General features: G+C 41.2%; 2 protein-coding genes and 1 pseudogene across 11 annotated transcripts; 2 read left to right on the top strand and 1 right to left on the bottom strand.

Annotated features, from left to right (window-relative positions):
- Positions 1-25,137: 25,137 nt before the first annotated feature.
- On the top strand, positions 25,138-111,081 carry MTMR1 (myotubularin related protein 1). 9 transcript variants are annotated; one of them, XM_037059747.1, is made up of 18 exons: positions 25,138-25,493; positions 38,636-38,741; positions 49,267-49,290; positions 49,874-49,900; positions 51,360-51,410; positions 55,141-55,216; positions 57,484-57,578; positions 57,940-58,047; positions 64,433-64,534; positions 65,168-65,251; positions 66,085-66,234; positions 67,268-67,456; positions 80,520-80,705; positions 81,123-81,329; positions 85,902-85,994; positions 96,519-96,632; positions 101,230-101,406; positions 108,638-111,081. In XM_037059747.1, the coding sequence occupies exons 1-18, from the start codon at positions 25,336-25,338 to the stop codon at positions 108,797-108,799; spliced, it is 2,109 nt and encodes a 702-aa protein (XP_036915642.1). In that variant the 5' UTR covers positions 25,138-25,335; the 3' UTR covers positions 108,800-111,081. The 9 variants fall into 9 exon arrangements, with proteins under 9 accessions (XP_036915642.1, XP_036915650.1, XP_036915648.1 ...); XM_037059755.1 differs by lacking the exon at positions 96,519-96,632; XM_037059753.1 differs by lacking the exon at positions 65,168-65,251.
- Positions 111,082-112,186: 1,105 nt separating this feature from the next.
- CD99L2 (CD99 molecule like 2) lies at positions 112,187-232,060 on the bottom strand. 2 transcript variants are annotated; one of them, XM_037059756.1, is made up of 10 exons: positions 231,878-232,060; positions 155,072-155,119; positions 138,530-138,598; positions 138,333-138,416; positions 136,673-136,738; positions 122,129-122,167; positions 121,519-121,638; positions 117,836-117,853; positions 116,273-116,338; positions 112,187-115,092 (listed from the first exon to the last, which is right to left on the bottom strand). In XM_037059756.1, exons 1-10 carry the CDS (start codon positions 231,942-231,944, stop codon positions 115,028-115,030), a joined length of 642 nt encoding a protein of 213 aa, XP_036915651.1. In that variant the 5' UTR covers positions 231,945-232,060; the 3' UTR covers positions 112,187-115,027. The 2 variants fall into 2 exon arrangements, with proteins under 2 accessions (XP_036915651.1, XP_036915652.1); XM_037059757.1 differs by lacking the exon at positions 117,836-117,853 and having other exon boundaries at positions 231,878-232,056.
- Positions 155,223-161,611, top strand: LOC118996349 (thymosin beta-10-like; annotated as a pseudogene).
- Positions 232,061-281,375: the final 49,315 nt, after the last annotated feature.

Consider the following 281,375-nt stretch of genomic DNA (forward strand, 5'->3'; position numbering starts at 1 on the left):
CTTTAACATTTAATGTAATAATGATTTTGTGATGATGAGTTCCTTTAGCTTTACCTTGTCTGGGAAGGACTTTATCTGCCCTTCCATTCTAAACGATAGCTATGCTGAATAGAGTAATCTAGGTGGTAGGTCCTCGCTTTTCATTACTTTGTATACTTCTTGCCAGTCCCTTCTAGCCTGTAGTTTATTTTGAAACATCAGCAGACAGTCTTATGGGAAATCCTTTATAGTGAATTCTGTTCCTCTATTGTTGCTTTTAAGATTCTCTTTTTCTCTTTACACTTCAGCATTTTAATTATGATGTGTCTTGGTGTGTTTCTCCTTGGGTCCAATTTCGTTGGGACTCTGGACTTCCTGGGAGTCTAATTACTTATCTGGATTGGTGAAGTTTCCCTTCATTATTTGTTCAAATAAGTTTTCTGCTCTTCCTCTTCTTTTCCTGGCACCCTTATAATTTAGATGTTGGAGCATTTGAAGTTGTCCCAGAGGTTCCTAAGCCTCTCATCATTTTGAATTCTTGTTTCTTTGTTCTGTTCTGGTTGAATGTTTATTTCTTCCTTTTGTTCCAAATCATTGATTTGAATCCCAGCTTCATTCCCTTCACTGTTGGTTCCCTGTAGATTTTTCTTTATTTCACTTAGTATATTCTTCATGTCTTCCTTTGTTTTGTGGCCATACTCAATGAGTTCTGTGAGGATCCCTATCACCAGTATTTTGAGCTCTGCATCTGATGGGTTGGCTATCTCTATTTCATTTAGTTCTCTTTCTGGGGTTTGGTTCTGTTCTTTCATTTGGGCCATATTTCTTTGCCACCTTAATTTGGTGTCCTCCCTGTGTTTCCCTTCCTGTAGAGCTGCTTTCACTTCTTGTCTTTCTTGTCTTAGTAGCATGGCCTATGTAGAAAAGGCGCCTGTAAATTGTGTGGAGCAGACCTTAGGTAATTGTCAGGGTGGGACAACCTGCTTCACTGCTTTTTTGCTCTGGGGGTGGGGCTAAGAGAGGGGTCAATGATGCTCCCTCGCTTCTGGAGGCCTGCCAGTCACTCTCTCCACTTTCAGTCACACCACACACCTTCTGTATGTGATTGGCACACTTCCAGCTGCTGTCATGTAGTTTGTGTATGTTCTAAGCCCATGTGAGACCTTTACGAGGTGAAAATCCAGCAGTTTCTTCCACTGTTTCAACCATCCACTGGTTTTAACAGCCAGAGGTAACAGGGATTTATCTTCTTGGTGCTATCACCTGGGCTGTGCATTCTGCCCTGAGTCTGGGATCATTCACTCCCAAGGTATCCCTCCCCATTTTTATCCACCACACATGAATGTGGGACTATCCATTCTTCCACCACCACCATCACCTCTCCAAACCACACCTCGTCCTCCCTGCCCCAGATCCATGACTCTGCTTCTCCTACCCATCTGGATGAATGTGGCTTCTTTAAATACTTGGTTATTAGACTTCCATAGCTCAATTTTCCAATGGTTCTGGGTGTTATTTCCTTATGAAATCTGGTGTGATTCTACTGTTGTGTGAGGAGGCAAAGCATGTCAACCCACACCTCCATCTAGACCAGAAGTCTCAGTTGCATTTTTATATACCAATAGCAAATTGACAGAAAGAGGAATTAAGAAAATCCCAATTGCTAGTGGTAGAGGAGTATAAGGGGACTAAGTTATAATGAAAAAATATAATAAAGATTAAATTTATAAAATGCAAGAGGAGGAGGAGGAGGAAGAGGAAGAAGGAGGAGGAGGAGGAGGAAGATGGAGGAGGAGGAGGAGGAAAAATAGTCAAAATTTACATATATTCTCGCTCTTACCACATTCTGAGGTTAAAAATGTCCTGTTTTTTAAATTACTCATAGCTTAACAGGGGAGACAATAAAAATTGGAACGTTTTTCCTGATTAAAGGAAAAGTGTCATTTCCAATTTAATGGAAAGTGTCAGAAGTATATGTCATTTCCAACTTACTAATAACTAGGCTGTGCAGCAAGAGCATATTTGTAAAGCTTGTGTTTGGAACTCTGAAGACTTTTGTCCATGGGAACACTATACCAAGTCATCACTGGATGAGTCCATCAAAAGCTATAGAAATGTCCAGGCCTAAGGGTACCAATGGGAGTTCTATAAGGAAAGCAGGGAATTCCTCTTATGTAGTGGAAGGAAAATGAGAGCCCTACCGAAAGATGATACTCAAACAAGACACTTTAATTCAACTACCATTTTCTTTTTAAATTTTTATTTATTTATCTTTAGAGGGGAAGGGAAGGAGAGAAGGAGAGAAATATCAATGTATGGTTGCCTCTCGTGAGTCCCCTGCTGGGAACTGGCCTGCAACCCAGTCATGTGCCCTGACTGGGAATCGAACCACAATAGTGTGGTTCACAGGCCCGTGCTCAATCCACTGAGCTACACCAGCCAGGGCTGAAACAAATATTTTTAAAATGTATATGGAACCACAAAAGGCCCTGCATAGCAACAATGATCCTGAGAAAGAAGAACAAAGTTGGAAGAATCACACTACCTAATATGAAGCTATACTATAAGGCCATAGTAATCAAAACAGCATGGTACTGGCATAAAAACAGACACATAGATCAATGGAACAGTACACAGAGACCAGAAATAAGTGCACACCTTTATAGTCAATTAATATTCAACAAAGGAAGTAACCACATGCAATGGGCTGAAGATAGTATGTTCAATAAATGGTGTTGTCAATGGAATTCTATGCAGCAGAAAGAAAGAAGGAGCACCTACCCTTTGCAACAGCATGGATGGAATTGGAAAGCATTTCACTAAGCAAAATAAGACAGGCAGTGAGGGACAAATACCATATGATCTCCCCTATGAGTGGAACCTAATCAACAAAACAAACAAGCAAGGAAAATATGACCAAAGACATTGAAATTGAGAACAGGTTGACAGGGACCAGAGGGGAGAGGGGAGGGAATTTCAGGGGGAAAGGGTGAAAGATTTACAGAAACAATTACAAAGGACACATAATGGACAATAATGGGGGTGGTGGAAGTGGAAGGGAGGTGGTGGGGAGGGCTGTGGTGTTGGGATAGGGTGGGGGGAAAAGGCAGATAACTGTACTTGAACAACAATAAAAAAAGATTCACAGAGGAAAATACCAAAAAAAATAAAAACAAATGGTGTTGTGAAAACTGGACAAATACATGCAGAATAATTAAACTAGACCACCTTCTTATACCACAAACAAAAATAAGTTAAAAATGAATGTTAGACCTGAAACCAAAGAAGTCCTAGAAGTAAACATAGGCAACAAAATCTCAGACATTGCTCATAGCAATATTTTTTTCTGATGTATCTCCCTAGGCAAAGGAAACAAAAGAAAAATAAACAAATGGGACTATATCAAACTAAAAATTTTGCACAGCAAAGGAATTTATCAACAAAATAAAAACACAAGCCACAGAATAGGAGAACACATTCCACAATACATCTGGTAAGAGGTTTATATCCAAAATTTATAAAGAACTTATAAAACTCAACACTAAAAAAACAAACAACCCCATAAAAATGGACAAGGGACCTGAATAGACACTTCTCCAAGGAGGACATACAGATGGCCAATAGACATATGAAAAGATGCTCAACGTCACTAATCATCAGAGGAATATAAATTAAAACCACAGTGAGATACAATCTCACATCTGTCAGAATGGCTATCATCAATAAATCAACAAACAAGTGCTGGTAAGGATGTGGAGAAAGGGGCACCCTTTTGCATTGTTGATGGGAATGCAAATTGGTGCAGCCACTGTGGAAAGCAGGATGGAAATTCCTCAAAAAATGAAAAATGGATATATCTTTTTACCCAGCAATCTCACTTCTGAGAATATATCTGAAGGAACTCAAAACACTAATTCAAAAGAACGTAATCACCCCTATGTTCATTAAAGTGTTATTTATGATCACTAAGATATGGAAGCAGCCCAAGTATCCATCAATAGAAGAGTGGATAAAACAACTACGGGGCATTTACACAATGAAATACTTGGCCATAAAAAAGAAGAAATTTCACCTTTTGCAGCACTATGGATGGACTTGGAGAGCATTATGCTAAGTGAAATAAGCCAGACAGAGAAAGACAAATACCACGTGATTTCACTCATATGGAATATAATGAACAAACTGAACTAATAAGGAAAATTGGACAGACTCTGATGGAGAGCAGATGATAGCTATCAGGGATGTTATAGGGTGGAGGGATCAAGCAAAAAGGCAAAAGGACTCATGGATATGGGCAACAGTGTGGTGATTGCTGGAAGCTGATTGCTGGGGGTTATAAGTGGACTAAATGGTAATGGAAAAATGAAAATTAAATTAAATTAAAAGAATGTATACAAGGATTAAACTAAATTCAGTGTTTTTTGAGTTCGCACTGAATACCTTAGCTCTGCCTTCTGGAATAAAATACAATATCTTCCTGGTACAGCCTTCCATATAATTTGGAATCATACTTACTTTTGACAATAGAACTGTTTTTTTCCTAAATATAGTCAAAGCAATTTTTTATCTATTTTTGGTAATGCAACAAAGCTTATTTTTATGTATTTTTGGAAGGAATAATTTTCATAAGTTTTACACTAAGCTGACTAGTATCTCATCAATGCAGCTCTCTTTTACAGAGTGCAAATTTGTGGTGTCAGTCATTTGGACAGCTCTTGTGGCATTTGGGTGCATTAGGCAAAAATAGGGCTATTCAAAGGGAACATTCTTAAAGTACAGGAATTTTATTAGGGTCTGTACACTTACGACTGTAAAATTTCATTATGCTTTTTTCATGAATATACCTATTGGTTATGATAAAGCAAAAGTAGGGTATACCCAAAGGAAATAAGAAATATATATAGCATGCAGCCACATTCATAGAAAAATCTAACAGGGTTGTAGGTTGCAACTATTTTTTCTAGGTTCACAGAATCACTTAATGCATGATGCTGAAATAACAGTATTTGAAATTAGAGTTTTATATTCCAACATCTATTGGTAGATTTATAACTTAGTTAAAGAATCACTAGCAAAATATTATGTATTAAACATATTTGATAGAGGAAAGATCAGCAAAACAGTATTCTCAGTGAGGCTTAGATTTAGATTTAATTTCCTTATGAGGCTTACATTTAGATATGGCTTATTCTTTATTTGCAATAATTTCTCCTTTGAAAGCAAAGACAATAATGTATTTAAGCCATGTGGGAATGTTTATACATAATTGTTAAGGCCTAACAGTTCTTTTTTCTAGTGGCTTTGTAGAACATGATACTCATTTACAGTGGTTAATACTTATTAAATGCTTCTGAAATTGACTTTGTTTCACAGAGCATTCTATGTAAACTATAAGAGAAAGTTGTTTGACTCATTTCAAGAGCTTTAAATAACAAACCTGTGTTAGAACCCTGGTTAAAATGTGTGGAGACCTGGATACTTGCCTGGGCCCTGAACTACTACTACTTCTTTTTCTTTTTCTAAAGTACTTGGATGGATAGTGTGAGGTCTGGGAATAGGCCTTAGTGTCCATCTGCTCAGCAAAGATATGAACTGCATGTTCTTTAAGGTTCATTACACCCCTATAACAACGCTTCTCAGAAGATGCTCTTTAATCACTGTGCATATAACAGTATTTATGGCACAAGATGGCATTTGCTTTGTGTATTAGTTTTCTCTTCCTTCTGTAAGAAATCACCACAAGCTTAATGATAATTTATTCTTTTCGTTTTGTTCTGTTTTTAGTATATTTTATTGATTATGCTATTATAGTTGTCCAATTTTTTTCTCCTCTTTATCCCCCTCTGTCCTGCACTCACCTCAGTCCAGTTTCTCCCCAACCTTAGTTCATATCCATGGGTCATACATATAGGTTCTTTGGCTTCTGCATTCCCCATAACATTCTTAACCTCCCCCTGTATATTTTGTTCCTACCATTTATGCTTCTTATTCTCTCTACCTTTACCCCTCAATCTGCCCCACTCCCCCTCCCTGCTGATAACCCTCCAAGTGATCGCCGTATCTATATTTCTGTTCATTCTCTGCTTATTTGCTTAGTTCGTTTTTGTTTTTGTTTTTAGGTTCAGTCGTTGACAGTCGTGAGTTTGTTTTCATTCTACTGTTCATAGTTTTGATCTTCTTTTTCTTAGATAAGTCCCTTTAACATTTCATATAAAAAGGGCTTGGTGATGATGAACTCCTTTAAATTGTACTGATCTGAGAAGCACTTTATCTGTCCTTCCATTTAAATGACAGCTTTGCTGGGTAGAGTAATGTAGGTTGCAGGTTCTTGCTTTTTATAGCTTTGAATAATTCTTTCCAGCCCCTTCTTGACTGCAAGGTTTCTTTTGAAAAATCAAATGGTAGTCTTCTGAGAACTCTTTTGTAGGTAACTGCCTCCTTTATCTCTTGCTGGTTTTAAGATTCTCTCCTCGTCTTTAATTATGAGTAATTTAATTAAGATATATTTTGGACTTCCAGCCAAGATGGAGGCATAGGTAGACACACTGTACCCCCGTTCACAACCAAAATAAGGATAACAACAATTTTGAAACAAAATAACAACCAGAACTGAGAGAAAGTTGAACTGTATGGAAGTCCGACAACCAAGGAGTTAGAATAGACAAATTCATCCAGACCAGTAGGAGGGGCGGAGTCAGGTAGCCGGGCAGAGAGGGGTTGCAGCAAAAAAAAGTGGTGGCACCAGATGTGCAAGGCAGCAGCTGACAAACACCAGGCATACAAGATGGCAGCGGGTGGACCCAGCAAGGCAATGATTGTGAAGTGGGGCATGGCGCAGAAGCCGACTGGCTGACGAGGTGGTCCCACATTTGTGCACAGATAAGCCAGGTGAAACTGGGGAGCAAGACAAACCACACAACCCAGAGTCCCAGCTCTGTGAAATAAAGCCTGTGATAAAAACACCAATTAAAAACACCTGTGGGGAAGGTATTCTACCACAGAAGTTCACACCATAAACTGAGGAAGTCAGAAAAGATCAATTTAAAAAGCTGAGGCTAACAAGAAGAGTCTCACAAACAATGGGAAGACAAAGAAACAATCCCCAAATGAAAGAAAAGGAGGAAGCCTCGGAAATAATGTTAGATGAAATAGAGGCAAGTCAACTATCAGATATTGAATTCAAAGCACTGGTGATCAGGAAATTCAAAAGGCTCACAATGAGCTACCAGAAACTACAGGGGAGCTGCAATGACCTCACTGCAAACTATATCAACATGAAAAAGGAAATAGAAACTATCAGCAAAGGCCAAGAGGAAATAAAGAATACAATTTCTGAACTAAACAACACAGTAGAAGGTATGAAAACTAGGATCAATGAGGCAGAAGACCGCATAAGTGAGCTAGAGTACAAATTAGGGAAGAACTCCCAGAAAGAGCAAGAAAAGGAAAAGGAGCTCAGAAAGAATGAAGAGGGATTAAGAGAAATGTAAGACAATAAGAAACATAATAATACCCGAATAATAGGGATACCAGAAGGAGAAGAAGGAGATAAAGGGATAGAAAACTTATTTGAAAAAGTAATGATGGAAAACTTCCCTAATTTGATGAGAGAAAAAAATAACAAAAATCCAGGAAACACAAAGAGTTTCAATAAAGAGGACGCCAAAGAGGCCCACTTCAAGACACATCAACATTAAAATGGCAAAATTCCAAGATAAAGAGAGAATCTTAAAGGCAGCAAGGGAGAAACAGAAAGTAACATACAAGGAAGCCCCAATAAGGTTAGCTACCGACTTCATAATGGAAACACTCCAAGCAAGAACAGAAGGGCAAGAAATATTCCAAGTAATGAGAACCAGAGGCCTATAACCAAGGCTACTTTACCCAGCAAGGCTCTCAATCAAGATAGAAGGCCAAATAAAAAGCTTCCAAGACAAAAGAACTCTAAAAGAATATGCCTCCACCAAACCAGCTCTACAAGAAATACTAAGAGGACTGTTTTAAGGAAAGGAAGGAAAAGAGACAGACAGAGAGGAACACAGCTACAAAAATGGCAATGAATAAGTACCTATAATAATAACATTAAATGTAAATGGATTAAAGGCTCCAATCAAAAGACATAGAATAGCTGATTGGATAAGAAAGCAAGACCCACACATATGCTGCCTACAAGAGACCCACCTCAGGACAGAAGACCTACACAAACTAAAAGTGAAGGGCTGGAAACAAATTTTCCAAGCAAATGGACAAGAAAAAGCCGGGGTAGCAATTCTCATATCACACAAAACAGACGTCAAAAAAGGGGACATAAAGAGAGACCCAGAACATCACTTCATAATACTGAAGGGAAGAATCCACCAAGAAGACACAAACATTGTAAATATATATGCACCCAACATAACAGCATCCAAATATATAAAGAAAATTATTGAGGACTTCAAGAAAGATATTGACAGCAACACAATTATACTAGGGGATTTTAACACCCCACTGTGAAAAATGGACAAATCTTACAAACAAAATATCAACAGATATTGTGGCATTGAAAACGCCCGAGATGAAATTGACTTAACTGATACATATAGAGCCCTTCATCACAAAGAAGGTAAATACACATTCTTTTGAAATGCACATGGAACATTTTCAATGATAGACTACATGATAGGACACAAAACGAGCCTCAACAAATTCAAAAAAATTGAAATCATACCAAGTATTTTCTCCGAACACAAGGGACTGAAAATGGAAACCAACCCCAAAGGAAAAAAACTAAAACACCCAAAATCATGCAGACTGAATGGCATGCTAGTAAACAATGAATGGGTCAAGAATGAAATTAGGGAAGAAATCCAAAAGTTTCTGGAAACAAATAAAAATGAACTCACAACAACCCAAAACTTATGTGACACAACGAAGGCAGTCCTAAGAGGGAAGTTCATAGCAATATAGGCCTATCTAAAAAGGATAGAAACATTTCAAACAAACAACCTAACCCTACACCCACAAGAACTTGAGGAACAACAACAAAGACAGCCCAGAGCAAGTAGAAGGAAGGAAATAACCAAGATCAGAGCACAATTAAATGACATAGAGACTAAAAGCACAATTCTAAGGATCAATGAATCCAGGAGCTGGTTTTTTGAAAAGATAAACAAAAACGACAAGCCATTAAGTAAGCTCATTAAGAAAAGAAGAGAGAGGACCCAAATAAACACAATCAGAAATGAAAGAGGAGAAATTACAACTGACACCACAAAAATAGAAGGGACTGCAAGAAATTACTATGAAGAACTGTATGCCAAGATATTTGAAAACGTAGGTGAAATGGACAAATTTCTAGAAAAATATAATCTTCAAAAACTCAATGAAGAAGAAGCAGAAAGCCTGAACAGACCATGAACAGCAGATGAAATTGAAGCAGTAATCAAAAAACTCCTAACACAGAATAGCCCTGGACCAGATTGTTTCACAGGGGAATTCTACAAAGCATTTAAGGAAGAGCTAACTCCTATTCTTCACAGACTATTCCAAAAAATCCAAAATGATGGAAGACTCCCAAACTCTTTTTATGAAGCCAGCATCATCCTAATCCCAAAACCAGATAGAGACACAACAAAGAAAGAAAACTTCAGGCCAATATTGCTAATGAACATAGACACTAAAATCCTCAAAAAAAATATTGGTGAATCACATCCAACAACACATTAAAAAGATCATACACTGTGACCAAATGGGATTCATCCCAGGGATGCAAGGATGGTTCAATATTCGCAAATCAGTAAATGTAATAGATCACATAAACCAAAGCAAAGACAAAAATCACATGATCATATCAATAGATGCGGAAAAAGCTTTTGATAAGGTACAACACCCATTCATGATAAAAAAGACTCAGCAAAGTGGGAATAGAAGGAGCATTCCTCAATAAAATAAAGGCCATATATGAGAGACCTACAGCCAACATCATACTCAATGGGCAAAAACTAAAAGCTTTTCCACTAAGATCAGGAACAAGACAAGGTTATCCACTTTTACCACTATCTATTCAATATAGTATAGGAAGTTTTACCCACATTGATCAGACAAGAAAAGGAAATAAAAGGCATCCAAATCGGAAAGGAAGAAACAAAACTGTCATTGTTTACAGATGACATGATAGTATACATGGATAATCCTATAGACTCTACCAAAAAACTGCTCGAACTAATAAATGAATTTGGTAAAAACAGTGGGATACAAAGTCAATATCCAGAAATCAAAGGCATTTTTGTATACCAACAATGAAACAGTAGAAGCAGAAATCAAGAAAAAATCCCATTCAATATAGCAAAAATAAAATATCTGGGAATAAACATAATCAAGGAGGTTAAAGACCTGTATGCAGAAAACTACACAACACTGAAGAAAGAAATCAAGGAAGACACAAACAAATGGAAACATATACCGTGTTCATGGATTGGAAGAATTAACATCATCAAAATATCCATACTACCCAAAGCAATATACAGATTCAATGCAATACCTATTAAAGTACCAATGGCATATTTCACAGATATAGAACAAACACTTTAAAAATTTATATGGAACCATAAAAGACCCTGAATAGCAGCTGCAATGTTGAGAAAGAAGAACAAAGTAGGAGGGATCACAATACCTGATATCAAACTGTATTAGAAGGCCACTGTAATCAAAACAGCCTGGTACTGGTGTAAAAACAGGCACATAGACCAATGGAATAGAACAGAGAGCCCAGAAATAAACCCAACTCTCTACAGTCAATTAATATATGATAAAGGGGGCAATAACATAAAATGGAGTAAAGATATCCTTTTTAACAAATGGTGTTGGGAGAACTGGACAGCTACATGCAAAAACATGAAACTCGAGCACCAACTTACACCATACACCAAAATAAATTCAAGGTGGATAAAAGACTTAAATATAAGCTGTGACACAATTAAAGTCCTAGAGGAGAACATTGGCAGGAAAATCTCAGATATTTCACACAGCAACGTTTTTACTGATATGTCCCCTAGAGCAAGGGACATAAAGGAAAGAATAAACAAGTGGGATCTCATCAAAATAAAAAGCTTCTGCACGGCTAAAGAAAACATGAAAAAGTCATGAAAGACAAGGAACTACATCCAAGATGACTCTATCCAGCAAAGCTTTCATTTAGAATGGAAGGGCAGATAAAGCTCTTCTCAGATAAGGTCAAGTTGAATGAGTTCATCATCACTAAGCACTTATTATATGAAATGTTAAAGGGACTTATCTAAGAAAAAGAAGATAAAAAATATGAACAGTGAAAGGACAGCAAACTCACAGTTATTAACAACCACACCTAAAACAAAAGTAATCTAACTAAGCAGACAGCTAAAACAGGAACAGAACCATAGAAATGGCGATCCAATGGAGGGTTAGCAACAGGGGATTGGGAGGAGAAGAGAGGAGGAGCAGGTACAGAGAATAAGTAGCATAGATAGTAGGTAGAAAATAAGCAGGGGGAAGGCAAGAATAGTATGGGAAAGGTAGAAGCTAAAGAACTTATGACACGTGGACATGGACTAAAGTGGGGGAAGGTGAGTGGAAGGGGGTGTGCAGGGTGGAGGGGAATGAAGGGGAGAAAATGGGACAATTGTAATGGCATAATCAATAAAAAATATTTTTTTAAAAGTTATGTTTTCATGTGTTCCTCCATGGGTCCAATTTCTTTGGGACTCCCTGAGCTTCCTACATTTGCATGTCTGTTTCCTTCTCCAGATTGTGGGAGTTTTTCTTCATTATTTTCTCAAAGAAGTTTTCAATTTCTTGCATTTCCTCTTCTCCTTCTGGCACCCCTATGATTTAGATAATGGAATGTTTAAAGTTGTTCCAGAGGTTCCTAGGCCTCTCCTCATTTTTTTGAATTCTTGTTTCTTCATTCTCTTCTGGTTTGATTTTTATTTCCTCCTTCTGTTCCAAATCATTGATTTGAGTCTCAGTTTTTTCCCCTTCACTTTTGGTTTCCTGCATGTTTTTCTTTATTTCAGTTTGCATAGCCTGCACTTCTTCATTTATTTTGTAACCATACTCAGACATTTCTGTGAGCATCCTGATTACGAGTATTTAGAATTCTACATCTGATAGGTTGTCTATCTCCTTATTGCTTAGTTCTTTTTCTGGAGTTTTGATCAGTTCTTTCATCTGGGCCATATTCCTCTATCTCATCACACCTGTTACATCATAAGGGGTGGAGCCTTAGTTATTTGCTAGAGTGAGGCAACCGGCTTTGCTTTTTTGTGGTGATGCGTATACTGGCCTGCAGTGTTCACGTCATTATTGATGAAATGAGACATTCACACAGACTACCGAGTCTGGTGGAAGAAAAGGGACAGCATGGTTTTTCTCTCAAGGGGTGAAAAAGCCTTGGCCTCCATCATGACAGGCCTTTATTTCTATCTCTTAGCACATTACATGATGGTCCTCATTTACTATACACAGGTTGCTTTAGGTGGTTACCTTTTACATAAAACAAAGGAGCCAATTCCACTAATCACATCACAGAAGAGGGATATCAGCAAATGAAAAGGCAAAAGTGGTTGAACTAGTTACACTCTTCCTTGGAAAGTTTAGCATGGATTTTAGGAAGTTCTTTTGCAGTAAATATTTGCCACAAATCTGGGTGAGGGAATTTTTAGCAAAAATCAAGACTCAAAGTGGCCTAGGCACATTGCAGTCCTGATTACCCATGGGAGAACCTATCTGTGGGCATGGGTCCTGTGAATCTCCGAGTGGGAGCTGGGCCCACACCACACATTGTGGTCTCCTACATTGTGGCAGTGTATGAAGGGAGGGGTCAGGGAGTAAACAATACCGCTTGCTTGGCTTTTGCCTCACCTTCAGTCACTTTCCTGGCTTTCCCACAAGTGGATGATGCCTTTTCAGGTGCTGATTCCCAGGTGGGTGGGCTTGTTCTAGGATCCTGTGGGCCCCTCTAATCAACTCTTCTGTGAGACTGGGAGTTTCTAGATCCTGTGGGCCCCTCCAATCAACTCTTCTGTGAGACTGAGAGTTTCTCCTGCCAGTGCAACCCTCACAGATTTTTACAGTCAGAGGTTTTGAGGCTTAGTTTCTAGCACTGGAACCCTGGGTTCCACAGTCTGTCTTACTCCCCAGTTGTTCCTCCTGGTATATCCTCATGCAGATGGGGAATATCCCAGTCCAACAGCTGCTGTCTTGTAGCTCATCCTTGCTGCTCTGGCATCCCATCTCTGCCTTTCTTATCAGTCTGGATGAATGTTTAACTCCTTGGTTGTCAGACTCCCACACAGTTTGATTTTCTGGCACTTCTGTTTTTTTTTTTAATTGGTTGTTGTCCTCCTTTTAGTTGTGCAAGGAAGCAAAGCATATCTACCTATGCCTCCAACTTGGCCAGAAGTCTAATCATCTTTTCTTCATGGATGTTTGAGAGGGGGGGAAGTTGTGGTTTTTACTCATGCTTTGCAATAGAGACTGAATGTCTATTTCCAGAATGTCACACAAAGAAAAAGGAAGCTGAACAAAAGTATGGATCTTAGATTAGAAACATTTCCAAACTGATTATAGGTTCTTTTTTTTCTGAAGATTTAATTTATACATTTTTAGAGAGAGGGAAAGGGAAGGAAAAAGAGAGGGAGAAAAACATCAATGTGTGGTTGCCTCTCACATACCCCCAACACAAGCATGTGCCCTGACTGGGAATCGAACTCCCAACCCTTTGGTTTGCAGTCTGGTGCTCAATCCATTAAGCCACACCAGCCAAGGCTGAATACAGCTTATTGTAAGATGATTTGTATCTCTGCCACACCTGATTCACTGAAGGTTGAATAATGGAATGCTATAATACAGCCTATCTTTGTAAGGTCCTGTGTCCTAGAAGTGAGTTTGAGCAGTTTAGAGAATTATTACTGCCACGAGAAAAACAACTTAGTCTGTAGCTTTAAGTTTTACTTCTCTTATCCAATATCCAAAATCATTTTTAAGAAAAGAATTTCAAGAGAGTTACAAAAATTCAAACAAGATAAAAATAAACTAGTTAGTCAGGGAACCGGAATACAAAAGTAGGAACAATAGATAAGGTAGTTAGAATTCATGCTTCAAGATTCTATACAGTCACCAGAAGCCTGCCACATATTTCTTTCTGAAGTTTTCAGCAAAGCATAGATGACATGATTGTTTCATAATTTACAGTGTCCCTAAGATAAAAATTAAATAAAATGTTCCAAGAACAACTATTCCTGGTACTCAGTCTAGCATGGCTTTCTATCATTGTTCAGGAAATTGTGAAGCTTGAACCTAATCAAGGATATGATGTTCCATTTGTACCAGTTGAAAAAATATCATCTATGTGTGGCCACCAAGCCTAGTACAATATTTGGCACATATTAGGCATTCGAAATGTTTAAGCAAATGAATGAATCAATTTGTACCTATTGCGATTAGAAATAATGCCAGAGTGATAAGGTTCTTATAGAATAATAATATAATGGCATTGGCAAGAAATTCAGAGATCTTGGCAATTTTTATTATTTAAATTTTTTTTCAATTACAGCTGACATTTGATATCATATTAGTTTCAAGTGCATGACATAGTGGTTAGACATTTATATAATTTATTAAGTAATCAAAGAGATCTTGGAATTTGAATTTATTTTTTCAGTTTTACCCCCAAGATCATTCCAGCTCTAAAATGCAGTGTTCATCCCACTAACACATTAACATCTGTCTTACTTAGGTTAGGATTTTCAGAAGTAAACACAGGGAAGTGTGGGCACCTGGTGTACAATGTATAAGCTTTCAGGAGAAGGAGGCAGAAAGCTGGAGACAGCAGAAGAAGAGGCTGACCAAGGAATGGTGGCAGCTGGACTCACGCTTTAGCCTAATCCTATGAGGAGCTCTGGAGTGAAAATTGTGCCTCATCAATTGTTTCATTTTGAGACAAGGGGAAAGACTTCTGTCCCCCTGTGCTAGTCATCAGCTGTGAGCTGCCCCAGGGTAAGGGTGGGAGGCAATGTGAGTAGGCATCTAGGAAAGATGGCTCCCATACCTGAGGGCAATCCTCCACAGAAGGGGTTGGCTGGGAGTCCTTAGCATCCAACACTCCCAGCAGCTGGCAGATGGGAACAAAGCTGCCATAGTGGATCCATTCAGAGCCCCAACATCATCAACATCAACATTACAACTACTTCATCTATGCAGGCAAGAGAGAGACAGGTTTTTATAGTTGCCATTACATAATAGCCTATATATGCATAATGCTTACACATACTAGGCACTGTTCCAAGTTTATATATATAATGATTGCCCAACAAGCCTATGATTAGCTTTATCATCATCATTCCCTTTTGCAGAGGAGGAAAATGAGCACAGAAAATTCACCTCTGACAGTTACCCAGGTGCTGGGTAATGGAGCCAGTTTCAACTCAAACCACAGTGGCTGGAAGTCTGTGTTCTGGTGTGCACTGCTTTGCTGCCTTGTCAAAGAACCCAGAATCCTGTCAAAGCAAAGCATTTTAGAATATTTTTCTTATATCTAGATAAACCACATCTCGGCTCCTCACTGTTTACTCTCTATAAATTTCAGCCCCTAATTACAAGTCAATTATTAATGCTATTTCAGACACGGAAAGAGTAATGGATAATCCCTATAAAATACCTGATATTTTAACTTATATTTGAACAAGGACACCTTTAGCATTCAAAAATCCGTAACACTGAAAGCAGATTGTGAAAACTCTCCACTGAAGGCCTTGCTAAAGCAGTCAATCTTTGCCCCTCAGCTTTGCTGCTTCCCAGCTCAGCTTGGGGCTAGAAAGCATCTCTGCCTGAGGCCTAACTGCACTGGCACCTGGCTGCCATAAGTGGTCAATAAACTGGATGTGTTTTTCTCCCACTTGGTTGAGCCACATGGGATAATGTTCAGAATGAAAAGAATTCCCCCAGAGTCTGCAAAGTGAACAGGTCAGTGGAACACTTAAACATTTGCACTGAAAGCTGGAAGCTGATATATACAAAGTTCTTGCTTGGCAACCATGTTACTCTCCAGGTGGAACCGTTTGAAGGTGGAGGAATCCGGTGGGCTTTGTTTTTGTTTTCATTTTATTGGTCCATGCAATTTAAAACTCTGGAAATAACTGGTTTGAACTCACTGTCTCTCTTTTTTCTACTTTGTGATGGTTAATTACATGTATCAACTTGACTGAGCCACAAGATGTCTAGATATCTTATTAACATTATTTCTGGATGTGTCTGTGTGAGTATTTGGAAGAAATTAGCATTTGAATCAAGGGATCAGTATACTGAGTAAAGCAGATGGCCCTCCCCAATGTGGTGCCTTATCCAATTCATTGAGGACCTGAATAGAACAAAAAGGTGGAGGAAGGTGGAGTTCTCTTTCTGGCTGACTGTAGAGCAGATATACCAATCTTTTGCCCCTGGTGCTCGGCATTCTCAGGCCTTTAGGCACAGACTAGGATCTACCTTCAAAATACAGCAATGAACACTTCCGGCCAAGATAGAGGCATAGGTAGACACACTGTGCCTCCTTGAACAACCAAAATAAGGACAACAACAATTCAGAAACAAAGTAACAACGAAAACTGAAAGAAAATTGAACTGTATGGAAGTCCGACAACCAAGGAGTTAAAAGAGACACATTCATCCGGACCGGTAGGTGGGGCGGAGTCAGGCAGCTGAGCAGAGAGGGGTCACAACAAAGGAAGGGGTGACACCGGGTGCACTAGGCAACCCGGGCGCACAAGCTGGTACTGGGCAGACCCTGGGCACTCAGGCGGTGGCTGGCAGACCCCAGGAGTGGGGTGGCAATGGGCAGACCCAGCGAGGTGGCGATTGAGAAGCGGGGCACTGTGTGCAAGGTGGCTGGCTGACTGGGCAGCTGTCCCACATTTGCGTGCAGATAACTGGGGAGTGAGACAGATCACACAACCCAGGGTCCTAGCACTGGGAAATAAAGCCTCAAAACACCAATTGAAAACACTTGTGGGGGTTGAGGCGCAGGGAGAGACTCCCACCCTCACAGGAAAATCTGTTGGAGAAACCCACAGGGTCCTAGAATGCTCACAAGCCCACCCACATGGGAATCAGGACCAGAAAGGCCCAGTTTGCTTGGCGGAAGTGGCGGAAGGGACTAAGGTGCAACAGAGAGCAGAGCAGAGCGCCATTTTTTTCCCTCTCGGACCCCCACCCCCATATACAGGGTCACTACCCAACAACTTGTGTTGCCCCACCCTGGTGAACACCTAAGGCTCCACCCCTCATACGTAATAGGTGCGAACAGACCAAAACATTTTGGCTCAAGCAGAAAAACAGCTCAAAGTCCCAGAGCCAATACTTCTAAGTGACAAAGAGATAGCCAACCTATCAGATGCACAGTTCAAAACACTGGTGATCAGGATGATCACAGAACTGGTTGATTTTACTCACAAATTAGATGAACAAATGAAAGCTAAACTAAGTGAAATGAGGCAAAATTCACGGGAACCAGTAGTGATGGGAAGGAAACTGGGACTCAAATCAAGGGAGTGGACCAGAAGGAAGGAAGAAACATCCAATTAGAAAAGAATGAAGAAACAAGAATGCAAAAGAAATGAGGAGAGGCTTAGGAACCTCCAGGACATCTTTAAACATTCCAACATCCGAATTATACGGGTACCAGAAGGGGAAGAGGAAGAGCAACAAGTGGAAAACTTACTTGAACAAATAATAAAGAACTTCCCCAATCTGGCAAAGGAAATAGACTTCCAGGAAGACCAGGAAGCTCAGAGAGTCCCAAAGAAGTTGGGCCCAAAGAGGAACACACCAAGGCACATCATCATTACATTAGCCAAGATTAAAATGAAGGAGAGAATCCTAGAAGCAGCAAGAGATAAGGGGATAGTCACCTACAAAGGAGTACCGTACCCATTAGACTGTCAGCTGATTTCTCAAAAGAGACCTTACAGGCAAGAAGGGGCTGGAGGAAGTATTCCAAGTCATGAAAGGGAAGGACCTACATCCAAGATTGCTCTATCCAACAAAGCTTTCATTTAGAATGGAAAGATAGATAAAGTGCTTCTCAAATCAGGTCAAGTTGAAAGAGTTCATCATCACCAAGCCCTTATTATATGAAATGTTAAAGGGACTTATCTATGAAAAAGAAGATAAAAAACATGTATACTAAAATGACAGCAAACTCATAATTACTAACAACCATACCTAAAATAAAAACAAACTAAGGAAACAACTAGAACAGGAACAGAAGCACAGAAATGGAGATCACATGAAGGGTTAGCAACAGGGGAGTGGGAGGAGGAGAGGGGGTAAAGGTACAGAGAATAAGTAGCATAGATGGCAGGCAGAAAAGAGACAGGGGGAGGGCAAAAATAGTATGGGAAATGTAAAAGCTAAATAACTTAAGACACATGGACATGAACTAAAGAGGGGGAATGTGGGAGGGAGAGGGTGTGCAGGGTGGAGGGGAATAAAGGGGGGAAATGGGATGACTATAATAACATAATCAATAAAATATATTAAAAAATAAAGCACTAAGTAAAAAAAATACAGCAATGGCTTTTTTGAGTCTCCAGTTTGCAGACAGTATATCACAGAACTGCTTGCCCTCCATAATCAAGTGATCCAATTTCCTATAACAATCTTATAACAGTCATGCTCTACATAATGACATTTCACTTTATGATGTACTGCATATATGGAGGTGGCCTCATATAATAAAGCTGAAAAATTTCTATCATTTAGTGACATTGTAGCCATTTTAACACCACAGTACAACACATTCCTCACGTGTCTGTGGTGATGCTGGTGTAAACAAACCTACTGTGCTGCCACTGATGTAAAAGTATAGCAGATACAATTATGTACAATACGTAATGCTTCACAACGATAACAAATGAGTGTTACTGGTTTATGCATATACCGTGCTATACTTTTTATTGTCATTTTATAGTGTGTTCTTTCTAGTTATAAGAAAAAGTTTGATGTGAAACTGTACACCATGTTATGCCAGCAGCAGCCTAATACATCTTGTTTATTGCCTCTCTTGATTACATAATTTTCTCTTGTGCTTGACTCAATCTCATGCTGTTATATACAGTAACATGCTGTACAGATCTGTACCTAGGAGCAGTATGCTAGACAATAAAGCCTAGATGATTATTAGTAGGTTATATCATCTAGGTTTGTGTAAGTGCACTCTATGATGTTTGTACAACAAAATCACCTAGCTATGCACATCTCAGAACATATACCCATCACTGAGTGACCCACGACTATATATAAATAGAGAGATAGATAAAGAGATAGAAATAGAGAAAGAGATAAATATAGAGTGATAGATTCTGTTTCTCTGGAGAAGCCTTACTAATAGACCCCCCTAGTCATTTCATAACTATCACCTCCAGCTCTAATTGTCCCCTGAAAATGTTCTTATCAAAGTCCATACAACCTCCACATTGCTGATTCCAAGGACCACTTCCTTGCTCCTACCTACCACATGTCTCAGCACCACTTGTCACTGAACTGTTCCTTCCTTTTTAAAAATACATTTTATTGATTATGCTATTACAATTGTCCCAATATTCCCCCCCTTTGCCCCCACACCCAGTACCTCCATCCCCTCCAGCAATCCTCCCCCTTAGTTCACGTCCATGGGTCATGCATATAAGGTGTTTGGCTACTCCATTTCCTATATTATTCTTAGCATACCCCTGTCTGTTTTGTACCTACCAATTTGTACTTCTTAATCCCTACACCTTTCCCCCCATTCTCCTCTTCCCCTTCTCAGCTGATAACCCTCCAAATGATCTCCATATCTATGATTCTGTTCTTGTTCTGCTTGTTTGTGTAGTTTGTTCTTTAGATTCAGTTGTTGATAGTTACGCATTTGTTGCCATTTTAATGTTCATGGTTTTGATCTTCTTTTTCTTAAATAAGTCCCTTTAACATCTTGTGTGATAATGGCTTGGTGATGATGAATTCCTTTAGTTTTACCTTGTCTCGGAAGCACTTTATCTGCTTTCAATTCTAAATTGGAGCTTTGCTGGATAGTGTAATCTAGGCTATAGGTCCTTGGTTTTCATCACTTTGAATACTTTCACCAGTCCTTTCTAGCCTACAAAGTTTCTTTTGAGAAATCAGCTGAGAGTCTTATAGGAACTCCTTTGTAGGTAACTCTCTGCTTTTAAGATTCTCTCTTTATCTTTAAGTTTTGACATTTTAACTATGTGTCTTGGTGTGGTCCTCTTCAGATCCATCTTTTTTGAGACTGTGATTTCTGGACTGGTATGTCTATTTCCTTCATCAAATTAGAAAAGCTTTCTTTCATTATTTTTTCAAGCAAGTTTTCAATTTCTTGCTCTTCATGTTCTTCTGGCACCCCTATGATTCAGATATTTGTACATTTGGTGATATCCCAGAAGGGTCCTTATTCTATTCTTATTTTTTGAATTCTTTTTTCCTCTAGCTGTTCTGCTTCCATGTTTTTTCTTCCTTATGCTCCAAATCATTGATTTGAATCTCAGCTTCATACCCTCCATTGTTGGTTTCCTGTAGATTTTTCTTTATTTCACTTAATGCAAGCCTCATTTATTCCTGGGTCTATTTTATACTGTTGTAGTACCCAGTGATTTCTTTGAGCATCCTGGTAAATAGCATTTGGAATAGTGCATCTGATGGGTTGCTTATTTCCATTTCATTTAGTTTTTTTTCTGGAGTTTTGTTCCGTTCTTTCATTTGGACCATATTTGTTTGTTTGCTCAATTTGCCAACCTTTCTGTGTTTGTTTCTGTGTATTTGGTAGACCTGCTTTGAATCCCTGTTTTAATAGTGTGGCCTATTATAGAAAAGGCACCTGTAAATTGTACAGGGCCTTAGGTTGTTGCAAGAGTGGGGCAACCCATTTCACTGATTTGTGTCTCTGTGTGAAGGAGGGCTCAGAACGGGGACAATGACACTGCTTCTGGAGATTTCCCGGGAGGAAGCTGTTTTGTGGCACGTGCTTGCTTGCCAGTAACTTCTTTTTCTGTCTTTCTCCCCATATGCCCCTTGTGCCCTTACAGCTGTTACCCTGGTGCTGAATCCCAGAGGGAGTATGTCTGTGTAAGTCCTAAGTCTGTTTTGGGCCCTTTAATAGAAGTCTCTTGAGAATCCCACAGTTTCTTCTGCCACCCGAACCCCCACTGGTTTTTTCAGCCAGAAGTTATGGGGACTTACCTTCCTGGTGTTGGAATCCTGGGCTGTGTGGTCTGGTGTGGGGCTGGGATCCCTGGCTCCTAAGGTAGCCCTCCCAATTTTTATCCACCACACATGAATGTGAGACCCATTCTGCCACCTCTCCATACCTCTATAAGCCTCTCCGACCCTCTCCACACCTCCACATCTATGTCCCTCCTACCTCTATGGAATAATGTGTGTTCTTTATGCCCTTGGTTGTTGGACTTCCATACAGCTCAATTTTATGATGAATCTGAGTGTTATTTGTTTTTGTAGGGTAGATGTAATTTTTGCTGTAGTTGTGGGCATAGGCAAAACCTGTTCACTTATGCCTCCATCTTGGCCAGAAGTCTGTTCCTTCCCTTTTAAAACTCTCTACTCTGTTGGCCCTCAGGTCCCCTCTACCCTGACTCTTTTTCTTGTCTCTGGCAATGCCTCAGGCTCCTCCAAGCCTTTTCTCTTTTCACCTGCCTCTTAAGTATTGGTGTCACCAGTATGGGCCTGACTACTTACTCCTCACCTTGCCTCCTACCACACAGGTAAACATGTCTACTTAAGTGATACCTGGGAAGGCAGGGATGGTCAACCCAACAACTCTGAATAGGCCCTGATGTGGGTCTCGCAGGGAAGAGTGGGTTGGGTCACTTGTGTTGAGAGTCAATTCTCCATGTCTATCTCAGGTTTCTGCATGTTCCAGGATCTCTGAGTGAATGAATGTATGACCAAGTTAAGAACACTGGTATAAGGAGACATTCCCAGCTGGTCGAGATTATAGAAGTCTCTCTCCCAGGAGCTAATTTAAAGTAATAAAAGGGACGAGATTTACTTGCATTCCAAGGAAATTGCTCTCTTTGGAAGGGAGAATGGGCAGCTCATTAGCAGTACTATAGAAGATCAAAGTTCCCAAGTTTGGAAATCCTCTCTTGTGATGTACCCCACTGCATGTGCAAATATCATCTAGCTCCCTACTAGTCAAACGAGAGTTCACAGGGCCAGATCGCATTCAAGAAGCAGAACAGACACCACCTCTTGATGTAGGTATGCAAGGCCACATTGTGAAAGAGTATGTCATACTGTGGAGATTGGTTGAAGTAATAGATCCAAGATATTGCACTGGCTGCTTGCTTTTGCTGTGAATAATTAACTGCCTTTGTTTCTGACCCAGAGAAACTCTGTCAGTGTCAGAGTATAGTGGCAGGTTAGGTTTTTAAGTTTGTTAGTATGGGAAAATCTTAGACCCTCCAGAGTTACAGACCAAATAAGAGGGAACACCTGCCTTAAAGGGTGGGATGGTTTGAGCACGGATTCCCAGCTGAGTGGGGGGGGGGGCAAAAAGGAGGAGGTTACTTTTCTGTGTTAGATACCAAGAGCAGTCTGTGGGTGCTCTGTTGCTGAACCCAAACAAACAAAAAACAAAAAAACACCCTAAAACCTAGTAGCTCAATACAATAATGTATTACTTCCCAAAAATCTGGAATAAGTTTCCAACTTCACATAGTGTTTGCTAGGCCTCTGGAATGGCTGAAAGGCCTGAAATGGCTTGACTTACATGGCTGGTTGTTAGTCCTAGCTGCTAGTTGAGAAACTCAGCTGGGATGGTGGCCAGGAGCCTTGGTTCTCATCCACATGGGCCTCTCCATGTGACTTGTTTATCCTCCTCACAGTGTTGCAAGAAATATTGTATTCCTAGAAGCCAAGGTGGAAGTTGCAGATACATTAAGGCCTAGCCTAGGAAGTTACCTAGCATCCCTTCTGCCACATTCAAAAGAGGTTATAGGGCCAGTACACATTTAGAGGAAGGGACATAGACTGTGACTTTTTATGTGGGAGTTCAAGATCACATTACAAAAGAGTATGTGGGATGAGGGTATTACTGAAATTGTCTTTGGAGGTACCGTATATCACAGAAGGAACATATAGTTGTATATCTCCAAATGAAGTAAGCCCTGCCAACATCATAATCCGGAACAAAGTTCAAACTTCTTAGTCTGGCATTCTTGGCCAAGCTAGCCTTTAGTTGACCTTCTCATTTGTCTTGTCTGACTCCATACTCCAGCAACAATATGTTTCTTGGAGTTTTCTTACACATTATAAGCTGTTTAACTGACTCCACACTATAGTCCATAACTGTTTTTTCTGCCTGAAACAATTTGACTTTTTCATCTGATCAAAGACTTACTCATCCTTTAAGAGTTGGTTTTGTGTTACCTTTTCTAAGAAGTCTTCTTAACCCCCTTTCTCTCAATGATTGGGCTGGGTGTTTTCACAGCCTGTGTGCTCGACTCCATCACAGCACTACCAACCTGTATTGTTATTGTTAATTTGTCTGTCTCCTTCACTTGACTGTGAACTTCTTAGACAGGGATACGTCAGATTGTCTTTGTTTAAGTCCTAAATTTGCTTAACTGAATTGAAAGTATTATATTGTCATAGTGAATTCCTCTTTGGCCTAATCCTCCTTAAATAATAGGGTGCTTCAAATATGCTTAAAATTTACCACTTTCTTTCTGACAAATTTCAAGGCAGCTAGGATGCTTATAGCTCCTTGTAACTAAGTACTTGACTAAAAATGGGTGTCTTGGTATACTCAAGCTGCCATAATAAAATACAACAGACTGGGTGGAAGTCCAATATCAAGGTTCTGGGCAGGTTTGGTTCCTGGTAAGAGCCCTCTTCCTGGCTTGCAAACAGCTGCCTTCTCACTGTGTCCTTACAGAGAAGTCTTTCCTCCATGCCTGCTCATGGACAGAAATGAAACCAATCTCTCTGGTGTCTCTTCTCAATAAGACACTAATCCCATCAGACCAAGGGCCCATCCCAATGATCTAAACACCACCCAAAGTCCTTATATCCAAATATCATCAATTGAGGGTTATAGCTTCAACATATGAATTTAAGGAGGGGAGACACAAACATTCAGTCTATAATAGTGAGTTAAATATTTGACTTAATAATTTTAGAAAACCAGACCCTGCAGAAGGTAGGTTTCCAGTGTGTCTAGGGATCTTCTTCCCCTCCTTTCCCTCAGTGCTCCTTATCCTGTTGCCTTTTCACTCCAGGCTCACCTCCTCTTGTGTGTAAGATGGCTGCTGGGATTCCAGGCATCACATCCTCAAGGTTCAGTATGAAGTTTTTAAGCTGGTAGGGCAGCATGGGTCTGGGATAGGAAATGGGAATTTTATGTCTCCAGGTCTGCCTTTTATAAGGGTCATAAGTCTGCTGTTTACACCCAGGGCAATCATAGGAGAAGGGGCATAGTCACGGTTTCTAAGAAAATCAGGGGTGAGGAGGCAGGGAATGAACTCTAGAAGTGAGCAGGGAAATTAAGTCTAGTCCAGCATTAGATATTGGCTTGATTTTCATAGCATTGATTTAACGAACAGAAGTTAAGTGTTAGTCTTAATATAAACCAAGGGTGGAAGTTCCTGGGGCGGCATCAGAACACTTGGTTGCTCCACAGATGGCAGGAGGTGGGTTTTATGGGAGAGGAGTAACGGGTGGGGAAGAATTGCTAAAATGTATGGCATTTCTACTGCCTGGACATGTCAAGACCAGGACCGCCCATGGGCCTGGGCTTTCCCACTCCAAAACTATTCTGTTAAAATCGAGGGAAAACAAATCATTTTTAATTCTTGAAATTCCCTGAACTTTTTAAAAAACCTATATCTCCATAGTCAATCCGTTAGTTTCCTAAGTAAAGCACGTCTGCATCATCCATTTGTAGATTTCGACTCCAAATGGCTCTGGCGTTGTCCAAGTTTCTGAAGCTAGAGGGCCTCTGCACCCACTTCTGGTTTTGGGGACGGGCCCAGGTGGGCTTGGGCAGGTTGGCAGGGCTGGCGCAGGGCCCAGGAGCAACTATACACCGAGCCCTAGACGCCGGTGCAAGCACCTCGCTTCGAAACCCGTCACTCCCACCTCCCCCAACCCGTGCGCGCGCACGCGCGCGGCCTTGTGGGTAAGCGGTGCTGCCAGGTGACAGCTAATGGCGGCGACCGCCTAAGCCGGTTGGCGGTAGATCGGGCCGCAGGAGGTACGCGGCGGGACCTTCCGGGCGCCAATCTGTTCCCTACTGCGGCTTCCTCGCGGTGGCACTGGTCTCGCCACACCATGGACCGCCCGGCGGCAACGGCGGCAGCGGGCAGCGAGGGAGCTGGGGGACCCGGCCCAGGCCCGGGCCCGGGGCCGGCGGGGGCCTGGAGGCCTCCTCGGGTCCCGGGGGTCCCGGCCGCTGGCTCCCGGCAGCCCAGCGTGGAGACTCTGGACAGGTAAGCGGAGCTCGGCCCGCCGAGGCTTCCCGCGACCTGACTCCCGAGGGCCCTTCGCGAGCTTCAGCCGCTCCCTCTCCGCGCGCCAGTCAGAGACCCGTGTATGTCGACCCCTTCCTTGGCCCCCTACTGGGTCCCCCACATCTCGAGGGCCCGAACCCCCTCCCCAACGTCCTGGGCCCCTCACCTGGCTCATTTCCGCCTTTCGCTCTGAAGCTCCCCACACCCCTGAGCGGCTTTGCAGATGTCAAACCATTTCCAGTTCCATCTCCTGCTGCGTTTGGGCTGACATTGCTCTAGCCACAAATCACTGGGGAAGACATTTCACCCCGGCTCTCTTCCTGTAGCGTGACCTTGCCCCCAGCGGTTTAAAGACCAACATATCTCAACAGCGCTATGCTTGGGGTCTCAACAGCGATGTTGGGGTTGGAAGTGGGGACTGGGGGCGGAACCTGGCAGGTGTCGAGGCTGGTTCATATAAAGGAAAAGATACTCTGATTTGAAAAACTGGGATGAAAAAATGGCCATAGTGCTCCTGATACAGAACACAATCGTTTACTTTCAGTTCTCCACGCATGAAAGGTACGGGTTTGTTGTTTTCATGAACACATGAGCCTCCTGCTTCTTACACAGTTTCAGAACAAAGATCCATCCCTTAGAAGCATAAACTGACCTTGTCCAGATGGGAGGGCCGCCCTAGTGCCCCCAGTACAAGGAAAGGGTTATTCCACTTCCAGAATATCCAGTATTACCACCTCTTGGCCATTTCACTGACAAGAGAGTGCAGTTAGGCAAGAGAGACAACTCCATCAGGTTCAGACGTTCATTCTTGCCTGGCTTAGTCACACTACCAAACAGAACTTTTGGGACCTTCCAAAGGCATTGGAACAACAAGAAACACTTCTTTTGTTTCTACCCCAGTGTAGTTACCATGCATTTTAATACATTCATCACCCAAGTTATCAGCTTCATTGATTTTTAATCACAGCTAAGACAGAACTTTAGAATGGCCAGAATTGCACTCATGGATACTCTGTAATGTCTGAGGGCTTGGAGAGTCAGAGAATATTTGCTCTCTTACAGTCGAGTGGAGAAGACAAACCAGCAGTTTAAACTGAATGTGATAAATGTTAGAGTAGGGTGAACATGGAAGCACTCTGGATGGGTTATGTGTGGGAATCATTGAGAAGCTTTTTAAAAAGAACTGTGCATGGCCAGATGCCACTTCTGAGGCTTCTGATTCAGGAATTTGGTGAGAGGCCCAGGAATTAGTAGTTTGGAAAAAGCTTGCGGCCTCAGTTGTGATCCACTACATTGTGGGTATATGGAGGTGGGATACTTGATTTATTTGTTAGTGGTCAGGGAATTGATGAGTATGGGCAGTGAGAGCCTTCTGAGGAAGCTGACATTTGAACTGAATGGTGAATAATGAGAAATTAGTCAGAGGACAGGGTGGGGGAGGGTTTGGGGGTCATTGGAGTGGAATGTGCAGTCACACAGGTGGTGCTGGATGTGGGGAACTGGTAAAGGAAAAGACTTGAGGAATGGCAGGGGTCAGATCTTAAAGGGGCATGTGTGCTTTCCTAAGGAATTATGACTTTATCCTGTGGCACAATGCTTCTGGGGGCATAGTTCTGTATAACCTGCCACAGAATCACCTCCAGTACTGGAATCAAATTTAGCTTCTTAGGTCCCCCATAAATCTAGTCCATCTGCTTCTAAGGTGGAGCCTGGAATTTTGCATTTTAAACAACCATCTGTGCTACATGAGGTGGACTGTGTGACCTCATTTGCCTAAAATGATACTGGTTTTCCAGTTCGGCCAGTGTAATTATTTTTTAAAAGATTTTATCTACTTTTAGAGAGAGGGCAAGGGAAGGAGAGAAAGAGAGGGAGAGAAACATCAGTGTGTGGTTGCCTCTTGCACAACTACTACTGGGGACCTGTTCCATAACCCAATCATGTGCCCTGACTGGGAATTGAACCTTTGGTTTGCAGGCCATGCTCAGTCCATTAAGCTCCATCACCCAGGGCTGGGATAATTATTGATAGTGTTCTCCTTCAACTAACTCACAATAATGCCTTGGTTTGGATGAGAAATTATATGATCACCCTAGTTGTAGGGACCACAGAAGGATTTGCATCAGGTGAGCTACATTTGAGAACTGACATTTGAGAACGATTGCTCCATAATAATGTGTTGAATGGACTAGAATTGGAAAATCTTATGTAGCAGATTATGGAAATGCTAATCACTCACTGTCAGGCTCTGTGTGGCACTGAAGGTATAGCAGGAAATGGCCACAAAGCCTTGCCCTCGAGGGGCATATGTTCGGTGGGAGAAAGACAAAAAAAAACCCCCTCAAAACAAATGAAATGTGTTTTCTATCAGTTGGTGATAAGTGCTAGAGGGGAAAAGTAAGTCGGGAAAGGTATGGGAAGTGTTGGGATATGAGCTTGGAGAGTGGTTGGAATTTTATGTAGGGCGGTTGCAGAAAGCCTAGCTGTAAAAGTGACATTTGAGTAATGTCCCTAAAGAAGTGAGGAATTCAGTCCTACAGGTGTCTGGAATGATTGCATTATAGGCAAAACCCTGTGCACCCTGGGGTGGGAGTTTGAGTGAAGTGTTCAAGGGTCAGCAAGGAGACCAGTGTCACTAGTGGGCAGGGGGGTAGGGAGAGAGCAATAGGGGACGAGGGTCAGGAGGGTCACAGGGGCAGATGGTGAAGAGTCATGGGGAGCCTTTGGAGGTCTTGGAGCAGAGGAATGACGTAACCTGATGTACATTTCAGTAAGATCTCCATGGCCATTCTGTGGACAAACAGTCTGAAAGGGGAAGGGGTTGAAGCAGAGAGACTAGCAGGCAGGAGGCTAATGCAGTCTTGCAAGTGAGAGGATAATGGTTTAACGCGTAGCTGTGGGGTGGAGGAAGGAGAAGTGGTCAGATTTGGGATATAGTTTGAAGAAAACATTTAGGGTAGAGCCAATAGGGTTTGCTGAAGACTGGTTGTTGGGTAAGATAGAAGAATCCAAGACAATCCCAAGATTTCTGGCTTGTAGGAAGTAGTATTGTTGAGATGGAGAAGGCTCTAAGTGAAGCAGTTTTAGGAGACTGGCAGCCTCTCAGCTGTGGATATATCAGTTGTGAGACACCAGTTGTATGTTCTAGAGGCAGTTGGTGTATATGAACCTGGAGTTCAGAGGTGGTATCTGGGCTGCAAACCTCAATTTAAGAATTATCCATGTAGAGATGAGGCTTAAATTCATGAGGCAGGAGAACACAGATGAATGATGGGTGTCCAAAAAGGAAACTGCAATAGGAATTGAGCAATGTGAATTCTCATGATATCAGATGTGAGAGTGAAATGTGGGGTGGGCTCCAGTGTAAATCTCAGTTTTCAGGCCCGGGAGAGGGTGCTGGGTAACTAGTTGTGCTTTTCCCTGATTTAGAAAATGTGGGGCAGATGCTGGTTCTGAATTGGTCGAGTTGGCAGGGTCTCTGGGACCAACCAGTGGAGGTGTCTCCTAGGATTATGGGAATCCTAATCTAGAGGGAGAGTCCAGATTGGAGAAACAAAGCTGGGAGGCCCCCAAGTGGTTGTTGATACCTGGCATGTGGAGGGAAATTTTACAGACTACAGAGAAGACACGGGGGACAGGAGACATGGCTTCCCTTCTCCGATCTATCATTCACAGTTCTGATGCATACTCTTAAGAGTGACTGTGAGAGGGGAACCTGGCTATCCAACTGGGATTCGGTCCCACCCTGTGGACTGTGGGGCCCTCCCCTCTCTTCTGAATACTGTATTTCTCTTAATGATGTCAAAGCTGTGGTCCTGCAAGAGGATGTGGCTTGCTCAAGATCACAGAAACTAACGGGTGTCAGAAACAGGACTCGATCCAGACCTCCTGACTACCTGCCTACTAAACCATGCTGTGCATAACTTTGTTGGCTAAGACACTTTTGGTTGCAGGTAATAAAACACAAAGCATTCTAGCTTAAGCCAAAAAGGAACAGTCTTGGTGCACATGGCCATCACAACATTTGGAGCCAGAATTGCAAACAGTGTTGTCAGGGAACACCCCATCTTTTTTTTGTCTTACTCTTTATCTTTGTGGGTTTCTCAAGGTGGATGTGGTGAGGAGTGGCCTTAAAGGGGCTAGGGTGGATCCACACTACCAAGGGTCTAAAAGAAAAGCTTTTGATTGGCCCAGCCTGGGTCACTTCCCTACAAGTGGGGTCAGGAGGAGCAAGGGGTCAGGTAATCCCCTTCCCCCTCTCCCACAGAGATTTATGAAGTGGGGGGGGGGGGGGGTTGTTCCCAATAGTAAAGAGAGTTGTCCTTATCAGATGAATGGGGAAAATATGCTGAGAAAATAGTAAAAATGGGTCATCCATGGTGGGTAAGGGGGCAGTTTCCTATTGTTAGATTTGCAATCAGGGGTTGAGGCTGGCAGAGAAAAAGGGTACCCAATGACAAAAGTATGTTATAACTGAGCAATAAAGATGACTTAGCCTTTGAAAAAGGGGACAAATCCTTCCCTTTTCCCTCCTTCTTCCTCTTAGAAATTGTGGCAGCCCTGGCTGGTGTGCCTCAGTGGAAAACCAAAGGGCCGCTGGTTTGATTCCCAGTCAGGGCATATGCCTGGATTGCGGGCCAGGTCCCTGGTAGGGGGTTCAGGAGAGGCAACCACAAATTGATGTTTCTCTCCCTCTCTTTCTCCTTTCCCCTCTCTCTAATAATAAATAAATAAAATCTTTAAAAACCATACTTATATCTTAAAAAAAGAAATTGTGGCAAATGAGTTTTTTAAATATATTTTATTGATTATGCCATTACAGTTGTCCCATTTTCCCCTCTTTATTTCCCTCTGCCCTGCACACCCCCTCCCACCTGCATTCCCCCCCTTTAGTTCATGTCCATGGGTTGTACATAAAAGTTCTTGGGCTTCTACATTTTTATACTATCCTTAATCTTTCCCTGTCTATTTTCTGCCTACCCTTTATGCTACTTATTCCCTGTATCTTTTCCCCCATTCTTTCCCTACCTCCTCCCTGCTCATAACCCTCCATGTGATGTCTATTTCTGTGATTCTGTTCCTGTTCTGGTTGTTTGCTTAGTTTGTTTTTGCTTTTTTTAGGTTCATTTGTTAATAAGTGTGAGTTTGTTGTCATTTTACTGCTCATATTTTTATCTTTTTCTTAGATAAGTCCTTTTAAAATTTCATATACTAAGGGCTGGGCGATGATGAACTCCTTTAACTTGACCTTATCTGGGAAGCACTTTATCTGCTCTTCTTTCCAAATGAGAGCTTTGCTGGATAGAGTACTCTTGGATGTTGGTCCTCACCTTTCATGACTTCAAAATACTTCTCTCCAGCCCCTTCTTGCCTGCAAGGGTTTTGTTTTTTGTTTTTTGTTTTTTTGAGAAATGAGCTAAGAGTCTAATGGGAACTCCTTTGTAGGTAACTGTCTTCTTTTCTCTTGCTGCTTTTAAAATTCTCTCCTCATCTCTGATCTTATGTAATGTAATTATGGTGTGCCTCAGTGTGTTCCTCCTTGAGTCCAACTTCTTTGGGACCCTCTGAGCTTCCTGGACTTCCCGAAAGTTTAGTTTCTTTGCCAAATTGGGGAAGTTCTCCTTCAGTATTTTTTCAAATAAGTTTTCAATTTCTTGAACTTCCTCTTCTTCTTCTGGCACCCTTATGATTTGGATGTTGGAACGTTTAAAGTTGTCCCAGAGGTTCCTAAGCCTCTCCTCATTTTAAAAAAAATTCTTGTTTCTTCATTCTGTTCTGGATGTTCTTTCTCCGTTCTGCTCCAAACTGTTGATTGAGTCCTGGTTTCCTTCCTGTCACTGTTGGTTCCCTGTACATTTTGCTTTATTTCACTTTTATAGCCTTCATTTTTTTCCTGTAATTTGCAACCATATTCAAGCAATTCTGTGAGCATCTTGATTACCGTGTTTTGAACTCTGCATCTGATAGGTTGGCTATCTCTTCATTGCTTAGTTGTATTTTTTCTGGAGCTTTGATCTGTTCTTTCATTTGGGCTATTTTTTGTCTCCTGTGCCTGTTACATAGTAGGGGGAGGAGCCTTTACTATGTAAAGAGAACACACCCTAGGTGTTCACCAGGGCAGGGCAACCCAAGTAGCTGCATTGTGATGCTATATGTGGGGTAGGTGTCCAAGAGGGAATAATGCAGCTTGCCCCACTGTGCCTGTTTTCAGTCACTTCCTCTGCAGCCCCAAATCAAATTAGGCCCTTCTGGTGCTGATTCCTGAGTGGGTGGGTTTGTGTACATTCTAAGACCGGGTGGGTCTCTCCAACAAGCTCTCCTGTGAGGCTGGGAGTTTCTCCCACTGCCGCCTCAACCCCCCACAGCTGTTTTCAGTCAGAGGTTTTGAGGCTTTATTTTCTCATGCTGGAACCCTGGGTTGCACGGTCTGTCTCGCTCCCCAGTAGTTCCTCCCATTTTAGCCGCACGCAACTGTGGAACTGCCTACTCAGCCAGCTGCAGCCCCGCCCACCCACTTCTCCAGCTGTCGCCACCTTGCGGGGAATTCTTTCCTTTCCACCCGGCTGCCCATTTCTGCCTCTCCTTCTGGTCTGGATGAATGTTTGTTCTTTAACGCCTTGGTTGTCAGACTTCCATACAATTCAATTTTCTGTCAGTTCTAGTTGTTTTTTGTTTTTAAATTTGTTCTTGTCCTTTTGGTTGTGTGAGGAGGAGGCATGATGTGTCTCCCTATGCTTCCATCTTGATGGGAAGTCTGGAATTCTTAAAGTATCATAGGAATGCCCATTCAGCAAATGCTTTTACTTATATTTTTTAGTCCCATAGATAACCACTGAGCTATCTTGGTAAGAGACTGCAATTTAGATCACTACTAGAGAACATGAAATAGCTTTATTTTACTATTTCGCCTATTTTACATACTGCCTGGGAATCCAAGTTTTTCTAACTTTCTAATATATGAATGTTGATTTAATTAGTGATGAGATTTTTCAAAGCCTGGAACATTCTTTACACTGAAAGCTACCCTCAACACAAACTTTCATAAGCATCTTTATCCTTTTGCTTGATTTCTTCAGTGCTTTGGTCATATGAGAGAGAAATCTGGCCCCTATGAGCCAGTTTTTAATCCCCTCTTTGCCTAGTGTGTTTATGTGGACTTTAAAGTCAGAAGAGCACAGCCTGACCACTTACCAGTCATGTGACTTTCATCAAACACTGGAATCTCAGTTTTCTCATCTATAAGATGGATCACTATGAGGTTGGGGTGAGGCTGAGTTTGGAAATGTGTTGAGTACTTTGGAGCACCATACAAGGGGAAGATGCCATTTTCATTGCATTGCACTGTTCTCATATAAGGCAGTGCCTAGTATCTGTGGTCCTGGCCTGTTTTGCTCTCTAGCTCAGTTAGTTGGCTGCAACTGATTGTGCCATGTGTGGCAGGATAGCCCTAACAGACTTGTAGGCAGTCTTGCCACTTTCTGATTGGGCATGTCCCCTCTGTGCCTCAGTTTTATTATCTCAGATACAAGTTGGCTATTCCCTGTTCTGTTTTCTTTTTTTTAATTTAATTTTTTAAATTCAATTATTGTTCATGTAAAGTTTTCTGTCTTTTGCTCCCATCCCAGCCCACCCCTGCAGTGCTCTCCACCTACCTCCCATTTCTACCCCCCTTAGGTGTTGTCCATGTGTCCTTTATACTTGTTCCTGTGAATCCTCCCCATTTCCCCTCCTGTCTCCCCTCTGGTCCCTGTTTGCCTGCTCTGTATTTCAGTGTCTTTGGTCATATTTTGCTTGCTTGTTTGTTTTGTTGTTTAGGTTCCTGTTAAAGGTGAGATCATATGGTATTTGTCTTTCAACGACTGGCTTATTTCACTCAGCATAATGCTTTCCAGTTCCATCCATGCTGTTGCAAAGGGTAGTGGCTCCTTCTTTCTTTCTGCTGCATAGAATTCCATTGTGTAAATGTACCATAATTTTTGATGGGCACCTAGGTTGGTTCCAGCTCTTGGCTATTGTAAATTATGGTGCTATGGACATTGGGGTGCATAGGTTATTTTGGATTGGTGTTTCAGGGTTCTTAGGATATACTCCTAATGGTGGAATTGCTGGGTCAAAAGGCATATCCATTTTTAGTTTTCTTAGAGAATTCCATACTGTTTCCCATAATGGTTATACCAGTCTGCAATCCCACCAAGGGTGAACTAGGGTCCCCTTTTCCCCACAACCTCTCCGACATTTGCTGTTTGTTGCTTTGTTGATGATGGCCATTCTGACTGGTATGAAGTGGTATCTCATTGTGGTTTTAATTTGCATCTCTCTGATAGCTAGCAATATTGAGCATCTTTTCATGTGTCTCTGGATCCTCTGTATGTCCTCCTTGGAGAAGTGTCTGTTCAAGTCCTTTGCCCACTTTTTAATTGGGTTGCTTCTCTTAGAGTGAAGTCATGTAAGTCCTTTGTATTGGAGATTAAACCTTTGTCTGAGGTATCATTGGCAAATATGTTTTCCCATACTATTGGTTCTCTTTTTATTTTAATGCTGTTTTCTTTAGCCATGCAAAAGCTTTTCCTTTTGATGAGATCCCATTTGTTTATTCTTTCCTTTATATTCCTTGCTCTAGGCGACATATCAGTAAAAATTTTGCTGTGTGAAATATCTGAGATTTTCCTGCCAATGTTCTCCTCTAGGATTTTAATAGTGTCACGGCTTATATTTAAGTATTTTATCCACCTTGAATTTATTTTGGTGTATGGTGTAAGTTTGTGCTCAAGTTTCTTTCTTTTTTTTTTTTTTTTGCACGCAGCTGTTCAGTTCTCCCAACACCATTTGTTGAAAAGCCTATTTTTACTCCATTTTATGTTACTGCCCCCGTTTGTCGAATATTAATTGCACATACAGACTTGGGTTTATTTCTGGGCTCTCTGTTCTGTTCCATTGGACTATTTGCCTGTTTTTATGTCAGTACCAGGCTGTTTCGATGACAGTGGCCTTGTAATACAGTTTGGTATCAAGTATTGTGATCCTTCCTACTTCTTCTTTCTCAAAATTGCAGCTGCTATTCAGGGTCATTTATGGTTCCATATACATTTTTTAAATGTTTGTTCTATGTCTGTGAAATATGCCATTGGTACTTTTTTTTTAATTTTAAAAGATTTTATTTATTTATTTATCTTTAGAGGGGAAGGAGAGAGGGAGAGAAACATCAATGTATGGTTGCCTTTCGTGCGTCCCCTGCTGGGAGTTGGCCTGCAGGGAACCAGCCTGCAACCCAGGCATGTACCCTGACTGGGAGTTGAACCGCGATCCTCTGGTTCACAGGCCTGTGCTCAATCCACTGAGCTACACCAGCCAGGGCCGCCATTGGTACTTTAATAGGTATTGCATTGAATCTGTAAATTCCTTTGGCTAGTATGGACATTCTGATGATGTTAATTCTTCCAATCAATGAACACAGTGTATGTTTCCATTGGTTTGTGTCTTCCTTGACTTTCTTTATTCAGTGCTGTGTAGTTTCCTGCATATAGATCTTTTACTCCTTGGTTAGGTTTATTCCCAGATATTTTATTTTTGTTTTTGCTATATCAAATGGGACTTTTCTCTTGATTTCTTCTTCTGATGATTCATTGTTAGTATACAAAAATGCCTATGATTTCTGGATATTGACTTTGTATCCTGCTGTTTTGCCAAATTCATGTATTAGGTCGAGCAGTTTTCTGGTAGAGTCTATAGGATTTTCCATGTACACTATCATGTCATCTGCAAACAATGACAGTTTTGTTTTTTCCTTTCTGATTTGGATGCCTTTTATTTCCTTTTTTTGTCTGATCAGTGTGGCTAAAACTTCCTATACTATATTGAATTGACGTGGTGTAAGTGGACAACCTTGTCTTGTTCCTGATCTTAGTGGAAAAGATTTTAGTTTTTGCCCATTGAGTATGACGTTGGCTGTAGGTCTCTCACATATGGCCTTTATTATATTGAGGAATGCTCCTTCTATTCCCACTTTGCTGAGTGTTTTTATCATAAATGTGTCGTACCTTATCAAAAGCTTTTTCCACATCTGTTGATATGGTCATGTGATTTTTGTCTTTGCTTTGGTTTATGTGATGTATTACATTTACTGATATGTGAATAATGAAGCATCCTTGCATCCCTGGGATGGACCCCACTTGGTCATGGTTTATGATCTTTTTAATGTGTTGTTGGATGCAATTCACCAATATTTTTTTGAGGATTTTAGTGTCTATGTTCATTAGCAATATTGGCCTGAAGTTTTCTTTCTTTGTTGTGTCTCTATCTGGTTTTGGGATTAGGATGATGCTGGCTTCATAAAAAGAGTTTGGGAGTCTTCCATCATTTTGGATTTTTTGGAATATCCTGTGAAGAAAAGGAGTTAGTTCTTCCTTAAATGCTTTGTAGAATTCCCCTGTGAAACCATCTGATCCAGGGCTTTTGTGTGTCAGGAGTTTTTTTTTTTTTAAAGATTTTATTTATTTATCTTAGAGGGGAAGGGAAGAAGAGAGAGAGCGAGAGAAATATCAATGTACGGCCCCCTCTTGTGCATCTCCTGCCAGGAACCAGGAACTGGCCTGCAACCCAGGCATGTGCCCTGACTGGGAATCGAACTGCAATCTTGTGGTTCGCAGGCCCATGCTCAATCCACTGAGCTACACCAGCCAGGGCGGGAGTTTTTTGATTACTGTGTCCCATAAGTTTTGGGTTGTTGTGAGTTCATATTTATTTGTTTCCGGAAACTTTTGGATTTCTTCCCTAATTTCATTCTTGACTCATTCGTTGTTTAATAGCATGCCTTTCAATCTCCATGATTTTGAGTGTTTTGGGTTTTTTCCTTTGCGGTTGGTTTCCAGATTCAGTCCCTTGTGGTTGGAGAAAATGCTTGGTATGATTTCAATTTTCTTGAATTTGTTAAGGCTCGTTTTGTGTCCTATCATGTGGTCTATCTTTGAAAATGTTCCATGTGCATTTGAAAAGAATGTGTATTTAGCTTCTTTGGGATGAAGGGCTCTATATATATCAGTCAAGTCCATTTCATCTAGGGTGTTGTTTAGTGCAGCTATATCTTTGTTGATATTTTGTTTGGAAGATCTGTCCATTTTTGACAGTGGGGTTTTAAAATCCCTTGCTGTAATTGTGCTGCTGTCAATATCTTTCTTGAGGTCCTCTAGAATTTTCTTTATATATTTGGGTGCTCCTGTTGTCCTGAGGTGGGTTTCTTGTAGGCAGCATATGTGTGGGTCTTGCTTTCTTATCCATTCATCTATTCTATGTCTTTTGATTGGAGCCTTTAATCCATTTACATTTAATGTTATTATTGATAAGTACTTATTCACTGCCATTTTTGTAGCTGGTTTCCTCTCTGTCTCTCTGTTTTCCTTTTCTTAAAGCAGTCCTTTTAGTATCTCTTGCAGAGGTGGTTTGGTGGAGGCGTAGTCTTTTAGACTTTTGTTTTGGAAGCTCTTTATTTGGCCTTCTATCTTGATTGAGATCCTTGCTGGGTAAAGTAGCCTTGGTTGTAGGCCTCTGTTTCTCATTCCTTGGAATATTTCTTGCCATTCTATTCTTGCTTGGAGTGTTTCCATTATGAAGTCGGTAGCTAACCTTATTGGGGCTTCCTGGTATGTTACTTTCTGTTTCTCCCTTGCTGCCTTTAAGATTCTCTCTTTATATCTTGGATTTTTGCCATTTTAATAATGATGTGTCTTGAAGTGTGTTTCTTTGAAGAGGACCACAGAGTCCAAGATTGATCTGGGCCCTTTGTCCTTAGTACCCTCTCTGCAAACTTAAGCAAACAGGTCTCTCCTGGCGCCCGACCTTGCTTGGCTGGGGAGGGAGGGAGCTGATAACCCAGCTCTCTCCCAAGGACCCTTCGGCAGGCCCAGGGCTCCCAAAGAGTCCATGGTAGATTCCAGGGAGCCGGGCGCTGTGTGCCAGCTGCGGCCGCTGCTGCTCCTGTCTTTGCTCTGGTCCCTGAGACTCTACTGTGCTGCAGCCATCTCCTTACCCTCTGGTTTTTCAGTGTCCCTCATGATTTCTGGTCTCTTATTTTCATATATGCCGGGGAACTGTTGGCTGTTTGTGCTGTTCCTCAGTAGATCAGCCAGGATTTTCTTCCACATGTACAGGGAAATGGAATCTACTCCATAGCCATCTTTGAACTCCCTGTTCTGTCTTCTTATCATACTGTGATTGTGAGGCTCTGATACAATAACAGACTGGAAGAGCTTTTTCTAAGCTATCAAAGCCCTTATAGAAATGTGGGATAACATCATTACTATATACAGGATGCCATTTTTCTATTCTGTTCTTATAAAAAAAATTATGTAGTCAACTTTGCTCTGTTAAGAGTCACTTTGATTTACTCAAAATTATATTATATCCTAGATTGAAAACTACCAACATGAAACTGATTGAATGTTTGAAAAGCATATGATGTAAGATAAATATTTCACTTTAGAATTAATGTTCTGTATAAATCACATTAAGAATATTCACTCAATATACATGGGTTGGCAAAAGTAGGCTTGCAGTTTTCATATGGAAAATAATACAATAATATATAACACAAAAATGAACTGCTTTGGGTACTTACATTTATAAACCTCCTTTTGCCCTGTAATTCTAAGGATAAAATTCCATCAAATAATAGGGAATAACTTGCTTAGAATCTTAAACTTAAAAATAAATTATTGATTTACTTAAAGTCAACCTAGAAGCTAATCTTACTTCCTAGTTGTTAGTCAGTATTTCAGTTATTTTTATATATGTATTTTAAAAGATTTCATTTATTTTTAGAGAGTGGAAGGAAGGGAGAAAGGGAGAGAAACATCGTTGTGTGGTTGCCTCTTGTGCACCCCCTACTGGGGACGTGGCCTGCAACCCATGTATGTGCCCTGACAGGGAATTGAACCCTTGACACTTTGGTTTGCAGGCCGTTGCTTAATGGGCCAGTATTTCAGTTCTTATAGTAAATGTAAAGGCAACTAAATAGTGTAATAAATGTTTGTCTGAAAACAGAAATGCACTTATATCCCCAGTCAGTGCTCATTTTTCTCACCAAGAGCCTATGTCTTAAAATATTTTAATCACACTATTTCTTTTAGTCCCACAGGATCGCATGTTGAATGGTGTAAACAACTTATAGCTGCTACAATTTCTAGCCAGATATCAGGTTCAGTGACATCAGAAAATGTATCCAGAGATTACAAGGTAAGTGACATTGAGTCCTTAATTCATTTTCAATATGCTAAGTAGCCAAGAAGCTTTGCAATTTTAATTGGAGTGAGACTTTGGCCCCTTGTTGCTGAACAACCATTTGGTTGGGAACAGGACTGAAAAGTTCTCAGGAACTTTAGAAGAGAAATTTTACCAGGATGTAGTACATGTGGTCATAATTTTGTAATTAAGTGGAAAAGCTGTCTTTAGATTATAATCATTTTATAAAAAATTCAGTTTCATTTTTTGATTTATTTATTTTATATTTTATTATAATATCTATGTCTTTTTGTTAATATTCTGAATTTCAGAAAATGTCTGATGTGCAGTGTTTCCCTAATGTCATAATTTGTTACTGTATTTAGGTGCTACCTGTGAGTATTCAGCATTAACATATGATAACAGAATGTAAAAATTTTTCAAAATCTCAAGAATATTTTATGGGCCACCTGATTTTTGTAGTCCTTATTGAGTTGACAGATATCTTTTTGCTTATTTTAAAAGTTGGATTACCTGTTTATTCTAAAGTTAAAGAGTGGAAAGCTCCTAGTCAACAGAGAGGGGCTGCAGTTTCCTAGCATGATCATGGAACTTAGCAGGTGCTCAATAAATATTTGTTGAATCAATTAACAAATAAAAAACTTGGGTGCTCCATCTTTTAGGCTGAACATTAACTTTGTTTTAATGTCAATAAACTATTAACAGGTAAATTAGATGAAACCATGTTTACATTTTAATCATAATGTTTGCGTGAAATGAGTTTTCTATGTATTATAGTCATTTTTGCCTGCTAGTAAGAGAGAATTGATTTTCACACATGTGTGATAATTGCATTTAGTATTTCAGACTACTCTCAGTCAATAGTCTCTCAAAATCATGGTCCTTGCCAGGCATCAAGTCTTACAAACAAAGAACTACAATAAAGATCCTAATTCATTCCTAATAGCTGCTCCTTGTTTAAGTGCACTGGTGTAAGTTCTTCTTTAGCTCATAATGTAACAAGTGCAGAGACTGACTGGAGAAGCTATGTAATTGAGATTTGGCTTTCATGTTGTACTTGCTTCATCCAAGCTGTTGGATGCTTTTGATTACACCTACTGAAGAAAAGCATGGCCGTGCATTAGTAGAAATTGGATGATCTGCCCAGCCAGAGGAGTGACAGTATATTCCTTAATAGGTTTCCCTGCTATTTGGTTTTCATGTTTGCACACATAGGAGCAGCTGGGGCTCCCGGTCCTCAAAACCCTGCTGGGCAAATATGCCACCTCCAGGTAGGAGAAACATCTGCTGCATCATCAATGCCTGAATAGCTGGTCACTGAGCAGCTACTGACCCCATTGATCCCAGTTGCCCTATTGCCCCCATTTTAGTTGAAAAACTACCCCACTGAGTGGAGAGGCTCAAGGACCCATATTAGTAGAGAATAGTTGTCAGTCCTTGGAGTGATTTTCTATATGGACGATTATGAGTTAACTGTAATGTTCTCATTTGGTTGAATTTTTGTTAGTGCTGTGTGGATTCTATAAAAGATTGAATATTGATCATGTGCATACCTTTGTTAAGAGCTACATTAAGAGATCAGTTTGAGTCTGTACTTAAACATGAAGTAACTATTTTTCAATTTTAGTCTGTTTACAAATTTTGCACAATTGGCTTAAATAGCACAATTGGCTCCTATTGGAATGGTTTAACAGATGGTATTCATAAAAAATAAGGTTTTTCTATATTTTGTAAATTGAATTTTAAGTATCTACATTAGATCATAGCTAAAGCCTTTAATGAATTATTGTAAAATACTATGTCTTATAATTGTCTTTGTTATATTTTCCCTGCAGCCAAGTCTGCAAAGTTGGCATTACATTTATTATTTAGGAGTTATGTGTTTTCCAAGGAGAGAGTTTTTTTAAAATAATAAATATTTTTATTCTGAACCACAAGAATAGTTTTATATGCTACTTATAAACTAGTTCTTAAAATCAGCATAACCAAGATGGGCCTTTGTGACACCTTGGAGGCATTGCATGGGGTTTTCCCTAAAGGTCCAGATACAATTTCTTAAGGATTTACTTTGTCGTCATCAGTCACTACTATTTGAAATTATCTATTGTGCAAATATCTTATCTGAAATACATGTTCAATTTGGGGGTTAATTTTATAGCTTAAACTCAAAGTCTGTAATTAAATGGGAACAGATGTTTCTATGGAAGAGTACTTGTATCTTCATTTGTAATGCTGATTGTCTTCTGAGTTATAGGCTGCTGAGAGTGGTTCCACATCATCATCCTCAGTAACCCAGTAGCACATATTGGGCTCTATGGTTTTGTAATACTTTTTCACATATCATCCATTTAAGCCTTAAAACAACTCTGTGAGGTACCTTTTATTATAATCATCATTGAACACGTGAGGAAATCAAGCTTCAGAGAGGTTACTTGACTTGCTTAATACCACATAGTCAGAACTGGAATTTGAACCCAAGTCATCCTACTGAAAAACTAGAGTGAATTTTAAAATTTGCACCCTGCCCTACCCACCATCTTTAAAGATGTGGCCCTTGGGTCTTCTTACATCAGTATTCACTGCAGTACCTGCAAAAATGCAGTTTCCTTGGACTCCATCCTACTTCAGAATCTCTGAAGGCAGTGAACTCAGTCCTTCATATCTTTCTTACATATACTAAAATTGTAAAAGATAGGTCTCTGAGGTTTAGATCTGTTGAAATTGGTGATGAGACCATTCATTTCTGCTACATTCCCATAAATCTGAATAATTACCAACTTATGTTAGATTTGGGGGAACATTTGTTTTATCATTTTTTCTTATCATAAATTGACAGCTCAGGACCAGATCACCTAGAGTGTGCTGAGAATATCACTGATATCACATGAGATGAGTTTAGATAGTATGTCCATGGACATGTTTTAAGTTATATAATTATTTTAATGAATCTTAGAAAAACTAGCACATCAAAATTTCCTCCCCAGTTAAAAAGTTTGTCCTAGAGGGCTGGAACTTTATAGTCTGTTTTGTTCACCACTGTGCCTCCAGCATCTATAACAGTGCCTGGTATCAGCAGATGCTCAATAAATGTTTACTGGGTATATGAGTGTTTGGTGTGTATACAGCAGGTATTTGATAAATGTTTGTTAGACAGATGGCAGTGAACAGAAATGAGTTTCTGGGAATGGTTCAAGTACCAGAAGAAGAAGCTGGGCACCCTGAGACACTTATAAGATGGAGACAAAAGTGACATTTTTGAGGGGGAATGTTGGGCTGGAGGTTGCCCAGGCTGACCCCTCGCCAAGTGAGGACTGGGCTAGATCAGATGAAATAATACAGTTAAGGATCGTACTGAAATGTTCTTAGGAAACATTAGAAGTGACAGTTGATTGGTTTCCATTGCTGGGAAAATAGAACTAGGGCAGGAAGAGGCAACATGATGGAATAGTACAAACAGTTCTGGTTAGCTTTGTGACCTTGTATGACCTCTGACTGTCAGTTTCCTTGTCTGTAAGGATAAGAGAGTTTGGATTAGATTGTAAGTCTCTAAATTCCTTTATTTCTAGAATACTCTTCAACTCTGTTTTGTCCAAAAAGATTTGATTCTGGCTAGCTTTCAGGAAATTAGGGCATTGGAATTTTAATATAATCATCCTGCCTCTGGTTGCATCATCATTATCATCGTCAGCTCTCTGTACTTCCCCTTTCTACATCCATGCACACTTAGTAGCTAGATCTCTTCTTTAAATATTCTGAAGAAACAGGAAAAATGAAGGGGGTCCTGTACTAAGTTTAACCATTTAACAGATTATTACAGTGATTAAATTTTGGTTTAAGTGATTAAACATTTCCTGAAGGGCTTTGGAGGGAAGTGGAATGAAGTGTATGGAGAACACTTCATTATGCTTGAACTATACATGTGTTTATGTGTGTGTATTCAGTCCTCACATATGATATGTTTTATTGATTTAAGACAGAGAGAGACAGATAGACAGATAGATATAAATAGGCAGACAGACAGACATCAGTGGGAGAGAAACATTGATCTGTTGCCTCCCATGTGCACCCTGACTGGGAACTGAACCCTAAACCTTTTGGTGCTTGGGATGATCCTACAAATACCTGAGCCACCTGCCCAGGGCTAATATTTCTTTTTTTAAAATTTATTTTATTCATTATGCTGTTACAGTTGTCCCATTTTTTCCTCCCCTTTATTCTCCTCCACCCTACACCACCCCTCACCATCCTCTGCCTCCTTAGGTCATGTCCATGGGTCATACATATAAGTTCTTTTGCTTCTCCACTTTTTATACTATTCTTAACTTCCCACTATCTATTTTGTATCTACCACTTACAATTCTATTTTTTAAAGATTGTTTATTTCTTTATTTTTAGAGAAAGGAGAAGGGAAGGAGAAACAGGGGGAGAGGCCTGCAAAACAGGCATGTGCCTTGAATGGAAATCGAACTGGCGACCCTTTGGTTTGCAGACCTGCACTCAGTTTACTGAGCTACACCAGCCAGGACCCATTTATGATTCTTATTCCCTGTAATTTTCCCCCATTCTCCCCCAGCACCCACCCTGCTGAAAACTCTCCATGTGATCTCCATTTCTGGTCTGTTCCTGTTCTAGTTGTTTGCTTAGTTTGTTTCTGTGTTTGCTTTTTTTTTCTAGGTTCAGTTGTTGATAGTTGTGAGTTTGTTGTTATTTTACTCTTCATAGTTTTTATCTTCTTTTTTTATATAAGTCCCTTTAACATTTCACATACTAAGGGCTTGGTGATGATGAACTCCTTCAACTTGACCTTACCTGGGAAGCACTTTATCTGCCCTTTCATTCTAAATGATAGCCTTGCTGGAGAGAGTCATCTTGGATGTAGGTCCTTGCCTTTTAGGACTTCAAATACTTCTTTCCAGCCCCTTCTTGCCTGTAGGGTTTCTTTTGAGAAATAAGCTGATAGTCTTAGGGGAACTCCTTAGTAGGTAACTCTCTTCTTGTCTCTTGTTACTTTTAAGATTTGCTCTTTATCTTTAGTCTTGGGTAACTTAATGATGATGTGCCTTGGTGTGTTCCTCTTTGGGCCAACTTCTTTGGGACTTTCTGAACTTCCTGGAGTTTTTGGAAGTCCATTTCCTTCACCAGATTGAGGAAGTTTTCCTTCAGTATTTGTTCAAGTAAGTTTTCAATGTCTTGCTCTTGTTCTTCTGGCACCCCTATGATTCTGATGTCGGAATGTTTCAAGTTATCCCAAAGGTTCCTCAGCCTCTCTTCTTTTTTTTTGAATTCTTGTTGCTTCATTTTATTCTGGTTGGATGTTTATCTTTTCCTTTTGTTCCAAATGGTTGATTTGAGTCCTGGTTGCCTTCCTGTCACTGTTGGTTCCCTGAATATTTAGCTTCATTTCACTTTCGGGATCTTTCATTTGTTCTTTCATTTTGCGACCAGGCTCTATCAGCCAGGGTTTTGAACTCTGCATCAGATAGGTTGGCTCTCTCCTCATCAACTAGCTCTCTTTCTGGAGTTTTGCTCTGTTCTTTCATTTGGGCCCCATTTCTTTGTCTCAGTGCACCTGATAAGTTGTAAGGGGGTGGGGCCTCAGGTATTCACCAGGGCAGGGCAACCCTCCTTAATGAGCTGTGGCGCTGCCTGTTGGGGGGGGGCCAGCGGGGGAACAATGCAGCTTGCCTGCTTGGCTCTAGCCCCACTTTCCAAAGAACCCTCTTGTAAGACTGGGAGTTTCTCCCACCGTGGCAACCCCTGCCATAGTCCACAGTCAGCTCAGCATCTCAGTTTCCCATTCAGTCAGCCCCTCCCTTGCGGTCCGCTGCCTTGCTGGGGGTTCTTTTTGTTAGTCCATCTTACCAGTCTGGTTAGTTTGGTTAGTTTGGTTAACTGTATCTTCAATTCTTTGGTTGTCAGAGTTCCATGCAGTTTAATTTTCTGACACTTCTGGTTGTTTATTAATTTTAGATTGGTTGTTATTCTCCTTTTGGTTGTGTGAGGAAGCAAATGGTTTCTCCCTATGCCTGCATCTTGGCTAGAACTTGGGGAAAGCCATTTAGAGGTAGGTAAATTTTTAGTTAACTTTCCGGTGGTCTTCTTGCTTTGTTACATAGAGTAAGATCATTATTAACTTTTTGCACCTTCTTGGAGGTTCTTGGCATGTGTAGGAGTTGAGAGAGGGGATATGAGGCAGGTCAGGACAGTTGTGGTACATATTGGGTAGGCTGAGACCCGTCAACTTTAAAAGGTTACCTAAATAGTACTGATGCTAACAACTGTTTCATGAGTATGAATCCACTCAGGTACAGTTGTATTATCCAATTTAACCTTCCCAACACTTTGCAGGAGAGTGGTGTCCAGCATCACTGATTTAGAGAAGAGTAGACTAAGAATCTGGGGGCTTGTGTGGTTTTGTCAGGGGTCTGGTGGGCAGTAAAGCAGGATTTGACACCAGAACTCACTCCTACAACCACTATGCCAATTTGCCTCCAGAAGCTTTGGTTGGGAAGGCATGTTGTTTCATCTTCCCATGAGGCTTAGATAAATAACTCCTGTGTTTTAGAGCTGGTCAGGACCTTGCAGCCATTCTGGAAACTCCTATCCTTTTGTATGTATAGAGACTGAGACCAAGTGCAGACAGCAGGAGGCCCTGAATAGGCCAAGGAGAGCTGGCCCCAGGCCTCCTAACTTAAAACCACTGCTTTCTTCTCCAGCTTTAATCAGCATTCAATTTAAGAAAAGAAAGAAAGAAAGAGAGAGAGAGAAAGAAAGAAAGAAAGAAAGAGAGAAAGAGAGAGAGAGAGAAAGAAAGAGAGAAAGAAAGAAAGAAAGAAAGAAAGAAAGAAAGAAAGAAAGAAAGAAAGAAAGAAAGAAAGAGGAAGAAAGAAAGAGAGAGAGAAAGAAAGAAAGAAAGAGAGAAAGAAAGAAAGAAAGAGAGAGAGAGAGAAAGAAAGAAAGAAAGAGAGAGAGAGAGAAAGAGAGGAAGAAAGAAAGAAAGAAAGAAAGAAAGACAGACAAAAAATAACCTCTTTGTGTACCTGAAGTGGCTTATTTCAGGAGAGATGTAAACTAAGCCAGAGAGATACACTTGGATATCAACTTAGAGACTTTCAGGAGAACCTCCATTGACCTTCTTGGTCTCCTACCAAGAATACCCAGGATTTCATTACAGTAGGTAAAGAATTATGTGAATGTAAAAGCACGTATCACCCTACCTGTTTTCAGGCTTTTGAGTTAGTTTATCCTTCTAATAAGAAAGGCCTATTGACAATGATATATGTCCTACATATAAAGAAGGCCCATTTAAACTACTTGTGAATGCTACTTTGTTGTTTCAATTGTTAGTATCTCTTTATACAGAGAGAGTAAAAATAATTACAGTTACAGAACAAATATGAAAATAATGGCCTGCTAGAGCAGAGGTTTGGAGGTAGAGAAGGGAAACAAAGGAAGGAGTAGTGGTGGTATATTCTTCATCAACCCTCCAAGAGATTGTAAGCATGAAGACTCTAGTTTAAATCTGTTGATTGTAGTGGCACCATGCTGAGGTAGTGTAGCAGACCAAGAGGGTTTAAATACTTGCTCTGCCACCTTGAACTTGGCCAGATTATTTGACTGTACCTTGATTTTCTCAACCCTGGAGCCAATAATAGTTTTTATCTCACAAGGTCGTTCTGAGAATAAAATGTGTTAATACAGACAAAGTGCTTGGAAGAGTGGCACCTAAAATCATATCATGAATATTTTTTTTAAATTTTATTGAATTTATTAGGGTGACATTGGTTAATAAAACTTTATAGGTTTAAAATGTACAATTACATAATATATAATCTGTATATCATATCATGTTTTCACCACCCAAAGTCAAGTCTCCTTCTGTCATCATTTATCTCCCCATTACCCTCATCTAATTATCCCCACTCCCATGAGTATTTTTTATGATGCAGATGCTGCTTAAGGAAGACAATAAAAGAACTAAAAATCAAAATTTCAATCATTAGATAGTAGGAAGAGGGAGTTTGATAAAGCTTATTTTCTCATCTTTTAAAATGAGAAGTAACTAGCTATTGTTTAAAATGGGAGTTAACTAGCTACAGGGGAGTCCCCATTAGACTGTTAGCTGATTTCTTAAAAGAAACTTTGCGAGCTAGAAGGGATTAGCAAGACAGGTTCAAAGTCATGAAAGCAGAAACCTACAGCCAAGATTGCTCTACCCAGCAAAGATATTTAGAACTGAAAGGCAAATAAAGAGCTTCCCAGAAAAGAAAAGAACTAAAGGAGTTCATAATTACTAAATCATTGTTATATGAAATGTGAAATGGACTTATTTAAGAAAAGAAGATCAAAACTATGAACAATAAAATGGCAATAAATACATACCTGTCAACAACTGAATCTAAAAAATCAAACAAGAACAGAGACAGAATCAAGGGTAAAGAGAGCGTTTTGATGGCTGCCAGATGGGCGGGGGCTGTGGAGGAATGGGTGAAGAGGTGAGCAGACTAAGAAGTACAAATAGGTACTTACAGAATAGTCATGGGGATGTAAAGGATAGTATAGGACATGGGGTAGCCAAAGAATTATATGCATGACCCATTGACATGAACATGGTTAAGGGTTGCTGGAGGGAGTGGGGGTGCTGGATGGAGGGGCGGAAGGGTGAAAAATTGGGACAACTGTAATGGCATAATCAATATAATTAAAAAAATAAAGTTGACAAATCAAGGAGTTGAGGTGTAACTATATTTATGGTTACGGAGGCAATTCTCAGAATTGAAAATAGGTACAGTTAAGCATGGTTATCACTGAGGAATGAAGTTCAGGGAGTGGAGGGTTTTTTAAAAAAGATTTGATTTATATATTTTTAGAGAAAAGGGAAGGGAAGGAGAAAAGGGGGGAGACAAATATCAGTGTGTAAGAGAAACATCGACCAGTTGCCTCTCACACACCTTCAACTGGAGATCTTGCTCAAAACCCAGGCATGTGTCCTGACTAGTAGTAGAACTGGTAGACAGAAAAGTAGACTTTTCTGTTTGCAGAACAACGCCCAACCTACTGAGCCACACCAGTCAGGATGGGAGTGGAGACTCTATTTTGAGTTTTTATTGCCACATATGGCCCATTTTGAGTTTTTATTAACATAAGCATGCATTTATACTAACTTTTATTGATGTGTCATTAATGAATGATAAACCTCATCCATTTAAAGCATATAATTTAATAAGTTTTGATAGGTGTACACTTGCAAAACTGTTATGACAATTAAGGTGATAAAATATCCATCACCACAACTCTCCAAAAAAACCGGGTTTACGCTTCTTAATCTAAATAGTCTGTGTTTAGGAATTTATGGGCTTAAATCTCTTTGTGCTACAGCATCATGTAATTCAGAAAGCCTTTTTTTTACTCAGAGTATTTACATTTAATGATGATACCATGATGAAGTCTTCATGTGGTGTTCTTTATCTATCCTGAAAAAAATCTATACAGCTAATAAGAACCTCTGGTGATTTTTTTTAATGATCTGTTTTTTATAGAACATCCAGTGGTTAGATGATCAGATTTCAGACTTTGGAATGGGGAACGGACGATTCAGGTCTTTCTCAGACCATTACCACTACACGCTTTTAAAAAGTCCCTTTCATTCTCTGCAATGTTTCTCGTGTCCTGGGCTTCCCCAATGCACATGCTGCATGTTCAAGTAGCATTCATAGGCTACTGGTGCAGGAAGAACTTTGCTGAAATCAGTGTTCACATTCAAGAAAACTTGGCTTCTCCTTGTGGGGGGCAGCAACCCAGCCTCCCCTGCTCTCCTCTGCCTTCTCAGACCGGGCAGCTACCTCTTCCCACCTAGAGCTGCCTCTCCCCAGGCAGCAGGGGTTAGGGATAGGTAAGACAGCCATCCTTCTCTTGTTGGAGCGGCCATATCTGGGAATCTAATCCTGGAGTCCCCAAGTGCAAGTTGGAAATATAATTTCTGCAGAAACCAGGTAATATTTGTGGTTATCTAGGTTTTGTGGTACCATTAAAGCTGTAGCTGAGCTATGCTCTGGGTGAAATGCGGTAAGTTTTATGAGTTTTTTGTTTTGTTTTGTTTTATTTCTGTGGGCTGGTTGGGGAGCAGAACCACCTTTTTATATCATTGTTTCTATAGGGAAAATGCATTCAGTATTCCGAACAGATACACAAATGAACTTTTCACACACTGCCTGTTCACAATGGCTTGCCATAGTACTTGACACAGGAGTTTGTGTTTAAAATAATGTTGTTTGTCTTAGCCTAAGGGCAGTTAGTTTCTTCAAACCATAGACTTACCTAAAAATTATGGGACAAATGTGTTAAGATTGATTTGATATTGAATGAAACTTAAAGGGCAAATGTGTTAGGATTGGTCTTGTTGGTTTTATGTAAAGGGGTATGATGTTTCTTGTGGAATGGGCTGGTGAACTTAATGACATTTTGCAAAGGTCAAGAGTAACATGTTTATGATGATGATGTTCTGTATTTTAACTAACAGGTTTTCAGGAGGCCTGATATAAGGGTAAGGATGTTTGGCAGATGGGCCTCCTACTTGTGTGTCTCTGTGCTTTACTGAACATTGAGTCTATTTAGTGTTCCTTACCTTCTCACTGGTTTTTATGAGTCACTCGGATCAGTTTGCTTTGCTGTGTCATAGCTTTAAGTGTTCACTAGAAATGCTTTATTTGTTACAATATTTTTATGTACAGTAAAAGCCAATGTGTGCGAGTACAGGATGCTGAAATTGTTACCAGTACGTAATACTGACTTTTGTTGTGTTACATGAATTCTGACCAAATGAATCTTTGTGGCAGGGTTTTATAAGGCTAGGCCTATAGAGTCCTCTTTTAACCTTGTTTATTATGTAATTCATGCTAAACAATTTAGCAGTGGCAAAACAAGAAAGTGGTCAGCTGTTGTCTATCCTAAGTAAGGGTTTGTCACTTTCATGTCTGCATGCTGAATCCAAAAAACAGAAATGCTAATCCTAAAGATAAGTTAGCAAAATCAGTCCCATTTAGTATTTCTTAAAACACAGATGTAACTGTTACATCTAGTGGGTTATTGCTTGTATTTCTTCATGATTTTCCTTCCCTTTATTTCAGAATATTCATAAAGCAAGACAAAGATTGGTAATGTGCATGCATTTAAGCCTGAGTATCAGATGTTGAAAATTAACCTATTCCCATTAAATGAAAACAATGTGGATTATGGTAGAATAATTTAGTGACTTCAGTTTTTAATTTTTAACCTTATTGAAGCCAGTAAATTAGTAAAAAACGGGCAGGTTAAGTCAAATTCTTATGATTCTAATTGGTTTATCTTTATTTAATCTTGTTTTCACCATGTTTTCTTTCACTCATAAGAATCATTGTGTTTTACTGATTCACATTGTTAAATATTAGTGTTTGGCTTTACACTTGCATGGACTGTGAAATGCTATACGTTTTTTGTTGTTTAGTTATTCATTTTTCTGTTTTTAAAATTTTGTCAATGAATGACTCCATTTTCTTTGTATTTAAAAATGAAAATTTCAAAAACTGGCTGCATTTAAAAAGATTACCCTTCTTTGAATGGTAGCAGTACCAATGTGTACTAAACTCAACTTGATATAAAGCATAAAAACATATTAAGTAGCAATTTCACTTTATTGACCAAAATGAAAGGTGGGAAATAGTAAATTCTTTTAAATCTTTGTTTCTTTTTCACTAATTACCCTTCAAAGAAATGTAGTCATTGAAACCAAAGTTTCATGAAGGAAAAAGATATATATCTATGCTAAATTTTAATATTTTCAGCCTAGAGACTTGATACAACTTTCAAAAGGGGTTAAAAGACTTGTCATCTTAAGTATTCATATTCTTTATACCATGTGCCGTACTAAATGTCCAATTTTGAAAGTTTTAAAAACTTTTAAAAAGTTTAAAGATGCATGACCTCTGAGTTGCTTCTTTGAAGCATATTGCTACTGTAATTAGAAGTATTTTTAATATGTTCATTCATAATTCATAATATTTAATTAGTAATAAGCAATAAGTAGCAGATTATATGAATACTTATATGCATATGTGTATTTTCAGCATGTGATATGTGCATGTGCATGTTTGTGGAAATTTTGGTAATACCAGCGGAGTTGATCCCTGGACAATATAATAATTCTTGATAGTATATGAGTACTGCTTGATTTTGCTCTTTACCTCATTTCTGTGGTGTGCTTTATTTTCTATGAGCATATTGTGTATCTGTTGTTTTGTTCCTTTACTATATGCTATAGTATGTATTGCTTGATTTTAAAAAGACAGTACATTTTTTGAAATCCATGATACTTGTTTGCTTCTCATTTTTCTACCCCAACACAAATATAGAATAGATATTTGATTTTAGCCTGAGGATGCTATAGATGGCCTACATGTTGTTTCCTTACCTCCAAAGGGTGAAATGTTATGATTTGCAAAGTCATGAAAGGTGTGTCGACTTTTACATGCTTACTGTCTCTTTAAAAAAGAAGTTCTGTCCTTTCACCTGTCTGTTTGCACATGTTTCTCTTTCTCCTCTTTGTCTTTTCTTGTCCATGCACCTGATGCTGTGCAGGAGATTCAGGAAGAACACAATGGCTACCCTTCTGAAGCTGAAGCTGATCAGGTGGCAAGTGCTACATGCTCATCTGTTTGTAGCTACAGATTGTGTATTTAGAAGCCATTTCATACTAGATTTCTAGATGGTAAACAAATGCTTTTACCAGTACAGTAGGTCCCTCCTGTCCACGTTTGATAGATTCCATTATGACATTATTTGCAAGAATTGGTTTATCCAACATTTTGTCAACCAGAAATTTGTTGATTCTCAGTTTTCCCAGTAATTCTCAGTTTTCCCACATAGGTTTATTGATGAGCTAATGAGCCTCAGTCATGACAGGATTCTGAAATGCCTTTACAAAGACTTAAACGGGACAGCTGCATATGCTAAGAGTGCTCCTTGAGGGTATAGACTTCGATTTCTTCAAATGTGTGTGGTCTGTGCCCAGCGTGGTACGTGGTACCTTGTATTTGTGGGATGAGTCCATATAGTTTGTATTTATTAATCAGAAAAAAGTCATTCAAGTATTCTTGAGTGCTTACTCTGCTCAGTACTTCTAGACCTTCTGGAGTCTTTTGAAGCAACAACTTTACACAAAGTTTATGAAGTAACTCGATATGTGAAAGTGGTAGAAGTGCAGCTCCAGCAGAACGTGGCAAGTTCCCATGCTCATCTGCGCCTCTTTGCCCAGCCCACCCTCCTTTGGTAACTCTGGAAGCAACTTGAAGAGCCCGATTTGAAAACCACTGCTTTTGGCATGCAGTGGTTATACAAACTTCCCACCCAGCACCTTAGATTCAGATGAGGAGAAAAATAGTGGAGAAGCCAGGGACATCCACAGGTTCAAGCCCTTGGGGACAAATTCAGGGAGCTGGTTGGGCTTCAGCTGGTCCTCTAGGGTCACCAGAACAGGATTTGGATGGGATCACCAGAGGAAATTTCTCAACTGGGCAAAAGTTGGCTCAAAGGCAACAAGAGGAACAAGTGTGTTCGTGAGATCAAGTTTTATCACAAGAATCCATTCTTTGATTGTGCTGTACATGGGTTGGATAAATCAAGGGTCAAATCATGTCCTGTGCAACTTGGTAGTTGCAATCAAACCTTAATGTAGCACAAGTGTGAGTCCCATTTCCTAACACCAACTTTATAAAGGGAATCTACTGTATTCACCAATGAGCCTTTTAAAATTGCTCTCATCTTGAATTCCTATGCTAAAGCTAAATGTGTTTCCTGTACAAAAGAAACCTTTTGTGGGGAAATCTGAAGCAGTGAGCTCATTTATTTATTTGTTTGCTTTCTCATCATTTAAAAAGCATGTTCCAGATTTAATTATTAGTCAGAGGTTTGTCTCACTGTCTCACCAACAGTCATGCTTCATATAAAGGCATAGGTATTTCACACCAAATTCAGCGTGGCTTTCAGAAGAGAAGAAAAGAGAAATGTTTGATCTCCAACCTCTATCTTGAGAGCTTTGTACATTCTCAGAATGTTCCCAATCACCACTTTCTCACATCTGCAACATTTTGCAAGCGAGTCCTGGGGTTGAGGACTTTACAGGGTTTTATGTGGCTCAATATAAGGCTTAACGTGAGCCACATTTTCCCTCAGCCCTTCCAGATAGAGTTGATTAGAACAGTTTGCTTTCGTAAATACATTTCAAAATAACGTATCCTCATTTATTTCAAAGTGTGAGTTAAGGAATTGAAGTCTATATAATATAATATTTAGCCATTAAAATAAGCTTTAACAATGTTATATTTGAAGTAATACAAAACTTGGATATTGATTAAAGTGGCTTTTATACATTGTAACTATATTATAAAATTAGTTTCTAGTTCAAGTAATAAAGAAGGTGACTTTCAAATTAAGGCTTCTATTAAGGATTAATGATTTTTTTAGTGTTTCTAAAACTAGACATTTGAATATATAAATATTGGTTTATACTTCCATGTGGAAAAGATATATTTCCAAATCAGGTGTGAATATAAAAATCCACAAACACTTCCCCATGTCCCCTTTAACAGTACTCTACCTCCGTAAAATTTTTGGATGAAGAGTGTCTTAAAAACTAATCTGGACTAAAAATTCAAATGAAATAAAATTGGAGGTAACCTATATTATTTTAACTGTGTTCTTGGTAAGGAGGAGGACTGACTATGTCATTGTGTGCCCTCCCCAAAGAACAAATCTATCCTGACCAACATTTAGCATTGAATGTGCTCTTTATATTTTTACCTTTTCCCTTTCTTTATTTTAAAAAAATTGATGAAACTGCTGCATATAGTGTTTTCAATTGACTCCCTTTAGCAAATCATATTAGAATATTCTTTTAACCATGAAAACCAGTATTTTGAATTTTCAATAATTAGAATGAAAAGTTATCAGGTTTTAATGTTTTGCTTCACAAAATTATGCTGAAAATTTAGTATTGTCCAATCTGTTTTCCTCTGAACACTAGTGTTAACATGGTAATTTCGATGTTAACAGGTAATTTTTTTTTTTTTTTAAGAAAGCAGCCCCAGATCAAATAGGTATGGGAAATGCAGCATGCATGCTCTAGCGCCCTCTGCTGACATGGCGTACATTAACACGCTAAAGACATCTCACTTAAAAAAATGTAACTTGTTTTCTTTAATTCTGCATTTCCCAAACTTTTCACACAAAAAAGACCTATTCACAGCTCTTGTAAATTTAATGCTCTATGACACACAGCTTGGGGATTTCTGAGGTTTTGAACACCTTATTCTTATTCATGATACATTGTGTCAGAGATGCCAAGGAGAAAGTAACCAGTTTCCTTGGCAACATCGCAAGGGGTGGTAGTACCTTGGAATAGGCCCTGAGTTCAGGCTCTGGTCCATAGCTTTGTAGTTTGGGGGCAACATTTTTTCAGCTCCCCTGAGTTCTCTGGCACTATCCAACCAAACTCATAAGAAACTGGCTACTGGCCTGTGGTGTCAATCTGGACATTTAGAATTGTGGGCATTTACCCACATTTATACCCAAGCACCTTATAATAGCCATCCATCCAAGACATCCTTTTCCTAGTATCAGTGTGGGAAAACTAATACCTAATTATCAATTTGTGGAATCGACACAAAGTGAATTGGCTTCAGAGAAGCCTAATGAACACACATTGCTCCAGTGTCCTGATTGAAATACTCTAGTTTTGACAGGTGAGGGCACATTTTCTCTTGGCATGGATGGGGCACACACTGACAAGCTCCAGTGTTTTGTGTGTACGTTTTGTGTGTACGTACACACACACACACACACACACACACGATAGCTGGGGTGTAATACAAAAGCCTAGGGCTTTCCTTGGTAATATCACTGCTCTGAGACCCCTCCCTGACTACTTTAATTAGACTTCAGGGTTTCTCATACTGTCTCATAGGCTGGGTCATTGCTATAGCTAGCTAAACACCTACATCTAATGTTGAATTTATTTGCATTAGTTTCATTCTCAAAAGGTAACTTTTTTTTTTTACTTTATTTCCAAATTCTGGAGGCACCTTATAATAGCTGTCTGTGTAGTGATTAGAGTATGTATCTGTTATGGTCAAGCCGTATATGTATTAATGCTTTCTAACTGTGAACTTTAAATATGTGTAATAATTTGCTAGAATATGCAGCATGATGTCCTGTGATGCTGAGCTTTGAAATTGTCTTGTAAGGGGAGGGGGAATATATTTTGCATGCTTCTGTGGCTTTGTAGTGAGAGCATAGAACACCACAATTATTCCCACACATGTAGATGGAAAGTGGGATTTACTCCTGTTTGTTTTATTGCCAGGCTCTAAGGGATGGAAATAAGCTGGTACAGATAGAAGAAGCACCTCTTTTTCCAGGAGAATCAATCAAAGCTACTGGTAAGTTTAATGTGTATGCTTTGCTTATATGGATCCATAAAACAATACAGTACTTTCCTTGTGAGCACAGGTGATGTAAGTACTAAAGATCAGCCAGACCAGTTTCATTAGGGGACAAATGGACTAGGCCTATTCATTCTTATTGATATCCTTATGACCTTAAGAGATAGAAGACTATAGAGAATCACTTTAAACTCTGAGCATTAGTTGGCATTACCAACAGAAGAAAGGCCCAACTTTTCCTAACGAAACGAAGGCTGATCAGACCTTTGCTGTATATCAATTCATTGCTTTGTTGGAATCCTTCACTATTAGGAAAATATATCAAGAAAGTACAATTTTAGTGCAAGAAAAGGGTGTATGTTGCCACCCTAGATTTTAAGGGCAATGGCCTAGGGGGCTACCATATTCCCCTCACTGTGGACTAGCAGGCATTTTGGCAGGTAGTACACTGTGCCATGGGTAGATGGTAGAACATCTGGGTGCAACCTTTTCACCTCACAATTGCTGGGGTTCAATAGGACAGTCTGCCTTTCTAGGCTGAGTATTACTTTTTTCCCTCAGAGCTTCCTTCCAAAGATGTGTGCTCAGTCTCAGAGTATAGTCACCTTGTGACTATAGAACTTTTGAGTAGCTGGACTCTCCTACCAGGGTGTACAAATAGCTGCCCACACTGAATATCCTCTTCTGTGGCTCTGGACCCTGCTTATTCATCCTTGCTTTGGGCACTTTTTTTTCTTTGGCTTTTGGAATTTTATTCAGTCCTGGTGGTCTTCTGGCCTCTCTGGCTGTTCTTTCCTTAGGAGTTCTTCTAGCCCTGCCTGCATGCTGCTTTTGGAATGATCTGTTTAAAATGCAGAGCTAATTACATCATGCCTCTGCTTCTCCTGACAGCAAACTACACAGATTTAAAGTAAACATGAAGACCTTTGACACATTATTCACCTGGGAAACCATCATCACAGTCAAGATAATGAACATATTCTTTCTAGAGTTTTCTAGAAATGTAATAATTGAGTATGTTCTCTTTGTTGTTTAGCCTCTTCCACTCAGCATCATTATATTGATGCTCATTCACGTGGTGGCATGGGTCAACAGTCATTTCTTTTTATTGCTGAATTGTGCTCCACTGTATGGATGCACCACAGTTTGGTTATCCCTTCATTTATTGAGGGGCATTTGGGTTGCCTCTACTGTTTGACTATCACCAATAAAGCTGCTATGAGCATTCACAAACAAGTCTTCTCTGGCCTCACATCCTATCATCTTCATGCACTCTTTGTTCCAGCCATGCTAACCTCCGAAAACTGGCTGCTCTCTTTCCTTTCCCCCAACCCACCTCCCTCCTGTTTCCCTGCTGGGTTAAGCTGACCCTTTTCTGAGCTCTTATCACATCATGGCCATATGGTTATCATAGCAGTTATCAGACTATAGTATAATTGTCATTTTCTGTATAGTGCAATCATAGGTCATGGGCTGCTTGTGGGCAGGGACTGTCTCTAGTTATTACTAGAATCCCAACAACAGAAGCCACATGGTACATAATGAGTTATAGAAAACTTTAATGGAAGTGTTTGGCTGGATGACAACTTTAGTACCTTTCATTGATCCACTTGGACTAGTCTTTAGCTATGTACTTTCCTGTCACGCCAATGGAATGGTGCTTTGGGGAGATCATGAAGGTGTGGTGGGCTTGAGGTTCTTAGCACTCATAGAAATCAAATATGCTGATATTGATATTCACAGGCAAAAAATGAAGATCAATATGGAAGCTGATAAGGAATTTGAAGGAAAGAAGTCTTTTTCTACTCCATTGATGTGGTTCTAGTTTTTGTCATCTGTAAAGAAGTTGCTTTTTGGAGATGTACTAGGGGACAGTTTTTAGCTTTACTTAGTTTCCATTAGCAGTAATTTATTAAATGGTAGCCCAGGGTCTTGAGTTTAATTAATATATTTTTTATGTGATTAATTTATTGGGGGAAAAATTAACCACCTGGAAAAAAATGACAAAATGTACCTTTATTATGAAGCCCCTTATTTAAAATCTCATTAAATGCCAAAACATGATTTTATTTGAAAAAAAAAAGGAATTTTATTAGAAGACTATCTATATATGTCTTTATTTAAAATAGTAAATTTAAAATTTCTAGAAAACTGGAAGTTTTATATATATACATATATATATATATATATATATGCACTCATATTAAGATTTATCGAAGCACATGTCTATGGCAGTAGTTGGTACTTTGAATTTTCTCTTTCAGTGAAAGATGTCATGTATATCTGCCCATTTATGGGAGCTGTGAGTGGAACGCTGACAGTGACAGACTTTAAGATGTACTTCAAAAATGTGGAGAGGGTGAGTTTTTAAAAGTATATTTTAGTTTTTAAAAACATTTCAGAAGCAAGTAAACAAAAAGAAAAAAGTAAGAAGTACCCTGAAAGCCCCCTACCCTGAGAAAACCAGAAGGTGGCTTTTTAGATGTGTAAAAACAGATTTTGTTTTCTTTAAAAAATAAAGCTGTTAAAGTAGCACTTATACTCACAAGGGAAGTTTAATTGTAGTCTCAACATGTACTTTAGAAAGCATGTTATAAATCAGACTTCAGTTTCTTAGCTGGGACAAAGTAAACAAATGTGTTTTAAGCCAGCAAAGACTTAAAATATGAAAACTCTATTGACTGACACTAACAGGCATTCATCTTAATTTGTAAACTCAGGACCCTCATTTCATCCTTGATGTTCCCCTGGGAGTGATCAGCAGAGTTGAGAAGATTGGAGCACAGAGCCATGGGGACAATTCTTGTGGTATAGAAATAGTGTGCAAGGTATGGTACCAACACTCGTGAAACTACAAGGGGCAGTCAGCTGGGAACTTTTTCTGACACATTTTTCCTGGTTTTTGGACAGTCAGGGTTATTTGTACTGTTAGTAACTCAAATGTTTTAGGACAGAGACCTCTTCAAATCTTGTATCAACCAATTCATATCATTATACAAACTATTGAAGTAAATCTCTTTTTCTGTTGAAGTATTCTAATTATAATGGACCTATAACCTACATGCTGATATTATTTGTTGCATTTCAGAGAAATCAGGTGGAAAATAGAGATTCATATTTTTCTCCAGTTTGTTGTTTTAAGACTAATCTTGAGAACAACAGAGGGTCAAAGACTTCCTAAATGGACAACAATAATATGACCTTTGAACACTGTGGGGCTTACGGGCACTGATTGCCTACACAGTTGAAAATCCATGTGTAACTTTTGACTCTCCAAACCTTTATTACTAATAGTCTGCTGTTGACCAGAAGCCTTACCCGTAACAGTTGATTAACATGCATTTTTTGTGTTGTATATATTATATGGGGGGGGACCCCCCAAAAAACCCCTGAAATTTATTTATGAAAATTGTGTATTTATTCTTCCATGTTTAAACTTCAGTCACCTTCAAAGTACCCTCCATTTGATGCAATACACCTATTGAGATGTTTTTTCCATTACTCAAAAGTTTCTGACCTTGTTGATTTTTTAAAATACATTTTATTGATTATGCTACTATAGTTTTCCGATTTTTCTCCCTTTTATTCCCCTCTGCCCTGTACCCCCTTTGATGCCTTCTAGTGCTTCTGCCAATTTTTGCTTCACTTCTTCAACATTGACAAGATATGTCCATTTGGAAACTTTTTTTATCCATGGAAAACAAAAAAGTCGCTCGGGGTGAGATCAGATGAATAGGGAGGGTTGGGCATGGGGGTGTTTAACACTCAGTGTGATGTGGGCAGGTGTGTTCATAAATCACCCATCATGAAATGGGCAAATGTGTTGAAAGAGTCTTCAAAAAATTCACTGAACTCAATTGCAGCCTCTCACAACAATGCCAGCTGGTACACTGATACAGGTGGGTTCCTTGAACACTCACCTAGCTGGGGGAGCCTTTACAACAAGGGGCAACTTTCCAGCAGATAATTTCATTTTTTAGGGGGTCAGCCCTCATATACTGTATTCTTACAGTAAGGTAAGCTTAGATTAAAAAACCTGTTATTAAGAAAATCATAAGGAAGAGAAAGAAATTTACAGTATTTGTTGAAAAATTATGTGTATAAGTGGACCCACACGCACAGTTCAAACCTGTACTATACAACTGTCAAACTGTATTAATAAATTCTGTGATTAAAAAGACAGTTAAGTTTCTTGGCTATGTTGCAATTTTCACCTGAGCTGTGCTTTTTTTTTTTAAATTTTTGCCTGAGTATATGTTTATTGATTTTAGAGAAAGAGGAAGGATTGGGGAGACGGGGGATAGAGAGGCAGATAGAGAGAGAGATGGAGAGAGACACAGACAGACAGACATCAGTGTAAGAGAGAAACATTGATTGGTTGCCTCCCATATGTGCCCTGACCCGGAATTGCATGAGCAACCTTTTGGTCTATGGGACAATGCTCCAACCAACTTAACCACCTGGCCAGGACACTGTGTATTTTTGGTTTTATACCCTTCCTCAAATGGTTAATTAGAAATGTATGTGATAACTGGAGTGATAATTAGTCACTTAAATGCCTCAACTGATGTTCTGTATTGGAAATACAGTTTATTAACAACCCTGCCTGAAGCACTAGGAAAAAGGACCTGCCTGCAGAATCATCAAAGTCCCTTCCAGACTTGGAGTTTGTATTCCTGCCCATCTGTTTGATTTGGTCAAATGTCTGAGGACAGCCCCCACCCCCTGGTTGGCCCTAGACTGTAGTTGAAATCCCTTTTTGAAAAAAGAGTTTACTCTTCCAAGTCACAGATCTTTGGGCTCACAAATTTGCTTTGGGCAGTACATGGCTGTGCTGGCCTTTGGTGGTGATAAACTCCTTTAACTTAATCTTCTCTGGGAAGCACTTCATCTGCCTTTCCATTCTAAATGATAGCGTTGCTGATAGCATAGTCTAGGTTTTAGGTCCTTGCTTTTCATCACTTTGAATACTTCTTGCCAGTCCCTTCTTACCTGCAAGGTTTCTTTTGAGAAATCAGCTGACAGTCTGATGGGAACTCCTGTGTAGTTAACTCTTCTTTTCTCTTGCTGATTTTAAGATTCTCTATCTTTAACCTTTGGCATTTTAGTTATGATGAATCTTAGCGTGGTGCTGTTTGTGTCCATCTTGTTTGGGACTGTCTGTGCTTCCTGAACTTGCATGTCTATTTCCTTCACCAAATTAGGGAAGTTTTCTTTCATTATTTTTTTTTCAAATAAGTTTTCCGTTTCTTGCTCTTTCTCTTCTTCTTTCAGCACCTCTATGATTTGGATGTTGGTATTTTTGAAGTTGTCCCACAGGCTCCTTAGCCTATCCTTGTTTTTTTGAATTTTTTTTCTACTTGCTATTCTGATTGAATGTTTTTTTCTTCCTTATGTTCTAAACCATTCATTTGAATCTTGGCTTCACCCACTCCATTGTTGATTGCCTATAAATATTTCTTTATTTCACTTGGTGTAACCTTTATTTCTGTCTGGGTCTTTTTTATACAGTTGAAGTATCCGATGAGTTTCTTGAGTATCCTGATAACCACTGTTTGGAACTCTGCATCTGACAGATGGCATATCTTCATTTTGTTTGGTTCTTGTTCTGGAGTTTTTATCTGTTCTTTCATTTGGGCCATATTTCTTTGTCTCCTCATTTTGGCAGTCTGCCTGTGTTTGTTTCTGTGTATTAGGTAGAGTAGCTTTGACTCCCAGTCTTAGTAGCATGGCCTACTGTAGAAAAGCGTACCCATAAGTTGCAAGGGGTAGAGCCTTAGGTAATTGCCAGGGCACAGCAACTGGTGTGAGCCAGGTTGATGGAGTCTCAGGTATGGTGCTGCCACTCTGTGGCTCTGCATTGAAGAGGGCTCAGAAAAGGGAGAATGGCTACTGCCAGTCCTCTGGAGTTTTGTCCAGGAGGAAGCTGTCCCCTGGATACTTGCCCTGATACCAGATACTTAGTTTCTCCTCATATGCCACTGGTGCCCTTCCAGCTGCTGCCCTTCCAGCTGCTGCCATGGTGCTGGAGCTCAGAGGGAGTGAGTCTGCTTAAGTCCTGAGTCCATTGTGGGCCCTTTAAGAGGAAATGCCTGAGAATCCCACAGTTTCTTCCGCTGCCCCAACCCCCACTGGTTTTTACAGACGGTAATTATGGGGATTTATCTTCCTGGCACTAGAACCCTGGGCTGTGTGGTCTGGTGTGGGGCTGGAATCCCTCTCTCCCAAGGTATTCCTCCTGATTTTTATCCGACACATGTGGGTGTGGGACTATTCGTTCTACATCTTTGCATCTCTGCCCCTCCTACCTGTTTGGATAAATATGACTTCTTTAATTCCTTGATTGTCAGACTTCCATACAGTTCGGTTTTCTGATGATATTGGCTGATAGTTATCTGGTTGAGTAGTAATTTTTGCTGTGGTTGTGTGAGGGGGTGAGCTGTGTTTACCTATGCCTCCATATTGACCAGAAGTCCCAAGATTTTTTTAAAACATTTTATTTATTTTTAGAGAGAGGGGACAGGAAGAAGAAAGAGTGGGAGAGAAACATCAATGTGTGGTTGCCTCTCATGTGTCCCCTACTGGGGACCTGGTCTGCAACCCAGGCATGTGCCCTGACTGGTGATTGAACGAGTGATCCTTTGGTTTGCAGGCCAGTGCTCATTGCACTGAGCCACACCATCCAGGGCCCAAGATTTTATTTATTTTTTAGAGAGAGGGTAAGGGAGGGAGAAAGACAGGGAGAGAAACATCAATGTATAAGATAAACATTGATTAGTTGTCTTTTGCATGCATCTGATTGGGGAACCTGTCCCACAACCCAGGCATGTGCCCTGACTGGGAATCAAACTAGTGACATTTTGGTTCACAGGCCAGTGCTCAACTTACTTAGCATCACCAGCCAGGGCAAGCCAGCCTCTATTGATAGACATTTAGCTTATTTCCTTTCTTTTGCTGTTGTTATACATACACAGTATCAAAACAATGACTTTAATTTGTTTGTAGTCCTTATTTTTTGTTCTTCTCCTTGGTTGTCCTCTAATAAGTTTCTATTTTATCTTGACTTTTTAAAATTTTATTTTATTTTAATTGTTTGAGTACAGTTTTCTGCCTTTTACCCCCATCCCAGCCTACCCCCCAGTCCTCCCTACCTCTCTCCCGTTTCCAGCCCCCCTTTGTTATTCTCCATGTGTTCTATATTTGTCTCTGCCAACTCTTCCTCTTTTCCCCTGAAATTCCCTCCCCTCTCCCCTCTGGTCACTGTCAGCCTATAGTCCTTCCTATTTTTGAATTTCATATAATATTAAAGAGGAATGAGCTTTTTGTGTTTAACAGCAGTTTTTTTTCATTTTTAAAAATATATTTTGTTGATTATGCCATTACAGTTGTCCCATTTCCCCTCCACCCTGCACACCCCTCCAGCCAATTCCCCCCTTTAGTTCATGTCTGTGTGTCACAAGTTCTTTAGCTTCTACTTTTCTCATACTATTCTTGCCTTCCCCCCTGTCTGTTTTCTACCTACTGTCTATGCTACTTATTCTCTGTAACTTCTCCCCGCTCCTTCTCTTTCCACTCCCCTGTTTCTAATCCTCCATGTGATCTCCATTTCTGTGTCTGTGCTCCTGATCTAGCTGTCCTCAGTTTGCTTTTGTTTTAGGTGTGGTTGTTAGTAACTGTGAGTTTGCTGTCATTTTAATGTACATGTTTTTTATCTTCTTTTTCTTAGATAAGTCCCTTTAGCATGTCATATAATAAGGGCTTGGTGCTGATGAACTCCTTGAACTTGACCTTATCTGAGAAGCGCTTTATCTGCCCTTCCATTCTAAATGAAAGCTTTGCTGGATAGAGCAATCTCAGATGTAGGTCCTTGCCTCTCATGACTTGGAATACTTCTTTCCAGCCCCTTCTTGCCTGGAAGGTCTCTTTTGAGAAATCAGCTGACAGTCTGGTGGGAACTCCTTTGTAGGTGACTGTACCTTTATCTCTTGCTGCTTCTAGGATTCTCTCCTTCATTTTAATCTTGGCTAATGTAATTATGATGTGCCTTGGTGTGTCCCTCCTTGGGTCTACCTTCTTTGGGACTCTCTGAGCTTCCTGGACTTCCTGGAAGTCTATTTCCTTTGCCAGACTGGGGAAGTTCTCCTTTATTATTTGTTCAAATAAGTTTTCCACTTGTTGCTCTTCCTCTTCCCCTTCTGGTACCCCTATAATTCAGATGTTGGAACGTTTAAAGATGTCCTGGAGGTTCCTAAGCCTCTCCTCATTTTTCTGAATTCTTGTTTCTTCATTCTTTTCAGTTTGGTCATTTCTTTCTTCCTTCAGGTCCACTTGATTGATTTGAGTCCCAGTTTTGTTTCCATCACTATTGGTCCCCTGTGCATTTTGCTTCATTTCACTTAGTGTAGCCTTCATTTTTTCATCTAATTTGCAACTAAAATCAACCAGTTCTGTGAGCATCCTGATCACCAGTGTTTTGAACTGTCCATCCGTTAGGTTGGCTATCTCTTGGTTGCTTAGAAGTATTGGCTCTGGGGCTTTGATTTGTTCTTATGTTTGAGCCATATTTTTTGGTCTTGTCAAGCCTGTTATGTATGGGGGGTGGAGCCTTAGGTGTTCACCAGGGCAGGGCAACCCAGTGGCTGGGTTGTGACACTGTATGTGGCCATGGGGTCAGAGAGGGAGCCCTACCTGTGTTTGGGATTTCTGCCAGCAGCTTGCATGGTAGGGCATTTTAAGAAACTCATCTTAAGAAAGAGCATTATAATTTTTGAGGACCATAGCATCTTCATGACGGAGTCCTTTGCTTTGAGTATTGGGAAGAAACCTCTGTCACATTTCTATTTTATGGACAATGCAAAATCTGTAATTGATTCCTTAATACTTTAAAGCTTACAATTGATTGTGTAGCACATCTTTAGGAAGCAAGTTCGCAGAACCCGATGGCAAGTGTTTTATGTACTAATCTTATTCTTGGTTCTATCTGATGAGTTTTCACCAACACATCCATCCCCTTTGTTCCAACTTCCTCACTTAATTTTTTAAAAATCTTGTTGGAGGTGTGTTTTTGTTAATTGCCTCTTATTAGTAGGAGCAAAATAGAGTATAAACATGAGAAAGAAGTAAAAACATTTTATTGATCTCTTAGAGCATGGTGTCTGCCTCATAGATACTCAATACATGTTGAATAAATGAGTTTTGTTAATTGTTTAACAGGATATGAGAAACTTACGACTTGCTTATAAACAAGAAGAACAGAGTAAACCAGGAATATTTGAAAACCTCAACAAACATGCATTTCCTCTTTCCAATGGGCAGGTAAGTACACTAAAAAAACCTTTTTGCATGCCTTTGTGGGGACTCCAAAATTTTATGTTTTATTAGTCCTTTTTATTTCTTTTCTCTCTGTTGGTAACTACCATATGATCTCACCTCTAACAGGAAGCTAAACAACAAAGCAAACAAGCAAGCAAAATATAACCAAAGACACTGAAATAGAGAACAGGCTGACAGTGACCAGAGGGGAGAGGGGAGGGAATTTCAGGGGAAATAAGGGAGGGATTTAGAGGAACCTATATAAAGGATACATGGACAACAACTGAGAAGGGTGGAAATGGGAGGGAGGGGGGAGGATGGGGGGTGGGACGGGATGGGAGTAATAGACAGAAAACTGTACTTGAAAAATAATTAAATAAAAAAATTGAAAAAAAAAGAAAAAAAATAAATAAAAAGAAAGTAAAAAAAAGAGAATATTTAAAATTTGTCAGTTCTGTGTAATGATTAAGAAAACTGGTTATTCGTTACTTCAGCATTTATAAATTAGAGTAGGAATCTTAATACATTTAGCCTATCTTAATACATTCAGCTCATTACTGAACGAAAGCTTTAATATTGGGTATATGACATAGGAAAAAATGCTGATATGTGTCTTTTGTGGGTTTTTTAATCCAGACAGTCTTTGCATTCAAGTATAAAGAAAAATTTCCAATTAATGGATGGAAAGTTTATGATCCAGTAGCTGAATATAAGAGACAGGTAAAGTATGTTGCTTATCCAACTAAAAGTAATAGGTCGAGCATCTTTTTCTTTTCTAAAGCATTAGAAATGTTATGGAGAAGAAACGTTTTGAAACAAGTTGTGCATGGGCATAATTTACCTAGTTTGGAGGTTCTTCACCTCTGGGATGCCCTGTTCTCCCTATATCAAACCTTTGACCTTGCCACATCCTTTTAACAGAGGCAAGTGGAATACAAGGACTGGAGTTTAAAAAGGAAACAGACCAGGTGGTTTTTATTATTAGATATTCTAGTAATGAGTTGATGAATAAAGATCAAAACCAATGGCTTAAATTATATTTTAAATATATGACATGATTACGTGAGTCTGTTATGGTGTTTCTCTACCAGAAGCTCTTTAGTGCATGGTAAATTTCAATATCTTCCAATAAGATTATTTTCATGACATTTAATTTTTGTCTCCACCTTATATTTGGTATGATAATATGTATTACTTATTTTAGAGATCTGTAAGAGATTTCTGTGTCTCTAAAGGACTTTCATGAGTATTTTCAAAAAGAACACTATGGTCATTCTTTATGGAAACACTACAAGAAATGTATAGGTCTGAGATTCTAGTATATAACTTTCATTTTTTAGTCTGTTTGGAAATTCTTATGCTTCATTACATTTTTAAATGGGTATAGAATGAGTCATATTAGATAGATATATTTTTAAACTTTTAATTAGCACTGAACAAATTATAAACAGATTTTAGTGGAAAACAAGAAAGGGATGTGGTTCATGCTTAGTACTTTCTGAAAGTGTAAAAGTATGCTTTCCCACTCTTCTTTCTTCTCTAACGTCCTGCAGGGCTTACCAAATGAGAGTTGGAAAATATCCAGAGTAAACAGTAATTATGAGCTCTGTGATACTTACCCCGCCATCATTGTTGTGCCAACTAGTGTGAAAGATGATGACCTTTCAAAAGTGGCAGCCTTTCGAGCAAAAGGCAGAGTCCCTGTAAGTAATAAACATTGTCATTTAGGTATAAACTTATATTGTACCAGATCTAATATGGAAAGAAGACAGAAAAAATATAGTGAACAAATGGAAAGTACAAAAATAAGCCTAAAAACCTGAACATATTTTTGACTATCAAGAACTACCTAATTATATAAACATTCTGTTTCCTGACTCTGCCTTGTTAACTAAAGTTATGAGTGTAACTTTAGTTTAGCTCTAAAAATGTAGTAGGGAATAATGAAGGACAGCAAGAAAAGGTTAGCATGCTATTGCTTTAACAGTTTATGTCACTGGTTTCGCCAACGCATCCTAGAGAAAAGACACTCTTTCTTAGGTGTTGAGTTCAAGGCTGAACGCTAAGTGGGAGAGACATCGTTTTGAAAAGAAACATAGGAGTCAGCAGGGGGTGAATTTTTAAAAGAGGTTTATTGAGGTTTAATTGATATACAAAAACATATCACATGTTTAATGTATGCAATGTGATGAGTTTGGACACATGCATACCCCAATGATACTGTCACCACAACCCAGGAAGGACTGAACATTTTTGAACCTGGAGTTTGCAGTATGGTACAGTCATGAGTCTTTTGGCCACTGGAGGAAAACAGGATGTTTGGTGATATAGCTTTAGATTTTTTGAGAGACTGTATATTCACTTTGTCCTCACTCAGCCACATATATCATTGTTGAGATACAAAGATGTTTTTAAGTAAAGAGACAAAATAACAGTAGTCAATCAAATAGGAATGGGTCCCAGTGTTAGTATAATTTCTGTTTTTCTTAGAATCATAGAAGTTTAGATGTGAAAGGGGATTTTTAGAGCTCATCTAATGGGATTAGCAACTTCTTTCCTGACCCAAGCATTGCATCTCATAGCCGCTATCATGCTGTGATGGGCCTGACCTCTCATGTTTGAGGAAAGTGCACAGAAGAAACTGTTCTTGATGAGAGAACTTGTTTTTACTACCTGGTAATTAGAACACACACTATTTTAGGAACTGTACTCATATTTGTTACTTACAAACACTAGGTGTTGTCATGGATTCATCCAGAAAGTCAGGCAACAATCACTCGATGTAGCCAGCCACTTGTGGGTCCCAGTGATAAACGGTGCAAAGAAGACGAAAAATACCTGCAGACTATAATGGATGCTAATGCACAGTCTCACAAACTTACCATCTTTGATGCCCGACAAAACAGCGTTGCTGATACCAACAAGGTACGTTCTTGATGATGTTGCAGAACCTGTAGGTTTTGCCTTATGTACTGTCTATAAATTGTTATGCAATTCAAATAGCCCATTGACTTCCTCCCCATCTGAAGGTGAAATCTTTCTGAGTAGTCCATAGATATTCCTTCCTGGGATATAGCTTGTGGATGTCTCATGTGGGTTGGGATCTTGTCTCTGTCATTGCTCCTCCACAATCCTGTCTGCCGAATTAATTAAGTAAAGACCCAGAAACAGAATTATCACCTAAAGAATCAAGTAACTATTGTAACAAAATGATTGTGAGGTCTTTGTAAGTTTCTTTAACCTGTGAAATATGGTGATTGCTGGATTAACTCATATCTGGTCTGAAGCTCTGTTAGAATGGAGTGCACTATGTAAAAATAAACAAGTATACAAAGTTTCCATAAATCACATGAAGCAGTGGCATCTGTAGACCATTCCATTTGACTCCCACTAGCCAAAGGGGACAGGATCCTTTATACCTAGCAGTAGCTATAACCTCAAGCCTCCAGTATCCACTATCCAAATGGAAAAGGCTTTGAACTGAGTCATTTCTATTTCCCATGAATGACTTTCTGGCAATGGGTTACTATAGGTGGGTATTTGACAGTCAGAGTGCTTGGCCCTTTCCACAAGTCATTTCATGTATCAGGAAGGTGGTAACAGTCCTTATCATCTCATGCCATTTGGTTAACAAACATGTGATGAGCAATTACTTGAGGGAATATCACAACAGACCAGGTGAGGTGCTATATACACATGTCAACTCAGTGTGCTGGGGTAGCCAGGAGATGGACTGAGTAGCCAGTCCTGTTTGTGAACCTAGGAAAGGCTTCATGAAGGAGGGGCATTCGAACAGGCTTTGGATCGTTAGCAGGAAGAGATAAGCAGGGCATTCTAGAGAACACATGCACCTATTCAACAGTGTGCCAGAGCACATCATTCACAAGAGTGGCAAGAAGGGAGATGTCTAAGGGCCTGGTCATGTACCCTCATGTTCCTCTCAGCAGTGCTTGGGGAAAGGGGTCTTTGTTTCCCTGGGCAACTTGAACCTCTTTTTTCCTCAGTGATTATTTCGTCGACCACAATTTCAAAAAAAAAACACACACCAAAACACCCTCTTACCTCCCCCGTCTCACTCTCAAGAGAAGCCATTAACTTTTACTTCAAGGAGCAAACAAGCCATCAGACATGCCATTTCCCCTCAGTACTTGAGTGCCTGCTTAGGGCTAGGCATTTGCTAGGTTTCTGGAGAGGCACATACTGAACAAGCAGTCAAATGAACTGCCAAGTGGTTATCATGGAGGAACATGAAACATGCTCTGAGAGACCATAGAAGGAACCTAGTTATTTGCTATGTGACCCTGGACAGTTACATAATCTCTGCACCATGATTGCCTCAACTCTAAAATGGCAATGACAGTAAATCTACTTCCTTAAGTGGATTAAGACCACTGCAAAGGGCCTAGGACAGTACCTGTCCCTGTGAGAAAGCATTCGGGTCAAGTTAGCTGTCATTTTTACTGACCTCAGAGTGTACCACTCCATTCTTTTGACTTTCATGACATCTCACTCCCTTGATTTCTCTCTTTCTGGCCTGGCTGACTCAGTCTCCTTCACTGGTTCCTCTTCCCAACCTATAAATGGCAGTGATCCTTGAACTCAATCTGGGGTTCCCTTTTCTATTTGTGCAATCTCCCTGAGCCATCTCCTCCAATCCCATGAATTTAAACACGCTCTACATATTGAGTTTGACATCCAAGTTTCTATCCCACCCTGATGCCTCCTGAGATTGAGACAGAATTTCTATCTCATTTTCCGGTTGGCACCCAGGTAACAACTTGGCTGTTACTTGGCTGTCTCCCAGGGAGCAACCTCAGCATATCCAAACTTGCCTGAGAGTTAGGGTGTTAAGAACCCTTGGTTTGGCAATCAGTTAAACCTGGGTTTCCCTCCAGCTTGTGCCACTTGGTGCTCTGTAAAACCCTGGGCTGGTTACATTGCCTCTTTCTAAGCCTCAGGGTCCCTTCTGTGAAGTGGGAGATAACCATGTCTCATGTAGAGGGCTGTGTAAGGATCAAAATGAAGTGAGAAGAATTCACATATAGGACTCAGCAGAGTACTGGGTATATCCTCAAAACTTAGTATATAATGTTGATAAGCTCACTGCTCCAGGTATCTGGCCTGGGGGTCGAGTTGGTTGTCATTTCACTGTTCGTATTTTTTATCTTCTTTTTCTTTGATAAGTCCCTTTAACATTTCGTATTAAAAGGGCTTGGTGATGATGAACTCCTTTAATTTGACCTTATCTGGGAAGCACTTGATCTGCCCTTCTTTCTAAATGGTAGCTTCGCTGGAAAGAGTCATCTTGGATACAGGTCCTTGCCTTTCATGACTTAGAATACTTCTTTCTAGCTCTTCCTTGCCTGCAAGATTGTTTTGAAGAAATCAGCTGATAACTTTATGTGCAGTTCTTTGTAGATAACTTTCCTTTCCCCTTGCTGCTTTTAAGATTCTCTCCTTATCTTTAATCTTGGGTAACTTAAATATGATGTCTCTTGGTGTGTTCCTCCTTGGGTCCACCTTCTTTGGGACACTGAGCTTCCTGGACTTCCTGGAAGTCTATTTCCTTTGCCAGATTGGGGAAGTTTCCCTTCATTATTTGTTTAAGTTTTCAATATCTTGCTCTTTCTCTACTCCTTCTGGCATCCCTATGATTCAGATGTTGGCACGCTTAAAGTTGTCCCAGATGTTTCTAAGCCTCTCCTCATTTTTTTGAATTCTTGTTTCTTCATTCTGTTCCAGATAAATGTTTATTTCTTCCTTTTGTTCCAAATCACTGATTTGGAACAAAAAAGTTTCTTTTTCCGGTTTCCTTCCCTTCACTGTTGGTTCTCTGTATATTTTGATTTAGTTCACTTTGTGTAGCTCTCATTTCTTCCTTCATTTTGTGACCAAGCTCAATCAGTTCTGTGAGCATCCTCATTAGCAGTGTTTTGAACTCTGCATCAGATAGGTTGGCTCTCTCCTCATCACTTAGCTCTTTTTCTGGGGTTTTGATCTATTCTTTGATTTGGGCCATATTTCTCTGTCTCTGTACACCTATTATGTTGTAAGGGGCGGAGCCTTAGGTATTCACCAGGGCGGGACAACCCTTTTTGCTGCATTGCGGTGCTGTCTGTGGCGGGGGGGGGGGGTGGTGGTGAGTAGAGATGGAACAGTGTTGCTCACTCTGCTGTAGCCTCACTTTCCGTCTCTTTCCTCACTTCCCACAAAACTGACTGTGCCCTTTCAGGTACTGATTCCTGTGCGAGTAGGTTTGTGGGAATGCTTTTGTGAGAATGGGAGTTTCTCCCGTCTTTGTAACCCCCATGGGATTATATAGCTAGAGGTTTTGAGTCTTTAGTTTCCTGGTCAGCCAGCCTCCACCTCGCCCATGTGGCCTGCAGCCTTGTTGTGGGTCTTCTCCACCCGGCTGCCCATTTCTGCCACTCCTGCTGGTCTGGATGAATGTTTCTTTAACTCCTTGGTTGTTGGAGTTCTATGCAGTTTGATTTTATGGCTGTTCTGGTTGTTTATTGTTTTTAAATTGGTTGTTATCCTTCTTTTGATTGTGCGAGGAAGCAAAGCATTTCTACCTACGCCTCCATCTTGACTGGAACCCCTGAGGCTTCAATTTTCTCACTTGGGAGCCCTTCCTGCTGTTGAGGATTGACATGCTGATAGGTGGAGAGCATGGCAGACCTCAACAAACACTAAACAGTTGGTTTAAAATGGAGGAAATCTGAGTCCATCCTTCAGCTGGCTGCTCGTATTTGGGTTTCTTTTTCCCAAGATGGTTGGGGATGGCCCTATTTCCACTGCTATCAGCTTATTATTGCAGACCTGGGGGCTATTTGGTAATAGTGCCCCAATGTCACTACCTTCTCTCTAGAACTCTGTTTGTCCCCATAGAGAAAGGTCTGGCTACCAAGTTCTTGTCTTAGAGAACTCTCTGAATCTCTCTCCCTGTTCTTTTGGGGTATAGGTGGGGCCGCTTCTCACCATCCTTCCCCTTCTTCTATCTCAGAACCTCCAGGTGTCTGCTTTCTGCATCCTGGCTTGCAGTAGGTACTCTTTTTCTTTTAAAACCCCATTTTCTGATTGTCATTTGTTTTGCTTGTGTTTAGTAATCAGATTCCAGGCAACAAATTATCTTCAAATGCATTCTCCTCGTAAAAACCAAGTCTTAGCATGGGCTTTTCCCGAGCTGAGCATGAGGCCCAGCACAGTCCCCCCTAGACCCTCTCCCAACACTCAGAGCTCCTTCAGGGAAGTGGGGGGCATTTCTCCACTTAGCTCATAGCTTCAGACATGCTAGATGCTTCAGGTAATAACATATCAGTTCTCAAGCATCTTTGGGGGTTGGTGGGCAAGCCCCAAGCTTTCCATGGATTAGCTTTAATTAAAATAATTTATTTTATTTTATTGATTCACTTACCAGTTAATCCCCACAGTGGCCCTTTGAAATTTTTATAGGTGAGAAAGCTCAGGTGGCATTTGGGTGGCAGAGCTGGGATTAAAAACCCACTTCCCCTGCCACCTAGGTCTGTGCCTTTGACCACTGCATAGTGCTGTTCCTACCTTAGTCAGCGGTATTTTGAGTGGGTGCTTAGGTTTATTTTTTATGAAAATTATAATTATGCCATGGACTCAGGACTGAACTCTAAACTGCTTTGTCCATAGCTGGTGTTCAAAAAGTGTGTTAGGCAACTTTTGGTCAAGATGGCAACATAGGCAGACATAGCTTGCCTCTTCGCGTAACCACATCAAAATTACAACTATAATATAGAACAACCATCACTCAGAACCATCAGAGAGCGAGTTGAATGGAAGTCTGACAACTGCGGAATTGAAGAAACCACATCCATTAAGACTGGTAGGAGGGCAAAGGATATGAATCAGGCTGGGTACCACACCCACATGGATAAAAATTTGGGAGAGATATCTCGGGAGTGACTAGCTCCAGCCCCACACCAGGCCTTCCATCCCAGGGTTCCAGTGCTAGGAAGATAAGTCCCCACAACTTCTGGCTATGAAAACCAGCAGAGATTTAGTCAGTGGAGAAGGCTGCTGGAGCATTAGGCAGTTCCTCTTGGGGAACCCACACAAAGACTCACCTACTCAGACTCACACCCTTTGAGCTCCAGCACCATGGTGGCAGCTTGAAGGGCACTAGTTGAATACAGGGAGAGACTAAAGTGTCTGACATTGGGTCAAGGAGAGGCCATTGTCCCTTTGCTGAGCACCCCCCGCCCAGAGCCTATATGCCGTGAGACTCCAGATGTCTTCTCTGAGACTCCATCAACCTGACTAATACTGTTTTCCCTGCCCTGGAGATCCACAAAAGCTCATCCACCCAATTTACAGGCCCACCCAAGCTACTTTTCCATAAGAATGGCTAGTTTTGGCTTCTAAATCCTATCAAATAAGCAACAGCTGGCTTCAGTGAGCCCTACTGCCAGCCAGATTAGATCACAGCTTGGCTTCACCTGGGGATTTCCAAGCTGGGCACAAGTAGCTGCCATCTCAGATTGCTTCATAGCTCAGGCAGGGTGGCCCAGGCAAACCCAGGTGGAGGCTGACCTTGGCCTGCACCACCCAGGAAACCCCAGGGCCAGCACACCCAGTGGACAGCTACAAACCATGTCAGAGCACCACCACCCTACCCCTGCACAGCTGTTCCTTCACAGAAGGCAGAGGTTGGTGGTCAGTGGTTACAGCCAGTTCTTGCAGCTAACTGGCCTGGGTAAATCCTTCCCATTGGTCTGCCAAGGGCAACCAAGACTCAACTACGAGAGGAGAGTGTACTCACCCCATACAATGGGCACACCTCAGGTACCCAGCTTGGGTGATAGGGGAGGCTGTGCCATTGGACCCTACAGGTCACCTATTACATTAGGCCACACTACTAAATAATGGAGTCAAAGCAGCTCTACCTAATACATAGAAACAAACACAGGGAGGCTACCAAAACGAGGAGACAAAGAAACATGGCCCAAATGAAAGAACAGATAAAAGCTCCAGAAAAAGAGCTGAAGGAAATGGGGATAAGCAATCTATCAGATTCAGGGTTCAAAACATTGTTTATAAGGATGTTCAAGGAACTTAGTGAGGACCTCAGTAGCATGATAAAGGCCTAGTCAGAAATGAAGTATACACTAATTGAAATAAAGAACCATTTACAAGGAAACAATAGAGTGGATGAAGCTGAGAATCAAATCAATTATTTGGAACATAAGGAACCAAAAAACAACCATGCAGAACAACAAGAAGAAAAATGAATTTTAAAAAAGTGAGAATAATATAAAAAGCCTCTGGGGCAACTTCAAGAGGTCCAACATTTGCATCATAGGGGTGCCAGAAGGAGAAAAGAAAGAGCAAAAAATTGGAAATCTACCTGAAAAAATAATGAAAGAAAAGTTCCCCTAATTTCGTGAAGGAAATAGACCTGAAAGTCCAGGAAGAACAGAGAGTCCCAATTAGGATGGATGCAAAGAGGCCCATTCCAAGATACATCATTAGTAAAAAGCCAAAGCTTAAAGATAAAGAGAGACTTTTGAAAGCAACAGAGAAGAAGTTAGTTACTGGAAAGTTGCCAGATGGAGGAAAGGGGGAGAATGTGTGAAGAGTTGGGGGATAAAGTAGTACAAATAGATAGTTACAGAATAGCCCTGGGATGTTAAGTAGAGTATAGGAAATGGAGTAGCCAAGGAACTTATACACATGACCCAGGGACATGAAAAATGGTGTGGGGATTGCCTGAGGGAGTGGGGGTACTGGGTAGAGGGGGGCAAAGGGGGAAAATCAGGACAACTGTAATAGTATAATCAATAAAATATTATTTAAAAAAAGTGTTTTAAGTTAGTGTCTCATAATTCTCTAGAATAACTTGTAGTACATACAAACTGGTACTCAAATACACACAATTCTGGTTTTTTTCCTGTTATATTGCCACTTGAAGACTTAACCAAATATTCAGCATCTGCTCGAACATCCAGGTGACTGAGCTTTCAGCCACATGCAGCCTCAGGCCTTCCATGGAACTGCTTTCCTCCTGAATTCTCAGATGCAAACTGTCCTCTCAGGCCCCAGCCTCTTGTGCCAGTGCTTGAAGGCTGATCCACAGCTTGTCCTCAGTGCATGGGACCCCAGGCCCCTCTCCTCTCTTCTCCCCTCCTCTTCCCTCCCCCTGCCCTGCCCATATCCACTTTATCCTGCCCGGCCAGGCCTCCTTAGACAGCGTCATCCAATGCTCAGTTTACTTATGCCTGCCTGCATTTCTCATGTGCACAACCTGGGCTGCTGCGTGTTACAGGAAGATAAGAGGCTAACAGTGTTCAGGTTGGAGCCACTCCAGATTCATACTTTCCAGACTGGGCCCTGAGCACTGCTGGGAAAATTCTCCCCCCTAACTACCCCCCAGTCTCCCCAGGACTGGTTTCAGCCTCTTAATGACTCTTCTTTAATGTATAACCCTGTTCTACCATTTCCATCCTCAATAGCTGACCTTCTCATACAGAAAGCAAACCAGTCCTCAGACAGGAACCCCCTCTGCTCCTGCCACCATACCTGAAAACTAGCTTGTATTGCTGTCCATGGCAGCCTCTTGCCTCCTGTGCCTTTTGAAGGTGTGGCCTCTTTGTGTACTACCTTCAGTCCACAACCTCCCCACCTGCTCAATCATCCCTTTTTTTTCCCTCTGGGATTCTTGTCCTTTATCCTCCACTGACTCCTTCCCATGAAGTCATTGCCATCTATACAAATAAGCCCTCCCTGGAATTATTGTTACTGTCCCCTTCCAGCTAGCACCTTCTCCTGCCCCTTACAGTCTTCTTGGAGGAGCTGTCTCCTTGATATTCCTCTCTTCTCACTGTCACTCACTTGCCCCTTAAGCCACTTGCAACTAGCTCCCATCCTCACCTTTGCCCAGGCTGTTCTTGGTAAAGTCACCAAGTATTTTCTTGTCACAAAATCTATTGTGTATTTTTTAGTTCTTTTCCTTACTCTCATGAGCTTTTGACATAGCTAAGTACTTTCTCCTTTTCAAAATACTGTTTTCCCTTCTTTTTATTTTTTTTTCAGTCTCCTGCTTTTTATTCCTTGAGTGTTGGTCTTGTTGCTCCCCTCAGTCTCTTGCTTTTTATTCCTTGAGTGTTGGTCTTGTTCAGGTTCCTGGCCTTTACTTCTCTCTTCACATTAAACATTGTCCTTGAGCACCATGTGCCTGAGCTCTGTCCTCAAATATCATCCACATGCTTGTGACTTCATATTGATATGCACAGTTCAAACCTCTATTCTGAGCTCCAGACCTGTGTATCCCGTGGCCTGCAGACCTCTCTAGCTGAATTTCTCACAGGCATTTTGTGCTCACTATGCTCAAAGTCAGACACTCTTCTCCAATAGTCTGTATCCCAGTAAATGATAAGTACCGTCTCTCAGGCCACCCAGTCCAGAATCATCATTGTCACTTCCTGTGCTACCCAGTTTCATTGCCCCAATCAGCCACCATGTCCTGCCTCTTAAGTATCTCAAATCAGGTGCATGTCTCTTTCCTGCTGCCTCTATCACCGATTCCTTCAAAAAAATGACTGCCTGTCTCTGAGCTGGTCCACCTGCACAGGTCCCACCCTCCTCCAGTCCCTTCTGCCCCATGTAGTCAGTTATTATTCTACAGTGCTGGTCTGATCTAGAACCTCACCACCAGGGCCTCCTCTCTCCCTTTCTCACCACTTCCCTGCTGTTCTCTGCTGAACTTCTTACCTGCCTCTTGGGAGGTCACATCCTTGCCCATCTCTGGTCATCTAGACACAATGGCCCCTCCTCCTTGAGTGATTTGACCTTCCCCACAGTAAAGCTTTCCTGACTTGTCTTCTCCTCTCAGTGTAGACGTCTCTTTTACCCACCCTGGCAGGCTTGTGCTCTGCTACAGCAAAGGACTTGCCCCCTGTTCTGAATGCACACCTCTCTTCCCCCACTTACTGCACTAGATTTTTGAGGGCCTTGAGAACCATGGTCTACAATTGTTCATAATTATTACTCCAGTATTTAGCTCAGGGCCAAGCATTAGTACCCACTTGGTAATGGTAACTAGTAAGCGGGTAATTATTACCCACTTGGTAATGGTAACTAGTAAGCGGGTAATTATTACCCACTTGGTAATGGTAACTAGTAAGCGGGTAATTATTACCCACTTGGTAATGGTGAATGTGATCTTTGGATTGACAGATGTATTTATTGTTTTTATTGATATAAAATCCATGTAACGTAAAACTTGCCATTTTAACCATTCTGAAGTTTTACAATTCAGTGACTTCCAGCGTATTCACAATGTGATGCAGCAATTCTAATTCCTGAGTGCTTTCATAGTCCCAAATGGAAACTCTGGCAGTCACCGCCTATTCTTTCCCCAGCTCTAGCCCCTGACAACCACTGATTTACTTTCTGTATAGATTCCCTTGTTCTGGACATTGCATATAAGTGGGATCATACAGTATGTGGTCTTTTATCTTTGGCATCTTTAACTTAAAATATAATATTTTCAAGGTTCATTCATGTTGTACCATGAAACAGTACTTAATTCCTTTGTATAGCTGAAAAACATTCCATTATGTGGTTAGACCACAATTTCTTTATCCATTCATCCATTAATGAACTTTTGGGTTGTATCTGCCTTTTGGCTATTGTGAATAGTACAGATGCGATCATTCATACACAAGTTTTTGTTCAATTCTGCGTGACTGCAATTGCTATGTCATACGGTGATTTCATATTCAACTTTTTGAGGAACCACCAATTTTTCTTCCACAGACTTCACAATTTTAATTCTTACTAGCAATGTATTAAGATTTCAGTTTTTCTACATTTTCAGTACAGATGTTTTTTGATTGTTGATCAAAACACATATACAAAATAAAAGGTCAGATTTTGTTATGAGATAATCAAGGTCTGAATTACACCCCCCTTTTTCAATTACATTTGCATTTTAGCTTATTAAAATTGTTTAAATAAATCTCAGCGTCAGGGATTTACAAACTGTTTTCTTGTACAGAAATTTTCTAGTAGTAGACTTCTGGTCAAGATGGAGGCATAAGTAGATACATTTTGCCTCCTCATACAACCAAAAGAAGGACAACAACAAATTTTAAAGAAATTCCAGAACTGCCAGAAAATCAAACTGTACGGAAGTCGGACAACCAAGGAGTTAAAAAATATTCATTCAGACTGGTAGGAGGGGTGGAGATGGGCAGCTGGGGCAGAGAGGATGCACGGCAAGGTGGTGGCTGGAGGATCAGTAAGGTGAGGGGGTGGCTAGTGGACCAGGGTGGACAAGGTGACCACTGGTAGATCATGCAGTCCCCCATTTGTGTGAGGGTAAACCACCTGGAACAACTATGGAGTGAAATGGACTGTGCAACCCAGCTTTCCAGTGTGTGGAAATAAAGCCTTAAAACCTCTGGCTATAAAAACATGTGGGGGTTGTAGCAGCAGAAGAAACTCTCAGCCCCACAGGAGAGTTTGTTGGAGAGATTCACAGGGTCCTAGAACATACACAAGCCCACCCACCCAGGAATGAGCACCAGAAGGGCCCAATTTACTTGTGGGAAGCAGCAGAGGGGACTTAAATCTGAGAGAGAGAGGAGCCAGCCCCATTGTTCCCTCTATGACCCTGCCCCCACATACAGCATCACAACCCAGCCACTGGGTTGCTCTGCCCTGGGGAACACCTAAGGCTCCATCCCTCATTATGTAACAGGCACTTCAAGACAAAAAAAATGGCCCAAATGAAAGAACAGATCACCGCTCCAGAAAAAACACAACTAAGTGATGAAGAGATAGCCAACCTATCAGATGCAGAGTTGAAAACACTAATAATCAGGATGCTCATAGAAATTATTAAGTATGGTCACAAAACAGAGGAATAAGTGAAGGCTATGCAAAGTGAAATAAAGGAAAATGAACAGGGAACCAACGGTGAAGGGGAGGAAACTGAGGCTCAATGATTTGGAGCAGAAGGAAGAAAAACATTCAACCAGAATACAATGAAGAAACAAAAATTCAAAGAAATGAGGAGAGGCTTAGGAATCTCTGGGACAACTTTAAATGTTTCAACATTTGTATTATAGGGGTGGTGTCAGAAAGAGAAGAGAAAGAACCGGAAATTGAAAACTTACTTGAAAAATAATGAAGGAGAACTTCCCCAATCTGGCAAAGGGAATAGACTTCAAGGAAGTCCAGGAAGTTCAGAGAGTCTCAAAGCAGTGGGGCCCCAGGAAGCACACACCAAGGCACATCATAATTACATTAGCCAAGATTAAAGAGAAGGAGAGAATCTTAAATGCAGCAAGAAAAAAGGATACAGTTACCTACAAAGGAGTTCCCATTAGACTCTCAGCTGATTTCTCATAAGAAACTTTGCAGGCAAGATGAGGCTGGAAAGAAGTATTCAGAGTCCTGAAAGGCAAGGACCTACATTCAAGATTGCTCTATCCAGCAAAGCTTTCATTTAGAATGGAAAGGCAGATAAAGTGCTTCTCAGATAGGTCAAGTTCAAGGAGTTCATCATCACCAAGCCCTTTTTATATGAAATGTTAAAGGGACTTACCTAAGAAATAAAAGGTTAAAACTATTAAGAGTAAAATGACAACAAACACAACTATCAACAACTGAACCTAAAAAAAAGAGTTTAAGCAAACGACTAGAACAGGAACAGAATCACAGAAATGGAGATCGTGTGAAGGGTTATCAGCAGGGAGGAGGTAGGGGAAGAATGGGGGAAAAGGTATAGGGAATAAGTAGCATAAATGGTAGTTAGAAAATAGATGGGGGTAGGTTAAGAGTAGTTTAGGAAATGGAGAAGCCAAATAACTTAAATGTACAAGCCATGGGCATGAACTAATGGGGGGCATGCTAGTGGGAGCGGGGTGCAAGGTAGAGGGAAATAAAGGAGAGAAAAAAATGGGACAACTGTAATAGCATAGTTAATAAAATATATTTTAAAGAAAGAACAGAGGGAATGAGGGAGAGGTCTCATTTTCTTTTAATTTCCATATCAATAATTCTTTTGATTCTGGTGTTCTTTTATACTATTTTTTCAATGTAATGAAAGTACATTTAAAAAAATTTTGTGGTAGTACAACTTTTTGTGTTCAGTCAGCTGGCAATAAGAGAACTTTTTAAACCTAAATTGCTTTGAGTAAGATCCTTTCCTTAATGCTTTGAAAACATGATGGGTGATGGAAGATTGTTATGGGTTTCCATTTAAAAAATATGTTGGCACTAGCTGGTGTGGCTCAGTGGATTGAGTGCCAGCCTGCGAACCAAAGGGTTACCCATTCAATTCCTGGTCAGGGCAGATGCCTCGGTTGCAGGCCAGGTTCCCAGCCAGGTTCCCTGTTGGGGGCATGAGAGAGGCAACTGATCGATGTTTCCCTCTCTTTCACCCTCCCTTCCCCTGTCTCTAAAAATAAATACATAAAAACTTTTTAAAAATGAAAAAATATGTTGAAGTCCTAACCCGCAGTATCTGAATGTGGCCATATTTTGAAATAGGGTCTTTGCAAATGTAATCAAATTATGACAAGGTCATATTCTATTAGGGTGGGCCCTCATCCACTCTGACTCGTGTCCATATAAGAAGAGCAGAGACACAAACAAAAGGAAAAGGCCATGTGGCGATGACCCAGAGATTGGAGTAATGTGTCTACAAATTAGGAACATCTGGGGCCACCAGCAGTTGGAAAAGGCAAAGGACTCTCCCCTAGAGAGTTCTGAGGGAGCATGGTCCTGGCAATATCTTGATTTTGGACTTCCTACCTCCAGCACTGTGAGAGAAGCCACTCAGTTTGTGGTGCTTTTGTTCCAGTGGCCACAGGAAACTCATACAAAAGATGTAGGAGGTTTATGATAAACAGATGTTTGTTGCATCTTTAAATGATCTCTATTTGGTAATACCAGAGAGAACAGAAAAGTTAACTCAGATGAAGTGATGCCTCTCTCTTGTCTTCCATAGGCAAAGGGTGGAGGATATGAAAGTGAAAGTGCTTACCCGAATGCAGAACTTGTGTTCTTAGAGATCCATAACATTCATGTGATGAGAGAGTCACTCCGTAAATTAAAAGAGATCGTGTACCCTTCAATTGATGAGACCCGGTGGCTATCCAACGTGGATGGAACACATTGGCTGGAGTATATAAGGGTAAAGAGGACCAGTCCTTTACGTGCTTTCTGGATAAGATTTCTGTGTCGGTGCCATAAATCTGTATCCAAGTAGCTTTTCAACATTACAAATAAGCACATCTTTGCTGTGTACCTGGCCTTTCTTGGTTTCCATGGGATTTTGTGATAGAATAAAAAGGGATACTGTTAGCTTTATGTCAGGTTTTTAAAGTATTGAATACTTTTTGGCCATTTTAATAAAGGACCTTATTTACTGCTGTCATTGTTCTTAGTATAAGCACCCACCCCCAATGTTGCCAATGTTTTGTAGCTGTTTTCAGTTGATTGCATTCTTGTTTGGTGTATTGGCCTGAACTGCCAACATTCTTTTCCAGAATTAATTTTGCTACAATAGAAATTAAATGTTGCTTGGTCTAATGTACCTTCTTTTCTGAAGATGCTTCTTGCTGGGGCAGTGCGAATTGCTGATAAAATAGAATCTGGGAAAACCTCAGTGGTGGTGCATTGCAGCGATGGTTGGGATCGAACAGCGCAGCTGACATCTCTGGCTATGCTGATGCTGGACAGTTATTACCGTACCATTAAAGGATTCGAGATTCTCATAGAAAAGGAGTGGATAAGTTTTGGACATAGGTTTGCACTGGTAAGTTGAAACAGATTCATGCTTTGACTGTTTTGCTCTAGCATATGCATGTGTATATCACAGAACATGCACACATACACATGTGTACATGTACACAAGCTTTTTGCTCCGTATCAGACCTGAACTGCCATAATATAATACTATGTACCTCAGCATCGTATGTTCCTGGTGGGGCATTCTTTTGTTAATATAGGTGTAACTTTTAAAAATAAAAGCTGAGGTAAAATTTATGTAATATAAAATTAACCATTTGAAGTGTACAGTTTGGTGGCGTTTAGTACATTCACAATATTGTACAATCACTACCTATATCTAGTTGTAAAACATTTCCATCATCTTGAAAGGAAACCTTGTACACACTAAGGAGTCACTCCCATTCCTTCCTCCCTCAGCTCTTGGCAACCACTAATCTGCTTTCTGTCTCTATGAATTGCCTATTCTGGATACCTGGTATAAGTGGAATTATACAAAATTTGTTTTTCTGTGGCTGGCTTGTTTCATTAAGCATAATGTTTTCAAGTTTCATCCATGTTATTATAGCATACATCAATTTAATTCATTTTCATGGCTGAATGGTACTTACTCCATTGTATGTATAGACCACATTTTGTTTATTCATCTGTTGATAGATACTTAGATTGTGGGCTATTGTGAATAAAACTGCTGTGATGTGAACATTGGTGTAAAAGTTTTTGCCATACAAAGTGTCTGGATAGTGTAAACAGCAGAAATTTCTCTTATAGTTCTAGAGGCTAGAAGTCCAAGATCAAGAATGTAACAGGGTGGGTTTCTCCTGAGGCCTCTCACCTTAGCTTGTAGATGTCTGCCTTCTTTCTGTGTCTTTACATTGTCTTGTCTCTATATGTATCTGTCCAAATTTCTTCTTCTTATAAGGACCCTAGTTAGACTGGAGTAGGACCCACTCTAATGACCTTATTTAAACTTAATTACCCCTTTAAATTATCTCTTTAAAGACCCTGTCTCCAAATACAGTCACATTCTAATATTAGTACGGGTTAGGACTTTAACATACAAAATTGGAGGGGGTATACAACTCAGCCCATAACAGCCTGCTTTTACTTTTGGGTATATATCTGCGAGTGGGATTGCTGGATCATCTGGAAGGGCATTGTAGGGCTGAGTTGGTTTTTTTTAGTCCAAAATGGCAGCTGAGATTCTTGGTCTTTCAGGCTGCGGAACTGTTAGGAATTCTGTCTGAAACTTGTGTTGAATCAGAATACTCCCAAAATCCCGTTCAGAGTCACTTGTGGAAGGCATAAGGATGGGCAGTTTGAGGACTTAAATGGCTTCAGCCTTGAGGGTTCTGAGTGCACCCGCTGTGCTGCACTTTCAGGGAGGAGAGGGAAGGGAAGTTCCGCAACCTCCCCATCCCCTCAGGAGCCGTTTTCAGATCCTTAGATACATGCCCTCACGTTCTGCACCTTGGTTTCCCTTCTCTGAAATGGAGTGCTGTAGGGTGGAAATGAGTTTGTATGTATTAGGTGTTTAGGACAGTGCCTGGCCCATGTTGTATGGGTAAGTTTTAGCTCCTGTTACTATTTCAAGCATTATCAAAAACTCCTTTGTTGCTTCTTCCCTTATCAAAAGCTGTTGTCCACACAAACTATCAATTTTGCTCCTTTGGGTCCCTCTTTAAACCACTTCAGCCAGACTTCCTCCTCACAACACCCATTCCTCAAAACTGCTCTTGTCATAGTCGTCAATGATAGTCACACTTTCTTCACTTGCTTCCAGATGTGAATAAACTTGAATTTCCTCCTACATTCTGATCCTACTTCTGTCCCCAACCTCTCAATTTTGGGGTTCCCCATGGTTCAGTCCTTGGATCATTTCCATTTTGTGTGCTTAATCCCTTAGTGATCTCAGCTAGTCCCATGACTAAATACATTTATTTCAAATATTTAGTCTTGCCATTACCACTGATGCCCCCTTAATTCAAGCCTGGCCACTTTCCTTGCGACTATATTGTGTAGTCTCTTAACTAGCCCTTCTGTTGCCTATACACTTCTAATCCATCATCCTTACTGCAGGCAGATGGAGCTTTCTGAGAAGCAAATCTTATGGTGCCACTCCCCACTGTGAATCCCTCAGGGCCTTCCTGTGGCCTATGGGATTGTGGGCAAACTCAGCGCAGCATTTGAGGCATTTGGTGATCTGGCCCTAGTCCTCCTTTTCAGCCACATTTTGCCTCCCTTCCTTTGCTTCATTCTCCTCTTCTGTGCGCATCCAATAGTGGCACTCATGGTGCCCCGACTGCTTCTGATACAATATCCCCCTGGCTAGCCAGGAAATAGTCATCTTCCTGTCCTTCAAGGTTTATCTCAAATGAGACCTCCTCCATGACTGACTTGTGTGACTTTCCCTCCTCATTCTCTCCTCCACCCCGTCTTAAGATGGCCACTTACTCCTTTGTGGCCCCACCATATCGCCTGAAACACTGCATTGCCCTTGTTATTTCTAGGTCTTTCTCCCATGACTAGAACATAAATAAATTATTCATAAAGCACCGGTACTATGTCTCATTTGTCTTCATACCCCGGTGTCTAGCCAAAGGCCTGACCTCTACTAGACACCATGAAAATGTCTGAAATCCCAAGCACCAGGCAAGATGTGTTATATATACACTGTAGGAGTTCAGTGAATGTCTATTAAAAGAAAGAATGAATCCTAAAGTGTGAGCTGTCAGTGTAACACTGCTGCCTGGTGCCTTAAGTATTGAAGAACAGGTTCTGTGAATTATTTTATAAAGGGGAAGCACAGAAATAAGGCAATGTATGTAGCCTCTATGGAAATAGTACAGTCTTCAACAAATTAAAAGTTGAATTATCATATCCAGCAATTCTGCTCTTGGGTATATATGCAAAGGAAGTGAAAGCAGGAACTCAAACAGATATTTGAATAGCCATGTTCATAGCAGCAGTATTCACAATAGTCCAAATATGGAAGCAACCCAAGTGTTCATCAACAGATAAGTGGATAAACAAATATGGATGAACAAATTGTTCATTGTATGTACAAATATTCCATCTACAATGGAATATTGTTCAGTCATAAAATGAAAGAAAATTTTGACTCATGCTACAACATGGATGAACCTTAAGGACATTATGCTAATTGTGACAAGCCAGTCACAAAAGGACAAATAGTGTGTGATCCTACTTATATGTAGACTTTTAAAATTCATAGAAAGAGGAATGGTGGTTGTCAGGGGCAGGGAGAGGGGGAATAGGGTGCTGTTGTTCAAGGGGGACAGAGTTTCAGTTTAGGAAGATGAAAAAGTTCTGGAGATTGGTGTGGTGATGACTGCACAACATTGTGAGTGTACTTAATGCCACTGAACTGTGTGCTTAAAATGGTTGAGTTGGTCAATTTTATGTTATATATACTTTTAAAAATTCTCATTCAAGTACAGTTTTCTGTTTTATATTCCCAGCCCTGCCCCCCCCCCACAGTGCTCCCCACCTCCCTCCCATTTCCACCTCCCACCTTAGGTATTGTCCATGTGTCCTTTATACTTGTTCATGTGAGTCCATCCCCTTTTCCCCTATGATTCTCCCCCCTCTCCCCTCTGGATATATATTTCACAATTAAAATTTAAAACAATTAAGGCAATACAGTGTTACTCCGAGGTATTGACATTGACTTGGTCATTTCCTTGTTTTTATGACTTTCCTGATGTCGGGGTCATAGACCCAGTATTTCTTACTCTTAATGTGTGGTGATTGTGTTGTATGTTCACAGTGTGTTTTCTTTTTCTCCTGTTTGCTTAGTTTATTTGAATCATCAGATTATTAGAAGCTTCTCTTACAATGCTCACTTTTTGAGTTGTTTAACATATTTCCAGTGTCTTTATCAGTCCTGTTTATGTTTGAAATTACTTTTTACTTTTAGTATGAGTCTATAAATAAAATAGCAAAAGGTCTGAAGTACAATTCTAGCCATCAACTATATCTCTAAACTTAAAAAAAAGATATAACATTGTATTCCCAGGGCAAGGACTCTGGCCATCACCATTTCAAGAGTGAGATTTGAGGTTCTCCAAGGCATGTAAAATTGCTTAAATTTGTATAGTATTAATCATTATTTTGATTCTCACACTTCCTGATATTTCTGAACATCAGAAGAAACTTTTTTTACTTAGGGAGAAAATTGCAGTCATAATGTGTTCATGAGCTGCTAATTGGTAGTCTCATGGTGACACTGTGTACTTGTGTGATGGTTGGGATTGACCCCATAATTTGCACTGAAAAATGCTGGCTGTTCCCTTATAACACTTGATCCCAGCAATATGAAAGAAACATTATAAAACTATCAACATTTAAAAATATAGTACAAAAAATAAAAATATAGTACACAGAAATTTTGTTTCCTAAGGGTAATGAAAGTCAGTTCAATTCAGTGAACATTTTTGAGTGCCTAATATATGTCAGGAATAATGTTAGGACTTAGGACGTATGAGTGAGATATGATTCTCGTCACCAGCCAATTTAAAGTGACTTTTGAGAGGACCACAGTGTACATTAAAACATTTAACCTGTTGTTTCTGTTCAGAGAGTGGGCCATGGCAATGACAACCATGCAGATGCTGACCGGTCACCAATATTTCTTCAGTTTATTGATTGTGTTTGGCAAATGACAAGACAGGTGAGAGATTTCAAATATATTTCTGACCTATATAGTCTGATTCAAACATATCTTTTTTTTTGTTGATTTTTTAAAAATTTTATTTATTTATCTTTAGAGGGGAAGGAGAGAGGGAGAGAAACATCAATGTATGGTTGCCTTTCCTGCGTCCCCTGCTGGGAGTTGGCCTGTAGGGAACCAGCCTGCAACCCAGGCATGTGCCCTGACTGGGAATCGAACCCCGATCATGTGGTTCGCAGGCCTGTGCTCAATCCACTGAGCTATACCAGCCAGGGCAAACATATCTTAAAGTCGAAGAGTAGGTAAATTTTGATCTTCATTCAGAATGAAGATATGTGTATATATGTAAATTATAACCCCTTCTATTATTTAATTCATTTTTATTCTATTTCATTGAGAAATATAAGCAGAAAACTAGAAATGAACAACTTCTCATCAAATGCTTCTTGTGCAAGTGGTTTTTATCAGTCATCCTGTTCCTCAGCCTTGCAGACCAAGGCCCTACTCAGCCATTATGCCTCTCTTGCTCCCTTTCTGTCGGTGTAGAGGACTGTCTGACCCTCAGTCCCATGCTGGGCGAGAAATGTAAATGGGGATGGGATTGAAGGCCAAGTGTCCATCAACAGATAAATGGGTAAACAAATGTGGTCGATACATGCAATGGAATGTTGTTCAGTCATAAAAAGGAAGGAAATTTGACACATTCTATAATGTAGATTAACCTTGAGAACATTACTCTAAGTGATGTACATGTTATGAAAAGGGGATTTGACCAGGGTATCTAGGAGTCTCCACACCCTGCCCCAGGCCACAGCCCCACTAACCTCAAGGTCACTGGGGAAATGGCTATCCAAAAACCAATCAATGGCAGATAGGAAGCTGAAGAGTGTTTTGTCACCTCCTGGGGCTTAGTTCCCAAATCCCATTACACAGGGCCATGGTAAGCGAGAAGGCCATGCATGGACCACCCTTCCATAAGCCAGTTGGGCTTGGAGGATTTTAGTTCAAAGTAGATCATGATGCACGTGCTGTTTTTCTCCGCATGTCCTACATCCAAACTGGAGTTTGGGGATTTACCCTCGTGATGGGAGATCATGCCATGGAAATGGACCTATAATCAGAGAGAGAGAGACAGACAGAGACAGAACCAGAGCCAGACAGAGAAAGACAGAGACAACAGGGAGTGACAGAGAGAGAATGGCAGAGAGAGAGAGAGAGGGAGAGGGAGAGGCAGAGGGGCAGTGATAGAAGGGGGTGGGGGAACACAGAGAGAAAGGGGTCAGAGTGGCACAGAGGGGCCAGAGAGTCAGAGGGGCATGAAGAGAAAGAGGGGCAGAGAGATGGACAGGGAGAGATAGAGGAGCAGAGAGAGATAGGGAGAGAGGGGGTCAAGTAGAAGGAGAGGGTCAAAGATGGGGCAGAGGGAGTGTGGCAGAGAGCAGCACAGAAAGGGGTGTCACAGAGAGATGTGCAGAGAGGTAGAGGAGCAGAGAAAGAGAGGGGCAAAGGAGGGACAGAGGCAGAGAGAAGGGGCAGAGGATGGGGGCAGGGAGGCAAAGAGGCACAGAAGGAGTAGAGAGGGGCAGAGAAAGGCAGAGGGGACAGAGGCAGAGAGAGAGGAGGCAGAGAAAAGGGCAGAAGGAGGCAGACAGGCAGGGGTAAGAGAGGAACAGAGAAAGGGGCACAAGTGACAGAGGGGAGTAGGAAAGAGGGGGCTGAGAGGAATGTAGGAATGAGAGGAGGGTGGGGTAGATGGGGAACACAACAGTGGGGCAGAGAGAGGGAATCACAAGAGAGGATGATAAAGAGACTGGGCAGAGAAAGTTGGCCGAGAGGCAAAGGTGGGACAGAGAGAAGGGGCAGATAGGAGCAGAGGGGTATAAATAAAGAAAGGGAAGCAGAGAGGGGGAGATCAAGAAGTAAGTAGATGGGGGGCAGGGAGACAGAAGCAGAGAGAAAGGCAAAGAGAGTGAGGAGGCAGTGTTAGAGAAAGAGAGTAGGACAGAGACAGATGCAGAGGGGCAAAGGAGGGGCAGTGATGGAGGGAAGCAGAGGGGAGAGAGGCACAGTAGGTAGGCAAAGACAGAAAAAGGGGTAAAGAGGAAGAGAGAGGGGGAGAGACAGAAAGAAAGGGGGAAACATAGAAAGAGGGAGAAGTCGAGGAGAGGAATGGGGAGAGGGGGCACAGAGGGCAGAGAGGAGGCAGAGACATGGGAAGTAGATGCAGAGAGGGGAGGGACAGAGAGAGAAGACTAAGAGGCCTCTGGAGAGAGGGGTGATAGGCAGAAGGGGAGTAGAGGGAGAGGGGGTGATAGGACAGGAAGTTGTAGAAAGAGAGCTAGTGAGTGAGGGCAGAGAGAGAGGGGAGGTCAGAGGGAAGTAGAGAAGGGGGAAGCAAAAGGGAGGAGAAGCAGGCACACAGAGAAGGGGAGAAACAGAGGAGTTGAGTGAGGGCAGAGATGGGGCAACAGGAAGTAGCAGAGAGGAGGAAAGGCAGAGAGGTTGAGGGGAGAGATGGAGGGGAAGAGACAAAAGTGGAGGAAGAGACACAGAGTGGGAGGGGAAGAGAGGGTAGAGGGGCAGAGATGAGGTGAAGGGAGAAGAGGGTATAGGGAGGCAGAGGGAGAGGAATACAGGCGAGGGCAGAGTGAGGGGGCCAGAGGGAGAGACAAGGATGCCAGAGAGGGAGAGAGGTGGGGGCCGGTGGAGGAGAGGGAAGGCCAGAGGGAAAGAGCACAGTAGGGGGTTCAGTTTGGAGGAGAGAGAAGGAAGGCAGATTTCTGAAGAGAGGAGGGCAGAGAGTAAATGTGGGAGAGAGAGAGGAGGGGATAGAGAGAAGCAGAGTAAGAGGGGCAGGGGGAGACAGGGACAGAGACAGGGACAGAGAGAGAGGGTTGTAGAAAGGCAGAGAATGGAGGGACAGAGAAGGTGACAGAGGAGCAGCAAGAGGCAGAGAGAAAGAGAGGCAGAAAGAGAAAGGCGGACAGGGAGGGGCAGAAAGAAAGAGGAGGCATAGAGAGAGAAATGTACAGAGGTGGGGGAGAGAGATGGAGAAAGAAAGGGGGCAGAGAAAAGAAGAGAAAGCCAGGTATGGAGAGAGGGAAGGTGGCAGGGAGAGGGAGGCAGAGAGAAGAAAGTGATAGCGGCAGAGATGGGGGCAGAAATTGGTGGGTGGGCAGAGAGAAGGGGATGACATATGGAGAAGGAATGGGTCAGAGGAGAGCAGAGAGGAAGGCAGACAGAAGGGGAGTGGTGAAGAGGGTGGGTGGCAGATAGAGACTTTGGGGGCAGAGTGAGGGGTGGCTGAGAAAGGGAGAGCAGAGAGAGTAGAGGCAGGCAAGAGAGAAGGGGCAGCAAAGTGGGGCAAAAAGGGAGTAAAGGGTTAGAGGGAGGTCAGAGAGAGAGGGGAGGAGAGGCAGAGCCAAGAGAGTAGTAGGGGCAGAGAGAAGGGGTGAGGGGAGAATTACAGGGGGAGCAGAAAGAGGGAGGTGCCAAGAGAGGGGGGCAGAGGGAGCAGAAGGGGACAGAGAGGAAGGTGGGAAAAAAGGGGTGTAGAAAGAGGAGAGACAGGTTTTTGCAGAGAGGGGGCAGAAGGAGCAGAGAGTGAGAGAGGGAAGGAGGTAAGAATAAGAGAGGGGTATCAAAGGAGGGTCAGGGGGCTGCAGAGAGTGGGGGCAGAGAGGGAATTTAGAGACAGAGAAGGACAGGATGAGGGGCAGATGGGCACAGAGAGAGTAGTAGAGGTAGAGAGGGGTTGCCAACGGGGAAAGATAGAGGGGTATAGCACAGTACGGAGAGAAGGATGCAGGGAAGAGTACTGGCAGGGGGCAGAGAGGGGTGCCAGGTGGGAGGGGCACAGAAAGTGGGGTAAGGGGAGCAGAGATGGGACACAGTTTGCCAGAGAGAGGGAGGCAGCAGGTTGCCAGAAAGAGGAGGGGAGAGTGCAGGGGGCACAGAGAGAAGAGGTGGCAGAGAAGCAGTGAGGCGGTTAGAAAGAATCAGAGCAGGGCAGAGAGAGGTGCAGAGAGGCAGAGAGGGAATTGGGCCAGAGAAAGGGGGCAGAGGGGGGGGCTATAGAAAGACTCAGAGAGGGGAAGAGAGGGGGTTAGGAAAGATGGGGCAGAGTGAGAATGGGGCAGAGAGGCATAGAGAAAGTCGGGCAGAGGGAGTTGCATAGAAAGAGAGGGCTGAGAGTGAGGCACAGTGGGGCAGAGACAGAGGGAGCAGAGAGGGGACAGAGAAATGCAGAAGAGGGGAGGCAAGGAGGGGACAGGAGGCAGAGGGAGGGGGCAGAGAGAAAGTGGGCACATAGAGGATGGCATAAAGAGGCAGAGATAGGGGCAGATGGGCATGGGGGAGGGGTGCAAAGAATTGTAGAGAATTTGGCAGAGTGTGTGCCAGTTGAGAGACAGAGTGGCGCAGAAAGACCATGGCACAGGATTTTCCCAAATACCTGCTGCTCAGCTTGGTTGAGCGTGGAGTTATGGGGAAAGGAGAGAGGATAGGAACCATGTCTTGGCTCTCTGCTTCCTATTGGTCTGGAGCTCTGGTCTTGGTGGCTTCAATCCTATGATGGGGACCAGTGGGAAAGATTGCTGGTGACCAGCATGACTCCACCAACAGCCAGGGACCTCACGATTGATCCTCCTGGCTGGCTTATCAGGATCACCCTGGAGCTCTTTCAGAGGACATCTGCCTCCCCCATCCTGGAAAGTCTGAAATACCAGTCCCATTTCCCCACTGCCAGGTTCTGTTACTGATTGCTGGGCGGGGTGGGGGGGGGGTGGTTGAGAAGAAAAAAGTCCAGAAACCACCACAGTGCCTCTGCCCTCTCTCTGCTCCAGCCAGGACTCCTCCCCAAGAGCCACTGGAGCACCAGGAGTTCCAGCCATCCACCTGGAGTGCACACTCTCAGCCCCTGGAAACTTAAAGATTTACAGGCTTGGGCCTGTTCCTAGAGATCCTTCTTCCTGTGGGCCTGGGGAGCAGTCTAGTTGTGTGTAGTTCTTTAAAAGTTCCTTTCCCAAGTGGTTCTGATGTGCTCATGACTTAGAGGATCAGTAATCTAGACGATAACTCCAAGTGTAGACCAGGGGCCTGTGGGCTTGGTCTCCTCCCCTGGGAACTAGTTAGAGATGCAAATTGTCAACCCTGCCCCAGGCCTGCTGGGGAGGGCTTCCAACACTGTTTCACAAGCTCTCCAGAGGATTCTTCCCTAGACCAGTGCAGCTCAAACTTATGGGAGCACAGAAATCCCCCGGGGATATTAAAAATACAGATTCTGATCTGTGGGTCTGGGGCAGAGCTACAGTCTACATTTCTAAGAAGCACCCAGGTCATGCTGGTGGTCCACAGATCACACTTGGAGTAGCAAGGGGCTAGAGACCATAGACATACCTTCAGAAATAAGGAAAAAGTGTGTGTGTGTAGGGGGGTGGTAATCTGAACAGCCAAAGTAAATTTCTAGAGTCCCTGGGCCTCTCTTAGAACTCACTCTTACGTGTAGACCAGCTGCCCCAAGCTAATTGGGCTCAACAGTCATCTAAGTGCCAGATCACAGCTGACTGAAAGCAGCAAATTAGGATATTGGGGTAAGAGGGGTGGTCTCAGAGGTAGGCACTCTGGTATGAGTGACAGATACCAGCAAACACATACTCAAAAGGCTAGCCAGAAGTCTGTTTTGTGTGCCATAAACTTCCTGCTGTTCATATTGGTGCCAAGCCAGTAAAAAAATTAAATGGTGGTTACATTCAGATTAATACAAGAAAGTTATACAATCCGTCTTACAAAAATTGCACAAAATGGGTGAACGCAAAAAATAATTCTGATGCTTCTGAAGGGATAAACACCATTTCGTGGGTGTAGAGTAGTTTATTCCTCCCTAATGCCGAGGTGAATGTGAGTGTGTTTTTAACCTCTTCAATCTGACTGCCATTTATGTTGGTTAGTACCCATTTTCATGTCTAATCTGTATCATTTTTGTAAAGTTTATTTGTTTTTAAGAAAGAAAGTGAGGGCTTTGGATTAGAAGATTTCAGGTGACTTTCACACATCTAAGACTCTGTCCATGAAATGTGTATAATTCTCTTTAAGTGATATCGTTAATGCATTAGATGCAGAAACATGCATATTGGTCTTTATATATCAATTAAGTCACAATAAGATGTAGATTATTAGAAAAGATGTGTTAATATAACAAGATTAACTTATTTTTAGGTTGTCTACTGCTAAATCAAGTTAGCTAACTCAGTGTGAAGTTGTCAGAAATCTCAGAATAAATTGAGCTACTTTCTGTGTACAAATTGATATAAAAGGGAAAAAGTAATTGAGGGACTATAGAAAATAATCTCAAAGACATTCTACAATAGCAATACTTTAATGGAGTCTACTGTTTTGGACAGGTTTAATAAGTTGTTCAGATTTTTGTCTCTCAAGAGGTGCAGAATTTCATTATGCATTTCTGTGGAATGTTTGAGATCATACATTTTAGGTAAATGATATAGTTTCCAGAAGAGGCCAAAACAAACTATGCATCACAGAGGTTTCATCTTTCATTTGTATTACTCTACCTATTGCTACTTACCCTAATTCAATGTTGCCTGAGTTGAATTTAATGTTACAATGCCCTTTGAATGTAAATAGCAGTTAGCTGAGTAGATGGAGCCCTTGTGTTCCATTGTCATGAGTACTGACAGGCTGGGTTGAGTGCTGCCTGTCCTTACCTGGTGGCCATTAGGCCAGAGTAAGGCTCAGAGGCAGTGGTGCTAGAATGCACCCAACTGAGCTCCCATATCCAGAATGCAGGCTTAGAAATGAAAACTTCAAAAATATGTCAATAGAACCCTAACTGTCCTGTTAAGAAACATATATTTTTACATGTTTGAAAATAATTTTCCATTTTTATCATTGATTTAATAAAGTTTCACTATGTACAAATGTTATATATTTGCTAAAAATTAATACATTTCAAGGTTGCAATAATTTATAAATAGGGTGGAACTAAGATGCATAGACAAATACTGGGAAAGTGGACATAATACACTTGGCCTTTTAAAAGCCATTTGGAATGTGAGGCCATTGCTGGAGTTGTAAGAGGAAATCTGAAAGGTTCTGTGAGCTGTCTTAGCATGTCAGCCAGATTTATCTGATTTAGTTCATCTATTTAAGAACAAGAGTGGTAGAAGGAATAACCACCGCAGCTAGTTTCCAGAGGTTTCTGAAGAAGTGGTATTCTAGTGGGACTTTATAGATCAGAGTTGTGTGTTTCTATGAGAACAATCCTTAAGGTGGAAAGAGAAGCTGACCTTAATCCCAGATAGCTAAGCAGAATTGGTTAAACTGGATAATGTTTATCTTGGTGAGGAAAATAATTTCAGTTGGAGTTTGGATAGTCCTAGATTGGCCAATGGTTTCTCATTGAGAAGCTTGTCCCTGGTTTAATAAAATAATAAATTTAAGCTAAAAAATAAATTTGTCTATTAGTGACCCTGGTTGTCACTCTAGAGATGACAGGATTAGTCATGATCATGTGCAAACATCACTATGATTGGGGACTGGGTCTTTAAAGTAAACTGACAAATAAAAACGTGCTGGGCAGTTCTATTTCATTTTGTTCCAATTGGTTTTGTTTCATTAAGTAGAAAATGAATATTTTACTATGTTTTAGTATTGGAATTCTGGCACACGGTTGGACCCCAGTACATGCTTGTTGCTAGGATTATCATTTCTAGATTGTCTCCTCATGGCTACTAAATGCCAGCTACTGCTAGAACCTTCTGGCAATGGAAAAGTCTTTGTTAGAATTCTCCAAAATCACATTAAGAAATAGTTTTTTGAAAACCAAACAAATAAACCGCACAACAGTTGAGATGATTTTCCAAGTCATGGTGAATTTCATGACTTGATTTTTTTATAACATTATTGATTTTCAAATGTTAAACCTGCCTTTTCTTCTTGAGATCAACCCCACTTGCTCATGTGTTAGTACCCCTTTTATGTATTTCCATGTTCAATATACTTATGTATTTGTGAGGATTTGGAGGTGTATATTCATGGAGTTGTTTCTGTAGGAAAGTTTCTATTTTTTAAAATATAGTTTATTGATTATGCCATTACAGTTATACCATTCCCCCCTTCATTCCCCTCTGCCCTGCACACCCCCTCCCACCCCCATTCCCTCCCTTTAGTTCATGTCCATAGGTCATACATATGAGTTTTTTAGCACCTACAGTTCCTAAACTATCAACCTACCCTTGTCTATTTTCTACCTACCATCTATGCTACTTATTCTCTGTACCTTTTCCCCCTCCCTCTCCCTCCCACTCTCCCTGTTATAACCCTCCATGTGATCTCCATTTCTGTGGTTCTGTTCCTGTCCTAGTTGTTTGCTTAGATTGTTTTTGTTTTAGATTCAGTTGTTAATAATTGTGAGTTTGTTGTCATTTTAGTGTTCGTATTTTTTATCTTCTTTTTCTTACATAAGTCCCTTTAATATTTCATATACTAAGGGCTCCGTGATGATGAACTCTTTTAACTTGACCTTATCGGGGAAGCACTTTATCTGCCCTCCATTTGAATGAAAGCTTTGCTGCATAGAATATTCTTGGATGTAGGTCCTTGCATTTTCATGACTACAAATGTTTCTTTCCAGCCCCTTCTTGCCTGCAAGGTTTCTTTTGAGAAATCAGCTGATGATCTTATGGGCACTCCTTTGTAGGTAACTGTCTCCTTTTCTCTTGCTGCTTTCAAGAGTCTCTTCTTATCTTTAATCTTGGGTAATGTAATTATGATGTTCCTCCTTGGGTCCAACTTCTTTGGGACTCTCTGAGCTGCCTGGGCTTCCTGAAAGTCTGTTTTCTTTGTCAGATTGGGAAGTTCTGAATACTGAAGGGAAGTTCTTCAGTATTTTTTCAAATAAGTTTTCAATTTCTGGTTCTTCCTCTTCTCCTTCTGGTACCCCTATGATTCAGATGTTGGGACATTTAAAGTTGTCCTGGAGGTTCCTAAGCCTCTCCTCATTTTTTTGAATTCTTGTTTCTTCATTCTGTTCTGGTTGAATGTTTTTTTTCTTCCTTCTGCTCCAAAATGTTGATTTGAGTCCTGGTTTCCTTCCTGTCACTGTTGCTTCCCTGTTCATTTTCCTTCATTTCACTTTTCACAACCTTCATTTTTTCCTCTAATTTGAGACCATATTCAACCAGTTCTGTGAGCATCCTGATTGCTAGTGTTTTGAACTGTGTGTCAGATACGTTGGCTGTCTCTTTGTCACTTAGTTGTATTTTTTCTGGAGCTTTGATCTGTTTTTTCATTTGGGTTATTTTTTTTTGTCTCAATGAGCTTGTTATGTAGTAAAGGATGGAGCCTTGGTTGTTCACCAGGGTGGGGCAATCCACGTGCTGTGCTATGATGCTGTATGTGGGGGAGGGGTCCGAGAGGGAACAGTGCTGCTTGCTCTACTCTCTGCCTGTTTTTAGTTACTTCTCTGACCACCCACAATCAAATTGGGCCCTTCTGGTGCTGATTCCCAGGTGGGTGGGTTTGTATACATTCTAGGACCCTGTGGATCTCTCAAATGGACTCTCCTGTGAGTATGGGAGTTTCTCCTGCCACCTCAACCCTCATGGTGTTTTCTGTCCAAGGCTTTGAGGTTTTATTTCCCCATGCTGGGACCCTGGGTTGCGTGGTCTCTCTCACTCCCCAGTTGTTCCTCCCAGTTTATCTGCATGTGAATGTGGGACTGCCGTGTCTACCAGTGTCTGCCAGTCGCAGCCTTGCCTCAAGTCCTTTCCACCTTACTGCTCATCTCTGCCCCTCCCACAAGTCTGGATGAATGTTTCTTTAACTTTTTGGTTGTGGGACTTCCATACAGTTCAATTTTCTGTCAGTTCTGGTTGTTTTTTATTTTTACATTTGTTATTGTCCTTCTTTTGGTTGTGCAAGGAGGCATGGTGTATCTACCTACACCTCCATCTTGGCTGGAAGCAGAAGGTTTTTTAATTACATCTTGTTCCTTTCATATATATAGACTTTTTAATTTTCCTTAAGTCACTTCTAGGATATGTTGTACCTACAATCCCCCCTCCATTCTCCATACCTTAGAATGTGCCTCCGGGAAAAAAGCTGGGACAACAGTAGGGCTCTCTTGCTTGATTCCTTTTTCTTGGGAGGGGTTACAATTCCATGCTGACAGTTGCCATTTTCTGAAAACAGCTGTTTTATGTATTTTTGTCCAGCTTTCTAGTTGTTTGTGGCCGAAGGGTGAATGTGGGCTTTGTTCTACCACCATGGTGAGAAATGGGAGCTCCATAAGCCTTTTTCGGCATTGAAGAGTACAATTTTTGTTGCTTCCAGTTCAGCCAGATCTAAAAGCTTGGGCTTGAAACTGTAGGTAGTTATGTGGGCCCCATGTTCCTTTTAAGCTTTGACTGTATTACAAGTTGCAGTTTAGCTGTCTTCTCACAAAAATATTGGTACCACTCTTTATTAGACACTGAACTTTTAACCTTATTTCTCTCTCCATTTAAGTTTCCTTCAGCGTTTGAATTTAATGAACTATTCTTGATTACAATATTGGATCACCTTTATAGCTGTCTCTTTGGGACTTTCTTGAGCAACTGTGAACAGCAGCTATTCAAAGAGGTAAGTGCATTATATCCTGTCTATAACTTTCCCAGTTGTTCAGATACCTTTCACATTAAGTGCCACTGTAGAAGGGGACTGCAGATGGGACTTGGGCATAGCTCTATTGCTGTCTGTAAATGGAGGGGTTGCATTAGCTGCCTACCTGGGTTCACCAGCCCAGCTCTGGTATTTAATCTTACAGGTTGTCTGAAACAAGCCCATTACTTTCTGAGGGCTAGGGGCTGGGATGCAGCAAGCACACAGCTCTTTGAAGTGAGTAGGGTCAGTACTATATCCCGGACCCTCTAAACTCCAAGCTCATGTACTTTCCACTTCACTGGCTCCATTCTCTGTGCTGTTGGGCAGAAGGTTACTTGGAGACCTGGGAAAATGAAGTCTGTAGATGAGCACCAAACTTCCCTTTGGGTAATAAGCTAAACTTCCTTTTCCATTAAGCTGGTAAAGCAGCAGAGACCAAGTCTCTCAGAGTTACAGCTCACCTCTTCCTTTTCTCCACACTTTGGGATAAAAGAAACAAATGATCAAAAGGGACAAAATGTTGGAGAAAGGTAGCTTAAACTGTGTGCTCTGGATAACAGAAGAGGACTACCGTCTGCAGGTGAAATGTATTCAGTTGGCCAAAAAGATTGTTTAGTTTTTTTTCCATAAAATGGTTCTAGTAGTGCTTAGTTGTCTTGAATTTCATTCAAAATGATTTTGTTAAGATTGTATTCGGACAGCTGTCATATCAGCATGCATTAAAAAACTTACCAAAATTGGAGAGTTTTTGTATAGCCATTTTAATATTGAAGATGGAAGAAAATATAGAACATTGTTCAGCATATTATGCTGTATTATTTCAAGAAAGGTAAAAATGCAACTGAAACACAGAAGAAGATTGGTGCAGTGTATGGAGAAGGTGCTGTGACTGATCAAACGTGTCAAAAGTGGTTTGTGAAGTTTTGTGCTGGAGATTTCTCACTGGACGATGCTCCATGGTCAGGTAGACCAGTCGAAGTTGACAGCAATCACATTGAGACATTAATTGAGAACAATCAACATTATACCACATGGAGATAGCCAACATACTCAAAATATCCAAATCAATAAAGTTATTGGTAAAAAGGAAAAATGAGCCTTTTATTTTATGGAAAAAAACTGAACAGACTTTTTGGTCAACCTAATGTTAGAACATTATGGAATTTAGGAGAAAACAGTAGGTCACCAGTGCCCACCTCTCTGTTTCTCAGCAGCCTTCTTATTGTTGACCACACCCTCATTCCATGATGCTCTCCCCCAGCTCACTGCCCTCCCTGCCCAGTCTCCCTTTTAACCCATGGTACATTCAGTTGGAGTCACCTGGGCCCAGTCATGGGTTCTCTTATCATTCCAAACTCTGTTCTCTGTAGGTGATTCCATCTGTCTCAGAGCTCTAAATGCCATCCAGCTCTTCTCCAGCTCTTTTGCATCTCAATAAATGGCACCTCTGTCCTTTGAGATGCCGAGGCCAAATATATAGAGGCTGTCTTCAATTCTTCTCTCACCCTCACTGCAGTTGCCCCATCTAGTTCATCAATGAGTACTGCTGACCCTGTCCCCCAAATACATTCTTAATCTGGCCACTTCTCACTGCTTTATAGCTACAAGCCTAGTTCAAGTCCGACCATCTCACACCTGGACTAAGGCAGCTATCCAGGAACAGACTTAGCTCCCACCATTTCTGATCTCTAACAGTCCACTTTAAACATAGCAACCAGGATAGTCTTCCCAAATTTTAGTGCCATCATATGCCTCTTCCCTGCTTGAAACCTCTCTGTGGCTTCCCACTGTGATCAGGATAAATCCACATTCCAGTGGGCCCTGTGTGATGCAGCTGTTTGATAAAAAGAAAAAAGATCAATTAGTTCTATGGTATGCAACTTTTATCTCAATAAAACCATTTTTTTAAAAAATCAGCAACAGAATAAGTTCATATGTACAATATGTAGAATTTAAACCCTTAGGTTCTTACATGTTTTTTGCCAAAATGGACTCTTTAAAAAACTCTCGAGACATCATTTAAATACCACACAATTCACCCTTTAAAAGTGTATACATATCAGTGATTTTTAATATATTGAGTGTGCAACCATCACCATTTTTCATAAAATTTTCACCACCCTCAATAAAACCCTAGACCCATTAGCAATCATTTCCCATGCCCCAACCTGTCCCCTGCCCCTGGCAAACACTATTTTTCATCTCTATGGATTGACCTCTTCTGGCCATTCATGTAAATGGAGTCATAAAATATTTGTCCTCCTGTGACTGGCTCATTTCACTCAGCATATGTTCAAGGTTCATCCATGTTGCAGCATGTGTCAGTACTTCATTCATTTTTATGGCAGAACAATATTCTATTTTATGAATAGACCACAGTTTGTTTATTTATTTATCAGCAGATGGATTTTGGGAGTTGTTTTCACTTTTGGCTATTATGTATAATGCTGCTATGCACACTCATGTACAAGATTTTGTGTGGACATATGTTTTTATTTCTCTTGGGTAGATACCTATGAGTAGAATTTCTGAGTCATGTGGTAAGTATGTAATAACCTTTTGAAGAACCCAGATGCTTTCCAAAGCTGTTGCAACATTTTACTCATCAACAATGTCTAAGGGTTCCATTTTCCATATCCTTGCAGACACTTATTGTGTCTTTTTGATTCTGCCCATTCCAGTGGCTATGAAGTGGGATCTCATTGTGGTTTTGATATGCATTTCCCTGATGACTAATGATGCTGAGCATCTTTTCATGTGCTTATTGGCCATCTTTGTATCTTCTGTGGACAAATGTTTATTCAGATACTTTCCCTATTTTTAATTGGGTTGTGTTTTTATTATTGAGTTATAAGAGTTCCTTATGTATTCTTTATATATATATAAGTCCCTTTTCAGATATAATTTGCAAAAATTTTCTCCCATTCTGTGTTGTGTTTACATTTTTTGGTGGTGTCATCTGAAACAAGTCTCTAATTTTGATAGAATCCAATTTATGTTTTCTGTTGTTGCTTGTGCTTATAAGGTCACATCTAAGAAAGCATTGTCTAACCCAAAGTCATGAAGATTTGGGCCAGTGTTTTTTTCCCTAAGAGTTTTATACTTTTAGTTCTTAAATTTAGGTTTGTGATCCATTTTTTCAGTTACTTATGTATATATTGTGTAGTAAGGGTCGAACTTCATTCTTTAGCATGTGGTTATCCAGTTGTCCTATCACCATTTGTTGCAAAGACTATCATCTTTCCCCCATTTTCTTGGCATTCTTGTTAAAAATTAGTTGACTAAATGTGAGAGTTTGTTTCTGTATTCTTGTTTACGGCCATACCACCCTGAACGCACCCGATCTCGTCTGTATTCTTTTCTATTCCATTGATTCATATGTATATCCATCACATGCCAGCACCACCTGTACTGATTACTATAGCTTTGTAGTAAGTTTTGAAGTTGGAAAGTTGAGACTTCCAACTTTGTTTTTTTTTTCCCTAAGATTGTTTTGGTGATTTGAGAGTCCCTTGAATTATTGGTGGTGTTTCTCTTATAAATACAAAATATAAAATATGAAAAGGTCCATTCCACCCTGGAAGGGTAGCTCAGTTGGTTAGAGCACCATCCCAATACACTAAGGTTGCAGGTTCCATCCTGGTCCTGGTCAGGGCACATACAATAGAGCAATGAATGCATAAATAAGTGGAACAACAAATCAATCTCTCCCTCTCCCTCCTTGTCTCTCCCTCTCTCCCCCCTGTTCTCCTCTCTCCCTCCCTGTCTCTATCCTACCTTCCTTTCCTCTCTCTCTAAATATCAATAAATAAAATTTAAAAATATGAAAAGGTCCTAATTGATTCTTCTGAGTCTGGATACCTTGTGAGGAAGTCAGCTATCTTGGGAGCAGCAGAATGGTAGAAAATGCTCTTGGCCTCACTATTTTATTATTTTGATTTTTGTGCCTGTGCTTGATCCATGTTTAATGTTTAGCTGCCCTGCCATGCCTGTGGGTTTGGGCATTTTCATTCACATGAGCAATGTAGATGATTATGGTATTTTTAAACAGTACACTGTAAAATCAGGTGGTCAGGAGATATAATTTAATGATACATTTACTCCTCTATGTAAGGCTTCTCCAGCCTGCTACTCTGGCATGTTTTTCACAAGATAGCTGTGATTTTCCACAAAATGAATCTTATCTATAAATTCTACCCACAGTCCTTAATATTAAGAGTCACAAAAACAAACTGCAAACCAGAATTTAAAGTGTATTTGTTATGGATGAGCACCATCATTTCGTGGCTGTTGGGAAGTTCTCATTCTGCCTTCATGGAGATACAGTTGCCAGATGTTATCTAATTCAGCAATATGTTTTTCTAGGATAGTAATCAGTGTGTGTTTTCATGTCATCCCTTGAATGAGGCAATGTATGACAGAGGGATAGGTGTGGGGCTTAGTAAATGTTCCCGAATTTCAGTTTGAAGTTACTTCATTCATTATGCAGATCCTTTTCTGTATGTAATACAAAGTCTGGAGAATATATAAAGAAAAGCTGAATTTATTTCAATGTATTCCTTTTTTGTTTTTTCAGGATGTACCCACAAAGACTATATCCTTATGGTCTTATATCAATAGCCAGCTTGATGAATTTTCTAATCCCTTCTTTGTGAATTATGAAAACCACGTCTTATATCCTGTTGCTAGTCTGAGTCATTTGGAATTATGGGTAAACTATTATGTGCGATGGAATCCACGAATGAGGCCTCAGGTATCTTTTTGTTTCTCTTTTCAAAAGAGCATGTCTTTCTGTTTAAGTAGATGGTGTTACAGTAATGGGTGCATGCTAGGTGTTAGAACATTATACTGAAGACCCCCTGCCCCTGACTCTCAGGGTTCAACCCTTTATGTTCATGTTCCAGTAGGTTCCTTCCACACATCAATCAAGATGCTGTTTGGTGGGTTGTAGTTAAAAACCTTAGCACCTCTGTCTTCTACTGCTGATGGGCACATGGATGAAGTATTATCAGCTACCATGTTTGACTTAGTCTTTCCAGCAACATGACTCAGAGGTTTTATTTGGGTAGTGGTACCAATTATGCAGGGTACCACATGTGGAGTCAGTAGGGGGATATTTGAAAAATGCATCGTGGTTGTAGTTTCTAGATTCTAGTAGTACAGCAGAAAGGTAGCCTGTGCTGAGTCACAGAACAGATGCCACTTGAAGAAGGGGTAAAGTTTCCTCCTCCTGCCACACTTTTTCACTCTAACATTTTCTGAGATTGAAAACATATTAGAGAACAGTGCACATCAAAGCCAGGCAGCCAAGCCTTGGTCACCCTTGGTTTTCAGCAGCTGAACTTGGGCTGTAGCTGAGGCACTACCAGTTAGGGTTCGTGAGGTGCTCCCCCAAGCCTCTCCAATACACAATCCTGCCCCACCCCCAATCTTCTTCACATAGGTGCCCAGTCTACAAGGTGGGGAGCAGACTGGTGGAGGGAGCACTCACCTCTGTGGACAGGTGACTTTCTGCTGAAGTTTTTTTTCAATTTTTGAAACTTTTATTTTATGCTTTTTAAAGCATATTTTATTGATTATGCTATTACAGTTGTCCCATTTTTTTCCTCCCCTTTATACCCACTCTACCCTGCACTCCCTACCCTCCAGCATTTCCCCACCTCCTTTAGTTCATATCCACAGGTCATACATATAAGTTCTTTGGCTTCTCTATTTCATGTACTATTCTTAACCCCCCCCCCCCGTCTATTTTATGCCCACCAATTATGCTTCTTGTTCCCTGTACCTTTTACTCCACACTGTCCTTCTCCCCCTCCTCATTGATAACCCTCCAAGTGATCTTCATTTCTGGGATTCTGTTCCTGTTCTAGTCGTTCGCTTAGATTGTTTTTGTTTTTTAGGTTCAGTTGTTGATAGTTGTGAGTTTGTTGTCATTTTACTATTCATATTTTTTATCTTTTTCTTTTTCTTAGATAAGTCCCTTTAACACTTCATATAATAAAGGCTTGGTGATGATGAAATCCTTTAACTTGACTTTACCTGGGAAGCACTTTATCTGCCTTTCCATTCTAAATGAGGGCTTTTCTGGATAGAGTAATCTTCGATGTAGGTCCTTGCCTTTCATGACTTTGAATACTTCTTTCCAGCCCCTTCTTGCCTGCAGGGTTGCTTTGAAGAAATCAGCTAATGTTTTTATGGGAACTCCTGGTAGGTAACTGTCTGCTTTTCTCTTCCTGCTTTCAAGATTCTCTCCTTATCTTTAATCTTGGGTAACTTAATGATGATGTGCCTTGATGTGTTCCTCCTTGGGTTCAACTTCTTTGGGATTCTCTGGGCTTCCTGGACTTCCTGGAGTCTATTTCCTTCACCAGATTGGGGAAGTTTTCCTTCATTATTTGTTCAAGTAAGTTTTCAATTTATTGCTCTTCCTCTTCTCCTGGCACCCCTATGATTCAGATGTTGGAATGTTTAAAGTTGTCCAAGAGGTTCCTAAGCTTCTCATTTTTTTAAATTCTTGTTTCTTCATTCTGTTCTGGTTGGATATTTATTTCTTCCTTTTGTTCCAAATCATTAGTTTGAGTCCCAGTTTCCTTCCCTTCACTGTTGGTTCACTCTACATTTTGCTCTAGTTCACTTTGTGTAGCTTTCATTTCTTCCTTCATTTTGTGACCAAGCTCAATCAGTTCTGTGAGCATCCTGATTAGCAGTGTTTTGAACCTGCATCAGATAGGTTGTCTCTTTGTTACTTAGGTCTTTTTCTGGAGTTTTGACCTGTTCTTTCATTTGGGCCATATTTCTTTGTCTCAGCACACCTTTTATGTTGTAAGGGGTTGGAGTCTTAAGTATTTTCCTGGGCAGGGCAACCTTTGCTGCGTTGTGGTGCCCTCTGTGGGGGAGGGGTAAGAGAGGGAACAATGGTACTTGCTGGCTCCACAATAGCCCCACTTTCCAATGAATTCTCCCATGAGACTGGGCATTTCTGCCGCCTTCACAATGCCCAGAGTATTTTACTGCTAGAGGTTTTGAGTCTTTAGTTTCTTGGTGGGCCAGTCCCTCCTCACCCTCAGGGCCACCACCTTGCTAGGGTCCTCTCCACCCAGCTGGCTGCCTGTCTGCACCCTTCCTACTTGTCTGGTTGAAAGTTTCTTTAACTCCTTGGTTGTTGGAGTTCCATGTAATTTCCTATTCTGGCATTTCTGGTTGTTTATTGTTTTTAAATTGGTTGTTATCCTTGTTTTGGTTGGGTGATGAAGTGAAGCATTTCTACTTATGCCTCCATCTTGGCTGGAACTTGAAGTTGGTTTTCTTCTTCTTCTTTTTTTTTTTTTGAAGTAATAGTCTTAGGGTTTCCTGGCAGTCCACCTGATGATGTTTCTTTAACATCATCACTTCTGTTGGCCGCAGATACACAAATCTTCCTTTCGCCTCTGCCCTCTTCCTTCTCAATCCTTCCCTCTCACTCAGTGTCTTCACAGTCTCTACAGCCATGGTCCCCAACCTTTTTGGTACCAGGGGCCAGTTTTGTGGAAGACAGTTTTTCTACAGACTCAGTTGGGAGGGATGGTTTTAGGATGATTCAAACACATTATATTCAAGCTCACTTCTTGCTGTGCTGCCCAGTTCCTAACAGGCCCAGACTGGTACTGGTCCACAGCCCAGAGGCTGGGGACTCCTGCTCTACAGGCATGTTTCAATGAAGTACCACAGGCTGGGTAGCTTAAACAACACAAATATATTATCTCCCAGTTCTGGATGCTAGAAGTCTAAGATCAGCTGTCAGCAGGGTTGGTTCCTTCTGAGGTCCATGAGGGAAGTATCTGCTCCAGGCCTCCCTCCTTGACTTGTAAATGTCTATCTTCTCACTGTGTCTCTTCACATTGTTTTCCCTTTATGTGTGTTTCTGTGTGCAAGTTTCCCCTATTTTATAAGGACACCAGTCATATCAGATTAGGGTCCACCCTAATGATTTCACTTTAACTTGATCACCTCTGTAAAAACCCCTTCTCCAAATACAGTCACAACCTGTTGTACAGGGGATTAGAACTTGCACATATGAATAAGGGGGCACATATAATTTAACCCATAACAATCCCCAAGCCCCACTAGCCATGGGGAAGACCGACTGTTATTTTTCTTTTCAGTTGGCCTGGCACTTGAACTTGGAAGGCACCATCACTTCAGTAACCTTTCCTCCATACTGGAAAATTCTCTCACTGTACACGTAGCTCCAGGCTCTGAGAGATGCAAACTACTTCCCATGGCACTGCTCCTTCATCTCCTGACCAGCTCCCTTTCTCTCTAACATTACAGCCCAAGGTGCTCATCACTTGCCTGTCCTTCCCTGTTCCTGGTTCATTTCATTTGTTCCACAAAGATTTAGCTACAAAAGCCCTTTCTTACTCTAGAACCTGAGTCAGCCATGCCACCCTCAAGACCTGAGGCCTGTTTTCCAGAACACCATGATCAGGGCGTGCTCAGTGCAGTACTTGTCCTTCTCTCTGAGCAGGCCCTAGAACCAGGAGTCCACTGTATCTGTGCCTTTACCCACCCCGTCCTCCAAGGCTGATGGAATCCATGCTCTACAGGCTGCCCCTCAACCACCTCCCTGCCAACTCTGGAAATGCTTTCCCTGCCCTCTGTCTGTCATGGTGCCAATTGCTGGTGATCTGAGAACCTTTTTTAGCAAACTTCCCTGAACTGAAACTCCCCTCCATTTACTACATGTGGGCCCAGCTGCTGTTACTGTGTACCCTGCAAATTTGTAACATAGTGCAAGGGGCCACTAGCTGCTTCCTTTACAACAGGATGGAGCAGTAATGGCAGTAAGCATTTCTACGTTTATTTAAGGGGACTTTAGCACTAAGGCAGCCAGAGCACATTTCTAAATCTTTTTTATTTTTTTAAAGATTTTATTAATTTATCTTTAGAGGAGAAAGGTAGGAGAGAGGGAGAGAAATATCAATGTACAGTTGCTTCTCATGTGTCTCCCACTGAGAACTGGCCTGCAACCCAGGCATGTGCCCTGACTGGGAATCGAACCACGATCGTGTGGTTCGCAGGCCCGGGCTCAATCTACTGAGCTACACTAGCCAGGGCCAGAGCACATTTCTAAATACCAAACAGGTTCTGGGTTTAGTGTGTCTTCTGAGAAGCAAAAATGCTAACTTTTAAGAGTTGTAAAATATTTTCTGTATTGAAAGAACATCTGAAGCCAGAAAGACACAGTCTCAACTCTTTACCCCGTGAAAACCAAGAGTATACATTTAGTCAGCTTCTTTGGTCAGTGGTCCATGTTTTAAATACAGGTTAATTTTATTTGTGGCCAGTAAGCCATTAGTAACTCATTTCAAATGTTTAGTGCTTATGCCTGTACCAGTGAGCATATATCCTTATCTCTGTGGCATCAGTTAGCAATCATCTGTGGCCTCCAGAAGGCTTCCTCACAAGTATGATCCCCAAATCCTTTCCCCTTCCCTCTTTGGATTGGCCCATGCTTTGGTCAACTCATCCCCTAGTGGCTAGTCAGTCATACAAGGTCCCCTGGCACAAGCAGTCACAGAAGGGAAGGCTGCACCTAAGCCAAGGCCAAACACTGTTTCTGGTGGTGACTCGGTCTCTGATGGTGATCTGATGCCTGATGTGGGACAAGGTCCTTAGCCTCTCTGAAAGCTTGCAGGGGTCGGGGGACTTGAGTGTAAAATGAGTCCCTGCCTTGAAAGGTGGTAGGCAAGTGGTCCAACTTTTTGCATTCTCTCTGCACTGTGCTACACAGAAGGGAGAACTGGAAGGCAGTCCCATGGGGCACAGCTTTTTATCCTCAATGCAGCAGGCATGCTTTGGAGACTTCCTAGGTGCCAGGAACACAGTGTTGGAGAGTGGGCTGGGCCTTGGTAACATCCAGGGCCTGAGCTTTGCAGGCCCAAGCCTCAGAGGGCCTTGTAAAGCATCTATAGGAGTTTGCACTTTATCCCAGAAATTATGGGAGCACCCTACCCCTACCCCCATCAGGGTTTGTAGGGCAAGACCTGGTATATGTTCTAGAAAGCTCTCTCTGGTAGCACTAAGGTGGATGGGAATGTGGGGGCAGGGGAAGGCTGTGGCAAAGGGATCAGCAACAAGGCTGATGTGGGTGTCCATGACAGAGGCACTGAGCCAGGCTGAGCAGAGAGGAGGAGGAATAGAACAGGGCGGATAGACAGGGGCACAAGCTTGTTGGGCCTCTTTCTTCTGAGGACAGGCTAGATTGGTTGCCTGGAAAGGGGCTCCTGGGCATCCATCAAAGCATTGCTGGGTGTGGGGAAGGGCCCAGCAAATACCTTGTGTCCTTTGGAACCCTCGTGGCTTGTATCTCATACATGTTAGCACCCTCTGGGTGACTGGCCCCTGGGTGTGCATTTTCTTGAGCAAGTATGCCTTTGGCTTATTGTCAATAAAGATGACATACAACAAGATATCTGAAAGGCTGCACAGAGATGTATAATGTTCCTCTTGGTTCCTGGGTGTGTATGAACTTGTATTCTCCAGTCTGCACTCTGAGGCCAAATTGCATGTATGTTAGTAACAGGAGCCCAATTGCAGAGCAATTTGTCATTTGATTGGAACCAAATGATCTCACAAACAGGAATATGCCAAACAGGTCCTAAGGCAAAGAGGGGTGCTGTTTTTTATCTCATAGTGGCTTAGGGATCAGCACCTGATTTGGGGCTGATCCCTAACTTTCTCTTTTTGGAAGGGCCTTTGCTGTCAGACTCCCACATTGCTGTCCTATCCCTTCTTCCTCTGACCTGCTGAAGCCAGTTTACTTTCAGCCTCTTCAGTGCTGGTCACTGAGCTACCCTGCCATGGTGGAGGCACCTGGCTGCCCTATTTTTACCCCCTCTCTTGCGCTCTCCCTCTCTTCTCATCTCCGGCTCACTCACTCAAATCTTTGCCCTTCTCTTTCCCTCTCATCTCTGTCACCCCTTTGTCTCTGTCCTTCTCCCCCTCTTTTGTATTTAGGTCCCTCCCTCTCATCTCTGTCTCCCTCCTTTCCTCTTCCCTCCAGTCAGGCTGTCATTGGCATCCCTGATGAAACAGGCTTGGTGGGAATGGAGAGTACAAAAGCCTTCCACCCAGCGCATGTGCTATTTGTGCTGGTCACGGTGGGATGAAGTGAGCATGTGTGTGAAGAGGTAGAAGGGAAAGCACATGCATGGGACCTTCCAAATCATAGAGGATTCTGGAATGCTAGAGGGGAGTGTAGGTAGGACCTGGTGAGAAGTGAGCAGGACAGGCAGGCTAGGGTCTGACCACACAGGGCCTTGAGGCCAAGGTCAGGCTGTTGCCCCCCGGGTGGAAGGAGGGAGCCACTGGAGGGTGTTAAGTGGTTGTCCCTTGTTGTACTGAGGGAGAGAGGGAGGAGCCAGTGCCCCTAAGGGACTTCCCTCTGCACTGCCCTCTCCAGCGGCTTCCACCAGCTCCTATCCCAAGTGATGAAAACAAATACAACTTCAAGTTGTAGAAAGTGCTGATTTAACAGAAGAAGTATATTTTAGCCAGCAGAGCTATTTTAAAGTTGCAGAACTTCAGAGGTATTGGAGGTGTGTGTGTGTGCAGGGGGCATACATGTAAACAGTGCTCTGGGGCATCTCAGAAGCCAATTGCATTTTCCCACCAGTCTGAAGAAGACCAACTATCCCTTTCCTAGTCAGGATGCACAGGTTGGTGGGTTTTTTTTTTTTACCTGAGGCCACTAATGTTTTCTGAGAACCTGTACAAGGTGGCAGAAGAGCACAGGTGACAAAAGCATCCAAGCATCCTCACGGGGCCATCTGAAGACCCCCAGCTCCTGGGTAGGGGGGTCCTGTAGCTTGGCTTGGAGACTTCAGACACACAGGCCATTTGGTTGTGAACTCACCTGCAGTTAGTGGCATCTGCATGCTGAACTATGTTAGAAACATTGCTGAAGTGGCTCACTAACCTAGCTGTGTCCTGCTTGCCTCCAGATGCCGATTCACCAAAATCTCAAGGAGCTGCTGGCCATCAGGGCGGAGCTGCAGAAGAGGGTGGAGGACCTGCAGCGGGAGATGGCCACTCGAGCCTCATCCCCCTCTGAGCGGGGCTCCTCACCTTCCCACTCAGTCACACCCGTGCACACCTCAGTCTGATGGGCTCCAGGGGTGGCAATTCCAGGGAGTTCAGCCATCAAGGCCATCCTGCAGCTCCATGGGTCTCCCGGTGACTCAGGCAAGGGTCCTGCAACCTGTTCTGGCTGTAGCTTGTGAACTTGTCTCTTAGGATTAGGCTTAGTGCCTCCACATGTGGATGGCCTTTCCAACCAGTGACCATGTGTGTGGCTAGCCAACAGCTCCCACTGTCACCTGTACTTTTTGTTTTCTGAACACCCCATTTCTCTCCTTTCTGGTTTCTCAGGGTGGCCGTCTGTCCCACTGACCCTGTGACCCAACTTTCTATTGCTCAGGCAGCTTGGGAGAAGCCATAGTGAATGGAATGCAGTGCTTAGGATCAGGAAGGCCTCATACCATTTCTTTCCTTCATTAAAACAAATGCCATTCACTTACAGACAATGTTGCCAGCCACAGGGCTGCTTTCAGCTCCTTGCTACAACTTGAAAACTTTAAAAATTAACTACCTGGGGGGAAAGACAGACCATTGCCCTCTGTTCTAGAGTATTCTCTTGCAAGGGGACTCCTGTACCAATTACTGTTGTGTACATATAAGGTATTTTTTAAAAAACAAATATGCATTTATTTTCCTATGTCTTTTTTTTTATGTTTAGACCAGTCACCCCAGGAGGTATCTCCAAACTGGACTGTGTAAGACATTATTTTCAAACAAAGCTCATGCTTTTATGTGGTACATTTGAAATGCAGTTAGAATATGGTCATTTAAATGGTATTGTCTTCTGTCATCACCTTAATTCTGGTACTTGCTTCCTGAGGTGGCCTAGACCATTGATGGCAATAGCAGCAAATTCCCTTGGGATGGCCTTTCCCCTCCCCTCAGAGGGGAAACTGAGGACTCTGGCAGCTCTGAGCAGGTGCTGGCTTGCCTACAGACTCTGTTAAGGAGCTGCCTGTCCACAGCTCCTGGTCTGTCTGACCTTGCAGCCTCCTGCTTTGCTGCCAGCCATTGTGTCAAAGTGAGTCAGCTCTCACCTGTTACCTGCCTGTATGAATATCCTTTTAACTTAGTTTACCCCTATGATAACGTCAATATTTTAAAGCAGCCACTGTGCTGTGGCTTCAGTTGCCAAAAGTATAGTACACACTTCCCTTGGTTTTCTCTGCTCAGAGATAACCTTCTCCAACCAGGTCTTTCCTCCCAGTTTTGTACCTTCACTCACTGACTTTGGGCTCTAGGCCCCTATCAGTATGGGCAGGAACTAATTTATGATCAACTGGTCCATCCACTAGTGCTAAAGCTCTGAGCTTCTCTGTGTGGAGTGTTACAGAATCTTGCACATTTGTGCCCACCCCAGCAGGCACACCCTCCCGCTGCTCTGCCTGTCAAAGGGACCCCCTTCACTGTAGGAATTAAGCTTGCCTTTCAAATCAGGGGCCTCAGAAGCTCATAGGGTCAGACCCAGGTGTAACTGCATTGGAATATCCAGTTTGTTTCAAATTACTGGATGCTGTGCTAAGTCTTACACATTGACCTTATTTTTGAAACTATATTCTTAAAAAAGGGTTTTTTTACGGTCAAATAGAGAACAGATGTTTTTTCAACTTGGAACTTTCTGATTCTTACAGAAAATTATCTGGTATCTGTAGGGTATCAGAAGTACTTCTTCAAAGTAATTTGATGACTTAAAATGAATTCTCCATTTTTATCAGCTGGGGATTTGTCTCTAAGTCACAGTTCAATTGCTACTAGTTTCTAACTTATGCTCCCAACATATCTGAAAGCTTATTTATGAATGGATAAATCAGATTATTCAGTGATACACTGATTTCTTCTAAATGCAGACATTTGCCATTTTTCCCCTAGAAATATTCTTTAATCCCCCAGATGCACTAAGACTATTAAAACTGGTGAGGACTAGATGAGCCTTGTGACAGAACCAGAGAAGCAGAGTGTGCTTATTCCTGCCTCAGCTAGTTTGGTGCTGGGGCAGGGTGGGGCCCTGGACTGGGCTGCCCCACACTCCTCTGTAAGCTGGACCCTAGAAGGAGCCCTAGAAACTCCCATTCAATTTGAAATCAGCAATACAGATCATTTTCCTTTATATGTTCCTTGCAGAAAACGATTTCTAAAACAATTTAAAACATAATTTTGTTACCTAAACAATTCTTTTGGGGGGGGTATTTAAGTGTACTAGAATGTAAAACTTTGCAGTTCAGATTTTTAAAAACTGGTACAGTATCTTATTTGCCTCATCTGATGCACTATATTTCAATTGGTAATTAAAATGATGTTTGCTCTGTCATTGTTTTTAAGTATTTTGGTAGATTTTTCCCTTAGGGAAAATTAGCAACAGTAAACATTCAATTCATGTTATTTTATTATTTGCTAAGTGCAATATATGTAAAGTGCCTTTACATGATTTAATTCATCTACTAAATTGTAAATGCAGTTTATCATAAGTCTTCGGTGTTTTGGCTGAAATGGGTAAGTACCTTGAGAAAATGTTAAGGGCATGGCAAAGGACTGGAGACACCTGAGAGTCAGGTGTAGCGCTGAGCGGGCAGGGCTCTCTTTCCGGGCCATGAGTCCTAGAGTCTAAAACCCCACAGACTTCTGAGAAGCCCCAAGGTCCCCACCCCAAGTCTACAGAAGGAATGCTGGCCTTCTGCAGGGGGGCTGTAAGGGCTTGGATGATACCACAGTGACCCCTGCAGATCACCCTTCTTAAAAGAGTCTGGGTTCCCTGTCTCTCTCCATGGAGCAATCACTGTAGCTGTAGTCTCCAGCAGTGACATCCCAGTAGCAAGGCTGGGACAACCACTGTGCCAGGTCTCAGCTGGCCATGCAAGAACCCCTGCCACTGAAGTCACTCAGCGGGTTTGGGTTTGAAGACTTGGTCCTACTACAAGAACAAAAATGCCACCACATCAATGTGAAAACCCTCACACTGAAATTGTCTTTTTTTTTTTTCTTTCAGTTTTTAAGCCTAGCTGTGAGGCCATGACAAGGGCACACTTGATCCCAAACAGGCCATTCCACACACAGCTGCAATGAGTGGCGGGGCACAGGGGTCCACCTCCCTGCTCAGCTTTCTGTGGCTGAAACCACTACACAGACCTTGCATCCTCCCTAGATACTGCCTTTCTTTGAAGAATGCAGAGTAATGGGTTTGAGAGTTGTGAGTCTGGGGCCTGCCTCTGTCCCCCGACCCCTACCCCTGACATCAGGCCTTAGCTCCTTGTACCCTGAGGAGGGCTGCCCCCTGGAAGCCCTAAGCCTCCTCTCACATTCTAGAGAAATACATGTGACTGGGGAGGATATGGAGGAGGGTTGGCTCCATATCAAAAATTAAGAAACAAACAGCATCACTTGACAAAGGAAGTGCCTTAAACGCCATCACAAGGCAATCAGCTGTTAGGTTCCATTTTGTTTAATGCAAAGACAAGACAGATTACAATTCACATTTGAATACAAGCACATGAAAAGTACCAGGGATTCTGAGATCAGTCTCTCTTTCTTCTTCCTAGAGAACTGGTACTAACCCCAACGTTGCCAAGGTAGTGGGTCTGACCCTGGAGGGTACCTCACCCCACAAAGGTGCATGTCTCCTTCCTCCATGTGCTCAGTTATTAACACTGCCCCCCACCACATTAAGCTGATACAGACTGGCTATTTTCAATTGACCTTTCTAATTCACTCACTTTATCTCCCCTGTCACCTAGGACAGGTCCATGCTGGTCCATGCAACTTTAAGTTAATCACACAGTTACAAGAGCCCCGTAGGCTCTGCAGGTGTTAGTCCTCTCCAACCACTGCTGCCCCAGGAGGAGAGCTCTGCAAATGAGTAGCTGAGTGACCTTTCAGGCATGGCCAGACACTAGGAGCAGGTCTGGGCACCGGGCTGTGGGCATTCTGCAGAAGGCACCCAGACAGCTAAGGGGGAATAAAACAGGTTTGCCAACTGAAGTCACTGCTGCTGCTAAGATGGCTTTGCAGAGTGTGCTAACTTCTCATCACACCCGAAGGATGGCAGGCTCTTTGCCATCACAAGCCTCAGGTTAAAGCTAAAGGGAACAGCTAAGGGCAGGTACCTGGCTTCTGGCCTCCCAGTGGAGAAGCCCAACCGCCTAGTACCAGTGCCATGCCTGGCCATGCCAGGACAGACAGGCTACATCGCTCCTCACTGTTGTGACAGACTTCTCTATAAATGTCTACACTTCCTAGTGGCAGGGAGGAGAAATATTTTACCATAGGCAAGTGCTGCCCATATTTTTTTATCCTTTAAAATGCTTCATGGGTCTTAGTACTCAGACCTCCTAATGTGATCCCTCCAACTCCTGCCTTCCCTGAGTCCAGAGGTCATCCTGTCTACATGGCAACAAGCCACTGATGCAAAAACCTTTCATAACTACCTCCTACCCAGTACTGGTCAGGGGAAGAGGCCATCAGCTCTTGCCATCCTCGGGAGGGAAAAGCCCAGCAAAAGTGACAACAATCTAGCTACTGTGAGGTGCTGGAAACAGGCATACATTACAGCCAATGCCTCCCCTGTTCAATCTCCTGCAGCACAGGGAGGTCACATTTTTCTGCCTCCACAGTACCACGCAGAAGGGTCTCCTCAGTGTTCCATGCCCCGTCGAAGACACACATTCCTGGCTTGTCTGCAATGTACCCCCACACAGGAGAAGGCATTTTAGGACCTGCAGGCCTGCCCTTGGAATAGATCCAAAGGACAACACTGAACCACACACTACAATTGATTACCACCCCAAGAGTATGTTTTTAAAGCAAGCACTAAAATGAAAACACAAGGCAGGCATTAGATAACCTAAGGGGTCTGTACAGATTTGGACTGTTTCCTTAACAAGTTGGAGTTTCGTCTCATCCCAGCACAGCAGACAAGGAGCTAACACAGCCTGTGGAATTTGTGAGGCCTCCTTTGCAGGGCAGAGGCACATGAACTTGTATCCTTCTTGCTGATCTATATTATGCTTTCAGAACTGATTTTTGACACTGCAAAATGATTAGCAATAGATTGTGGCTTTGGACTCTAGGTAAGCCTTTGACAGCAGAGCTCACAGCGACAGGACCATATGTGGGCCAGACAGGAAGCCAGCTTCGCTCCCGCCCAAACCAGACAGCAGCAGGCCAGGTGAGGGGCCAGGGCCAAATTCCAGTGTAACCATAGTGAGCAGGCACCCAGTGCTCATTCCTCATCACCAGGGCAGACAGACTAGCTACAAACTTTCCAAGTCAGGTGTATGTCACGAAATCAAACAAACATCCTTCCTCTCCTCTCCCCTCCCCTCCCCTCCTATCCCCCTCCCCTCCTATCCCCCTCAAATACATTTCTAAGCAAGCAACAGCATGCTCTGACTTTGATGCTCATTGATGAAGTCTGTTTGCTAGCAAAACGAAAACACAAACAGGATGGAGGGTGACACCTCCCCTGCCCAGGATAAAAAGCATTTCTAGTACATAAATGATTTCTAAAAACTAACAATGTCAGTCTACAGACTATACCCAGTCCCCTATGGAATCAGATGGGAATTAGACCTAAGAGTCACAGCTTCTACTTGTCCAGAGGATTCCTAAACTCTCAGGGCAGTCTATCATGGCATGCATGTTTGTACTTACTTAAAGAAATGAAAAGTCTCCGTGTGGACTAGCTCTCTGGAAGCCCAGCAGTGAGCATCAAAGCTGGAACTGGAAAGGATCCAAATGACCCACCCACCCCCATCCCCACCGGGGTGTCGTATGTGTGTAATACTACCTAGTGTTCACTGGTTCTTTCATTACAGGGGTGCTAAACACTGGGCACTAGCTAGCTAGACTCCCCAGCAGCTCTCTGAGGTCACACCAAGGGCTGCCAGTCTCGGGGATCACACTATCCTGTGATCAGTCTCTTGTCCCCTAAGTATAAGCATTGTCTTGCCCTCCCTCAGCTTGGTCTCTGTCCCCAGCTCACTAAGGCCTGGGGCAGGCTGCCTTTGGGCAGTTGGTGACCCAGCAGCTTCCAAGGCTGGATTTCAACACCAAGTCTCTTCAGGGTGCCTGTGGCACAGCAGGCACCCCACCCTGTGTGCAGGGCACAGAAATCAAACTCACAAACACCCAGAGCTCATCCAGAAAACTTAGAATGAGAAGCCAATGGTATCAAAGGAGCAGTACGGCAGCTGCAGGTCCAAATGAAATGAGCTTGGTCTTCTGTGGCAGCGCCACTGTACACCCGCTGCTGGGAGCGGCCCTCAGATCCTGGGTGGCTGGGGCTGTGGTGGCTCCGAGGACTGTGGTGGCAGCTCTAAGTATTTCACTGAGAAGAGAAGATGCCTGTTAGAAGGGATTGCCACCTTGCAGAGAAGCCACAAATACACAAGTCAGCCCCTGCTGGGGATAACGATCTGGCTCTTTGTCTTTCCTCTTTGGGGCTTGGGCAGCTCAGCCAGTCCTGGCCAACCTCTCCTCTGGCACCCACTCTGTCCGCAGTCAGGGCAATCCTGGGCCCTGGAGAGAAGGGAACTGGAAAGACCCTGGGAACAGCTCAGCCTCCAATTCCTCATCTGCAACATAGAAATGCTCCTGATGGGGTGGCTGGGAGGATTGTTTTAAATAAAACACCTAACACTACCTGGTCTACAGAATGTGCTTATACAGTGGTGGCTAAGAGCTTTAAAAATGATTAGTGAGTGCTACTATAGAACGCATTCAGTATATTACTGCCACATATCTCTCCTAAGCAACGTCAGGGAGTGCCCTGCCCTCCATCACACACCAGTGGGGCCTGTCCCCACTTCTGCTGCCATCTGGTCCAGGCACAAGATGTACCACGCTCCCCTGTCTCCCTGTCTGCACCTACCCCAGCCTTTGCAGAGGAAAACTGCTGGGTTCTCCCTTTCACATAGCCTTTCCTGACCACCCCACTGGCATTCTGGGGCCACAGGTGGTATATGCCCCGAGAAATTGGCCACTCCAGGCCAGCAGCCTGACTTATGCAGGCTTCATTGCTGATGGTTCCTGCACCCAGAAAGGGCTTAATGACTACAGAAGAAGGGGAGAGGAAGGGAAGGAGGGAAATGTAATAGGGTCCATGTTTTAACCAAGTACCCTCTTGCCTTTGGCAGTTTGAAAATTGAAAATTGGAAAGTTCTGCTCCATCAGAATTTGTCTGGGAGTCCTCTCTTTCCACTGCGGAGAGCATAGGGGCCTGGGGCTCATGCTCAAATGAGTCAGGAGCAGAACCTGAGCCCCGACAGTTCACTGAAGTCCTTGACATGGCACCAGCTGGTCTTGGCTGTGGTCCCAGTGTCCCTAGTGGCCGGCTGATCAGGGGCTAGGTGCAGGGACCTCTGGGCCCCCCAAAGCCCCATTGCTCTGGCTGGGAATTCTAGAAACAGACACCTTAGTGCTTCCCGCTCCACTAGTACATTTCTGCTCAGTGTCAGGCTCTCCAACTAGGAGACCTCCAGCGGGCACACTGACCAAGAAGTCCTCACCTTGGGGTTCTTCACACACAACAGCTTCCAGGTTCTCTTCCTTCACATAGTCTGCATTGAGACCCTCTGCAAATGGCAAAGGACAGAGTTAGTGACTGACACAGAACAAAAGGGTCTGGCACCACGATTAATAAGCACTCCTGATCAAGTCCTCCATTACAGTTAAAAAAGCACAACTCCCTTATAGACTCAGGCCCTGCATCTTGAGCCACCTGAATGTCCCTGCTGGGAAGAGTCATTGTCTGGGAGTGTGCTGCCTTCCCATGAGTTCTTGTCATCATCCTTATTAATGATGACCCGAGGCAAAGGTAGATGACGAACACCCCAGCCCCACATGGCAGGTACCACCACACGTAACACTGTGGGCCAGTCAGCAGCTCCGCTCAGCAGAGAAGGCACCCGTGGCAGGGCTTAGTGTCACCCATGGGTCTACATGCTGGCCCAGGGGCCAGGGAGGCAGAGTGGGAGCCAAGCACTACATGAGTAACTGATGGATGCTGAGTTGGGCGGGTGCAGATGGCTGAGTAGGGCTCACTTTGGAGATGCCAACAAAGCCTTCTGCTAGTGTACAGCCTTCCCAGGCAATAGCCACATGGAGAGGCCAACCGATGACTCTAGGCAGTGGGAATACCAGTGTCTCTGCCCCAGCATACAGGGCCCACCGCCCACCAATAGCTTCTCTGGTCTAGTTAGTCATTTGGGCTTTCTGCCCGCACACTTCCTAGAGGGACTTGGGGACTCTGCTTGCCAGCAATCTGGCCACTGAGTAGCACCACGCTGGACACAAGGACCATAACTCAGGCCTCAGATTGGACCCCAACCCTGCTGCTGCTTGGGGAGAATCAAGAGTCCCTGTCTTATCCTGGAATGAGTGGGAGAATGGAAATCTCATCAGAGCCCTGGGCTTGTGGCAAAATTGGGTCATGGTTACAATCCAAAATCAAATGAGTAGGCTCCAGTGTAAGTCATAAGTTACTCTGACCTTCTGGGTTACACATAGGCTCTCTGCTTAGAAAAGTACACTTGCCTGCCCAGATGCTTTCTGGGCTCAAGGCGGATACCAAATGGGCCCGGGAAAAATGTGAGCACCAGTCATTTGCAGGTGTGACTGGCCCCCATATGGGTCAGGGCAAGTAATGGGTTTCAGGGAAGCTATTCCCAGCTAATAGGCAGGGTGTGGGAAATGCACCCTGACCCCTGATCACTGCCCAGCTATCATCCGGGTATGAACTGTACTGGCTTGCCTGGGGGTAGCCATTCGGTTGCTCCTTGGGGATGACCACCAATGGGCATCTGAGTCCCAGGCAGGACACCCACCCCTCTCCCCTACATCCCCGAACCCAGCCGCACACAGCCTAGGGATAGCCTGGCAGGTAGCACCCTCCCATACATATCAGGGAAAGCTAGAGATGGTTGTGCTTGCAGCCAAGTTGGAGAGTGCCAGGGAAGTGGATGGGTGGAGAGCGGTGAGAAGTGGCAAGAGGAGCAGGATGAGGAAGGGTACAACGAGGCATAGATGCCAAAGCGGGAGAGGAAAGTGAGTAAGTCAAAGCACACTGTTACCTTGACCTTCTGCTGCATCTAAAGGCAAGACACAAAGCTTAGGACCAAGAACTCAGGCCCGGGCAACAAAGCACATGGGCTTTCAGTGAGACACGCAGGCCCTTGGCACTGAGGGCAGGCACAGGGGAAACAGAGGGTCCTCAAAACCTGAACTCCTTTGATGGCAAAAAAGGCTAGAAGCCCACGAGTGCCACAGTGGGGACAGGCCCTCTGAGATGTCATGTGCCATCCCTTGAGGCTTCCAGTGCCCAGTGCTCAGTGGTTTCTACTATGCCTTCTACTATGCCCACCACAGAGTGATGGCTGAGGTCACTCTGGGCAGAACCCCAGCAGAAAGGGCAGGGATGGGAGGTCCTGACCCCCACCTTCACGGTGGGCTTAGCCACCCCACATCTGCGGGACAACTCCTAATTCTGACCCAGCCTATGTGTGAGGCACACATTGGTAGATGAAGTGCATATAGTCCCCCCACATGCTGACAGTCTAGAGAGTGATGGGAGCTGCGGTCACAGACGTGGAAATAAACCAACCCCAATCCTACTCCATGATCTCCATATCAGTTGGCAGAGGGCGCTGTGGCCACACTCAAGGAGAGGCATCTAGTCAGGTCCCTCAGGTTGGGAGGGCAGGAAGGCTTCATGTGATGGTAGCCCAGGCCCAAAGAGTGAGAGCAGCTAGGTGAGGAGAAGGGACAGCGGAGAGGATGCTGGACATGGCAGGGCACACTTAGGAAAGTGAGTATGGCTGTAGAGAAAGGATTCTGGGGCCAGGGTTGCAAGGGTGGGGAGGGGAACAAAAGGGAAGAGTTATGTTGGAGTGGAACCATGAAGTGCTCTGAATGACAAGCTCAGGGCCTGGGCCATGACCTGGAGATCAGTGGAGAACATAGGAGGTCCTGGCAGAGTTGGCCCTGTGCATTTTAAGCAGGTCAGTCTGGCTACTCTGAGCAGGCAGAAGTGTAGAGGACACCAGAGCGGGCAGGAGGCTGATGTACCCATTCAGATGGAGGACTAGGAGATCTGGCCATGGACAGGCAGGGGCCATGGTGGTGTGACCCCAGAACAGAGGGTGCAGTCTCCAAGATTGGGGAACCAGTAATGTGGGCTGGGGGGGAACAGGAAGATCCAGTAGGGCTGGTGGAATCTGTCAGGGGAGGCCAAAGAGATGGGGTAAAGACACCTTAAAAATTCTGAGAGAAATTTGGTAGCAAAGAGAGTGGACACAGAAGCAAGAGAGATCCTTTGATAGCATTTGCATGAGTGTCCAGGTAAGGGATTCAGGACAGTGCAGGTTGAGCAATGACGATGACATCATTAAAACAGTAAACGAGGAAACTGGGCGTGGGAGTGTGGATAAAGACACAGTGGAGGGGCTACCTACACAGGGGTCAGTGGATTTGGTGTGAATTCTCTGGCAGGGAGAAAAACCTTCCCTTAGACTGAATGGGGGGGTTAGGGAGAACCTATTGGGCTCCCACTTAGGATCGGTGAGGGCAGTGGGTTCCATGAACTTCTCAGAAGCCACCATTAGCCCTCTAAGCCCACATGTCTCCCTGGCATATGCCACCCCACCAGCAGACCCTTCCCCCACTGCCTGGCACAGCAGCACCTCATCTCAAGGCTGCCTCACAGAAAGAGAGGTCACATTCATCTCCTCCAGCTTCGTTGCCACGTGGCTTTCAGCTGTCATAAATACCCTCCTTTTTGGTTTATTCTTTCTCAAGTATATAAATTGCTTAACTCTGCATATGAAGGCCTTTATGTTCTTACGTTTTGTTTGGTTTCCCTGCTAATCCGATTTGTAAAACCTCACAGCTCTTTGTTTAGGGAAACAAGTGTGAAAACAATATCTAAGACTATAAGCTTATTTCTCAAAAGAAACCTTACAGGCAAGAAGGGGCTGGAAAGAAGTATTTGAAGTCCTAAAAGGCAAGGACCTACATCCAAGATGACTCTATCCAGCAAGGCTATCGTTTAGAATGGAAGGGCAGATAAAGTGCTTCCCAGGTAAGGTCAAGTTGAAGGAGTTCATCATCACCAAGCCCTTATTATATGAAATGTTAAAGGGACTTATCTAAGAAAAAGAAGATAAAAAAATATGAACAGTAAAATGACAACAAACTCACAACAATGACCAAATGAACCTAAAAGAAAAGAAAAACAATGAAAACAAAAACTAAGCAAACAACCAGAACAGGAACAGAATCAGAGAAATGGGTATCACACAGAGGGAGTTCAGTGGGGAGCCGAAAGGGAGGAATAGGGGGAAAAGGTACAGGGAAGAAGAAGCATAATTAGTAAGCATAAAATAGATGGGGAGAGGCCAAAAATGGTATAGGAAATAGAGGACTCAAAGAACTTATATGTATAACCCATAGACATTAACTAAAAGTGTGGAAAATGCTGGAGGGCTGGGGGGCAGGGCAGAGTGGGGATAAAGGGGAGAAAATTAGGACAACTGTAATAACATAATCAACAAAAATACTTAAAAATGATGTATAAGAGTAAAAGAAGCAAATATGGCCAGATGAAAAAACAATTGGAGGTTTCAGCAATATCCATATTCAAAGTGTTCTGAGAATCATATTACTTTTCTGGGAAGTTCAGCTCCCAGCTAGAAGTAAGGGCTGAGGTCTAGAAGAAGAGTAGAAGAAACCTCACAGGGGATGATTCTAACTAAGCTTCAGGAGAAAGGAAAATTAGTGCTGACTCAAATTCTATCACTTGAATCAAAAATCATCAGTCTTAAAGTAGACACATACTCTCTGCAGACAGTGACACATCAGTGCTGTGCTTAGAAAACCAACGAATGTGGTATTTCTGTTCACCCCCAATAGCATTCCCACAGGGCTCCTGACATGATGTACTGTGATGGCTTCCAGGAGAGGATTTCATTTGTAACACACCTTATAGACAGCCGCAGCACAGAATGGAAGCATCCTAGCTTTTACAAATCTAGCATGTAAAGGAGGGGGCAAAACCACATTTATTATCTCTCTTGCATTCCTACTCCTTTAAAACAAGTCATGATTCCATATATTTTAAGGTTTTCTGGCTCACAGGGGAGGAGCTGGGGCACCAGGGCAGTGACTTCTTGGGATCCAAGAAGATGGGAAGAGTGGCCAAAATGAGTGTTGTCTCGCACAACAGTGCTGCCTGCTGTGTCTTAGTTATCCCCAGAGACTGCTGCCTTCTGCTCTGGAGGAAAATGGCAGCATAAGATGAAGCTGTTGACCCCAGGGCCTCTGAAAGCCCCAAATTACTTTAAGTGAAATCTAAGACCATATGGAAATCCCAGGGCCTATCCTGTTCTAAGACAAGGAAACATCACAATGGCCACTGGGCTCTGCCCACAAGGAAATCTGGCTTCTAGAAATGGGAACCCTTGAAAGACCAAGATTAATGTGTCTAGCCCTATCCTCTCTACTAGTTTGGTCTACACTTCAGTTTGGGATAAATCTGTCCCCAAGGATTTCCAAAAATGCTATTCTACCTCCCCCTGTCCCAGCAAGTCTTCTGTGGAGCTGCTCTCAGACAGGCTGTGGAATAGACCTGAAAGTCAATGTGCTCATGTCTCTGCCCCTTTCCCTCAGAAAACCTTAATGATTTGTTCACACCCAGGAATGGGGGGAATAAAACCACTATGGGCACATCCACAAGTGGCCACAGGGTGGATCGACTTACGCTGAATACGGAAGCAGAATTTCTTCTGCTGGTAGGAGATATAGCTGGAGACAGCACCAATCAGGGCCATGGCCAGGGCACTGGCCACACCAGCAATGGTTCCAGTCTCTGGCGACATTCCTGGTAAAAGGAGAGAGTGGAAGAAATGAGAAGACATGAGGTCAAGCCAATAGTACTGTAAGGATTAGCTAAAACACTGAACTAGTTTTGTTGCAATCCCCAGGACCTCCGAGCCAGTGTTGAGAGGTGTAGCCTCTTATATCGAAGGCCATCAAATAAATAGTGCCCCCTTAGATTTGCCAAATGCTTCTCATTTTCTCTAAGTGTTTTCATTTTCAGCAGCTTAAAAGGTGGACAGAGAAATGGTGGAGTCCCTATTTAAGTGAGTTTCATAGAGGTCTCTGTGTCTTAGTCCAGTGAACTTCCCATGGGGCCACCTCCCAGGGGGCCTTATTTCCAAGCTTAATTCCTTTAAATGACTTTATCCCTCCGCTGTTGGCCTCACAGTTTTCTAATGGAAACATTCAGGGGAAGGTAACTCTAAAATGAGAGTGGGCCAGGACTATGCCTCCTTGTGGTTTCAAACAGAAACCTTGGAACACAAACCCACCGGCTCCGGGGTCATCGTTGCTGCCATACTGGCTATCACCTGGAGAAAGGACAAAAAATACATGGTGTCCATTGTGAGTCCATGACCATCTAGTTCTGGGTTAGGAGAGACAGCCCCTTCCCAACTCCCTGACCCTTCTGATTACCCTCTGCATAAGCCCAAGCCAGTAACCCCTGTGCCCCCACCATGCTTCTGCCCAACTGAAGCAAGACCTGCTTCCTTATGCTGGTTACCTGCAAAGCCCAGGCTGCCAGGTGGGACTTTTTATTTTCAAAATGATAGCAGCTGTGCACTGAGCATTTGTTATATCCCTGCTCTTTGTGTACAGTATTCCATTGACGCTCTTTGCAATCCAGTGGGGCAGGTCATCTAGCATCCCCATCGTATAGAGGAGGGACCAGAAGCTTAAGGACTTGCCAGCAGGTGGCTGAGCTGGGCCCATGCCAGGTGAGCCTGACTCTGAATGAAGACAGTTACCTGTGTCCCATGTATCTAGTATCTTCTGTAAGAAGTATTTATTCATTGTCTGATTATAGGAACATGCTTATGTAAAGCTTTGTTTTTAAAAAGGTGAAAGGCTAGCATAAATATTATTCATAATCCTGCCAGTCAATGAGATTTATGGTTAATATTTCAATTTACTTTCTTCCTGTGCCTAATGCTTTACTTGCGTTTTTTCAAATCCAGATGTTTCTATTCATGGAACTTAGATACATATACAGCATCCTTACAATATGCTACAGGATTAAATCTTAAGAGTTTTTAAGGGTTTCTATTTCCAGCTTAACATAGACTTGGAGTTGTTCTTGGAACATACACAAATGAAGGTGGACAATCCTTCACCCAGGATTTTGAAATTCAAAAGTTCCTGAAATATCAGATGGGGAAGATATCAGTGGTTGACAGAAGATATCAGGAGTTTGGCAGAGCAGACAGGGAAGGAACTAGCTGTGGCTATAAAAGCAAAACAGGCAGAATCCTTGTGGTGACAGAGCTATCCTTCATCTTGACTATGGTGGTGGTCACAGGAATCTATACAAGTTATAAAATTTCATAGAACTAAGCGCGCGCGCGCACACACACACACACACACACACATACAGACTTCCCCAGACAGCAGGTCCCTGACAAGCAAGTGGTGCCATTTCAGCACATTAATTGGCCTTGAGCACTCCTTTCACATTGCCCTCTTCTTCTCAGGGAATAATGCTTATTAATGGAGGGGAGACTGTTGAAAAAGCTCAGGATCCTTAGGGGAAACTATCCTGTGATGTTGGAGACAATGAACTCTGACATTTCCTTCACCAATAAGAGTCTGGAAAGAGTTTAGGGGAATGTAGGTTCCTGGGTGGTAACAAAAAATGTTCACCCCCTGGTAAGGGATGTTGGTAATGGGGAGGCTGTGGGTGTGATGGAGCAGAGGGGATATGGGAACTCTCTACATTCTGATCAATTTTACCATGAACCTAAAAGTGCTCTAAAATAGTTTATTTTAAAAAAAAGTCTGGGGGAGAGGAGTTCCAGCCATGATGGAGGAGTAAGTAGAAACCCTTCACTTCCTTGCACAACAAAAGGAGGATAACCACCAATCTAAAATCAATAAACAACCATAAACACCAGAAAATCAAACAGCATGGAACTCTGACAACCAAGTAATTAAAGAAAAAATCAACCAGAACAACTAGACCATAAGGCAGAATGCAGGGGCCGACTCAGAAAAACTGCACTGAGGCGGCTGGGGGATGGGGCTGACTGCAGAGCTCAACAGAATGGTGTGGAAGGGACTGACTTAAGGGGAAAACTGAGACTCAGAGCTGACTGTGAACTATGGCTGGGGTTGCCTCAGTGGGAGATACTTCCAGTCTGACACAAGAGTGTGTTGGAAAGTGTGCTACAGACGAGCAGGTGAGCTGTACTGTTCCCTCTCTGTCTCCTCCCACACAGGCAATGCAGCAAAGAGGGTTACCCTGTCTGGGTGAATACCTAAGGCCCTACCCCCTTATAACCTATCAGCTGCACCAAGACAAAGAAATATGGCCCAAATGAAAGAACACAGCAAAACCTCAGAAAGACACCTAAACGATGAGATTGCCAACATATCTGATGGAGAATTTAAAGCCCTGGTTATCAAAATGCTCACAGAACTTGTTGAGCTTGGTCCAAAAAATGAAAGAACATGTGAAAGATACCCAAAATGAAATAAAGCAAAATATTCAGGGAACCAACAGTGACAAGAAGGAAACCAGGATTCAAAGCAATGATCTGGAACAAAAGGAAAAAATAAACATCCAACTAGATCAAAATGAAGAAACAAGAATCCAAAAAAAATGAAGAGAGGCCGAGGATTCTCTGGGACAACCTGAAACATTCCAATATCCGAATTATAGGGGTGCCAGAAGGAGAAGAACAACAGCAAGAAATTGAAAATCTATGTGAACAAATAATGAAGGTAAACTTCCCCAATGTGGCAAAGGAAATAGACTTCCAGGAAGTCCAGGAAGCCCAGAGAGTCCATAAGAATTTGGACCCAAAGAGGAACACACCAAGGCACATCATCATTAAGTTACCGAAGATTAAAGATAAGGAGAGAATCTTAAAAGCAACAATAGAAAAGGAGAGTTACCTACAAAGGAGTTCCCACCAGATTATCAGCTGATTTCTCAAAAGAAACCTTGCAGGCAAGAAGGGGCTGGAAAGAAGTATTTGAAGTCATGAAAGGAAAGGAACTACATCCAAGATGACTCTATCCAGCAAAGCTTTCATTTAGAATGGAAGGGCAGATAAAGTGCTTCCCAGATAAGGTCAAGTTAAAGGAGTTCATCATCACCAAGCCCTTATTATATGAAATGTTAAAGGGACTTATCTAAGAAAAAGAAGATAAAATATGAACAATAAAATGACAACAAAGCATGGGGGGTGAGATGGGATGGGAGTAATAGACAGAAAACTGTACTTGAAAAATAATTAAATAAAAAAATTGGAGAAAAAAAATGACAACAAACTCACACCTATCAACAAATGAACCTAAAAGAAAAGAAAAACAATGAAAACAAAAACTAAGCAAACAACCAGAACAGGAACAGAATCAGAGAAATGGATATCACACAGAGGGAGTTCAGTGGGGAGGGGAAAGGGAGGAATAGGGGGAAAAGGTACAGGGAAGAAGCATAATTAGTAGGCATAAAATAGATGGGGAGAGATAAAAATGGTATAGGAAACAGAGGACTCAAAGAACTTATATGTACAAACCACAGACATGAACTAAGTGGGGGGAATGCTGGAGGGTTGGGGAGGGCAGGGTGGAGGTGGGGATTGATTTCTCAAAAGAGACCTTACAGGCAAGAAGGGGCTGGAAAGAAATATTCCAAGTCATGAAAGGCAAGGACCTACATCTAAGATTGCTCTATCCAGCAAAGCTTTCACTTAGAATGGAAGGGCAGATAAAGTGCTTCCCAGATAAGGTCAAGTTCAAGGACTTCATCATCACCAAGCCCTTATCATATGAAATGCTAAAGGGACTTATCTAAGAAAAAGAAGATAAAAAATATGAACAGTGAAAGGGCAGCAAACTCACAATCATTACGAACCACACCTAAAACAAAAACAAAAGCAAACTAGGCAAACAACTAGAACAGGAGCAGAAACACAGAAATGGAGATCACATGAAGGGTAATGAACGGGGGAGTGGGAAGGAAAGAGAGGGGGGAAAGGTATAGAGAGTAAGTAGCACAGATGGTAGGTAGGAAATAGAAAGTGGGAGGGTAAGAACAGTATGGGAAATGTAGAAGCCAAAGAACTTATATGTATGATTCATAGACATGAACTAAAACGGGGGGAATGTGGGTGGGAGGGGATGTGCAGGGTGGAGGGGAGTAAAAGGGGAAATGGGACAACTGTAATAGCATAATCAATAGAATATATTAAAGAGATAATAACCTTAAATGCCAATGGATTAAATGTTCCAATCAAAAGACACAGAGAACTGTATGGATAAAAAAAACATGACCCAGCCCTGACTAGTGTGGCTCAGTGAATTGAGTGCGGGCCTGCAAACAAAAAGATCGAGGTTCGATTCCCAGTCAGGGCACATGCCTGGGTTGCAGGCCAGTTCCCAGCAGGGGATGTATGAGAGGCAACCATACACTGATATTTCTCTCCCTCTCTCCTTCCCTTTCCCTCTAAAGAAAAATAAATAAACTAAAAATAAATAAATAAAATATTAAAAAAAAAACATGACCCAGCTCTGGCTGTTGTGTCTCAGTGGATCGAGTGCTGGCCTGAAAACAAAAGGGTTGCTGGTTCAATTCCCGGTCAGGGTTCATGACTGGGTTTCGGGCCATGTCCCCAGCTGTGGGTGCATGAGAGGCAACCACACACTGATGATTCTCTCCCTCTCTCTCCCTCCCTTTCCCTCTCTCTCAAAATAAATAAAATTTTTAAAGAAAAACATGACCCATATATATGCTATCTACAAGAGACCCACCTCAGAACAAAAGATTCACACAGGCTAAAAGTGAAGGGGTAGAGAAACATATTTCATACAAATGGAGCCAAAAATGTTGGGGTAGCAATACTTATATCTGCTAGACTTCAAAACAAAAGCCATAACATGCAACAAAGGAAGTCACTACATACTCAAAGGATCAGTCCAACAAGAGGATATAACCCTTGTAAACATATATATGCCCCATTTAGGAGCACCTAAATATATAAAGAGAATCTTGCCCTGGCTGGTGTAGCTCAGTGGATTGAGCGCGGGCCTGCGAACCACACAATCGCGGTTCGATTCCCAGTCAGGGCACATGCCTGGGTTGCAGGCCAGCCCCCGGCAGAGGGACACACCAGAGGCAACCATACATTGATATTTCTCTCCCTCTCTCCTTCCCTTCCCCTCTAAAGATAAGTAAATAAAATCTTAAAAAAAGAGAGAATCTTGATGGACTTTAAAGAAGAGATTGACAGGAAAACAGTCATTGTAGGGGATTTTAACACCCAGTGTTGCCGTTGGATAGATATTCCAGAGAAAAAGTCAACAAGGAAACAGAGACCTTAAAGAACACACTAAATTTAATAGTTTTAATTGATATTTATAGAATATTTCATCCCAAAGTATGAGAATACATATTCTTCACAAGGGCACATGGATCATTCTCCATGTGCACTTGGAGACAGACCACTTGGTAGGACACAAAAGAAGTCTTAACAAATTCAAGAAAATTCAGATCATACCAAGAATTTTCTTGAATCACAATGGCATGAAACTAGAAATCAACCTCAGTAAAAACAACAACAACAACACACACACACACACCTCAAAAACATTCAAATACATGGAGACTAAATAGCACATAATTAAATAATGAATGGATCATCAATGCGATCAGGGAAGAAACCAAAAAGTACCTGAAAACATGAAAATGAACACACAACCCCCCAAATCTACTGGGGACCACAAAAGTAGTCCTAAGAGGGAAGTGTGTAGTATTACAGGCCTACCTAGAGAAGAAGGAAAGATCTCAAATAAACAATCTAACCCTACACTTAAAAGAAAACAAAACAAAACAACAAACAAAGTGCAATGGGAGTAGAAGGAAGGAAATAATCAAGACCAGAGCAGAATTAAATGACAGACAGGCTAAAAAAAAATTCAAAGGATAAATGAATCCACAAGCTGGTTCTTTGAAAACATAAACAGAATTGATGAATATTTAACCAGATTCATCAAGAAAAAAAGAGGACCCAAATTAATAAAATCAGAAATGAAAGAGGAAAAAACATGGATACAACAGAATTACAAAGAATTGTAAAAGAATATAAATACTATGGAGGACTTCTGGCTAAGATGGAGGCATAGATAGATACACTATGCCTCCTTGCACAACCAAAAGAAGGACAACAAATTTAAAAACAAAACCAACCACAACTCACAGAAAATAAACTGTATGGAAGTCCAACAACCAGGAGTTAAAGAAACATCTAGACTGGTAGGAGGAGTGGAGATAGGCAGCTGGGTAGAGAGGACTCACAGCAAGATGGCAGCTGGTGGACCAGGATGGGCAAGGCAGTGGCTGGTGAAGCGGGTGGTCCCACATTTTTGTGTAGATAAATGGAGAGGAACAACTGGGGAGCAAGACAGACCACACAACCCAGGGATCCAGTGCGGGGAAATAAAGCCTCAAAACCTCTGACTGAAAAAATCTATGAGGATTGAGGCAGCAGAAGAAACTCCCAGCCTCACAGAATAGTTCAACGGAGAAACTCAGAGGGTCCTAGAATGTACACAAACCCACCTACTTGAGAGTTCATCATCACCAAGCCCTTATGAAATGTTAAAGGGACTTATCTAAGAAAAAGAAGAAGATAAAAAAAATATGAACGGTAAAAGACAACAAAATCACAGCTATCAACAACCAAACCGAAAACAAAAATGTACTAAGCAAACAACTAGAACAGGAACAGAAGCGTAGAAATGGAAATCACATGGAGGGTTATCAGTGGGGAAGGGGAGAGGGAAAAGTGGAAAAAGGTACAGAGACTAAGTAACATAAATGGTAAGTAGAAAATAGACAGGGTGTGGTTAAGAATAGTGTGGGAGATGTAGAAGCCAAAGAACTTGTATGTATGACCCATGGACATGAAACCACATAATCATATCAATAGATGCAGAAAAAGCATTTGACAAAAATCCAGTACCCATTTATCATAAAAATTCTCAGCAAAGTGGGAATAGAGGAATTGTACTTCAACATAATAAAGGCCACATATGAAAAATCTACAGCCAACATCGTGCTCAATGGACAAAAATTAAAAATTTCTTCTAACATCAGGAAAAAGACAGAAATGTCCACTTTCACCACTCTTATTCAACACAGTATTTGAAGTCCTAGTCACAGTGGTCAGACAAAATGAAGAAATAAAAGGCATTCAAATTGGAAAGGAGGAAGTAAACTGTCATTATTTGCAGATGACATGATAGTACATAGAAAACCCTATAGGCTCCACCAAAAAGCTACTAGACTGTAATAAATAAATTTGGCAAAGTAGCAGGATACAAAATCAATACTCTGAAATCAATGGTATTTCTATACACCAATAATGAACTATCAGAAAGAGAAACTAAGAAAATAATCCCATTTACTATTGCAACAAAAAAGAGGTATCTAGGAATAAATTTAACAAAGGAGGCAAAAGACCTATATTAAGAAAACTATAGCACACTGAAGAAAGAAACTGAGAAAGATACAAATAAGTGGAAGGATATACAATGTTCATGGTTGGAAGAATTAACATTATTAACACGTCCATACTACTCAAAGCAATCTACAGATTCAATGCCATTGCTATTAAAATACCAGTGGTATATTTTATACATCTAGAACAAATATTCCAAAAACTTAAGAACAGACACATACATCAGTGGAACAGAACAGAGAGCCCAGAAATAAACCCATGTCTCTCTATGGTCAATTAATATTTGATGAAAGAGGCAAGAGCATACAAAGGAATAAAGAGAGTCTCTTCAGTAAATGGTGTTGGGAGAAATGGACTAGTACTTGCAAAAAAATGTAACTAGATGTCCAACTTACACCATATACTAGAATAAACTCAAAATGGGTAGAAGACTCAAAGTCATGTACCATAAAAATTCTAGAGGAAAACATAGACAATAAAATTTCAGATATATCATGTAGATGTATTTTTGCTGATACAGAAGGAGGGCACCCAAAAACATCCAAAATTATTTTCTGTAGGGCAGGCCCCTTGTAGTACAGGCCTCCCATACTACTGAGTGTTCTAGAAACCCATTTGTATCAGTGTACCAGTTGGCATTGTTGTGAGAGTCTGTGTTCAGCTTCTTGTTTTCTTATCCAGTTGGCTACCCTATGTCTTTTGGTTGGAGCATTTACCAGGGGTGTCCAACCTGTGGCCTATAGGCCACATGCAGCCCAGGATGGCTGTGAATGTAGCCCAACACAAAATCATAAATTTACTTAAAACATTATGAGATTTTTTTTTTGTGATTGTGTCACAATGTATTTAATGTGTGGCCCAAGCCAACTCTTCTTCCAGTGTGGTCCAGAGACACCAAAAGGTTGGACAACACTGATTAAGCCATTTACATTTAAGGTGATTATTGATAGATATATATTTAGTGTCATTTTATTGTTAGACTCTTTTCCTGTTTTTTTTTTCTCTTTTTCTTCTTTTTGTTAAAGCAAGCCATTTAACATTTGTTGCAGTACTGGTTTGGTGTTAACAAACTCCTTTAGCTTCTTCTTGTCTGGGAAGCTCCTTATTTCTCCTTTGATTTTATATGATAGCCCTGCTGAGTAAACTAGTTTTGGTTGTAGGTCCTTGCTTTTCATCACCTTGAATATTTCACACCACTCCCTTCTAGCCTCAAATGTTTTTGTTGACAAATAAGATGACAGTCTAGTTGGTGCTCCCTTCTAGGTAACTACTTGCTTTTCTATTGTACCTTTTAGTATTCTCTCCTTGTCTTTAAGCCTTGTCATTTAAATTATGATGTGTGTTGGTGTGGGCTTCTTTGGGTCCAACTTGTTTGAGACTCTCTGAGTTTCCTGGACTTGTGTGTCTTTCCTTCACCAGATTAGGGCTATAATTGCTTAACTGGTACAGAGCTTTAGATTGGGAAGCTTCCATAGATAGATGATGGAGATGGCTGTACAATATCGTGAATGTACTTAATACCACTTAAAGTACACTTAAAATGGCAAATTTTATATATATTCTACCACAATAACCCCAATAAATTCAATGAAAAATTTGTTTAAAAAACAGTAAGAAAACCTGGGGGCCTGAAAAACTCCAGAAGACTGGAGGTTTCAGGTAGGGAACATGCACACAGGCCTAAGCAAGGCTTCCCATGTGTGGTATTATAGGAGAAATAAAATGAAAAGCCAAAGGCAGAAAGCAGTTTTCTGAGTCTAGGTACCTGCTAGGCAAATGGGGAGAGCAGAAGAAGCTCTTTAGGAAAAGCTCTGCAAAGAAATCAAAGTCAGGAGCTCCTGCAGGTTTCTCCTGAAAACCAACGTGGATACATTTAGAGGGAAATAGCACTCAAAGTTTTAGTTAATTAACTGACCACAGCCAAGACCATCTTCTCATTTAACCCTGGAAACTAAAGGTGACAACTTTCATGCTTCACACTAGGGAACATCTTCAAACAGCCAATGTGTGTGACCCAGACACATCTGTAAGAGAATATTTGTATCTCTTTTAAAGTATGTGTTTTGATTCTTGCCTCAGTGTTTAAGAACTACATGCTTGAGGCCTTAAAAATGTTATCTGGGAGTAAAAAGGCAATTTGGTCCTAATATTAAACTTTCTTTTCTAAATAAAAGAAATGATGTAGTATTTCCTGCCCTGTGAGCCCAAAGTAGTAAAAAACAGGTAGCATATAATCATGAACTTAGCATGTAGGCTGCTAGACCCAGTGGCAGATGCTGACACAAAGAAAGGCATTGGCACAGTGGAGTACTGGATGCTGCATAGAAAGTTACAACTTTAGACCTCCAAGAAAAAGTTATGAGTGGTGCTCCTCTCTTTATGGTGTTCTCTGCAATGCAGGGAGGATTTGCAATTGAAGAGAAGGCAGGCCTGCCCTGAAGACACCCATCCCCTATCATCCAAGGCTCCAAGGACTGCCACAACAAACTGGTCACCAAAATGCTAGCTATGCACAGACCCAGAAGTTCAGGGAAGGTCCAGAGAGAAAAAGCAGGTGATAAAAATATCTAGTAAGAGCCATGAATAGCTGCTGTCCCAGAATGATCCTTAAGGAGGGCAGAAGGACTCTCCCTGAGGATGGAAAGGTTGTTGTTGTATTAGATAGGAGAAAGCATGAGCAGTGGCCTGTCTCACTCTGCTCCCTCTCTGATCCACTCTCCCCCAAGGCCAACCTCTTTCTCATCCCCAGTTGATTCCATGGGTCAACTTATCAAGAGTTTTCTGACCAACATGCCAGTGGGGGATGATCTGAGCATGTTAATGACACCCCTATTCCCCTCCAGATCCTTTACCAATTGAGAATAAATACAAGGAGAAAAAGGAAGATCAGGTAATGCATTCATTTTATGAAGGAGCTAGACAAGTACACCAGCACCTTCAAAGTCAGGGCTTCTGTGTACTATGTTAAAAACATGCCCTGAAGCCACCTTAAATTTCAGCTGGGGGGTGGAGAAGCTGAATTTACAGACCAGATCACAGAGTTCACATATAATAATGTGAGTTACACACACACTCAAGCAGCTACATGGATTGCCCAGGGCTCCCTCACTCCCTTTGAGATCCAGGAAAAAGCATTTCATGCCATGATCCCCACCACTAATGTGGCTTAGAAGGTCATCAGCCTAGACAATCAAATGTGTCACCCTTTCCTTCAAGGGGAGGTGTGCACAGCAGGGTAGAGAACAAAGCCAGGTGTTTGTTCCATCCTAATTTCCCCATTTCAGTGCATTTATTGGGGGTATCAGGAATACACAAGCAAAAATGTGCCTGCCTTCAGGAAGCCAAATCTATCTGCAGTGATAAGAATAGAAATACGTGTATTTCTAGTGTGACTTGTGTGGTAAGTGTTATCCTATACCAGCAGTAATAAGAGGTCCTAGGAGAACCCAGAGGCAGAAGATGTATGTTGTGCCACAGGGCCAAGCTGGGGTAGGGGAAATAGGGCCACAGAGGGGAGGAGCCTCCAGAGAAGAGGTGATCTCTGAGGTATCTCTTAAAGAATGAGTAGCTTAGCACATTCTGGGGTATGAGTGGGAATTCATCTAGTGGAAAAAAAGATTTTTAGAGAAACAGAATGTGAAGGCACAAATATATGCACTATCAGTTCATTTGTGTGTTTGGAGATGAAAGGAACCTGGCAGTCCAGGGCAAAAAGATAGGGCAGTAGGCTAAGAAACTTTAATTTATCTTGTAGGCAGTGGGCAGCCATTAAAGACACTTTTGGGTTTGTTGGGGTTTTTTTTCTTCCTTAAACAAATTTCTGTAACATACAATTAAGCAAATTTTTGAACATTCAAAAAAGCTGAAAGCACTGTACAGTGAATACTCATATCTACCACCTGGATTCTATAATGAAGACTTCGCATTATTTGCTTTATTGTAAGTCCATCTACCCCTTATTTCTGTAATGTATTTCAAAGTAAGTCACAGACATCAGTACACTTCATCTCTAAACATATTATATAGAGTTCCACATTTGCTCATGATTCCTTTTCAAGGTAAATTTTACATATAGTAAAATAAACAAATCTTACATTTGATGTCTTGGTAGATGAATGTACCTGCAAAACTCATACTCCCACTAAAATACAAAATGTTAGTATCATCCCAGAAAGTTCTCTCATGTCCCTGCCCAATCATGTCCCAGTCCTGGTAAGCATGGATCTCATTTCTAACACAAAAAATATTTTGAAAGTATAACAACTTTACATGTTTGGGCTCATAGAGTATGTGCTCTTGTTTTCTTTGGCTTCCTTCACTCAGCATAATTTTTTTGACATTTATCCATGTTTTTATGTGTATCAGCAATTCATTCCATCATATGAGTATATAAGTATATCACAAATTGCCTATTCACTTATTTTCCTATTGATACATGGGCTATTCCTGTTTTTTGGTTTTGTTTTGCTATTATAAATAAAGTTGCCATGAGCATTTTTACAGCTCTTCTCTTGAATATGTGAAATTGCTGGGTCACTGGATAGGCCTATGTTCAGTTTTGTAAGAAACGTTACATTCCTACCAACAACATGTATGAAAGTTTCAGCTGCTCCATATCCAGACCAACATTCAGTATTTTCAGTCTAATTTTACCCATACTTGTGGATGTGCTGTGATATCTCATGTGGTTTTAATTTGCATTTTCTTAAAGAAAATGATTTTAAGCATCTTTACATAACTTCTTTTGTGAAGCTCCTCTTCAAATCTTATGGTAGTTTTTAAACTGGGCTATCTTTTCATTTTTACACAACTGTTTTAAGCAGAAGTCTGACAAGATCAGTTCCGTGATGGTTCTCTCTGGCAGCTGTATGGAAGACAAACTGGGTCCAGGAAACTAGTTAAGGGGTTAAGGTAATGACCCTGGGCTTGAGGGGAGGCAAAGAGTAAAAAATATTCCAGATTCAAAAGCTACTAAGGGGAGGACTTCTGGCACGAGGAAATGAGGAGTTCAATAAATCATCTCCTGAAAAAGCCACTCTAACCCTGGAAAATCAAAGACAGCCATTTCAGGAAACAGTGAGAACAGCTGGAATCTGGCCTGTTTGCCCAGGGTTGCTCTCATTTCCCTTTCCCCCAGATTAGTTCAACTGGGGAGGGCAAATAGGCCGCAGAAGCCAGCATCTGTCCTGCAGCTGCTAAATGGGATCCAAGTGGCTTGTCACTTTGTCAGTTAATGTGGCAATCTCAGTAGCAAGTGAATAGAGAGAGTCAGCAGCCTCTCTAGCCTTAGCAAGCTAGAGAAGTAAGGCTAAAAGTAAGGCTACAACCAGTAAACTCGTCAAGGATTTAATAGGGAAGTAGGAAAACAGATGCAATCTGCTAACAAGAGACTGTCACTGTGACCTACAGAGAAAATATGAGGCTCCTACAAGGCCAGCAGATATGTTTTCTTCTGAAAAAAATATATAACAGATAACATTATTTCAAAATACACTCCAAAACTACAGTTGAATCCATGTGCCTAAGACCCAAGCTTGGAAAAATGTATAGATTATGATTGTTTTTAGGCCAAAGATCATCATTTACTTAAATGTGACGTTTTATCTTCACTCATGCTATTAGTATGTTGACACAGAGGATATTGTCTGAGAATTTCATCATGTGCTCACCATAGCCATGTTTCAGTTTCCCACATGTATTTTTGCTGGGACCCTTTTTATCTTCTTTTATTGAAATCTATAATAATGGAGGGTGTAACTTAAGCTAACAATTGATTATTCTTTACATGAGAAGTTCAAATATGATCCTAATTAAACAATTTCCTAACACTTCCTCCTTGCTAAAGCATGTACTTTTAATAAGGAACCCCCTGGCATGTCATTCAAACTTCTATTCATATGCATGTATACGTACGTACACTACTACTGCCCTCATCTCCCAGTCTGGAAATACCATTTGTTACTCAGGAGTAATTGCCTCATTTGCTGGGTTTGCCATTTAAGTGTTCCATGTTCTCCTGACATCTTCAAGTTTCATTTAGAGGCTTTAGACCTTTTTACTCAAGATGACATTGTTTGGAAAGGTGTTTTGAAGGGCAGATTTGACTGTGGTATCCTTTCATTAGAAGAAAACACTGCTCCCCTATGAAAGTCACACAGTTCCTGCAAGAAGGGAGAAAATGATAGTACCACAGCCAGGATTACAACCAGACACACTCACAACTTTTGGTAACTGCAATAACTTACTATCCTAACAATTTATAACCACAACTTGCCATCAGAACAGGTTACCATCATGAATGTTATAATGACTGACCAACATACAACAAGTTGTAATCTTAATGTACCATCATAATAGGATACAACCATAAGTAACAATTACAAATCACAACCATAATCTGTTTTGTCATATCAATTCTGGCTAATATTTTCTCCATACTAGGATCAAATCCAGACATACAGTATGATAAAAGATTTATATCTTTGGCATTTGGGGGAATTAAAGATATCTGGCATTGGGGAAGGATGTGACTACAAAGGGCTAGCATGAGGAAGCTGCCTTGTGATGGAACAGTTCTGCATCCTGCATCCTAATGCTCATGGTTACTAAAATCTACACCTGTGATACAATTTAATAGACCTACATGCATACATGTGCACACATACACAAGTGCATGTGAAATGTAATGAAATTTAAATAAAGTCTATAAATGGTAATGGAAAAATACAATATATATTAGAAATAAAAATAAATAAATGCTATATTTTATAACAATATTGTACCAATATCAGCTTCCTGGTTTTGACAATGTACTATTTTTATGTAAGGGGAAAATAGGTGACAGGTGCACAAGAATATCCCTGAACAATTTTTACAATTTCTTGTGGGTCTTAAACCCACAAGAAACTATGTAAAGGTAAAAATATATTTTAAAAGATGTTTGGCTTGCTATGAGTCTCTTTAAAAAGTTCTTGTCACAATGATTTTTGCTTCTCCAATCCCAAGGGTCATAGGCTCCCCAGGTGGAAGACATCTTCCCAATGAGTCCTGTGACTGTCAGTTACTCTAAGTTGGACCACCTTGGCAAATAATTTTTTCCTAGTATAGAGACTTTAACCCACACAGCACTGTGGGTTAATGAACATCAGGGGAAATGTGTGGCTTTTCCAAATTGTTTTATAAACTCTCCTCCTTAAGCTGCACATCCCACATCATTCCAAGTGAATTAGAAGCTGCAAGCAGGGATGTCTGGGAACTAGCAGACCAGAGGCTAAGAATGGCTCAATCCACCTAATGACCATGTATTCACATTTTGAATGAGAATAAGGTACTTGGACAGATCAATACTCCTACCTCTACCCTTGTCAGGTTTGTAGTCGCCACCCCCTAATATGTCTTCGAGATCCTTGTCTGAAAAACCTGGAGAAAAAAATATATACACTTCAATGCCAAAAAACATTTTCCAGTGACAAGAAACTTAAGTTAATGTAGCCCAACACCCCCAGAAAAGGACTTCCAGTTAAGAATGTCTTTGATGAATATGGTAGGCAAAATTCTAAAATGGCTGCCAAGATTATCTCCTACTAATACACACATCCTATATAATATCCCTTACTTTAAGTGTGAACAGGACCATGAATAAGATGGCCCTTTCTCCCATGGGGCCAGCTTGCTCACTGCAGGCTCAAGATCAACCATCCCACACAGAAAACAAACAAAGAAATAAATATATACTTTTTCTAATGACATGGATCATAATATTAACAAAAGTGAATTGCAAGTATAACATCATGAAATGTGGCATGATTTGGAAGGTCAAAAGACCTGGGGATACCAATATTTTCCAATGTACAAAATCAAGAATGGGTAAAAGTTCCATTGAAAGTGCAAGAGTTCTGTGGGGTCTCATTCAACAATGGGAAGTTCATTGGTACAGTTTCACATTCCACATTGTATTTAGCCTCAAAGAAACAACCACTGGTTGAGTTTATTTTTAGTGTCTTACCAAAGAATGTCCACAATGATCTTAAAAGTTTATTTAAATATCCCTTCCTTTTCCACCTGCATATCAATTTGAAGTTAGATTTCCTTCATATACTTCAACCATTGTAACATGTTATAACAAGTGAATCCAGAACCAGCTGTGAGAGTCTAGCTTGTCCCCTAAAAGAGTCATCATACAAATTGGCAAATATGTACATATTTTTACTAAATTTCTTTTTTGTCTTGCCAAGCATAGTTATCTCTCACAAAATGCTATTTAGCAGTGACCAGTGTGGCTCAATTAGTTGGGTGTCATCCTGCAAACCAAGTGGTTACCAGTTCAGTTCCTTGTCAGGGCACATGCCTAGGTTGTGGGTTTGGTGCCCAGTCAGGGTGCATATGAGGCAACAGATTGATCTTTCTCTCCATCTCTTTCTCATTCCCTTCTCTGCCCTCTAAAAATAAATTAATAAAAAACAAAAGCCTGCCCTGGCTGGTATGGCTCAGTGGAATGAGCACCGGCCTGTAAACCAAAGGGTTACTGGTTCAATTACCAGTCAGGGCACATGCCTGGGTTGTGGGTTAGGTCCCCAGTAGGAGGTGCATGACAGGCAACCACACATTGATGTTTTCTCTCTCTTTTTTCCCCTCCCTTCCCCTCTAGAAATAAATAAAAAATTTTAAAGAATAAATAAAAAATAAAAACCCATGCCCTTAAAATATGCTATTTATACTAACATGTATGGGTTTACTGTTGTTCATTTTTAATTAATAAATAATTTTTAGTTTTAAGTTCAAAGATGATAAATATTGATAGATGTAACCCATATAACCAAAATCCCTTGCGATCCTCAATAATTTTGGGAATCCAAAAAAGTTTCAGTACACTGTTATAGGGTTCTCCTATATCTTGAAGTGCTCCCAGCTCTTCCAGGCCAGGAGTAGCTGTGTGGGCTGTTGTGGTTAATAAGCTACAACTCAAGCAGGTAGCTACGGTGCTGACCAGTGCTTTCAACCACCTACAACTTACCTCCTCCTCCCACATTTGGTTTTCTGTGGCCATCATCTCGATCATTCCAATCATCCAAAGCATCAGCCAAGTCAAAATCACCTGCTTCATAAATGAGAAAGTCAGTTGGTTAAATGAGAGGTAGCTCATTTGGATGCTACCCCAGAGGGAGCTCCATGTGGTCTTTCTTCACTGCCTTCCTCAGAGCAGTGAGTTACCTGCAGGCTTTGCTGGAGCTCTGGTAGTTCCTGGCCTCTTGGTTGTGGTGCTGACATGGTCCCATCTCTCTAAAAGAGGGAGAGGAGATAGCAAAGGGAACAAATTTAGTAACAAAATACTGCAGCCACTTCATAGCTCAGGAAAGTCACATCATGAGTAGAGTACCCTTGTCTTGGTCCTTGAGATCCCTCTATGGCCTCTTGGAATCATTTGCTGAAAGATGACAAAAAGATGTAGAAGGTTTAAATGCAACAAGTTCTGGTCACTTTTCTTCAGAGGATGGGTGGTGGTGAGGTAGATGTGGTCCTACATGAGACTGGGAGATTAGTGGAACTGGGGCTTCATCCCAGATCTTCTGGAAATGACTACATGGTCCAGTGTGTTCCAGAGCTTAAGCATGACCCTTGAGAGCTTCAAGCCTTGGTTTCCATCACTAGCAACCTGGCAGCCTAACTGTAGACACTTCTGCCCGTGTATAGATGGAGGTTATGTTCCCAGTTGAGTATAGGAGTGTCTTATAAACTGAAAGTGGTTATAATACCAAGGAAATATATTATATCAGTTTATTAACTACTGCAAATATTAGGTGTACAGACTTACCCATATTCCATTAAAATTATGGAATTCTTTCGCACCAATTATATGTCATGCCATGCACACACTTTCCAATAGTTTCTTTTCTTAAGTATCAAGACTATTCTGTAACTGTTACAACTATTTAAAGTATTAGATGGGAAAAAATAAGTTACAGGAAAGGCAGGGATATAACAGGCTTAGGTTTATATATAGCAATAACTCAATAATTATTAATTATTAAGGGAAAAAACAGCAAAAATAGAAATTAATTGAAAGCAAAAGAATGAATACAGCTATAGAATGCAAATAGTAACCATATGAGAGCTGTAATAACTATATAAGATAAAATAGACTTTAAGACAAACATTATTACAAGAGTCAAAGAGTGACATTTTATAATGATCAAAGGATAAATCCAGTGGAAGATATACAATTTTACACATATATGTATCTAACAACAAAACCCAAAAATACATGACGCAAAAATGACAAAATTGAAGGGAAAACAGGCAATCTGACAGTTAGAAAAATCAAAATGGAAATATAAGACAAGTAACACTAGACCTACCAGACATCTATAGAACATACCACCCAATAACAGGAAATACATTCTACTCAACTACATATGCAGCATATGCTAGGCTACAAAACAAATCTCAGTATATATATTTTCTGAGTGAATAATCTTTTTTATTGTTTTTTAAATTTATTTAATTATTTTTCAAGTACAGTTTTCTGTCTATTACTCCCATCCCATCCCACCCCCTGTGTATTTAAAAAGAGGGAACTCATACAAATTCTATTCTCCAACAACAAGAAAATAAAAATAGTAATTATTAAGAGATAGTCATTTGGAAAATCCACAATTATATTGACATCAAACAATGAAGTCCTAATAGCCAAAGGATCAAAGAAGAAATCACAACAGAAATTATAAAACAACTTGAGATGAATGAAAATGAAAATACAATACAGCAAAAATAATGTTGCTGTAGAAATAGTGCTCAAGGGAACTTTGTAGCTGTAAACATCTATATTTTTTAAAATTTCAAATGAAAAGCCTAACCTGTTCATATTAATAAACTAGAAACAGAAGAAACTAAACCCAAATCAAGCAGAAGGAAGAAATTATTAAAGCAGAAATCAATGAAATAGAGGATATATAATAATAAAGAAGGTAAACAAAACCAAAAAGTTGATTCTTTCAACAAAATTGACAATCTGGCAGCAGACTGTACAAGGCAAAAAGAAATACCTAAGTTACTAACGTCAGGAATGACAGAGAGGATATTACCACCAACCTAACAGAAATTTTTAAAAGGCTTATTATGGAATACTATAAACAACAGCATTATAACAAATTAGGTAACCTAGATGAAATGGACAAATTCCCATTAATACACAAACTATCAAAACTGAATCAAGGAGAAACAGAAAATCTGACTAGACTTATAGCAAGTAAAAAGATTAAATCAGTAATTTAAAAACTTTCAAAACCGCCCCCCCCCAGAATCAGAATGCTTCATTGGTAATGTCTACCAAATGTTTAAAGAAATATTGGCATCAATTCTTCTTAAACTCTTCCCAAAAGGAGAGAATGGAAGACTTCATAATTCATTCTATGAGGCATTAATAACAAAGCCAGATGAATCTACCACAAGATAATTACAAACCTATAAGCCTTATGAATAGATGCAAAATCCTCAATAAAATACTAACAAAACAAATCTAGCAGCATATTAGGGTTATATTCCATGACCACATGGGATATAACCCACTTGGTCATGGCATTATTCCAGGAATGTAAGGTTAAGTTCAACATAAGAAAAATTAATCACTGAAATATGCAATATTAATAAATAAGGGGAAATAAAACAAGATCACCTCAATAGATGCAGAAAAATCATTTCATAAAAGTTAACATCAATTTATTATAAAAACACTCAATTTTTATCTAGGAATAGAAGGAAATTTCCTTAATGTGATAAAGAGCATCTATGAAAAATCCACTGTAAACATCATTCTTAAATATGAAAGACTGAAAGCTTTGCTCCTAAGGTCAGCAACAAGATACAGATGTCTGTTCTCACCACTCCTCTTCAATATTGTATGGGAAGTCCTAGCCAGGAAAATTAGGCAAGACAAAGAAAAAAATGTCTAGACTGGGAAGAAAGAAGTAAAATGATGACTAGCCAAAGATGACATGATCTTTTATATAGAACCCTAAAGAATCCGGACTTATATCCACCAAAAAAAACCAACTACTAGCCAGTAAGTTAAGCAAAGTTGCAGCATATGAGACTGATACACAAAAATCAATTCTGTTTTATACAATATTAGTAACACTCAATCTGAAAAGGAAAATAAGAAAATGATTCCATTACAGTAACAGCAAAAATAAAATTCTCAGGAATAAATTTAACCAAGGATGTGCAAAGACTTGTACACAAAGACCTACAAACCTACATTGAAATGAATTAAAGATACCTAAAAAATTGAAACATCCAACGTTCATACATTACAAGACTCAATACTGTTAAGATGGCAATATTCTAAATTAATCTACATATTCTATGCAATCCCTACCACAATTTCAATGATTCCTCCCTTATTTTAGAAATGGATAAACTAAACCTAAAATTCATTTGGAATTACATTGGACCCTAAATAGCCAAAATAATATTGAAAAAGAACAAAATTAGTGTCACACTTCCCAATTTCAAAAACTACTACAAAGCCACAATAAACTAAACAGTGTGGTGCTGACATAATAATATACATATAGATCAATATTATAGAATTCAGATTCCACACAAACCCCTCATATTTATGGTCAGCTGATTTTCAAAAGGATGCCAAAACAATTCAGTAGAGGAAAAGAATTGTAGTTTTAGCAAATGGTACTTGAACAACGGGATATCCACAGGCAAACGAAAAAATGATGTTGGACCCCTACTGAACAACATACGCAAAAATTACCTCAAAATGGACCAAAGATATAAGAAATATAACCATAAAACATGTAGAAGAAAACAAAGGGATAAATCTTCATGACCTTTGATTTGGCAACATAGTTTTATTTTTTGAATTTAAATTATTTTATTGTTGTTCAATTACAGTTGTCTGCATTTTCTCCCCACCACTCCCCCCCTTGGTTTTTTGTACATGTGTCTCTTACAGTAGTGCCTGAAAAACCCTTCTCCCCACTGCCCCTCCCCACTCCCCTCTGGCTATTGTTAGAGTGTTCTTAATTTCAATGTCTCTGGTTATATTTTGTTTGTTTTCTTTTGTTGATTATGTTCTAGTTAATGTGAGATCATAGTATTTGTACCACACTGCCTGGCTTATTTCACTTAGCATAATCCTCTCCAGTTCCATCCATGCTGTCCCAAAGGGTATAAGCTTCTTCTTCCTCTCAATGCATAGATTTCCATTGTGTAAATGTACCATAATTTTTGATGCACTCATTTGCTGATGGGCCCTTAGGCTGCTTCCAGCATTTCCAGGCTACTGTGAATTGTACTCCTATGAACATTGGGGTGCACAGGTTCTTTTGGATTGGTGTTTCAGGGTGCTTAGGGTATAATTCCAGCAGTAGAATTGCTGGGCCAAAAGGCAGTTCCATTCTTAGTTTTCTGAGGAAATCCCATACTGTTTTCCACAGTGGCTGCACCAGTTTGTATTCCCACCAACAGTGCACTAGGATTCCCTTTTCTCCACAACCTCTCCACTTGTTTGCTGATTTGTTTCTGATGGCCATCCTGATTGGTGTGAGGTGGTATCTCATTGTGATTTTACTTTGCATCTCTCTGAAGGCCAGTGATGCTGAGCATCTTCTCATATGTCAATGGGCCTTGTGTATGTTTTCCTTGGAGAAGTGTCTGTTCAGGTTTTTTGTCTTCCTGGAGTGGAGTCATGTAAGTTCTTTATATATTTTGGATATCAAAACCTTGTCTAATGTATCATTGGTAAATGTTTTCTCAAATGGGTGGCTCTCTTTTCATTTTAATGCTATTTTCTTTATGCATAAGCTTTTTAATTTGATGAGATCCCATTTTTTTTATTCATTCCTTTATGTCCCTTGCTTTAGGGGACATATCTGTGAAGATGTTGCTGCGTGTAATAACTGAGATTCTCCTACCAATGTTTTCCTCAAGGACTTTTATGGTGTTACAACTTATATTTAAGTCTTTCATCCACCTTGAATTTATTTTTGTGTATGTTGGTGGTCAAGCTTCTTCTTCTTCTTCTTTTTTTTTTTTTGCTTGTAGTTGTCCAGATCTCCCAACACCATTTGTTCAAAAGGCTACTGGTACTCCATTTTATGCTGCTGCCCACTTTGTCAAATATTAATTGACCATAGAGACGTGGCTTTATTTCTGGGCTCTCTCTTCTGTTCCATTGGTCTATGTGCCTGTTTTTATGCCAGTACCGGGTTGTTTTGATTACAGTGGCCTTGTAATACAGTTTGATATCAGGTATTGTGATCCCTCCTGCTTTGTTCTTCTTTCTCAAGATTGCTGCAGCTATTCAGGGTTGTTTATAGTTCCATATAAGTTTTTGAAGTGTTTGATCTGTATCTGTAAGATATGTCATTGGTACATAAATAGGAATTGTGTTGAATCCCTATTCAAGTACCAATGCTTTGGGTAGTATGGACATTTTGATGATGCTTATTGTTCCAATCCATGAACATAGTACATGCTTCCATTTGTGGCTTCCTTAACTTCTTTCTTCAGTGTTGTATAGTTTTCTGAGTACAGGTTCATTACCTCTTTGGTTAGGTTTATTCCTAGCTACTTTGTTTTTCTTGTTGCTATACAAAATGGGATTTCCCCCCAGGTTTCTGTGTCTGATATTTCATTGTCAGTGTACAAAAAAATACCTTTCTGAATATTGATTTTGTATTCCACTGTTTTGCCAAATTCATTTCTTAGGTCAAGTAGTTTTTTGGTGGATGTACAGGATTTTCTCTGTGCACTATGATGACATCTTCAAACAATGCCAGTTTTGTTTCCTATTTTCCAATTTGGATGCCTTTTATTTCTTTTTCTTGTCTGATTGCTGGGGCAAGGACCTCCAATACCTCATTGAATAGGAGTGATGAAAGTGGACATCCTTGTCTTGTTCCTGATTTCAGTGGGAAAGTTTTTAGTTTTTGTCCATTGAGTATGACATAGGCTGTAGGTCTCTCATAAATAGCTTTTACTAGATTGAGGAATTATCCCTCTATTCTCACTTTTCTGAGTGTCCTAATCATAAATGAGTGCTGTACCTTATCAAATGCTTCTTCTCCATCTTTTGATATGACCATATGATTTTTGCGTTTCCTTTAAATATGCCTTCTTGATTATGCTATTACAGTAGTCCCATTTTCCCCCATTCAATCCCCTCCACCCTGTATACCCCCTCCCACACACATTCCCCCATGTTAGTTCATATCCATGTGTCATACTTACAAGTTCTTTAGCTTCTACATTTGCCATAGTATTCTTGCCCTCCCCCTATTTTCTATCTACCATCTATGCTACTTATTCTCTGTACCTTTCCCCCCTCTCTTTCCTTCCCACTCCCCTGCTGATAACCCTCCATGTGATTTCCATTTCTGTGATTTTGTTCCTGTTCTAGTTTGGTTAGTTTGCTTTTGTTTTTGTTTTAGGTGTGGTTGTTAATGATTGTGAGTTTGCTGTCATGTTATTGTTCATATTTTTATCTTCCTTTTCTTAGATAAATCCCTTTAACATTTGATATAATAAGGGCTTGATGATGATGAACTCCTTTAACTTGACCTTAACTGAGAAGCACTTTATCTGCCCTTCCATTCTAAATGAAAACTTTATTGGATAGAGCAATCTTGGATGTAGGTCCTTGCCTTTCATGACTTGGAATACTTCTTTCTAGCCCCTTCTTGCCTGTAAGGTTTCTTTTGAGAAATCAGCTGACAGTCTTATGGAATTCCTTTGTAGGTAACTGCCTCCTTTTATCTTGTTGTGTCTAAGATTCTCTCCTTAATTTTAATCTTGGGTAATGTAATGAGGATGTGTCTTGGTGTGTTCCTCCTTGGGTCCAACTTCTTTGGGACTACCTAAGCTTCCTGGACTTCCTGGAAGTCTATTTCCTTAGCCAGATTGGGGAAGTTCTCCTTTATTATTTGTTCAAATAACTTTTCCACTTGTTGCTCTTCCTCTTCTCCTTCTGGCACCCCCATAATTTGAATGTTGGAATGTTTAAAGATATCCTAAGCCTCTCCTCATTTTTTTCAAGTTCTTGTTTCTTCATTCTTTTTCTGATTGGGTGTTTCTTTCTTCCTTCTGGTCCACACTGTTGATTTAAGTCCCAGTTTCCTTCCAATCACTATTGGTTCCTTGTACATTTTCCTTTATTTCACTTAGCATAGCCTTCATTTTTTTAATCTAATTTGTGACCAATTCAACCAATTCTGTGAGCATTGAGATTACCAGTGTTTTGAACATGCATCTGATAGGTTGGCTACCTCTTCGTTGCTTAGTTGTATTTTTTCTGGAGCTTTGATCTGTTCTTTCATTTGGGCCATTTTTTTTTCTCTTGATGCGCATGTTATGTAGTGAGGGGCAGATCCTTAGGTATTCCCCAGGGTGGGGTAACCTGTGTTGCTGGGTTGTGAGGTTGTATATGGGGAAGGGGTCAGAGAGGTAACAGCGGTGCGTGCTCCACTCTCTGCTGGATTTCAGTTACTTCCCCCACTTTCCCACCAGCAAATTGGGCCCTTCTGGTGCTGTTTCCCATGTGAGTGGGTTTATGTACATTCTAGGACCCTGTGGGTCTCTCCAAGGAACTCATCTGTGAGGCTTGGAGTTTCTCCTACTGCTGCCTCAACCCCCACAAGTGTTTTCAATAAGTGGTTTGAGGCTTTATTTCCCCACACTGGGAACCGTCCATTGTGAGGTGTGATCTGCTCCCCAACTTTGCCTGGATTATCTGTTCGTGAATGTGGGACCACCCAGTCCTCCAGCCACTGCCTTGCCAGCCAGCTTCAGCCTTGCTCGCCTCACCCTGATCCACAGTCCACTGCCTAGGTGGGTCTGCCAGCCTCTGCTTTGCACGCCCTGGTCCACCAGCTACTACCTTGCCATGAGTCCTCTCTGTCCAGGCTGCCTGTCTCTTCCCCTCCCACAAGTCTGGATGAATGTGTCTTCTTTAAGTCCTTGGTTGTTGGACTTCCATATAGATCAATTTCCGTCAGTTCTGTTTTTTTTTTTTTAATTGTTGTTGCCCTTATTTTGGTTGTGCGAGGGGGCACAGTGTATCTACCTACACCTCCATCTTGGCTGGAAGTCCTTTTTCTTTTTTTTAATGTGATGTATTATGTATATTGATTTGTGAATATTGTACAATACTTGCATCGCTGGGATGAATCCTACTTGATCACAGCGTATGGTCTTTTTGGTGCATTGCTAGATATGGTTGAGGATTTCAGAAATATTGGCTGGTAGTTTTCTTTCTTTGTTGTGTCTGTCTGGTTTGGGGATTAGGATAATGCTGGCTTCATAAAAAGTTTGGGAGTCTTCCATGTTCTTGGATTTTTGGAACAGTCTGAGAAGGATAGGGGTTAGCTCCTCCTTAAACGTTTTGTAAAATTCTCCTGTGAAACTGTCCAGTCCAGGGCTTTTGTGTGACAGGAGTTTTTGGTTACTACTTCAATTTCTCCAGATGTTATTGCTCTGTTTAGGCTTTCTGCTTCTTCTTGGTTCAGTTTTTGAAAATTATGTCTTTCTAGAAATTTCTCCATTTCACACAGGTTCAAACTTCTTGGTATATAGTTCTTCATAGTAGTTTCTTACACTCCTTTGTATTTCTGTGGTATCAGTTGTAATTTCTCCTCTTTCATTATCGATTTTATTTATTTGGGTCCTCTTTTTTGTGAATCTGGTTAAAGGCTTGTTTATTTTGTTCATCATTTCAAAGAAGCAGCTCCTAGATTTACTTATCCTTTGAATTTTTCTTTTAGTCTCTATGTCATTTAATTCTTAAATCATTTAATTCTCTAGATGAAATGGAACTAGTTGATATATATAGAGCCCTCCATCCCAAAGAAGCTAAATACACATTCTTTTCAAGTGCACATGGAACATTTTCAAAGATAGACCACATGATAGGACACAAAATGAGCCTCAACAAATTCAGGAAAATAGAAATCATACCAAGCATTTTCTCTGATCACAAGGGACTGAAATTGGAAACCAACCCCACAGGAAAAAAACCAAAACACCCAAAAGCATGGAGACTGAGTGGTATGCTATTAAACAATTAATGGGTCAAGGTTGAAATTAGGGAAGAAATCAAAAAGCTTCTGGAAACAAATGAAAATGAACTCACAACAACCCAAAACTAATGGGACACAGTGAAGGCAGTCCTGAGAGGGAAGTTCATAGAAATACAGGCTTACCTATAGAAGATAGAAACATTTCAAACAAACAACCTAACCTGATGCCTGCAAGAACTCGAAGAACAACAACAAACACAGCCCATAGCAAGTAGAAAGAAGGAAATAACCAAGATCAGAGCAGAATTAAATGACATAGAGACTAAAAGCACAATTCTAAAGATCAATGAATCCAGGAGTTGGCTTTTTGAAAAGATAAACAAAATAGACAAACCTTTAAGTAGGCTCATCAAGAAAAGAAGAGAGGACCCAAATAAACACAATCAGAAATGAAAGAGGAGAGATTACAACTGGTACCACAGAAATAGAAGGGATTGTAAGAAATTACTATGAAGAACTGTATGCTGAGAAATTTGAAAACCTAGGTGAAATGGACACATTTCTAGAAAAGTATAATCCCCCAAAACTCAGTGAAAAAGAAGCAGAAAACCTGAACAGGCCAATAACAGCAAATGAAATTGAAGCAGTAATCAAAAAACTCCCATCACACAAAAGCTCTGGACCAGATGGTTTCACAGGAGAATTCTACAAAGCTTTTAAGGAAGAGCTAACCAGTATTCTTCAGATTATTCCAAAAAATCCAAAAGGAGGGAAAACTACCAAACTCTTTTTATGAAGCCAGCATCATCCTAATTCCAAAACCAGATAAAGACACAACAAAGAAAGAAAACTACAGGCCAATATTCCTGATGAACACAGAAGCTAAAATCCTCAATAAAATATTGGCAAATCGCCAATATTGGCAAATACATCGCATAAACAAAAGCAAAGACAAAAACCACATGATAATATCAAGAGATGTGGAAAAAGCTTTTGATATGGTACAACACCCATTTATGATAAAGGTATTCAGCAAAGTGGGAATAGAGGGAGCATTCCTCAATATAATAAAGGCCATATATGAAAGACCTACAGCCAACATCATACTCAATGGGCAAAAACTAAAAGCTTTTCCACTAAGATCAGGAACAAGACAAGGTTGCCCACTTTCACCACTTCTATTCAATATAGTATTGGAAGTTCTAGCCACAGCGATCAGACAAGAAAAGGAAATAAAAGACATTCAAATAGGAAACGAGGAAACAAAACTGGCATTGTTTGCAGATGACATGATAGTGTACATGGAAATTCATATAGTCTCTACCAAAAAACTGCTTGAACTAATAAATGAATTTGGCAAAACAGCAGGATACAAAGTCAATATGCAGAACTCAAAGGCACTTTTGTATACCAACAATGAAACAGCAGAAACAGAAATCAAGAAAAAAATACCATTTGATATAGCAAAAACAAAAATGAAATATCTGGGAATAAACCTAACCAAGGAGGTTAAAGACCTGTATGCAGAAAACTACACATCCCTGAGGAAAGAAATCAAGGAAGACACAAACAAATGGAAACATATACCGTGTTCATGGATTGGAAGAATTAACATCATCAAAATGTCCATACTACCCAAAGCAATTTACAGATTCAATGCAATACCTATTAAAGTTCCAATGGCATATTTCACAGATATAGAACAAACACTTCAAAAATTTATATGGAACCATAAAAGACCCCGAATAGCAGCCACAATTTTGAGAAAGAAGAACAAAGTAGGAGGGATCGCAATACCTGATATCAAACTGTATTACAGTGCCACTGTAATCAAAGCAGCCTGGTACTGGCATAAAAACAGGCACATAGACCAATGGAATAGAACAGAGAGCCCAGAAATAAATCCAACTCTCTACAGTCAATTAATATTCGACCAAGTGGTAATAAGATAAAATGGAATAAAGATAGCCTTTTCAAGAAATGGTGTTGGGAGAACTGGACAGCTACATGAAAAAAAATGAAACCCAAGCACCAACTTACAGCATACACTAAAATTAATTCAAGGTTGATAAAAGACTTAAATATAAGCCGTGAAACCATTAAAGCCATAGAGGAGAACATTGGCAGGAAAATCTCAGATATTCTATATAGCAATATTTTTACTGATATGTCCCCCAGAGCAAAGGACATAAAGGAAAGAATAAACAAATGGGATCTCATCAAAATTAAAAGTTCTGCATGGCTAAGGAAAACAGTATCAATATAAAAAGAGAAGCAACAGCTTGGGAAAACATATTTGCCCGTGATACCTCAGACAAAGGTTTAATCTCCAAAATATACAAAGAACTCACTCTACTCCACTCAAAGAAGATGAGCAACCTAATTATAAAATGGGCAAAGGACTTGAACAGACATTTCTCCAAGGAGGACATACAGAGGATCCAGAGATACATGAAAAGATGCTCGATGTGGCTAGCTATCAGAGAGATGCAAATTAAAACCACAATGAGATACCACTTAACACCAGTCAGAATGGCTACCATAAATAAAGAAACAAGCAACAAGTGCAGGAGAGGTTTTGGGGAAAGGGGGACCCTAGTGCACTGTTGGTGGGACTGCAGACTGGTACAACCACTATGGAAAACAGTATGGAATTTTCTAAGAAAACTAAAAATGAACGTGCCTTTTGACCCAGCAATTCCACTATTAGGAGTATATCCTAAGAACCCTGAAACACCAACCCAAAAGAACCTATGCACCCCGATGTTCATAGCAGCACAATTTACAATAGCAAAGAGTTGGAAGCAACCTAGATGCCCATCGATAAATGACTGGATCGAAAAGCTATGGTACATTTACACAATGGAATTCTATGCTGCAGAAAGGAAGAAGGAACTCCTACCCTTTGCAACATCATGGATGGAACTGGAAAGCATTATGCTGAGTGAATTAAGCCAGGCCGTAAAAGACAAATACCATATGATATCACCATTAACAGGAATCTAAACAACAAAACAAACAAGCAAGCAAAATATGACCAATGACACTCAAATATGGAACAGGCTGACAGGGTCCAGAGGGGAGAGGGGAGAGAATCATAGGGGAAAAGGGGATGGACTCACATGAACAAGTATAGACACATGGACAATAACTAAGGTAGGGGGCAGAAATGTTAGGGAGGTGAGGAGCACTGGGGGGCCAGGGCTGGGAATATAAGACAGAAAAATGTACTTGAGCAAGAATTAAATAAAAATTAAAATTAAAAAATAAAAAGAAATTTAAAAAATAAAAAGAAAGGAAGAAAGCTTATGATATATCTGGAGGAAAGGACACTGATTTTGAGAGGATAGAGGGAGAAGAAATGCTAAGAGTGAGGAATGAAAACCATGCTAAGACAGGGAAAAAGTAAAATTTAAAACAACAAAAAAGAGAAAGGTCAGGAGATAGGCAAATGGCATAGGAGAGGGGAATAGTAAATTTGGAGATTTGAAATACAAAAATTGTGAAGATCTAGGAATAAAATTGAAGAAATGCAACAACAACCATTATATGAACAACCAACGAGCCAAGAGTGATAAAGGCATAGAGAGCATCAGGGTATTTGAAGAATGTGAGAAAGAATATGAGATGATAAATGACAAAAAATATTTTGATAGGCTGGAGAGGGGAGAAATAGTAAGAGTGTGGAATGGAAAGAAACCATAGCCAGAGAAAAAGTAAAATTTAAAATAAAAATAAGTAGAGGAAGCAAGAAGGTAAAATGGAGTAAGAGAAGGGAGGAGCAAAATATGAGATTTGAAATAAATTAAATAAAATAAACTAGTGAAACAATAGGTTCAAACTTGAAGGAAAAGAAATTAATGTTAAAAAGTTATTCAGGAGAGAAAGTAATGCAAATAATGAAGAAGACTGTTGTGGAATCTGTCTCAGTATAATCCAATGTTTACTACTATCTTCTCTTTCTGTATCTGCCCCTAGTAATAACAGCTGGTGTCCTAGACTGGCCATAGGCTGGTGATTCGAGACTACCAGTGATCTACAGTCTGTGGCTTGGCTGTCTTCTTCAGATCTGGCTTGTTCCCACTGTTCTGCCATGCCAGCTTTCCATCAGCTCAGGGCCCAGGAGTGGTTGGTTCACTTAATGACCTGAGAGGACTGCCAATACCTTCTCTGCCTGTCTCCAGATGGGGCCTCTAGTGCAATTGGGAGCATGGAATCTCTGGGATACCCCTGGGGGGTTGCTGTTTAGTCTTCAGGGAAGACAGTGGGAATGTTCCCCCATACCCTCACCACAAGTCTTTGTCTTACCCAGATTCTTTCAAGTAATGTATTGCTGCTGAATTAGCTGTCAGTTTTCCATCAGGGGCCAATCTCTGTAAAAGGGGACGCTCTTTCCTGCTTGATGCAGATGGCAGCTCTGTCTAGGCACAGAGGCTATGTGTGGCCCTGGACATCTCTTGTTGCACCTGTCTCTAATCTCTGCTCTGCTGGTTTCAGTGAAGCAGGGCCCGAGGAACAGTATAGCTTGTAGTGTCTGGTAGAAAGTGCCCTGTCAGAACTTTTTCTTCTTTCCCCTGTGGATATGCACCCTGCAGGGGTCTCTTAAGCCTGGCCTCACTGATCTGCAGATCCCACAGGTGGGGGTCAGGCATGCCTGCCTGTGAGGGGCATGCCTGCCTGTGAGGAACCTGCCTGGCTGCAACGAATTTCAGGCATTCAGCTCCTGGCCATCCTACTTCCCACCCTACTCCACTTGCATGGGACTCGGGCCTGAACTCTCCACTCTGCACAGTGCTCTGCTTGCCAGCTGTGCTCTGTTGGGTACCACAGTCTCTTCAGTGTGACTCTATTTCTCTGAGTATTGTTGGCAGAGCCACTGTGCGCAAGCACACATGAGCACAGGGTCTCTACTTAGTCTGAAGTCTTACCTCAGCTCCTCTTCTAACAGTTTCTGTGTGGCCCTTTCACTGCAGCACAGAGCTCTGGGGGGCCTGTTCTCCACATGATCCCCCTCCCCAATAAGCACAAAATCTCTCTTGGTCAGGGATGGCCACAGCCTGCCAGAGCCTCTGACAATTTTAAATTAAGTTTCTCTCTGGATCTCTCCAGATGGCACTGGGAAGAGTCCCACAGTGATACTATAACATGGGGCAGTTTTGGGTACTCTCGCTGCTCCCTCCAGTGATTCTCAGCCTCAGGCAGGCCTGCTCCTGCCACATTGTTTCTGCAGCCAGCACTGCCCCAGCCATCTGTCTCCAACCCCAGAGCTCTCCTGCAACTCCTGAGCTGAACCACAGTCTCCTCAGTCAGACTCTGTCTTGTTTGCAGTTCCCGTCACACCCAGTATCAGGGAAGTGACAGTTCCTTCCCCAGTAAATACCAAAGTCCCTGGCTCCTGGTGGAGGCTGGATGCATGGCCCTGCTGGGACAGAGGGCACAGATACATGTCTGGGCACTGAGCTGAGGGCACTCCAGAGGCGTCTTCTTGAGAAGGATTCTTTAAATTCTTCAGAATGGCTTCTGTCCTAAATCTGTGCTGGCTTGGGCAGCAGCAGAGGCAGCTGCTCCACTAGAAGAGCCTGAGCTGCCTGCTTCCAAGTGCCCTATGAGTGGGCAGGCCCTCATCCACTCAGGCACATGCCCTGCACACTGGTCCACATACATGCTCACACATACTCTCACTCACTCTCAACTGGATTTTCAAGTAGATTGCTCTGTGGTTTAGCTGTAAAATCAGTCTGAGACTGGGAGCAAGTGGATGGAGCTTCCAGCTACTCTACAGCCATCTTGGATCCCCCTGGAAAAATCATTTAAAATATATAATACATATAATGTTCAGCCTTTTAGTTCCATTGTTCTTGGGCACAAAGGACATGGACAATAAATGTTCACAGAAGCCCTATCTGTAATTGCACAAAACGAAAACAAACGACATATCCACCAGTAAGGAAATGGCATCATTGGCCAAGGCCAAAGCCATATCGCTGGAATGCCAGCTCCATAAAGCACAGGTTTGTTTATGAAACATAGGTATACAAGTGATGGAGTAAGGTGAATGCTGGCTCCCAAAATGTATAGCCAAGTCATAGTCCCCAAAACTCATGAATGTGACATTATTCAAAGAAAGGATCTTTGCAGTTGGGTTGGCCAAAAAGTTTGTTTTGTTTTTCTCTGTAATTTGGCTCTAGTAGCATTTAGTTGTCTTTAACTTCATTCAAAACAGTTTTATTAGATTGTATTCTGACAGCTGTTATATCAGTGTGCATTAAAAAAGCATCATAATTGGTGAATTTTTGTGTAGCCATTTTAATATTGAAGCTGGAAGAAAATATACAACACCTACAGTGTATTAAGCTTTGTTATTTCAAGAAAGGTAAAAATTCAACTGAAATGCTAAAACAGATTTGTGCAGTGCGTGGAAAAGGTGCTATGACTGATTAAATATGTCAAAAGTGGTTTGTGAAGTTTTGTGCTATGAATTTCTTGCTGGACAATGCTCCATGGTCGGGTAGACCAGTTGAAGTTGACAGAAATCAAATGGAGACATTAATTGAGAACAATCAACATTCTACTATGCTGGAGATAGCTGACATACTCAAAATATCCAAATCCATAAAGTTATTGTTGAAAATGGAGAAAAGTGTGTCCTTTATTTTACAGAATAAACTAAACTGACTTTTTGGCCAACCCTATAATTAAGAATCTTGAGGTAAGACCACTCATGATTACCCAGGTGAATTCTAAATCCAACCAAAAAAGTATCCTTATAAGAAACACAAGAGGAAAAGACACACAAAGGAGAAGACCATTTGAAGACAGAGGCAGACATTGCAGTGCCACAGTGGCAAACCAAGGAACACCCAGGAATGCCACCACCACCAGAATCTGGAAGAGGCTAGAAATCTCCCCTTGAGCCTTCAGAAGGAGTGTCGTCCTGCCAATACCTTGATTTTGGATGTCTGGCCTCCAGAACTGTGAGAGAATGAATTTCTGTGGTTTGAAGCCACCCAGTTTGTGGTACTTTTTTATGGCACCCCTAGGAAACTAATACAGATAGATATGTTCACTCAGGTTTTTTATACATATTAATAAAAAACAAATTGTGAAATAATACACATATAACAAAATTAAAATCCCTACACATTAGGTAATACAAAAAACTGTGTATAGATATACATAACAGCATAGAAAACCAATCAACAATTCCTTCTTGGGATGGGAGTGGATCTTAGTAGGATGGGCAGGGGTCAAAGGAAATCTCAGCTTTACTTTCTAAGCCTTCATACGTTTTTAAACAATGATTTAAATATTTTTAAATTTAAAGACAAACTGCTAACAAAGCTTAGCATTTGAGAGATTACATGTAGACACAATTTTAAGTAAAGCCATTTTTTTTAAATCTAAAAGGAGAAACAAATTCCTTATTCACTTCAAAGTACCCTTTTCTGAGCTAGGCAAAGACAGCCCTCAGAGGCCACTACCGGGATGTTACTCCAGTACATGCTATGACTGGACTCAGAGAAAATGCTGTACCAGTTATAACATATTATTTGGTATTCTCCACAAACAAAATTTTAAATATTTAGATTTTCTTATAAATAATATAATCTATGATAACCATATTTTATCTGATCAAGTAAAATACAGGCTACCCACTATGAGTGGGTGATACATATTAATTGCTATTTTTTGCTTTTAATACTTTCTTTTATTTACTACTCACGCTTTACTGGGGAATTTTCTTTCAATGCATCCTCTGGGTCCCCATATCCTAAAAATTAAAAGAAAAAAGGATTTTAAAATTTAATTTTTGTCTGAAATTGAATAATACTAAAATACTCTCTTGTAATGGTCATTTCCCTTTAGACAGTGTCATGAAGGTAACACCACAAAAGGAAATGAGTTGAAGCACCCCAAAGATATATTGAGTTGATCTCCTTCCACAGACAACTTATCCCCACCAAAAGAATATATATCCTTCAGTCCACTAGAAGTTTGAAGGCACAACTGTATGGGACATAAAGCAAAATCTTACAAAAATCTTTCTGCATATTATGTATGAGTTTTCCAACAGGAATGTTGGAGCCCAAATCTCCACTGATAATGTGCTAAGTTCTTTCAACCCACTCCAGGTTTCACAAATGGAGCTGCTCTGCATTTTGTCAATTCAGGGTACCCACCACAACCACAGCACTCATTCCTAGACTAATAGCTCTGATTACATACAATTGAAAAGGCTTTGGAGAAAGCTTTTCACAATAGAATCTTCCTCATAAGTGGACCCATCTGCCCAACCATGCTTGCTATGGAATTTGACAGCTATCATTTCCTCTAGATGGGCATGTAGTTTCCCCCAGGTGTATACACATTATCAAGTCTCAAGCAAACAACTATGCATGTGCACTGGAATTGATCAAATAAGTAAATGGACAGTAGATTGTAGAAGCCAGGATTCTCATTGTTGGGGAGGGACATTACAGATATGAGAAGGCTAGAATGATCTATGTGATAATGGATTGGAGCTGGGGACCTCAGTATGAATTATGTTTAGCTTTAAAAAGTATATATATATATATACATACATATATATATATATATATACACACGCATATATATGTATACATATACATGTATACAGAGAGATGGTTACATATAAAAAAGATTTATGGATGTGCATATGCATCCATATATGGATGCAGACATATACATTTTAATGGAGTAACTATGCAGACATATACATTCCCTTGCTCTGTCAGCTGTAAGGGTCTAAAAGCAGTAACACCCCAGTGGTAATGAGGACACCTAGCACCCATATCTTAGTTTCTAAATACTGTTCTTCAACAACAGGAAAGATAACTCCTTGGACAAATGGCTGATGCCAGGGTTAGGCACAGGAAATACATAAGAGGAGCTTGAATCATTTTATACTGCCAAGAAATACTTTTAAAAATATTGATATTGATGGGTATATGTGAAGGGAGCACATGACTAACTGAAAGAGTTCCCAATGGCTAGAGATGGAACAATTAAAGCAACAAAATAAAGTAGTATTGAATTATAACCCAAAGCATAAAAAAAACCCATGAGTCCATGCTGATATAAATAAATAATAAAAAAATAAAAGGGAGAGAACAGAAGAACTCAAAGGAGGTAAAGCATAATTTCCCACCCCACAAGTTTTGATTTCCTTCCAAACAATATACTATGAGAAAGTGAAGAGGGTAGAGAATAATTTTACGGTGGATAAAACTGAAAAAACCACACCAGCCATGCAATTGGGATGAACATCAATAGTGATTAAAATACCAATGACATATTTCAGAAATTTGTATGGAACCATATATGAACCCAAATAACTGCAGCAATCTTGAGAAAGAAGAGCAAAGCAGTAGGGAATCACAATACCTGATATCAAACTGTATTTATTACAAGGCCACTGTAATCAAAACAGCCTGGTACTGGCATAAAAACAGGCACATAGACCAATGGAACAGAAGAGAGAGCCCATAAATAAACCCAAATCTCTATGGTCAATTAATATTTGACAAAGGGGGCAGCAGCATAAAATGGAGTAACAATAGTCTCTTCAACAAATGGTGTTGGGAGATCTGGACAACTATAAGCAAAAAAAACAAAAAAACAAACAAACAAAAAACAAAAAAACCAGAAGCTTGACCACCAACTTACACCATACACCAAAAAAAAATTCAAGGTGGATGAAAGACTTAAACATAAGTTGTAACACCATGAAAGTCCTAGAGAAAAACATTGGCAGGAAAATCTCAGACATTCCACACAGAGACATCTTCACAGATATGTCCCCTAAAGCAAGGGACATAAAGGAATGAATAAACAAATGGGATCTTATCAGATTAAAAAGCTTCCACATGGCTAAAGAAAACAGCATTAAAATGAAAACAGAACCAACTGAATGAGAAAATATATTTGCCAATGATACCTCAGACAAAGTTTTGATCTCCAAAACATGTAAAGAACTCACATGACTCCACTCCAGGAAAACAAACAAACAAAAAAAAAACAATAAAAAATGGGCAAGAGACTTGAACAGATACTTCTCCAAGGAGGACATATGGAGGGTCCGGAGACATATGAAAAGATGCTCAGCATTACTAGCCATCAGAGAGATGCAAATTAAAATCACAATGAGATACCACCTCACACCAGTCAGAATGGCCATCATAAACAAATCAACAAACAAGTGATGGAGAGGTTGTGAAGAAAAGGGAACCCTAGTGCATTGTTGGTGGGATTGCAGACTGGCGCAACCACTATGGAAAACAGTATGGAATTTCCTCAAAAAACTAAAAAAGGAACTGCCTTTTGGCCCAGCGATTCTGCTGCTGGGATTATACCCTAAGCACCCAGAAACACCAATTCAAAAGAACCTATGTGCCCAATGTTCATAGCAGCACAATTTACAATAGCCAAGTGCTGGAAGCAACCTAAGTGCTCATCAGCAAATGAGTAGATCAAAAAACTATGGTACATTTACATGATGGAATACAATGTAGCAGAAAGAAAGAAGGAGCTTATTTATACCCTTTGCAACAGCATGGATTGAACTGGAGAGCATTATGCTGAGTGAAATAAGCCAGGCAGTGTGGGACAAATACCATATGATCTCACCTTTAACTGGAACATAACAAAAGAAAAAAGCAAACAAAATATAACTGGAGTCACTGAAGTTAAGAACAATCTGACAGTAATCTGAGAGAAGGGGAGAGGGGACAGTGGGGAGAAGGGTTTTGAGGAACTACTATAAAGGACACATGGACAAAACTAAGGGGGAGGGTGGAACCAAGGGAGGGAGGTGGGCTTGGCTGGGATGGGGGAGGGGTGGGGAGAAAATGCAGACAACTGTAACTGAACAACAATAAAATAATTAAAAAATAGTGATGAGTAATATTGATAGTATTAGCTTGGCCGAAAAGTTTGGTTTTTTTTTCCCCATAAGATGTTTCTAGTAGCACTTCATTGTCTTTTATGTCATTCAAAACAATTTTGTTAGATTGTATGTGACAGCTGTCATATCAGTGTGCATTTAGAAAAAATCAAAATCAGTCAATTTTTGTATAGCCATTTTAATATTGAAGATGGAAGAAAAGATGCAACATTTCGGTATATTATGCTTTATTATTTTAAGAAAGGTTAAAAACACAACTGAAATGCAAAAAAAAGATTTCTGCTGTGTACAGAGAAGGTGCTGTGACTGATCAAATGTGTCAAAAGTGGTTTGTGAAGTTTTATGCTGGAGATTCCTTGCTGGACAGTGCTCCACAGTTGGGTAGAACAGCTGAAATTGACAGTGATCAAAAGTTATTGGTGAAAATGAAAAATATGTCTTTTATTTTACAGAAAAAACTAAACAGACTTTTAGGTGAACCCAATATACGAGGTCTGTCCAGGAAGTATCTGGCCATTTAGTATTTAAAAATAGAGACATTTGGAGACTTCTAGGCATAGACAGACAGATACACAGTGCCTCCTCACACTATCAAAAGGAAGACAACAACAAATTTCAAAACCAAAAACACCAGAACTGACAGAAAATTGAACCACATGGAAGTCCAAGACTTAAAGAAGAAACATTCATCCAGACTGGTAGGAGGGGTGGAGACAGGCAGCTGGGGCAGAGAGGACTCAAAGCAAGGTGGCAGCTGAGGGACCAGGCAGTCCCCCACTTGTGATGGGTAAACCAAGAGGAACAACTGGGGAGCAAGACAGACCACACAACCCAAGGTTCCAGTGTGGGGAAATAAAGCCTCAAAACCTGTGACTAAAAAACCCTGTGGAGGTTGCAGCAGTGGAAGAAACTTCCAGCCTCACAGGAGAGTTTGTTGGACCCATGGGGTTCTATAATGTACAAAAACTCACCCACCAGAGAATCAGCACCAGAAGGTCCCAATTTGTGGGCAGTGGAAGAAGCGACCAAAAGCCTGTCAAGAGATGAGCAAGAGGCATTGTTCCCTTTTGGATGCCTCCCATACATACAGTGCCACAACACAGCAGTGTTGGTTGCCCTGTCCTGACAAAAACCTAAGGCTCTGCCCCTTACTACATAATAGACAATGAAAGAACAGATCAAAGCTCCAATAAAAATATGACTAAGCAATAAAGAGATAGCCAACCTATCAAATGCAAAATTCAAAACACTGGTAATCAGGATGCTCACAGAAATGGTTGAGTATGGTCACAAAATAGAGGAAGAAGTGAAGGCTATGAAAAGTGGAATAAAGGAAAATGTACAGGGAACCAACAGGGACAGGAAGGAAACCAGGACTCAAATCTACCGTTTTGACCAGAAGGAAGAAATAAACAGTCAACCAGAACAGAATGAAGAAACAAGAATTCAAAAAAATGAGGAGAGGCTTAGGAACCTCCAGGACAACTTTAAATATTCCAACATCCGAATCATAGGGGTGCCAAAGGAGAACAATAGCAAGAAATTGAAGGCTTATTTGAAGACATAATGAAAAAGAACTTCTCCAATCTGGTAAAGAAAATAGACTTCCTGGAAGTCCAGGAAGCCCAGAGAGTCCCAAAGAAGTTGTAACCAAAGAGAAACACCAAGGCACAGCATCATTAAGTTATGCAAGATTAAAGATAAGGAGAGAATCTTAAAAGCAGCAGGAGAAAAGGAGACAGTTACCTACAAAGGAGTTCCCATAAGGCTATCATCTGATTTCTCAAAAAGAAATCAGCCCTTGCAGGCAAGAGGGGGCTGGAAAGAAGTATTCCAATTCATGAAAAGCAAGTACCTACATCCAAGATGACTCTATCCAGCAAAGCTGTCATTTAGAATGGAAGGGCAGATAAGGTGCTTCCCAGATAAGGTCAAGTCAAAGGAGTTCATCATCACCAAGCTCTTATTATATGAAATATTAAAGGTTCCTATCTAAGAAAAAATAAAAATATGAACAGTAAAATTACAACATACTCACAACTATCAAAAACTGAACCTAAAACAAAAAGAAAAACAAACTAAGCAAACAACTAGAACAGGAACAGAATCACAGAAAGAGATCACACAAAGGGTTATCAGTGGGGAGGGGGAATGCAGGAAAAGGTACAAGGAAAAAGAAGCATAAATGGTAGGTACAAAATAGATGTGGAGGTTAAGAATAGTATAGGAAAGGTAGAAGCCAAATAACTTATACATATGACCCTTGGACATGAACTAAGGGGTGGAATGTGGGTGGGAGGGCAGGTGCAGGGTGGAGGAGAATAAAGGGGGAGAAACAGGACAACTGTAATAGCATTATCAATAAAAATATTTAAAAAAGAAAAGAGACATTTATTGAAGAAGATACAAGATACAAGAAATATTGTACATAGGACAATGATGCCTCAGTCCCCTTCAAATGATGCCTCAGTTCCCTTATACCTCGAGACCTCAGAGTTCTCCCAGCACCTCTTCTACTGTTCAAAACACTGCAAAATCCTTTGTTGGAATTGCCATCAGCTGTCCCATCATATTTTCCTGAATCTCAATGATGGTCTGAACTCTCTTCCCTTTCAAAGGTGATTTTAGTTTTGGGAAAAGCTAGATGTCACAGGGAGCCAAGGGACTGAGTCACCTGAGTGATTTGATTTTTTACCAAAAACTCTGCCTGAGACATGATGCGTGAGCAGGCGCATTGTTCTGATGAAGCTGCTAATCACCAGTTGTCCATAGCTGTGGCCTTCTGAATCATATGAATTCTTTCCACAGAGGAATATCCAAGATTAATGTAAAATTTGATGCAGATCTGTTGCTCTACAGGCTCAGTCATTTTGAATGTGACTGCCACACAGTACACATGCTCACTCAACAGCATCCACCACCCCCACTGACTAGTACAGTGAAGTCATCACTATTCTTGCATGCGCATTCCAGTCCACTCTTTGCCTGCCAGGTTACATCGATGACACACAGACCATTCTCATTATATTAACAATGGCTGGACAACTTCTGGACAGACCTCTTATACTCTTGATATGAAGTGATGAGACAAGTATTATATGTGTGTGGAACTCCTGTCAAAAACACATAACTCCAGTCTCTTGCTGCAGCGACGCAAGTAGGATCCAGGACCTCAATTTGGCAGCCTAGGATTGTTTTAAGAAAACGGCAGACAAACCAGACATGTGGTAAATCACCAGCTTTGCTAAGGCCAAGCTGAAGAAGACGGAGACGCAGGAGAAGGACACCCTGCCAACCAAAGAGACCATTGAGCAGGAGAAGTAGAGTGAAATTTCTTAAGAACCTGGAGGATTCCCCACCCCCGGCATCTTTGGGACCCATCATGATGTGGAGAATAATCTACCTGCAAAATAGACACGAGCGATGAACTGCACTGTGAACCCAGCTGTGGGTCTCTGAGGGGACCCCTCCCCATTCAAACTGCCAAATCTTCCAGTTTTCCCTGGGATATTGTAGAAAATTATTTGTATGATTAATAAAAATAAAACACACCTCGTGGCAAAAAAAACCCCACAACACATAACTCCAGTATAATCATGATAAAAACATCAGAAAAATTCCACTTGAGGACAATCTACAAAATACCTGAACAATATTCCTCGAATCTGTCAATGTCATCAAAAACAAAGAAAGTGTAAGAAACTGGCACAGCCTTAAGAGCCTAAGGAAATAATAGTGATAGAAAGTCATGTGGTACCTTGGATTGGATCCTGGAACAGAAAAAGGACTTTAGATAAAGATAAAGGGGATGTGAATAGAATATGAATTTTATAATAGTGCATCAATATTGGTTCATTAATGGTGACAAATGTACCATATTAATAACAGGAAAAACTAAGTGTGGGACACATGGGAACTTTCTGTGCTAGCTTTGCACTATAAATCTAAAACTGTTCTAAAAATATGGTTTATTATGAATATTCATTTCCTATAGCAAAAATTTAAGGGTAACCACTAAAACAAAAGATATATTATATATAATCTCAACTCTTTCAAGAAAAAAAAATGAAAGACCAACACCAACAACTAAAAATCAATCCAAAAATCCACAAAGTACAAAAAAGAAACAAGAAACATTTCTGCAAAACCATAGAATATACAACACCAAGAGTGAACCCTAATGTAAATTATAGACTGGGTGAAAGTGATGTGTCAATATAAGTTAATCAATTAAAATTACTGCACCACTCTGGTGGGGGGATGTTAATAGTGGAGGAAACTGTGCATGTGATCAATATCACCATGAACCTAAAACTATTATAAAAATAAAATCCATTAAAGAAAAGCCCATACAATGACATAGGACAGGCCTCCATGATAGAGTATTAAATAAATAAAACAAGGTGTAGAATAGTATTTTTCCATTTGTGTCTATGCCCATATACATAACATTTTTCTGAATGCTTACACATGAAAACTGGTAACAGCAGTTATGTTTGGAGAATGAAAATAGGGGTCAGGGAAAAGGAAAATTTTCTGCCTTAAAAAAATATGTACATGTACATGATTAAAAACTCTCTGCCTTTTTAAAATAATATATACATATTTTTACAATGATGATACTGAAAATTTTACAATGATGATAAATTTCTTACAATGATGATACTGAAAGTTCTATATCAACCTCTCCAGAATCCCAAGCCTATCATCCTACTGGATCTTCCTTTTAAATTTTATTCTTACATTGTCATGCAAGAATTGGAAGAATAGGTTATTCAAAAAAAGCATCTTGCATATGTAGTTTTTAGCCTCAGTCATACCACTACTGCTTTCTGGTACATTCTGTTATATATCATCAAGTAAAGAGTTAAGAACAATGTAACACAATTCTGTAGTATTTATTAATCCCTTGTTGATCTTGGATTCAATAGATTCAAACTATCCATGGACAAAACCATTCAGTTTCAATCTATAAATCCTAAGCTTGAAGATTATTACAATCCTACAACCAAGTATAGCTACCAAAATCAAGGTGGGAACAAATATTCTCATGAGAGATACCACACCTGAAATGGTCTAAACAAGGGTTGCATTCCATTCATCTACTATGCAATCTGTAACTACACAACTCAGTTTGGGTGTAGGCAGACAGGTATCTTCCATACTAATAACATTGACTCACACCCTCTGGCACCAGGCACACATTAGAAAGCAGCTGGATTCATCATAGACCCAATTTACAGGACCCCAAATCACTGTGGATCCAGAGGACCAGTGTTCAAGTATTTGGCAGAAAAGTTACCTCATTCCACTGTAGGAGGGCCATAAAAATTTTCTTTTAATGGAAAAAGCAAGTACTGAACTGGTTACACCAATCTGAAAATGTGCTTTCATAGAGTAGAACTTTGGAAATGTTACGCATGGCCTAATGCATGTCCTAGAGAAGATCCTTTTAGTAAGGAAAATGCTGGTTCTACCCACAGATACTCCAGCAGCCTGTGTCTGTCCAGAAGTGGATTTTGTCCCTCCAGGAGGGAACACAAACATGACCTAATACTGCAACCTAACCTACCCTGACTAGGGTCTAAAGCTAAGGACATATTTTTTGAGGTCTGTAAAACAAGGCACAGCAGACCACTGTTAAGATAATTCTACCATGAAATGGTGGGACTCAGCACCTGCCTAGATTGAAATGCCTGATCCACAAGAGCACCCAAGAGATGAACCCCTTAAGTAGCCTTTCATTTGGATTTTAATTAATTAGTCACACACCCCTGTTCTCCTGCCTGTTCAATTTAGTTTATCCTCAAAGCTTGCCCCTTCCAATTAGTTTATATTCATCCTCTCTCTAGGTATGTTCAGTCCAACATGGGAACTACTACCCACGTGTGGCTATTTAAACTAAAACTAATGAAAATTCAACCCTGGCTGGTGTGGCTCAGCATTGAGCGCTGGACTGTGAACCAAAGGGTCACCAGTTCCATTCCCAGTCAGGGCACATGCCTGCATTGCGGGCCAGGTCCCCAGTAGGGGGTACGTGAATGGCAACCACACATTGATGTTTCTCTCCTTTGCTTTCTCCCTTCCCTTCTCTCTAAAAATAAATATAAAATATTTTTAAAAACTAATAAAAATTCAATGGAAATTTAAAATTCAGACTTCCCATCAAGATGGTAGCATAGGCAGACATGTCTCACCTCTTCACACAGCAACATCAAAATTACAACTGAAATATATAACAACCATCACTCAGAACCAGCACAATTGAGCTGAATGGAAGTCTGACAACTAAAGAATTAAAGAAACCACATCCATTCAGACTGGCAGGAGGGGCATGGATGTGTAATGGGCTAGTCCCACACCTGCATGTGGTGGATAAAAATTCCAGTCAAGATGGAGGCATATGTAGACATGCTTTGCCTCCTCACACAATCATAACAAGGATCACAACGAACCTTGAAACAAAAAGCAACCAGAACTGCCAGAAAGTATAGGGGACCATTCTGCGTGGAAGTGGGGGATATAGCCCAGCTCCTGATTTGGAATACCAATGGGGAGCAAGGTCAGCACACAGGACCCATGCCCACAGATAGGTTCTCCCATGAAGAATCAGGCCTGCATTGTACCTAGGCTGCTATGAGGCTTGCTTTTGCTAAAACTCCTTCACCTCTAATTAAGGCAGAAAATGTTTAATGCATATCTTTGAAGTAACTTCCTAAAATCTGTGCTAAACCTCCCAAGGATGAGTGTTACCAGTTCAACCACTTTTCCCTTTGCATTTGCAAATATCCTTCTTCTTTGAAGTAATTAGCAACATTCTTTCCTTTGTTATCTGTAAAAAGTAATCACTTACAGCAAACCTGTGTATAGTAAATGAGGACCATCCTTGATGCAATGTACCCAGAAAAGCAATAAAAGCCTATCCAGGCAGGGGTTAGAGCCCTCTCTCTCACTTAAGACAGTAGCTGTGCCATTCCTTTTCTCCACAGGACTTCTGTAGTCTGTGTGAATTTGCTCATTGCAGGAACAACACATGGACCCCACGAGATGGAGTCTGCAACAAGAAAGTCTAACTGTATGGAAGTCTGGTGACAACCAAGGGTTTAAAGAAGAAATACTCATCCAGATGGGTAGGAGGGGCAGAGATGGGAAGGTGGGACAAAGATGATGTGGTGTGGTGGTGGTGAGACAGTGGCAATGAAGCACTGGTTGCAGGGACCAGCAGAACACATGGCCCTACATACATATGTGGTGGATAAAAAATGGGAGGGTAACCTAGGGAACAAGTGATCTCAGCTCCAGGCCAGACAACACGGCCCATGGTTCAAGCACCAGAAAATAAAGCCTCATGACTTCTGGCTGTAAAAATCAGTGGGGGTTGCGGCAGCAGAAGAAACTACTGGTCTCTCAAGAAAGTCCATGAACAGGACATGCACAGTCCTAGAATTTACACAAACCCACCCACTCTGGGATTCAGCACTAGGGCAGCAGCTAGACAGGTGTCAGTAGCATGCAGGATGCCCATGGGGGATGTGACTGTAAATAGGGAAAGAGATGAGCAAGCAGCATTTGTTCCCTCTCTGACCCCTCCCCCACACACAGCACCACAAAGTGGCAAATAGGGTTGGCCCACTCTGGTGAGTACCTAAGATTCCACCCCTTACAACATAAGAGGTATGCCAAGGTAGGGAGTCAAAGCAGCTCTACCTAATACACAGAAACACAGGGAGGTTGCCAAACTGAGGAGATAAAGAAATATGGCCCAAATGAAAGAACACATCAAGACTTCAGAAAAAGAATGAAATGGATCAGACACAAAGTTCAAACCACTGGTAATAAGGATACTCAGATAAATCAGTGAGTATGGCAAATGCATAAGGGAAGAAATGAAGGCTACACTAAGTGAAATAAAGAAAAATCCACAGAGAACCAACAGTGAAGGGAAGGACACAAGGGTTCAGATCAATGATTTGGAACATAAGGAAGAAACAAACACTCAACTGGTACAGAACGAAGGAACAAGAATTCAAAAAAAATGAGGATAGAATAAGAGGGCTCTGGGACATCTCCAAACATGCCAATATCTGAATCATACAGATGACAGAAGAAGAGAAAGACCAAGAAATTGAAAATTTATTTGAAAAAAACAATGAAAGAAAACTTCCCTAAATTGGCAAAGGAAAGAGACGGAAATGTCCAGAAAGCAAGACAGTCTTAAACAACTTGGACCCAAAGAGGGCCACACCACCACACATCATAATTAAAATGCCAAGGGTTAAAGATAAACAGAGAGTTTTAAGAGCAGCAAGAGAAAAGCAGAAAGATACCTACAAAGGAGTTCCCATAAGACTATCAGGTGATTTCTCAAATGAAACTTTGCGGGCAAAAAGGGATTGGCAAGAAGGATTCAAATGGATGAAAAACAAGACCTACAAACAAGATGACTCTATCCAGCAAAGCTATCATTTAGAATGGAAGAGCAGATAAAGTGCTTCCCAGATAAGGTCAAGTGAAAGGGGTTCATCATCACCAAGCCCTTATTATATGAAATATTAAAGGGACTTATCTAAGAAAAAGATCAAAACTATGAACAGTAAAATGACAACAAACTCACAACTATCAACACCTAAATCTAAAAAAAACACACAAAAACAAACTAAGCAAACAACTAGAACTGGAACAGAATCACAGAAATGGAGATCACATAGGGGTTAGCAGTGGGGCGAGTAGAGGGGAGAATGGGGGAAAATGTACAGGGATAAGGAAGCATAAGTGGTAGATACAAAATAGACAGGGGGAGGTTAAGAACAGTATAGGAAATATAAAAGCCAAAGACTTATATGCACAACCCATAAACATGAACTAAGGGGAGCAAACTGCTGGAGGGAAGGGGGCTACCAGGCAGAGGGGGGGGAAACTGGGATGACTGTAATAGTATAATCAACAAAATATACTTTAAAAAATTCAGGAGGGATATCTCAGGAGCCAGGATTCCCACTCCACACCAGACCCCCCCAGCCAGGAAGTTCCAGTGTCAGGAAGATAAGTTCCAACAACTTCTGACTGCAAAAACCAGTGGGGATTGAGGCAGTGGAAGAAACTTCTGGAGCCCCAAGCAGTTCCTCTTAAGGAATCCACACAGACTCACCTACACAGACTCATGCCCTCTGAGCTCCAGCACCAGAGTAGCAGCTTGAAAGGTACCAATGGTACACAACGAGAAACTGAAGTGTCTTGCATTAAGGCAAACAGAGGCCACTGTCCCTTTTCTAAACTTTCCCCCCACAGAGCCACAGAGCCAACAAGCCGGTACCATATCTGAGACTCCATCAACCTGACTAACAGTGTTTGACCTGCCTTGGAGATCCCCAGAGACACTGTTCCACCCACCTTATGGACCCACCCAAGCTGCCTTTCCATATGAATGGCTGATTTGAATCAGGTTCACTACCAAATCCTAAATCCTACCAAACAAGCACAAGCTGGCCTCAGAGAACCCCAGGCCTGGCACTAGCAGCAGCCATCCTAGATTCACAGCTTGACTTCACCTGGGAAGCTAAGCCTAGCACAAGTAACAGCCATCTCAGATTGCATTACAGATCAGAAAGGGTGGCCCTGGCCAAACACAGCTGGGGGCTGACCTTGGAATGCACCACCCAGGAGGAAATCCCAGGACCAGCACACCCAGTGGACAGCTACAGAATCCATCAGAGTTTGATCACCCTGCCTCTGCACAATGTTCACAGCCAATCCTTTCAGCTGACTGGCCTGGGTAAATTTCTCCCATTGATCTGCCAAAGGTAACCAAGGCTCAACTATATAATGATCAAAAATATAAATAGTAAAATGACAACAAAGTCACAACTATCAGCAACTGAACCTAAAAAAAGACAAAAAGAAAAACTAAGCAAACAACTAGAACAGGAACAGAATCACAGAAATGGAGACCACATGGAGTGTTATGAGCAGAGAAGGGGAGGGGTTAATGGAGGAAAAATACAGGGACTAAGTAGCATAAATGGTAGATACAAAATAGACAGGGGGATTTTAAGAACAGTATAGGAAACGATGAAGCCAAAGAACTTATATGAATGAACCATGGACATGAACTAAAGGGTGGGGGAGTGCTGGTGGGAGGGAGGGTGCAAGGCAGAGGGGAATAAAGGGGAGAAAATGAATGGGACAACTGCAATAGCATAATCAATAAAACATATTAAAAAGGAAATGAATGGTACACTAATTGAAATAAGTAACAATTTACAGGGAAACAACAGTAGAGTGGATGCGGCTGATAATTGAATCAGTAATGTGGAACATTAGGAAGCACAAGACAACCCATCAGAACAAGAAGAGAAATAAATCCCAAATGAAGGAAGATAATATAATCAGCCTCTGGGACAATTTCAAGAGGTCCAACTTTCACATTACAGAGGTACCAGAAGGAGAAGAGAAAGAACAAGAATTCAGAAATCCATTTGAAAAAAATAATGAAAGAAAATTTCCTTAATTTGGTGAAGGAAATAAACATGCAAGTCCAGGAAGCACAGAGAGTCCCAAACAAGATGGATCCAAACAGACTCACTCCAAAACACATCATAATTAAAGTGCCAAATGTTAAAGAAAAAGAGAATCTTACAAGTGGCAAGAGAAAAGCAGTTAGTTACCTACAGGGGAGTTCCCATAAGACTGTCAGCTGATTTCTCACCAGAAACTTTGCAGGCTAGAAGGGATTGGCAAGAAATATTCAAAGTCATGAAAAGCAAGGACCTACAGCCAAGATTGCGCTACCCAGTAAGAAATAAGTTAGAATCAAAAGGCAGATAAAGAGTTTCACATACAAGAAAAAACTAAAGGAGTTCATCATCACCAAGCCATTATTATATGAAATGGTAAACGGGCTTATTTAAGAAAAAGAAGAAAATAAAAACCATGACCAATAAAATGGCAAAAAGTACAAATCTATCGACAATTGCATGTAAAAAATAAACTAAATAAATAAGAACAGGGACAGGATCATGGATATGGAGAGTGTTTTTTAAAAAATATTTTATTTGTTTTTAGAGAGGGAAAGGGAGGGAGAAAGAGGAAAGAAACATCAATGTGTGGTTGCCTCTTCAGTGCTCCCCGCTGGGGACCTGGCCTGCAATCTAGGCATGTGCTCTGAGTAGGAATCAAACTGGTGACCCTTTGGTTCACAGGCTGGCACTCAATCCACTGAGCCACATGAGCCACAGCACATATGGAGAGCATTTTGATGTTTGTCAGATTGGAAGGGGTGTAGGGGAATGGGTAAAGAGGTGAGGGGATTAAGAAGTACTAATAGGTGGTCACAGAACAACCATGGGGATGTAAAGTACAGTATAGGAAAAAGAGTAGCCAAAGAAGTTATACGCATGACCCATAGACATGAACAACGGTGAGGGGACTGTCTGAGGGAGTAGTGAGTTGCTGAGTGGAGAGGAGGGAAAGCAGGGGAAATTGGTACAACTGTAATAGCATGATCAATAAAAAATAATTTAAATCAAATTTTAAATTCAGTTTCTTAGTCACACTAGCCACATTCCAACTGCTCCATAGTCACATGCAGCTGGTTACTACTATGTTCGGCATTGCCAACAGAGAACATTTTCATCATCATGGAAAGTTTCATTATACTGTGCTGCTGTGGACAGTGAGCTGCTTGAAGCATGGATCAGGACTTGGTCATTTCCATGCCTATGCCAAACACAAACCCAGCAGCAAGGGGGCACTGCCTAAAGGTATGTTCATTGTGATTATCCAAACTCTGTCTCCATGCTGTGCGAATACATTCGATCTCTTCCCACAGAATCACCAGTAGACAGTACCTGATATTTGTGACTAATACATTTGGGTTTCATGCCAAGAGCAAACTCATCTCAGCAAAGGAACATATATGCTCTCTTCTGATGTATTAATACCTGTAGAGACAGTGTGGACCATGGCTGCTGAAGATTTCAGAGGCACAGTCACAACTCAGCCAGGGAGATAGGTGCTTCACAAGTAACCAATTACATTTATCCCTCTGCCCTCTAAGGAGGGTTTCTCATCTACCTTTACCTTTTGTCCATATAAGAAGTGTTCATGTTTTTGGAAAGGGTCCAGTACAAATCTTACATGAATAAATATTCACCTAAACTGTGCTTTTGCTTTCAAATTTTAAAATCTTGGCCCTTTTCTGTGGATGAATAAGAATGCATGGGACACCTGAGACTGGTAAATCATAGATGTGTCATCTCAGTATTTTCTATTTTTTTCTGTCCAAATGGAGCTTCCGCAAACACCCATGTCATACTTAAGTTTGTCCAAGAAAGCCACCACAGGACCCACCTGCCTGGCAGCAGGGCTATTACCTCTTTCTAAACCACAATTTCAAAGGAATAGAGCTATTTTTCAAAGAAGAATCTGACTCAGCTATTAAATGCAGGGAGGATCCACTAGACAGTAGGGCAGAATCAAATTCTGACCTAAGGGGTCAAATCATGACCCAATTAATAGGACTCTGGTATAGACCCCTGATCACTTGGGCTTAGAGAATAAGACTAAAATCAGCCTCAAAAGATTGAGCCTACTGATCAAGGGGCGAGGGACACAGCTTGATTTAAGCTGAAATGAGCCATGGAATAAAGATGTTCCACCTTAATATGATAAAGACCTCACTTGATGGGGTCTGCTAGTAAAAGCCATGTCTCTCCTGCCCTCTTGCAGGGGGCCCCTAGGGCCATGAGCAATAAAAGGAAAACCTACAGATCGGAAAAACAACTTCATACTTCCATGCTGCAGGAGCCCCTGCCTGCCATGGAAACATTCCTGAACACTTGTGGGAAATCTATGCAACAAACTCACTGACATATGTGATCAATTCTACAAATGTCTCTAGTAAAAATAACTTTTCTCCTTTAACACAAATAAGTAGGTCTCTCACCTCATGCTAGAGAGGGTGGGAACAGACCAAAAACACTAAATTATGGTAGTCCTTGATTTCCCTAAATTTGTGCACTGTTTTGTTTTAAATTAACTCTTGTTGCCTCAATCTAGATTTGAACACATTTGTCTTGATAAATGTATGCTTTTACATCTCAAAGCATACTGAGTAATTAATATCCTCTGGGTTAGCTAAGCCCTGCAGCATTGCAAGGGAACATGAAAATGGCTTTCCTCTTATTTTGATTACTAAATAGATTTAGCTGTTGCCCGCTGAGCTCCTACTAGTCTCATGAATAAATTTAAAGCACTCCCAGAGAGGACAGTAATAATGTGAATGCAGTATAGTTCACCAGAAGCCAGGGATCAGCACTGCAGTCCAAAACAGACACCACCATTACTACATCTGCAGTGTCCAAGCACTTGATTTCAGGTATTCACAGGACACACTGCACTCCAGTTACCTGCTATTTAAAAGAAAACTTAGTAAACAAGGGAAAGATTTAGATTCAGGTGCCATGGCTAAAAGTACTCATATTTTTACATATCCCTAGTTAGTATCTTTGTGTCCTATATACATGAAAAGTAGCTTGACTTTGAAGGTGGGAAGAGGATTTATTTTTACAAGTTGTGTAAGTCACCTCATTAATTGAAAGGGCGGTTTCATTCTTCCTTTTCACACAGAAAGGTAAATATACCTCATATATGATAGCTATTCAGAGGAAATTCCAAAGGTACTTCAAAGGCCTGGAAGGACAATCTTTTCCACTGACATCAGAGCTGAGAACCCAAAGACTTCTTAGCCAAAGGAAAAATGGAATGGATGCCAGGGGCAAGGGGTAGGGGTATGGGAGTGACAGCTAACAAGTACACTGTTTCATTTTGGGATAACTCAAATTTTCTTCAGTTAGATAGTAGTGATGGCTGCATAACCTAGTGAGTATTCTAAGAACCATTAATTTGTAGGCTTTAAAACAGACATTTTTACATTATGTATCTCAATAAAAAATGCAATAGCTGTCTCCAGATACCAACTCCAGCATTCAGCTTTCTAAGAGAGGGCCTCAGCAATTAATCATTTTGTAGCAGAAACAGAAATCACCCTGGGGCCAGAAGATACTGTATGTCATCACAGTTCTGCCACTCACTGACTGCAGGTTCTGGAATATTCACATGACCTAATAGAAATGACTTGTTGCCCATATGTAAAATGAAAGTATCATACCTGATTGCTCACCCCTACAATGGGATATGATAGAAGACATGACAGAAACAGAGCCATGGTGGAGAAAAAAAGTGCCATCATAATGTGCTGGGAGGCTTGGGGTCTCATGATAACCCAATGACAAGAGACACATTGCTCTTGGGGCCATAGTTTCTAAGACTCAGTTCAAGAGACTAAATTTCTCACTGAAGGTGAACTGTTGGTGCCATATCAAGCACTGGAGCTCGAGGTTTCCCAACTCTGGTCCAAAGCTGTTCCAAAACAACACACATGGATATCAGTACTGGTGAAAAGCTTTAGTGCCAAACAGCCTAAGTGCAGATCCCAGCTTTGCCACTCATCAGCACAGACACCTTGGACAGGAGCCTTGACAGCTCTCTGCCTCAGTTTCCTCATATGTAAAATGGAGATAATAGCAATCTCCACTGCAGTGGGTTGATGTAAAGATTAAATTGGTATATATACATATATATGGATTAGCACAATATCTGATACATAGGAATCTCTCAAATATAAATTATTATTAAATTTGATATGAAATGATATAGAATTTACTAGATCTACAAGTAGAAGGCCCTCGTAAAAATGTATGAGTGAATAGCTTATAGAAGAGTGTTATTAAAATGTTCAAAAGCTTAATAGATGCAGAGAAAACAAAGTTACCTTCTGATCTGAACTCACCCAGTGTCTGATGAATCTTTAGATCCTAATGATGTGAATAAGCCTGAGAAATCAAGGCATAAGAATGTCACAATGCCGTCCCAAAACACTTCTAATGCTACAGGCTTTTGACTAATAATAATCAATGCACATGGAATCTCCTATGTCCAACATAAACACAAGGGGATATTGATATATATTTTTTAAATCCTCACCCAAGGATATGTTGCCTCCCATATGTACCCCAACTGGGGATTGAACTTGCAATGTAGGTGTGCACCCTGACCAGGAATTAAACCTGCAACCACTTTGGTGTATGAGATGACACTCCCACCAACTGAGCTACCTGGCCAGGGTAGATATCAGTATAATTTTTTTAAGTAAGGTGGGAAGCTGTCTCTGGTTGACAATGCATCAATGGAAATTTCCAAATCAGAGCCAAACAGAGCTGAACAGGACCTCAGAGATCATCTAGTCCAACCCACTTATTTTAAAGATAAAGAAAATCCATTAAAAGGTTGACTTTGGGGTGGAAATTGGAGGGGGGTGTTTCAAGTTGATTAAACCAAAACAGGATAATATGATCATAAGACAGCTCATTAAGCAGTACAGATGTGTTTGGATGGAGCCTGAGTTGCATCATAGGTCAGCTTGGACAGAGAGCCTAATCTTCCCAGTCAACTTCAAAGGCAAAGCAAAGCAGTTATGTCACAAGGTCCAGCATTAGTTAGGGGTTTGCCCATCCATGTACATGACCAGGCTCAGAGAAAAAATCTGAGTCTATACTCAATGAGCCCATCAAGATTTTTGCCCTGACTGGTGTGGCTGAGTGGGTTGGGTATTATCCCAAAAAGCAAAAGGATAAAAAATAAAATCTTTAAAAAAATTGGCCTTACCATCTCCCCAGGGCAATGAAAAGGGAAAAAAACACTGCTAGTCCAAGGCAGCTCCTATACATCTCCAACTCATACCCTTCCCCCAAAATCCAATCCTGTAGGCCATGCCACTGAGGAGAGATTTCCCCAACTCCTACAAAGAAAAGCGCCCAGCCTGATCTCTGTCTCCCTTTACCTTTCCAGTCTGGTTTTCTCCTTTTGCATAGCATGGTTGAAGTGAGTGTATCACCACCTACCTAGGCACTGAGTTAGAAGCATGGCTATTATTCTTGAGTTCTTCTCCTTTCATTTGTGATCCATCCATGACCAAGTTTGATCTATTTTACCACCAAAATATTTCCCATATTCATCACATTACCTCCATTTGTGTGGTCATTCCCTTAATTTCTTATCTCAATTATCACAACAGCCCTCTAACTGTCCCTCCTTAGCTTGAGTCTTCTATTCTGCTTCAAGAAAAATATGATACATCAACAATCTGGTTGGTCACCCTCTTTATTCAAAAACTACCAATTTACCCCGACTGCCTAAACAATCAAGTCCAAACTCCTTGCATGTCATTGAAAATCCAACCACTCTATGCACTTTTATACCTCCACACCCACAGTAATCTTTATCCAAACCCCTTGCTTTTCCTGTAAGGTCATTAGCATCCTCAAAGGCACTTCCTCCATGGAGCCCATCTGATAACTGCTCCCTTGGCCAAGTGAAATGCATCACATTGGTCACCCTCCATCGTTCACTCAACTTGTATCAGATACATGAGGTCTCCCCAAAAGTGTCCAGCCATGCAATTTAAAATATAGGTACATTTATTGAGCAAGATACAGCATACAGGAGACACTGTACATAGGACAATGATGCTTCAGTCTCATTCAAAGTAGGAACTTTGGGATCTCACACAGTCCTCCCAATAGCCATCAGCTGCCCCATCATATTTTCCTGAATCTCATCAACAGTCTGAAATCTCTTCCCTTTCAAAGGTGATTTTAGTTTTGGGAAAAGCCAGATGTTACAGTGTTCCAACCTGGGCTATAGTTGGGCTGAGTCACCTGGGTGATTTGATGTTTCACAAAAAAGCTCTGCACAAGATGTGATGCATGAGCAGGTACATTGTCATGATGAAACTGCCAATCACCAGTTGCCCATAGCTGTGGCCTTCTGAATCATCCGAATAGTTTCCATGGAGGAATGTTCAAGCTTAATGCAAAATTTGATGCAGATCTGTTGCTCTACTCTCTGTCATTTTGAATGTGATGACTATACAGTACACACGCTCACTCAATGGCATCTATTGCTCCTACTGACTAGTACAGTGAAGTCTCACTGTTCACACACAAGCATTCCAGTCTACTCTCCTTGGATGCCAGGTTACAGGGATATCATGCCAACCATGCTTGTTATATCAACAATGGCTGGACTTGTACTGGACAGATCTCATATCTGGGCTGGTAGCCCTCGCAGTTAACTATAAATTCCAAAGCAATGCACATAGCCTTGTTCCTTTCTGCATGTTCCCACATACCAGAAGGTCTTCTGCTATCATAATGCTTAGTTCCCTGCCTCAAGTTAACTACTCTTCTAGCAGATACTTAGATTGGAAACCCAAGACCATATATGTCCAGGAAAGCAACACTTACCACTTACTCTTTAAAGTAATGAACAGCCTTGGCTGGTATGGCTCACTGGATTGAGCTCTCGCCTATGAACTGAAAGGTTGTTGGTTTGATTCCCAGTCAGGGCACATGCCTGGGTTGCAGTCCAGGTCCCTAGTTGGGGGTGAGGTAGAGGCAACTACACATTGATTTTCTCCCTCTCTCTCCTTCTCACTCCCTTTCCCTCTCTCTAAAAACAAATAAAATCTTTTTAAAAGTAAACCAATGGGCACTTTTTATGCCAAGGAAAAGCCACACAGTTTCTAAGCACTGAAGTTTTGAGAAATAACTTTATAACAAGGGAGTACCTGCAAGTTAGGAAGACAATGCACCTAGAGGCCTGAATACTCAATTTGGTAGTGTTTCCTGGTAATTCATCTGTTTCTGGTAATAAGTGTGGATCAAACTGTAACATTTTCAATCAGTTAGAAAACAGAAGCCACTTTCAACGAAGGTTTCTCCCTGATTGGTGGCCTAGAAAATATAGAAAGTCCTCCTACCAAAGAGCCCTCTTGCCATAGGACAAGTGAGAAGAGAAAAAGGCCCATGAAGAGAAATGTCTATTCAGATTATTTACTCATTTTTAATAGTATTATTTGTCTTAGTATTGAGTTGTAAGAGTGCTTTATATAATCTAGATAGAAGTCTCCTACCAAATATCTGATCTGCAAAAGTTCTCCCCTAATGTGTGGTTTGTCTTTTCACTTTCTGGATGGTTTCTGTTGAAACATATTAAGCTCATTTTGAAGTCCAACTTACCTTTTTTTTCTCTTATCACTTGTGCTTTTGGTGCCATATTTAAAAACACTTTGCCTAACCAAGGTCATGAAGATTTACTCCTGTTATCTTCTAAGAGTTTTATAGTTTTAGTTCTTATATTTAAAATCTAGGATGCATTTTGAGTTACTTGTGTATGGCATGATATAGGGATGCAAAATTCACATATATATATTTATATATATAATTCATATATATATATTTTTTCATATATATATATATATGAGGTATATATATATATACCTCTTATATATATGGAAATTCATATATTTGAAAATCCAGTTGTCCCTGAACTGTTTGTTGAAAAGACTTTTTTTTTTTTGCTCTGGCTAGTGTGGCTCAGTAGATTCAGCACCAGCCTGTGAACCGAAGGGTCACCGGTTCGATTCCCAGTTAGGGGACATGCCTGGGTTGAAGGCTGGGCCCCAGTGTTGGGCACGTGAGAGGCAGCCACATGTTGATGTTTCTCTCACCCTTTCTCTCTCCCTTCCCCTCTATCTAAAAATAAATAAAATCTTTTTTAAAAAAGACTGTTCTTTCCTTCACTGAATTGTCTTGGCACCTTTGTCAAAATTTGGCTGACCATAAATATGAGGGTTTACTTCTTGACTCTCAGTTTTATTCCATTTATCTATATAATTACCCTTGTGCCAGTACTACCTAGCCTTAAATCTGCCATGTTTTAATAAGCTTTTAAATTGGAATGTATGAGTTCACCAACTTTGTTTCTCTTTTACAAAACTGTTTGGGGACTTCCAGCCAAGATGGAGGCATAGGTAGATATATTTTGGCTCCTGGCAGAACCAAATGAAGGACAACCACAAATTTTAAAACAAAAAAAATGACCAGAAATGCCAGAAAATCAAGCTTTAACTCCTTGGAAGTCTGACAACCAAGGAGTTAAAGAAGAAACATTCATCAAAACTGGTAGGAGGGGCAGAGGTGGGCAGCCAGGGTGGAGAGAACATGTGGCAAGGCAGCAGCTGGAGGACGGGGTGGGCAAGGTGGTGGCTGGCGTCCCATGTCTATGTGAAGATAAACTGGGAGGAACTATAGAGCGAGACAGACTATGCAATTAAGGGTTCCAGCACAGGATAAGAAAGCCTCAAAACCTCTGGCTGTAAAAATGTGTGGGGATTGTGGTGGTGGGAGAAACTCTCAGGCACACAGGAGAGTGCTCTGGAGAGACTAACAGGGTCCTAGAATGTAAACAAACCCAATGACCTGGGAATAAGCACTAGAAGGGCTTAATTTGCTTGTGGGTAGTACAGGAAGTGGCTCAAAGCCAAGAGCTGAGGAAGCAGCATTGTTCCCTCTCTGACCCCTCACCAACATCCAGAGTCACAACCCAGTGATGTCAGTTGCCCTGCCCAAGCGAACACCTAAGACTCTGCCCTTTATATGGCCCACATAAAAGAACAGATCAAAACTCCAGAAAAAGAACTAAGTGACAAAACAACTAAGTGACAAAGAAAAAGTGACTAAGTGACAAAGAACTAAGGAAAACTATGAGGTGTGGAGTTCAAAACACTGGTAATCAGGATGCCCACATAAATGGTCGAGTACAGTCACAAAATAGAGGAAAAAGTGAAGGCTGTGAAAAGTGAAATAAAGGAAAATGTACAGGGAACCAACACTGAAGAAAACTGGAATTCAGATCAATGATTTGGAGCAAAAGGAAGAAATAAATGTTCAACAAGAACATAATGAAGAAACAAGAATTCAAAAAATGAGGAGAGGCTTAGGAATCTCTGGGACAACCTTAAACATTCCAACATCTGAATCATAGGGGTGCCAGAAGGAGAATAGGAAGAGCAATAAATTGAAAACTTATATGAAAAAATAATGAAGGAAAACTTCCCCAATCTGGTAAAGGAAATAGGCTTCCAGGAAGCCCAGGAAACTCAGAGCATCCCTAAGAATTTGGACCCAAGGAAGCACACACCAAGGCACATCATAATGACACTACCCAAGATTAAAGACAAGGAGAGAATCTTAAAAGCAGCAGGAGAAAAGGAGACATTTACCTACAAAGGAGTGCCCATGAGACTCTCAGCTGACTTCTCAAAAGAAACCTTGCAGTCAAGAAGGGGTTGGAAAGAAGTATTAGAAGTCATGAAAGGCAAGGACCTACATCCAAGATGACTCTATCCAGCAAAGCTATCATTCAGAAATAAGGGCAGATAAAGTGCTTCCCAGATAAGGTTAAGTTAAAGGAGTTCATCATCACCAAGCCCTTATTATATGAAATGTTAAAGGGACTTATCTAAGAAAAAGAAGATAAAAATATGAATAGTGAAATGATAATAAACTCACAACTATCAACAACTAAACTTAAATAAAAAACAAAAACTAAGCAAACAACTAGAACAGGAACAGAATCAGAGAAATGGACAGCACATGGAGGATTATCAGTGGGGGAGGGAGAAAGGAGGATAAGGTACAGGGAATAAGTAGCATAAATGGTAGGTAGAAAATAGATAGGGGGAGGTTAAGAATAGTATAGGAAATGTAGAAGCCAAAGAACTTATGTGTATGACCTATAGACATGAACTAAAGTGGGGGGGATGGAATGTCGGTGGGAGGGGGTGTGTAGGGTGGAGGGGAATAAAGGTGGGGAATGGGACAACTGTAAGTAGCATAATCAATAAAATATATTAAAAAATAAAAATAAACAAGAAAAAGCTCAAATAAAGAACCTAACTTCACCCTTAAAGGAATTTGAAAAAGAACAAACAAAGCCCAAAGTGAGTAGAAGGAAGGAAATAATAAAGATCAGAGCAGAAATAAATGAAATAGAGCCTAAAAACTGATACAAAAGATTAATGATTCCAAGAGCTGGTCCTTTGAAAAGATAAACAATATTGACAAATATTTAACCAGACTCATCAAGAAAAAAAGAAAAAGGCCCAAACAAATAAAATCAGAAATGAAAGAGGAAAAATGACTGACATGAAAGAAATACAAAGTGTTGTAATAAATACTATGAACTATATGACAACAAACCAGACAACCTGGACAAAATGGATAAAAATTCCTAAAAACATATAATCTTCCCGAACTAAATCAGGAAAAATTAGAGAATCTTAATAGACAGATTACACCTAGTGAAATTAAAGTAATCATAAAAAAAAAACTCCCAACAAACAAAAGCCATGGACCGAACGGCTTCACAGGTGAATTTTACCAAATATTTCCAAGATTAACACCTCTCCTTCTCAAACTATGTCATAAAATTAAGAGGAGGGAAAGCTCCCAAACTCATTTTATGAGGCCAGCATTATCCTAATTCTAAAACCAGATAAAGACACTACAAAGAAAAATTATAAGTGAACAACTAGAACAGGAAAGAATCACAGAAATGGAGCTCACATGGAGGGTTGTCAGTGCAGAGGTGGAGGGGGATAATGGGGGGAAAGATATAGGGAATAGGAAGAATAGGAAGGCACAAAATATATAGGGGAAAGTTAAGGATAGTATAGTAAATGGAGAAACCAAAGAATGTGTGTATATATATTGTGGGAGAAGGGGTGAAGGGTGGAGGGGAGTAAAGGGGAGAAAAAAATGGGACAAGTGGAATAGTATAATCAATAAAATATACTTAAAAAGATGAAATTACAGGCCAATATCCCTGATGAACATAGATGCTAAAAAGTATTAGCAAACTGAGTACAGCAATGCATGAAAAAGATCATAACCGAGATTAAGTGGGATTTATTCTGGGAATGCAAGTTTGGTGCAAAATTTGCAAGTCAATAAATGTATCCACCACATAAACAAAGTGAAGGATAAACACCATGTGATCATATCAGTAGATGCAAAAAAATGCATGTGATTAAATCCAGCACCCATTTCTGATCAAAACTCTCAGCAAAATGGAAGTAGAGGGATCATCCCTAAACATAACATAGGCCCTATATGACACCCACTGCCTGCATCATACCCAACAGGCAAAAAATGAAAGCGTTCACCTTAAGATTGGGAACAAGACTGGATGTCTAATTTCACCACTCTTATTCAATATAGTAGTGGAAGTCCTAGCCACAGCAATCAGACAAGAAGAAGAAATAAAAGGCATCCAAAATGGAAAGGAAGTGGTAAAACTGTCTGTATTTGCAGATGGCATGATATTGTAGATAGAGAACCCCAAAGATTCCACCAAGAAACTACTAGAATGATAAATGAATTCAGCAATGTAGCAGGATACAAAATTAATATGCACAAATCAGTTACATTTTTATATGCTAATAATGATATAACAGAAAGGCCAATTAAGAAAACAATCCCATTCACAAGTGCTTCAAAAAGAATAAAATCCCAAGGAATAAACCTAACCAAGGATGTAAAAGACCTGTACACAGAAAATTTTAAAACACTGAAGAAAGAAATTGAAGTAGAAAGGAATAAGTGGAAGCACATACTGTGCTCATGGATAGGAACAATTAACATCATTAAAATGTTCATACTACCCAAAGCAATCTGTAGATTTAACACAAATTCCTATCACTATTCTAATGATGTATTTCACAGAACTAGAATATTTCAAAAATTTATATGGACCATAAAAGACCCTACGTAGCAACAGTGATTTTGAGAAAGAAGAACAAAGTTGGAGGAATCATACTACTTAATATCAAACTATAAATATAAGGCCATAGTAATCAAAACAGCATGGTACTGGCATAAAAACAGATACACAAGTCAATGGAACAGAAATAGAGAGCCCAGGAATAAACCTATGTCTTTATAGTCAATTAATATTCAATAAAGGTAGCAAACACATACAATGTGTTTAAAGATAGTGTATTCAATAAATGGTGCTGGGAAAATTGGACAGATGCTGCAGAAAAATGAAACTAGACCACCTTCTTAAACCATGCACAAGAATAAATACAAAATGGATCAAAGACTTAAGTGTTAGTCCCCAAACCATAAAAATCCTAGAACTAAACTTAGGCGGCAAAATCTCGGACATTTCTTGTAGCAATTTTTATTGGATATATCTCCCTAGGCAACAAAAACAAAAGAAAAAGTAAACATATGGAACTGTAGCAGACTAAAAAGTTTTTGCACAGCAAAAGAAATCATCAACAAAATAAAAAGACAAATCACAGAATGGGAGAACACATTTGCTGATACATCTGATAAGGGGTTATTATCCAAAATCTATGAAGTACTTACAAAACTCAACACCAAAAAAAATAATAATAACCCAATTAAAAAATGGGCAAAGGACCTGAATAAACATTTCCCCCAAAGGGATATACAGATGACTAATAGGCATAGGAAAAGATACTCAACATCGCTAATCATCAGAGAAATGCAGATTAAAACCACAATGAGATACCATCTCACACCTGTCAGAATGGCCATCATCAATAAATCAACAAACAACAAGTGCTGGTGAGGATGTGGAGAAAGGGGAACCTTTTTGCACTATTGGTGGGAATGCAGACTGGTGCAGTCACTGTGAAAACCAGTATGGGTATACCTCAGAAAATTGAAAATGGACCTGTCTCTAGACCCAGCAACCCTACTTGTGGGAATATATCCAAAGGAACCCAAAACACCAATTTGAAAGAACATAAGCACCTCTATGTTCATTGCAGCATTATTTATGATCACCAAGATATGAAAGCAGCCTAAGTGTCCATCAATAAATTAGTGAATAAAACAACTAGGGACACTTACACAATGGAATATCCCTCAGTCTTATGGATGGACCTTGAGAACATTATGCTAAGTGAAATGAGAAGGACAAATACCAAATTATTTCACTCATATGTAGAATCTAATGAACAAAGTGAAATAACAAAAAAATGGGGACATACTCATAGATGGAGAGCAGAATGACATCTAGTGGTGGGGGACGTAGAGGGTGGAGGGATTGAGCAAAAAGGGAAATGGACTCATGGTCATGGGCACTGCTAGGGAGAAGTGGTATAAAGGGGCTAAATGGTAATGGAAAAATACAATAAAAATTAGAAATAAAAAAATAAATAAAATGACAAAACTTAAAGACATTGAGTTCACCTTAAAGGCAGTGAGGTAGAAACAGGAAGTAACATACAAGGGAGCCCTAATAGGGCTATCAGCTGATTTCTCCACAGAAGGGAATGACATGAAATATTCCAAGTAATGAAAAGTAAGGACCTGCAACCAAGACTCTATCCAGCAAGGCTCTCATTTAAAATGGAAGGTGAGTCCTGTCTGGTGTGGTTCAGTGCACTGAGTGTTGGCCCGTGAGCCAAAAGTTTGCTGGTTCAATTCCTGGTCAGGGCACATGCCTGAGTTTTGGGCCAGGCCCCCAGTTGGCAGGTGTGCAACAGACAACCAGTTGTTTCTCTTGCACATTGATGTTTCTCTCCCTTTCTTTTTTTCTCCCTCCTTTCCTCTTTTTAAAAAAATAAACAAATAAAATCTTTTAAAAAGCTAAAAAAATAACTTGAACAGACACTTCTGCAAGGAGGACATACAGAGGATCCAGAGACACATGAAAAGATGCTCAATATCGCTAGCTATCAGAGAGATGCAAATTAAAACTACAATGAGATACCACTTTACACTGGTGAGAATGGCTATCATAAACAAAGCAATAAACAACAAATGTTGGAGAGGGTGTGGGGAAAAGGGGACTCTGGTCCACTGTTGGTGGGATTGCAGACTGGTACAACCATTATGGAAAACAGTATGGAATTTTCTCAGAAAACTAAAATTGGACTTGCCTTTTGACCCAGCAATTCCACTGCTAGGATTGTATCCTAAGAACCCTAAAACACCAATCCCAAAGAACCTATGCACCCCAATGTTCATAGCAGCACAATTTACAATAGCCAAGAGTTGGAAGCAACCTATGTGCCCATCAATAAATTAATGGATCAAAAAACGATGGTACATATACACAATGGAATTTTATGCTGCAGAAAGAAGGAACTCCTACCTTTTGCAACAACATGGATGGAACTGGAAAGCATTATGCTGAGTGAAATAAGCCAGGAGTTGAAGGACAAATACCATATGATCTCACCTTTAACAGGAAGCTAAACAACAAAACAAACAAGCAAGCAAAATATAACCAAAGACACTGAAATAGAGAACAGGCTGACAGTGACCAGAGGGGAGAGGGGAGAGAATTTCAGGGGAAATAGGGGAGGGATTTAGAGGAACCTATATAAAGGATACATGGACAACTGAGAAGGGTGGAAATGGGAGGGAGGGGGGAGGATGGGGGGTGGGATGGGATGGGAGTAATAGACAGAAAACTGTACTTGAAAAATAATTAAATAAAAAAATTGGAAAAAAAGCTAAAAAAATAAAATGGAAGGAGAAAGGAAGAGGGTCTCAGATTTAAAAAAAGGCTAAAGAAGCATACACCCATCAAACAGCATTGCAAGAGATGCAAAAGGACTGCTTCAAGAAGAAATAGAGAGGAATACAGGTACAAAGGGAAAAAATTGCAATGAATAAGTACCTAACAATAATAACCTATATGTAAATGGATTAAATGTTCCAATCAAAAGACATAGGGGAGCTGAATGGACACCTCTTGGCACTTGCACAGCACTCTGTAAACACTGACTAAGCAATCTGGGTAGCTGTCTCCAAAACAGAAAGAGCAAGTCTGTGGGTATAAATACATTCTGCTCTGTAACCTCTGTCTGGGACTAGCTTATCAGTGAAGCAAGCCATAAGTGTGGCTCATCCTTCAACACAAATCCTCAAAAGGAGTAAGAATGTCCCCTTCATTACCTCTTGCCTCTGTAGAAAAGGGGAGTTTGGTGTCTTGGGCTACACAGCAATTTTAGGGAACATATCCAGGCCTGTGTCTGTTTGAGTTTGCCAACTAAATCCCTAAATGAGCCAGTTCTTTAGGGAATATAAATCAAATAACCTATTAAATACTATGAAAAATGAAATCACAGCTGTTCAGCTGAACTTTCACCACTCTGTACACAAGCCAATGGGGGATGATGCTAACGATATAGATGTTTTGAGGATACAATGACAATTTTTAAAAATGCACTAGCAATGACAAGCACCCTGCAAGTCTACATTGCTGCCTTGGAAAGGGAAGCTGATAGGGCCCAAAGAAAGCTTCTTGTGTGTCATGGACCAGAATCCAACTTGTCTACTTTTTAAGCTTCTTTCCAGCCCAAATGTGTCCCTTAAAACATGAACCAAGTCAGTTTCAGCAGTGGACACACTCACCATTAGGAACCTTGGTGATTATTCAAACCATGTTTATCCCCCACTTGTACCTGACATGGAATCCAGAGTTAGAAACAGTTTTATTTCCTACCTAGTACATGCAGGCAGCCATCAGACATGCACCTAGCAACAAAGGCTACTTGGTGGATTGTCTTGGCACCCTTGTCAAACACAAGGGTGTTTGACATAACTTTCATAACTTCTAACTTCTGTTCATGACTATCTTCTCCACACAAAGGAGGTCTAAGAGTTCTCAGGCTGAGTTGCCTCTTCTCCCCCATGGCACCTGAAAAAAGACCAGACATGGCATAGGTCTACTGGGCACTCAGCACATTTGGCAAATAAAGTCATGTCGCCCAGTATTTTTTTAGTAACACCACAATCATAAAAAAGAGGCTTTTTGCTTTTAAAGGAGGAAAAGGAATGAATGACTGATACATATAACAACATGGATAAATCTCAGGATAATTATGTTGACTCAAAAGAGCCAGGTGAAAAAGAAAGTATATGCAGGGACTTTCACCAAGATGGAGGCGTAGGTGGAAACACAGTGCCTTCTCCCACAACCAAGTTTGAATACAACAAAGGTTTGGAGAACAAAGACGCAGCCAAAGAACAGAAAAATTGAACTATACGGAAGCCCAACAACAACGAACTGTTCTACCCAAGCCCAACAACAACGAACTGTTCTACTGGATGGGTAAGAGGGGCAGAGCCAGCAGCGGCGGAGCAGGGTCAGGCAGGAAGGATCCCCCGACCCCAGGTGCCCAGGCATCCAGGGTAGCACCGGTGGACCCAGTGAGGGCTTGGGACAGCGGGAGTGAGAAGTGAGACGGACCTCGCAGCCTCCAGCAACGAACCCAGCAGCGGCTGACCACGGTCGCAAATTCCCAAGCAGTGGGACAAATTGCACGGCCCACTCGCGCGCAGTGGGACGAATCGTGCAGCTTGCGGTGGCTGCGGGAGGAAGCAAAGGGTGCTCGCCATTGCATTCCTTTGGCTCCACCCCCACATACAGCATCACAACCCAGCGACTGGGTCGCCTGGCCCTGGTAAACACCTAGGGCTCTGCTCCTCATATGTAACAGGCACAAACAATCCAAAATATGGCTCAAGAAGAACTCAAAGCCCCAGAGCCCATAACTCGAAGTGACCAGGAAATAGCGAAACTCTCAGATGCACAATTCAAGACACTGGTGATCAGGATGCTCACAGAACTGGTTGATTATAGTCACAAATTAGAGGTACATATGAAGGCTAAACTAATTGAAATGAAGGGAAATGCACAGGAAACCAATAGTGATGGAAAGGAAACGGACTCAAATCAATGGAATGGACCAGAAGGAAGAAAGAAATGACCAAACAGGAAAAAGTAAAGTTACAAGAATTCAAAAAAAATGAGGAGAGGATTAGGAACCTCCAGGACATCTTTAAACATTCCAACATCCGAATTATAGGGGTACCAGAAGGGGAAAAGAAACAGCCACGAGTGGAAAATTTATTTGAACAAATAATAAAGGAGAACTCCCCCAGTCTGGCAAAGGAAATAGACTTCCAGGAAATCCAGGAAGCTCAGAGAGTCCCAAAGAAGTTGGACCCAAGAAGGAACACACCAAGGCACATCATAATTACATTAGCCAAGATGAAAATGAAGGAGAGAATCCTAGAAGCAGCAAGAGAAAAGGGGACAGTCACCTACAAAGGAGTTCCCATCAGACTGTCAGCTGATTTCTCAAAAGAGACCTTACAGGCAAGAAGGAGCTGGAAGGAAGTATTCCAAGTCATGAAATCCAAAGACCTACATCCAAGACTGCTCTACGCAGCAAAGCTTTCATTTAGAATGGAAGGGCAGATAAAGTGCTTCTCAGATAAGGTCAAATTCAAGGAGTTCATCATCACCAAGCCCTTATCGTATGAAATGTTAAAGGGATTTATCTAAGAAAAAGAAGATGAAAAATATGAATAGTGAAAGGACAGCAAACTCACAGTTACTAACCACCACACCAAAAACAAAAGCAAACCAAGAGGACAGCTAGATCAGGAGTGGAACCATAGAAATGAAGAACACATGGAGGGTTAGCAACAGGGGAGTGCGAGGAGGAGAAGGGGGGAGAAGAGACAGAAATAAGTAGCATAGACGGTAGGCAAAAAATGGGGGGGGGCAAGAATAGTGGGGGAAATATAGAATCTAAAGAACTTGAGACACGTGGGCATAAACTAAAGGGGGGAAGGGTGGGGGAGGGGGTGTGTGGGGTGGAGGGGAATGAAGGGAGGAATAGAACAACTGTAATGGTATAATCAATATATTTAAAAAAAGAAAGTATATGCAGTATGATCCTATTTCTTTAAAATATTGGAAAATGTAAACTAATCTATAGGATGCCTGTGGATGGGGATAAGGTCAGAGAGGTATTACTATGGGGCACAAAGAAACTTCTAGGGCTAATAAAGACAGTCATGATCTTGACTATGGTGATAGTTTCACAGGTGTGTGTGTGCCAAGACTGATCAACTGTACACTTTAAATGAGTGCAGTTTATCATATGTCCATTATACCTCAATAAAGCTGTTAAAAAAAAACAAAATATACACCCACTAGGGGAGAGTAATGTAAGTGCCAAAATCTTTACAATAGCTTCTCAGGGCCTACAGATCTACTGCCCAACTTACCAAGCTCTTCAAGGAGTTTTCATAAAGTCTAGAATAATATATACCAAAATATTAATGGTTGTTATCCACAAATGATGCCTATTTTCTTATTTTCTGAGAATGTATTAATTTCATATTAAAAAAACTTTTTTAAAACAATGTAATATAGTGCAAAGGTAATGTTATAACAACCAATACTCCCTGTCATAGGCAGAATCCCTGAGAAAATCCCCATCCAAACCCCACAAACCTCTGAAAGTCACCTTATATGGCAAAAAGGACTTGGCAAATGAGATTAAGTTGAGGCTTTTGAGATGGGGAGATGATCTTGGATTATCTGGGTGAGCCCAAACTAGTCAGTCACAAGGGTCCCTATATGTGAAAGAGGGACAAGGGAAGGTCACTGTCAATGTAATTAGAAGAGACCATGAGCTGAGAATATAAGCTACCTCCAGATGCTGTAATAAGCAAGGAAACACATACAGCCTTGTCAACACTTGGATTTTATCCCAGTGAGATCTGTGTTAAGATTCCCAACCTCCAAAATGTAAGAGAATATATTGGTGTTAGTTTAAGCCTCTATGTTTGTGATCATCTGTTACAGCAGCAATAGCAGACCTTCCTTTCTTCCATGTCCATATTCATCTGTGCAAACAAACCTTTGCTGACTAACGCATCATCTCAGACCCGGGGAATAGCAAGAATAGTGCATTCTCTGCCCCAGAGAAGTCATCAGAGCAGCTAGAATCTGGTTGAATGAGAATAAGTGCCTACCTTTGCTTTTAATAGGCTTGCATTATTCATTTAAACTCTCTCCAGATCCTGTTCTTCCTAGCCCTGTAATGACACATTTTCAACAAGCAATTACTCTTTCAAAAAAGAGTTCTACTTACAATTATGCATATTCTAATTGGGTAATATGACTGGCAAAGGCTTTAATTATGGTCCATAATTCACACCTAGTATATTAGACCTTTGCTACAAATTGGCATTCGTGAACATTACACCATTGTCCTGTTATTTGTGCAGCTTTCTCCAATTATCGTAATTGCAGGGCATTAGTGCAAAGCAAGGTGACACATGATGTTGGTCTAATTACCAAAGCCTTTATTTACCTAGGTCACTCTAACCCAGAATACAGAGGGACTTCCAGTGGGGATAAACTCTATCCACAAGGAACTTGGTTTGCTAATCTTGTGAATTATCAAATTACTCATGTAAAGGTAGGCTGATTACACTATTTTCAAGTGACAAGACGGAAGCACAAATCAGGCAGAGGCAGCAAGTGAGAATTCAATGGATACCTGTATCACTTTTCCATGTGGATCTTGCAGCATTGTCTCAAGAAGAGCAGCCACATGGACTTCCAGACCACCTTATCACAGACACATGAACATTCTTTTTTGGTGTTTGTTGGTATACCTCTGCTTGCTGTAGTGAAATATGCCTATGGTATTAGCTGAGTTGAATAGGGTTCCTTCAAAATTCATGTCTACCCAGAACATGTGAATTTGACCTTATTTGGAAACAGGGTCTTTGCAGATGTAATACTATTAAAATGAGGTTATACTGGATTAGAGTAGCTGCTAATTCAATGACTGGTGTGCCCATAGAAAGAGAAATTTGGACACAGATACAGAGAAGAACTCCATTTGAAGATAGATGCAGAGATCAAAGTGGTACAGATACAAGCAAAGTATTGCAGCTACCACCAGAAGCTAGGAAGAGGCAAGAATTCTACCAGAGTACAAGAGGAAGCAAGGGAGCAAGGCCCTGTCAACACCTTGAATTTTGACCTTCAGAATCGTTAGAAAAAAATTTTTGTCTTAAGTCATCCAGTTTATACTACTTTGTCTTGGCAGACTTAGGAAAGCAATACAAGCATTTTAGAATAATTTAGTCAGATGTAGAGTAGGTAGGATTAATTTGGTAAAACTTCCTCAAAGCTGTGAGCTTAAGAGAAGGTTCTAAACATAGAAGTACATGGCTTGGGAAGGAAAAGGACAGGGAACAAAGAACAGTTGGCTAGAATATGAAATCCCTCCCTAGCCAGGCAATAATAAGGCATCTGCTCATGCATGCAGAAAGCACGCTATGTGTGGAACCACAGAGGTGAAACATTTATCAGAGCTGTTCAGCACAATGAGATGCCACTTCATATCTATGGTGAAGGCAAAAATTAGGAAGATGGATAAAGCTGAGATTTGGAAAAGATGTGGGAACTTAGAAACCCATGGGCTCTACTGGTGGGTGTATGAACTGGCATGGCCATTGTAGAAACAACATGGTAGCACTTGGGTAAATTTGCATGTGTGTACCCTATAATCCAAAACCCCACAGCCCCAATCCTGGGCATGAAGCCCAGAGAGGGTGTCATACAGGGTCTGCAGGCACACAGAGCAAGATGCTTGCTGCAGCACTGACTGCTAGGTGGAGAACTGGAGACAATTTTGGAGGGTATCCAGGATTGGCAGAGAACCAAGGTACAACATGCGGATGCTTACAAGGAAATGTTCATACCATAGGGCAGCTGGAAACAACAAATCCAATATGACAACACAGAGAGATCTTGAAAGCATGGTACTGAATGCAAACAAGAAACAGACAGGCAGAGTAGGATTTACACTCACACTCTACATACTTCACAGGGATGTACACATTTAATAATATGTATCAAGTGCTTGATGAAGGGAGGTGAAAATAGGTGGGGAGGGGAATAAAGAGGTCATTTGTGCAGCTTTATATTAGAAACTAATATAAAACAAAATGAAAGAGGGGCCTTCTAAGGCCACCATGGTGACAGTGGGTCAGTACCCATAAGTGAGATAAACTCTATACTTAATAGCTGAGAGAAAGACTAACAAGGGAAAGAAGAGCTCAGCCCATCATGGTAGCTGGTGCACAGGTCCTCAGAAAATGGCAACTTTCCCTTCCCCAGCAGTAACACTTTTCCATGGACATTCTTGGAAACAAAATCATTGGGTAACCTTGAACTCCATCAGATGTAATAACAGAAAAAAAGGTGAAATCTATACTGAAGTCTGGGTAATATTTTTAAAATCCCAATTTAGGAAACTTTCCACTATGGAGAACCCAAAGGTATTGTGAACTCCAGTTCTCCAGTTTTGGAATTCTTGACTATTCAGTCCAGGAATCCTCAGGTGCCAAATGCCAGGTAGGGGATAGGATCCTGGAAGAAAATGGACACATTAGGGAAAACTAAGGAAATCTGAAGAAAGCTTGGACTTTATTAACAGTGTATTGACACTGGTTCATTAATTGTGACAAATGTACCATACTAATGTAAGATGTTGATAATAGGTGGAAATGGGTGTGGGACATATGGGGACTCTGCACTGTCATTGAAGTTTTTCTGTAGATCTAAAACTAAAAGTGTAGTTTTAAAAAAATTCATACAGGTCCCCGGACCTACTTTATCCTACTTCTTAGCTTGGCTTTAACAGATTCAAGGAGGTAGGTGGCTTCCTATGGAGAATTTGTCCTTTGAATAGAGCCAATGGAAGTGTTTGTGTCAAGTAGGATCTAAGCTCTTGCAAACATTTGAGACTCTGCCACCACTACAAAGATTATCCACCTGGACTCCTGATCTTATCTCCAGACTCTGTTCAGGTGATCAGCAGCTCTGATTTTGCTCACAGGAAATTACATTGAAAAAGAGAAATGTATGGAAAAAGTTCTAACTAAGAGCAGTTATCAAAAATATTCAGTACTTTTCTGGAACGGATGGCAAAGATGACCTCTTTCCAGGGGCATGCTAAGCTGGTAAAATGTAATCTTCAGCCACTGTAGTTTTCAGTGGCTACTTTATGAAGAACCTGCCAAAGCATAAAGCCAATTCAAAGAAAAGCAAAACTGCGAGATGGAAAGAGATAATCAAGGTAACATCATTTAAGATCCTGGATCTATGTGTGACTGAAACTAGCACCGGCTCTGGGCTTTTCAGGTACCTGAGCCAATGAAATGCCTTTTTCATTCATATATACCTACGTACATACATACACACATACATACATCAACTCCAGGAAAAACAGTCTTCGTAGTGCCTCAGCACACTGCTACCAGAGGGGAGGGGTACCATTTGACAATGTCTATTAAAATCCAAAACCTGAATCCTGTCACCTTGCAAGTCTGCTTCTGGCATCCATCTGGCACACATGCACAGGGAGAATTGTGTAAGGATGCCAGTTGCAGCAAGGCTACACAGAAGACCTGGAAACAGCTCAAATGACTATGAATGGAGAAATTCCTCCATCAGATCAAGTATAGTGATAATGTGGATATAATCCTGTGGTTTATATGAATGACAGAGGTCTACATGGAAAGACCCTCAAGATGCAGAACTGAGTGGAAAGGTGATACAAAGAGTGTAATAGCATTCATGTAAGCATTTAAAAGACCCATCCATCAACAGACAAATGGATAAAGAAAATGTTACTTAGTCATTAAAAGGAATGAATTAATGCATGTAACTATATATTAGGTGGACCTTGAAAACATGCTCAATGAAAGAAGCCAAAATCCAAAGCCTACATGTTGTATGATTCCAGTTATATGGAAACGTCTAGAACAGAGAAGTCTTTAGAGAAAGAAAGCAGATTAGGACTTTTGTCAAAGATGGAGGTGTAGGTAGACACACTGTGCCTCCTCACAAACCAAAAGGAGGACAATAATTTAGAAACAAAAAACAATCAGTACTGTCAGAAAATTGAACTGTATGGAAGTCCGACAACCAAGGAGTTAAGAGCAGCATAGATGGTAGGCAGAAAATAGACAGGGGGAGGGTAAGAATAGTATGGGAAATGTAGAAGCCAAAGAACTTATATGTACGACCCGTAGACATGAACTAAAGGGGGGGACTGTGGGTGGGAGAGGGTGTGCAGGGTTGAGGGGAGTGAAGGGGGGAAAATGGGACAACTGTAATAACATAATCAATAAAATTTATTTTTAAAAGAAGAAAGCAGATTAGTGGTTATCAAGGAATGGGGGTAGGGAGAAATGAGAGTGACTCCTTACTAAAGCACAAGTTTCTGTTCGGGGTGATGAAAATATTTTGGATTTAGTGGTGATGGTTACACAACATTGTGAATGTACCTAAAAACACTTTATTGTATACTTTATGTGGTATGTGAATTATATATCAAAGAAAATATGATGGCATAGGTGAACTTAAACAATGAAACTGGGAATATAGAGGCAGATTTCTGTGGTGCAATCAATAGGACACAGTGGCAGATGTGACTTGAGAACAGAGAAAGAGTGAAAGGGAAAAATGACATGAGAGGGTTTGGAAGCCCCCTGTAGTAGGAAGTCCCCTGTAATGAACTGTAGTAGCTCCCAGGGGAGCTGAGTAACACTAGGGAAGGGTTTCTCTGTATATAACAGGTCACTGCCAGTGAGCCTGACCCAGACCTGGTGGCTAGCTTTTGGGGCTTTGGCTGTGGTGGTCAGCAGAAGAGGCACAGGTACCTGCTAGTCTACAGATACACCTTTGGAGCTGAACTGTCTTTGACATGGAGGTCTCAAAAGTAGCCAGGGAGCTACCAGCTCCCACCTCCTACAGTGATAACTCAGTCCCAAAGACCAGCCCTGAGGTTCTCTCTTCTTTCTAACTAGTATTGACCACAGAGGCATGGCTAATCTCACAGATGACACACCACTAGATCAAGAAGGGGAAGGCAGCCACACCAAGGGGATGGGGAGCTGATCTAAAAATCGCACTTCCTTTCCATATGTGTGTAAATCACATAAGACTGAGGACTCCAGTCAAGGGCCTGCTGGCAACCTGGTCAAAGGTAAAACTGCTGGGCCAAGTGCATCCAAACTGAACTCTGACACTCGTTAACTTCATGACCTTGGACAGGTTTGTACCTCTCCCAGATCCTCTGTTTTCTCCATTATGAGACTAATTACTATACTTTCCATGGGTACTGGGAGGCCAAAATAAGATCTTGGATGTGGGTATGTGCAGAGGTCCTTGATCCAGTAATAGTATCCTCCCCTGCCTCCACTGGCTCCTTTCCTACACAGCCTGGGAAGTTATCAGGTCTCTTTAGCCCCTGCTGTCCCTCATCTACTGCCATCTCCATCCCCTACCCCTGAGTCAGGACCAAAAAGGACTCCAGGCTGCACTCCACCACCTGCTGCAGTCTGACTGACTCCACTCCCTGAGTAATGTGGTCCAAGACCATGACTTGGTTTTCACCTCATGTTGAGGCCTCCCAAGTCATGTCTCCAGTCCTAACATAGGCCATGTCACAGTCTCTCCTGTGAGCATAGCTACTCCCAAGAGTCCATTTCCTCTTTGATTTATTGGATCTGACAATCCCTGTACATCTTGGAGTTACTGAAGTGGCCAAGTACCTGGCACACAGTAGGTGCTTAGTATTGATTGGTGTCTTTCTCCAAAGCTCGTACATAATGTATTGTGTGGTCTTATACAGTTTCTTCACTTCTTTTTTTTTATTAAAGATTTTATTTATTTATTTATCTTTAGAGGGGAAGGAGAGAGGGAGAGAAACATCAATGTATGGTTGCCTTTTGTGCATCCCCTGCTGGTAGTTAGCCTGCAAGGAACCGGCCTGCAACCCAGGCATGTGCCCTGACCAGGAATCGAACCGCGATTGTCTGGTTCGCAGGCCCGCGCTCAATCCACTGAGCTACGCCAGCCAGGGCTTCTTCACTTCTTTATCCCACCATTTCACCATCTCTTAAGTCAGGACGATAGCCCTACTCTGTTCTCACAGAGTATACCATCTGGGCATCTCTTAAGTCAGGACGATAGCCCTACTCTGTTCTCACAGAGTATACCATCTAGGCAACATATGCAGAAATACTTGAAAAGTAAAAGGCCTCTGAAACATAAAGTATGTTCAAATGGTATCACTCCATCATACTGGCAGGTGATTCCAGTGGTCTAACACTGTTTCTGTTTCCTTGCCAAGTCCAACTCCAAGCCTCTCTGCTGATAGGGAAGATAGGCAGTAGTTTGTAGTCTGTACTTTGTAGTTTGTTACTTCAGCCAGAAGGCTCTGGAAGAAGCTGGTATGGGGCACTCTACATCATCCATTATGCCCCAGGATACCTCTGCCAAGTGGATCTTATTCTGGTCCTTACTGGGGAGTGACTAGGCTGACAGAGGTGGAAACACAGTCCTGAGACGAAAAGGCACAAAATGGAATGACTCCACAGGCTCTCACTGCCTCACCCACTGACCACTGCCTGTGCCAGGCATTGGTCATTCTCCTTTCATTCTCTAGACTAGATTCCCCCAAATCACCATTATCATCATCATCTGAGTAAATGGACCTACCGGTTACTGCTGCTCAGGCTAGAAATTTGGCCATTTTGACTCATCTCTTCCCCTTACCACCCATATCCAACTCATCAATAAGGGCAGCCAATTCAACTGAAAAATCTCAAGTCCCACCATTTCTTTCATGCCTGCTCCCACCACCCTATTCCTTTAATTAAGTGTACATACTTTGCTCTATAGTTTGTTTCCATTTCACTTTTATCTCATACCTATTGATTCTATTGTCTTCTCCATTTGTGTTGTTATGTCTTGTCTAGTACATTTCTTCTGGATCTTCCCAAGGTACTCTACTGATCCAATAAAAGACACATTTTAGCCCTGGCTGGGTAGCTCAGTGGATTGAGCATGGGCCTGTGAACCAGACGATTGCGGTTCGATTCCCAGTCAGGGCACATTCCTGGGTTGCAGGCCAGTTCCCGGCAGGGGCCAGTTCCCAGCAGGGCATGCACAAGAAGCAACCGTACATTGATGTTTCTCTTCCTCTCTCTTTCCCTTCCCCTCTAAAGATAAATAAATAAAATATTTTAAAAAAGACACATTTTAGAGTGCCCTGAATTTCTATCAGTACAGAGACAGCCAATCAGGATGTGGGATGTGTTCTTGTCACTGTCATCAGCCTAGACTTTTGCTGGGATCCTCTTTGCTTTCCTCAATAAAGAGCTATTTTTTCCTCTGCCCTAATGCCAGAGGAAAATAATCAGACTCCCTCTCTGAAATATTTTCTTTAAAAATGACTATACATATAAGCAAGTAGATTTTAAAAAGAAAAACCTTTCAAGTACATTTGTGTCCTGGCCTTTGGGAAAAAAGAGAGGGGAAGAACAGAAGAGAGAGCTGACTGAGAAAGTTGTTCTTACTCCCAGTGCCAGTAAGGCATTTGATTTCACAAGTATTAATCAAAATCACTCTTGATTATAGCAAAAACAACTATTGCTATGATTTTATTGCAATTAACTGGATACATGGTAATTCTGAGCAATCTTGCTCTTGAGATTAAAGAACAGCCTGCCAGGAAACGTATGAATAAAGCTTTAAGATCAAAATTTGCATAATTAGGTTTCTTTCCTACTCTACCCACCCCTACCCCCAGCTTCTGGCTATGAGAAGTTCTGTTAAAAGGAGATGTTTAAAGTCAGCAGGCCCACAACATTGACTGGCACCCTGTGCTTTCCTCCCAGATAGAAATATACCTTGCTGAAAGCAGATTCATATTTCTATAACACATCCCTGACAGACTAACAGCCAGCCAGACAGATGGACAACTTCCTGAGTACAGAGGTTTTGAGCCATACTTTTAGAGACAGCAGCAAAAAAAAAAAAAAAGAAAGAAAGAAAGAAAAAACCAGCAGCGATGCATTCTAGAATTTGCTTCTTAGCAGTTTAGCACCATGCATATTTGTCCACACTATTCTGCAGACATACCACACTCTATTCTCCAAAAGATAACCTAAGCAATACATCAAACCCCCAAACTACAGGTTTTGTACATGAAACACGTTTTAATGCCTGGTCACAATGGATGTCCTTATCACATGCCACATTTCCCCCAGCAGAAAGACCCACCTACTATACTTCTCTAACTGGGGTTGTGACAGCCAGAACCAGTGTCTCACCCCACTTCACCCATTTCCTACCATCCCTAGAGCCTATAACCATCTGGGAAGAGCCTGCATGGCTCCAGGAGAAGAAAAGCTTTAAGTAGTTATTTTCCTGAATATGTGGCAAGAGAGATTATGCATACACATACTCCTGAAAAGGTAGAGAAATGCAAAGAATGATGGTACTAGTTACACATCTGACATGCAGGCTGGGGGCTGAATATTTCTGAGACCAAGTGGAAGTATTCCCACCACTCACCTTCTACCCTCATACAGTGGTTTTCCATTCAATTCCACCCATGAAAAGATCTTTAACATTTAAAATCATGTAAAATGTCAACAGTCTCATTTCCCCTTAAATAAGTTATTCTTAGACGTGCAGTAAAGTTTAGGCTGAAATGTTAATATTCCTTTATTGGAAGGTGTGGAGGAAACAGAATTTTTTTTGTTCTTTGCTGCTTTGAAAACAAATGCAGAAAAGAGGAAGAAAACAAGCCAAGAGAATAGCTGGTCTTTTTTTCTTACAGAGACCTTCAAGATAAAATGTCACACTAGACACCACTCTGAGAACCCCTTGGAGATATCAGAAAAGGAGCACATGAGTGAATACATTCAGAAAAGCACTGGGAGCAGGAATGGGTGGGGAGGAGATGAACTTCCAGAAGAACAAAGGTGGATGAAATCAGAATAACAGATAAATCAAAGTCCATGAGGCTAGATATCAGCAAATACTGGTGAAGATGATGGAGAACTGAACCTCTCATACACCGTTGGTGAAAGTGGAAAATAATACAACCACTTTGGAAATCTAACAGTTTCTTAAAAAATTAAATGCATCCATACCCTATGAGTCAGTAACTGTACTCCTAGATCTCCATTCAAGAAAAATGAAGATGTATGTCTACCAATAGCTTGTACACAAATGTTCACAGCAGCTTGATTTGCAATAGCGCAAAACTGGAAACAATCCAAATGTCAGTGAACAGGAGAACGGATAAACTGTGATATACTGTTAATAATGGAAAACTGCTCAGCATTAAAAAGGAACTGCTGATATACACTTGTAACATTAATGAACCTTGAAGACATCATGCTGCATGAAAAAGCCAGACACACAAAAGTAAATATGGCATGGTTTATTTTTACAAAATTGTAGAAGAGATAAAACTGTCCTATGATGTAAAAATCAGATCACTGGTTGCTTGAGAGGAGGGAAAATCTGGTCATTGATTTAAAGGAAATTTCTAGGGTGACAAAAATAGTCTTTTTTTATATGTAGTCAAAGTTAAGGATCTTAATATCCTATTTAGCATTTACCTGTATATAAATTTTAAAAGATACTTAACAACTTTACCAGAATTCAGTGCAAAATTTTTTTAAAATAATACTACAGAATCCAAAAGAAAAACTGAACAAATGAAAAGACACACTAGGTTGTGTATAGGAAGATGCAATATCACAAAGATGTCAATTTTCCCTAATTTCTAAATATGACATGTTTCCAATAAAAACACACTAACAAAAAAGGTGGAAAGAAGCTAAACTCAGGAGCACACCACCTGTCCAGAAGGAGGTGCGGAGGCTGGATGGAAAAGCCCTACCCCTTCCTCAAGTCAGTGTGGGGGAAGGTGGACGGTGGGAAAGGGAAGGGGAGGAACCTAAGAACTATGCACAGACCTGCTGCTCCCCTTGGCCTCCTGTGCAGCTCCCACACTGCAGAGAAGAGGGAGAGACATCTCCCCTCTAAAAAGACTGAGCAAACTGCTGAGGAGCTGACAGCTGAAATAGGCCTGGGACTTACAAGAGGCTCCATTCAGCCCCCAGCCTTCTCACTAGGTTGCTCACCACCCACTGCCCCCATATGCAGCATTTTTATCCTCCCAGACTGTAGCCCACCTCTCAGTCTAAGGAGAGGAAATCCCAGCTGGGTCTCCACTGAGGAATATGAGCAGACATGGAGAATCACCTGACACTGGGAGAAACCAGCAACCTCCATTTAGTCATCCAACAAACAGCTACTGATCAGTATGAGGAGGTGCCTGGCTCCGATTTCAGCCCTGAGAAACATCTATGAACAAGGTAGCTCCAAGTGATGTTGTCACAGAGCAGAATTCTAGTGGGAGTGGTTCATCCACACAACAAAATATTATGTGGCCATAAAAATGAAGTTCTGACACATGTTGCATACAATCTGGAGGAGGCTTGAAAGCCTTATGCTGAAAGAAGCCAGACACAAAAGACCACATACTGCATGATTCCATATGTACAAAATATCCAGAATAGGTGAGTACATAGAGACAGAAAGCTGATAAGTGGTTGCCAAGGTTGGTGGAGAGGGGGGGAATATAGATTAACTGCTTAATGGGTATGTGGTTTCCTTTTGGGGTGATGAAAATGTCACAGAACTAGACAGAGGTAAGAGTCACACAACTTTGTGAATGTCCTATATGCCACTAAATTGTACTCTTTAAAAGGGTGAATTTTATGGTATGTGAATTTCATCTCAAAATTTTTAAGCCATAAAAAAAGAAAATTACCTTTCAAGATGATACAAAGGCAAGCTAGTATAAACGTGATTTCAGTCAGAGACCACAGGGAGGCAGGCTGGAGTTTGGCTGCCCCAGCTCTTGCTCCCATCTAAAACCAGGGCTGGCCTCCATAACAGGGCTGGAAGTAAGCAGTGCCCAGTGTGTAAGGAGGAGGGCAGGTGGGGCAGATGTCTTGGTCACTATAAATACACCTGTTCCCTAATCAGGGTTTGAGTGTGACTGCCCAAACATGACACAGGGTGTACTTCCAGGACTTGGTATGGTTTGTTTAAACACAAGAGAACTGTTCTGACCCTGCTACATGTGGTTCAAGTTTCTACAAATCGAATACTACTTTCAATGACCCAAGGAGTTTTCATTTGAAAGAAATTCTTTAGTGCAATGGTCCCCAACCTTTTTGGCACCAGGAACCAGTTTCATGGAAGACAATTTTTCCATGGATCGGGGGTATGGGAATGGTTTTTTGAATGATTCAAGCGCATGACATTCAAGCTCACTTCCTGGTGTGCAACCAGATTCCTAACAGGCCCAGACCAGTACCGGTATTGGTCCATGGCCCATTTGGAGACCCTTGCTTTAGTGAATGCTTTTCATAGGTTTATGAGACCAGAAAGTTAACACAGGACTATTTAGTCACCAAACACTGAAGACCTACCAGGTACGAGAGACAGGGGTGGAGAGGAAGGTGAGAAAAACAGAGTTCTTGATCCCAGTCCAGTGGCGGAGACATTTAAACAATTGGGGTGATGGCAGCTTCATATGCCAGCTGCTATGAATCTTGTTAGCAGTTACTAGTTCTGCCTGGCAGGCTTGAAGTAATGGGTGGCACTTGGGTTATATTCAGGAAGGTTAGCAGACAGACATTCTCTCAGAGCAAAAGGAGAGGACTCTGGGGCAGAGGAAATCTGAGTCAAGCCTTAGTGGTACAATAGCTCATCTACCATTCTCAGAGAGCATGGAGACACCATGAGGAGGGAGAAATCTGGAGGGCTAGAACAGAACATGTGGCAGGGAACGGCCAGAGAAGAAGAGGAAGGTAGATGGGGGAGGCCACATTGGGCAGGGGTAGTGAGAATAGTTAAGAAGAGTTGCAGGCATGAGAGGAATATGAGGATGATCTACATGTGTTCCTTGGCATATGGGCTAGAATAGTGACACCACCCACTAAGTTGGAGAGCACAGAAGGGGCCACCCTGGGGGAGAAATGCCATGTCTAGGCAGACTTCAGGACTCACTTTTCTGGGTTTAAAAAGAAAGGTTTTATTGCTCTGGCTGGTGTGGCTCAGTTGGTTGGGAGTGTCATCCATAAACCAAATGGTGGCAGGGTCAATTCCTGGTCAGGGCACATACCCAGGTTGCAGGTTCAGTCCCAGGGCGGGGCATGTACAAGAAGGCAACCAATCAATCTCAATCTCTCAAACTTTCTCTCTCTTTTCCTTCCTCTCTCTCTAAAGGCAATAAAAAATGTTCTCAGGTGAGGATAAATTTTTAAAAGTATAGTTGACATACAGTACTATATTAGTTTCAAGGATACAACATAGTAATTTCACATTTATATACCTATGAGGTCATGGCCACAAGGCTAGTAACCATCTGCTGCCTTGCCACAAAACTCCTAGAAGAAAACACAGGTAATAAATTCTTTGACAGAGGGTACAGTGATATCTTTTGGGGTGTCTCCTCTGACAAGTGTAACAAAATAAACTAATGGAACTACACCAAACTAAAAAAATTCTGCACAGCAAAGGAAAATGAAAAAATGACCTACTGAACGAGAGAAGATATCTGCAAATAATACATCTAACAAGGGCTTGATATCCAAAATATATAAGAAACTCACATAATCCAACATCAGAAAAATTTTTATTTAAAAAATGGGCAGAGGACATGAACAGACATTTCTTTAAAGACCTCTAGATGGCCAATAGACATATGAAAAGACGCTCAACATCACTAATCATAGAAATAAAACCACAATGAGATATCACCTTACACCTGTCAGAACGGCCATCATAAACAAATCAACAGACAACAAGGCCGGAGAGGACGTGGAGAAAGCAGAACCATAGTGCACTGTTGGTGGGAATGTAAATTGTTGCAGCCACTGTGAAAAACAGTATGGAGGTTCCTCAGAAAAATAAAAATAGAACTATCATAGGACCCAGCAATCCCATTTCTGGGTATTTTTTTTTAAAAAGGAAAACACTAACTTGAAAAGATATATGCACACCCACGTTCACTGCAGCATTATTTTGTAAAAAGACTCAACTTTCTGACCCCTCCACTCTATGTGACACCTTCCTTGAAAGACTCTGTCCTGAATCTGCATGACATTTCCTCTTCAGGCTCTTGTTCTGGCTTCTCATTCTCCTTCACTGATCCTACTCACTACCACCCACACTTTATTTTGGTGTTCCCCAGATAGCTATTGTTTTTGTTTATCCACTCTCCCAGAGTGATCCCACCTGTTCCCATCATTTCAGTTCTCAATGCTCCCTCCCAAAGCTAAATCCCAACTCAAAGTGGCTCTGATCTCTGACTGAACCCAAGGGTTCCTGTCAGACACCTACCTCTCTCTACCTGATTAATCAGCCTGAGATCTGTTGAAAAATGTCTCAGTGTTTGAAACTCCCCTTCCTCAGCTTCTCCTTTTCTAAGTTATTATTTTGAATTACCCCTTGCTTGGCTGTTTTGTATTATTAACTAGATGTCTCCAGAAGGTTTTCCGAGTGACACATAGCTTCCAAAGCATTACAGTTTTTTAGGTTTTATTTTTTAATATTTTATTGATTATGCCATTAGTTGTCCTATTCTCCCCCTTCATTCCTCTCCACCCTGCATACCCTCTCCCACCCACATTCCCTTTAGTTCATGTCCATATGTCATAAGTTCTTTAGCTTCTACATTTCCCATACTATTCTTGCCCTCCCCCTATTTTCTACCTACCATCTATACTACTTATTCTCTGTACCTTTTCCCTCTCTCTCCCTTTCCACTCCCCTGTTGATAACCCTACATGTAATCTCCATTTCTGTAGTTCTGTTCCTGTTCTAGTTGTTTGCTTTGTTTTTGTGTTAGGTATGTTTGTTAATAGTTGCATGTTTGCTGTCCTTTCACTGTTCATATTTTTCATCTTCTTTTTCTTAGATAAGTCCCTTTAACATTTCATATAATAAGGTTTGGTGATGATGAACTCCTTGAATTTGACCTTATCTGAGAAGCACTTTATCTGCCCTTCCATTCTAAATGAAAGCTTTGTGGGATAGAGCAATCTCAGATGTGGGTCTTTGGATTTCATGACTTGGAATACTTCTTTCCAACCCCTTCTTGCCTGTAAGGTCTCTTTTGAGAAATCAGCTGACAGTCTGATGGGCACTCCTTTGTAGGTGACTGTCCCCTTATCTCTTGCTGCTTCTAGGATTCTCTCCTTCATTTTAATTGGCCAATGTAATTATGATGTGCCTTGGTGTGTTCCTTCTTGGGTCCAACTTCTTTGGGACTCTCTGAGCTTCCTGGACTTCTTGGAAGTCTATTTCCTTTGCCAGATTGGGGAAGTTCTCCTTTATTATTTGTTCAAATAACTTTCCCACTTGTTGCTCTTCCTCTTCCCTTTCTGGTACCCCTATAATTCGGATGTTGAAATATTTAAAGATGCCCTGGAGGTTCCTAAGCCTGTCATTTTTTTGAATTATTGTTTCTTCATTCTTTTCTGTTTGGTCATTTTTTTCTTCCTTCTGGTCCACTTCATTAATTTGAGTCCCAGTTTCCTTCCCATCACTATTGGTTTCCTGTGCATTTCCCTTCATTTCACTTAATTTGGCCTTCATTTGTTCACCTAGTTTGTGACTAAACTCAACCTGTTCTGTGAGCATCCTGATCACCAGTGTTTTGAACTCTGCATCTGATAGGTTGACTATCTCTTGGTCGCTTAGAAGTATTGGCTCTGGGGCTTTGAGCTGTTCTGCTGCTTGAGCCATAATGTTTTGGTCTGTTTGCACCTGTTAGGTATGAGGGGCGGAACCTTAGGTGTTCACCAGGGTGGGCTGACCCAGTCACTGGGTTGTGATGCTAAATGTGGGGGCGGGGTCAGAGAGGGAGAAATGGCATTTGTTCTGCTCTCTCTTGGATTTCAGTCCTTTCTGCTGCTTCCCACAAGCAAATCGGGCCCTTCTGTTGCTGGTTCCTGGGTGTGTGGGCTTGTGCACCCTCCAGAACCCTGTGGGTCTCTCCAACGAACTCTCTCTGAGCCTGGGAGCCTCTCCCAGCACCTCGACCCCCAAAAGTTTTTCCAATTGGTGCTTTTAGGCTTTAATTCCCATCACTGGGGCCCTGGTTTGTGTGGTCTGTCTCACTGCTTGCTCCTTTGCCTAGTTTATCTGCATGTGAATGTGTGACCATGGTCAGCCAGCCAACTTGCGCCCTCATTGGGTCTGCCAGTTGCCACTCCACGCCTGGGATCTGCCAACCACTGCCTGCGCACCTGGGTTGGTCCAGTCGCTTTTTCCTGCCAGGACCCCTCTCCACCAGCTGCTGACTCCATCCCTCTTACTGGTCTGGCTGAATGGTTTGTTGTTTTTGGACTTCTGTAGTTCAGCATACTGAATAGTTCAGTTTTCTGTTTTGGTTGCATTTTTGTACTAAAACTTTGTTGTCTTTAAACTTGGTTGTGCAAGGAGGCACAGTGTTTCCACTTACATCTCCATCCTGGCCGGAAGTCCAGGTTTTATTTATTTATTTATTTTGGAGAGACAGGAAGGGAGGGAAAGAAACATTAATGTGAGATACATCCATCAGTTGCCTCTCTCACGCCCACATATGGACCCAGCCTGCAACCCAGGCATGTGCCCTGACCAGACATCAAACCAGCAACCTTTTGGTTTGCAGGGTTCACAGGCCAGTGCTAAATCCACTGAGCCACACCAGCCAGGGCCAAAACATTACATTTTTTAATTGAAATTTTTATTGAGATAATTATAGATTCATATATAATTGTAAGAAATAATACAAAGAGATTCACTATACACTTACCCAGTTTCCTCCAAAGGTCACATTATGCAAATTATAGTATACTATCACAATATTGACATTGATACAATCCACCCACCTTAATCAGATTTCTCCAGTTTTACTTTCATTCATGTGCATTTGTTAAGTACTATACAATTTTATGACATGTGTAGATTTATGCTACAGTCAAGATAAAGAACAGTTTCACTGGCACAATGATCCCTGGTGCTGCCTTTTTACAAGAATACCTACTACTCTCCGACTTTACATGCCCCTAACCCCTGACCACCACCAATCTGCTCTCCATCTCTATAATGATATTATTTCTAGAATGTCATATAAATAGAACCATGCAGTATACATTCTTTTCTGTCTGGGTTCTTTCACACAACATCACATATCTGATATTCAGCCAGCTTGTTGTACCAACAGTTTTTTTCCTTTTTATTGCTGAGTAGTATTCCATGGGGTAGTGTACCACAGTTTGTATCCACTCATCCATCAAAAGACATGTGGGCTGATTCCAATGTATGGTAATTAGAAATAAAGCTGCTATCAACATTTGTGTATAGGAAGCCTTATATTTTTCAGTGTGCCTTTGTGTTACCTCTTTGTGAGGATGACAACTGGATCATACACTTTTCCCCTCAAAGCTATGTAGAGGTATTGCCCTGATGTCTTCTGACATCAAATCCTGTCATGAAGAAGGGTGAAGTGAACCTGACTTCATTTTTCTCTAATAAGTGACATGATCCTTCTGCTTAGGTTTCTTTAAAAAATGATCACCAGAAGAGATAAATGAGGTCCTGTATCATCCCACCTAGGAGTATTCTGTCATCCCTTAACTCCAGTGTAGTAACAAGTGTGACTTTACCAAGTCAGTTGAACTCTGAACATCAATTTTCTCATCTGAGAAATGAAGATAATAATATGTGCTTCATCTCCATCACCTGTGGGTATTAAAGGGGAATCAGAGATCTAAAAATAGAAAGAAACATGCCACCACATGAAATTCACAAAAATCTATATTCTATCCAGACCACTCCCTTAAGCAAGTTGCCTTTCCTATCATTCAGTACTGGGAAGTTCACAAGGCTTTCACTGCACAATGTCTGAAATCCCAAGTGAATAGGGTAGGTGTGAGAAAAACCTAACAGACATCTATTAGTGTAGTAATAAAAAACCAAGAGGTGTGTTTAAGTAATTCCCGGGATTGTGTCTATTCTGCTTTACACCCCAAAGCAGCAAAATACAGATCTGAGGTAGGACAAGGGGGTGGTTAATAGCAACAGCTACAAAAACAGACTGCCTGGATTCAAATTCTGGTTCTGCCACTTATTAGCTGGGTGACCTTGGATAAGTTAGTGAAATTCACATCAGTTTCTTCATTGGTAAAATGTACATAATAGTGTAAACAGGATTAAATGTGTATGGACCTGAGAGTGATATTTACCATCCTTGAAGGGATGCTGTGTGGGTTAAATATGTAAATTCAAGTCCAGCATTTAGCTAAGTGCCTGGCACATAGTAAGTGTTCAATCAAATTAGTCGATATTGTTTGCTTACCACTAAATCTTAGTCCAGCTGAAATGGACATCAAATTAGTCTCTTCAATAAAATTTGGGGGTGAAATTCAACTATCAGAACTTGATATAATCAGAAACTCTTCATTTAACAGCTAATTAGCTGAGAAATATAACAGGAAGGCTCCAGCAAGATTTAGTTATCTAGGATTGTGGCCAGTTGATCAAACCTTGTTACTGTCTCAGAACAGAAGGGAGTTTTATGCTAAATCCAACAAAGTTTCCTTATTTTTTAAAAGCTGTCTGTAGTTTTCCCACAGACAGTTCCCCCAATTGCCTGGGAAACTCACTCTGGGACATGTATTCACTCCTCCCACTTCTCTGAGACACACTCTGACCCATCTGGTAACCACTAACATTCTATGCCAGGGTCTGGGAATGTTTCTGAAATAGTGTTTATCTATTCATTTCCCTCCCCATCCTTGGTGCTACATGAAACAGAATGGAGATTTTCGATAACTTGAAAATGTTCTTAGAATACCGAATTATGTGCTCCTCCTACAACCATTGGCCACTGATTGGATTCAGCTGAAATGTTTCTAGAAGCTGACCTTTGCTTTTCTGGTCCACTGTTTTATTGACTCCTGCCTTGGTCTTGTTGCTTCTCTTCTTCTCCTTTGTAGGCACATCCTTGACATGCCTCCAAAGTTATTTCCCTTAAAACATATCAGGTAATTAAAAATGATTCATGGTACTTAATCTCTATGGTAAGGCATTCAAGGCCCTTTACATTCTGCCTAATTCCACCTGCCCAGCCTCATCTCCTTGTTGGTCCCTTTACAACAATACCCTCAGCCCTCCATTATCCTATTTGATTTTATTCTAACTGTAGTTATTGAGCAGTGCCTTGTGCCAGGGAATGTGCTTAGTGCTAGAAATATAAAGATGAATAGTAACTGGCACCCTACATGCAAGGACCTCACAGTTGCAGCTTCACTTGATATTATTGGTATGGTACAGTATTGAACACATTACATAAACTTGTCATTTCATCATCACTACAGTTCAAGGAGGTAGTTGTGATTCCCCATTTTAAAGATGAAGAAACTGAGGTCAGGAGAGGTTAATTAACTTCCCAGGCTTGCACAACTGCTTTGTGGAATCAGAGTCAGAATATCTAACCAATCCTGATTATTCTTTCCTTGACCTCTCTTTCTGGAGCCTACTACCTTGGTTGGGTAACTCCCACTGTACCTGGCCTTGCTTTTGTGCTGACACCCCTGGCATGACAGTGAGGAATTAGGAGTCTCCAATGGCAGCGAAGACTTCCCAAGAACCTAGTGAGGAGGAAAAGCTAGCTTCAGACCTCTCTCCCTGCTCCTAACTCTCTTTGGATTTGGCTCCTCACTCTTCATATTGGGATGAAGTTCCATGCTGGATACTTCAGGGTACTGGGTTGATGGTGTGTAAGCAGGAAGAAAGACATTAAGAAATAACACACTTAGAAAAATTATCATCAGCCCTACCTGGTATGACTCAGTGGATTGAGTGCTCGCCTGAGAACCAAGTGGTCACTGGTTCGATTCCTAGTCTAGGGCATATGCCTGGGTTGTGGGCCAAGTCCTCAGTGGGGGACGTGTGATAAGCAACCACACACTGATGTTTTTCTCCCTCTCTTTCTCCTTCCCATCCCCTCTCTAAAAAACAAATAAATAAAATCTTTTCTTTTTAAAAAATGATTATCAGAAGAGATTTTAAAAAATTTTTAAAAGATTTTATTTAAATTGTTCTCTGTTTCAATTAGTGTACCCTTCATTTATGACTCAATCTTTTTTATGCTCTTGAGGTCCTCACTAAGTTCCTTGAGCATCACTATAACCAGAGTTTTCAACTCTGCATCTGCTAGATTGCCTACCTTCATTTCATCTAGTTCTTTTTCTAGAGTTTTGATCTGTTTCATTTGGAACATGTTTCTTTGTCTCATTATTTTGGCAGCTTCCCTGTGTTTGTTTCTATGTATTTGGTAGCGTTGCTTCAACTCCATTACTTGCTAGTATGGCCTAATACAGTAGGTGTCCTGTAGGGTCCAGTGCTACAGCCTCCCCTATCACCCAAGCTGGGTACTGGAGGTGCACCCTTCTTGTGGGCAGAGTATACCTTCCTCTTGCAGTTGAGCCTTGGTTGCTGTTGGCAGATCAATGGGAGGGATTTACTCAGGCCAGTCAGCTGCAAGGATTGCCTGTGACCACTGACCACCAACCTCCACCCTCTGTGGAGGAACAGCTGTGCAAGGGGAGGGTGGTGGTGCTCTGACATGGTCTATAGCTGTCCACTGGGTGTGCTGGCCCTGGGGTTTCCTGACGGTGCAGGCCAAGGTCAGCCCCCACCTGTGTTTTGCCCAGGACCACCCTTCCCAAACTATAACACGACTAAAGATGGCCACTACTTGTGCTGGGCTTGGAAATTCCCAGATGAAGCCAAGCTGTGAATTTAGGGTGGCTGCTGCTAGTGCAGGGCCTGGGGCTCACTGAAGCCAGCTGTTGCTTGTTTGAGAGGATTTAAGAAGCTATGGAGTATGAGCCAAGTCCATCCATTCTTATGGAAAATCAGCTTGGGTGGCCCTGTAAGTTGGGGCAGAGTCTCTGGGAATCTCCAGGTAGGTCTAGCAGTGTTAGCCAGGTTGATGGAGTCTCAGATATGGCACCAGCCACCCGACTCTGTTGTGGGAGGGCTCAGAAAAGGGACAATGGCCTCTGTTCACCTTGTTGCCTGACCCTTCAGTTTCTCCCTGTATGCCACTGGTGCCGTTTCAAGCTGCTACCACAGTTCTGGAGCTCAGAGGGATTGAGTCTGAGTAGGTGAGTCCATGTGTGGGTTATTTAAAAGGAACTGCTTGGGGCTCCAGGGCTGGAACTGGAACCCAGGGCTGGGGGGCCTGGTGTGTGGCTAGGACTCTTAACTCCCAAGATATCACTCCTGAACTTTTATCCACCATATGTGGATGTGGGACAGCCTGTTCTGTGTCTTTGCCCCTCCTACCAGTCTGGATGGATATGGTTTCTTTAATTCCATAGTTGTCAGTCCTCCATTCAACTTGATTTTTGATGGTTGCAAGTGATGGGTGTTCTATATTTTAGTTTTAATTTTGATGTGGTTGTGTGAAGAGGTCAGCCATATCTGCCAACGCCACCATCTTGACTGGAAGCTCAAAACGGACTTTAAAACCAACGCTATAACAAAAGACAAAAAGTGATACTACATAATGATAAAGGGATCAATCCAACAAGAGAATATGACCCTTGAAAACATTTATGAACCCAACACAGGAGCACCTAAATATGTAAAGCAAATCTTGATGGACATAAAGAGAGAGATCAATAATAATACAATCACCATAGGGGATTTTTACACCCCACTGACATCAATGGATAGATCATCCAGACAGAAAACTCAACAAGGAAACAGTTGCCTTAAATGACTCACTAGGATCAAATAGATTTGCTATCTTCATAGCATTTCACCCTAGCAGCAGAATATACATTCCTTTCAAGTGCAAATGGAACATTTTCTAGGATAAACCACATGTTAGGACACAAAACAAGTCTCAATATATTTAAGAAGAGTGAAAATGTCAACCATTTCTTCTGATCAAGTGGTATGAAACTAGAAATCAATCACAAGAGAAAATGTGGAAGACACATACACATAGAGGCTAAATAACATGTTATTACAATGAATGGGTTAACAAGGTGATCAAGGAAGAAATCAAGATATCTGGAAAAAAATGAAAATGAGAATACAACAACCTAAAATCTATGAAACACAATGAAACCAGTTCTAAGAGAAATTCATAGCATTACAAGCCTACCTCGAGTAAAAGAAAAAATTTCAAATAAATGATTTAATCTTACATGTAAAGAAATTTTAAAAGAACAACAAACAAAGCCCAAATTGAGTAGAAGAAATAAAATAATAAAGATTAGAGCAGAAGTAAATAAAGTAAAGTCTACAAAAATACAAAACATCAATGAAACCAAACCTGGTTCTTTGAAAAGATGAACAAGATTGATAAACTTTTAATCAGATTCATTGAAAAAAAACAAGAGAGGTCCAAATAAATCAAATTAGAAATGAAAGAGAAGTAACAACTGAGGTCACAGAAATACAAATTGTGTGTGTGTATAGTATATGCCAAAAAAATGGACAAAGTGGAAGAAATGGATAAATTCCTAAAACCATACAAACTCCCAAAACTGAATCAAAAAGAAACACAAAATCTGAACAGACTGATTACAATAAAATTGAAGCAGTTACCAAAAAACTTCCAACAAACAAAAGTCATGGACTCTATGGATTCACAGGGGAATCTTACCAAATGTTCAGAGAAGAACTAACCTCTATCCTTCTCAAACTATTCTAAGCTATACAAAATCAGGGAAGATTTCAAAGTTTATCTAACAAGACCAAATTATTCTAATTCCAAAACAAGATAAAGACACTGTACAAAGAAAGAAAATTACAGGCCAATACTCCTGATGAACACAGATCGAAAAAATCCTCAACATAATTATTAGCAAACCAAATCCAGCAATACAATTAAAAACATCATACCCATGATTAAGTGGGATTTATTCCTGGGATGCAAGATTGGTACAATATCTGCAAATTAACGTGATACACCACATAAACAAAATGAAGGATAAACATTATATGACCATAACAACAGACAGAAAATGCTTTTGACAAATCCAGCACTCATTTATGATAAAAACTCATAGCAAAGCGTGAACAGAGGGACCATACTACCTCATAATAAAGGCCGTACATGAAAAACCTAGAGCCAACATCATATTCAATAGGCAAAAACTACAAGTGTTTCCTCTAAAATCAGGAACAAGACAGGGATGTCTACTTTCACTGCTCTTATTCAACACAGTACTGGAAGTCCTAGCCAAAATGATTCAGTTCAGACAAGAAGAAGAAATAAAAGACATCTAAATTGGAAAGGAAGATGTAACCCTGTCATTATTTGCTGATGACATGATACTGTATATAAACAATCTTAAAGATTCCACCAAAAAAATACCAGAACTCATAAATTCAATAAAGTAGCAGAATACAAAATAAATATTCAGAAAGCTGTTGTATTTTTATATACCAATAATGAATTATCAGAATGGGAAACTGGCCATGAGTGGTGTGGCTCAGCGTGTTGGGCATCATCTTGCAGACCAAGGGATCACGGGTTTGATTCCCAGTCAGGGCACATGCCTGGGTTGCAGGCCAGTTCCCAGCAGGGAACGCACAAGAGGCAACCATACATTGATATTTCTCTCCTTCTCTCGTTCCCTTTCTCTTTTAAGATAAATAAATAAAATCTTTAAAAAAGAAGCATAATTGGTAGGTACAAAATAGACAGTGGGTGTTAAGAATAGCATAGGAAATGGAAAAGCCAAAGAACTTATATGTATGACCCATGGACATGAACTAAAGGGGATATTGCTAGAGGGAAGGGGGGTACCAGTTGGAGGAGGGCAAAGGGGGAAAAACTGGGACAGCTGTAAGATAATAATCATTAAAATATACTTAAAATTTTTAAGTATCAATAAACAAATAAAATTGAAGAACTAAAGGCCTGGCTGGTGTAGCTCAGTGGACTGAGCGCGGGCCTGCGAACCAGAAGATGGTGGTTCGATTCCCAGTCAGGGCACATGCCTGGGTTGCAGGCCAGTTCCCGGCAGGGGCCAGTTCCCAGCAGGGGATGCATGAGAAGCAACCATACATTGATGTTTCGCTTCCTCTCTCCTTCCCTTCCCCTCTAAAGATAAATAAATAAAATATTTTTTTAAAAAAGAACTAAAGAGCTTCCCAGACCAAAAAAAAAGAAAGAAAGAAAAAAAAAGCTGAAGGAGTTTGTTACGACCAAACCAGCATTGCAACAAATGTGAAAAGGCTTGCTTTAAGAAAAAGAAAGAAAACAAAGGAAAATAGTTGAAAAATAGAATGGCAAAAAATACATACCTATCAATAATCACCTTAAATGTTCCAACTAAAAGACAGTAGAGTAGCTGAAGAGATAAGAAAACAAGACCCATATACATGCTATCTCCAAGAGACCCATCTCAGAATAAAAAATTCACACAGACTAAAAGTAAAGGGACAAAAAAAGATGATTCATGCAAATGGAAATGAAAAAAGCTGGGGTAACAATACTTTTATCTGACAGAACAGACTTTAAAATCAAGGCTATACAGTAAGAGACAAAGAAGGACACTACACAATGATAAAGGGAGCAATCCAACAAGAGGATATAACCCTAGAAAACATTTATGCCCCCAACATAGCAGTACCCAAATATGTGAAGCAAATCTTGATGGACATAAAGGGAAAGACTGACAGAAACACAGTTATAGTAGGGGATTTTAACAAACCATTGATCTCGATAGATTGATCTTCCCAACACAAAATCAACAAGAAGACAGTGGTCTTAAACAACCACTAAATCAAATGCCTTTGATATCTTCAGAGAATTTCACCCCAAAGCAGCGAAATATAAGGATTATCTGGAAAAAGTCCAGCCATTGTTAATATAAGGAGAACCATTTGTGTGACATCAATGTAACCTGTCAACCAAGGAGAGTAGACTGGAATGCACATGTGTGAACAATGACGACTTCACTGTACTAGTCAGTGTGGGTGGGAGACACCATTGAGTGAATATGTGTACTATGCTGCCATCGCATTCAAAATGACTGAATGAGTAGAACAACAAATCTGCATCAAATTTTGCATTAAGCTTGAACATTCCTCTGTAGAAGCTATTCAGATGATTCAGAAGGCCACAGCTATGGGCGACTGATGGTTGGCAGCTTCAAGACAATGCACCTGCTCATGCATCATATCATACGCAGAGTGTTTTGGAAAACATCAAATCACCCAGGTGACTCAGACATCCTACATCCCAGATTTGATGCCCTCTGACTTCTGGCTTTTCCCAAAACTAAAATTACCTTTGGAAGGGTAATGGTCTGATTTCAGACCATCAAAGAAATTCAGGAAAACATGATGGGGTGGCTGATAGTGATTGGGAGAACTGTGTGAGGTCTCAAGATGCCTACTTTGAAGGGGACTGAGGTGTCATTGTCCTATGTATAATTTTTCTTGTATCTTCAATAAATGTCTCTATTTTTCATATTACATGGCTGGATACCTTCTGGACAGACTTTGTATATACAATGGTATATTACTTGGCCGTAAACAAATTCTTACCATTTGCAACAGCACTGATGAACCTAGACTGTATTATGCCAAGTGAAATAAGTGTGTCAGAGAAAGACAAATACTATTACTATATTATTTTGCTTATATGTGGAATCTAAAGAATATAAATGAATAAGCAAAATCAAAACAAACTCATATATAGAGAGAACAGAATGACTGTTGCCAGAGGAGAAGAGGTGGGGGACTGTGTGAAAAAGGTGAAGGGATTAAGAAGCACAGATTGGTCATTACAAAATAGTCATGGGGGTGCAAAGTACAGCATAGGGAATATAGTCAATAATATTGTAATAACTATGTTGCCATGTGGGCACCAGAAATATCAGGGGGAACACTTCATATAGTATATGATTGTCTAACCACTATGCTGTACACCTGAAAAATAGTACAAAATAATATTGAATGCAAACTGTAATTGAAAAGTAACAAAAATATAACGGGAAATGATCCCATTTATAATAGGAATATGTACCATTAAGTACTTGGGAATAAGACTAACAAGAAATGTGAAGTATGAACATGACAGAAATTATAAAATGTAAAAAAATATAGAAATAAATAGAGAAACCACATGTTTAGATGGGAAAATTTAGTGCTGTAGGGAAAAAAGCTTGCTTTCTCTCTCCTAAAATCAACCTACTTCATAAATGCAATTCCAAACAAAATTCCTATGAATGTTTTATTTTTAACTTGAAAATTTGACCCTAAAGTAGACATGGATGAAATGCATGGGGAAACAGGAAATTTCAGAAAAGAACAACTAATTTAAGAAAGACCTGCCATATTAGATTGTAAAATTTCTGCATTTTTAAAATCAGAGCAACATCTAAATACATTTTGCAATGTAGTACATGAATGACCCAGGTGCATCAGTGCAGGTGTTCACATATAACCCCAATGTCAATTCAAAGGTATCCAGGACCCACTATTTAAATGTCACTAGTCCAGAAACTTACCAGCATCAATTCTATTTTGTTAGTTCTACATTCCACTATTTCCATCACCTGCTCTCTACTATACTACTCAAGAGGCTCCCTGTATGCATCTTCCCAAATAACTCTATAGTAAAGGGAATCACCCCCTTCCTTCCAGTTGCACAACCCAAAGAGATCACTAGTGTCAATGATTTGAGACCTGCCACTTCAATAATCAACTTAAAAAATGCATTTTTCCTGGTGGCCTTAAGTGAAACCTTTCAGTAGACGAGTGAGGCAAATGGCAGAAACTATACTCTAGTTTGGGAAAATAAAGAGAGAAGAAGAGGAAGAACAGGAAGTGAAGATTTAAAGAAGGAGAGAGATGGGATATTAGCTTAAAACAGAGGCGGGCAGGAGAGATGTTGATGAAGAAAACTTGAGCACATTTTTAGGTGAATGAAAGAATCAAGGAAAAAGAGAAGGTGACAAAGGAAAAGCACAGATGACAAGTGATAGACTTGATTAATAAGATCCCTGTACAATTAGGGGGATGAAACGGGGAGATACATTTATAACAGGAAAAATATACCATAAAACACCTGGACATAAATCTAACAAGAAAAGTGAAATGCCCATTGTGTGTCATGGCAGGGCTAGTGTTAGCTCCAGAGATGTGCTGGTCCCCAGGTTAGAGTCCTATTCCCTCGACAGACTTTCACTCAAGCACATGATCCAATAAGCACATAAAAAGATGTTCAACTTCATTAGTCACCAGGGAAATGAAAATGAAATCCACAGTGAGATACTATTTCACACTCATTAGGATGCTTTTTTTCAAGAAGAGAAAAGAAGTGTCAGAGAATGTGGAGAAATTGGAACCCACATACACAGCTGGTGTGACTATAAAATGAAGCATCTTCGTAAAACAGTATGACGGTTCCTTAAGAAATTAAACACCATGCTACCATATGACCTAGTAATTCCACCCAAGAGAATGGAAAACTCAAGTCCACATAAAAGCCTGTACAAAAAATGTTCATAGCAACATTATTCATCATAGCCAAAGAGTAGAAACAGCCCAAATGGCAATCAACTGATGAATGAATAAATGTGTTATAGCCTTACAAAGGAAAACTATTTGGCCACAAAAAGGCAGTGAAGTACTGATACATGCTACAACATAGATGAACCTTGAAAACATTATGGTGAGGGAAAGATAGCAGGGACAGAAAGCCACATATATTATGACTAGATTTATATGAATAGCAGATTAGTTGTTCTGGGGCAGAAGGAGGAGGAAGTGATTGCTAAAGGGTTAAAGGGCTTCTTTTGGAGGTGATAAAAATGTTCCAAAATTCAGTGGTGGTGATGGTTGTTCAAGTCCAAATATACTAAAAACCAATGAATTGTACACTTTAAGTTGGTGAATTGTATGGTGTTAGGTTGGCCAAAAAGTTCATATGTTTGGGTTGTTTTTTTTCAGTAAAAGACAAGACATATTTTTTCATTCTCAGCAATAAATGTATTGATTTGGATATTTTGAGTATGTTGGCTATCTCTCATGTGGTATAACATTGATTGTTCTCAATCAATGTCTTGATTCGATGGCTATCAACTTCAACTGGTCTACTTGACCACGGAGCATCGTCCAGTGAGAAATCTCCAACACAGAACTTCTCAAACCACTTTTAAAACGTTTGATCAGTCACAGCACCTTCTCCACACACTGCACAAATTCTTTTTTATGTTTCAGTTGCATTTTTACCTTTCTTGAAATAATAAAGCATAATATGCTTTTCAAAAAGTTGTGTGTTCTCTTCCATCTTCAATATTAAAATGGCTACAAAAATTTACCAATTTTGATACATTTTTAAAAAAATGCATGCTGATATGACAGCTGTCACAATATGATCTATCAAAATTGTTTTAAGTCAAGTAAAAGACAACTAAGCACTACTAGAGCCATCTTAAGGAAAAAATCCAAATGAACTTTTTGGCAAACCCAATATACAAGAATGGAATTGTCCTAACATGAGGGAGGAGAAAGGAAATCAATCTGCTATACAAAGGCTTCTACAGTTCAGAGGTAACAGATATAAAGGTCCTATCTGTGACCATGGGCAAGTCCCTGTATGACCTTCTGCCTGTTTTGTCCTTTCCAATTTAGAGGGAAGATTGGGGCCCTCAAAGCAAACTACCTTCACTCTCAAAGAGCCCTCCTTCGTCTTCTGAGGCTACAGCCCCTTTCCTTGAGGACACCATCTCACGACTTCCAACTCATTCCCTTCTAATCATGGAATAAGGTGAAGCTGACTGGCAGTGGCTGGGTTCTTTCTTGATACCCCAAGTCAACCTGTCCTATATCGGCATCAGTGGTCTGGATATTCTCCGAATCCCATACTTGGCCCCTTCACCTCCTTCCTCAGCTCCACCATCCTCCACTCACTTAACTTAGCTAAAGGCAACTCCATCCCCACTCTGGACAAAACATTATGCCATCTTGGAAATCTCACTCTCTGGCCTGACTCTATCTTCCCAGTACTGGCCAGAAGACCTCCTGCTCCAGCAGACCTGCAGAACCTGTTAGGCAGCCCTTTGTCACTCCTTCTGATTCCTCTTGGGGACTTCAACTGACTCCTCCTCCTTTCCCATCTGCTACAGTCCCAAGTCAGTCACTGCAGAGACTCAAGCCAGCACCAGCAATCCCTGTCACAATGTTATGCCCTCTCCCCCTGCCAACCCCCAACTTTAAGAGGAGAACACACTCTCTCGCCACACTATACTGAGAGCATCTTGAAGTAAGACAGTGTCTGAGTCGTATCCTTTGGTGCAACACCACGTAGAATGCCTGACACTCAAGCAGCACATAATTAATGCCTTCTGGAAGAAACTGACTATGCTGAGCAATCCCACAACCTGCCTTGCTGCATTCAGGGGTGGTGCCATGTTGCAGCAGTAGGTCTCATATCCCTCTGGTGACGGACATTGGCACAACTGCCAATTCACAGTGTGTGACTCAAGCCAGGCCCTTGGAGTACCTTAGCAATCAACTTTTCTTTAATCAGCTCCTTTTGTTCCCTGACATTACTCCTTCCAACCTTAACTCTATAGCCAGCTCCCAGCATAAGACATTGCCTCCCCCACCACAGGAAAGACTGAGGCCATCAGGCAGGACCACTACACATGCTGGTCTGGTCACTCTATGTGGATGTGTGATAATAACAGTAACAACAGTTGACATGAATCTAATACCTACTAAGGTCCAAAACTTCTCTCTCCCACCTCTCCCAGCCACCCTGTAATTAGGTACCATCATCCTCAGCCAAATACTATGTACAAAGACATTTACTGAAGTATACTTTATGACAGCAAAGACCTGGAGTCTACCACAATATTCTTCAAAAATCATATATTCAAAATAATTTTAATTACATAAGAAATACTCAATATAAGATTACATACTTTAACAGGATATATATATATATATATATATATATATATATATCAATTTGTGTCTCTAATAATGCCAGAATAGATTATATGAACCAACCTTCCAATTAAAAACAATTAAATGGTTGATTTTAAAAACATGTCCTTAAAAGCACTGAAGAACTGACAAGATGGTATAAAACAGAACATGAGAAAAAGTAAGGCACAGCAGGAAGTCCAGAGAGGTAGGAATCAACAGCTCTGAAGGCATTTATTTGCCAAGCTGGATAAACTTAGTCTTTGGTTTCAGTAACCTTCCAAGACAGGCAAAGGGACTGAAGTCCAGGCCCCAGACTACCTAAATTGAGGACTGTAGTAGAATATCTTCCCACATTAAACTTGGACCCCAAAGGGCTACACCCAGGTGAAATAGTGACTTAGAAACAAGCTTGCCTCTCCCCAAATGAACCTCCAGAGGAGGGCAAGGAAGACTTCTTGGTGCTGGGGGGGGAGCAAGAATTAGACTTATTTTAGATGATACCAGACTAATAACATTCCAAAGCACCTGACAAAAATCAAACACAAATATTCTCTGGAAGAAGGCATACTTCTAGAATTAAAAGAAGTCCTACATACATATTTCAAGAACAATAAACAGTACACAGCCAAAAATAAACAAACACAGGAGTAGATAAAGCATTATGAGTGAGGAGCATAAAAAAAGAACAGAAAAATGAGCCAACACTTGATTAGGCAATTCATAAATGAAGAAATCGAATTGGAGAATACACATATGGAAAGATGCTCAACATCACTGGTAACAAAAGAGATTCAAATGTAACTATAATAGTATAAAATTACACATCCACCACTGGCTAAAATTGTAGTGAAGTCTAACAATACCAACTGCTGCTGGTGAGGCTTTGGAACAACAGAAACATTTACATCACTGACAGAATATAAACTGGTACAACCACTTTGGAATACAGTGTGGCATCACCTGGTAAAACTGAAATACCAGTACTACATAATCCAGAAACTCCACTCCTAGGTAGAACCCTAGAGTAGCAATTTTCAGACTTTTTAACTTTGTTATGTGGGTTATGTCCATTATATTTATCACATTAAAAATTAAAACTGAGTCCTGGCTGGTGTAGCTCAGTGGATTGAGCGTGGGCCTGTGAACCAAAGGATCACAGTTCGATTCCCAGTCAGGGCGCATGCCTGGGTTGCAGGCTGGTTCCCTGCAGGCCAACTCCCAGCAGGGGATGCATGAAAGGCAACCATACATTGATCTTTCTCTCCCTCTCTCCTTCCCCTCTAAAGATAAATAAATAAATAAATAAATAAATAAATAAAATCTTTAAAAAAAAGAAATTAAAACTGAGAAAATTTTAAAACACAAGACAAAAGCATACATTCCATTAGCCATCAGATTAATGATATTACTTGTCAAACCAGCTCTGGAAAACACTATACACTCTTGAGAAGAGTGCAAAAGACAATTAACATCTTAATGTTTGTATAAAAATAGCTCAACCTTGTGGTCTCAGGTTCAACTATGGTCAAGGGTCCCTAGACCATAGTTTAAGAGCCCTGGCTGGTGTGGCTCAGTGGATTGAGTGCTGGCCTGTGAACCAAAGGGTCACCAGTTTGATTCCCAGTTAGGGCACACGTCTGGGTTATGGGCCAGGTCCCCAGTAGAGGGCGGGTGAGAGGCAAGCACACATTGATGTTTCTCTTCCTCTTTCTTCCTCCCTTCTCCTCTCTCTAAAAATAAATAAAATCTTTTTTTAAAAAAAGAACCAGAGCCCTGGAGAAACTTATGCATATTTGCATAACAATATTCATGGCATCACTGCTTAAAACAGTCAAAAACAGGAATCCAAAAAAATGGATTAAGAAGAAACTTGTAGTATATTCAAACAGTGGAATTATGCATAGTAATGAAAATGAATGAAACACAAATACAACAGATAATAAGCAATGTTTTTTGGGGGAGGGGGAAGACAAAACACAAAAGGCTGTAATTCAATTTCTAAAAAGACAGGCCAAACTAAACTATATTATTCAGGACATATATAGGTGGCAGAAATATAAAGTAAAGCAAGAAAATGACTGCATAAAAATCTACCATAATCTGCATAAAAAGCTAGTGGTCACCTCTGGAGGGAGAGAGGGGTTGTGATCAGGAGGGACATACAGAAATCTACTTGGGTGTTTGTCGGCCTGGTCACATCTTTGGCTCAGTTTTCTGTATATTCTTTCTCATTGATTATCAGAAAAATCATAAAACATTTAAAAAGACAAGGTTGCCATGTAAAATTGAAACTAATAAGGATCAAAATAAATGAGATAGCCATCTGTGGACATCTATGCAGATGGTAACTCTCTAAAAGAGATTGATGGTGTGCCTGATCTAACCAGGATGAGCGCAAAGCTCACCAAGGAGCTGAGAGTATATTCCTAGAGTCAACTGGAGCTGTTACCAGCCCACAAAGTCTGACTGTGATCTCATTTACTCCAACATGTCTATCTTGAGGCAATGTGATAATGACTGAAAACTTTAGTGACTCATGAGGAATACTGAAAATTGAAAATGAAATTACAAAGAATATGTCTGTCTTTATAGCATGGTTCTCAACCTGACAAATTATCCCATCTCAAATGCCAATAGTGCCATGGTTGGGAAGCTGCTCAACAGCCTCTATCCAGGAAAAAAGAACGCTCAACTCTCATGACTCCTCTAAGTAGAAACAGTCGGAGGTGGAGAAAGGTAAATCCCAGGCTGCCCTACCTTGATGGGTACCCAAAGCCTTTGAGACCCACACTCTGCAAGTGCATCCAAGGAAGCTATGTGTTGGGCACTATGTTTTCCAGGAGGCCTGCCCCCCTGGAGAAAGCATGTGTGAATAAGGCCAGGTTAAGCTCATAGAACATCAGTGCTAGAAGAACTACCAGTGCCAGCTACTCCATCCCCCTCATTGGAGAGAAAACCCAACAGACGATAACAGCAGCTTGGCATCAAGAGAAGTGAGCAAGGAGCTAAGCTATTAACTGATACAAACAAACATGCATAACAGTGATTATTTCAAAAAGAATCAGAAAGTCAGAGGAGTATGCATCATAACAGAGCTACAGCAGTTAATACTTCCACGAATGAGACACATTTTATCTGGAGCTTGAAAACTCAGTGGATTGGTGTGCCAGTTTTAATCATGGCTAAATAAATATTCTTTGACAGTTTCCCATTGTGAGATGAGATATATGTTCTCAACCTGAATATGGACTATCCTTAAGTGACTCAGCCTATAGGATGCAGTGAAAGTAATGCTGCATAATTGCTGAGGCTAGTTCATAAAAGGCCATGCACTAAGTATATACACCCCACAGGATTGAAAACATACCCAAAGACTTGTACACAAATGTTCCTAGCAGCATTGTGCATGATAGCCAAAGGGTAGGCCTAAATGTCTATTAGCTGATAGACAAAGTGTGATATATAGAATATTCAATCCTAAGAAGGAATGAAACACTGATCCATGCTATAACATGGATGAACCTTGAAAGCATCATGCTAAGTGAAAGAACTCAGACAAAAAAGGTAACATATCATATGATTCCATTTATGTAAAATGTCTAGAACAGACAAATATGTAGAGACAGAAAGCAGATTGTGGTTTCCAGGGGCTGCAGAAAGAGGGAGCAGGGAGTGGCTGCTTCATGGGTATGGGGTTTCTGTTTGGGGTTATGAAAATGTTCTAGAACTATATACTGGTGATGGTCATACAACACTGTGAATATACTTACTGCCATAAAATGTACTGAGTTGCCATACAATGGTTAAAATGGTAACATTTATGCTTTTACCATGATTTTTTTAAAGTTTTAATTTTAAAAAATGAGGTTTCCACATTGTATACTAGAATACTCATGCTTAGAGCCCTAAGGGGGACATGAAGAAATTTGAACACTATGCTATAAGGAAGCCCAAACCACAGGGAGAGACTATGTCTCAGTAGTTCCAGCTGAGCCCATCATTCATGACACATGAGTGAAAAAACTTCCCAATGATTCTAGCCCCTGGCCATTTGAGTATTCCTAACTGAGGCTCTAGACATTGTGAAGCAGGTGGAACGTCCCTGCTGTCTTCCTCTGAATTCTCAACCTACAGAATCTATTAACATAATTAAACAGTTGTTTTAAGCTAGTTTACTTTGGTTGATCACCCAGCAACAAATGACAGAAACAACTTTTAATATGGGAAGGAAGGTAGTAAGGGGATGTCTTCTAGGCAGACAACATTATAGCAGTATAATCCTGGTCCCTTTTTTATGTCACATGGGACAGTTACTTTATACAGTTGCTTCCAGGACTGGACTGGAACTCCTGTCTGGACTGGAGTTCCTTGAGGGTAGGTACAAGCTTTATTCTGCTCTGTTTCTGGCTCAATAACTGCTCATTCATGCATTAGCAGATACATACTGCATGCTACGCCTATTGATGAATATGGGCCATATCAACTTCCCTTGCTCTCTAACTTCCAGCTGGCTTCAGTCCATCTGTTCCCTTAGTGTCTCAGGGGCTTTTTCACAGCACCCAAGACCCAAAGAAATATCCAACAGCTCCACTTACTAAGTAGTTAGCTCATTAATTCCAACCAATTTAATGGTGGTGTCTGAAAGACATCACTGTATTTTCCTCAAAAATTAAAAAGATCCATAGCACCACTGTGAGTTTGCAGCCACTGTGAGTTTTTGCATTGCCATGGGGCTCCTGGGTATATACTTTGAGACCCATGGGTTCAGCCATTGGGAGGCAGAAGCAAAAGACTAGACAATCAGAATACTTGCAAAGTTTATTCTCCTGGCTCCAACCCTCCAGGTTTCTGCAGCTTCCTCCACAAGAGGCCCAGTCCTCTTCTAGCCTCTCCTACAATCCTAGATACTCTGGTTCCAGGGAACCCTCCCTCCTCTTACCCCTTGAAGCCCAGGGTGTTAAACATACCACAGGTTTCTTTAATGGCCAGGGGCTTCACCACCCCTGTTGGTCTCCCTTAACCCTGCCCATATCTTGTACATGGCCATTTGATTAGATGTTCAATTACTATGTTTGAGCGTTCCATTCACTTTCTGCCGAGTCCCTGACTGTGCCAGGTATTGTTCTAGATATTGGTAACAATGCAGACAAAAACAAAGTCCATACCCTCATGGATCCCAAAGTCAAGTGCTAGAGATAGACAGTAAGCAAAGAATCAGGTAGACAGATAATATAAGCATATTCGGGCAAGCTGTTGATAGCAGGGTACTTGCACTACAATTTCAGATACAGTGCGCAGGGATGGCCTCTCCAAGGTGGGGGCGTTTGGGAAAACATGAGTGAGGACACAGACCTACCTGAGGAAAGAACTAGCCAGAGGAGAGGGAAAACACAGAGGTCCCAAGGCAGAGGAGTGCTTAGCGTGCCTGAAGACTGGCAAGCCAGCCCTGAGCAGGAGTAGAAGCTGAGGTCAGAACAGGAGGACAGGCCCTATTCTGTTGGGACTTGTAGGCCACAGTAAGGGTTTAGGTTTTACTTTCATTGCAATTGGAAGCCACAAGAGGGTTCTAAGCAAAAGGACACAGTGTGACTTAGGTCTCTAAAAGACTGTCTGGCGTCTGTGTGGAAACAATTGTAAGGGCAGGAGTAGACTCTGAGACATCCACATGGAAGACATTGCCAGGGCTCCAATGAGAGGATATTGTGGTCCAGCTAAGAGAGGCAACCAGACAGGAGTGAAGAGTTTGGAGTCTAGATGATTCTGAGGGGGCTCACACACAGTCTGGTGACAGATCAGAGGTAGGACATGAGAAAAAAAGCCAGCTCTGGAGGAGTGGCCAGAGCCACTAACAGGATGGGGTTTCCAGTTACTTGGGTGGGAAGAGAGGGTTTGGAGGGAACAAGTAGAAGATCAGATTTGCACAGGGTCCTTTTGAGATGTCTATTAGCAGGAGTAATAGTCAAAATAATTAACCATTTTGCACAGGGCATGAACCTTTTGCTTGCTGGGGTATGGGAAGGTCCGGGGACCCTGGGATAAAGACCAGGATCCATTTAGTTTGTTGGGGTGGGAGGTACAACTGAAGATGAACGATTTCAATAACCTACCCTCCAGCAAGACATGAGACAACCACATGGAGATGTTGAATGTAGGTGCCTGGAGGTCAAGAGACAGCAGAGCTGGGGATAGAAACTGAAGACTCACAAGTATTTAAAGCAATGAGGTGACTAAAAGCACCTGGGGAAGCAAGTATAAGGAAAGAAGCCAACCAAGGACTACACCCAAGGCACTACCACCAGTCCTGAGGTCAGGGAGACGAGTTAAGAGAAGCAAAGGAGTAGTAGTAAAGTGTGTCTTCCTGGAAGCCAACCGGAGAAAGTGCTTCCAGGGGGAGGGTGTGATCAGAGGTGTCATATGACCTGATTTAGCAACACGAAAGATCTCAAAGACTTTGGCCAGCAGCAGTTTCAGGGGAGAGGTAGGGAGCAAAGCGTTGGGAAGGAATTAATGGGAGCCTCAAACTACAGCTCCGCTCAGTATATTGTATTTGACACATAACAGATGAAAACATTGTGTTTGTTGGTTTCTTTTCAGGCATTACTTTAGCTTGTTTTTTGTTTTTGTTTATTTATTTTTTTAGTGGATGACAGAGCCAAATAAATGAACAGTGAAAAAGGAGTCACTCCTGTAAGAGAGTGCAGAATTCTGCAGGAAGCCCAAAGGATACGTAAGCAACTCAATTAGAGTTGCTCCTGGGCCAGTTCCTCCTGAGCTCATTCAGATTCTGGGCCCAGCTCACTAATTGAGCAGCCACTTTCTTTCTGGCCAAGCAAACTGCTACTGGGAACATCCGTCCCTGGATTATCACTAGAACCAAGGAAGCAGGTGGTCCCTTTGCATTCTAGTCCCCTCTAGGGAGCCTAACTTTGCTAATACCTTGACAACACACAGCCTGTTTGCATTAGCAATTAATTGGCTACTGAAACAATTCTGTGAGGCCAAGAAAGCAGAGATAAGACCACTATTCACAGCAAATGGTGGCGCCACACTGGAATGCTGGCCCTGTTAATTCCCTCATCCCAGGCTAGCTGAGGCAGCAATAAAAAGAAGAATGTCAAAATGAGCCCTTCTGTGCCTTAGCACTACTTTGATCAAAATGAGTTCTGCACGCAAAAATGCTTTCTGATGAGGGTACCACCTCTAATTTAGAAAATAACCCCAAAGAGAATAATCCCAAATAGAACCACCTCACGATGCCAGTCATATGTTGAGACTCTCCTTTAAACAGATGTTCACTGTGCAGGGCCACTCCTCTCTGTGGGAGTCAACTATAGCTGTCTTCAACTCTAGTTTTCAAAGTGTTTTTGTTTGTTTTAAGCTACATAACCCTCTGACATCTTATGAGCAGCCCTAGGTAGAAAACTAACAAAAACAGAGATCAAAACTGGTTGAAGCTGGAGAGTATAGGTCCAGGCCAAACATTCCTGCTCTGTTCCTCTCCCAGCCTTGGCCTCCAGAGAGCAGTCACTGCGGCATACTCCTCCTCAGCAAAGGGGCAGGTGTGGCCTCAACAAATAAGAAACCCTCTGCCTGAGGGCTCCAGGCTGCACACTACTTCTCATGAGCAGCCATCAAAACAGGGGTGAGGGAATAGGCCTCTTGGGAGACAGCTAGTGGCCCCCACTGCAGGTGGCTTACAGAAAGGGGTGGACTCTGAAACAGGTGCACACTCTGATCCCCTTGTGAAGCAGTTTAAAATCAAAGCCAAGCTAAGGAAATCTAGCTGCCTTCCAGGGCCCTTTGAGTACTTCTAAATGTTCATTGCTGCACCAAAATCATCACTGCCACCCAATTTTATGAACATTTATTCTAAAATCTTAAACTCAAACAGCAGGATACAAAGTCAATGCTCAGAAATCAAGGCATTTTTGTCCACCATAAATGATACATCAAAAACAGAAGTCAGGAAAACAACCCCATTTGATATAGGAACGAGGAAAATAAACTATCTAAGAATAAACCTAACGAAGGAGGTAAAAGTTCTGTACTCAGAAAACTATACAACACTGAGGAAAGAAATTAAGGAAGACACAAACAAATGGAAGCATGTACCATGTTCGTGTATTAGATGAATTAACATCATCAAAATGCCCATACTACCCAAAGCAATTTATAGATTCAATGAATCTATAAATCCCTATTCAAGTACCAATGATACATTTCACAGATATTGAACAAATATGTCAAATATTTATATACAACCATAAACAACCCCGAACAGCTGCAGCAATTTTGAGAAAGAAGAACAAAGTAGAATGTACCACAATACCTGATATCAAACTGTATTACAAGACCACTGTAATCAAAACAGACTGGTACTGGCATAAAAACAGACACATAGACCAATGGAACAGAATAGAGAGCCCAGAAATAAACCCAGATCTTTATGGTCAATTAATATTTGACAAAGGAGGCAGCAGTATAAAACGGAGTAAAAATAGCCTCTCCAGCAAATGGTGTTGGGAGATCTGGACAGCTACATACAAAAAAAAAAATGAAACTCAACCACCAACCTACTCTCTACACAAAAATAAATTCAAGGTAGATAAAAGACTGAAATATAAGTTGTGACACAGTAAAAGCCCTAGAGGAGAACATAGGCAGGAAAATCTCAGATATTCCACACAGCAATATTTTCACTGATATGTCACCTAAAGCAAGGGAGATAAAGGAAAGAATAAACAAATGGGATCTCATCAAAATAGAAAGCTTCTGCACATCTAAAGAAAACAGCATTAAAATAAAAAGAGAACCAACCATAAGGGAAAACATATTTGCCAATGATATCTCAGACAAGGGTTTGATCTCCAAAATATATAAAGAACTCACATGACTCCACTACAGAAAGACAAAAACCCAATTAAAAAATGGGCAAAAGACTTGAACAGACACTTCTCCAAGGAGGACATACAGAGGGCCCAGAGACACATTTAAAGATGCTCAATATCACTAGCCATCAGAGAGACACAAATTAAAACCACAATGAGATACCACTTCACACCAGTCAGAATGGCATCATAAACAAATCAACAAACAGCAAGTGTTGGAGAGGTTGTGGAGAAAAGGGAACCCTCGTGTACTCACTGTTGGTGGGAATGCAGACAGATGCAGTCACTGTGGAAAACAGTATGGAATTTCCTCAGAAAACTAAAAATGAAACTGCCTTTCCACCTGATAATTTCATTGCTGAGATTATATCCTAAGAACCCTGAAATACCAATCCAAAAGAACCTATGCACCCCAATGTTCATAGCAGCACAATTTACAATAGCCAAGTGCTGGAAGCAACCTACATGCCCATCAGTAAATGAATGGATCAAAAAACAATGGTACATTTACACAATGGAATACTATGCAGCAGAAAGGAAAAAGGAGCTCCTACCCTTTGTGACAGCATGGATGGAACTGGAGAGCATCATATGTTAAATAAGGTAGGTGGTGAAAGACAAATACCATACGACCTCACCTTTAAGTGGAACCTAAACAAAGCAAACAAGCAAGCAAAATATAACCAGAGAAACTGAAATTAAGAACAATCTGACAGTAACCAGAGGGGAGGTAGGAGGGGAAAATGGGAGGCAAGGGGGCAAGTGTTTTCAGGAACATTACAAAGGACACATGGACAAAACGAAGTGCGGTGGAATCAGGAGAGGGAGGTGGGGATGGCTGCGGTGGGGGGAATGGTGGTGGGAAAATGCAGACACTTGTACTTGAACAACAATAAAAAATTAAAAATTAAAATAAAATAAAACCTTGAACTCAGCATATTGTGGTTGATTTAAATTGGCAAATGTGAAGAAACATCACAAGCTAGTTTTTTCACAAGAATGAAGAGGACAGTAATATCTACTCCTCAGCTTCTCTATTAGCTTCCTTTTGCTGCTATAACAAATTTAATGATTTAAAACAACACATTTCTATCTTACAGTTCTGGGGGTCAGAAGCTCCACATGGTCTCGCTGGGCTAAATTCAAGGTGTGGGCAGGGCTGCATTCTTTCTGGAAGCTCCAGAGAGTGTTCCCATGCTTTTTGCAGCTTCCAGACTAGAGTTGTGTGTGCTTTCCTTGACTGGAGGCCTCTTCCACTTTCAGAGCCAGCAAAGACCAGACAAACCTTTCTTGCATAGAATCACTGATCCTGACTCCACTACCTTCCTCTTCCATACTTAAAGGGCCCTATTCTCTAATTGGCCAGAATAACTCAGGAGAATCTTATTTTAATGCCACCTGCTACCTTAACTTCCCTTTATCATGTAACCTAACATGGCTATAGTTTCCAGAGATGAGGGCATGGACATCTCTGGGGGCCATTATTACTATTATTATTATCCCCACCTGCCTCCATGTGGCACCTGCATGAAAGACTTTCCTGCACATTTGTTAGGTGTTAAGGATGACTTTAAGCTTTTACATGCAAACTAAGATAGGCTAGTCAGGGACCCGTGACCAAGCTTCAAGGAGGTCCAAGCCTTGGTTAGGGGGCAGGAACCCCTGCAGTCAGGCCTCCACAGGCATGCCAAGAGCAGCAAAAGAATACATGCTGAAATGTATGACCAGGGCAGAAAAGGAGGAGACAGGCACCAGGGAAAGCACCAAAAGAAGTGGGGAAAGAACCCAGAACAGGAAAGTCAGTGCACCTGGAAGGTATCTCCCCTGAATTCACAAAAATCAAAACGACCTCTTCTCCACACTCCCCTCTTAGCAGTCAAACTATTTCTTTGTCATCTCTACAGGTGGCAGCTACAGGCCCTTCCTCAGTGCCTACTGGCACTGACTCTTGGGTGATTTCTGTACTGTTGTTTCAAAAACTCACATATTTTATTAGTTACCTGGTGTCCAAAATGACGGAGGGGACAGGGATTTGACCTGTGACAACGAGGAAAGAGCCAAAACCAAAACAGATGAGACTTAAAGGCAAACAGTTCCTAGACCATTTTGGTCCAATGTAATGACTGACTGGGGCACATAATGGCAACCCTGAGCCATCCAGAAAAGGGAAGATTCCTCCCTCTGCCCAGTATGTTCCTTTCCAGGAAGCAATTCCAGAACTCAGGCAAGTGGGATTAAGCAGCTCTGGCCAAACCTGCAGGTGGCTCTGTGGCCCATCAGCTCATATCCAATAAATAGTCCAAGTCAGCCTACAAGGCTTCTGCATGGATCCCAGCCTGGCATCTCAGTGCCATCAGCTCTCAGGGTCCAATCTGCTTTGCTTTCTTCCCTGCCCAAACAAGTCCAAGGGCTCTTGAAAACCAATCCAAACTCAGGCGTTACATGCTGCCATCTCCTTCATTTGTTCTGCTTTAACTATAGTGATTTTTGTAATGGAAATATAATTCACATACCATAAAACCCACCCTTTTAAAGTGTATAATTCAGTAGCTCTTAGTACATTCACAAGGTTGTGCAACCATCACCTGTATCCAGTTCAGAACATTTCCATTCCCCACAAGGAAATCATGTACCTGTTAAGCAGTCACTACCCAATCCCCTCAGTTCCTGCCAAACACTGATAAGTGATCAGTATGGATTTGCCAACTAGACATTTTATATAAGTGAGACCATTGTGTCTGGCTGCTTTCACTTAGCATAATGTTTTCAATGTTGGCACTGTGTATTTTTTAAATGTGGCTTGGCATGTCTTAGGTAATGTGAATAATTACTAACATAAAGCTCACTTAGATCCAGGTGCTCTGCTAAGCACTTATCCATTGCACCCATGTAATACTAATAACAATCTCATGAGATGGACGGTGTGGTTATCACCATTTTACATAGGAGGAAACCAAGGCACTGAGCAGTTAAGTGACTTGCCCCATGTTGTGGTAGCACTGGGCAGGCTTGCTCCAAAGCCTGAACCCTCCCTTTGTCAGCTGGGATACCTCTTTAAAGGGAGCAGGCACTCTCATCACACTTATTCTCTACCACTTCTCACATTTCTAAAACCTACCTCATCCCTGCAAGTATTGGCATTCATGCCCCTGCTTTGGTTATTCAGATAAACCTGCATTGAAGTCCTAAACCTCAATGGACCACAGGTCTTTCATCTGAGATGTGGTACACCACTCAGTTATTTTCAAGGTTGTAGGCAAATGGCCATTATAGACCTCAGGAGAGGAGAGGAATCACCATGGCAACCTTTCAGGGCAGTTATGATGGGGACAGTGTGTGAAGCACTGGAGGGCCTGCAGCATAGAAGACACTGGGGAAATGGAGCCCTTGTTATAATTACTATCCACCTGCACCACTGAGCTGCTCCTCCCTGCTGCTCAAAAGAACAACTTTCGATTTCTGTAGGTACATATAGACTTACAGACCTGTCCTGTTTTCAGAACTAGTAAAATACACAGTGGACTAAAAACCCATCTATAACTGGAACAGGGATGACTTATCAACAACCCTTTTCAACTCCTGGGAGCCTAAGGTCTGTTTCAACTTGCCAGCATCTGGAGGCATCTCACAAATCATGCTTTGAGGTTGTATGTGCATTCTGAGGCCTGCTGGACTTTCCTGGTCACATCTCACTGCTAAGGACCTGGACGAGAATGAAGTGGTTCTTGGGCAGGCTCACCCTATCTACCACTTCAGGGCTCCGGGAGAACCAGCAACTACCTAACTTAGCACTTACTTTGTATTTGTTCACTTTGGCACAGCCGCTCTGAAACTGTAACTGCCCACATACCCAGAGGAAGACCATCAATGCAAAACCCATATTGATCACTATATTTTGCATGAAAGATCCAGAAAACTGGGTTCCTACCTTGAAACAAAAGATTCTTCTGGTTCAGCTTTCTTAAATAAAAATTTAAAAATGGCCACTGGGTGGCAGCCTTATCTGGATGGGATCCTGGTGCTCTCACTTCCAAGCTATTCTACTAGGGAGCCCCTCAACTGGAAGGCGAGGATAATATCCAATCAGCAAAATTGTTGGGGCAATTAAAATAAGTGTGAAGCACCTGACACACAGCAAGCACTCAGGAGTTGGTGGCTGGTGATAGATCTGAGAATGACACTTGCCTGTTCCCCTCCAGAAACCTCTGTGAGTTGTTAGGTGTTACACGGATGAGCAAACTGACCAAGGTTCAGAGAAATTTCCCAAGGCCACTGAGTCAATAAGCAATAGAAGGAGGGCAGCCTACAGGAGTAAGGGCATATATATGTTCAGTGCTTGAAAGCAAGGACTGTGGAATCAGAGAAGCTCAGGATCAAATCTTAGCTTTGCCACTTGAAGCAAGTTACTTCACCTCTCTGTTCCTCCATTTACACATCTGTAAAATGGTTTCACTGGTTCACAGTTTCTTCTACCACCTTCTAAATCACACAGTATAATGCATGATAGTGAAAACTGAGACTTAATCATTTATATTCCTCACCTTCTCAATGTATATAGTATGTTGAGGACTTTCAGAAGATAGCCTTGAGAAAAATATCATTTTTCTAACTTTTTTTGTGCTTCCACATTCAAATTTTTCACATCATTAGATGCAAGTCAATTAAATGATTATACTTTCCCACAAATGAAAACACACAAAATTAAAATTTTAACCTCAAAAGGAAAAATAAAACAGAAAATTCCACAACCTTGTAACTTGCTTTATTTTTATTCATAGCACTAACAATAGCCTATAACAGACTGCCATGTTTGTACTTTCCATCCCCACCCCCTACCACCAGGACATCAGCTCCATGAACACCGAGTCTCAGTTCTGTCCACTGCTGCACCACCAGTGTCTAGAACAGAGCCTGGCACCTTTGTGGAATGTTATGCCAACTCCAGGAGTGTTGCCCACACGAGGAACATTTCTGCATCTTTTGCAAAACTGCCTTGGCTAGCACTGTCTACTGTTTTCCAGTGCCCCTTATATGTAACATAAATCTCACCAGAAGTCGATACTAGAACAAACTTTTAGTTTTGCTGATCTCACTTGTTTTTCATGAGCTGAATTTGCCTTTATTGTCAGGAAGTTCAAAGCACAAGGCTGTGCTCAACTGCAGTGTTTTCCTTAACCTCCCCCCCCCCTTTTTTGGATGTGAACATGAGATATAAATAACTGTAAGAAGATCCTGCCAGTACCCATGGGAGACCCTATTTTTAACCACAGACTGCATTTATTCCAAGAAAATGCCTCTCAAACTGGAATGCTAACTACTCGGGGATCTAGTTAAAATGAAAAATGTGGCTCAGTAGGTCAGGGGCTAGACCGAGATGCTGCACTCCTAACAAGTACCAGGTGATGCTGCACAGGCCCTGGACTGCACCTTGAGTAGCCAGGATCTAAGAAACTTGCTTTCTTGATTCAGCAGAATTTCTCTCTCCTTGACCTTGGCAAAATATCATCAATGTCTCAAAAACTAGAGCGGTCACCAGAAGCACCTTGTGAGCTGGTTAGACCTACAAGTCTCCATCCCTGCAGAGATCCTGACAAAAGGGATAGGAATGCACCCAGGAAGCTCTCCAGGTGCTTCTGTCTCAGGTGGCCTAGAAACACATTTGGAGAAGCCCTGCTAAGGGGAATGAGTGCTCACTTAAAGGTTTCCCAAAAGCTATCCCCTGGGAGCAGCAGTTGTCACCGGTGGCGACAACTCCTTCAGGATTTTAAGAGGATACTATCGCGCTGTTTCCAGCCCAGCACCTGGAGGGGTCCTGGGCCCTCTTCTCTTGCTACCTGGATCCCGGCAGGGTCAGCCCCCCACAGGCCAGGGGCTCCCACCCCAGCCCACCACCTGCCATCTGTCTCCAGCACAGGCCCGTGTGGCAGGCACAGAGCCGCAAATGCCCAAGACGGGGCCTCCAGTGCACCAAGCCCCTGCCTCGCGGGCCCCCAGTAGTGGGAGGATTCCCCCCACGCTCTGCTCGCCTTACCTCTCTGGACCAGAGTGACCAAGGAAAAAGCTAGGTATAAGACGAACACCAAACGCCCGGCCACCATAGCTGGGAGAGGATGGAGGGGAGCCAGAGGAGCACAGTTTGCGCGAGAGCACCCCAGAGGAAGGTCCAGACAGGGACGGGAAAGAGGAGGAGTATCAGGAGGAGGAGGAGCCCTGCTGCCCATGCAGGACCCGCCCAGAGCTAGCGAGAGCACGAATACCGGAAGGGTAGAAAAGGGTGCGCATGAGCATTGGCACGCTGCGTTGAGCCATCGCCAGAGGCGTGAGGGGACTGGATGCGCCAGCTGTCTCTGTGCGTGGGGGGCGGGGCCTGAGGGCGTCCAGCAGGTGGGGTCGTGTGGGTTGAGTCTAGTTTGAGCACTCCCCCGAGGCCTGCAAGGCTTCATCCCACCCAGCTCTAGAGATAGAAGTCTCAGAGGTGGACCTTGCTGACCCGCAGCAGTGAGTCAACAGTAGCAGAGAAGCCAGAGGTGCAAAAGGCGAGAGTGTGCGGCGATTTCCACCCAGTGCGCCAGACTCCCGGGCAGTAGCAGGATCCAGGACTGTGCACAGGCCAGGTGTGGTCAGCCAGCCCTGTGACTCTTGGACAGAGCTCCTCCCCTTATGGCCTTGGTGTCATCATGGTAAAAGAGTCTTCCCGAGAGACCCCTTCAGGACAGCACCCACCTTTGTGCCTCTGTGGCAGTGGCCGAGCTTGGTTATTCAGAACTGCTGGCTGCCCGCCCAGTCGCCGATCCCTGCAGGAAACTGTAGTGGAATCCTGTCCAGAGATTACATAAAAGGGCCGTTCTCGTGTTTGGCCACAGTTAGCAAACAGTGACATGTCCTGAAGAAATGAGCCCAAGGCCAGGGTGCCTGGGCAGGCCAGAGGGAAGAGGAAGAGGGGAACATCCTAAGCTGGAGAGCTGTGGGCCCAGGGGTCGAAGGGTGAGGCGGTCCCAAAGCTTTGATGAATGTACTGAGAGCACATGTTCACATCTGTGGAGTGGATCTGTAAACGTGCTCACTGACAGATAAATGTGCTGCAGTCCTCTTCCATGAACCCCTGCAAATGGAGTCCATCTCCCTGACCAGGCAAGATCAGATTGGTACCCTACCCTGAACAGCAAAATTTCCTTTGTAGCCTTTGATGCAAAAGCCCTCAAGAAGAGCTCCAGCTGTAGCCAGCTTTTGAGGACAAAGGACAAAGAGAAAGTACTTCACTGCTCTCAGGAGTGGCAGAGTGGGGTCCTCGAACCTGTCTGTACCATTATTCAACATGGGCTGCCCTTGGCCACATCCTCCTTAAAGGGTAGCTACTACCACCTCCCTGCAGTGTCCCTTCACAGGCTTCCTGTGTCCCCCACCAGGCCTATCCCTCCAGAGACACCCCCACCAGTACCTCCCACCCCACTCTGAGCCATAGTGAGGCACAAGGGTCTCCTTGAGATGGAGCCTGTGACTTCCATCCATTGCTCTGAATCCTGGGGTTGGAAAAAAACCTGTAAGGAGTAAGTGACTATTTGGATTTTCAGGGCAGTGCTTACTTATTCTGTGACACTAACTAGCTGGATAATGAACAGAAATAGCTAGTAGTTATTGAACATATACTAAATATATACATGACATATTCTAGGCATTTTACCCTTATTTTTTATTCCCCACAATTTCATGTGTGGCCTCAATGATTAATAAGGGAAAAGGAGCAAAACAGAGGTTCCTCGAGGTTGGGGAGTTAATCAACTCCAGTCCCATAGTGTCAAAGGGCACAAGGGGATCACCAGGAAGCCCAGTGAGTGAATGACTAAGAACATGTGCTTTAGAGCCAAATGGTTGAAATCCTGGATGGATTCAATAAGGTAGTGCTAAGGATTGAGTGACGTGGTGGAAAGTGGGTGGCCTACACTGAAGAGGTAAGAAAAATGCAACCCCTGAATTGAGGCCATTTCAGTCAACATGCCCTGGACTGTCACACCCACTGGGAGCTCTACCTGGTACATGTGTAGTGCAGACACCTAAATTCCTAGCAGAATACTGGCCATGTTGTAATACACAGTAAAACTATCTTCTATGCCCTGGCTGGTGTGGCTCAGTGGACTGAGTGCCAGCCTGTGAATCAGAAGGTCACCGGTTCCATTCCCAGTTAGGGCACATGCCTGGGTTGCAGGCCAGGTCCCCAGTTGGGGCATTTGAGAGGGAACCAATAGATGTATCTCTCACACATTAATGTTTCTCTCCCTCTCTATCTCTCCCTCTTCCCCTCTCTCTAAAAATAAATAAATAAAATCTTAAAAAGAAAACTACCTGCTAGCCCGGGAGTAGTTGGTGCACTACGGCCCACTGGCCAAATCCAGTATACCTGTCTGTTTGGCCTGCAAACTAAGAGTAGTTTTTGCATTTTTAAATGGTTGAAAAAATCAAAAGAATATTATTTTGTGATATGGAAAGGTTATAGGAAATTCAAATGTCAGGGTCCATGAAGTTTGTGGGCACACAGCCACTCCCATTTGTTTCTGTATCATAGATGGCTATTTCTGTGCTACTACGGCAGAGTTGAGTTGTTGTGACAGAGATTGTGGAGCCCACAATGTCTAAAATAGTTGCTTCCTAGCCCTTTACACAGAAAGTTTGCTGGCCCCTGTTCCAGCAGTGTGAACTCTGACAAGGGTGAATATTAACAGGTAATGATGGGAGACCTAAAGTGTGCTCCTCCAGAACACAGGATGACACAAGAATAAGAACCAACAGAAAAGGGTAATGTTTATACCATGTGCCAAAAGACACCCACTCAAAAATATGTAATTAATCAAAGTACTGCAAATGTCTGAGCTGTTAATCCTACTAGACAACTCTCCTTATGCAAAATGACTCATACGGGGCCTGACTAGTCTCTCAGTCTCATAAGTTAGGTTAGTGTCAGTCTGAAAGGGCTTATGACATCTAGGCCCTGAGCCTGCCAGGCTGAGGACCCACTTAAAACTTGGTAATCCTCTCAGTCAGGTACTGGCTATCCTGCTGAATTGGAAATGAACATGAAATTGACTTACAAACAGGAAATTCTACACTTAGAAACTGTGATTCTGTGCCTCCCTTGGACACAGACACATACATTTCCCATTGCCCCCACACGTGAGAGCTGGGGGTGACTCCTAACCCAGCCTGCCTTATCTCCACCGTCTTGCTACTCCTTACACCTTCTTGAACTTCTCATATCCTGTCACCAATTGTAAAACCTTTTGACCTGACAAGCTCCCCGCCTAAGAAGCCCTGCTTTCCTCAGCTCTGACACTGGCAGAGAAGTATGCTGTGGACAAATGGCCAACAAGTGAGTCTGGGAGTACAAGAGAGGTGCAGATGGAGCTGGGAGGACTTCCACTAATGCGAGTTATGTAGACTTCTGAGGGCTAGCCTGGCTTTCCATCACTGTCCAAACTTATATGCCCCCCACCCTCATCACACACAATAGCCTTGGGAAGACGTGTTCTAAATTCCAAAACAGCTGTTATGTCACTATCACTAGTGCAGAGTTCCTGTCTTGCTCCCAAATGCCATAGACCCCTCCTTTCAAAGTTCTCCAAGGAAACATCCTTTACCCATGCCCCAAATCAGCCCCACATAGTGGCATCTGCCCATCAGGGCACTGGAAAGGCTTTGCCACTACCCCCACCACTGCAGAAGGAACCCATCTTGAAAGCAGTTCTGTCCCTGTCAGGAGTGCCATTTCCTGCTAACCTCCCTCCCATTTGATCCTTGGGGTGCCAGAGTGGAGACGGAGTCCACATTACATCAGGGGCAGTGGCAAATGGCCTTGGGATCCAAAGCTGCTCAGCTTGTGCTCCTGGCCTCAATAACCCTTCCATTTGCTTCCTCTTTCCTCCCACAGTCTTGGGCCCTAATCCCTCTTAACCAAACTAGTTTGTGGGCCCCTGCACCACAGCTGTGGTAAAGGAAGCAACACTCCCACCGCCCTTCCCACTCTGTGGGAGGGCAATTAAGAGACAAAGACTCTGTGCATATCAAGGGGAATTTGAACAGCTAGCAGAGGGGAGGGGAGCACCAAGGGCTACAAAAGTTCCTCAGCGGTCTTTACCAGTCCCAGACGAAATAAGAAAAATGAGGTGGTTGTGGCAAGTTGTTCTGAATAAAGCTACAGCATTGACCTTTATTCTGAAATCACGAGCTTTTTTAGTATACAAAAGTCCTTTATTTCATGAAAATATGATAGTGTTTTGTTTAATGTGCTTACTTTGCAAAACAGAAAATTGGCAACTTTACCCTAACCCAAATGTGAGAAAAAGAAAAAAGAAAGAAATCTACTTGCCAGTGAAATTCACAAGTGTGGGATTCACTGCCTATACCAGCCCACCCACAGCCCTGAAGCAGGAATTTTTGGGAACACACCCCATACGTAAACAGAAGCCCTGAACATGGATTCTAAAACAATATTCCCTTTTACATTTTTTAAATTGTTAGCAAATTATCCCTCAGTCTCTGCTTCTCCACAGAGTTCTTATTCTCCTCCTCTTGGATTTTATAGTAAGGCAAGGTCAGGCAGAACCTTGAATGCCATACTAATGAGCAAAGATTTGATCCCGAGAACAAAGGGAAGCTACTAAAGGGTTTTAAGCACTAAGCAGCAGAATGTCAGAAAGTGAGGGACAAAGAAAGTGGTCCACAAGAGTGGCATCATCTAGACAGGAGATGCTGGGATCTGTGGGACTGAAGAGAAGGGTTTAGGTTCAGAGTATGCATGTGGTAGAGGTAGCAGTGTCCATAGAAAAAGGGGATGGGTGTGGGGGCCTGGCCCAGTTCTCAGGCCAGGAAGGAAAGCAAATCCCAGGTGCTCTGCTGGGAGGAGACAGATGACAATTATAACTCCAAGTGATACAGGTAGTTAGAGAGGAGAGTACAAGGCACTGTGGGGCTACTTCCAGTTGGATGATCAGGATTAAGCTGATTTAAGGGGAAGGAATAGTTCACCATGCAGATGGGGGCAGTGGAGGGAGGTCAAGAGAATATGGAATCAAAGGCCCAGAAATGAGAAACCTCAAAACATATGGAACATGAGTTGGCTGGAACCAGGTCTTATAGGGCTCACTGAGCAGGTGAAGTTTGCAGCCTATCTAAAGGCAACATGGAACCTAAGGAGTTTTTAGTGGGGCTGGAGTGAGGCTACAGGACAAAGACATTAGACTGGCATTTCATGAATGGATTTCTTTTTTTAAGTATTTTATTGATAATGCTATTACAGTTGTCCCAATTTTTTCTCCTTTTTTTAAAATTTATTTAATTATTTTTCAAGTACAGTTTCCTGTCTATTATTCCCATCCCATCCCACCCCCATGCTCCCCCCTCCCATTTCCACCCTTCTCAGTTGTTGTCCATGTATCTTTTACATATGTTCCTCTAAATCACTCCCCTATTTCCCCAGAAATTCCCTCCCCTCTTCCCTCTGGTCACTGTCAGCCTGTTCTCTATTTCAGTGTCTTTGGTTATATTTTGCTTGCTTGTTTGTTTTGTTGCTTAGCTTCCCCTTAAAGGTGAGATCATATGGTATTTGTCCTTCAACACCTGGCTTATTTCACTCAGCATAATGCTTTCCAGTTCCATCCATGATGTTGCAAAAGGTAGGAACTCCTTCTTTCTTTCTGCGGCATAGAATTCCATTGTGTATATGTACGATAGTTTTTTATCCATTCATTTACTGACCGGCACCTAGGTTGCTTGCAACTCTTGGCTATTGTAAATTGTGTTGCTATGAACATTGGGGTACATATGTTCTTTGGAATCGCAGCAGTGGAATTGCTGGGTCAAAAGGCATGTCCAATTTTAGTTTTCTGAGAAAATTCCATACTGTTTTCCATAATGGTTGTACCAGTCTGCAATCCCACCAACAGTGGACCACAGTCCCTTTTCCTCACACCCTCTCCAACATTTGTTGTTTATTGCTTTGTTTATGATAGCCATTCTCACCGGTGTAAAGGGGTATCTCATTGTAGTTTTAATTTGAATCTCTCTGATAGCAAGCGATATTGAGCATCTCTTCATGTGACTCTGGATCCTCTGTACGTCCTCCTTGCAGAAGTGTCTGTTCAAATCCTTTCCCCATTTTTTAATTAGGTTAGTTGCCTTCTTAGAGTGAAGTCATGTGAGTTCTTTGTACATTTTGGAGATTAAACCTTTGTCTGAGGTATCATTGGCAAATATGTTTTCCCATGCTGTTGGTTGTCTTTTTATTTTTATGCTGTTTTCTTTAGCTGAGCAGAAGCTTTTCATTTTGATGAGATCCCATTTGTTTATTCTTTTCTTTATATTTCTTGCTCTAGGGGACATATCAGTAAAAATGTTGCTGCGTGAAATATCTGATATTTTCCTGCCAATATTCTCCTCTAGGACTTTAATGGTGTCACAGCTTATATTTAAGTCTTTTATCCACCTTGAATTTATTTTGGTGTTTGGTGTAAGTTGGTGCTCGGGTTTCATTTTTTTGCATGTAGCTGTCCAGTTCTCCCAATACCACTTGTTGAAGAGGCCGTCTTTACTCCATTTTATGTTACTGCCCCCTTTGTTGAATATTAATTGACTATAGACAGTTGGGTTTATTTCTGGGTTCTCTGTTCTGCTCCATTGGTCTATGTGCCTGTTTTTATGCCACTACCAGTCTGTTTTGATTACAGTAGCCTTGTAATACAGTTTGATATCAGGTATTGTGATCCCTCCTACTTTGTTCTTCTTTCTCAACGTTGCAGCTGCTATTCAGGGTCGTTTATGGTTCCATATAAATTTTTGAAGTGTTTGTTCTATGTCTGTGAAATATGCCATTGGTACTTTAATAGGTATTGCATTGAATCTGTATATTGCTTTTGGTAGTATAGACATTTTTATGATGTTAATTCTTCCAATCCATGAACACAGTTTATGTTTCCATTTGTTCGTGTCTTCCTTGATTTCTTTCTTCAGTGTTGTGCAGTTTTCTGCATACAGGTCTTTTACCTCCTTGGTTAGGTTTATTCCTAGGTATTTTACTTTTGTTTTTGCTATATCGAATGGGATTTTTTTCTTGATTTCTGCTTCTGCTGATTCATTGTTAGTATACAAAAATGCCTTTGATTTCTGGATATTGACTTTGTATCCCGCTGTTTTGCCAAATTCATTTATTAGTTCCAGCAGTTTTTTGGTAGAGTCTATAGGATTTTCCATGTACACTATCATGTCATCTGCAAACAATGACAGTTTTGTTTCCTCCTTTCCGATTTGGATGCCTTTTATTTCCTTTTCTTGTCTGATTGCTGTGGCTAGAACTTCCAATACTATATTAAATAGAAGTGGTGAAAGTGGACAACCTTGTCTTGTTCCTGATCTTAGTGGAAAAGCTTTCAGTTTTTGCCCATTCAGTATGATGTTGGCTGTAGGTCTTTCATATATGGCCTTTATTATATTGAGGAATGCTCCCTCTATTCCCACTTTGCTGAGTACCTTTATCATAAATGGGTGTTGTACCTTATCAAAAGCTTTTTCTGCATCTATTGATATGACCATGTCGTTTTTGTCTTTGCTTTTGTTTATGTGGTGTATTACATTTACTGATTTGCGGATATTGAACCATCTTTGCATCCCTGGGATGAATCCCACTTGGTCGTGGTGTATGATCTTTTTGATGTATTGTTGGATGCGATTTGCCAATATTTTGTTGAGGATTTTAGCATCTCTGTTCATCAGCGATATTGGCCTGAAGTTTTCTTTCTTTGTTGTGTCTCTATCTGGCTTTGGAGTTAGGATGATGCTGGCTTCATGAAAAGAGTTTGGGAGTTTCCCATCATTTTGGATTTTTTGGAATAGTCTGTGAAGAATAGGGGTTAGCTCTTCCTTAAATGCTTTGTAGAATTCTCCTGTGAAACCATCTGGTCCGGGGCTTTTGTGTGATGGGAGTTTTTTGATTACTGCTTCAATTTCATCTGCTGTTATTGGTCTTTTCAGGCTTTCTACTTCTTCTTCATTTAGTTTTGGAAGATTATATTTTTCTAGAAAATTGTCCATTTCACCTAGGTTTTCAAATTTCTTGGCATACAGTTCTTCATAGTAATTTCTTACAATCCCTTCTATTTCTGTGGTATCAGTTGTAATCTCTCCTCTTTCATTTCTGGTGGTGCTTATTTGTGTCCTCTCTCTTCTTTTCCTAATGAGCCCACTTAAAGGCTTGTCTATTTTATTTATCTTTTCAAAAAACCAACTCTTGGATTCATTGATACTTAGAATTGTGCTTTTAGTCTCTATGTCACTTAATTCTGCTCTGATCTTGGTTATTTCCTTCCTTCTACTTGCTCTGAGCTGTCTTTGTTGTTGTTCTTCGAGTTCTTGCAGGCATCGGGTTAGGTTGCTTGTTTGAAAGGTTTCTGTCTTTTCGAAGTAGGCCTGTATTGCTATGAACTTCCCTCTCAGGACTGCCTTCACAATGTCCCATAAGTTTTGGGTTGTTGTGAGTTCATTTTCATTTGTTTCCAGAAACTTTTTTATTTCTTCCCTAATTTCAGTCTTGACCCATTCATTGTTTAGTAGCATACCATTCAGTCTCCATGATTTTGGGTGTTTTGGGTTTTTTCCTGTGGGGTTGCTTTCTAATTTCAGTCCCTTGTGATCAGAGAAAATGCTTGGTATGATTTTAATTGTCTTGAATTTGTTGAGGCTTGTTTTGTGTCCTATCATATGGTCTATCTTTGAAAATGTTCCATGTGCATTTGAAAATAATGTATATTTAGCTTCTTTGGGATGAAGGGCTCTATATATATCAGTCAAGTCCATTTCATCTAGGGTGTTGTTTAGTGCAGCTATATCCTTGTTGATATTTTGTTTGGAAGGTCTGTCCATTTTTGACAGTGGGGTGTTAAAGTCCCCTACTATAATTGTGTTGCTGTCAATATCTTTCTTGAAGTCCTCTAGGATTTTTCTTACATATTTGGGTGCTCCTATGTTGGGTGCATATATATTTACCATGTTAATGTCTTCTTGGTGGATTCTTCCCTTGAGTATTATGAAGTGGCCTTCTCGGTCTCTCTTTATGGCCTTTTTTTTGAAATCTATTTTGTCTGATATTAGAATTGCTACCTCGGGTTTTTTTCTTGTCCATTTGCTTGGAAAATTTTTTTCCATCCTTTCACTTTTAGTCTGTGATGGTCTTTTGTCCTGAGGCGGGTCTCTTGTAGGAAGCATATGTGTGGGTCATGCTTTCTTATCCATTCACCTATTCTATGTCTTTTGATTGGAGCATTTAATCCATTTACACTTAAGGTTATTATTGATAGGTACCTATTCATTGCCATTTTTGTACCAGAATTCCTCTCTGTCTCTCTCTTTTCCTTCCTTTCCTTAAAGCAGCCCTTTTAGTATTTCTTGTAGAGCTGGTTTGGTGGAGGCATAATTCTTTTAGATTTCTTTTGTCTTGGAAGCTCTTTATTTGGCCTTCTATCTTGATTGAGATCCTTGCTGGGTAAAGTAGCCTTGGTTGTAGGCCTCTGGTTCTCATTACTTGAAATATTTCTTGCCATTCTCTTCTTGCTTGGAGCGTTTCCATTGAGAAGTCAGTAGCTAACCTTATTGGGGCTCCCTTGTATGTTGCTTCCTTTTTCTCCCTTGCTGCCTTTAAGATTCTCTCTTTGTCTTGGAATTTTGCCATTTTAATGATGATGTGTCTTGAAGTGGGCCTCTTTAGGTTCCTCTTGAATGGGACTCTCTGTGATTCCTGGATTGGTGTAACTTTTTCTCTCATCAAATTAGGAAAAGTTTCCACCATTACTCTTTCAAGTAGGTTTTCTGTCCCTTCTTCTTCTTCTTCTTCTCTTTCTAGTATTCCTATATTATTACGTTTCATATTGTCTTGCATTTCTCTTCATCCCTCTTTATTCTTTTTGAGCCTCTTTTCCCTTTCCTGCTCTTTCTGGGAGATTCTTTCTACTGTGTTCTCCAACTCGCTGATCCAATCTTCTGCCTCATCGATCCTGCTTTTCATTCCTTCTACTGTGTTCTTCAGTTCAGAAGTTGTATTCTTCATTTCCTCTTGGCCTTTGCTAATAGTTTCTATTTCCTTTTTCATGTTGATATAGTTTTCAGAGAGCTCATTGTAGCTCCCCTCTAGTTTCTGGTAGCTCATTGTGAGCCCTTTGAATTTCCTGATAACTAGTGCTTTGAATTCAATATCTGATAGCTGACTTGCCTCTCTTTCATCTAACATTCTTTCTGAGACTTCCACCTTTTCTTTGATTTGGGCATTGTTTCTTTGTCTTCCCATTGCTTATGAGACTCTTCTTGTTAGCCTCAGCTTCTTAAATTGATCATTTCTGATTCCCTGGGTTTATAGTGTGAACTTCTGTGGTAGAATACCCATGAAATTCAGTGGTGTGGTCTCCTGCAGGTATCTTGATGTTCTCTCCAGTTCCACCTACTCCTTTCTTTGTGTGTGTGTGATCAGTTGGAGGGGGAGGCAAAATGGTTTATGACAGCAGGAGAGTACTTTATGATATTTACAGTCACAGCCGGTGGAGAAGATATAGAAGATCTTTAGGCTCTATATAGTGTTAACTGTAATCTTCAACCCAATTTGCCACTTTTAAGAAAGGATAAACCAAAGATAAGTCTCTTTTTTGGGGAGGGAAGGCTTGTGAGTTGTATCTAGAAAGCAGTGAGGTTGCGAGTGGTCAGATTTTGAGGTAAGGTGAGAGTATAGAATAGTAAATAGACATAGCGTGTGTGCAAGTAGAGTTAATCACTACAGTAATAGAATTCAGGAACCTGCAAAGTGGGCTAAGACCTGAGAAATGTGTTGTGAAGTATTTACAGTGGTATAGAAAGCAACAAACAAACAAACACACAAAAAAGGGCAACAGAAGTGAGGAAAAAGCAATAAATTGGGGGTGAAAGGAAGAAGGACTAAAACAGGAAAAAAGAAAGGAGAGGAACAAAGTACTGAAAGATACAGCAACAATAAAATAAAAAATATATATGATTACTGAAAAAAAAGTTTAAAAAAACAACAACAACAACAAAAAAAAAAACCCTCCCTTGTTGGTTTCAAACTGTCCAATCCAGTTTTTCTGGTTTCAGCAGGACTTCTCTGTTGGCTGGGTTGTAGGCCCAGGTGCACTCCCGCGTGTCAGCCAGGCTACCAGACTAGGGTGCAGGCGCCCACCCACCCAACAGGCTGCCTGGGTCCCATGGGATCTGGTACTGGTCCTTCCCAGTCCTGTGGTTGGGTGAGAAGCAAGTCAAGGTGCCTCCACAAGAGAACACCTCAGTCCACTTTCCAATAAAAACTTCTCCAGAAAGCCTGCCTCTCAGCCCAGCCCAATCCCCAACCCGACCAGTTAGGACAATGCTCCTCTCAAATTTCCTGGGCTGGTGGGCTAGTGGGCTGGTGGGCTGGCAACCACAGAGATTGCAACTGAACACGGCCCCCTGTCCTTGCCACCCTCCCTGCACACCCAGGCAGACAGGTCTCTGCCACCCAGCCCCGCCTAGATGGGGAGGGATGGAGCCAGCTCTCTTCCAAGGACCCCACAGCCAGCCCAAGGCTCCACTGGGTGCCGGGCTCCTGATGAGTCCTCCGAGGCAGATGCCCCTGTCGCTGGTCACAGACGGAAGCCTCTGGGCGCCGACCGCTGCAGCAGCCACGGCTCAGGGCCGTTATGCGCCAGCCAAGGGCTGCTGCTGGCCTGGCCGCCTCCGTCTTTACTCACGTCCCTGAGACCCCACCGACCTGTAGGTGTCTGGTCTGTCACTATCTCTGGTATCTTATTTTCATAAATGCTGGGGAATTGTTGGTTTGGGAATTGATTGTGCTGTTCCCCAGTAGATCTGCCAGGATTTTCTCCCAGGGGTACGAGAACTAGAGTCACTCCATCCTACTCTGCCGCCATTTTCTTCCTATTCCCTTTTTCTCCTCTTTATCACCCTCCTCCCTGCACTGCTCCCCTACCCTTCAGCATTTCCTCCCACCTTTGTTCATGTCCATGGCTGATACATATAAGTTCTTTGGCTTCTCCATCTCCTATAGTTTTCTTAACCCCCCCATCTATTATATGCCTACCTGTTATGCTTGTTATTCCCTGTGCCTTTTCTCCCTATTCTTTCCGTCCTCCTCCCCACTGATAACCCTCCATGTGATCTACATTTTGGTGATTCTTTTCCTGTTCTAGTTGTTTGCTTAGTTTTTGTTTTAGTTTATCAGGTTCAGTTGTTGATAGTTGTGAATTTGTTGTCATTTTACTATTTGTATTTTTAATCTTCTTTTACTTAGATAATTCCCTTTAACATTTCATATAATAAGGGCTTGGTGATGATGAACCCCTTTAACTTGACTTTATTTGGGAAGCACTGTATCTGCCCTTCCATTCTAAATGACAGCTTTGCTGGATAGAGTCATCTTGGATGTAGGTCCTTGCCTTTCATGACTTCAAATACTTCTTTCCAGCCCCTTCTTTCCTGTAAGGTTCATGAATTCATTTCTGAAAGGACACTCAGAAGTTTATTGTACAAAATCCAGTATCTGCTTAGAAAATGCTGCCTAGCAATATTTTTACTGACACGTCCCCTAGAGCAAGGGATATAAAGGAAAGAATAAACAAATGGGATCTCATCAAAATTAAAAGCTTCTGCGTGGCTAACGAAAACAGTATCAAGATAAAAAGAGAAGCAACCGTTTGGGAAAACATATTTGCCAATGATACCTCAGACAAAGGTTTAATCTCCAAAATATACAAAGAACTCACTTGGCTCCACTCAAAGAAGACAAGCAACCCGAATAAAAAATGGGCAGAGGATTTGAACAGACATTTCTCCAAGGAGGACATACAGGATCCAGAGACACATGAAAAGATGCCCGATATCGCTAGCTATCAGAGAGATGCAAATTAAAACCACAATGAGATACCACTTAACACCAGTCAGAATGGCTATCATAAACAAAGAAACAAACAACAAGTGCTGGAGAGGTTGTGGGGAAAAGGGGACCCTAGTTCACTGTTGGTGGGATTGCAGACTGGTACAACCACTATGGAAAACAGTATGGAATTTTCTAAGAACACTAAAAATGGACGTGCCTTTTGACCCAGCAATTCCACTCTTAGGAGTATATCCTAAGAATCCTGAAACACCAATCCAAAAGAACCTATGCACCCCAATGTTCATAGCAGCACAATTCACGATAGCCAAGAGTTGGAAGCAACCTAGATGCCCATCGGTCAATGACTGGATCCAAAAACTATGGTACATTTACACAATAGAATTCTATGCCGCAGAAAGGAAGAAGGAACTACTACCCTTTGCAACATCATGGATGGAACTGGAAAGCATTATGCTGAGCAAAATAAGCCAGGCGGTGAAAGACAAATATCATATGATCTTACCATTAACAGGAATCTAAACAAACCAAACAAGCAAGCAAAATACGAGCAATGACACTCAAATATGGAACAGGCTGACAGGGTCCAGAGGGGAGAGGGGAGAGAATCATAGGGGAAAAGGGGATGGACTCACATGATCAAGTATAAAGGACACATGGAAAATAACTAAGGGTCGGGGGTGGAAAGGGGAGGGAGGCGGGGAGCATGGGGCGGGGGGTGGGCAGGGTTGGGAATATAAGACAGAAACCTGTACTTGAACAAGAATTAAATAAAAATTATATTTAAAAAAAAAGAAAGAAAGAAAATGCTGCCTAGGCAACAGCCACTGAAGACTAAAAATGTGGGGAAAATGGAGAGGGGATTGGGATGGGGCAAAGAGGCAAAGAGAAGATTGAAGAAGAGGCCTGTGAGAGAGTCCCAACAGTGTTTAACTGGGCTGCGGAAGAACAGGGAGCTGGGATGTAGACCTTCAGGCTCTTCTGGGTGCCCAAAGACAACCCAGCATGACTGGTCAGGAGCTGCAGCTTCACAGACAGAGGTCACTTTCATCCCTGTGTTTCTGCAGAAACCTCCCATCATACCTGTTGCAACTGTGTACCATAATATTGTTCACCCGGTGGAAGGAATCCTTTGACCAGAGCATTTTGTAGTCCAGTATCACAGATTCTCATGAGCTACTAATTATATCATCCTTTTTGATCTGTTAAAATTACCATTTGGGGTTTGTAGTTTTTTCTTACCACACCACGGACCATACAATGGAAATGATAATGGCAGTGGTGGCCATGGTAACAACAATACAGGAGGAAAAGAAGATGGATACAAAATTCCAGTGGTTCACTACTTGGTTTCAAGCCTCATTATCATGAGGAGTCCTCTTCTCTGGAAATCTAAATGCAGAACACCTGCTCATCTTCTAGAAGCCTGGGTGCCAGGTCAAGCAGGGCAAAACCTGTACTTCTATGTTTTCCTAATGCAGGAGATTGGTTTGTAAATTTCTTTCTAGTGCACAGTAGAATTAGTATGAAATCTGTTTAGGCATTTGGCAAGAAATACCTTACATGTGTAATATTTCTGAGGCAGCATTTCCCACTCTGTATCCTGACCTCTGCAGGTATAGGACTTAACATTTGCCTCCCAAATGTGAAGATGTAGGGCCTTATTTAATGTACATAGTGAAGACTGCCTGAAGCACTTGGGAGACTTAAACTACAGAAACCAACATTTGACCTCTCTGTGTCTTTTCCTGTAATGAAAGCAGTTGAAGAAACCTCCCAGAAAAAGTTACAGGACATGAATGTGTGTAACAGCATCCAATTAATAGTTATAACTTTGTGTTCAAATTACCTCTTGTTGGTTTTCAATAGGCACTAATTACCACCCCTTTGGGGCAGCAAATACATCTAACACCCTCCTGCACACAGACAGACAAGAGACACACACATCCATACGGTGCTAATGAACATGAAATTGGATATTACAGTAGCCAAATCCCAGCCCGTTTAACAAGACCATTTGATTTCATTAACTCCTATGCAAATATCAAACTTCTGTTTGACTGTAGACTTTTATCACCAGACATGGGTAAAATACCAAGGCAGAGAAAAATCGGAGCACTACAGAGCTGTCTGTAACTGGTTTTGTGAATTTGAACAAAAGTTGATTAACATACATTGATTGAATACTTGGCAATTCAATCCCATCAAGACTTCTCAAAGTGCCCCTTTCTCTCCATTCCCACTAAGGATACCCCTAACACAACTGATCACCTGAGGACTACTGAGAAAAAAATGGAGCATCTTAACTGGGATCCTTACTTCTCCTTTCCCTGCTCTTCTGTCCACTCTTCGCACTAGAGGGATCTTCTGAAAGTATTAAGTCAAGCCCATCAGTGGCTTCTTCCCATTGTCCCTGAGACCTAGTGTAAGTTCCCAAGCTCAGCATTCAAGGCCCAGGATGACATCTCTGACCATCTCCCTCTCACCCCTCCTGGCCCCAGCTTCCAGCCTCCCTGGAACACTTGCTGCTCCCCAAACCTCTGTGCTTCTTCCTGCCTATGTGTTTTTACTCACAGTATAACTTCTTCCAGGTCCTCTCTTCATGCACTAACCTCTCTCCCTGGGCCATCTCATTCACACCCACATGCAGATCACAGCAACCTTTACCTCTCCAGCCGTGTTTCTTCCGTGAAACCAGATACCTACATTCAAATGCCTGTTCTGTGTTGTCTAATGGCTTTTTCAAAAGCATTGCAATGTCCAAAATAGAACTGTCCTTTCTTGTCCCCCAAATCACCCTGCCAGTCCCTTACACGATCCCTATCTCAGTAAATGGCACCACTGATCTCCCAGTTGCTGGGGCCCTAAACCTAGGAGGCAGCCCTGACTCCTCTCTTGATCTCATCCACTCCATTACCAATCCTTACAAACTCTGCCTTGTAAACAATCTTGGATGTGTGCACTCATGTCTGCCCCGAATAACTGCATGGCTGCCCCCAGCCCAATCTCCACCAAACAGCCAGAGGGAGCCTCTTAAAAAGTAAATCAGATCACATTCCCTTACTTAAAATCCATCAATCTCATATTAAAGGCCCTCTATCTCAGAGCAAATCCAAATTCCTGACTATGCTATAAACCTGAAACTAATATAATATTAAATGTTAACTACAACTGAAAAATAAAAAATATATATTATTTTTTAAATGTCCTGCCTGTGGCCTACAAAGTCCTACATATCTTGGCCTAAGCCCACCATACTGCTTTGTGCTGGCAGGTTTTCCTACATATTCCCATTGTCTATAATGGCCTGTCTCCTTTTCTCTATGTGGCTGGCTTCAGGTTACCCCTCAAGACTTGTGAGAACATACTGCCTTCTCCTAGCCCCAGAAGGAAAGGGGCCCATTCATTCTAATCCTATGGCCTCTGTGCTGGACTCTCCCTTAGAGCTGAGCCAGCTGCTTTGGAATTTGCTGTCTCTTCCTACTGGTCCCCTAGTTCTTCGCCCTAGTGACATGAGAGAACCTTTTTTTATCTTTATAAATTGAGGTAAAATTTACGTAACATGCTCTGCACAGCAGTCAGGGTGGCTGTCCTGAAACAGATTTTCTCCTTTCGTTCCCCAACTTACAAATGGTAACCTGTCTCCAAGATAAAACCATGCTCATGAGAGTGGGGTTCCAGGCACCTCAATCATCTGACCTCGAGGCTCATACCCTATCATAACTCTTATGACTGTATTACTGCACTGTGGCACCATTTGTTTATTTTCAAAGTGAAATGGGCATATGGATACCTTGAGACTCAGTCCAAGCCATCCCTTCTCCTGGAATGCCTGACCACTCACAACAAATCCTGAAAGATCATCCTCCTCTCCAAGCATTGCCTCTCCTCAGCACTCCTCCCACCTGAGAGCATTGCCCCAGTGTGAAGCCAATAAATACTTTCAAAAGAAAGCAATAGTCCACTATGAGGTCCCACTTCACACCCACTAGGGAAGCTATAGATAAAGATAAGTATTGCTGAGAATATGGATGAATTTGAACTCTCATACATTGAAGCTGGGAGCATTGTCTTAGTTTGAGCTGCTATAACAACAGTGCCATAGACTGGGTGGCTTGTAAAAACACATTAACACACATGGAAAGTGGATGGAACAGTACCTGGAATACAGTAACCTCTCAAGAGTGGTAGCTGTTGTTTTTTTGTTTCTTTGTTCATTTTAACTATTATTATTTTGGCTAAGCAGGTGGGAATGGCAGGGGGCACAATAAGAGAAACATCTGAGTTATACATGCTTCCTGAATCACAACAGAAATATTTTTACATCTTTTTTCCTATACCTTCTCAAGAGGGCTTGTTCTGATCTACAAGAAGGGGGGTAACAGCTCTACTGTCTCTTGGTCAGCCCATGGTGCCTGGATGCACACTCTGTTCTGGATACCAGTAATCTCTCCAAGAGACATTAACAAGTTTGGCTTGCTCCAGAAACAAGTGCTCAGAATGTCAAAGGGAACTCAGGATTTTCACACAAGAAATAATCTTGGGTAGTGTTTAAACAAGAAAAAATATGACTTTAAAAGGTAAAAGGTAGAAGGGTGATGAGGGAGAATCCTGGAGACAGTTCATAGGTAATTCAATCTATTGTGTGTAGCCTCAACTTGTGGAAACAAAGGTAAAGGGGACAAGCTATGGGGTGATGGGACTTTTCAAGAGGCAGAACAACTTCAAGATCGAAGAGCTGGATGGCCTCCTTGGGATGCTTAGGCCTGGTTCTCTTGTCCCTCTTTCATGTCCCTTCCACCTTGGAGCCCTTATGATATACTCTCCTCCCCCCACCAGGTTTAGGCCAGTACAATGGTGAAAGGCTGGTTTCCAAAATTGTTAGAGCAAAGCAAACAGAAGGTTTGGCATGTCCTCTGCTGGAAGTCTAAATTTGAGAGACACCTCTAAGGCTCTGCCAGATCTCGCCTGTGGCCAAGCTCAATGAACACAGATTTTTCTGCCCACCTTTCCATTCTTGCCCTGTGATGCTGAGCTGAGAGAGTGAGAGAGCTGTGAGAGAGCTTCTGCTAAGAGCTTTTAGTTGTAATTTTGTCTTTAGAACTAGGACTAATGGATGACTAGGAAAAGCAAGCATATTGAAAACAGTCCTGAGATTCTATATAGATCAAGGCCAGGCTCTAGCTGCCAAATTGGGGCCCAGTCCATTTTTTTCCAGAGAACATAATTCTAATGTATTTCTCAATGTGACCCTTCATCTCTTAAAAATGAAATTCTGACTTTTGAATGTGGTCCATGCCTTTACATAGTTCTTCATTTAGATTGGTGATGAAAGGCACATGGGAAGCTTTCCTAGCTCAGCCCCAAACCACAGAAAGCTCCTTAGGATTTTCAGCATTATCTGGTTCAGCAGCCACTCACATACAGATGAAGAAACTAAGGCCCACTGACAGGGAACCACTCATCCAAGGTCACACAGTAAGGCATTAGCAATGTAAAACCAGCCTTCTGCCTTTCTGTGGAGTTGTGGTTGGTGTGGCTTCCTGAACTGTGGCTGTTCAGTGGCACCCTGGGGACCACTCCTCTGCCACCCTGTCCTCTAAGGAGGCCTTTCATTTGTACCAGATACTTCTGCGAAGTTCAAATCAAGCAGAATGGTTTCTGACCACCATCAGGGTTTTCACATGTAACCCACAGGAAAGACCAGCTACTGAGCCAACACAAGAACAACTTGACTTTCTCCAATAGACCCTAGCACTGGAAGGGATGATAATTGTTGATATAAATGTTAATGTTCATAATTTACAGGTGATGCTGCTTCTTCTAGTGTTATTTCTTATGGGCTATTTGGACGTACAAACAATATTACCTTTATTAGAGGACTTGTGTTTATTTTCAGTTTGACTTGCCGTCTGGTCAGAGAGACAGAAAGTTGCAGAGTGTTCTGAGACTAATTCTCCTGTGTCCACAATGGGCCTATCCTGTGCAATATTCCATTTGCAGTCTATGAATCAAGTGCTATGCGTGGGCACAGAACAGAATGAAAAAACCAAAATCTTTTTGCTTGCTTGACAGTCTCTGAACCCCACTGCCCCACTTTAAATGTGTAAGCTCAAGGGCAGTTTCAAAGGGCAAATATTGTAAAAATAAGAAATTGTCACATACTGTACTTAAAAAGAATTCAACTGATGTTGAACTACACTAACCTGTAGGTGGCATGTCTTCAAAGAGATTCACTTGAGTGGATTTGGGTTGAAGAACAGTCAAGAACAAAATAGATATTTGCACATCACATGTGGACACATTCTCACCATATAGAGCATCTGTGGAACAGCACTTTCACAGGTTGATTTTAGAACTTGGCCTAACAGATCTGAAGGCAGAGATTTTCTAGTCTAAAGTAATGATTAGAAAAACAAAAATCTCTGATGAAAATTTATAAAGAGATATGACAATTTGCCAAGGCAAAGAAAAGAAGCTACTCCATATTCTAAGTTATAAGACAAAAAGAAGGCAATGACTATTCAAACTACTCTTGAGAAGTTTTTTTACAAAGAAATAAAACACTTTAACTCTTAAAAAAATCAAAATCAACTCTAGATCAACCAGTTAACGACCCCTTACATACATCGGAGGAGATGGCTGAGGAGGGGGGCTTAAACTCAGACTGTGAATTTTGTGACACAGTGACAGACCCAGTAGCTCTTTGGTAAGGTGAGAGAAATGGAAATATGAGCTAAAAAGAATTTTTTCCAACTGCCTTTGGTTTTCTGTTTTCTAGGCTGGTTATATCTTCCATCAGCATAGAGACCCAGAGTTGATGCATTGAATTCTACTGCGAGTTGCATGTTGATAAGTTATCATGTGACCCAGCCATTCCACTCCTAGGTATCTCCTTAACAGAAATGAAAACATATATCCACACAAAGACTTGCACACAAATGTTCATAGAAGCAGTATCATAATAGTCAAAGTGGAAATAATCCAAATGTCCATCAGTTGAAGAACAGAAAAACAAAATGTGGTCTCTCCATACAATAGAATATTATTCATCCATAAAAGGAATGAAGTATTGATACATACCACAACCTGGATAAATCTTGAATACAGTATGCTAAGTGAAAGAAGTCAGACATGAAAGGTTACATAGTATATTATTCTATTTATATTAAGTGCCTGAAATGCTAAAATACATAAAGACAGAAAGCATGTTTTCCAGAGGTTAGGGGGATGAGGAATGACTGTTTAATGAGAAAGGGGTTTCTGTTTGGAGTGGTGAACATATTCTAAAGTTGACAATGATGATTTCACAACTCCAGAAATGTGCTGAAAGCTACTCTGTGTACATTCTAAAAGCATTGAAGTGGTAAATTTTGTGCTTTTAAAAAATTCTTATCGAAACAAAATATATACAAGAAAATTCCCCTTTTAGCTATTCTAAGTGTATAATTCAATGACATTGTACATTTGCATTGCTATGCAATCATCACCACTATCCATCTCTAGAGCTTTTTCATCTTCCCAAACTGAAACTCCATAGCCATAAAATAATAGCTGCCTATTACCACCCTCCTTCCTACCTCTGGTAATCTCTTTGTTACTTTCTATATCTATGAATTTCACTATTTTAGCTTTCTCATGTAAATGGAATCATATAATATTTGTCTTTTTGTGTCTGGCTTCTTTAATTGAGCCTAATGTTTTCAAAGTTCATTGTGTCATAGCCTGCCAGAGTTTTTTTAAATCATAAACTTTATCTTATGTGAATTTTACCTCAATAAAAAAATTGCATCCTGATGGGAGACAGAAGTAGTACATGGAGGCAGGTGTAAAGGCTCCAGATAGTGAAGGAAGGTGTTGGTGTACATGGGGCTGACCCATCTACAGGGCTTGATCATGAAATGCCTTGAAGCCAAGTGGGGACCATCTAACTTGATCTTGCTGTGTCAGTGATGGGAAGTTACTGAAGGACTTACAACATATAATATGGGTAGACATGAACATTAGAAAGTTCACAGCAGGAAAGGGGCAGGAAGTTCATCAGGGAGACCAGCATACAGGCTGGCATGCCATTTTGCCCTTGTAAGTAGTTCAGGTGTTAAGTGCAGGGTGTTCCTTTGGGGAATGGATGTGGCCTGCTCTGCTATGTCTCTAATAGACTCAACTGCACCATATAAAGGCTTGAAAGTGCCATGATACATCAGCAAAGAAAAGCTGGTGGCCTACAAAAAAGAATCAGGGAATGTAGATCTATAGTTAACTCTAGATCCACCAGGTGGCTGCTCCCCTTACACATGGGAGTGTGGGAATTTGTGTCATTACAACACACATCAGCAAAAAGAGAACCTCTTGAGGGATCCTGGAGTCTTTCTCATTGCCATTTAAGGGAGGAGTTTTGGGTTGGTCAATGTAAACTTCAAGTCCACAGGCAAATATTTTTTACCTCCATTCCTGTGGGAGGCAGAGTAATGGCCTACAAAGATATCTGAATCCTAATTCTGGGAACCTGTGAATGTTACCTTACATGGCAAAAGAGACTTTGCAGATGTGATTTAGTTAAGGATCCTAAGATGGGGAAATTACCTTGGATTATCCAGCTGGGCTCTAAATATAATCACAAATGTCCTCATAAGAGGGAGACAGAGGATTGTTGCCCACAGAGGCAATGTGACCACTGAAACAAGATTCTCTGCTGCTGGCTTTGAAGATAGAAGCAGGTCCCATAAACCAAGGAATACAAGGAATGCAGTTCTAGATGCCAGAAAAGGCAAGCAAACATATTTTCCCTTAAATCCCCCTGAGGGAAGGTAGCCTAGCTGACATGTTAGATATAGCCTAGAAAAAAAACAACTTTGGACCTCTGACTTACAGAAATATAAGAGAATAAAAGCATGTTGTTTGAAGCTACCATGGTGGTGGTAATTTGTTACAGCAGCCAAAGGAAATGAATACAACTCCCCTGATGTGATATGCTTTGAGAAGTTACTATAGTCACAGAAGTTTGAGTTCAAGAGCAGGATATTCAGTGTGCATTTTCTACTTGCCAAGAATAGTCTACACTGGCCTAACTGAATTCCTTTGTATGTAATGCCCTGATAGGTCTGGAACTTGCTGGAATATGCCATGGAATAACAGGAGGCATGGTGAAGGGCCACAATCTTTAGTCTTAGCAGACCAGCTTCCTAGTGCACAGGATCTTGCTCCCTTAGCCTAGGGTTGTTAGTAAAGCCATTTCTGCCTAACTCTGCCCACGCATATGACTGTCTGGGCAGAATGTAGTCAAAGAAATATTATTCTTTCATTGTCTTAACAAACCTTCTCTTTATGGTCTACTCCAAGAAATGAATTCTTGGCTTGTCTAGTAACCACCATGATTTTATGACTTTCTACTTTGTGCTCTCAATTATGTTTGGTTTAAAGTGTGAGCTATATTTGCTTATTCATTTGCCAAATATTTACGAAGGGCCATACCTCTGAAGGGTGTAGGGAAGGATCTGTTGCAGACCTCTGTCCTACTTTATGGTGGCTGCCATCAATCTTTGGTGTTCCTTGGCTTGTAGATGCATCACTCCAATCTCTGCCTCTGTTTTCTCATGTCTTACATGGATACTAGTTAATGAGTCTAGTATAGAGTCATCTTAACTTGATTATATCTGCAAAGACTGTTTCCAAATAAGAACACATTTACAGGTACTGGGGATTAGAATTCCAACATATCATTTTAGGGACATGCATCAAACCCTAATACTCTTCAAACAGTCTTGGCCATTCCTGACGCTTTGAGGTAAAGCTGACTGTTTCTCCCATTCAGTGTTCATTATGCTTTTCTTTCTTCTGCTAGCTAGAACATTGAAATAAGAAGCAGCCACCTCCAGCACCTGGGTATTCAAGATTGGCCAGCAGACTCAATGGACATTCCTATCTGGCTGACAATAGATGAAGAAATGTGTATAATTCCAGACACCAAAGAATAATTACTCTCCTGGCTAGCTTCAGTCAGTCATGCCTTGCCAAGAGGGTCTGTCAGCAATGGTGGGTATTCCTCTGCCCCAAATTTGGATCAAGTGAAACCTGTACCTTAATGTTTTTGGCAGCTCTACTTATTTATGTGTTTATTTATTTATTTAGTTGTTGTTCAAGTAGAGTTGTGTCCATTTTCCTGCCACCATTCCCCCCATCCCACCCATCCCCACCTCTCACCCTTGATCATACCGCCCTGCCCTTTGGCTTTGTCTATGGGCCCTTTGTACATGTTCCTTGATGACCCTTCCACTCCCCCCCATTATCCCATTCTGCCCACCCCTTTGATTACTGTCAGTTGGTTCTTTATTTCAATGCATCTGGTTATACTTTGCTTACTCATTGCTTATTTTGCTTATTTTGTTTTGTTGATTAGGTTCCACTTCTAGGTGAGATCATATGGTATTTGTCTTTCACTGCCTGGCTCATTTCACATAGCATAATACTTTCCAGTTCCAGCCATGCTGTCATGAAAGGTAGGAGCTCCTTCTTTCTTTCTGCTGTATAGTACTTCATTGTGTAAATGTACCATTGTTTTTTGAACCACTAATTTACTGGTGGGCACTTAGGTTGCTTCCAGCATTTGGCTATTGTAAATTGTGCTGCTGTGAACATTGGGTTACATAGGTTCTTTGGATTGGTATTTTAGAGTTTTTAGGGTATAATCTCAGCAGTGAAATGCTAAGTCAAAAGGTAGTTGCATTTTTAGTTTTCTGAGGAAATTTCATACTGTTTTCCACAGTGGCTGCACCAGTTTGCATTCCCACCAACAGTGCACTAGGGTGCCCTTTTCTCCACAACCTCTACAGCATTTGTTGTTTGTTTCATTTATGATAGCCAATCTGACCAGTGTGAAGTGGTATCTCATGGAGGTTTTAATTTGCATCTCTCTGATGGCTAGTGATGCTGAGCATCCTTTCATATGTCTCTGAGCCCTCTGTATTTCCTCCTTGGAGAAGTGTCTGTTCAGGTCCTTTGTCCATTTAAAAAATTTTTTTTTTCTTCCTGGAGTGGAGTCATGTGAGTTCTTAATGTATTTTGGAGACCAAACCCTCAGAAATAATCTGAGGTATCATTTCCAAATGCATTTTTCCATATGGTTGGTTCCCTTTTATTTCAAAGCCATGTAGAAGCTTTTTATTTTGATGAAGTCTCATTTGTTTACTCTTTCCTTTATGTCCCTTGCTCTAGGGGATTTTGCTGCATGAAATATCTGAAATTTTCCTGCCTATGTTCTCCTCTAGGACTTTTATCATGTCATGACTTATATTTAAGTCTTTCATCTGTCTTGAGTTTATTTTTGTATATGGTGTAAGTTGGTGGTCCAGTTTCACTTTTTTGCACATAGCTGTCCAGATGTCCCAACACCATTTGCTGAAGAGGCTATTTTTAGTCAATTTTGTGCTGCTGCCACCTTTGTCAAATATTAATCAACCACAGAGATTGGGTTTATTTCTGGGCTCTCTATTCTGTTCCATTCATGTATGTGTCTGTTTTTATGTCAGTACTGGACTGTTTTGATTACAGTGGCCTTGTAATACAGTTTGATGTCAGGTATTGTGATCTCTCCTACTTTTTCTTCTTTCTCAAAATTGGGGCAGCTATTTGGGGTTGTTTATGGTTCCATAAAAATTTTTGAAGTGTTTCATCTATATCTGTGAAATATGTGATTGGCCTATTAATAGGGAATCTATACATTGCTTTGGGTAGTATGGATGTTTTGATGATGCTAATTCTTCCAATCCATGAACATGGTATATGCTTTCATTTATTTGTGTCTTCCTTCAGCATTGTGTAGTTTTCTGAGTATAGGTCTTTTTCCTTCTTGGTTAGGTTTATACCTAGGTACTTTACTTTTCCTGTTGCTATAGCAGCATTATTTAAAATAGCCAAAAGCCATAAATAACCTAAAATGGCCATCAACAATGAAAAAATAAGCAAACTGTGTTCTATCCATACAACAGGATATTTCTTGGCCAAAAAGGAATGAAGTAGATACATGCTATAACATGAAAAAACCTTGAAAACTTCATGCTATGTGAAAGAAAACAGACACAAAGGCTACATACATGTAAGTATGATTCTATTCATATGATGTCAATAACAGGAAAATCTATAGAGATAGGTAGAAGATTAGTCATTACTTATAAATGAGGAGATGGGGTAGAGGTAAAGGGCAGTCATAGCTAAAAGGTACAGACAAGGTTTCTTTTTTCAAGTGATGAAAATAAAATGCTCTAGCCCTGGCTGGTGTGGCTCAGTGGGTTAAGTGCCATCCTGCTAACCAAAGTATCACCAGTTCAATTCCCAGTCAGTAAACATGCCTGGGCTGCAGGCAAGGTCCCCAGTAAGGGGTATGCGAGACAACCACACAATGATGTTTCTCTCCCTCTCTTTCTCCTTCCATTCCCCTCTCTAAAAATAAATGAATGAAATCAAAAAGAAAGAAAGGAAAATGATCTAAAACTGTGGTGGTAGTTGTACATATCTGTGACTATATTAAAAACCTTTGAATTTTACACTTTAAATAGGTCAGTTACATGATATGTGAATGACATTTCCATAGAGCTATTTAAAAACATATGCTACAAATTCTTACTATCTGTACATAGTGCATATAGAGTATTGTTTTCATTTAGCTATGCTTATACGTAGGTCTCACACTCAATTATCTTAGCACATGGTTGTTTTATTTAGTTAATTTGTATTTACCCCACCCATATTTTAATATACATTTCATATTTTATTTTTTGTTTTTATTGAATTTATTGGGGTAACATTGGTTAATACAGTTACATAGGTTTCAGGTGTATACTTATAAAGCACATCATCTGTATGTTGTATTGTATGTTCACTACCCCAAGTCAAGTCTCCTTCCATCACCATTTATAACCCCTTTTCTTTTACCTCCTTGTACCCCCTTTCCTCTGGTAATCACCACACTGTTGTCTTTGTTTATGAGGGTTTTTTTTGGACATTTTTCATAGCAATATTTTTTCTGGTATATCTCCTCAGGCAAGGAAAACAAAAGAAAAAATAAACAAATGAGACTACATCAAGCTAGGAAGTTTTTGCATAGCATAGGAAACCATCAACAAATTGAAAACACAACCCACTGAATGGGAGGACATATTTGCCAATGATACATATAATATGGGGTTCATATCTAAAATTTATAAAGAATTTATAAAACTCAACACCAAAAAAAAACCCATCCAATTTAAAAATGGGCAAAGCATCTGAATAGACACTTCTCCAAAGAGGACATAAAGATGGCCAATAGACATATGAAAAGATGCTCAACATCACTAATCATCAGAGAAATGCAGTGAGATATTGCCTCACACTTGTCAAAATGGCTATTGTCAATACATCAACAAAAACAAGTGTTGGTGAGGATGTGGAGAAAAGGGAAACCTGTGCGTTGTTGGTGGGAATACAGAGTGTATTCCAAGTGTAGCCACTGTGGAAAATAGTATGAAGTTTCCTCAAAAATTAAAAGTAGAACTGTCTTATGACCCAGTGATTCCACTACTGGGAATATATCCAAAAGCCCAAAACACTGATTTGAATGAATATATGCACCCCTTTGTTCATTGCAGTGTTATTTACAATAGCCGAGATTTGGAAAAAGCCCAAGTTTCCATCACTAGATGAGTAGATAAAAAAGTTGTGGTACATTTACACAATGAAATACTATGCAGCCACACTCATATATATTTTTAAATTATCACTTGGATTCAGTTGACATGCAACAAGAAGTCTGTGTTTACTAGATAACCTGCACTGAGTTTTTTAAGATAATGATGTTTACCCTCACTCTTTTTTGTTCTATAGTATCAAGGCTGGACTTCAGCTTAGTGAATGTTTTAGTTTCCTATTGCTGTTGTAACACATTGCCACAAACTTAGTGCTTTTGAATGACATAAATTTATTCTTATAATTCTGGATAGCAGAAGTTTTAAAAATCAAAGTGTGGGCAGGGCTGCATTTCTTCTGAAAGTTCTAGACAAGTACCAGTTCCTTCACTTTTAGAGGCCACCTGCACTCCTTGGCTTATCTCTTTCTTCCATCTTTAAATCCAGAAAAACAGCATCTTCCAATCTGTCTCTTTTTCTGATTCTGTTCTTCTTGCATCCATGTTATAAGAACTCTTATAATTACATTAGGTCCACCTGGATAATCCAAAATAATCTGTGCATCCCAAGATTCTTAACTGCAAAGTCCCTTTTGCCATGTAAAGTAAGATAGTCACTTGATCTTGGCTTAGGAATGGACATTTTGTTGGGGGAGGGAGCTATTATTCAGCTGACAGCAGTGAAATTCCTGTTTATTTTATTTTATTAAGTTTGTGGAGGGTTTTTTTAAGATTAAATGTATTGCCCTAGCTTGTGTAGCTCAGTGGATTGAGTGGAAGCTTATGAACTGATAAGTGGCCAGTTCAATTCCCAGTCAGGGCACATGCCTGGTCTGTGGGCCAGGTCCCCAGTAGAAGGCACGCAAGAGGCAACCACACATTGGTGTTTCTCTTCCTCTCTCCCTTCCTTCCCATCTTTCTAAAATAAAACTAAATAAAATCTTAAACAAATGGGACCTAATCAAATTAAAAAGCTTCTGCATGGCTAAAGAAAATAGCATTAAAATGAAAAGAGAACCAACCATATGGAAAAACATATTTGCCAATGACACCATAGACAAGGGCTTGATCTCCAAAATATATAAAGATCTCACATGATGCCACTTGAGGAATACAGAAAAACCAATTATAAAATGGGAAAAAGACTTGAACAGACACCTCTCCAAGGAGGACACACAGAAAGCTCAGAGACATATGAAAAGATGTTCAGCATCACTAGCTATCAGAGAGACACAAATTAAAACCACAACAAGATGCCACCTCACACTGGTCAGAATGGCCAACACAAAGAAAAACACAAACAAATCAATAAACAAATGTTGGAGAGGTTGTGGAGAAAGGGGAAACCTAGTGCACTGTTGGTGGTAATGCAGACTGGTGCAGACACTGTGGAAAACAGTATGTAATTTCCTCATAAAACTAAAAATGGAACTGCCTTTTGAGCCAGCAATTCCCCTGCTGGGATTATACCCTAAGAGCCCTGAAACACCAATCCAAAAGAACCTATGCCCCCCATGTTCATAGCACCACAATTTAAAATAGCCAAATGCTGGAAGCAACCTAAGTGCCCATCAGCAAATGAGTGGGTCAAAAACCTATGGTACATTTATGCAATGGAATTCTACACAGCAGCGAGAAAGAAGGATCTTATATCCTTTATGACAGCATAGATGGAACTGGAGAGCATTATGTTAAGTGAAATAAGCCAGGCGATGAGGGACAAATAGCATATGATCTCACCTTTAACTGAAACATAATCAACAAAAGAAAAAAGCAAACAGACTTCCAGCCAAGATGGAGGTATATGTGGAAATACTGTACTTCTTCACACAACCAAATTTAAGGACAACAAAGATTTAGAAACAAAACAGACAGAAAATTGAACTGTACTGAAGTCTGACAACAACGAACAATTCATCCAGACCGGTAAGAGGAGCAGAGTCGGTGGCCAGAGGAGAGGGGTCCCGGCAGAAGGAGGCAGTGATTTGGTGACCCAAGCTGGCGTGGGACGAAAGTCCAGTAAGGCTCACAAGGTGGCTGGCTGACCATGGACACACATTTGTGTGCAGAGAAACCAGGCAGGTTTAGAAATGGTCAGTGAGACAGACCACACAACCCAGGGCACCCGAAATGGGAAATAAAGCCTAAAAGCACCAATTGGAAAAACTTTCAGGTGTTGAGGAGCCAGGAGAGGCTCCTAGCCTCACAGGAGAGTTTGTTAGGGAGCTCCACAGGGTCCTAGAATGAATACAAGCCCACCCACCCAGGAACCAGCACCAGAAGGGCCCGATTTGCTTGTGGGAAGCAGCAGAGGGGACTGAAATCCGAGAGAGCAGAACAAATCCCATTTCTCCCTCTCTGACCCCACCCCAAGTCACAACCCAGCTACTGGGCTGACCCACCTTGGTGAACACCTAAGCTTTAGCCCCTCACATGTAACAGGCACGGACAGACCAAAACATTATGGCTCAAGCAGAAGAACAGCTCAAAGCCCCAGAGCCAATACTTCTAAGTGACCAAGGGATAGCCAACCTATCAGATGCACAGTTCAAAATACTGGTGATCAGGATGCTCACAGAACTGGTTGATTTTAGTTGCAAATTAGATGAAAAAATGAAGGCTACACTAAGTTAAATGAGGAAAAATGCACAGGAAACCACTAGTGATGGGAAGGAAACTGGGACTCAAATCAATGGAGTGGACCAGAAGGAAGAACAAAACATCCAACTAGAACAGAATGAAAAAACCAAGAATTCAAAAAAAAATGAGGAGAGGCTTAGGAACCTCCAGGACATCTTTAAATGATCCACCATCCAAATTATAGGGGTAACAGAAGGAAAAGAGGAAGAGCAACAAGTGGAAAAGTTATTTGAGCAAATAATATAGGAGAACTTCTCCAATCTGGCAAAGGAAATAGACTTCCAGGAAGTCCGGGAAGCTCAGAGAGTCCCAAAGAAGGTGGATCCAAAGAGGAACACACCAAGGCACATTGTGATTGCATTAGCCAAGATTAAAATGAAGGAGAGAATTCCAGAAGTAGCAAGAAAGAAAGGGACAGTCACCTACAAAGGAGTGCCCATCAGACTGTCAGCTGATTTCTCAAAAGAGACTTTACAAGCAAGAAGGGGCTGGAAATTAGTATTCCAAGTCATGAAATGCAAGGACCTACATCCAACATTGCTCTATCCAGCAAAGCTTTCATTTAGAATGGAAGGGCAGATAAAGTGCTTCCAGATAAGGTCAAATTCAAGGAATTCATCATCACCAAGCCCTTATTATATGAAATGCTAAAGGGACTTATCTAAGAAAAAGAAGATAAAAATATGAACAGTGAAAGGAGAGAAAATTCACAGTTATTAACCACATGTAAAACAAAAGCAAAGTAAGCAGACAGCTAGATCAGGAGTGGAACCATAGAAATGGAGATCACATGGAGCGTTATCAACAGGGGAGTGGGAGGAGGAGAAGGGGGGAAAAGGTACAGAGAATAAGTAGTATAGATGATAGGTAGAAAACAGATGGGGAGGACAACAATAATATGGAAAATGTAGAAGCTAAAGAACTTGTGACACATGGACATGAACTAAAGGGGGGAATGGGGGGAGGGGGCATGCAGGGTGGAGAGGGATGAAGGGGAGAATGGGACAACTGTAATGGCATAATCAATAAAATATATTTTAAAAATAAAAATAAATAAATAAAATAAAAAGGCAAAACTGTGAGGACAGTAAAAGATCAGTGGTTGTCAGGGGGTTAGAGGAAGGAGGGGGTTAGAGTGCAGGTGATGTTCAGGATGGTGAAACTATTCTGTATGGTACTGCAATGGTGGGTACATGGCATTAGTCATTTATCAAAACCAAGAGGGAACTCTAGTGTAACATGTGAACTTTGGATGATAATGATGCATCCATGTAAGGACCCGTGTGGAAGGATGTGAATAGTGAGAGACATGCATGTGTGGGAATGAGGATATACACAGGGACCCTCTGCGCGTTTCATTCAATTTTTCTAGATAACTAAAAGTGCTCTTCAAATACTATCTTACAAAAGATGTACCAAACTCTTGAACACTCATGTTCACTGCAGCATTATTCACAATAGCCAAAAAGTGGAAGCAACCTAAATGTCCATTGATGGATGAATAGAAAGTTAAAATGTGCCATATACACATAATGAAATATAACCTAGACTTTAAAAAGAAGAAAACTTTGTCAATGCTACACCTGAATGAATCTTGAGAACATTATACTAAGTGAAATAAAGTTACAAAAAGACAAAATAAAGCAAACAAAATACAACCAGAGACATTGAAATTAAGAACAATCTAACAATAGCCAGAGGGGAGGGGGAGGAGACAGTGGGAAGAAGGGTTTTCAGTGACTACTGTAAAGGACACATTGAAAAAACCCAGGGGGAGGGTAGAAGCAAGTGAGGGAGTTGGGTTTGGAGGGAGTGAGAGGGGAGAGGTGGGGAGAAAATACTGTAATTGAACAATAAAATAATTTAAATTTAAAAATAAAAAATAATTTATTGCAGTAACATTGGTTAGTAAGATTATATAGGTTTCAAGTGTACCTTTCTATGATACATGATCTGTGTATTGCATTGTGTGCCTACAACCCAAAGTCAAATCATCTTCCATTGCCATATATTTGCCTCCTTTATGAGCCTTCACCCCCCTTTCCTCTGGTAACCATTATATAGTTGTCTGTGTCTGAGTCTCAGTTTTATATTCTACAAATGAATGAAATCATATGGTTATTAGCTTTTTCTGATGGACTTATTTTGCTTAGCATAATATTCTCGAGGTCCATCCATGTTGTTGCAAATGGTAGTATTTCATCTTTTCTTTTATCTGAGGACTTTTCCATTGTATATAAACCACATCTTCTTTTTTTTTCAAAATTTTTTATTTAATTATTTTTCAAGTACAGTTTTCTGTCTATTACTCCCATCCCATCCCACCCCTCTTGCTCCCCCCTCCCTCCCATTTCCACCCTTCTCAGTTGTTGTCCATGTATCCTTTATATATGTTCCTTTAAATCCCTCCCCTATTTCCCCTGAAATTCCCTCCCCTCTCCCCTCTGATCACTGTCAGCCTGTTCTCTATTTCAGTGTTTTTGGTTATATTTTGCTTGCTTGTTTGTTTTGTTGTTTAGCTTCCTGTTAAAAGTGAGATCATATGGTATTTGTCCTTCAACACCTGGCATAATAGGGATACCAGAAGGTGAAGAATAAGAACAAGAAATAGAAAACCTGTTTGAAAAAGTGATGATGAAAAACTTCCCTATTTGATGAAAGAAAAAGTCACACAAATCCAGGAAACACAGAGTCCCAATCAAGAGGAACCCAAAGAGGCCCATTTCAAGACACATCATTATTAAAATGGCATAATTCCAAGAAAAAGAGAGAATCTTAAAGGCAACAAGGGAGAAACAGGAAGTAGCACACAAGGGAACCTTGATAATACTAGCAGATGACTTTTCAATGGAAATGCTCCCAGCCAGATGAGATTCACAAGGAATATTCCATGTAATGCAAAACAAAGGCCTGCAACCAAGGCTAATTTATCCAGCAGGGCTCTCAATTAAAATGGAAGGCCAAATATGGAGTTTCCCAGACCAAAAAAAAAAAGCCTCAAAGAATATACCTCCTCCAAACCAGCCCTGCAAGAGATGCTAAAGGGTCTGCTTTAAGAAAAGGAAAAAAATGAGTGAGAGAGAAAGGAACACAAGCACAAAGGAAGTAAAATGGCAATGAAGAAGTATTTATCAATAATAACCTTAAATGTAAGTAGATTAAATGCTCCAATCAAAAGATATAGAGTAGCTGAGTGGATAAGAAAACACCACCCATACATCTATGCTCCCTACAAGAGACCCAACCTCAGTACAAAAGACCTACACAGACTGGAATTGAAGGGCTGGAAGAAAATATTCCAAGCAAATGGACAGGGGGAAGAAAGCTGAGGCAGCAATACTCATATCAGACAAAATAGACTTCAAAACAAGGACCATAAAAAGAGACTCAGAAAGTCACTTCATAGTACTCAAGGGAAGAATCCACCAAGGAGACATAAACATTGTAAATATATATGCACCCAACATAGGAGCACTCAAATACATAAAGAAAATCTTAGCCCTGGCTGGTGTAGCTCAGTGGATTGAGCGCGGGCCTGAGAACCAGAGGATCGTGGTTCGATTCAGTCAGGGCACATGCCTGGGTTGCAGGCAGGTTCCCTGCAGGCCAACTCCCAGCAGGGGACACACGAAAGGCAACCATACATTGATGTTTCTCTCCCTCTCTCCTTCCCCTCTGAAGATAAATAAATAAATAATATCTTTAAAAAAAAAGAAAATCTTAGAGGACTTCAAGAAAGATATTGACGGCAACACAATTATAGTAGGGAATTTCAACACACCACTGTCAAAAATGGTATTTCATTTTCCAAATGAAATATCAACAAAGATATTGCAGCATTGAAGAATATCCTAGATCAAACGAACTTAAATGAAATATATACGGACTTTCATCACAAAGAAGCTAAATACACATTGTTTTCAAATGCACATGGAAAGTTTTCAAAGATAGACCACATGATAAGACACAAAACAAGCCTCAACAGATTCAAGAAAAATGAAATCATATCAAGCATTTTCTCTGACCAAAAGGGACTGAAACTAGAAACCAACCTCCAGGGAAAAAACCTCAAAAACACTCAAAATCATGGAGATTGAATAGCACACTATTAAACAATGAATGGGTAAAAAAATGAGATCAAGGAAGAGATAAAAAACTTTCTGGAAACAAATGAAAATGAACTCACTACAACCCAAAACTTACAGGACATTGTGAAGGCAGTCCTGAGAGGGAAGTTCATAGCAATACAGGCCTACCTAGAAAAGATAGAAACATTTCAAATAAACAACCTAACCCTACACCTACAAGAATGTGAGGAAAAACAGCAAAGACAGCCCAGAGCAAGTAGAAGGAAGGAAATAACCAAGATCAGAGCAGAATTAAATGACATAGAGACTTAAAGCACAATTCTAAGGATCAATGAATCCAGGAGCTGGTTTTCTTAAAAGATAAACAAAATCAACAAGCCTTTATGCAGAGTCATCAAGAAAAAAAGAGAGAGGACCCAAATAAATACAATCAGAAATGAAAGAGGATAGATTACAGCTGATACCACAGAAATACAAAGAATTGTAAGAAATTACTACAAAGAACTATATGCCAAGAAATTTGAAAACCTGAGTGAAATGGACAAATTTCTAGAAAAACATAATCTTCCAAAACTCAATGTAGAAGATGAAGAAAGCCTGAACAAACCAATAACACCTGACAAAATTGAAATGGTAATAAAAAAACTCCCAATACATAAAAGCCCTGGGCTGGATGGTTTCACAGGAGAATTCTACAGAGAATTTGAGGATGAGATAACCCCTAACTATTCACAGACTAGTTCAAAAATTTAAGGAGAGGGAAGACTCCCAAACTCTTTTTATGAAGCCAGCATCATCCTAATCCCAAAATGAGATAAAGACATAACAAAGAAAGAAAACTTCAGGCCAATATCACTGGCTAAAGTAGATGCTAAAATCCTCAACAAAATATTGGCAAACCGCATCCAACAATACATTAAAAAGATCATACACCATGACCACATGGGATTCATCCAAGGGAAGCCAAATATGGTACAACATTTGCAAATCAAAAAACGTAATACATCATGTAAAATGAAAGACAAAAATCACTCGATCATATCATTAGATGTGGAAAAAGCATTTGATAAGATAGAGCACCAATTTATGATAAAAACAGGAAAATGGAAATAGAGCATTCCTCAACATAATGAAGGTCATATGTGAGAGACCTACAGCCAACATCATACTCCATGGGCAGAAAATAAAAACTTTCTTGCTGACATCAAGAGCAAGACAAGGTTGTGCACTCTCACCACTTCTATTCAATGTAGTATTGGAAGTCCTATCAACAGAAACCAGACAAGAAAAAGAAATGAAAGGCATCCAGATTGGAAAAGAGAAATTAAAACTGTCATTGTTTGTAGATGACATGATTGTATACATGGAAAATCCTATAGACTCCACTAAAAAACTACTCAAGCAAATAAGTGATTTTGGCAAAACAGTGGGATACCAAGTCAATATTCAAAAATCAAAGGCATTTTTGTGCACCAACAATGAAATATCAGAAACAGAAGCCAGGAAACAATCCCATTTGATATAGCAAGAAGAAAAGTAAAGTACTAGGAATAAACCTAATGAAGGAGGTAAAAGACCTGCACTTATATAATTACACTATGCTGAGGAAAAAAATTAAGGAAGACACAAACATATGGAAGAATGGGCCATGTTCATGGAATGAAAGAATTAACATCATCTAAATGTCCATACTACCCAAAGTGATTTATAGATTCAATGAAATCCCTATTCAAGTACCAATACCAATGACATATTTCACAGACATAGAACAAACATTTCAGAAATTTATATAGAACTATAAATGACCCCATATAGCTGTAGCAATTTTGAGACAGAAGAACAAAGTAGGAGAGATCACAATACCTTATAGCAACTGTTTTACAAGGCCATTGTAATCAAAAGAGTCCAGTACTGACATAAGAACAGATACATACATGAATGGAACAGAATACAGAACCCAGAAATAAACCTAAGACTCTATGGTTGAATAATATTTGACAGAGGGGGCAGCAGCATAAAATGGAGTAAAAAATAGCCTCTTCAACAAATTGGGTTGGGGGATCTGAACAGCTACATACAAAAAAATGAAACTTGAGCACCAACTTATAGCATACACCAAAATAAATTCAAGGTGGATAAAAGACTTAAATATAAGCCATAACACCATTAAAGTCCTAGATGAAAACATAGGCAGGAAAATCTCAGATATTTTACACAGCAACATTTTTACTGATATGTCCCCTAGAGCAAGGAACATAAAGGAAAGAATATACAAGTGGTATCACATCAAAATAAAAAGCTTCTGCATGGCTAAAGAAAATAGCATTAAAATGAAAAGAGAACCAACTGTATGGGAAAACATATTTGCCAATGACACCATAGACAAGGGCTTGATCTCCAAAATATATAAAGATCTCACATGATGCCACTTGAGGAATACAGAAAAACCAATTATAAAATGGGAAAAAGACTTGAACAGACACCTCTCCAAGGAGGACACACAGAAAGCTCAGAGACATATGAAAAGATGTTCAGCATCACTAGCTATCAGAGAGACACAAATTAAAACCACAACAAGATGCCACCTCACACTGGTCAGAATGGCCAACACAAAGAAAAACACAAACAAATCAATAAACAAATGTTGGAGAGGATGTGGAAATGAGGGAACCCTAGTGCTCTGTCAGTGGTAATGCAGACTGGTGCAGTCACTGTGGAAAACAGTATGGAATTTCCTCAGAAAACTAAAAACAGAACTGCCTTTTCACCTGGCAATCCCACTGCTGGGATTATAGCCTATCCTGAAACTCCAATCCTGAAGAACCTGTGCATCCGTGTTCATAGCAGTGTAATGTATAATAGCCAAGTGCTGGAAGTAACCTAAGTGTCCATCAGTAAATGAATGGATCAAAAAAACAATGGTACATTTACAGTATGGAATACTACACAGCAGAAGGAAAAAGAGAGGGACTTCCAGCCAAGATGGAGGCATAGGTAGACACACTGTGCCTCCTCTCACAATCAAAAGAAGGACAACAACACTTTAAAAGCAAAAAACAACCAGAACTGATAGAAAATTGAACTGTATGGAAGTCTGACAACCAAGGAGTTAGAGAAGAAACATTTACCCAGGCCAGTAGGAGGGGCAAAGACAGGCAGCTGGGCAGAGAAGACTCACAGCAAGGCAGTTGCTGGAGGACTGGGGTAGGTAAGGCGGTGGCTGGTGGACCCTGTGAGGGGGTAGCTGGTAGAGTGAGCAGTCCCACATTTGTGTGCAGATAAACTGGGAGTAAAAACTAGGGAGCTAAACAGACCATACAACTCAGGGCTCCAGTGTGGGGAAATAACGCCTCAAAGCACTGATTGAAAACACCTGTGGGGTTTGACGCAGCAGTGGGAGAAACTCTAAGCCTCACAGGAGAGTTTATTAGAGAGGGCCACAGGGTCCTAGAACATACACAAATCCACCCACATGGGAATCAGCACTAGAAGGGCACACCTTGCTTGTGGGTAGTGGGGAGAGTGATTGAAAACCTTCAGAGAGTGAAGCAAGTGCCATAGTTCCCTCTCAGACCCCTCCCCCACATACAGCAACACAATGCAGTGACATGGCTTACCCCGCCATGGTGAACACCTAAGGCTTCACCCCATACTACATAACCATTGCACCTAGGCAAAAAAAAAAAAGAAAAGAAAAGAAAAGAAAAGAAAAGAAAAGAAAAGAAAAGAAAAGAAAAGAAAAGAAAAGAAAAATGGCCCAAAGGAAAGAACAGATCAAAGCTCCAGGACAAATACAACTAAGCAATGAAGAGATAGCCAACCTATCAGATGTACAGTTCAAAACACTGGTAATCAGGATTCTCACAGAATTGGTTGAATTTGGTTGCAAATTAGATGAAAAAATGAAGGCTATGCTATGTGAAATAAAGAAAAATGTACAGGGGACCAATAGTGATGGGAAGGAAACTGGGACTCAAATCAACAGTGTGACCCAGAAGAAAGAAAGAAACATTCAACTAGAACAGAATGAAGAAACAAGAATTCAAAAAAATTAGGAGAGGCTTAGGAATCTTCAGGACATCCTTAAACATTTCAACGTCCAAATTATAGGGGTACCAGAAGGAGAAGAGGAAGAACAACAAATTGAAAAGTTATTTGAACAAATAATGAAGGAAAACTTCCCCAATCTGGCAAAGGAAATAGACTTCCAGGGAGTACAGGAAGCTCAGAAAGTCCCAAAGAAGTTGGACCCAAGGAGGAACACACCAAGGCACATCGTAATTACCTTACCCAAGATTAAAAATAAGGATAGAATTATAGAAGCAGCAAGAGAAAAGGAGACAGTTACTCACAGAAGAGTTCCCATAAGACTATCAGCTGATTTCTTAAAAGAGACCTTACAGGTGTGAAGGGGCTGGAAAGGAGTATTGGAAGTCATGAAATGCAAGGACCTACAGCCAAGATTGCTCTATCCAGTAAAGCTTTCATTTAGAATGGAAGGGCAGATAAAGCGCTTCTCAGATTAGGTCAAATTCAAGGAGTTCATCATCACCAAGCCCTTATTATATGAAATGTTAAAGGGACTTATCTAAGAAAAAGAATATAAAAAATATGAACTGTGAAAGGACAGCAAACTCACAGTTATTAACAACCACACCTAAAACAAAAACAAAAGCACACTAAGCAAAAAAATAGAACAGGAACAGAACCACAGAATGGAGATCACATGGAGGGTTATCAACAGGGTAGTGGGAGGGGGAGAAATGGGGGAAAGGCACAGAGAATAAGTAGCATAGGTGGTAGGTAGAAAATAGACAGGGGGAGGTTAAGAATAGTATAGGAAATGTAGAAGACAAAGAACTTATATGTATGACCCATGGACATTCAGTAAAGGGGAGGGATGTGAGTGGGAGGGGGTGTGCAGGGTGGAGGGGAGTGAAGGTGGGGAATGGTACAACTGTAATAGCATAATCAATAAGATATATTAAAAATAAAACAGAGAGGTCCCCCCCCAAAAAAAGAAAAAAAGGAGCTCCTACCCTTTTCAACAGCATGGATGGCACTGGAGAGCATTATGCTAAGTGAAATAATCCAGGTGGTGAAAGACATATACCATATGATCTGACCTTTAAGTGGAACCTAATCAACAAAGCTAAGAAGCACACAAAATATAACCAGAGACATTGAAATTGAGAGGAAACTGACAGTAGTCAGAAGGAAGGTGGGAGGGTATAATGGTGGGGTATAATGGTATAAAGGGTTGGAAGTGATGCGAATCCTAGCTGTGTTTTGGCCACAATGAACAAATTCACATGGATCTCTGTGTTTTGGCCACAATGAACAAATTCACATGGACTACAGAAGTCCTGTGGAGAAAAAGATACAGTGTGGCCACTCTCTAAGTGAGAGATAAGGCCCCGTCCCCTGCCTGGATAGGCTTTTGTTGCTTTTCTGGGTACATTACATTGAAGATGGTCCTCATTTACTATGCACAGGTTCACTGTAGGTGATTGCCTTTTACAGAAAAAAAGGAAAGAATGTTGCTAATTACTTCAAAGAGAAGGATGCCAGAGATCAAGGAGAAAAGTGGTTGAACTGGTTGCACTCCATACTTGGGATGTTTAGCTCAGCTTTTAGGAATTTACAGTAAGCACTTGCTTCCTCAATTCAGGGTGAGGTAGTTTCAGCAAAAGCAAATCTCATTGCAGCCTAGGTACAATGCAGGCCTGATTTCCCATGGGAGAACCTATCTGTGGGCATGGCTCCTGTGTGTGGGACCTCATTCCCCACTGGCCTGAGTGAGGGCTGGGCTACATTCCCATGCCACACAGAATGGCCCCTTATGGGGAAGAGGGGAAGGGTTTTCAGGAACAACTATAAAGGACACATAGACAAAACCAAGGGGGATGGAGTCAAGGGAGGGAGGTAGGAAAGGCTGGGGTCGGGGTAGAGTGTTGGTGGGAAAACACAGACAACTTTACTTGAACAACAATAAAGATAAAAAGAGATCTGGGAGCCCAGAAGTAAAACCATGTACACAAGTGATTTTTGACAAAAGAGCTAGAAACATACAGTGGAGAAATGAAAGCTTCTTTAATAAATGGTGCTCAGAAAATTGGAAAGCCACATGCAAAAGAATGCAACTAGATCACAGTTTGTCTGCATGAAGTTCCTTTTTAGATAAGATATAAGACTCTTTTTAGAGCATTTAATGCGGAGTCTCTCTCAGAGGACTATTGTGAAAGAGAAAAAGTTTTTGCAGCCTTGTCATTCTGTCTTATGTAGGTGACTCTTCCATTTGGCAGTGCTGTTAGGTAAAATCTCCTACCTTCTTGTGTGCAGGCCCTCCACCAATGGTGCCTGCTGGGATTGGTACCTTGATTCCCAGGCATACTGCTTTGCATATGCTAAGTGTTCAAAGCTGACTGGGTCTTTGTTCCAGGAGAGGATGAAAGTGGTTGTACAGGGTACTAGATGATGGACTGTTTCAAGGTCATCACTACAGTTTCTTCTCAATTAACAACTCCATTCCTAGAAGTTCTTCATTGGAGCTATTTTAAATCTTTGTACTATGATGAAAACCCATTTTGTTTGCTCTTCTTTAGTTCTTAGGGCAAGTGTACAATAGCTTCTAAACAGAACATATGTAGACTAGAAAAATATCATTGATTTACTCAGGCCTTTTGTGTAGGTGAAATCATTTCAACTTCTGTATACTTTCTCTGCAGGGCCTTCTTTCTTAGGAATTAGCAACATGCAACAAACTTTACTCCAGCTTTTCTAAAAGACCCAGAAATTCTCTGGTGTCCAGTCTGTTACTGCTTAAAGACCCATTGTGTGCTCTGCTGAGAACTCATCTTCCTTTCCTTTCTCCCCAATGGGCTTCTGTCCCCTGCTGATTCTTATTTGTTTCATTGAAGGCAGACATCATAACAGAATAGAAATAACATGGGATTTGAGTCAAAACACATGAACTGGAGTTCAGCTGTGAACCTGTTGGCTGTGTGACCTTTAGCCAGCCCACTCTCCTTCAGAGCAAGTCTCCTCATATGTAAAGCCTTTGGGGCTAGGAATCCAAGGTAGTTAAAAAAATTCCCTGTGCTCAGCTCCACTCCTCCCTCCACAGGGTGAGAATGGAGTGAAAGACTCCTCAGGCCATGCTGATAGTCTTGCTCCATCTTGCCCTCCACCAAATCTTGATCAAGTTATAGCAGAACAAACACTGACTGCACTTCACCTTCAGAAACTAAAAGTGAAACAGGAGGCTTAGCAAATGAGACTTTGAGCCAGACAGGATATAAATCAAACCAGTCATTTTTGCCATTAACTCAAAATGGATCAAAGCCTTAAATATGAGAGCTACAATTATAAAAGTGTAAAATCCCTAGAAGAAAACATAGAAGTAAATTATCATGATCTTGGTAATGGTTTTCTAGACATGACACCAAAAGCACAAACTAGCAAAGAAAAAATAGATAAATTGGACTTTATCAAAATTAAAAACATTTCTGTTTCAAAAAATATATTCTGGCAAGAATACACCGTGGTTAGGATACTTCCTTACTGTTATATTGTTTCAATAGCCCTGAATGGGCATGGTACTGGCATAAGAATAGATAATATATCAATGAAATAGAATTGAAAGTTCAGAAATAAACTCTCACATTTATGACCAATTGATTTGCTAAAATTGTGCCATAAAAATTCAGTCAGGGAAAAAATAGTCATTTCAACAAATGGTGCTGGAGCTCTGACTGGCTTGGCTCAGTTGGTTGAGCATTGTCCAGCAAAGCAAAAGGTTGCTGGTTCGATTCCCAGTCAGGGCATATGCCTGGGTTGTTGGCCAGTCCCCAATTGGGGTATGTGTGTAAGGCAGCTGATCAATGTTTCTCTCCCACTCTTTGTCCCTCCCTTCCCCCATAAGTAAGTAAGTAAGCAAATATCTTTTAAAAAAATGTTGCTGGGGAAACAATATTCACATGCAAAAGTGTGAATTTGAACTCCTACTTCTCACCAGATATGAAAATTAACTCAAAATGGTTGAGAGATCTAAATATAAGCACTTAAGTTATAAAACTCTTAGAAGAAAACATAGGTGTCAATCTGTGTGACCTTGTGTTAGGCAGTGGTTTCTTACATATGACACCCAAAGCACAAGTGACCAAAGAAAAAGTAGATAATTGGATTCAATCAAAATTTAAAAATTTTGTGTTTCAAAAGACACTATCAAAAAATTGACAGATTGGACTCCTTCTATATTGCTGATGGGAATGTAAAATTGTGCAGCCATGATGGAAAGCAAGTTGGCATTTTCTCAAAAAAGTTAAACATAGAATTAACACATGACCTGGTACTTCTACTTCTTTGTGTATATCTAAGATAATTGAAAACTGGTGTTCAAACACTTTGTACCCAAATGTTCATTGTAGCACTATTTATAACAGTCAAAAGGTAGGAATAACCTAAAGATCCACTGAACAGATGAGTGGATAAACAAATTGCATTGTAGACATTCAATGAAATAGTATTTAGCCTACAAGAGGAATGAAGTACTGATTCATGCTATAACATAGTTGAACCATGAAAATATCATGCTAAATGAAAGAAGCCAGTCACAAAAGGCCACATATTGTATGAATCTATTTGTATTAGAATAGGCAGCCCTGGCTGGTGTAGCTCAGTGGATTGAGCACGGGCCTGCGAACCAGAGGATCACGGTTCAATTCCCAGTCAGGGTACACGCCTGGGTTGCAAGCCACTCACGAGAGGCAACCATACATTGATATTTCTCTCCTTCTCTCCTTCCCTTCCCCTCTAAAGATAAATAAATAAAAAATAAAAAAGAATAGGCAGACTTATAACAGACAGAAATTATATCAGTGGTTGTCAGCACCTGGGGGAGAATGGGGAGTGACTGCTTAATGGTTATGAAAATTCATTTGGTTCTGATGAAAATGTTCTGGAATTACCTAGTGGTGATGTCTGCACAACCCTTTGAATACAGTGAAAATCACAACATTGTCCACTTTAAAAGGGGCATGTGAATGGTATGTGAATTCTAGCTCAATAAAAATAAATTGCATGAAGAGCACTGAGGGCATGTGGTGGGTGCAGAGGTCAAGAGCATGGGCTTTAGAGTCAGGGGGACTGGGGTTCAAGTCTTAAATCTTTTCCTTTCTAACTGAACATTCTTTAGCTGTTTGCTGAAACTCTCTGTGCCTCAGTTTCCTTATTGGTAAAGTGAGTGTAATCATAGCCTTCTAGGGCTGTTGTGGGGATTGTAAGGATAACAAATGCAGGCAGTGTTGTTTTAATTACGGTTGTGGTAGTGGTTGTTTTTCTCATGCTAGATAAGAAAAGACTCAAGAGCAGCAGGTACCTGTCACCAAATCTCTTCAGGGCTATAAGGGAGAAGAGAGTTAGACATTCTCCCTGAGGCCTGAGCAGTAAAACTAGGAGTTGTAGGGAGATATTGGGAAGGATTTTCTGTAGGAATATAGAAATATAGAATTTTTACAGAATTTTCTATATTTTATCCAGAGGCAATGTGCTACCCTGGTGGGTAGTGAGGAACGGGCTAATGGAGATGTGCAAGGAGAGCTTGGATGAGTCCTTGATGGGGTTCACGCCACACAAAGGGGCCTATGCCTACAACCTTGAGAAGCTTGGGTTTTATAGATTACTCAGTGAGTCAGGTGCCGATGACTGTGTGGAGGCTGCCAACATTTTCGATGGTGCTCCTTTGAGCTGGAGGAAAGCCAATTGGCTCTGGAACGGAGGAGAAAGGAGGAGGTTAGCAATAAATTAACATGGTGGCAGGTCCCTTCAGGAAAAGCGCTCTGTAAGGAGGTACATGTGTGTGAGCACATGTGCATGTGCACTTCTTCTCCTTGGGTACAAACAAAACAAGGCACCCTCCAACCTCCTTCTCCTCTCCTATTGGGACTGAAGCCCCAGGCAAGGCCAGCAAGGTTGGAAGGAGGAGAGAGGGGAGAAAGAAATTTCAAGGAAGGGTAAGTCTCTGTGAAAACAGAACCTTCCCCCAGGGGGAGACACTGGGTCTGGTCCACACTGAGTGGAGGAAGATGACCTCTTTCACACCCCTCTTTGGAGTGCTCTTCCAATTGAGTTATGGTCTCATCCCTTTTTGGCCACCCTCCTCTCCAGACTCCTAGATCCTGCTCTTCAATGCCTGGACAATTTTCCTTTTGAAAAACTGACCATTAAAGCCCACATATTTCATTCACCCAAAAATTAAGATTAGTGTAATGTATAGAGGCAGAAAGTAGATTAGTGGTTTCCAGGGGCTGGTGGGATGGAGAAGTAGAGGGACAATAGCTAAATGGTACAGGTTTTCTGTTTGGGATAACAGAAATGTTCTAAAATTGATTGTGGTAATGGTTGAACAACCTTGCGAATACACAAAAAAATCATTAAATTGCACACCTTAAATGGATGCATCACATCGTATGTGACTTATACACCAATAAAGCTATTTAAAAAATCAAGTGAATTATTGGATAGTACTTTGTTAGCTGATCTATCTCTTTAAATAAAAAACAACAACAGAAGAATGTATGTCATGGGTCTGTCTCTCCCCAGCGTGCATCAGCATCATTATTGAACCTGTTGTCACTGGCACTGGGTGCCGCACCATTGGGCTGGGCACCTTATGGTGATTGCAGATGGCTGGCCAAATGCACTGTGTATATGCCACAATGAGAACTATCTGGAAGGCATTTAATAGAGTGACTCATAGGGTCATGCTTGGAAAATTAATTCAAATTGGCTTGGCATCAAGCCAAAGAAAACTTTCTGAAGACACTGTAAACATAAAGTAATGGATCGAGTTGAAGGAGGGATAGAGGGAAGGCAGCAGGGGGAGGCCCAGCCACACAGCCCCCAAGGTAGCTAGCTGGAGGGAGCTGATGAGGTATCTGGCGTACTCTGTGCTTGGTTGGGGTAGGGACTTCGTTTCAAGTCCTGGTCCTCTGTCTCATGCCCATTCTTCTGCTGACTCTGGAGTTTCTGGTAAATGGTCCATTCCTTCTGGTGATCCCTGTCACCTCAGATACTGCAGGCAGTCCTGATACTTGTGTTTGCAACGTATCTCCCTCCCTACCACAAGCATCTTAAGGACTGAGAGGGACGAACTTTAGGCAAACAATGGCTTGCGGGGTCCACCATATCGTCTGCCCCAGGAAGGTTCTGGTAGCCTGCCAGGGGCCCTTACTTTTTAAACCCATACCTCACTGGACAAAAATAATAATGCAAGCTTTCATTCTAGTAGTTTGTGCTGTGAAAGTATAGGTTTCTTTATGAGTTTTCCAAAGAGATGTTATGATATCTTTTAAAGAGGTTTTATTTATTTATTTTTAGGGAAAGGAAGGAGGGGGAGAGAAACATCAGTGTGTGAGAGAAACATTGATCACATGCCCCCAGGTTGGGACTGGCCTAAAACCCAGGCATGTGCACTGACCAGGAATCGAACCAGGGACCTGTTTTGCAGGCTGGCGCTCAACCACTGAGCCACACTAGCCAGGGCATAATATCTTTTTATAATAGATTTATTGAGGTTTAATGTAGATACTATAACTTATAGATATACAATTCAGTGATTTTTTTAGGAAATTTGTAAAGTTGTGCAACCATCACCACAATCACTTTTTAGAACATTTCCATCACTAAATATGTATTTAAAACCCTGCATTACTCTCCCATATTCTGATGAATCAGAGGTGCAAAATGTCCCCCTTTCCTTGCCCCCTTCCCTGATCCTGGGAAGTGAAAGCTCAGTGATCTGAGGGTCAGCCACCTAGGTTCTCAACCCAGCTCTGCCAGTGAGTGGTTGTGAGACTTAGGGCAAGCCTTTTCCCTCTCTTGGTCTGGTATTCCTTCCTGTAAAGTGTCAGAGTTGGGACTGTCAAGGGGACCCAGCTGTTCTGTGCAAGCCTTCCAGCTCTGGCAGTGTTAGAGTATCTCTCCCTTAGCAGGAGGATATGGCAAACGTCCATGGATGAAAAGTCCTGGGACCTTGCAGGTCTACAGCTTATCACTGGGGCCTACCTGGTACCTGCACAGGTGAGAACAGGGATATAGAAGGCTCCAGGTGCTTCTTGAACAGAGTGCTTTGATCTGGGATTCCTGTCCTAGGGTCTGGGGCTCCTTGCCTAGACATTAAAATGACCCTAGCACACCCCCTCAGGCATACATACCATCCCTGTAGCTGGAAAATATGACCAATCTTGGGCAAACAGAATGGCATCTGTAAGTGCTCTGATTCCTCCAGAGTGTCCCTCAGGAGGCCACACACATTAACCATCCTCCTGCAGCCTCTCCTGGCTGAGTGAATTCAAACAAATGTTTCCTGAGTACCTACCTACTAGGAATCAGGGTTCAGGGTTCATCCTGCAAGGGATGGTATATGAGCAAGACAGTTCACACCTTGGAGAACCCCACATTCTCCACAGTGAAGGAAATGGGGTATACAAGTTTCCTATTGTTGCTGTAACCAATAACCACAGATTAATGGCTTAAAACACATGTTTAGCATCTTACAGTTCTGGAGGTCAGACATCCAAAATGGGTTTCACTGGACTAAAGTCAAGTTATCAGTATGGCTACATTCCTTCTGAGATCTCCAGGGGTGGCATCACTCCAACCTCTGCTTCAGTTTTCACATCTCCTTTTCCGATTCTGACCCTACGGCCACCCTCTTATAAGGACCCTTGTGATTACATTAGGCTCACCCAAATAGTCCAGGATAACTTTCCCATCTCAAGATCCTTAAATTAACCACATCTGCTAAGCTTCTGTTTCCATGTAAGATAAGATATCCAAATGTTCCTGGACTTAATACACAAACGTCTTTGGGGGCGATTATTCTGTTAGATTCACAAGGCCTCAGTTAGATTACTTTCTATTCAACAGATTATATATCATTCACTGTTATCACTTTTTATTTTGATACTCACATTGTTCCAGACTTGGTCAGTGGGAATTTCTTCATACTAGTTCCTGGGTCCTTTCAGCATGTTCCCATCATTCTCGGAGCTTATCCTTACCCTTTTGGAAGTAGAAGATGTTCAAGACTCATCTGTTAACTTCGCTGTCTCAGAAAAGTAACCATTTCTCCAAGAAACTCTGGTTTATTTAGCAGACAAAATTATGTAGAAAACCTGACTGGCATATCTCAGTGGATTGAGCACGGGCCTGTGAATCAGAGGGTTGCCAGATCAATTCTCAGTCTAGGGAACATGCTTGGGTTGCAGGCCAGGTCTCCAGTAGAGGGGCACGTGAGAGGCAACCACTCATTGATGTTTCTCTCCCTCTCTTTCTCCTTCCTTTCCCCTCTCTCTAAAAATAAATAAATAAAGTCTTAAAAATTATGTAGAGACCACGATCTGGGGATTGTGTGTGCTCATTGCTGTGGATGTCATTGGCTCTAGGCTCTCTCACTGGGCAGAACAAGGGAATACGTATATGTATAATCCCATGCACATAAGCACACACATACACACATCTGTGTCTATATATCTAAAACCATGATCTACACCAATTCCTGCCCAGAGTTTATTCTTGTACTCCACTCTGCCATATTTGCACTTCTTTCTTCCAATAGCAAGAAAACTGGTTCTTATTATCCTCAACATATTTACTTATTTGTTCAATTCCACCATGTGGTATTAATGTCCTGGTGACAAAGGTCATCTCAGGCAATGGAGTGGCTCCATTGCCCCTGCTTGCTGTTCCTGCTGAGATTCCTTGCCCTAGCACTGCCCAACACCACTGCTCAACCTGGCATCAACCTTCTGTGTGACATTGGCTTCCTCCTTTTACTCCCTCTCACCCAAGTAATGAAAGTTGCAGATAGAAATCTATGCCTCTTTAAGAAATGTACAGAGCACAGTGTGGGACTAGAGCTTAAGGAAAGGTTGAGGACCTGAGTCATGGGGCAGTTTAAAGAGCCCCAGGGGCAGCTGCTGAGTGTGGGGGTGGGGGCAGAGTGGAAGGTGAACAGCTATGGAGGAGTAAAGAACTTGGACTGGGACTTGGTCCTGTGGCCTATGAAGATCAACAAAAAGTGTGAGCTGGACCGAGCTGGTCAAATTTGCATTTTCTTTAGAGGCTTTTGATGTCCTATGAGTAGGTGAGAGAAGGGGTGAGCAGATAGGAAAGACAGATAAGACTGGAAGCAGAGACTAGTTAGAAAGCTCTTGCAGGAGGTTATGGAGGGGTAATGAAAGTAGGGACTAAGGCAGTGGCAGTAGCAGTGGCAGGAGACAAACAATAGGGATGGACAAGTTTACGAATGCCCTCTCTTTGCTGCAGACCTTAGAGACTGGCCTGAATGGTAAGGCCTCAGGCAAAGACTGGAATATTGGAAGGGAAAGCTTCACAGAGGGGGATGCGCAGAGGGAGGAACAGGTAAGGGAGGGTGTCTTTTGATTGGGAGGTGACAGTGAGATCTCAAAGTGAAGCCTCTGCACCAGGCAGATGAAGGTAAAGATGGCAGAGGATGCACTCTACAGAGATAACTCATCAAAACCACAGAAGGGGTGAGCTCTTCAGGAGGAGTGTGAGGCCCAAGGCCAAGGCCTGAGTATTGAGATAGTTGGAATGGTAGGAATATGGGGCAATCAAAGAAGAGTAGGGAAGGAGGGGAGATAGGAGAGAGCCACATTCAGGGGCTCACTCTGGCTGTGCTGTATGCCCTGTTGGAGTCCAGCCAGGGATCCCCTAGGAGGGAAAGAACTTGTCTGAGGCTTTCTGCAGTGGTCCTTGTCCTTAAACTCAAGCAAACATTCCAATTCACCCTTGAGACCATCCAACACAAAAATCTTTGCCCTCTCCTACCCGAGGGAAAGCTCCTCCATATGGTTTCATTCAAGCCTGTACATTCTGATTTCTTAAGTAATCTCTCCTCCAGGCAGTCCACCATAATTTGCAAGAAGATCTGAAGATTCAGACATTTCTGAAGTTTTGCATGTAAATCCAGTCCCTCATTGATGGTCTCAGAGGAGTTATCTTCATTTGGTATCACTCATGCCCCAGTGACACTCAACACCTTAGCTTCAAGCCTCTTTGATATCCTGTCTCTTTGTTGGCGAGAAAATGGCCTCTTTACATGCACCCTGAACTGCTCCATGAAAGCTGCTAGCAGAGCCAGGTGGGCTGACATCCTTCTACGGGGAGGAGAATCCCAGTGTTGACAGTTTGCATTCCATTATTTTCCTATAGGTGATGCCCTAGAGAAGCCTGGAATTGATTGTTGATGACACTGCTTTGTCCTAACTCCTGCCTAGGCAGCAGCAAGGAGATGAGGCCAACCTCAGAGGTGATGGAATAGTGTAGATGGACAAAAATGTGGGTGGTCATGTCAGCCAATAGTACAAGTGACACCCTGTGGTAGACCCTGACCCAGCCTGGTACTCCTTGGAAACGTGGAATACTCTTCCGACCCATTCCTTGCCCTGTCTAAAGCCTGGAGCCTACCCCTACCTAACTTTTCCTCTACCTCCAGCCTCCAGGGAAGGTTCAAAACTCTTTTAGAGGTGACTTCCCTGGGGTACTCATGAGAACAGTGCCTAGAGCAGACTGGAAGGTGAGGATCACAGGGTTCAGTTCTCTGGTTGCCAACTGTGCGGAACTGTTTTCCTATTGCTAATCAGAAGCACCCAAGAACATTTTTCAGCAAGCAGGTGACAAGCCTTTCCTACCCAGCAATGGACCAACCTAACAGAGCTCACAGGCCAGACTTGCAGTGTGGGCTTCCTGTAAACAACAAGCCACTTTGGGTTCTGTTGGATTAATACGGCTTCTATACAAGTGTGTGCTTTATGGACTCTCAGTGGTCAGTTGTTATTTTACTTCAAAAGCCATATCATACCCCACTTAGCTGACTCCAGGCAGTCCATTCATTGATCCACAGGCACGGAGCTCAGAGTGATTCCAGGCTTTTGGAGAGAAGCAGGAAGTGGCTGAGCAGATAGACAGGGCAAACTGTCACTGTCCCTGTCCTGAAGACAGCTGTAATTATCATCAATTCAATTCAAACCACATGTCTAGGCTGGCCTCCTGAGAGAGGCCCTGGTCAAGAATTGAGGGAATACAAGGTGAAGCAGCAGCTCTAGCTGCTGACCTCAGTTTGCTCAGGTCTCTGATGACCAGGTAGGGCACACAGCCTGAGGCTTAAAGCCCACAGGTTCACTGTGTGGCA

The sequence above is a fragment of the Sturnira hondurensis genome, unplaced genomic scaffold (assembly GCF_014824575.4).
Source record: "Sturnira hondurensis isolate 20B ecotype Veracruz unplaced genomic scaffold, ASM1482457v3 Scaffold0011291, whole genome shotgun sequence".
NCBI classification, from domain to species: domain Eukaryota; kingdom Metazoa; phylum Chordata; class Mammalia; order Chiroptera; family Phyllostomidae; genus Sturnira; species Sturnira hondurensis.

Bases quoted from the DNA above. Each gene is read 5' to 3' on its own strand.
- MTMR1 (XM_037059747.1), top strand. From the start codon at position 25,336: ATGGACCGCCCGGCGGCAACGGCGGCAGCGGGCAGCGAGGGAGCTGGG. The intron at 49,901-51,359 runs GTAATGTGCATG...GATGCTGTGCAG, and splicing joins ATAAAGCAAGACAAAGATTG to GAGATTCAGGAAGAACACAA. The intron at 65,252-66,084 runs GTAAAGTATGTT...AACGTCCTGCAG, and splicing joins TAGCTGAATATAAGAGACAG to GGCTTACCAAATGAGAGTTG.
- CD99L2 (XM_037059756.1), bottom strand. From the start codon at position 231,944: ATGGTGGCCGGGCGTTTGGTGTTCGTCTTATACCTAGCTTTTTCCTTG. The intron at 155,120-231,877 runs GTAAGGCGAGCA...TTTAATTTTTAG, and splicing joins GGTCACTCTGGTCCAGAGAG to GATATGGGGACCCAGAGGAT. The intron at 122,168-136,672 runs GTAGGAGTATTG...TCCTTTCTCCAG, and splicing joins CAAACCTGACAAGGGTAGAG to GTGATAGCCAGTATGGCAGC.